The sequence below is a fragment of the Lissotriton helveticus genome, chromosome 6 (assembly GCF_964261635.1).
Source record: "Lissotriton helveticus chromosome 6, aLisHel1.1, whole genome shotgun sequence".
In the NCBI taxonomy this organism is placed as follows: Eukaryota; Metazoa; Chordata; class Amphibia; order Caudata; family Salamandridae; genus Lissotriton; species Lissotriton helveticus.
This window is the reverse complement of record NC_136067.1, coordinates 502,916,901-503,205,258: the sequence shown is the minus strand read 5'-3', so window position 1 is coordinate 503,205,258 and position 288,358 is coordinate 502,916,901.

Here is a 288,358-nt window from a genome sequence, read left to right as displayed (position 1 = left end):
TTTCTCGATGTGAGAGGATGTGTGATGCTTTAGTACCAAGTTGATGTTCTGGCTTGCTGTGTCCATTGTACTATAAGTTCCATCAATTAATTTTCCCAACCATAGAACCATGATGAGCCAAAGCAGGAGGAAAAGTACACCTAACATAATCCAAAATTTAATCCATGGTGAAATCAGATATGTTTCTTTTAGTTGGTGAAAGAGTTCAGTTACTTTGTCCTTGAAAGTTTTTGTTGCTGTCGTTTCTTCATGTTCACTTGGATCATCAGAAAAGTCATCGAAATTGATGAAGTAACCAGATGCAGTTCTGTCAATTGTTGGAATTATTTCCGGATTTTCTTTAGTCTTTGGATCTTTCTTTGAGACACTAGTATAGTTCGATGCTACATCGTTGTAGACAGGTGTTTCTTGACGAACTGTTGCAATTTGGGTTTCAAGAGGCACAAGTTCCATGGCTTTGTTGCATAGTCCTTTTTTATTCACTGCAGGTTTATCAAATGTGATTAGTCTCAGTTTGAACCTCTTGGATTGTAGCAAGATTTGGTCTTCTACTATTTCTTGGGAGTCCACTTGGCCTACTACTTATCATTGGCCACATGATTGTGGTTTTACCAGGTCGATGGATACAACTCGGTTCTCCTTTTTACCAGCAAGGGGCGGTAGTCCTACTGATCTTGTTCCACTGACAGCTAAGACAGGTACTGCTTTTCTGTAAGAAGGCCCAAATTCCTTCTTCACCGCGATCTTTTTTCTGACCAGATCCCCAATCTTTAGAATCCATACAGGTCTTGCTGGGACAGGTGGTTTCTCTTCAGTGGCTGTTGGCTTTAACTTTGTGTTACTAAGACTTCTTCTTGTTTCATTTAAGTCCTGTAAAACAGCCAAACGGTCTTTGATATCAAAGGCTTTTTCTTCTACCACTGAAGTATGACAATCTAAGTCCTGAATGTGCATTCTAGTACCGAACAATAGTTCGTAGGGAGTGTGACCTTTTAGAGAATTTCTTGGCATATTGTTAAGACTACGTTGGACACTTGTTAAATGTTTGACCCACCCATCACTCGAACCTAATACCCTCGCCGTTATAGATTGCTTTATGTCCCGGTTTTTTCTTTCCACTACCGCATTTCCCTCAGGATGAAAGGGAGAAGAGTACCGCAATGCAATGCCCATGCTGGCCATGGCCTCTTTGTAAGCTCGAGAGCTAAACCCAGGACCCTGGTCTGAATGTAGCATGCCAATTGCGTATGTGCCGATAAAGACTCGCAAATCTTTTATAACAGTTCTGGCGTCAGCCGAGCACTGGTGTCTGCATTTTAAGTGAATCTAGTCTTAATAATTATGGGAACGCATTTCTCCTACTGGATTTTTGCGTATAGATAGCCTTATGCTTTCTAATAGAGGTGTCCTGGCACTAGTCTTGTTTGGTTCATGACTGCGATCTCGGTTGCAGTCTGGATAATCCTTTGCCAATTTGTAATGTTGCAGGCTCATCCCCATCCACCTGATTGTAATTTTTTTCGAGATTTCATGATCTCTTGGTGCCTTGGACCCAGTCCCATATGTGCGTCTGCTATTAAAAAGACTCTCCTGTTCGTGTTTGGAATTACTCTTTCCCCCACTCCAGGGATTTGAGCAAAAGGAACGGAGTTTGCATCAGTTATGTATGTATAACTGAGTGGATAGCCGAGAGGTAATGCTGCATAATCGCCTTTTAAAGACGCTTTTACCGCCAGCATGGTTTCTCCGTCTATGTGTTTTTTAGAACGCTTTTTTGTGGCTACGGAAACCGGTTGGACCGCTTCCACTGTGGCTCTGTTAGCCAATGAATTCCCTGCAACGTGAACGCCATCACGTCGATGACTCAGTGTATGTATCACGTGAGTCTTTTGTAGTTCTTTCTGCAAAAGAACTACTTGTTCCCAGAGCTTTTTATGCTTTATTGTGGCACCTGTGTCATCTTTGTAACCGTTTTGAATCCAGTTCTGCATGTCATTATTGTAAAATTTTACGCAGAAACGCGAATCACACACTATTAGTGTGGGGAATTCGCGATCAGCATTTTCAAGCGCCATCATTAAAGATCTGATTTCAGCTCGCTGAGCTGAACAGTTTCTGAGTGATTCAGTCTTTGTGACTATTGGTCTGAATTTACCAAAGCGCAAGTGACCTTTAACAATCGCGCACGCTGCGTTGTAGGATTTTTCCTCTACATCGTAGTGTTGTGCAAATCTGTCCATGTAGATTACACATGTGTATTGTTCGAGAGGCAGAATTTCGATTGGCAGAGGATATTCTTCTTCATATTCTAGATTTTCTAGTTTTTTCATTTTCGGGGCAAAATAGTATTTCACGTCTTCTACAGCAAGAGAATTTTCCCATTGTATCCATTTTGGATCTAATGCCACAGCATTCAAATTGCGTGGGCTTGTTAATGCCTCAAGGGCTGATTCTGCTGTCAAAACAGTTATTCTTCTGCCTTGGGCTTGGGCTCTTTCGTTTGCTACAGCAGTTTGAACCGTTTTTAGAATTTTTTCAGTAGAACTGAATTTCATTTCAGCTTGTGTGTACAAATGTGATTTGTAAGCTATTGGTACCGTTTCTCCCTCATTAGAGGTTAGGTACGTGAATCCGCATCTTCCTGGGATGACTCGGATTACAAGGTTGCGTACGTTTTCACGTGTTTGCAATTTTGTTTTAGCTAACATGTCCTTTTGCAATGATCTTAAAATTTCTGTATGTTTCTGAGTCCAATTGATTGGTTCGAAATCAGGTTTTATTAATTTATAGAGAGGTTTAACCCTCTCTGCATAATTTAGAATGTATGTTCTTCCGAAATTCAGGTAACCTAATATTGATTGTAAGTTCTTCAGCGTTTTAGGTGCTTGGAGTACAGCACACTTCTCTAAGAAGTTGTCTGCTAGGCTTTTGCCTTCACTTGATAATTCATATCCTAAAAATAGGACAGTTAGATGGGCAATTCGTGACTTTTTAAAGTTGAATTTGTAACCCTCAGCTGCAAACCCAAGTAATATGGTGTTCACTCTTTTCAAGTGTGTCTCCAGGTCATCATCTGTGAGATAGATGTCGTCGACATCAGATAATGCCTCATCATCATATATTTGTAGTAACTCTGTTACTCTTGCTGAGAATAATCCTGGGCTATTCTTGAATCCCTGTGGGAGTCGACAGAAGTGTTTTTGCGACCCCATTATTGAGAAAGCAGCCAAATACCTGCTTTCAGGTGCAATGTTTTGACAAAAGAAGCCATTTGATATGTCTAATGTCGTTTTATATTTTTTGCGCACGATGTTATTCATTAGTGCTGCACTGTGTGAGTTTTGTACTGCACATGTTTTGCAACATGAGTTAAGGTGTCTGTAGTCCAAAACTAGACGATATGAATCGTCTGGCTTGGAGACAGGAAACAGAGGATTGTTCATTTGTGAGGTGCATGTTTCAATCACCCCCTGATATTCAAGTTGATCTAAGATCTCCCTGACTTGCTTTTTAGCTTCTTGTTTAACTGGGTACTGCCTTTGTGCAGTGGGTTGATTTTTTAACTGGATTTTGTGTGGAGGAGAATCCTCATCCCATCCTACATGGTTTTTATATAATGCAGGAGCTTGGGTTACTGCCCATTTTCTTGCAAATGTACATTTTTTATGAATTGGAATGTGATTTGAAAAGGCAGGCATAATCATTTCTTCGCCATGAGGGCACTCCCTGATAAACTCTGGTGGCCAGTCTTTCTCAGCTAACAGGATGTCATAGCCTTTCGAAAGGTTATCCCAAAAGAGACCCCTTACTTTCCTAGTCTTGTCCCCCTCTATACGTAATGTTATTTCGTACAATTTATGAGGTTTGGTAACTCTGGTGTCTGCAGTTTCCCCTTGAATGTACTCATTCGTGTCCACTGTCTCCAGAAGATTCATCAAGATCTTGCGAGCTATGGTCCCTTCTGCTGCGCTGTCTAGCATTGCCTGGGCCCACTCTCCGTTTTTCAGTTGTGTCCTCAGTATCCTCAGCATGTTTTATTTTAATACTGGCTACCTTCTTTCTTGGAAATTGTAATTTTTTACTTTGATGAGCAGGTTCCTTGTCTTTGGACTTGACGTGCTCTTCTTTGTGTTCTGACCGTCCTCTTCTTTCCGATTTCTGTGAGGAAGTCTGAAAAGATCGAGAGGGACGTGTATCAATATCTGATATCTGTCAGGTTTTCTTAATTTATCCCTATCTCTAAGGTTGTATCTTTTCTCAGAGGGCTCCCTCTGGGGAGACTTGCCACCTCGTTCTGGAGATCTATCTCTCCGTTGAGGAGACCTTCCTCTGGACTGGAATCGTTTTTCTTTGGGAGTGGATTGTTTATTTCCATCCCAACTCTTTTTTGGAGTATTTAGATTATTTTTAATAAATGTGTTTTCAGGATTTTCAAGTAGTTGGGGTTTTACTGGTTTCCCACCCAAACTTTCTCTACATAGTTCTTCATAGGATTTTTCTATGATTCTGACAAGTTCAAAAGGTTGTTCTGCTATTTCTGTTTCATTCAATTTCTGGAGGTATGTTATATCCTCCATTGCCAATTGAACTAATTCTCTATATGCCTTTGTTAATTCTTTTATTTTAACTAAAAGTTCTTCACCTGACATCTTTTCAATGTCTGGATGTGGTGTATAGATGGCTAGAACCGGCCACGTGGCTCCTGGTCTACCTAGTGGACCGAGCCTGCTGATGTGATTTTGATGTTTTAGGGCGCCATTAAACCAGAGCAGGTGCTCTTGGTAAGTTAGTGGGATTTCAACGTCCTCGAAAGGAGCGTATTCATCCGGAGGTTCCCCTATTTTGTAGTAGTGTAATTCGTGTGTCACAGCGTGTGCTGCTGGAAAATGTATCCATGAATAGAATACCTCTGTCTGCCGATATTCATGGGCCTCTACAACGAATATTACTTTACCACCTCGTGATGATACTCCATTTTCTATAGCTTTTTTAGTTATAGTTCTTCTTACATTTACCGGAATGATTATAGCATTCGGGTCTTCATCTCAGAGACTTGTGTCATCTGCTAGGAGTTGAGCTGCTAATCTAGCTCTCTCCGTTTCGTCTTCACTTTCAGTCATTTTTACTAACAGAAAGTTATTGTTGCAGATCAAGTTTCAAGGGAAACAAAGATTAGGTGCACAATATTTTGGAACACTGTATCCTTCAACGTTGACTAAACCAAAAACTAATACATAGGAATCTCTTCCTACTAAGTTCTGGCGGATTTTAACCTTTTACCCACTCCAGACGTCTTTTGGAGTATTTACGGGAAAAAGGGTCTGTGTGAAAAAGCACGACTGAGTTACTCTAATGTCTTGCGTTAGATTATCGCCTTACCAAACGTTGGGCGCCATGTAGTGTAGTTCCTATATTCCCAATAGGCTCTGCGCATTGGAATAATATAAACAGCAGTGTAGACGTAGGACTGAGGTCGACTAGGTCTCTACTGACTATATTAGACTTAATTAGTTTTGCCAGCTAGCTCAGAGGTCACTAGAAACGTTCTCGAGTAAACAAGGAGTTTAACTTCCCTGGATAGACAAGAAGGGATTAGCTTCTTACAACCATATAACATGACAACTTTGCTCCCTCAGAATAAAGAGTGTATCTCTAGAGTCGTATGAAAACAATAGACAACTATTTCACTCTGTCCATCGTGCATACTTAGTTTCACCAGAGTGCAGAGAAATAGAGAGACAGGCGTTTTCATTAAAAGGTGTTATTTATTGAGCAGTCTTCTTTCTCATGCAAGAGAAATGAATTGCCACAATTGCAATACTTATCATTAAGTAAAGTGCGTACAGTAAAAGGAGTATTATGAAATAATACTGTAAAAGCATTTATATGATTTCTTAGCCATATGATACTTTAAAATGGATAAAATATATACATACATAAAAACATTGACTAACGTCCTCAACTGGTGCTTCTAATCTACGCCTACCCCGGTGTACCTGACCTAAGCCTAATACGTGGGAAGGAGTAAGTAAGTTGCAGTTTAAGTTAAGTTGCTTTTGCCAAGGACCTGAATCAAGAATTCTCTTAAGGGTTTAGTCAGCCCCGTACCTTGGTTCTTAGAATGAAGGAGGTCTTGTATCTCTCTCTCAGGACTCGATATCCCAGCAACCCGCAAGGGTGACTGGAAACACCGGAGCTGGATTTTCTCGGCTGGAGAAAAAGACAGCGTCTCTCTCAGTGCGTCAAAAGGGAGGGGCGGCTTCCTTCGGCTCTCGCATCAGCTGGGCTTCCGGGCAAGTAGATAGCCGCTCTGCTCCAACCCACCGTGTGTTTGCTTAAGGCAACGTTGGTATATTTATACCTGAAAGTTGCCGGGTTTGACGTAAGGTTGGACATAAGACGTCACTAAGAACTAACAGTTCTTTCTGGACTCCAGGAGTTCTTGTACAAATCAAAACAAGAACAGGGGGATTTCGCGGGCTGCTGGAGGCTTGGTTTATTTAAAGAACGCGTTGTACTTTCTAGGAGTCTAGGGGAGTAGCCTTGCTGTATTTGGACTGCATGGGCTATTACTAAATCTGGATATGATTCTTAGGCCTTTATAAGGATACTATTTATTATAACCATATAAGGGCATAAATCGGGAATATCAAATTAGGATCCTAGATAGAAACACAACAACCTGCGCCTATATAGGGTACCTATATGGAATATAACACCCACTCCTCATCCGACTGGACGACATATGTAATCTATAAGTGTACTTCCATTCTAACTAGACATTGGTACGCAAAGTGTTAAAACATTTCTTTAGCTAAATTGTTTTATAAACATCTACAAATTTCTAAAAGACTTCAAAACGTAGAAAAGAAAATTGCAGGCCCCAGCTCTAAAAAGTGTCTGTTGTTATAGTCTGAACGACTATAAGCATTAGAAAGCCATTCATGCCCAAATAAATGAAAAGGAATGTCAATTTTTTGTCTGAGTTCCAAATTGAGCTTGCTAATAAAAAAGGGCAAATTTCTTCATGTTGCACACACACATGCCCTTGGGGCAAATGTGTGTGCAACATGGGTGCACATCACAATTTCAGGTGTGCAACAGGGTGTCATTTGACACCGTTGCACCCTTGAAATTGTATGTGCAATTTCCCATTCATTCCTAAGGGCCATACAGGCCCATAGGAATGAATGGGGAGCCATTCCTTAATTGCAACTCGCAATTTGCGAGTCGCAATTAAGGAATGTTTAGGAAACACTCAGCTAGATTCATCAAGCAGAAAACGGCTCGCAAAGGGCCAGATTCTGAGAATCTGGCCCTTTGCGAGTGCAATTTTTGCATTTGGGATTCATCATCCCAAATGCAAAAATCGCTAATTGCGATATCGCATATTTGCGAGGAATTGCATTTAAGCAATCTCTATTTGAGATTCCTTAAATGCAATTCATTAACCATTTTCTCTTTGCGAATTCATTGTTTTTTGGCGCTATTTACCACGAAGTCAGACTTCGTGCTAAATAGCGAAAACTCAGAACATGTGTGTGCTCAACATCTGGCTACATTTGCATTTCAGGGGTGCTACAGGGTGTCCTTTGGACACCCCTGGCACCCTTGAAATCGCATCCTTATTTGCGATTAGCAATTTGCTAATCGCAAATAAGGAAGATGTAGGAATCGCAATATTTTTTGCAATTCCTACATGAATCCCGTTTTGCAAGTCCTTAATAGCGATTCCTTATGAATCACTATTACAGACTCGCAAAATGGAACTTTGATTAATCTAGCTGACTATTTTTATAGTGATCCCTCCATGCATAGGCTTTTGCGAGTCCTTAATTGCGATTCCTTAAAAATCGCAATTAAGGACTCGCAAAATCCTACCGTAATGCATGTATCTGATAGTAACTTGCGCCCTTGTTGTGATAAATTCTGTTAGTCACTGTACAAATAGGTACCCCCTGTGAATGATACCTGTTCGCAACGCATGCAAATTACTATTGTAAATATAGCACCCCTGAGCAGCTATAGACAATAAAATAGTAAATGCTTACTGTAGGAATAGGCCACAAGACTGATATTTTGGAAAAATCAATCTACTTTATTATTGACTTGAGATCTTTTTCTTGAAAATAGGAACATAATATACAATATATATAAAAATATGACAAACATCAATCACAAGTCTTTGTGAGAGCTATGCGTGTTTCAGTGACAAGCGCGCCTACATCAAGAAAGCCACATGTAGGACTGTAGAAACCCTGAAAATCTAGAACATTAGTCTAGGCCCCTAAACAAAAACACTGGATTGAAAATATCACTTAATATTTATTATGATAAGTATGGCTGACTACTGGACCAAAAAAACCTTCACCACACGAAAATATCATAGATTAGAAAGAAAGACAAGTGAATCCATGAGATTATGATGCATTCTTTTCACCCACGGTGAACATTCCCGTAGAGTGGTCCTTAAAGCAGGAACAAATATATTGTGCAGTTTGTAGTACCAAGTGTCGGATTTGCTAAATGTATCGAGTCCAGAAATTTGAGAAGAGAAAAAACAGGTGCAGATAAATACATTCTGAAGGTGCAGAAAGTACGTCCATAGATCAGTGTGGTAACAACTTGAAGGAAAATGCAACTTTGGAAATTATTCTTACCAGCTGATTGGAATAGGGATATCTCAAATGATGTCAAAAGCAAGAAAAATTAGGAAATGCACAGGTACGTCGACTCAACCAGACCCCTAAGGGGAAAGAGAATGGTGTACTGAGTGTGTATTCATGTTCCAGTTCCCACCATGGGGCAAAGAAGCCGTGCAAGGTGTAGGCCGCACAGTCTTGATAAGAGGTATAAATGCGTACCTTAATTCATGTTTGACGGACGACTTATAGTTTGATGCATAAGGATAACATAATATCCGTCACTGATTCTCCAAGGTTTCAATTTGACAATGCGCTAGCAAAGAAGTGGACAAACTCTTATTTCGAAAGGTTCTGGGTAAGAAAACAAGCACTTGCAACGCAATCGGTCTCGCCTTTGGGACCTTGTATGTATTTAGCTATGCAGCACATTAGCCTGGGTGCTAAAATATCTACTGTTCTTTAACATGGAGGGAAAGTAAGCACCAAATTGTGTGACATGCCAGGTAGGGGAACACATGGAGAGAAATATTGCCTTTCAGTGGGAAATGGTATAATCCAAAGCTCTGTTTTTAATATAAAAAGGTGGTCATATCACTGAAAATACAAGATTTGGAAAAAATATTATTGTCTAAGTGTGCTTGTGGAAGACAATTTCGATGGACAGGAATCTACAAAATGCTAAAGTGATTCTTGTATATTACTGACCTCTGCTGGTCGTTTTCTATCAAGAAAGTTAAATAGAAGCAGTTGCCAGAAAAAGAAAAAAAGAAATTGGAGTCTCTAGTTGGCAATGGCTGGCGCCAATGTCCAAATAGGGACCCTTCTTCCTAAGTCAGGGCAAGTGGGCTACCCCTTTGACAACCCCTGCTCAACCCTGTGATAACGTAGCACAAGCAGTTAGGCCTATCTCAAGGCAGTGTGTGAAGCATTTACGACCATGTAAAATAAGGCAGTAGCGACACCACAAAAGGACACAACTCAAGTAGGTATAGAAAAATAGTATCTTTATCTAAAGCTTAACTCAAGACTCTCAAAAAATTTTAACAAGCTACAACGCACGTAAATCAGTAAAAAGGCAATAACGAATTCACCAGAACATGGCACTAACTGAGTTCAAGGCCGGGGTCTATGCAACCTGTTGCGCACCAGATACCTACGTTGGAAGGGGACTCAGCACGTAGCAGACACGGTCACAGGCGGACTCCCAGCGACCACAAGTCTTGGCTGCCGTGGTCCGCTGTCTGTACCCACAATGATTCGGGCACCCTGGGGCAGGCGGGCTCTCAGCGGCAGCAGCATGCGGCTGCGGCGGCCCAGGCTGGTGATGGCGATGACTCTAGTCATGCAGCTCCATTGTGGGCTCACAGCAGCAGCAGCTCTCTCTTAGCTGCAGCAGCTCACTACACAATAGCAACAATCCTCAACAATGGTCAACAAGTTGCGGGCACACAGCGGCAGCAGTTCTCCCTTAGCTGCGACGGCCCACAGGACAAATTACGATGAGGCAAAGTTGGCAAAGGTGCGGGCACTCAGCGGCAGCAGCTCTCTCTTAGCTGCGGCGGCCCACAGGACAAATCACAATGATGCAGAATTGGCAGAGTTGGCAAAGTTGTGGGCACTCAGCGGCAGCAGCTCTCTCTTAGCTTTGGCAGCCCACAGAACAATTCACGATGATGCACAGTTGGCAAAGTAGCGGCACTCAGCGGCAGCAGCTCTCTCTTAGCTGCAGCGGCCCACGGGATGATTCACGATGATGCACAGTTGGCAAAGTTGCGGGCACCCAACGGCAGCAGCACTCTCTTAGATGCGGTGGCCCACAGGACGATTCACGATGGCGCACATTTGGCAAAGTTGCAGGCACTCAGTGGCAGCAGCTCTCTCTTAGCTGCGGCGGCCCACAGGAGGATTCACGATGGTGCACAGTTGGCAAAATTGCGGGCACCCAGCAGCAGCAGCTCTCTCTTAGCTGCAGCGGCCCACACAGATTCAGCAAAGGTTCCGAAGGTTCAAATTTAAGGCGGGCTCTCAGTGATGACAACTCTCTCTTGGCTGCAGCGGCCCACACAGATTCAGTGAATAAGGGTTACCAGTCCGCGCTCCTCACACTAGAACTAGAGGCTCTGGATTACTCAACGGAAGCCTCACCTGCAAGTAGAATTCCTCACACAGGGATGCCGAAGGCTGACTGGGTGAAGTCTAATGTCCCTGAGACTTCAGCAGGAGGTGCTCTCGATTCAGGCCCTCGAGTAGTTTCTCAGCAAGCTTGGTGAAAGTTTCAAAGTCCTTTTTTCTGTTCACTCGGACAGAGTTTCGTCTTGACATCCAGAAGGAACACACCCTTGAACAAGGTTCCAGAGCAGTGTTTTATACCTAAAAAGACTATCAGCCTGATTCATGTACGGGCCGTTTTGCGTGTCCCTAATAGCGATTAATAGCGACTCGCTATTGAGGAAACGCAAAACGGCATTCATGTACTTTTCGGGAAAAAAATAGCGACTCGCACGCGGGCGCTAAAGCCGTTAGCGACCTACAAAAAACGCAGAAAAATCGCTATTTCCGGCCACCTGCGATCGGGATTGCGACTCGCAATCCCGATCGCACGTGATTGCGACTCGCAATCCCGATCGCACGTGATTGCGACTCGCAATCCCGATCGCACGTGATTGCGACTCGCAATCCCGTGCGATCGGGATTGCGAGTCGCATTCTCGCGGGATCTGGAAAACGGGAAGACGCATTCCGAGCACCGTGATGACATCACAACCAGGAAGCAGCCAAATCCCACCCCCAAACACCACAGTGACGCTATCATTCGAGTGTTGACGACGGAAAGCTGCCGCTAAACCTCCGTTAGCGACTCCCGATTCTGCTGAAATTGCGACCGCCATGTCCGACGAACCTCTCCCTGGCCCCAGCACCAGCGCTGGCCGCAAGCGCAAACTAAAGTTCTCCGAGCAGGAGCTGGAGAACCTTATAGAAGGGGTGGTGGCCAACCACGACCAGCTGTTTGGTGCCAACTCAAGGAGGGTCCCAGAGCAGGAGAAGCGGAGGATCTGGGTGGGGATTGCCTCCAGCGTCAACTCTGTGGGCGTTGCGGACAGGTCGTTGGAGGAGCTGAAAAAGCGGTGGTACGACCTCCGGGGGCATGCCAAGGAGAGGGTGGCGGAGCGCCTTGGTGAGGCATCAGGCACCGGAGGTGGTGGACCGACTGTCCCACCCAACACCCCCCTGGAGGACCAGGTAGAGGACACCTTGGAGAGGGAGGCGTGTGTTGGCGTGACCCCTCTGGACTCCTCCCGCCCCACCCAAGACACCCAAGGTAAGTGGCATGCGACTGCGACCCTGTCCCCTATGACCGCCCCTGACCAAATAGGCTCACTCATTGGCCCTTAGTCATGCCTATGTTGTGCATCAGGAAATGCCCTGAAGCATTGTGGGAGACGTAGTATGTCCACAATGTAGTAGTACCACAATGCGGCCAGAAAGGTTCCAAAGTGCGCAAATCCACAGCCATCCAGGGAATGACACCCAGCATGCATGTAACATCTGCACGTCTGACAGTCACATGCACCTAATGAGTATCCACTTACCCTCACAGGTGCGGATGATAGCAGTGACAGCGAGAGGCTGCTGATCGATGAGGAGGCCCAGGAGGAGGAATCCCTACCCGATACCCAGCCACCAGCCCCTGCCGCTGCGCAAACACCAGCAGCCAGGCCCCCCACCGTACCTGCTGCAACATCTGCAGGCCCACCGGCTGCCAAGACCAGAGCCCCCACCTTACCTGCTGCAACATCTGCAGGCCCACCGGCTGCCAAGACCAGAGCCCCCACCTTACCTGCTGCAACATCTGCAGGCCCACCGGCTGCCAAGACCAGAGCCCCCACCTTACCTGCTGCAACATCTGCAGGCCCACCGGCTGCCAAGACCAGGCCCCCCACCGTACCTGCTGCAACATCTGCAGGCCCACCGGCTGCCAAGACCAGGCCCCCCACCGTACCTGCTGCAACATCTGCAGGCCCACCGGCTGCCAACACCAGAGCCCCCACCAATGTGCCTCCAGTGCCTGCCGCACCTGCAACACCAGCTGCTACAACACCTGCAGCACGTCCAACAAGATCTGGGCCAGCCACATCCGCTACACAGCGGCCCAACAGCAGGAGGGGCAATGGGCATCTCCATGCCTGCATGAGCGTGGAGCGGTGCATGCTCCGAATACACCAGCGCCAGTCGCAGCAGCAAGGAGCCATCCAGCTCCAGCTGCATAAGATTGGCCGCAATGTGGCGTGAGTCGGCGAGCGGATGGACCGCATGACGGCGGCCATGGACCGCATGACTGCGGCTATGGAGGACAATACTGCAGCGCTGGTGAAGCACCGCAGTGTTGCAAGCAGGCGCCACCACCAGCTGCTGAGCCGGCTGTCCACCTATAGTCGCTCCAATTATGTGTCAGCAAATGCCACCACCCAGCTGGCGCGGCGCTCGTTGACCCAGCAGCACCAACTGGTCCAGTGCTGCGAGGACATTACCCGGGTGCTGGAGCACTTGACCACCGCCGTCACCGCACTGCATGCACCTGTGCCACCGGCCATTGTGGGGGGAGACGATGCGAGTGAGGGTGCCTCGAGTGTCAGCAGCCACTCTGCCACGCAGGCCCCCCAACCTAGGCGCAGCACCAGGGCTACGCCTGGTACAGCTGCCCAGGATGAGGAAGAGCCTCACAGACGCCTGGGAATTGTGCGCCGGAGGCGCCAATGACATTGTGTCAGGGACACAGGCGCAGGCTGAAGCTAAGCCTGCCATGAACCGTCTCATGCAGTATGCAGGAATACTGCATTTTGTAAATAGTTGTTACCATGACCCTTTTTTCTTGTGAATCAAACAAATACATTTATTTTGCTGCACACATTCGCCTTGTGTAATCATTACATTTTGCATGCAATTGTGATATGTGGGGTGGGGGAAGGGGGTGGGCTAGAAATTGTTAGCTGTGATGTGGTTGCGACGTCTGTGGCCTTCAGCTGGGTTCTCCCCGCGTGCATGGTGCGCATGAGCTGGTGGCCGGTCGTCCCCCTCAGATTCACTGCCTGATATGTCAACTGGTATCCGGCGCTTGGTTGCAATGTTATGAAGCATTGCACAGACAGCCACAATGCGGCAGCACGCTGCAGGACTGTAATACATGGCCCCACCTGTCTTGTGCAGTATACGGAACCTGCTCTTGAGCAGGCCAAATGTCCTTTCAATACAGTTCCTTGTCCGGATGTGCGCAACATTGTAGCGGCGTTGCTGAGGTGTGGCAGGGTTGAGGTAAGGGGTCAGGAGGTATTCCCGTAGGGCGTAGCCACTGTCACCTGAATGAGAGGAGCAGATGTTGATTGCCTGTGCAGCGCAGTTACTTCATAGCAATGTGACATTGTCGACAAAGTGTACTTACCAAGTAGGTGTCCTTCCCCAAACTCTCCCCTGATCAGTCGTGTGTGGAGTCCGCTGTGCCTGAAGATGAAGGAGTCATGGGTACTCCCTGGGTACTGGGCCACAATGTCAGTGATGATGGTCTTGGCATTGCAGACCATCTGTATGTTGAGGGAGTGGTAGGACTTCCTGTTGCGGTACATATACTCCGTGCCAGCTGGTGGGCAGATGGCGACGTGGGTACAGTCTATGCAGCCGAGGACATGGGGAAAATGGGCAACATTATAAAATTGTAGTTTTGTCAGGTCCAATTCCTGTTGGCTCGTGGGAAATGTGATGTGCCGGTGGAGCTGGCTGAGCATGGCGTCAACAAAAGTGTGGAGGCAGCGTGACATGGTGGGCTGGGATATCCCCCCAGCAGCAGCTACTATGCCCTGGAAACTGCCGGAGGCCAGGAGGTGCAGGCTGCACAATACCTGCACATGTGTGGGCACAGAATTGTTTCGCCTTGTTGGGTGCTGCATGATGGGGTCGAGTTCTTGTATCAGCCAGGTGATCATTTCCCCATTCAGCCTGTATTTTGCATAAATCTGTTCTCTGGTTTGGCCCAGCAAGGTGACCCGCTGCCGGTAAATCCTTGCCTGCCTCATGCGTCTCCTCCGTGCTGCTCGCTGTAGCCTTCGCCGCCTCACCACCATGTACATCCCAGGCATTGTGGAACGCCTAATGCTGCTGCTGAATGTCCTTATGTGTGATTGGTCAGGCCTGGACCTGTTGGTGATTGGCTAACAGTTTTTCAAATTTTGGTTAATCATGGCTTTTATGGTTACCACCTGCTTTGAGTTGTCCTTAAATTGCGCCGCGCAAACGTGCGATTTAGCGCTTTTTCGCTAATGTATTTCTTTCATGGATGCCGATTGAGACAATATTGCGTTTCGCTATTGATTTCGCAGATTCCGTGGTTGGTCGCTATTTCCGTATCGCTATTGCTCGACTTCCCGGAGTCTGCGACTATTACAGCGTAATCGCTATTCCGATCGCTATTATTTTTTAGCGATTTCGCTATTTCGTACTTGAATGCCGATTCCGTGTTTTGCACCCGCAATTGCGTTTTCGCAGCCATTGCGGGCGTTATTTCGCTTCATGAATCAGGCTGTATGTTCTCTAAAGTCACAAATCACTCAGTCCAGCCAGACCAGTTTGGTGGGGTCGGGGAGCACTTGGTTTACGAGGCGACATCCTGACCTTTCAGGATGAGGGGGTCTGCTATCAGGCGCCTAGTGGGAGGTGGAGCCATCATTCACCTTGCCAGGCACGGCCCTGCTCAGATCAAAAAATCACCCCTCCCCATGCGCTGAATGCCAATCTCTCTCTCCAGCCAGGTTTGATCCAGCTGGCCCTGCTGCTCCAAAACCAGACAGCCAATACACATACTAGCAAAGCCTACAGGAAAGCTTAGGCCAGAAAGTACCGCATTTTTAGAAGAGGCATTTTTGAACATGGGTTATATATACAGGGTCCTTACTAAAAGATGCAGCTCAATGTCCTGAGCTTAAACATTTCAAATTTTAATTCTCTATCAGGTTCTTGGGGTCAAATAGGAATATGGATTGTAATCCTGAGCCTGCCCATTGTGGCCTGTGAGAACGGATAATTTAACAATAGTAAACAGTGAAATGGAGGGTAACTCGCTATTGGCACATGCTGCACAGTCCTAGCCATTATGGTTATGCCAATTCATACAGTCATCTTTACACAGGGAGCATTCTTGCTGTGGCACTGATTAGCAGTGCCACAGCACCCAGAGCATCTAAATCCAGCCAACATAAAAGATAGGAAGCAAACAGAGGAAGGGAGACCCACACCAATGATGCCAGGTCTAACACAAAGTCTCTCAGCAGAAAGCAAATCTGGTATTTTACTGACCTCCGCTGATCGTTTTCTATGAAGACAGTTAAATAGAGGCAGTTGAACAGAAAAAAAAGTCCCTAATTGCAAGCAGACAAGTCCTAGGGCTGCTCTCCAGAGACCACAAAGTACCTAAACATATAGGTATATACTAAAGTATAGCATGCTCGACCTAAAAAGAATGCCTGATCAAAATGACACTGCGCAAAAATGGAAACATATGCCCAATACAGAAAACAAAATATGCCTAGTAATGATGTTAAGACTGAAATATTGCTTTGATGAGTAGTGAATGTTACTGAAATGTTCCGTTACGCACTGTATGACGGACAAAAGGTGCCGACGCACCCCTAAAATGTACTGATTCTCTGGTTAATACTGTTCAAATAAGTGTACATTCAGCTAAGCAAGAGTGGATAAGAACGCAAGGGATATTTAAGCTAAAAGGCTCATATCAAGAGATGGGTCGTCGTCCAGAGTACCCCCTAAATCTACTACAATTTATTTTAAACATTTAGGAGGCTAATGCGCATTCCACCGATCAAAGCATCACAAGCAATACAGTGAAGTGCAATGCGCAATTGTTAAATATATATTTTTAGGTTGATCCTTTAGCCGCAACACGCATGTGCTGCTCACTTTGCGAGGCATGCAGTATTCAGTATGGAGTGGAAGCTCCGTAAAAGCTCTGCTCACTCTCCGCCCATCTTCTTCATTAGCGTGTGTCTTTATCAGTCCTACATGCTGCCTTCCAATTGGTGTTAGGCTTGTTAGTCCCTCCTTATAATGGTCATTTCGTCATTTGTATTCTTCCATGGCTACTGGCCCCTTTCCTTCGAGTCTGTGCCTTCTTGCCTCCCCGTAACTCCGTAGTTCATGCCTTCCCACCCCCGCAGTCCGCAGCACAATAACAAGTGACACAAGACAGTGGTTCCATATTAATGGAACTAAGGTATCGCTGATTAGAGTGAAAGAGGACAACATTCATAAGCCCAAGAAAAGCCAACTCACCCCTCGTGCCTGCCAACGTCTTTTAACTAATACCATTAAACGTGGCAACAGGTAAGAATGGTGGAAGTGCGATACAAAGCCCTGTCTTAAAATAACGAAAAAGTTATCATAAAAAAACTTTGAGCAGGGTTAAAGGACTCAGATTTTGGGGGTTTTGTTGGACAGCCCTCCTCACTAACCCTGGGAGCAGTTCACGTAGTAGCGCTACGTGAAGCTACGCGAAGTGCACTTCGAACTACGCAAACTTCACGTAGCACTACGCGAACTGCGTATTAGCATGTTCGCACTGTGCAAGATGCATTTACAAGCATCCGGCACTGTGCAATCATTGAAAACGGCATCTTGCACAGTGCGAGCTGTAGTTTTCTGCTGCTCGAGTAGATTTTGACTCGAGGGGCAGCTTTCTCAATGCGAACTGGTAGTTTCTCATCACGAGCGGTCGCGAGCATGCACGACCACTCGCAATGAGAAACCTGACCTCCCCACATTGAGAGTCCCGCCAGGATGTCATTTTGCTTGCTCGCGGTCTCGAACATGACGTTGAGTACCGCAAACAAGCAAAAAATTACCGCTGCACTGCGCTACGCTGCGCTGCGCGTGTTCGCACTGTGCTACGTGCAGCTCGCGTAGTACTAAGTTTTGCAAACTTTGCGAACTACGCCAGCGTAGCATAGTGCTACGCCCAGGGTTACTACTCACCAACCAAGAAGCGGAGTCTGGCGCCCCCTTGCGTATCCATGTGCGTACTGCAGACTTCACAGGCGCACAGACTTGCAGCGCACAATATAATGAGAAGACACCTGCTAGATGTGACAACGCACAGAAACACCACTGTCAGCAATTAGTCATCACCAGAACAAACTACTAAGCGCAAGACAGAATGTGCACAACAACTGTTCATGGGTGCTTTGAATCAATTGGATGCCGGAAGGCTCGTATTTCCTGGAACTATGGGTCTTGTTTCAAAGTCCTAGGAATTCACAATTGATTTATTTTAAAGAGTGGGTGAAGCACGTTGTCTTTCAATAGCTCCAGTGGTTTACTTCTTTAAATGAACCTATGTCCAGGTTACGCTACTCAACCGATTTGCACACTCCACCAGCCCACTGGAATTTTTCCTACCACATTACTAAATGGTACATCAGCCACCATCATGGTGCCTATGGTTATATCATCAGTCAGCCTCAAGAGGGTCCAATTATCAAACCCCCTACCAAACTCTTGCATTCTGCTATTGCTATGACTGGTGCGTATCTCTGCCACAATTATGGCCTGTGCACTATATCACCACCAAGTGAAAACATCGGTATGGCCCCAGACTGCCCCCATGTCATATAGCCATGTATATCACATGTGCTTCCTGCACCACTAGTCAACTGCCGCCTCGAGGACTTCTCACAACGGTTTGAAGCACTAGGTCTCACCTCACACCGTACACAATGCTGAGCATTGAGTCCAGGGGGGGGTCATTTTTTCACACTAGAACTCCACAGATCACAATTCACCACCACTTTGTGTAGCACTTTAGTCACAGTCTGGCTTCTCATTGTTTAACGGAGGGCATTGTGCTGTGCCAATCGGGGTCCAATCCAGGCACCTTGTGCTGTGCCTCGAGGCTAACAAAGGCACTGAGTGTTGTGACGACACTCGTACGGGGAGGAGGTGATGTGCAGGGACAATGCAGCAATGACACTGAACCAAAGCACCATGAGTCTGAAGGCAGCTCATGGATACTGATGGATAGAGCCAACACTGATAGTCTTTGAGATAAATGATAATCATATCGCTACAGTGCAACTGTTAGAATTGGGGGTCTCTGGTTGGCGCAAGTAGGTACTTGTGACAAGCAGGGACCCTCTCCTCTAAGTCAGGGCAAAGGATGACCCTTCAGAATTACCCTTGCTCACCCTCTAGGTGCGTGGCGTGAGCAGCCAAGGCGATTCTCCAGGCGTTAGTCAGTTAAGCATTTGTAGACACACACACAGTAAAATATACCAATCCCCCCACAAATGGACACCAGGCTGTGAGTATATAAAAATACGCTTCTTTATGTAAAATATATATATCTCTTAGGTCAGACTTATCACAAGATCAAATAACGGTTCTGTATGCCCACAGGTTGTAAATAGGCAAGCTCTCTTTTAGTTATAGTTCAAAAATGCACTGTTCTTCTCTTAAGTTGTATTCCACAATGTTCTCTTGATTCTTTGTTTGTTTCTGCACTCGGGTGCGCTTTAGACGGGTGAAATCCCGACGCCCTGCCAAGTCTCACGCTTCCCGCGTGAGACGCGATCGGCCCGGCCGGGTCTCTGACAGCTGATGGCCCTCCTGGTCTGCGGGACCCCCTCGGGGGGGAAACACCGACCTCAGAGCTGTCCAGGTGGGGGGGAGGCCCACGGACCCAGCGCAGCCCCAGTCACTCGGTCAGGGGCTCTGGTTGCAGCCTCGTCTCCCCGACAGCTAAAGGATTCCAGCGGGAGGGGCTGGAGCGCTCTTCTCAGCGCGGAGCTGCAGGCAGGCACACAGAGCGGCGCGAGTCAGCGGAACAGGGGCGGCTCGCACCGCGGGTGATATTCACAATTCCTGGGCCCTTGCAGGCAGGCTGGCAACCCTAAAATCAAGGGTAGAAACAAACGTTGCGGGCCCCGAGCCCGTTGACGGTCTCGGTGGCGGCTTTCCTCCGGGGACAAAGGCGAGGTGCCCAGCGGCTCAGGCAGAGCGGGGCTGGCACCCGAGGCGTCCGTCCAGGTCGGAGGTCTGTCCCCTGGGTCTGTTTGCGTCCGGTGGGGATTTCTGGCGGGAGGGTGAGGCACAGCAGCGGGCCCTCTTAGGCGGTCAACACAGCGATCTCGTCAGCGGGGGGAGAGCGGCTCAACGGAGCGGAGCTCTTCCTCGGCGGGGACGAGGAGACACAGTCGGTCACGGCCTCAGGGAGGGGCTGGGGGGCACCACAGCAGTGAGCCTTCCAGGCGGTCAACACAGCGATCTCCTCAGCGGGGGGAGAGCGGCTCAACGGAGCGGAGCTCTTCCTCGGCGGGGACGAGGAGACACAGTCGGTCACGGCCTCAGAGAGGGGCTGGGGGGCACCAAAGTCACAGCTCCGGCAGTAGTAGATATCCCGGTTAATTACCGGCAGACGAGCAGAGGCAGGTTGAGCCAGATGGTCCTGTGGCTCAGGTCAGGGGGCAAGCTCAGTCAAGCCCTTGGAGAATGTTTAAGCACAAAGCAGCAAAGTCTTTTCTCATCAAGTCTTTTCCTCTCCTTTCTCAGCAAGGCAAGCAGCAGGCCAGTTCTCCCAGCGTCTCTTCTCCTTCTAGTCGGGCAGAGGTCCTTCGTGGTGAAACAGGATTCTGATTTACAAGGAGCAGGGCTCCTACTTTTATACACAGTTTCTTTTGTTCTCACTGGCCAGGGGGGCCTCTGCATAACTGCTTCAGTCTCTGAGTACTTGTTGTGGGTACTTATGACTTCTGTATTCAGTGTGAGGGCAGGCACATCAGCCGCTCCCCAGGGGGGCGGAGCCGGCATTGAGAGGGCAGGAGTGGCCTGAGTACTTTGTTGACAAGCTTCGGTCCTTCCTGGGCCAGGTGCAGGCTGAGTCATCAGTCGCTCCCCAGGAGGGTGGAGCCAGCATTGTGGAGGCAGAGCACAGCCTGATGCATCATTCAGGGGAAACTCCCACCACCCATTAAGGGGTCCTCCTGCTAATCACTACCTGTCAACTCCCAGCCCTGTCACTCACACACACCAGACAGTCAGATCCACATCCAAGCAGAGGCGGGCTGAAATGGTTAGGCAAGCAAATGCTAACTTTCTAAAAGTAGCATTTGCAAACACAGGATATTAAAATAAACTTTACTAAAAGAAGTATTTTATTATTCTGAGTTCAGGCATACTAAACATGAATTTCTACCATGTTCCCTGAGCCTGCTGGGATTATAGAGTGTAATAATTCCAGCAGCCCATCTGGCCTAGAAGGGAACTGGTAGCCTTACAATAGTGAAAAACGAATTTGGCAGTAATTCACTATTAGAACATGCCACACACATCAGGGCATGTTCTACCTTACACTTACAATGCACCCTGCCCTCAGGCCTACCATAGGGGTGACTAATATGAAGTTAAGGGAAGGTTTAGGGGCTGGCAAGTGTGTGCACTTGCCCAGCCAGGGTGACAGTACCAGACTGCACGCAGGTTCTGCAATGGCAGACCCTAGACACATTTTAAGGCTGCTTCTGTGGGTGGCGCAACCAGCGCTGCAGGCCCACTAGCAGTATTGGCATTCACAAGCCCTGGCACTCCTGGTGCACTTTACTGGGGACTGACAGTAAATCCAATGAACCAATCAGGTATATCAATCACATGTACACTTTACAGTAGGGAGCACTTGCACTGCGGCACGGATTGGCCGTGGCGCAGTGCCCTGAGTCGCGGACACCAGCAAAAACATCTGAGGCACAACAGCAAAAAGTGGAAGGGAAACTCACGCCAAGGTGCCAGGTCTAACACGTGTCCCCTCCAGCTGAAATGTGGGGGGAACTACCCTTCCCCAGGGAGTTCCACATCACTAAGGCGGAAAAACCTGGACAGACCGTCAGCGTTGGCGTGATCTGTGCCAGGGCGGTGTTCCACCGTAAAGTCCATACCCTGTAGGGAGATGGACCACCTCAACAGTTTTGGGTTCTCACCCCTCATTTGCATCAACCATCTGAGGGGCCTGTGGTCTGTCTGAACCCGGAAGTGAGACCCAAACAAGTAGGGTCTTAGCTTCTTCAGTGCCCAGACCACAGCAAATGCTTCACGCTCTATTGCACTCCACCTACTTTCCCGTGGAAGTAACCTCCTACTGATGAAGGCTACAGGGTGGTCCCAGCCCTCCTCAGTCATCTGTGAGAGAACAGCCCCTACACCATGCTCTGAAGCGTCTGTTTGCACTATGAATTCCTTGGAGAAATCAGGAGCCAGGAGCACGGGTGCCGTGCACATGGCAGTCTTCAGGGTGTCAAAAGCCTTCTGACAGGTGTCAGTCCAAATCACATTCCTGGGCTGCTTCTTAGAAGTCAGCTCTGTCAAGGGGGTCACAATAGTGCCATAGCCCTTGACAAACCTCCTGTAATACCCAGTGAGCCCCAGGAAGGCTCTCACTGCAGTCTGGGTCTTGGGGGGTTCCCAAGCCAGGATGGTCTCAATTTTGGGTTGCAAGGGTGCCACCTTGCCACTCCCCACTTGGTGTCCCAAGTACACCACGGAACCCTGCCCAATCTGGCACTTGCTCGCCTTGATTGTGAGGCCTGCCTTGCGCAGGGCCATCAACACTTCCCAGAGGTGCCGCAGGTGTTCTGGCCAGGTGCCACTGAACACTGCGATGTCATCCAGGTAGGCGGCACTGAACTCATCCAGCCCAACCAACACCTGGTTGACCAACCTCTGAAAGGTGGCAGGGGCATTCTTCATCCCAAATGGCATAACCCGGAACTGGAAATGCCCATCTGGTGTGGAGAATGCGGACCTCTCCTTTGCCCCATCGGTCAAGGCGATCTGCCAGTACCCAGACGTTAAATCAAACGTGCTGAGGAACCGGGCAGCCCCTAGCCGATCAATGAGCTCGTCCGCTCTGGGGATAGGGTGCGCGTCAGTCTTGGTGACTGAATTGAGTCCTCTGTAGTCCACACAGAACCGGAGTTCAGGTGTGGCTCCCGGCGCAGCAGCCTTTGGGACCAAGACCACGGGGCTGGACCAAGGACTGCTGGAAGACTCAACCACCCTAAGAGCAAGCATCTTGGAGACCTCCTCCTTGATGCAGGCCCGGACCCTGTCAGTTACCCTGTAAGCCTTATGCTTCACAGGTAAGCTGTCTCCTGTGTCCACATCATGGACGCACCAGTCTGTGACACTAGGAACCAGGGAGAACAGGTCTGGAAACTGCCCCAGCAACTGGCGGCAGTCTTCCTGTTGCTCAGGGGTCAGGGTGGGTGAGAGGTTAACTCCATCCACTGACCCATCTTTCTCACAGGCCACTAAGAGGTCAGGAAGAGGCTCAGACTCCTCTTCCATTCCATCATCAGTGGCCAACAGCATGCCCACTTCGGACCTTTTCAAGTGGGGCTTGAGGCGGTTGACATGTAAGACCCTTAAAGGATTCCTGGGCGTCTTCATGTCCACCAAGTATGTCACTGAGCTCTTGCGCTCCACAACCTCAAATGGGCCTGTCCACTTATCCTGAAGTGCACAGGGTTCCACTGGGGCCAAGACATACACCTCTTGTCCAGGCTGAAGCTCTACCAGAGTGGCATTCTGGTCGTACCACCGCTTCATCTCCTCCTGGCTAGCTTCCAGATTTGCCTCAGCAAGTTGTCTGAAGCGCCTGGTTTGGTTTCTGAAGGCCAGCATGTAGCTATATACATTCTGGGGAGGTTTCCTGGGAGATTGCTCCCAGCCTTCCTTTACCAAACTCAGTGGTCCTCTCACGGGGTGACCATACAGCAGCTCAAAGGGGCTGAACCCTAGAGACTTCTGTGGCACCTCGCGGTATGCAAAGAGCAGGCATGGTAAGAGGACGTCCCACTTACGCCTCATTGGACCTTCCAGGCCCATGATCATGCCCTTTAGGGTTCGGTTGAATCTTTCAACCAACCCATTTCCTTGGGGATGGTAAGGTGTGGTGAACTTGTAGGTCACACCACACTCTTGCCAAAGGGACTTCATATACTTGGATATGAAGTTGGTCCCTCTGTCGCTCACCACCTCTAGAGGGAACCCCACTCTGGAGAAAATTCCCATTAGTGCACGCCCCACCACGGGGGCCGTCACTGTCCTCAGAGGGATGGCTTCAGGGTACCGGGTGGCATGATCCACCAAGACCAGGATGAACCTGTTGCCCATGGCTGTCTTGGGGTCCAGAGGCCCAACAATGTCAATACCCACTCGTTGGAATGGAGTACTGACCACAGGGAATGGTTGGAGTGGAGCCTTGTTCTTCCCTCCACTCTTCCCACTTGCCTGGCAAGTTGGACAGGTCCTACAATGAGCATCTGAGCTCTTGTGCATTTGGGGCCAGTAAAAGTGGGTGACAAGCCTGTCATAGGTCTTGTCCATCCCCAAATGTCCTGCTAACGGCACATCATGAGCCAGTCCCAGTAGGAAGGCTCTGAACTTCTGGGGTACCACCAGCACACGGGCTGACCCAGGTTCAGCAGTCTTAGGCTCGGAATACAGGAGGTCATTCTCCCAGTACACATAATGTGTTTTGGCCTGAACACCATTGGCCTGGTCTGCAGCCTGCTGCCGCATACCCACGAGAGAAGGGCATTCTTTCTGCTCCTTGCAGAATTCCTCCCTGGAGGGGCCTCCTTCTTGCTGCCAATGGGTCAGCTCAGGCAGGTCCCCCAGTTCAGCAATCTGTTCCCCTGTAGGCTCCAGGGCATCCCCCTCAAGGTCTGCTTCCTCCTGGACCGTGGGAACAGGAGGGGCCGGTTTCCCGCGCCCCCTGCGCCTTCTCCCTAAGGCCGGTTCCTGGGCCTCTCCTTCAGGTCCCAGGACTTCTTGATCACCCCTACTGGCTGCCATTGACCGGGTGGTCACGCACGCCCAGTCAGGTAGACCCACCATCTTCAGGTGAGTCGTTTTCTCCACCTTTTCCCAAGGGGAGTCCTCCAAGTCATTCCCTAGCAAACAGTCAACAGGCATGGCGTTCCTCACACAGACCTGCAGAGTACCAGAGACCCCCCCCCACTCGAAGGGAACTTGAGCCATCGGACACTGACTCTCTGAATTATCAGCATTGATAACCCTACAGTAGGCATGGGGTACAACCTGCTCTTGAGACACCAGGTGATGCCTCACTGCAGTCACACTGGCTCCTGTGTCTCTAAGAGCCTCAGCTTTCTTACCATTGATGGTAACCACCTGCCCATATTTTTTAGTGTTAGAGGGCAGGTAGTTGGTAGGGACCATCTCACTGTCTCCTAGTGAGACTAGGGTCATCTGAACAGGATCTCCACCCCCCGGGACCATCACTTCTTCTCCTAAGTGAACACTGGTCACTTGTCGGGGCGGAGCACCAGTGGGTGCTGGTTTTCCAAACAGGCGACACTTGGGGTCACTGGCTATGTGCCCCGGGTCACCACATTTGTAACAATTGAAGGGCCCCTTTGGAACAGGTCTACCTGTCGGGGCCCCATTCTGCTTTGGGGGTGGGGGAGGCTGAGAACCCTTCTGCTGGTTCCCTTGGGGATTACTTTGGGGGCCTTTAGGGAACCCTTTCTGTTTACCCCTGTCCCCCCCACTCTTCTGCTGGGGACCCTGCCCACCCTTGGCGGAGTCTCCCACTGGACCCTTGTGGACCCTGGTGCTGAGCCAGCGGTCCGCCTCCTCAGCAAGCTTCCTCGGGTTGGACAGCTTGCTATCAATCAGGTGCTGGCGTAAGTCAGGAAAACAGTTATCAGACAAGTGCTCCCATGCAATTAAATCAAAGAGACTTTGAAAATCATTCACCTTGTTACCCTTCACCCAACCATCCAGGGCTCTGCAAAAAAAATTCACATACTCCACATACGTAGTCCCAGGACGCTTTGCACACCCCCTGAACCTCTGTCTATATAATTCAGGGGTAAGCCCATACCTGGTCATTAAGGCCTCTTTCATGTGGGGATAAGAAATCTGTTCTGCAGTGGGCAAATCTAGCAGGGTGTCCCGCCCTTCGCTAAGGAACCTTCCCCACAACCCCGCTCCCCAATCTTTCTCAGGGACCCGGTGGGAGGACATGGCTACCTCATATGCCCTAAACCACTGTCCTATGTCATCCCCCCTAAAGAATTCTTTAACTATATCTTTGGGGATGTACACCTTGGACTCTACCTGCACCGGCGTTGTGCTGCCACCAGAAGGAGCTGTTCCCAAACCTCTTTGATCCAACTCCTTCATTCTCAGGTCATGGTCCAGCTGGCGTTGCTGTGCCTCCATGGCCAATCTTTGCTTGTCCATTTCCAGTTTTTGTTTTTCCATTTCCATTTGCCCAGCTAATCTTGCCATCTCCATTGCATGTGCCCTGTCTGCGGCCCTGTCTGCCAGCTCCTCTGGTGACAGGCCTCTGGGGGGCTCTCCAGCGCCATCTGGTGGAATGATATCCACCGGGGTCTGTGGATCTCTTGACTCCCTCCAAGCTCTCAGCGCCGTCACGAGTTGGGTCTTGTTGCTCAATCCACCTTTGGCAATTCTGCATTTTGTGCAGAGATCTTTCAGCTGGTCATTGGTTAAGCTCCTCAAGGCTCCCTCTCTCCAATCTATGTCATCTGCTCCAGAGAAGGTAGAGAGCGCTCTTCCGGCAGGAAGTGAGCCAGGCATGGCTTCAGTAATGGCAGATGTCTCAACAAAATTAGCAAAAAGGAACTGGAAACCTGTGGCTGCGTTATAGATCTGCTCTCCCTATGTGGTGATCAGTAATTCACTGTATGTAAACTACAAATGCAAATTCGCAAATCCTCACCGCTGCGACCAATGTTAGAATTGGGGGTCTCTGGTTGGCGCAAGTAGGTACTTGTGACAAGCAGGGACCCTCTCCTCTAAGTCAGGGCAAAGGATGACCCTTCAGAATTACCCTTGCTCACCCTCTAGGTGCGTGGCGTGAGCAGCCAAGGCGATTCTCCAGGCGTTAGTCAGTTAAGCATTTGTAGACACACACACAGTAAAATATACCAATCCCCCCACAAATGGACACCAGGCTGTGAGTATATAAAAATACGCTTCTTTATGTAAAATATATATATCTCTTAGGTCAGACTTATCACAAGATCAAATAACGGTTCTGTATGCCCACAGGTTGTAAATAGGCAAGCTCTCTTTTAGTTATAGTTCAAAAATGCACTGTTCTTCTCTTAAGTTGTATTCCACAATGTTCTCTTGATTCTTTGTTTGTTTCTGCACTCGGGTGCGCTTTAGACGGGTGAAATCCCGACGCCCTGCCAAGTCTCACGCTTCCCGCGTGAGACGCGATCGGCCCGGCCGGGTCTCTGACAGCTGATGGCCCTCCTGGTCTGCGGGACCCCCTCGGGGGGGAAACACCGACCTCAGAGCTGTCCAGGTGGGGGGGAGGCCCACGGACCCAGCGCAGCCCCAGTCACTCGGTCAGGGGCTCTGGTTGCAGCCTCGTCTCCCCGACAGCTAAAGGATTCCAGCGGGAGGGGCTGGAGCGCTCTTCTCAGCGCGGAGCTGCAGGCAGGCACACAGAGCGGCGCGAGTCAGCGGAACAGGGGCGGCTCGCACCGCGGGTGATATTCACAATTCCTGGGCCCTTGCAGGCAGGCTGGCAACCCTAAAATCAAGGGTAGAAACAAACGTTGCGGGCCCCGAGCCCGTTGACGGTCTCGGTGGCGGCTTTCCTCCGGGGACAAAGGCGAGGTGCCCAGCGGCTCAGGCAGAGCGGGGCTGGCACCCGAGGCGTCCGTCCAGGTCGGAGGTCTGTCCCCTGGGTCTGTTTGCGTCCGGTGGGGATTTCTGGCGGGAGGGTGAGGCACAGCAGCGGGCCCTCTTAGGCGGTCAACACAGCGATCTCCTCAGCGGGGGGAGAGCGGCTCAACGGAGCGGAGCTCTTCCTCGGCGGGGACGAGGAGACACAGTCGGTCACGGCCTCAGGGAGGGGCTGGGGGGCACCACAGCAGTGAGCCTTCCAGGCGGTCAACACAGCGATCTCCTCAGCGGGGGGAGAGCGGCTCAACGGAGCGGAGCTCTTCCTCGGCGGGGACGAGGAGACACAGTCGGTCACGGCCTCAGAGAGGGGCTGGGGGGCACCAAAGTCACAGCTCCGGCAGTAGTAGATATCCCGGTTAATTACCGGCAGACGAGCAGAGGCAGGTTGAGCCAGATGGTCCTGTGGCTCAGGTCAGGGGGCAAGCTCAGTCAAGCCCTTGGAGAATGTTTAAGCACAAAGCAGCAAAGTCTTTTCTCATCAAGTCTTTTCCTCTCCTTTCTCAGCAAGGCAAGCAGCAGGCCAGTTCTCCCAGCGTCTCTTCTCCTTCTAGTCGGGCAGAGGTCCTTCGTGGTGAAACAGGATTCTGATTTACAAGGAGCAGGGCTCCTACTTTTATACACAGTTTCTTTTGTTCTCACTGGCCAGGGGGGCCTCTGCATAACTGCTTCAGTCTCTGAGTACTTGTTGTGGGTACTTATGACTTCTGTATTCAGTGTGAGGGCAGGCACATCAGCCGCTCCCCAGGGGGGCGGAGCCGGCATTGAGAGGGCAGGAGTGGCCTGAGTACTTTGTTGACAAGCTTCGGTCCTTCCTGGGCCAGGTGCAGGCTGAGTCATCAGTCGCTCCCCAGGAGGGTGGAGCCAGCATTGTGGAGGCAGAGCACAGCCTGATGCATCATTCAGGGGAAACTCCCACCACCCATTAAGGGGTCCTCCTGCTAATCACTACCTGTCAACTCCCAGCCCTGTCACTCACACACACCAGACAGTCAGATCCACATCCAAGCAGAGGCGGGCTGAAATGGTTAGGCAAGCAAATGCTAACTTTCTAAAAGTAGCATTTGCAAACACAGGATATTAAAATAAACTTTACTAAAAGAAGTATTTTATTATTCTGAGTTCAGGCATACTAAACATGAATTTCTACCATGTTCCCTGAGCCTGCTGGGATTATAGAGTGTAATAATTCCAGCAGCCCATCTGGCCTAGAAGGGAACTGGTAGCCTTACAATAGTGAAAAACGAATTTGGCAGTAATTCACTATTAGAACATGCCACACACATCAGGGCATGTTCTACCTTACACTTACAATGCACCCTGCCCTCAGGCCTACCATAGGGGTGACTAATATGAAGTTAAGGGAAGGTTTAGGGGCTGGCAAGTGTGTGCACTTGCCCAGCCAGGGTGACAGTACCAGACTGCACGCAGGTTCTGCAATGGCAGACCCTAGACACATTTTAAGGCTGCTTCTGTGGGTGGCGCAACCAGCGCTGCAGGCCCACTAGCAGTATTGGCATTCACAAGCCCTGGCACTCCTGGTGCACTTTACTGGGGACTGACAGTAAATCCAATGAACCAATCAGGTATATCAATCACATGTACACTTTACAGTAGGGAGCACTTGCACTGCGGCACGGATTGGCCGTGGCGCAGTGCCCTGAGTCGCGGACACCAGCAAAAACATCTGAGGCACAACAGCAAAAAGTGGAAGGGAAACTCACGCCAAGGTGCCAGGTCTAACAGCAACCTAGAATAGGCATGGCACACAGCAGGTGCACCCGTGCAGCCCCAACAGAGAACACTGCTTGAACAAAAGGAGAAAAACTTAAAACCGAAAAGCGGAACAAACTTATCAGTGCAGGCTGGACTTTAAAGTGTGCGTTCAACTTGCTGACAACACGCGAACACTACTGCAATCACAACGGTGGTGCTATGGATGCATGACCTGAAATGTGATCCTTCTTAGACAAAAGCAAGATCCAGTAGGGTAGGGAAATTAATACTACAGCATAGTTTGCAAACAAAAAAACAAGCTGCCCTCTCACTGCTTAAGGAAACTGCGCATAGCAATCCAAACTGTCCCGTGATTAAAAGAGGGTGCACTACTCACAAGTGAATGGGGTAAAATACAGGCATTAGGTCCAGGAAGAAGGCACACAGTCTAGGGTGACCAACTGGCATTGGTGCAAATTCAGGACGGTGAGTGTAAAAATTCAGGACAAAGGGTCAAAATTCAGGACACAAATTCAGGACAGGAGGTCAAAATTCAGGACAGAACTTCAGGACAATTGGATAAGTTTTACAGACACATCAGAGGTCGCGCAATGGTATTTAAGTAAGCCCAGCCATATCCAAACATATTCAACCATTTGCAAACCTATCCATCATGTATCCTTCCATCTTTCATTTCACTCATCCATCCCTTCATTCATCCTTTCACTCATTCATCCATTATCCATCCATCCACCCTTTCACCCTATCCATCTGTACACTCATCCATATACTCTTCTACCCATCCATCCATTCATTCACTCCTCCATCCAGCCATTTACCCTTTCACCCATCCAGCCATCCTTTCACTTACTATCCATCCACCCAGTCACTCATCCATCCATCCTTTCAGTCATCAATCCTCCCTTTCTCTCTCCATCGACCCCTTCACTTAGCAATCCTTCCTTCCATCCATCCACCCACCCACCCATCTACTCATCCACTCATGAATCCATCCATTGACCCTATCACTCATCCATCCTTTCTCTCATCCATTTATCCTTTCACTCCTTCACTCATCTATTTATCCTTTTGTCCAGGGCAGAGACAGGATCCACCACAGGGGAGGACAGGACAGGAGTCACCACATGGGGGGACAGGAGTCATCACTGGGTGGGGGGGCAGGAGCCATCACAGGAGGGGGAACATGATCCACCAGGGTGGGCACCGAGGTGGGCATGCAGTATTCTAGTATCATCTTGGTCTCTTCCAGGGTGGGGTAGGGCTCCTCACCCCCTCATGGACAAGACAACGATCAGACAGGCTCTCTTTCCAAAATGTTAGTTTTGCCCACCCCAGGGCTGGCCTAAGGCATGTGCAAGCTGTGCACCTGCACAGGGCCGCCAAACCCCAGGGGCCGCCACGCCAATATATATCCTTAGATACATATTTGCGTGGCGGCCCCTGGCAGGGATTTGGCGGCCTCGGGCCCCCTACTTACACTCCCTGCTCAGGGCCTCCGTGAGCCTAGAGCCGGCCCTGCCCACCCCCCTCCCCCCACACACTGATGTACAGTACTTAAAGGAGATACTCGAAGAGAACTGATTTAACTGATAGTCCTCGATACTTTGTTAATCAGTGTGGGTGCGATTGTACCTTTTCTTTTTTTCTTACATTATAGACTGCATGTTTGAAGAACAGAGGTTTACTTACAATTTAATGACAGTAATTACGCTCACGTGCTGCCTCGGTTTAATCAGGGCCGGTTCTAGGATGTTTGGGGCCCTGGGGAGAAATGGAATGTGTCAAGCCCCTCTAAATTGTGGAGACATGCCGCATTCAGGGCTGTTTGCATCAGAATAAGATGCCCCTGTTCCTGCAGCTGCCCCCCACCCCCTCTCAGTCACCTTCAAGCACCTTTAACAGCTCATCAAAGGCTGAAGGTGTCAGGGTTGCCACCCCGCTGTGCCCTTCCAGTGCTGCCGGGTATCTGAGCTTTTGTACTGCTGTCTGCCTCTGAGTGTTACACCCGACCTCAGCATCGGAGTCAAGAAGGGAGGTGGGGGCAAGCTGTGCCGGCTTCCAGGAGTTGCAACCGGTGCCGGGTTAAAATTACGGACAAATGGCGTCCGTTAAAAGATCCTTCACGGACAACGGACAGACGGCCGAAATGACGGACTGCCCGTGAAATTTACGGACGGTTGGTCACCCTAACGCAGTCCTGGTTACAGTAATGACGTGCCAGTGGCGAGCTGCAGCTGAGCTCTGGGTTTAAGGCAAGCTTAAACAAGGGAGCCGCTTTAAAGCTCCCCTGCACTCCATAGTTTGTGCCTTCTCGCCCGCCCACAGTCCTGTTTGCAATGCAATAGGTTTCGCGTAAATGCGAGTCCTATTGCATTGAAATGTTTGTTTTGCTCTCTCTTCCCTTATCTCTCTTCTTGCAAATCTCAATAATGTGCTATAATACAGAAACCGAGGTAATACCTCAAATGGTCATGTGCATTTGGGACTAACATTGCAAAATCAATATTACTGTGCCAATTTCTACATCTAACCGAGTAATGCAAGCCATGCTTTTAGCAGGTGGTAAGAGTGCTGCCAATTCCACGCAGTATTACAGGATCCTGGAATTCCGCTGTGCGGTAACAATACACCATTATTATAACCTTTTGGGGCAAAAATGGATGACTGGGCAGCATCTAATGGGTGCCGAAGTCTGCCACATTCCCCTAAAGGAGGCACATTCCTGCCCCGACTGAGAGCCCATTTCAGTTTCTCTATAACTGATTTCCTGTATCCTGTTTATCTTCAATGTCTCATTTTTCTACAAACTTGATTGCCTCTCCTTAGCTCCCAACCCTCCTGTGCACTAAAACTCCCTTAAAGCAAGTCCCCCAACATAGCTTAAACACATGGGCAAAGCCAATAGCTCTGTCTAAACATTTAGAAGGTCCCAAAGGCGAGACATATTGGCTATGCCAATGCTTGTTTAAAACTAGTGGCTGAACAGCTTGCGACAGTGATATAGTCCAATGATCAAAGCGTAACAAGAAATGCAATGCAGGTCAGTACACAGTTGTCAAATATACTGAAGAAACGGGCAGCAAAAACAGCTTGCGGCCACAATGTTGTCAGAGGGGCATAACAAAGACAGGCGGCAATACTTACTTCATATAAACTTCCATCTAGGGTAACCTCGTTGTGGCCGATACACTTCTCATGACTAGATTGCAGTGAAAAACAGAACCCTCAGTGTTTCCTATATAAGGAATCCGGAAAATGGTTCCGGTGACATTACATGCAACCTATCCATTTGATGCCGTATTTATTACACAGCCAGACTGTTTCATGAGGGCATCGAAAATTACCACAACTTAGGAAGGATGATCTCTGCATACTGTGTGCACAACGGTACCTTTTGTTAGACCTGGCATCTTTTGGTGTGGTTTCCCCAATCTTTTTGCATCTGACCTTCTGTTTTTGACTGTGTGCTAAATTTAGGGCCCAACAGGCTGTCGGCAATCCAGCAGTAGGCCTTTTGATGTGACCACCATCACGGTGGTCGCAATGCCTATATTTTGCTTTGCGGCAGACCCTTCTGGCTGCAGCCCCCGCAGCAATGCAAAGAAGGGACACTTTACATATCCCTGCACTACGTGGCAGGCTCCATGTGGTGCCTGCCACATGATGCAAAGAATCAAAGAACCCTGCTCACCCTATATTACTGTGGTCCTCCTAGAGGATCCTTTACTTCAACAATGGGGTGATGATTAAACAGTATCAGAGCCAAACGCACCTAAATTTCATTATAATATTTGATTAATATTTCATTTTTACAAAAATAGATTTGTTTCACCATTATACATGTATATAAGAAGGTGTGTCCTTGTTAAGTTTCGAATAATTCATAGTGGATAAACAACACACCTAACATGAGTTAAAAGGAAGAAAAACATTTTCAATATCTATACGAATCCCACACACCCAGTGTCCATCATTCTCACTAGACATTCATCAAGTTTCCACTATCTAGCATACACATTCGTTCAAACATCCATACACTAATACATAAAAGGTACATCAGTTCCTGAGAGCGCAATCAAAATAGGTAGTATTTGCGTCACTGAACGGGGAAAGCAGGGCAGACCAGGGATGAAGGGACTCATCTGTTTTAAAATCGATAGTGAGAAGATGGAACAAGAGAGCCCATAAGACCAGTTCTATAGTCTCTTCAGTCTCTCCTTAGGGTAGCATCAAAAAACGTATAAGCTGGTGTTGTCGTCCCCCTCCCTGTGGTACCTCTCCGCCCTGATGAAGGTGTGGCCATAAGTTGGCCCAACACTGAAACGCGCGTTGGCGTAATTCAAGCTTGTGGCAGTATAATTTTCATCATAGATGACTGTGTTCATCCCTGGTCTGCCCCGCAGTAAAGGATCCTCTAGAAGTACCACAGTAATATAAGGTGGACAGGGTTCTTTGATTCTTTGCACTCTGTTTTTCCCGCTTCCTGCCCCCATTTCAAATCCCGATTGGAAACCCCCTTCTATTGTGTTGCCTGCCACATGATGTAGAGATATGAATGGTGCCCCCAGGTCCCGTGTCTTGGTGTCTTTCCGCCATACTTTTCATGGCAGGTTCACTGCCATGAAAGGGCTGTTGGAAAGGAACTTCGTAATGCTTACGGTGGTGCCTGGTAGGCACTGCCACCATTGTAGGCATTACAGACAGTCTGATGGTCAGACGGACTCCTCGACCATCTGCTCTCCATCCTAATGGCCATCGTAATCAGGTACTATGTTTTTGCTAGTTTTAGTGACTCTGGCACTTTACCACTGCTGACCAGTGCTAAAGTGCATGTTGTGTGTGTCTAAAATGTAATTGCATTTGGTTTATCCATGCTTGGCATATTTGATTACTAGTTAGTTCTCAGTACAATGCAGTGCGTATGCTCAGTGCCTATAAATCAAATGCTACTCGTGGGCCTGCAGCATTGATTGTGCCACTCACATGAGTAGCTCTTCTAACCTGTCTCAGTCCTGCCACTGAAAAGTCTGTGGGTGAAGTTTTAAACTGCCATGTCGACCTGGCAAGTTCACCTACTTTATTTGTTTATTTATTTATTTATTTAGAGTCTTGTATAGCACCCGAATTACCCCCTGAAGGGTATCTCAGTGCTACGGGAGTGCTAAGAGTATCGGGGAAGAAAATCAGAAGAGTGCAGTTTTTAAGAGCTTACTGAATCCAAGATAGTCGACACAATTCCGGAGGTAGCTGTGAAGTGAATTGCACAGGGAGGGGACCAAATGGTAAAAAGATTTACCTTTAATGCGGGATTCTTAACACGGGGCACCAAGAGGAGTGATTTAGAACTAGAGCAGAGAGATCTGGAGGGTAGATAGTAGAGGAGTCTATCTATTAGATAGCTTGGGCAATTACCATGGTTTGCCTTATGCACTATGCAGCAGATCGTGTATTGCATTCGCTTTTAGATGGGTAGCCAATGCAGACCTTGGGGAAGTGGCAAAGAGGCGGTCCTAGCAGGAGAGTTGGAGAATAAGTGGGCTGCAGTGTTTTGGACCACCTGAAATCTGTTAAGAGAAGACTCATTGGTTGAAATCAGGAGGGCATTACAATAGTCCAGATGACTAATTACCAGTGCCTGGAGGAGAATTTTTCGGACTGTCATGAGAAGAAGAAAAACCCTTCTCAGGAGGCTCAAGGTTGTGGAAGCAAGAGACCGCAAAGGTTGTAACTTGATTCTTCATCATTAATTTCTATTCTATATGTACTCCTAGGTTTTTTACCACTGTGTTCGGGACGGGGGCATCACCCAGGTCAGTAGGCCACCAATCAGGGGACCAGAGTAGAGAGGCTTATCCAAACAGCATATTCTCTGTTTTGCTGGTATTTAGTTGAAGAAAATTGTTCCACATCCAGGCTGATATGGCTATCATGCCTCCACTGAAGATTGATTGGACGTTGGGAGAGTTTTTGTCAAATGCCATTAGAAGCCGGGTGTCATCAGCGTATGAAATTGGGATGAAGCCCAGGTCCCTTTGTAGATTCACCAGGGGAGCCACATAAATGTTGAATAAAGTTGGACTGAGGCACGATCCCTGAGGCACACCTTTAGTCAGCACCGATGTTTAGGAACGTAAAGTGCCAAGTTTAATGGTTTGGGTGCGTTATGTTAGGAAGTTGGCTAACCACTGGAAAGCAGAACCCTGAACTCCGATGTTACTTAGTCTATTGAGTAGGATGGAATGGGATATTGTGTCAAATGCCGCTGACAGATCCAGCAGCACCAGTAATGCTGCTTGCCCATTATCCAGGGAGTGCCTAAGGTTGTCCGTGACTGCAATCAGAGCCGACTCCGTACTAAATTTGCGTTGGAACCCGGACTGGGAGAAGTCTAGATAGCCTATTACTTCGGTGTACTTTGAGAGATACTTGTTGATGTGTTTTTACAAATGTTTGCACGGATAAGGGAACAGAGAGGCAGGACGGTAGTTGGAAATATCATCCTGAGGGGCATTAGGTTTCTTCTAGATAGGGATTATCTGGGTAGCCTTCCATTCAGAAAGAAGGGATCCCTTGTCCAGGGAAGAATTAAGAATGGAACGCCGAACCCTGAACTCCGATGTTACTTAGTCTATTGAGTAGGATGGAATGGGATATTGTGTCAAATGCCACTGACAGATCCAGCAGCACCAGTAATGCTGCTTGTCCATTAGGTGCCAACTGTTTGTGGAGTTGGGAGACTATTTTAGCAGGTAGGATATCCTGGGGGAAACCTGATTGGACTGCTTTCATAAGAGACTCCACTGTATCTATGGAGAGTGGAGGAAAGCAGTTCAAAGACTGTGTAGTGGGAGAAAGAGCTGTGAAGGGGGTAGAGATGTTGTTAGGAGAGTCCCTGTCCTTAATGATTCTGTTGTATATGTTCTCAACTTTCTGGATAAAATGATTGGCTAGTTTGTCACAAAGGCCTTGTGAGGGTGTTACCTTGCTGTGACAAGCTTTGGGATTAGTAAAAGAATTGAGGATACATTAGAGTTTTTAGCAGATTTACCGGGATGATGTCCAGGCCTAATTCTTTTATTTTATTTAAGGCACCCCTAAGGTGGGCCTAGCTTGCCCTATGGCAGGGTGCAGTGTGTTTAAAAGGCAGGACTTGGGGCATGGCCAAGACATGTTTCCCTGTCCCTCCGGCGCCGCCTGACTTTAGCTTTGATTATCATCCCTCCTGGTGCCCACCCAAGCTGGACGCTGAGCCCTGCTGTGCATGCTGGCCCCCCTGGCACCGTCTGTGTACTTCTTTTCATGCTATAGGGTGGTTTACTGCTTTTTCTGAGCAGTCCGGCCCCGGCCTAGCAGCGGCCCGGCGGGCTTGTTGAGCAAGGCCGCTGCAGTGATCCCCTTCCCTGCAGTGCCCCGGCTGCTTACAGGGCGCCCGACGACACGGCGAAGGTAGTGCCTTTGCAGCCTAGACAGTGGCAGCCACTGCAGAGCAGCGGAGAAGTGGAGTCGGCGGCAAGGCCTGCGCCGCAGTTGCCATTCGCCTGCACGGAAGATCCAGCCTGATCGGAGAGGGCGGAGGCCAGTTGCACGGGCGACCCAGCGACTTTGGCCTAGACGATCCTCACTGTGGGGTGGCAGTGTTCGGATCCCCGGTGAGCGGGTGTGTGCTTATGCGCCGTAGCTGAGAGGGACCGAGGTGCGCGAGTCCCCGAGGATCCGAGGTGAGGAGTGCAGGGGTGGCAGACGCCGGGTTGCGGATCTCGGTCCACGAGTCAATGGACGGCGTGACACTTGACTGACGGTGGGGGCGCGGGGCCTTTCTGAGGGCCCAGAGCTGACTTTGCTGTTTGTGGCGGCCCATGCGCCTCCCTCCGTCTTGCTGTGAATGGGAGTGGGGCCCACGCTGAGAGTGCCCCCCACAGTAGTGGAGACTGAGGAGCTATAGCAGTAGTGGGCACCCCCTGGTGAAGTCGCTCTCTGGGCCTTGCAGGAGACTGAGACCTGGGAGACTGCGATACTGGGAGCGGAGGGACTACCTTCGGCCTGCGAGTCGGCAGGCGGTGGTTCCCCGTTTTGAGCTGTGCCTCGTCTTGTTTGTGGGCTTGAGGGAGAGTACTGCTTAGGCCTTTTGCCCTGAGTGGAGCTCGGTGTCCTGCTCCCATACGTGTGCAGTGAGGGGCGGCAGGTGATAGAGGATGGGCGCCTGCCCCTGGTGGTGGTACTTGGACCGTGTATCAGCGGTCGGTGCTGTGTTGTGTGGCCCAGCAGGCGGGAGGGGGGGACCCCCTGAGTGCAGTGTGGGGCGCTTCCTGGGTGTGGGGGTTACACTCGGTTACACACGAGTTGGTGGGGGCCCGACTCGGCTGTTCCCTGAGCATGTGGCAGGGCCTTGGCAGAGAGAGACCTGGGAGCGGAGAAGGGCGTGAGGGCTCCTCCCCCATCCTGGATGTATACCCCACAATGCAATTAGGGTTCTGACTCTTATACATATTGATTGCCACATGGGCCGGGTGGTACTGAGCATTGGTAACTTGCTGATTTGCCTTAGTTCTGGGTCTGGGCCCCGCCGGGAGTGGGCCTCGATAGTGTTCCCTGGAGGGCTGATCTCGCTTCTGACTAGACAATACATTTTTACGCATAGGCCTTTGCCTTAGATGACATGTCTTCCTCCAGGAACAGGAAAGACAAGCCTCTGAAGGATCTCCTGCAGAAATCGGCAGGTCATTCAAACATAGAGATTTTAAGCCCATCACTAACCATCTGCGTGAGCAAGGCATTCCCTACTCATGGGGCCACCCGTTCCGACTTATCTTCAAACACCATGGCGAGCTTCTACAGATCTGTTCTCTGGAAGCCACCTACGATGTCCTAGGGTTGGAGCGGTCCTCTTCTCAGCCTGGGAACACCGGATCCCTCTGAGGCGGCGCAGGCGCTCCACCGACTGGCAGCGGGTCGGGAAATCCCCCCAGTCTTCGAAACCGGACTTGTCCACTAGTCAGATGGAGAGAGTGGCGGCTGTTACATCTGTGGCACAGGTGACGGATAATACCGGTGTCCCTTGAGCTACGTACGAATGGCATCAGGTGGGCTCTTTTTCGGCGCTGGAGGCGGGAAATACTCTGTTGAGATTTGGTACCATCACTCAATCCTTGTATGATGGATTTGCCCTGTATCAGGTGCGTTACGTAACTCAGAATGATGCCATGTTCCCCTCACTGTTTGCTTCACAAGACAGACTGTTGTCTCTGTGCATGGCTTTTGAGTTGCGTTCTACATTATGTTCTCTTGCATCATGGTTTGGGAAGGGGGTTTTGTTTGGGTCATGGGGTTACTTTCGGGGCTCCGCATCAGTTCTGAGGCAGGCATAGCGGATATATGGTTAATGGTCACTGCATTCTTACCAACCTCATACCTCTGACACTGGGCGAATAGATAGCTACTACTTTTTTCCTGGATACTATGGGTAGAGATTTAAAGGCTCTGAGCCTGAATGTCAGGGGACTGAATAGCCCTGTCAAGCGCTCGGCCATCCTTTCCCTTTTGGAAAAGGCTGAGAGTGATGTGCGTCTGCTCCAGGAGACCCATCTCCTCTCCAAAGATACTAAACGGATGAGAGACAAGCACTTCCCACTTCAACTGTGGTCCTCAGGCCCAGCTAAAAAAACATAGGGTAGCATTCCTTTTTAGCACACGTGTGCACTGCAAAGTGCTTTACAATGTGGCTGATATTAAGGGTAGGTTCCTGGCTGTCCGCATTCAATGGGGGACACACAGCTAATGATAGGGTCGCTATATGCCCAGAATGAACGACAAGAACCCTTCCTTCACGTGGCCCCCTATGAGGTTCTGGCATCTCCGGATGCATCGATTTTGGTGGGTGGAGACCTGAATGTGGTGATGGATCCAGGGATGGATAGGTCTGAGCAACGGTCAAATCAGACAGGCGCGCTATCGCAGGGGGGAGACAATGGCTGATTGATGGAGGATTGAATGATGTGTGGCGTGTCCAGGACCCTAGTGAGCGTGATTACACCTACTACTCTGCAGCGCACAAAAGCTCTGCCCGCCTAGACCATTTTTTAGCCACAACCTCTCTTCTACCCCACTTATGTGCAGCGAATATTACCCCCTGTTCCCTATCGGACCATGCCCTCATCTCGGTTCAACTTACTTCCCACTGCAAGCGCCCACCTCCCCCTGGCTGGCGCCTTCACGACTTCCTGCTCCACTCGGAGTCAGTGGTCACCAGAATTCAAGTCACTATCACCAATTACCATGCAGATAATGACCAGGTGGGTACATCCTTAGTGGCGGTATGGGAAGCCTTGAAATTAGTGGTGCGGGGGGAGTTCATCACGCTGGCGGCATCATTTACGCGACTAAGCAAAGCTAAGTGAGCGGAGCTAGAGGAGGAGGTGGGAGCTCTAGAGGCAGTACACAAATGGACGGGGGCTCCAAGGGTTTGGAGAGAGCTGGAAACAAAGCGGCACATGCTGAAACACTTAGATAGAGCTGAGTATGCCCTCCTGCGCTTGCGACATAAGTTTTACCTTAGTGGGGACAAAGGGGGTAGGATGTTGGCCCATAGATTACGAGCATGAGCGCAGATGTCGGCTGTTCAGTCCATTAGAGATTCCCAGGCAGTTAAGCATACCACAGATTGTGGATTCCTTCCGCCACTTCTATCAGTGCCTGTACTGTACCGAATTTGGATATAGTGGGAATTAAGTTTGGTGCTGACACCCACAAAATTAGACTGTATGCAGATGATGTTATACTATCACTTACCCAACTTCACTCTACATTGCGGTATCTGGCGGCGGGACTTCTTGAATTCGGAAAGGTAGCAGGGTTTAAAGTAAACTTTTCGAAATTGCAAATTCTTAATATTTCTGTCCCTGACGATGAGGTCCAAGATCTGCGACGGGACTTTGACTTTCAGTGGGTACACTCCGACGTTCCATACCTGGGCATCCGGCCAACTTCCTCTATAGTGGGGAGACGCCAAACTCGAGGGGGATGGCCGAATATCTTGCGTTGTGTTACATTACGCCGCTGTTTAAATCGTCGGCCGACATTTTGGATGCCATTGTACGCGTAGCAGAGGTCATACCAGCAATAGCTTGTTTAAAGATAGCCAAATCCCCGGGGCCGGATGGCTTCTCAGCTCTGTTTTTTAAAACGTTTTGCATGGAGCTGGCTCCACTTTTAACACGTTTGTTCAACTCTTTCCTAGATACTGCGGAGGTAACCCCCTCCAAGTCAGAGGCAACAATCACGGCCATCCTTAATTCTGGGAAAGATCCAAAAGACTGTGGCTCGTATCGGCCGATTTCCCTTCTAAACATCGATGCAAAACTCTTCGCGAGTATCCAGGCGGCGCGACTTATTCCCCTGATGGACGGTTATGTTATGTTATGTTATTTTTTATGCTTCTATAGCGCACGGCCACTCCACGGAGTCTCCCGGCGCTTTATCGAAGGTACCCACCAAGTAAGGGAGAAACATAACACTGAAGGGACATGTAAAAAACAGAACAAAAGCAGCACCAGTTTAAGGGAAAAGCCATGTTTTAAGGGCCTTTCGGAAGGACAACAGGCTAGAAGCCTGTCTTAAAGAAATTGGAAGGTCATTCCAAGCACGAGGAGCCAAATAACGAAAGGACCGTCCTCCTGCTCTGGCGCGCTTGATAATGGGAACCTTCATTTTAGATAGCAAGGAAGATCTAAGAGATCTAGGGGGCTGATACCAAGACAGTCGTTTTGAGATATATTTAGGGCCAATACCATGTAAGGCCTTGAAAGTCGTGGTCAGAGTTTTAAAAAGAATCCTCTTGGCAATAGGTAGCCAGTGTAAGGTTGAAAGAAGAGCAGTGGCTCTGACTCTTCTTGGAAGGCCGAAAACAGCTCGGGCCGCAGAATTCTGAGCAATTTGTAGACGCCTAACCAAATATTTAGGAAGTCCCAGAAATAAAACATTTGCGTAATCCAGCCTAGAGCCGACCAGTGCCTGGACAATGATTTTCCTATGCTGGATGGACACTAGAGGGAGAAATTTATGAAGCATCCGAAGGATGCCAAAACATTTCCCAGTAAGAGAGGAAATATGTGGTCCAAAAGATAAGTCGCTATCAATGATAACTCCCAAATTTTTGGCCTTCAAGGATGAACTGGCGGGAGGGAACATATCCTGCGGCCACCAGGGTTTCCAATCAGGCTCGGAGGTACAACCAAAGAAGAGCAGCTCCGACTTGTCGGAGTTGCATTTCAATCCATGATGTCCAAACCACTCAAAAACCGCACTCAAACAACCCCTAACCTGATCATCGTCAAACAGACCATCCCTGTTGCTTACAAACAGGAGCTGGGTGTCGTCGGCATAGGTGACAATCCGGTATCATTGATCTGGACCAATCCGGCTTTATTCTGACGCGACAGGGTGGGGATAATACCAAACGAGTTCTTCACCTTATAGACCTGGTCCACTGATTTCGAGCCCAGGCCTTTCTCCTTTCCATCGACGTAGAGAAGGCCTTTGACTGGGTGGACTGCGGATACCTGTTTACAGTTTTGCAGGCCTTTGGTCTCAGTGATAATTTTGTTCGGTTTGTTCAATGTCTCTACGGGGCTCCTAAGGCGGCAGTGAGAGTGAACGGGTGTAAACCTGCCCTTTTCCTCTTCTCCAGAGGGACGCGGCAGGGGTGCCCCTTGTCCCCGATACTTTTTGCGCTCTATAAGAAGCCTTTTGACCAACTCATACGTTCAAATTTGGATATAGTGGAAATTAAGTTTAGTGCTGACACCCACAAAATTAGACTGTATGCAGACGATGTTATACTATCACTTACCCAACTTCACTCCATATTGCGGTATCTGGCGACGGAGCTTCTTGAATTCAAAAAGGTGGCAGGGTTTAAAGTAAACTTTTCGAAACCCAAATTCTTAATATTTCTGTCCCTGATGATGAGGTCCAAGATCTGCGACGGGACTTTGACTTTCAGTGGGTACACTCCGACATTCCATACCTGGGCATCCGGCTGACTTCCTCTATCACTAACACGGTCTCCCTCAATTATAAATTGTTGGTGGATCAAACTACCATAGTGCTATCCGATTGGTCCGCCTCAAACTGGCCTGGTACGGGAGGCTAGCGGCAGTGAAAATGACTGTGCTCCCGCTTATCTTTTACCTGTTTCAGATGCTCCCAGTGAGCCCACCGCCGGGCACCCTTCGGAAATTGCAGGGGACCTTAATTAATTCTTGTGGAGCAACAAGAGACCGAGGCTCGCACTATCACTTGTCACCTCACCGAAAGCTGTGGGGGGGTTGGGCTTCCCGCTATTGAGTGATTATCATCAAGTGTTTTGTTTCCGCTATATCATGGAGTGGAATAGGCCCTTGTCCAGCAAACACTGGAACTTTATGCACCAGACAGTAGCTGGCTGTAATATTTGGCGTGAACTTTGGCTTCTGTGCAAACACAGGGCGTAGGGCCGATACTCTCCGTCGGTGACCTCACTGACTCGCAAAGCATGGGATCAGTTAGCGCGGCGCAGGGGCAGGACTACGTTTTCCTCCCTTATGACACATATTGTGGACAACCCCGACTTTCCGCCGGGGTGCGAGTCCCCAGTCTTTCATCGCTGGAGGGAGGACGGCTGCAAAAAGGTGGGCTCCCTCTTGGACCTAGATGGCTTGGTCCCCTTCTCTCAACTATGCATGGAATATTTTAATTTGCCGGAGTTCGACGCTTTCTATTACTCACAGCTGGCACACTGGGTGACCCAACCTTCTAATTTCGCTTTAATGTCTCGCCCATTGACCGCTTTCGAAAAATGGTTAGTTTGCAAAAAGGATGACTGTAAGCTCATATCTGAATTGTACGCAATGATCCTGGCGCGTCCTAAGAAGCAGCGTACAAAGGCGCAGGATCGCTGGGAGACTGAATTTGGGTTCCCTCTGATGCACAAAGAATGGGAACATACTTTCTACCGACCCCACCACATTGCCTCTAATACCGCGGGTGCGGAATCTGCCTATAAAGTAGCCACTTATTGGTACTATATGCCGGCACGTATCAAGTCCTGGGACAGAACTAAGTCAGGCCTCTGCTGGCAGGGGTGTGGCCTTCCTGGTTCCCTGATACACCTGTTGTGACACTGCTCGAAACTTGTGCGATATTGGACAGCGGTTCTTGATGATCTTGATGATGCGCTCCAAATTACATTCCCCCTGGCGTCTGAGCACACTTTGTTGGGACTCCCCCACCCCAAGTCCTTTCCTTTGTGCTCACTGAGGGGTACATAGCTTGCATTAGCATTGCTCGCGGCACAACAGGTTCTTCTAGTGCACTGGGATTCCTCGGCCACACCTGACCCACGGGATTGGATCCAGGGACTCTGGTACCTCTTAGCAATGGAGCACCTCTCGCTCAGCATTGATGGGAAAGGGTCAGAATATGCGAAGCTATGGGACCCATTCCTGCAGCTCCTTCCCAAGGAAATGAGGGAAGCAACTTGCCCAAAATACCCACAAATTCTCCAGCTTATTCCTTTGGAACCGGTGGGGGCCACAAACGGAGTCTGAATTACCCTGAGCTGTGATCGATGGCCATGGGAGGGTAGGTTGGGGAGCTAGAGACTGATGCGGAGGAGGTGGGGATGGGGGGATTTGGGGGGTGGAGGGGTTGAGTGTTTGTCTATTTCCTTGTTCCTTTTCTTTTATAAAAGTCGTATCTTAGCAGTTGCCTTGTGTGTATGCTATAGGCTGAAGTGTCTCTTCGCGGGGTCGCCCTCCCGGTTGTTGACCTGTACGCTGTGTACTGACCATAACGTTACGCTCTGCTGGCCATTGGATGTAGGCAGCTGAGCTGTGTATATTAATCTTACACCACGCAGTAAAAGATGATTGATTCTAAAAGGCAGGACTTATACTTGTGAGTCTTAGATGTCCTGGTGGTAAAAATCTGGTCAATTAGTAGGTAGCCACCTTAGTGTGCTCTTGGACAGGCGCGTTCCGTTCATATCACAGGACCCGGCTCCATCGTGCCGTGATCTTGATTATATTTATATTATAAAAGCCACCTGTCCTGGGGCATTTGTTATCAATCAGTCATCAGTTACCACACGACACAGTGAAAGAGATATCCATGCATCATTTACGTTGTTTTGGAAACATTTAGGAGGCTTGTTTTTCTCATATCAGAAGCGTCAGCGTCAGCGTCTTTTCTGCATCAGCGCTTTATGAACTGCCCCAAATATCAGGATATAGTGGGATCAAGTTATTATATAAGATTATATTTAAAACTAGGAGATACCATATTATCGAACTTCACAGATAAGAGCCAAAAAGGACACAACATAAGTGCCAGAATCATTGTTGTTTGACAGCTTCATTTAACATAATAATTAGATGCCCGGAAAGTTAATTGATTGATGACCAGATCTCAGTTGAATTGAATCATAGACAACCTACCAATAGAAAAGAGTTAATATAAAATAAACCTTTTTGTATGCCACTGGTAGAAACACCCTGAGGAAGGTTAAACACCGAAAAGCGTTGATGACAATCAGGTCTTTTAACCAGTGTTTCCCATATAATATTGGATATTGACATCTAGACTTATTGCTGTATTGACCATCTTTTTTCACTTTCCAATATATTGTTGTTCTTGTCAAAATTACTCTGTGTGGTTATACCCAACTAGAAAAAAAGATTTAATAATGAATTCTTCACCTTTTGTGATTTTATTGTTGTGTGTTTGTATGTCATATCAGTATATATTTTTGATATCAATTACAATCCGTGAGAAAATAAAATAAATAAAAAAGATATATTTTTGGTATATTATACGTGTGTGAAGTATAGTCTTTGCTTGGATATTTAGAATATATTTGTAGCACATATATATTAGTAGCACCCTTGCCCAGTGCTGATCCCTTTTTTCAAATCCAATTAGTTTTTCACTACAGCAAGGCCTATCTCACCCATAGGTTATGATTGGAGCTGCCTTGTAAAACTTTACAAGCGCATCTTCCAATTGGGATGAGATAGAAAATTGGATTTTGGTGTCTCTGGACTCAAAATTTAAAAACATCTTTTAGGGAAGTTGGTTTTTAAATTCAGGTCTGAGAATGCCTCATTTAGAAAGTTATTATAACTAGGAAATTAGCCTGCACCTCAGTTTATTCAAAACATGCAATTACGTACTGCACAAAGGTAAACAAATGTCTTCTGTTTATCTTGATAATTTTAATTTGACCTTTTTTTTAAATTCTCATTCATTTATAAATACTCATACATTGATGTACGGGAAAAAAACATCATCATTCCAACATTGTGTCATGATTCCATCATAATTTAACAAAACAATTGAAAAAATAATCAGAAATACATCATGAAAAAATAAGTATTAAATAGTGCTCATACATTCATACTTGTGAAAGATATTGTCAACAACAATTTGATGTTCACATTATTTCTTTTGCAATCAAACCGAGTCTTTTAGATGCCTATACTTTACTTCTTTCGTATTAAATCACTTGATCAAAAAAGTTTTCAACAAGGGACCAAGAAGGAATTGCAATAAATGTTCCTTAATCCTTCCTAGCTCCTCTCATGGGAATGAATCCCAACATGTCTAGTTATTTAGAGACTTTTGCCGACGCGTTTCGAGTTCTGGTTATGATTCACCGGACTCTCTTCACGGCTGCCTCAATCTTATCTGAAATAAATAGTTTTTGACAAGAAAGGATTTATTAAAATAGCTTCCTCTAACATTACTCTGACTGAACGTGGTGTTATCAAAGCTGCCGTACCTGAATGGCGTGAACACGCTGTCATTATAAGCCGTACTTGCAGAGTTCATCCACAGATGTTTTTAAGTGCCCACATTGTGCCACTGCAATAAAACATAAATCCTAAATTGTATTGTGGCTTTCCTTTTATAGAAAACTTCTTAATGAGTTCGATTCAAAATATCACTTGCTTTTTACCTTTAAGTCATTGCGCTAAATCCAGCCGGATTAGCCTTGTTTTTCAGGAGAACGTTAATCGCTATCTGTAAAACATGGGGGAGGAGAAAGCGGCATTTACTTATAGGGTTTTGCTGTTATATGCGGTAAAAAGATATCTGCAGGCATGGTTTCTTATGCTTTCTTATGCAAGTATGAATGTATGAGATCTATTTAATAATTATTTTTTCATGATGTATTTTCTTCCCGTACATGAATGTATGAGTATTTATAAATGAATGAGAATTTAAAAAAATGGTAAAATAAAAATTACTGAGATAAACAGAAGAAATGTGTTTAACTTTGTGCAGTAAGTAATTGCATGTTTTGAATAAACTGAGGTGCAGGCTAATTTCATAGTTATAATAGTTAGATGGCCCTGCCTACCCCTCATCCTTTAGGGCCAAACTCCCCTTTTTTCTAGATCATTTAGAAAGTTGGCATTTTCTTACTTTAACCATTCTGTGCCTCTGCCTGTCCTAGATTACACTTCTGGGTTGGATGACAACTGGGTTTTGTGAATTCACTCTTGACCATTGCACACAAAGAGAGTTGAGGTGTGCCCTGCATATCCTGATGACCCATTATCTGGCTGATGGGTCTTCCTGAGCTAGAGTGGTGTGAGGAGTTGGCACTTGCACCTGCATAGGGCTGTGCCTGTCGACTCACAAAGAGCTCCTTACCCCCCGTAGTATGTCTGGAGCCTGGGCAGGGGCTTGTGCACTACAAAGACCTTTCTTTGAAGTCTCCCTACTTCAAAGGCTAAAATGGGTATAGATAGGTACTGGACCTCTGACACCATATACTCAGAACACTTCTAGAGTTAGGGCACTTTTCCAGGAAGAAAAGCTGTTGTGCTGCCAAGAGGGTCTGTCACTGTGCTGCTTGCTTTGCTGTGTTGGCCTACTGCCTGCTGCTTCTGTCCTTGGACAAAGCAAGCTCCGACATCGCTGCAGCACCTCTAAAGAGCAGCCACCGTGTGAGTCTTGAGTACCATGTCACCGAAGTCCATGACGTCTGACTCCGATGTTTCACCTGTGGCCCCATGGTGCCTATGGTGTGACATCGACACCGTGGAACCTACACCTCATGACTTGACCTGCGATGCTTCAGTGACAGCACACCGCCGTCGGAACTGACGCCTTGCTGCAACCGCCACATTACCTTTCCTGAGTCTCGCAGCATTCTCATTCGTCAGCGGCTCACTGACTTTACACCACCTCCAGGAACCGATGCTTCACTTGCTACAGTGACACCTCACCTCCGTTGTGCAATCCACCGTTCCAATCGCAGATGGGCCAACGTCTTACATAGCAGAAAAGAACCAACTGCGCAACTGCCACTGCATTGCATCACCTCCACAGCACCATGCATCGTCTGTGATTCTCAAAGTCCTCAAGGCACTGCACTGGAGTCTGCGTGACTCTGTAGCCGGCCTGCCCTTCATCGCAGTCAGCCTGAACTTGTGAATTCGTCCCTATCAAGCACATTAGGATAGCGCCGACTGGAGCTATTTTGTTTTAAAGTGATGTATCTGTAGTCAATATTGAGAAATTCAGATCTTGACTTTTGCATGGTGGATTTTTGTTATTTCGGTCCTGTTTTACCCAGATAAATGTTGGCAATGTGTCTAGACTGCTGGTGTTGAGTACTTTTGTGGTTTTTGTATTGTGTTACTGTGTATGTGTGCACAAATACTTTACACTTTGCCTCTTTAGTTTATCCTGACTGATGTGTGCCAAAGTACCAGAGGGTGAGCACAGGTAAACTTTGTTGTCTACTACACTTATGTGAAAATACGAATTGGGAGCGACCCCACACCCAAGAGAAGGGGTACCACTGGTAAGTAAAAAGAGAGGATTTCTCCTGGGACTATTTTGTTACCCTCTAATCAGTATTAGTCATGGGTAATATTTCTGTCAAAAAGCTCACTTTTTTATGTCATTCTTCCATTCCTCATACATTCAGTTCCTCAAAGGTAATTTGGTGACATCAATTAAACAACAGAACTAATTAAGAAAAACACAGTTTATCTTTAATAAAATTAATAATGACATATAATACAACAAACAATCAATAAATATAAATGACAGATAAAAAGTCCTATTGACCAACAGTTTTGGCTATACGTGGAGTTAAAATTACAAGTTGTATGTGAAAACAATATGTAAGACTAAATGTTGGAGAGCTAACAACCAAGTGAAGTGCAAAAAATAAAAAGCATCTCAAATTCCGTTACTCCACATTGAACTCAATGTATATTTTTAACCAGGTGTCAATTAATCATTTCATCAACATAAACACGTGTGGTTCCTGGGATGTAACATTCAATGATGCGTCGACGCGTTTCGGTAGCTCATATGTTTCTCTTTGCCACCTTCTTCAGGACAATGTATGTATAAAATAGCTCTCTTCTCATAGCAGCATATATAACCTTTTAAGTTCTGAATAACATTCCAAGGTATCTTCTGGTTTGTCACCTAAGAATACCAGACCATGTACTTGAGATAAACCTTGCGGTCCTCTTTTCCTATGGTAGAGTTCCAATTATTCAAATAACTGTTTTCGTTGTGATCGGGTGCTGTGGAACAAGCGGGCTAACAGAGCTCCATGCACTTCTCTAAGGACGATTTATATATTCTTAGATGTATCAATCACTATATGGTGATATAACTGGGATATACTTCTAATGTTTATACAGAGAAGTTCCTTAGTCCCGTGTTCAGTACTTGCCGATATTCAGATTTTTGTGCACGTTAGTTCCAAGCGTGTCACCCTTCTGCCGTCTTTACTGGATCGCTGGAACGGCAGAAGGGTGACACGCTTGGAACTAACCTGCCAACTAGACTCCCCATCTTTAACAAATGCTGTAGTTATTACATTTGCAATGAAAACAATGTCTTAACAACTCTTCATTAGATTGCAAATCCAAATTCAAAACCAATGTTGTTACTGCTCTTGAAACAGGAAACCTCTTTGCTATTTACTTCATAAAAAATCAGAAAACACTAAAGGAACCTTCTACTAACTCTGTGTATGCAGACATTTCCTTTCTTGTTATGGTCATGATCTTGACAGCGCAGCTGTCTCCAGACAATTATGTGAGTATGACTTGGAGAGGAGTTTTGGCTCTGCCCAGATGTTGGGAGCCCGGAGTACATGTTTTCATTAGGCAGTAGCTGTATGCTTCTGCAAAACAAGTGCTTGCGTTGCACGCAGATGTGAAAATTGTCTTTATTTTTCCTGCTATCTCAGATTGAACTTTTAGATGCACACTCACAGGACATTGTAATTCTATTAAAGCATCTTAGATAACTAGACAATTACCAATGTTTTTTCTCTGGTTTTTATTTAGTATTCTATAAGCTTTGTACCCAGCAACACAACATATTCGGCTTCAGGTCTACTGTGGAGCTAGGATCTGTGAGATGCCCTCAGTTGTGCTCTGTAAGCAAACATATCTGTTTTTTTTCTCTGAAATGTGTATTTTATTCAATTCTTTATGCGTTTTAGTCAAACAGGTCTTTCATTTTTGCTGTACTGCCTCCCTTGATTTTCTTTAGCATCCAACTGTCAATAGTGAAATACATAGCAGTTTTACATTGCTACAGGAGAAGCCGCAGCTGATCTTTGCTCTTTCAAACACTGGTGTTCTTGAGCCAACAGTGCACATAATTTCTTTTAGAGGCTGTGTGCCAATTGTTTACATTTAAGTGCAATTGAATCCTCTGGTCTAATTTCATCACTTAGGACTGAGATTCTATTGTTGATTATTGAAGGCATGATCTGTATACTACTCATTATTGTAAAGCATCGCTTTGCAAGTTTGTTAAGTAATTTAACTATTGCATGTTTGAAATATGATCTTATGTGTCTATAAAAAGTTCATAAAATATGATGGTTGGCCTAGGTAGAGAAAGTTTCTATGTAGTTTGAATTTTTTTATTTGGAAAAACTTGTATTGGTTTTAAATCAGTTGAGGAGAGCAGTAGCAATGTCCCTGAAATAATGCATATGAGAAGATGACTTTTATTTCCATCTGAAAGGCAAGTGTATTTTCCCACAGTTGTAATGGGATGTGTACATGATTTCCTCCCCAGCATTATAGCACAATTACTGCACCATGTTTGTCAATATTCAGCCAGTTACCCTTTTTATAGGTTTCAATGCATTTGTGATAATGACAGCCCACCACAAGAAAGCTTCTTTTGTGGGTAAATCATTTTTAGAAATGGGGGTCTCTAGTTGGCAGTGGTATTCACCCTGTCCACGTAGGGATCCTTACTTCTGGTCAGGGTAAGGCAGGCACAGAGCTAACATAACCCCTGGTCACCCCCTTGGTAGCTTGGAACGAGCAGTCAGGCTATCTCAAAGGAAATGTGTAAAGCATTTGTACATAATATACACAGTAACACGGTGAAAACACTAAACAGGGACACCACACCAGTTTCGAAAAATATATTATCTTTATCTAAACCAAAAAAGACCAAAACAGCAAAGATCCACACTGTTTTAGTGTAACCAGGCGCTCTAGAAATGGCTATATTATTATTATTATTATTATATACAACTCAAAATATGATTTTTAGAAGGTTTATAGCAATTCTGTCCATAGAACTCAATGGATGTGTGATTTTTACACAAAGTACCTCAAATTAGTCAAAATCGACAAGGTAAAATAGCAGCAGAGGAAGGAAGCATCTAAAAATACGGTGATGTGACAGTTTCTGAGTCCTTGGGGAAGCGATGTGACAGTTTTGTGGCACGCAGGAGAAGTGATGCATCAAATCCGGACTGGCGAGGGAAGTGATGCATCAAAAGCAAGATGGTTCTGGTCTGTGGGTGCTGCGTTGAAGATGCGTGGCGCACAGACATCTGAGATGCTCTGGAGACCGATGCAGCAGCAGCAAACAGGCGCTGCATCGTTTCTTTAGCTCCAGTACAACAATGCATAGATCTTTTAAGTTCAAAAAGAATTTTATTGAAAGAAAATAAGGTGTCTGAGTATAACATACAATCTTAAATATAAATCAATACAATTGAAGCTTTTACATGTAAAGTACAAATACAACGGCTGTACCGCAGGGCCTGCGCCAGAGTCAGTGCGGTGGTCTCAGATCTCGGAGACGCGGTGCTCTGAAATCAGGATGTAGTGGATTTTTGGGGCCACAGGCTCTGTGTCGAATTTCTTCTGCTGCAGAGTAGCAGCATGTGAAGATTTTCTCCGCACGTCGGTGCTGCGTCGGAGAAACAGACGATGGAAGGGCAATGTGTTGATTTTGCAGGTTCTCATCGGCAATACAACCTCCAAGGGGCCAGAACTGGAATTAGAACCATAAGGCAGGTCAGAACTCCCAAGGTATTCATCCAAATTGTCTCAATTTAAATATCGACCTACAGAAATATTGAGTTGTGAATATCAATTTTAGGGTGAATAATATCGATATACGAAATATAGAAGGTGTTAATATCGATTGCAAAAATATCTGTTTTTAATATCTCTGTTCACAATATTGTTGTAAATAAAACCAATTTGTTTATTGTTATTTTACAATATATATTTTAATTGTATATATTATAAATTGTTTGTATAAATATTCTTAATGTTTTTAAATATTGTTTTTGGATTTTTAGTACGTTTTCAATTTAATTTAATAGTTTTTTGTCATTATTACGACTGTAGTAGGTTGTGTGGTTTATAGTGGTACAATGTGGGAAGTAAATTAATTACAATCAATTGTTTTTTAATTAATACTAATTATTTAATTGATTTATTTATGTTGTTTAGTTATTATTTTTTATTTAATATTTGCATGTGGGTTGTGGGTTGTCGGTTTTGTAGTGGCATAGGGAGGGAAGTAATGTAATTATAATTAATTTAAATTATTTCTTAATTAATGTTAACTATTTAATTGTTAATTATTTATGTAAACTGTATGTTTCCCTTATTTTTTTTCAATGTAAGTTTTAGGTGCAGGTTGTGGGTTCTGCAGGGGTATAGAGTGGGAAGTAAATTAAATATAATGAAGTAATAATTAATTTTTATTTCATATAAATTATTTAATTGACAATTATTAATGTTAATTTTATAATTAGTTTTTTTTTAATGTAAGTTTTAAGCGCAGGTGTTTCGTTTTGTAGGGGTATAGGGTTGGAAGTAAATTTATCATGATTAATAAATATTTATTATTAAAATTCATTTATAAATTGATAATTACATATGTAAATTATGTTCTTAATTTATTTTGTATTCTTTTTTGCTTTTGTAAGGGTAAAGAATGTGCAGGAAATTAATTAAAGTATTTAATTGATGTTAATACATAAATGTATTTAATTGTTTAAGTAAGATATTATTTGTGTTATATACTAGCTGTCAGTTGTATTTGTAGTGGTGAAGGGTGGGGAGTTCATTAAACATAATTAATTTACAATTAGCCAAATATTATTAATATTTTAATTGATAATTATGTAAAATGTGCAAATATAATTTAATAAATATGTTATCTGTTTTTGTTGTGCAGTTTGTATAGAAATAGGGTACAAAGTTAATTAAGCAATACAAAGTTTAAAAATATTTACATTTTTTAGAATTTGTGTTTTTTGATATGTGTTAATTGTATTGTGCATTTTTATAAACAAATATTTTATTTATTTGTTGTCAATATTTGGAGAATATAGTTTGGTATTTTAATTATAATGATAAGATTTATATTAATGATCTGTATTAAAAGACTGTAATAAATATGTAATTTATTTATTTTTAAAATAACATTATATATATATATATATATATATATATATATATTACCTACTGGCGGTCGCCAGTGGGTAAATATAGTTAGGATTTTTTCTCTATGGGATTTTTGAAAATTCTATGTCTAATAACTTTGGAGTTTGTGGACGGAATTGGCTGAAATTTTCAGGAAAATGGAACATTTTGTTTCTGAGCAGCCCCTGAAAATTTGGGGGGGGTTTGTCAAGGGGGGCCGAGAAAAAAGGGGGGTCCCAAAACATGTTTTTAACATTGAGTTTTCCATAGGGCGGTTGGCCTCACTTTTAGCCCGAACGGCTGAATGGATTTGCACGAAACTTGGCAAAATTGTAGGGACTGGTAGCCCGATGTGCCTTTGCTAGGTATCAATATATGTGCTCCAGTGGATTTTGAGAAATTAACGTTCAAAAAAAGATATATATCTGTAACAGCGGACCGGGCAGCTCTCCAGTTCGCGTACTTTTCGCGTTACGGAGCTTTGTGAAGCGAAGCTGATTGGTTCTCCGGCGTCTGTAAACATTCCAAACAGTCCGTAGCGGCCGCCATCTTGTCTCTCGGTAGGATCGAGAGACAAGAGGAGGCCAAAGCGAAGGGGCAAATGACCATAAGGGGGCATAGTAGATCCTCCCTGACCCCCTAGGTTTGATGTGGAGGTTTTAAAAGGGCCCCTCGGGGCAAAAAAAAAAAAATTATAATAATCGAACGGCTGAATGGATTTGCACGAAACTTGGCAAAATTGTAGGGACTGGTAGCCCGATGTGCCTTTGCTAGGTCTCAATATATGTGCTCCAGTGGATTTTGAGAAATTAACGTTCAAAAAAAGATATATATCTGTAACAGCGCTCCGCTTCGCGTACTTTTCGTGTTACGGAGCTTTGCGAAGCTGATTGGTTCTCCGGCATCTGTAAACATTCCAAACAGTACGTAGCGGCCGCCATCTTGTCTCTCGGTAGGATCGAGAGTCAAGAGGAGGCCAAAGCGAAGGGGCAAATGACCATAAGGGGGCATAGTAGATCCTCCTTGACCTCTTAGGTTTCACCTGCCCTGAGCAGTTCTTAGCCATGTTATCCAATGGGAGGTGGATAACATGGCTAAGAGCATTAGCTCGGTAATGCATGAATATCGCTGACTTTTCAGCGATATTAATGCATTGCGGTCGTTTTTCATCGCATTTGCGATAAACCTTGATAATAGCAAGGTTTATCTGCGATAATTTCTGACGATGCTTAGCGGTAAAAAATTCGTTGCTAAGCATCGTTAGGGATAAATATCGCTTAACTTTGGTAATATGCCCGAACGTCTGTTAACGTTCGATTCGAAGGAAATCAGGAAGTGTTGAAAAACATTGTCTGCGCCATCTTGCCTTTTTTCAAATGCCACACTTTTGTCGTGCACGGCAGCCATTTTAGATGCCTTGACCAGACCCACTCTCTGTACGCTGTCGATCCTTAGCATGGCTCCCCACCCTCGCAAGCATCTCCCCCAGGCACTGGTCACCCCCGCTCTCTGTCTTATGCATGGGTAATAAACCTCCCCCCATCTGCGCTGCTCTTCCAAGAGAATCACACCCTGTGCCCGCCCGACACCTCCCTTTCGCCCTATTCACTACCGCACCCTCTGACACTCCTTTTCCTCTGTGTCCAATTGTCCAGGCCGGTCCTAGGCTATCAGCTAGCCCTGCAGATGTAGTTTATGGCCCCAGCTGTAAAGAATCACCCCTCTTCAAAGGAGTTATAGTAGATCAAGGCCCACACCCGATAAGATCCGTCACAGCACACGCGTTCCTACTATCTGAAAACCATCCTGTATTGTGATTGGGGAGGGGACCGAGCCTGAAGCGGAAGATTCCAGGGATGACTCTTTGTACATCAAAGTTTTTACAATTATGTGTCACATTAAAAATATATAGCACTCCAACAAAGTAGTAAGATTATAAAACTTTAATAACTTATAAATATATACAACAAAACAAAAACAGTAAAAACATTTAAACATTTTTAGGGAAAATGAAGGAAGTAGCGGTCGGCTGTGCGAATAGTCCCAACGTAGCACAACCTCCAGATTTCTGGATGGCACCCAGGTGATGTTGCCTGGGTGCCGCACTGATTTCGGTATCCGGCGTGGGGCGTCGCGGGGGGTGGGTCATCAGTAGCGGTCTGTTGTGCGAATAGTTCCAAGGCAGCAGAACGATGGCACCAAGGTGATGTCCAGTAAGTTGCCGCCCTCCGAATAACGGCGTGGGGCGCCCCGGGGGGGGGGGGGGGAGGCGGCGTGAACGGGCCTCTCCAGGTGGAGTTTCGTCTGCTGTAGTGGGGCGCCCCTTTACCGTTTCAGTTGCCATTCCGTCCGCTTTTGGTCCACTGTGTCAAAAGCCGCAATTCAGCTGAGTTGCACCCACTCTTGCGGTGCAGCGATAGGCGGCTGTCACAGGACTCTCAAAATGGCGGCAGGCTCTTTCCTTTTTGGGCCTGGTCCACTGAAATGGCCCTGGGACACCTTGGAAATCGCACGCTTGTCTGCTAGGTCTTGGACCCCATTCTCGAAAGCGTCCCCTCCGCCTTGAGGATTCAACAAAAGTTTTGGGGGCCCCCGACTCCTGCAGGCTTCTGGTGGGGAGCGGCTGCCATGATTGCTCGCGGAATGACCACGACGGAGCCACGAGATGGTGGTGCTTTCATGTTGACGCCAGCTTCAGTCTGAAACATCCAGAAACAAGGTGGGGCTTTCATCGTTTGGGGAAAAAAAAAGTTTTCATCCAATGAAAAGTGTTGTTTTTAGGTCATATGATCAAGCCTTCCATCATTAGGAAACCAAAAGTAAAATGAACCAATGAAAAGTTTTATAAACAAGTCACATGACCTGTTATGCGGCATAGGGTATAAAATGCGGAGAAAATACGTTGGCACGTGAGGCGGCGTCAGTAGCGGAACGATGTGCGAATAGGCCGAAGGCAGCACAACGCGCCAAGATCCGGATGGCACCGAGGTGGTGTCTAGTAAGTTGCCGCACTGGTGTGGCCATCCTACAATGCTGAAAGTCGGCGTGGGGCGCCCCGTTGGCCTGTGAGATGGCGTCAGTAGCGGACCGATGTGCGAATGGGGCCAAAGGCAGCGCAACAATATTTTCTGAATAGAAGACACCACAAGGCGCTGAGATGCGAAGATCCGGATGGCACCGAGGTGGTGTCTAGTAAGTTGCCGCACTGGTGTGGCCATCCTACAATGGTAAAAGTCGGCGTGGGGCGCCCCGTTGGCCTGTGAGATGGCGTCAGTAGCGGACCGATGTGCGAATGGGGCCAAAGGCAGCGCAACAATATTTTCCGAATAGAAGACACCACTAGGCGCTGAGATGCCAAGATCCGGATGGCACCGAGTTAGTGTCTAGGTTGCCGCACTGGTGTGGCCATCCTACAATGCTGAAAGTCGGCGTGGGGCGCCCCGTTGGCCTGTGAGATAGCGTCAGTAGCGGACCGATGTGCGAATGGGGCCAAAGGCAGCGCAACAATATTTTCTGAATAGAAGACACCACAAGGCGCTGAGATGCCAAGATCCGGATGGCACCGAGGTGGTGTCTAGTAAGTTGTCGCACTGGTGTGGCCATCCTACAATGCTGAAAGTCGGCGTGGGGCGCCCCGTTGGCCTGTGAGATGGCGTCAGTAGCGGACCGATGTGCGAATGGGGCCAAAGGCAGCGCAACAATATTTTCTGAATAGAAGACACCACAAGGCGCTGAGATGCCAAGATCCGGATGGCACCGAGGTGGTGTCTAGCAAGTTGCCGCACTGGTGTGGCCATCCTACAATGCTGAAAGTAGGCGTGGGGCGCCCCGTTGGCCTGTGAGGTGGCGTCAGTAGCGGACCGATGTGCGAATGGGGCCAAAGGCAGCGCAACAATATTTTCTGAATAGAAGACACCACAAGGCGCTGAGATTCGGTTAGCACCGAGGTGGTGTCTAGCAAGCTATGCAGCTGAGTTGCGTGCGCACTTGCGGCGAATAGGTCGAAGGCAGCACAACAATGTTTTCTGAATAGGAGACACCACAAGGCGCTGAGATTCGGTTACCACCGAGGTGGTGTCTAGCAAGTTGCTGCACTGGTGTGGCCATCCTACAATACTGCTCCGAATAACGGCGTGGGGTGCCCGAAGGGGGGGGGGAGGCGGCGTGAACGGGCCTTCCCAGGTGGAGGCTCGTCTGCTGTAGTGGGGCGCCCCTTTACCGTTTCAGTTGCCATTCAGCTGAGTTTCGGCCGCTCTTGATGCTACAGCGACAGGCGGCTGCAACAGGACTCTCAAAATGGCGGCCTGTTCTTTGGATTTGGGCCTGGTCCACTAAAATGGCCCTGGGACACCTTAGAACTCGGACGCTTGAATTTTTTTTCCTTTCCTCTACATGCAAAAAAAGGTAAATGCCCGGTACGTTACACGCTTCATCTGCCACGATGTACTCTCCAGAGGAACCGAAAAAAAATATAGTTATGGTAACTATACCATGCATCGTCATATGGAGAGGTGGCACCGATTAATTATAGTGCTGCATAAAAGAGAGATTTGGAGAAGAACCCCCGACCTGCCAGTACATTCATCAAAAAAGTGGCACTGACAGCATCAGAGGCAAGGGAAACGGTCCCAAATATTTAGAAGAAGTTTGGAAAGATTAAAATGACATGTTTAGATTGTGGCAAATTAATTTCATGTGGACAGATGAGTGTTACTCTAATAAATACAGCATATGAACATCATCATAGTCGATGGTTGGTAGAGACATTTTGACTATATCCTGGACCTGCCCGTCCTCGCCCAAAATGGCGCCGGAATAAATGGGAGTCGTAACTCCTTGTTGTGTACTTGTTGTAAAACTTTGATATCACGAGATACGTATGCAGTTTTGAAGCACATGGCGGGCGGGGACGAGAATAGATTGAATATTTCGACATCTCTATTGATATTAAGTTGTGATGTGTTATTGATTACTGTACTATTGAAAGTTCGAATTAACGTCACCCATGGTACTTGCCCGTAAATGTATATCTAGATAATTTTATTGTAACTGGCCCTGTCGTATTTTAATTATAAAATGTACGTCCACCGATTCCGCAACTGTTAGACACCTTAGTTCTTGCAACCTAATGGCCCGCCCGTAACGTTTCTCTACAGTGTAAATGTATCCTCATCATATACGATTACAGTTTGCTCCGTGGCCGGCGCACGTGGTTATAGGCCCGTATTTGTATACTGACATTTTCACAATAAAGGTTTTTAAAAGAAAACATGGTAGTAGTATTTACATTGGTAAAGTTTTTAATAATAGTCACTGTTTTAGAATCAGTAAAAGGCAAGTGAAATAAAGCAGACCAATTACATGAAGGGTAAAAGGTATAATACGCAGGAACGCAGTAAAGATAAATGGTCAAGGGCTGTTGTGTTTTCTACTCCTGCAACATAAAGTGATCGATAAGAATCTCATATTCAAGCGTATCGGCGACTAAGACAGCAGGTCGACCCTCTTTTGCTCAACGGCTCCGTCATGGGACGAAGAAACGCCCTTTTTCTCGAAAAAAGAATATATTTTACTTGCAGGACAGTTGTAAATTTTCCGGGAAAGTACATTAGCCTGGAACATTATAACATATATGTTTAAGAAAAAATAATGTTCGGAAGTAATAAAAAGCGTAATTTTTAGGTCATATGACCAAGCCTTTCATCATTAGAATAAGAAAAGTAAAATGAACCAATGAAAAGTTTTATTAACAAGTCACATGACCTGTTATGCTTACGTTACGCGCTGCGCGTCGCGCCCCGGATCACTTCCGGATGCGCTAACGCGGCGCGTCATATGACGCATTACGCGACAACGCAGGTCCAGAATATAGTCGAAATGTCTCCACCAACCAGCGGTCGGAACACAACCCTTTTCAGCAGGCTAAATAGTTCTGTTAAATGACAACAGAAGGGACAGGCAACAAGAACCATCAGTCAAAGAGGGGAGGGCTAGTTCTTCTCTACCGGGTTACGTTGGGGCGCTACCGGAACTGATCGAATTGGTAGTCTACAGTGTTTCTGGATGTTTCAGACTGAAGCTGGGGTTAGCATGAGAGCACCACCATTTCGTAGCTCCGTCGTGGCCATTGCGCAAGCAATCATGGCAGCCGCTCTTTATCGTTATTTTGGGCGGGGTGGGTGGCGGAGTCGAGCTGTATTGCAGCCATCATGGTGTGGAGTTTAGTTCATCTCACTAGTTTCGTATTTGTCATGAGGGGTTGTTCCTAATGTTTCTATTTTAGCGAGGTCAAAAAGAGATCCCATTAGTGGCCTACTGATTTTGCTCGATTCCTTATGTTTTTTTACACGATTTTTCGTTATCTGCAAAGACTAAACAGAGTATTGCGACTCTGTGTTTGTTTGTAAATAGAGAATGAACCAAAGAGAACCAATTCTAAAACAGTAAATACTTGGATAACAATCAATCAAATGGAGAGAGAAGCAGGCACGACGTATTACAACGGGGGCAAAGGCCTGCGTTAAATACCTTTCACTATCTGCAAAGAGAGAGTACTCCTAATAGAAATGAGGGGGGGGGCAGCATTCAAAGCAGATCAGTGTGCATAAACACGAAAATGTTTTTACTTACCACGTATTTGACATTCGACAGCTTATGGTATTTGCTATTAAAAAACCATTGAAATTCACTGAAAAAACCATAGGTTATAGACCATATATAGTTAGGAATTAGCATTTACAAAACCTTGAAAATTCACTGAAAAAAACCATAGGTTATAGACCATATATAGTTAGGAATTAGCATTTAAGAAACCTTATTTTACTCACACAAAACCATTGAAATTCCATATATAGTTAGTTGCACTAACTATATATCGCGCACCCGCAATCCACTGCTGATGATGTCACATATTACATCATTCATGACATGGTCAGTGACATCACTGATGACATCACTGATGACATCTCAAATGACATCACTGATGACATCTCACTTGACATCAATGATCACATCACTGATGATATCATTCATGTGATAATACAATGCATCTCCTCACACTCTAATATAACCTCCGTTACACCCAGTGTTAAATAGAGAGTATAATTTTTGAAACCATTGACACACCAATACTAGTTACTACATACGCACTCACTGATTCCTATGTCTACACACACATTCACTCATACAATCATTCATACATACAATCACTCATCTTTACAACACTATCATATGCACTCATACACCTGTACAGACACTCACACTCTGCCACTCATCCATGGAGTTACTCACACACCTAGTCAGTCCTGAAAAGAATCAATCACACTTCCATTTTCTCATCTATACAGTTAAACACAGAACACCTTACATTTTTGAAACATATACTAACACATACCTACTCTCTTATAGAATCACTGATACAAGTACACATTGATCTGCAGAGTCACACACCTCCCAGCCAGCCATACACACACTCAGTCTCCCATACAAATACTTGTGCAACCAATCAATACCCATATAGCTACTTATATAGCTACTGATCAACACATGCAGCAGCTTGCACAACAACAGACATACTGATGCATACTTTCAGACAGTTTAGTCACTAACCCGTGCATTCAGTAAGACGCATTTAATCACTCACTCATACAGTCAATCACGCACCTACTAAAACCTTCATTCAGACACTTATACATCCACTCATTCTTCAATATGTAAAACATATTTAAACTTTACAGAAACACATAATCACTGGATGTTGTCATCAGTGATGTCATCAGTGATGTCACTGACCATGTCATGAATGATGTAATATGTGACATCATCAGCAGTGGATTGCGGGTGCGCGATATATAGTTAGTGCAACTAACTATATATGGAATTTCAATGGTTTTGTGTGAGTAAAATAAGGTTTTTTAAATGCTAATTCCTAACTATATATGGTCTATAACCTATGGTTTTTTCAGTGAATTTTCAAGGTTTTGTAAATGCTAATTCCTAACTATATATGGTCTATAACCTATGGTTTTTTCAGTGAATATATATATATATATATATATATATATATATATATATTACCTACTGGCGGTCGCCAGTAGGTATATATAGTTAGGATTTTTTCTCTATGGGTTTTTTGAAAATTCTATGTCTAATAACTTTGGCGTTTGTGGACGGAATCGGCTGAAATTTTCAGGAAAATGGCACATTTTGTTTCTGAGCAGCCCTTGAAAATTTGGGGGGGGTTCGTCCAGTGGGGGCCGAGAAAAAAGGGGGGTCCCAAAACGTGTTTTTAACATTGAGTTTTCCATAGGGCGGTTGGCCTCACTTTTAGCCCGAACGGCTGAATGGATTTGCACGAAACTTGGCAAAATTGTAGGGACTGGTAGCCCGATGTGCCTTTTGTAGGTCTCAATATATGTGCTCCAGTGGATTTTGAGAAATTAACGTTTAAAAAAAGATATATATCTGTAACAGCGGACCGGGCAGCGTCCCAGGACGCGTACTTTTCGCGCAACGGAGCTTTGTGAAGCGAAGCTGATTGGTTCTCCGGCGTCTGTCAACATTCCAAACAGTCCGTAGCGGCCGCCATCTTGTCTCTCGGTAGGATCGAGAGACAAGAGGAGGTCAAAACAAAGGGGGAAATAACTATAAGGGGGCATAGTAGATCCTCGCTGACCCCCTAGGTTTGATGTGGAGGTTTTAAAAGGGCCCCGCGGGGCAAAAAAAAATAATAATAATAATAATCGAACGGCTGAATGGATTTGCACGAAACTTGGCAAAATTGTAGGGACTGGTAGCCCGATGTGCCTTTGCTAGGTCTCAATATATGTGCTTCAGTGGATTTTGAGAAATTAACGTTCAAAAAAAGATATATATCTGTAACAGCGCACCGCTTCGCGTACTTTTCGCGTTACGGAGCTTTGCGAAGCGAAGCTGATTGGCTCTCCGGTGTCTGTAAACATTCCAAACAGTACGTAGCGGCCGCCATCTTGTCTCTCGGTAGGATCGAGAGACAAGAGGAGGCCAAAGCGAAGGGGCAAATGACCATAAGGGGGCATAGTAGATCCTCGCTGACCCCCTAGGTTTGATGTGGAGGTTTTAAAAGGGCCCCGCGGGGCAAAAAAAAAAATAATAATAATAATCGAACGGCTGATGACCATAAGGGGGCATAGTAGATCCTCGCTGACCCCCTAGGTTTGATGTGGAGGTTTTAAAAGGGCCCCGCGGGGCAAAAAAAAATAATAATAATAATAATCGAACGGCTGAATGGATTTGCACGAAACTTGGTAAAATATTAGGGACTGGTAGCCCGATGTGCCTTTGCTATGTCTCAATATATGTGCTTCAGTGCATTTTGAGAAATTAACGTTCAAAAACAAGATATATATCTGTAACAGCGCTCCGCTTCGCGGAGATAAAATTATATGTGTATTACCTAGCTGTTGCTAACACCAGTTAGCGACGGCTAGTAGGAGATAGCGACCATCTTGGGTCCCACTTTGCATGTGAGTGATATTTATCACTAATGACATGCAAAGTGGGCATGCCAAGATGTTAGCGACTGGAAACAGTCGCTAACATCGCTATCTCCTATTATCAACTTTTGGAAATATTCGAGATAAGCGCGAATATCTCCAAAAAGTAACAGCTGCCCTGAGCAGTTCTTAGCCATGTTATCCAATGGGAGGTGGATAACATGGCTAAGAGCATTAGCTCGGTAATGCATGAATATCGCGGAGTTTTCAGCGACATTAATGCATTGCGCTCGTTTTTTATCGTATTTGCGATAAACCTTGATAATAGCAAGGTTTATCTGCGATAATTTCTGACGGTAAAAAAATCTTTGCAATGCATCGTTAGGGATAAATATCGCTTAACTTTGGTAATATGCCCCAACGTCTGTTAACGTTCGATTCGAAGGAAATCAGGAATTGTTGAAAAACATTGTGTGCGCCATCTTGTCTTTTTTCAAATGCCACACTTTTGTCGTGCACGGCAGCCATTTTAGATGCCTTGACCAGATCCACTCTGTGAACGCTGTCGATCCTTACCATGGCTCCCCACCCTCGCAAGCATCTCCCCCAGGCAGTGGTCACCCCCGCTCTCTGTTTTATGCATGGGTAATAAACCTCCCCCCATCTGCGCTGTTCTTCCCTGAGAATCACACCCTGTGCCCGCCCGACACCTCCCTTTCGCCCTATTCACTACCGCACCCTCTGACACTCCTTTTCCTCTGTGTCCGATTGTCCAGGCTGGTCCTAGGCTATCAGCTAGCCCTGCAGATGTAGTTTATGGCCACAGCTGTAAAGAATCACCCGTCTTCAAAGGAGTTATAGTAGATCAAGGCCCACACTCGATGAGATCCGTCACAGCAGAAGCGTTGCTATTATCTGAAAACCATCCTGTATTGTGATTGGGGAGGGGACCGAGCGTGAAGCGGAAGATTCCAGGGATGACTCTTTGTACATCAAAGTTTTTACAATTATGTGTCACATTAAAAATATATAGCACTCCGACAAAGTAGTAAGATTATAAAACTTTAATAATTTATAAATATATACAAGAAAACAAAAATAGTAATAACATATAAACATTTTTAGAGAAAAACAACGAAGTAGCGGTCGGCTGTGCGAATAGTCCCAACGCAGCACAACGTCCAGATTTCCGGCGTGGGGCGTCGCGGGGGGTGGGTGATCAGTAGCAAACTGTTGTGCGAATAGTTCCAAGGCAGCAGAACGCGCCGAAATCTAGATGACACAAAAGTGATGTCTAGTAAGTTGCCACCCAGCAAATAACGGCGTGGGGCGTCGCGGGGGGTGGGTCATCAGTAGCAAACTGTTGTGCGAATAGTTCCAAGGCAGCAGAACGATGGCACCAAGGTGATGTCCAGTAAGTTGCCGCACTGGTTTTGGTATCCTACAATGCTGCTCCGAATAACGGCGTGGAGCGCCCCGGGGGAGGCGGCGTGAACGGGCCTCTCCAGGTGGAGTCTCGTCTGTTGTAGTGGGGCGCCCCTTTACCGTTTCAGTTGCCATTCCGTCCGCTTTTGGTCCACTGTGTCAAAATCCGCCATTCAGCTGAGTTGCGCCCACTCTTGCGGTGCAGCGATAGGCGGCTGTCACAGGACTCTCAAAATGGCGGCAGGCTGTTTCCTTTTTGGGCCTGGTCCACTGAAATGGCCCTGGGACACCTTGGAAATCGGACGCTTGTCTGCTAGGTCTTGGACCCCATTCTCGAAAGCGTCCCCTCCGCCTTGAGAATTCATCAAAAGTTTTGGGGGCCCCGACTCCTGCAGGCTTCTGGTGGGGAGCGGCTGCCATGATTGCTCGCGGAATGACCACGACGGAGCTACGAGATGGTGGTGCTCTCATGGTGACGCCAGCTTCAGTCTGAAACATCCAGAAACAAGGTGGGGCTTTCATCGTTTGGGGGGAAAAAAAAGTTTTCATCCAATGAAAAGTGTTGTTTTTAGGTCATATGATCAAGCCTTCCATCATTAGGAAACCAAAAGTAAAATGAACCAATGAAAAGTTTTATAAACAAGTCACATGACCTGTTATGCGGCATAGGGTATAAAATGCGGAGAAAATACGTTGGCACGTGAGGCGGTGTCAGTAGCGGACCGATGTGCGAATAGGCCGAAGGCAATACAACGCGCCAAGATCCGGATGGCATCGAGGTGGTGTCATAGTTGAGAGTTCTGAGCAGCGGTTGTAACACTGTCTGAAGCTTATTTGCAGCTGCTGCAGCTTCACTACGCGCGAAGATCCGGATGGCACCGAGGTGGTGTGTAGGAAGTTGCCGCACTGGTGTGGCCATCCTACAATGCTGAAAGTCGGCGTGGGGCGCCCCGTTGGCCTGTGAGTTTGCGTCAGTAGCGGACCGATGTGCGAATAGGCCGAAGGCAGCACAACGCGCCAAGATCCGGATGGCACCGAGGTGGTGTCTAGTAAGTTGTCGCACTTCTGTGGCCATCCTACAATGTTGAAAGTCGGCGTGGGGCGCCCCGTTGGCCTGTGAGATGGTGTCAGTAGCGGACTGATGTGTGAATGGGGCCAAAGGCAGCGCAACAATATTTTCTACTATATTTCCGGTGTAGAAGAGACCACAAGGCGCTGAGATGCCAAGATCCGGATGGCACCGAGGTGGTGTCTTGCAAGTTGTGGTACTGGTGTGGCCATCCTACAATGCTGAAAGTCGGCGTGGGGCGCCCCGTTGGCCTGTGAGATGGCGTCAGTAGCGGACCGATGTGCGAATAGGCCGAAGGCAGCACAACAATATTTTCTGACTGACACCACAAGGCGCTGAGATGCCAAGATCCGGATGGCACCGAGGTGATGTCTAAGTTGCGGACTGGTGTGCGAATGGGGCCAAAGGCAGCGTAACAATATTTTTTGTATGGAAGATACCACTAGGCGTTGAGATGCCAAGATTCGGATGGCACTGAGGTGATGTCTAGCAAGTTGGTGTGGTCATCCTACAATGCTGAAACTCGGCGTGGGTCACCCCATTAGCCTGTGAGATGGCGTCAGTAGCGGACCGATGTGCGAATAGGCCGAAGGCAGCACAACGCGCCAAGATCCGGATGTCACCGTGGTGGTTTCATAGTTGAGAGGCACTTCATCTGCAGTGGGGCGCCGAGATCCGGATGGCACCGAGGTGATGTCTAGCAAGTTGCTGTACTTGTGTGGTCATCCTACAATGCTGAAACTCGGCGTGGGTCGCCCCATTAGCCTGTGAGATAGCAGTTCTTTGGATTTGGGCCTGGCTCGTCTGCTGTAGTGGGGCGCCCCTTTACCGTTTCAGTTGCCATTCAGCTGAGTTTCGGCTGCTCTTGATGCTACAGCGACAGGCGGCTGCAACAGGACTCTGAAAATGGCGGCCTGTTCTTTGGATTTGGGCCTGGTCCACTAAAATGGCCCTGGGACACCTTAGAACTCGGACGCTCGATTTTTTTTTCCTTTCCTGTACATGCAAAAAAAGGTAAATGCCCGGTACGTTACACGCTTCATCTGCCACGATGAACTCTCTAGAGGAACCGAAAAAAAATATAGTTGTGGTAACTATACCATGCATCGTCATATGGAGAGGTGGCAACAATTAATTATAGTGCTGCATAAAAGAGAGATTTGGAGGAGAACCCCTGACCTGCTAGTACATTCATCAAAGAAGTGGCACTGAGAGCTTCAGAGGCAAGGGAAACGGTCCCAAATATTTAGAAGAACTTTGGAAAGATTAAAATGACATGTTTAGATTGTGGCAAATTTATTTCATGTGGACATCTGAGTGTTACTCTAATAAATACAGCATATGAACATCATCATAGTCGATGGTTGGTAGAGACATTTTGACTATATCCTGGACCTGCCCGTCCTCGCCCAAAATGGCGCCAGAATAAATGGGACTCGTAACTCCTTGTTGTGTACTGGTTGCAGAACCTTGAAATCACGAGATACGTATGCAGTTTTGAAGCACATGGCGGGCGGGGACGAGAATTGATTGAATATTTCGACATCCCTATTGATATTAAGTTCTGATGTGTTATTGATTACTGTACTGTTGAAAGTTCGAATTAACGTCACCCATGGTACTTGCCCGCAAATGTATATCTAGATAATTTTATTGTAACTGGCCCTGTCGTATTTTAATTATAAAATGTACGTCCACCGATTCCGTAACTGTTAGACACCTTAGTTCTTGCAACCTAATGGCCCGCCCGTTACGTTCCTCTACAGTGTAAATGTCTATTTATCATATACGATTACAGTTTGCTCCGTGGCCGGCCCACGTGGTTATAGGCTCGTATTTGTATAATGAAATTTTCACAATAAAGGTTTTTAAAAGAAAACATGGTAGTAGTATATACATTGGTAAAGTTTTTAATAATAGTCACTGTTTTAGAATCATTAAAAGGCAAGTGAAATAAAGCAGACCAATTACATGAAGGGTAAAAGGTATAATACGAAGGAACGCAGTAAAGATAAATGGTCAAGGGCTGTTGTGTTTTCTATTCCTGCAACATAAAGTGATCGATAAGAATCTCATATTCAGGCGTATCGGCGACTAAGACAGCAGGTCGACCCTCTTTTGCTCAACGGCTCCGTCATGGGACGAAGAAACGCTCTTTTTCTCGAAAAAAGAATATATTTTACTTGCAGGACAGTTGTAAAATTTCCGGGAAAGTACATTAGCCTGGAACATTATAACATATATTTAAGAAAAAATAATGTTCGGAAGTAATGAAAAGCGTAATTTTTAGGTCATATGATCAAGCCTTTCATCATTACAATAAGAAAAGTAAAATGAACCAATGAAAAGTTTTATTAACAAGTCACATGACTTGTTATGCTTACGTTACGCGCTGCGCGCCCCGGATGACTTCCGGATGCGCTAACGCGGCGCGTCATATGACGCATTACGCGACAACGCAGGTACAGAATATAGTCAAAATGTCTCCACCAACCAGCGGTCGGAACACAACCCCTTTCAGCAGGCTAAATAGTTCTGTTAAATGACAACAGAAGGGACAGGCAACAAGAACCATCAGTCAAAGAGGGGAGGGCTAGTTCTTCTCTACCGGGTTACATTGGGGCGCTACCGGAACTGATCGAATTGGTAGTCTACAGTGTTTCTGGATGTTTCAGACTGAAGCTGGGGTTAGCATGAGAGCAGCACCATTTCGTAGCTCCGTCGTGGTCATTCCGCAACCAATCATGGCAGCCGTTCTTTATCGTTATTTTGGGCGGGGTGGGTGGCGGAGCAGAGCTGTTTTGCAGCCATCATTGTGTGGAGTTCAGTTCATCTCACTAGTTTTGTATTTGTCATGAGGGGTTGTTCCTAATGTTTCTATTTTAGCGAGGTCAAAAAGAGATCCCATTAGTGGCCTACTGATTTTGCTCGATTCCTTTTCTTTTTTTTTACACGATTTTTCGTTATCTGCAAAGACTAAACAGAGTATTGCGACTCTGTGTTTGTTTGTAAATAGAGAATGAACCAAAGAGAACTAATTCTAAAACAGTAAATACTTGGATAACAATGAATCAAATGGAGAGAGAAGCAGGCACGACGGATTACAATGGGGGCAAAGACCTGCGTTAACTACCTTTCACTATCTGCAAAGAGAGAGTACTCCTAATAGAAATGAGGGGGGGGGGCACCATTCAAAGCAGATCAGTGTGCATAAACACGAAAATGTTTTCACTTACCACGTACTTGACATTCGACAGCTTATGATATTTGCTATTAAAAAACCATTGAAATTCACTGAAAAAACCATAGGTTATAGACCATATATAGTTAGGAATTAGCATTTACAAAACCTTGAAAATTCACTGAAAAAACCATAGGTTATAGACCATATATAGTTAGGAATTAGCATTTAAAAAACCTTATTTTACTCACACAAAACCATTGAAATTCCATATATAGTTAGTTGCACTAACTATATATCGCGCACCTGCAATCCACTGCTGATGATGTCACATATTACATCATTCATGACATGGTCAGTGACATCACTGATGACATCACTGATGACATCTCAAATGACATCACTGATGACATCACTGATGACAACATCCAGTGACTGTATGTTTCTGTAAAGTTAAAATGTGTCTTACATATTGAAGAATGAGTGGAAGTATAAGTGTCTGGACAAAGGATTTAGTAGGTGCATGACTGAATGCATGAGTGAGTGATTAAATGTGTCTCACTGAGTGCATGGGTTAGTGACTAAAGTGTCTTAATTTGTGCATCATTATGTCTGTTGTTCTGTAAACTGCTGCATGTTTTGATCAGTAGCTATATGATTAACTATATGGGTTACTGATTGATTGTCCAAGTATTTGTATGGGAGACTGAGTGTGTGTGTGGCTGGCTGGGAGGTGTGTGACTCTGTGCAGATCAATGTGTACTTGTATCAATGATTGTATAACAAGGTAAGTATGTGTTAGTATATGTTTGAAAATGTAAGGTGCTCTATGTTTAACTGTATAGACAAGAAAATGGAAGTGTCATTGATTCTTTACAGGACTGACTAGGTGTGTGAGTAACTCCATGGATGAGTGGCAGACTGTGAGTGTCTGTATAGGTGTATGAGTGCATATGATAGTGTTGTAAAGATGAGTGATTGTATGTATGAATGATAGTATGGGTGAATGAGTGAAGGTGTGTGTAGACGTAGGAATCAGTGAGTGCGTATGTAGTAACTAGTATTGGTGTGTCAATGGTTTCAAAAATTATATTCTGTATTTAACACTGGGTGAAACAGAGGTTATATTAAAATGTGAGGAGATGCATTGTATTGTCACATGAATGATATCATCAGTGATGTGGTCATTGATGTCAAATGAGATGTCATCAGTGATGTCATCAGTGATGTCATTTGAGATGTCATCAGTGATGTCATCAGTGATGTCACTGACCATGTCATGAATGATGTAATATGTGACATCATCAGCAGTGGATTGCAGGTGCGCGATATATAGTTAGTGCAACTAACTATATATGGAATTTCAATGGTTTTGTGTGAGTAAAATAAGGTTTTTTAAATGCTAATTCCTAACTATATATGGTCTATAACCTATGGTTTTTTCAGTGAATATATATATATATATTACCTACTGGCGGTCGCCAGTAGGTATATATAGTTAGGATTTTTTCCCTATGGGTTTTTTGAAAATTCTATGTCTAATAACTTTGGCGTTTGTGGACGGAATTGGCTGAAATTTTCAGGAAAATGGAACATTTTGTTTCTGAGCAGCCCCTGAAAATTTTGGGGGGGTTCGTCCAGGGGGGGCCGAGAAAAAAGGGGGGTCCCAAAACGTGTTTTTAACATTGATTTTTCCATAGGGCGGTTAGCCTCACTTTTAGCCCGAACGGCTGAATGGATTTGCACGAAACTTGGCAAAATTGTAGGGACTGGTAGCCCGATGTGCCTTTTGTAGGTCTCAATATATGTGCTCCAGTGGATTTTGAGAAATTACCGTTTAAAAAAAGATATATATCTGTAAGCGCGCTCTGGGCAGCGCTCCGGTCCGCGGACCTTAAGCGTACCGGAACTTCGCGTAGCTAAGCTGATTGGCTCTCCGGTGTCTGTCAACATTCTAAACAGTCCGGAGCGGCCGCCATCTTGTCTCTCGGTAGGATTGAGAGACAAGAGGAGGCCAAAACAAAGGGGGAAATAACCATAAGGGGGCATACTAGCTCCTCCCTGACCCCCTAGGTTTGATGTGGAGGCTTTAAAGGGGCCCCGCTAAGCAAAAAAAAAAAAATTGTTTTTTTTTTTTTTTCGTGGTTAGCGCCCGGTACGCGAACCGGGAAGCGTTCTGGGGAGCGTATCACAATGAAAAATGAATGATAGACTTTTCAAATGCTGTATGTTAATTGATTGTTGGTTTTGTTGATTATTATTATTTTTTTTTTTTTTAAGCTTTTTTTATTGTGTTTCATAATTTATTAAACTTTCTAACATTTCATTGTCAGAAATTTCATAATAATCATGGAATATAGATTGTAGTCTCTGAGGTTGTAAAATGTCCTCATTTGCAAGGAGGTTATCTACTGCTTGTACACATTGCAGTAGTTCTTGGTCCCAAGATTCATCCATAAATTCAATCTCATTTGGATCAATGATTTCTGTGTTGGACTCTGGAAGGACAATTTCAAATGAAATGTTTTGTTCACTTTCCATTTTTCCTGAAATTTGCATAAAAAAAATATATATTAGTAGAGGTAGGGCACTGTTGGGATTAATTTTAGATAGGCAGTTTTTAACAGAGAATTTATCTTTGGGCAGTGTATAGTATCAGAGTGGAAGTAGGAATATAAAAAAGTGTATCTAAATTTATAAGTACTACAGAGGGATAGTATATAACTAACAGAAAAAGTTTGCCATATTAACTTAAAGTGCTCAATATACTTCAGTTTTAAAAATAACAACTTACCTTTAAAAAGAAGTTGAAGTTATTAATGAAAATCCTATTAAAATGTACACCAAGAAGTAGTAGTCAAAATGGCTGTGCTTCCTTCTCTTCCTTTATATATATTCGGGTACATAACCAATCAAATGTGAGGTAAAAAAAGTAGAAAATGAAAGTAACATTTTAATTGGTTGTCAATTCCAACATTTCAGATGTGTTTTGTGAAGTAATTTACCTCAGGGTATTTAGAGAGGTCTACAGGCTAAATGGCTAAATGGAATTCCAATCAATTTTGTGAAAATGGTAGGGATTGGTATGTAGTATGAGCTAATCTATATTTGGTGAAATTGTCTCCAGTGGCTTTTCTGTGAACTACTTTCCCACCTTTTTTGATGGTGCGCTTCCCAGGGAGCGACCCGGTACGCGAACCATTGAGCGCCCCGGTTCGCGTACCTTAAGCGTTCCGGGAGTCCACCATTTTGTGTTTCGGTCGAATTAAGATACAAGATGGAGGGCAAATAATGTTCAGAATGGGTAGAAGGGGGCACGGTAGAGTTATCTTGACCCCCTAGGTTTTCTGAGGGTGGCTGAGGAGGCTTATATGTGCGAAAAAAAAACATTTTTTTAAAAAAAATTCGCGAGGTTAGCTCCCGGTACGCGTACCGGGTAGCGCACCAGGGAGCGTATTTTGTTGAAAATTAGTGAAAATAGTTAGAGTAAAATAATAATTGTGAGTGATTAGATGTAGGGTAGCTCTGAGAAGAGCTTTTGGGTTTATGGTACATTTAGGTACTTATAAGTAGGTACCAATGCACATTTTTAAATTCAGAGTGAAAACTCTGTTGCCCTCATCTGAGAAGTGAACTCCATCTCCTCTGTAGATATCTTGCATGTAGTAACGCAAGTTATTGTTGTACAGGGAGCCCATTCCATGGTCTCTCATGTAAGCTGAAACAGATTTGTTTACATGCTTCCTCGACTTCTCAATTTGTGGACAAAATTGGTTTGACCACCTCCATTTCTGTCTTTGGCATATATTTGAATATACCAAGGCAGTCTGAGGAAAAAGTGCCATTAATTGCTCAAAGGTGTCCTTTAAAAGCATTTCCAGACCTACACCAGTCAAAGTGCCCAAGTCATTACCTCCACAGTGCACAATTAACAGGTCAGGCTTTGGCAAATGCATAAAGGTTTTCACCAATGGTATCAATTGGTGACATTTTAATCCTCTCTGGCCAAACCACTTAATTTCCACATCTTGTAAATTGAGGTTAGGTAAATTCCTGCTTTCAACGTACCTTTGAGCCCAGTGAATATAACTATGACCAACAATCCAGACAGAAAACATGGTGAGAGAAGGTTCTCCTGCAGTCAGATGAAGTGTGGCAATGAAATGGCAGTTGAAAAAATGTGAGTTTGAAATGAAAAAAACTGTGGAGTTTCTGTGTTCATGAAGTAGTAACAGTGATTGGTGGATTTTGATTGATGAAAACAGAAAGTTAGGGTGTAGAGATGTGTTCTTTGAAAGATGTATTTTGAGTGGTCAATAAAAAATCATTAAATGAAAGAAAGCACTGGATATGCAGGTGCACTGAGAGTTCAGAGTTCAATTGCACCATTGTTGTGTGAATTTGCAAACACCAGAGTTTCTCCAAGAGGTGGTTGCTATGGAAAATAGGCAGAAAGGGCAGAGGGGGAAGGGTTTTCATTTGAAAAAAAGTGAGGGAAGAGTTTTATTGGGTGACATGAGAAATATGTGTGAAGAATTACACCATTTCTGTGCTTTTGATAGCTGCAGACTCTGGAGTGCATACCTTTTGCTCTGCTGAAGACAAATTGGTGTGTTTCTGAGACTGTTTTCAAACTCAAAGTATTTGCTAAGGTGAGAAAATATTTCTTTACTTTAGATAGAGAATAGTGTGCTTTAAGGAGAAAATTATGATTTATGTGGCGCAAATTGCTTGTAAATATGCTCTCACATGTGCATGGAAAATTTAGATTTTGAATGTTTGTGTTAAATAGCTATGTTAAAAGTGACCAAACCATGCTGGGAAGGCAATCAAAAAACGCTTTCATGTGTTTTAATGACATTTTAAGTCATTTTCTGATGTGCAGTGTTTAGAAATTATGATTTTAAAATCGTTTTTGGGGAAAAGGAATTGTTTATAAAATCATGACAAGGACATAATGGTGTATGGTTCTTTATAAGGCAATTGACTGTTCCTGATGTTATTTTTCTCATTTTAGTGTAAGACCTTTCTCTGTGGCGCAAATTGCTTGTAAATATGCTCTTACATGTGCATGAAAATTTTAATTATCAATGTTTGTGTTACATAGCCATGATAAAAATGAATCAACCATGCAGGAAAACCAATCAAAAAACGCTTTAATGTGTTTCAATGACATTTTAAGTCATTTTCTCATGTGCAGTTTTTTGAAATTATGATTTGAAAATCGTTTTTGGGAAAAAGGAATTGTTTTTAAATGCATGAGAAGGACATAATGGTGTATGGTTTTTTATAAGGCAATTGACTGTCCCTGATGTTATTTTTGCCATTTTAATGTCAGACCTTTCTTTGTGGCGCAAATTGCTTGTAAATATGCTCCCACCTGTACATGGAAAATTTTGATTTTGAATGTTTATGTTACATAGCCATGTTAAAAGTGACCCTACCATGCAGGAAAGCCAATCAAAAAACGCTTTTATGTGTCTTAAGGACAATTTAAGTAAGGTTATGGATACATTTATGATGACTGGTGCAATGAAGTAGAAATCACTTACTTCATTGGTAGGCATTTACAATAAAATTTTCTCCTCTGTTTTGTTCATCAAGCGTAACTTTAATCTGCAATCCTGAGTAGGCCTCACCTTAAACAAACCTCTGGATAGGCCACATATTATTGTCATCCTGATTTAATCATTTATAATGCTAGGGATAGATTTATGATAGGTGTATACCTCTTTTGTGCCACTTAGAAAACATTCTCCATGGGGAAATGACTTAAAATGTCATTAAGACACATGAATGTTTTTTTTTTTTTAAACGTTTGCAAATTTTTTGGGTCACTTTCAACATGGCTATGTGTCTGAAACAGTCAAAATCTAAATTTGCAATGTACAGGTGGGAGCATATTTACAAGGAATGTGCTTCATGGGGAAACGTTTGCAATTTTTTTGGGTCACTTTCAACATGGCTATGTGTCTGAAACAGTGAAAATATAAATTTGCAATGCACAGGTGGGAGCATATTTACAAGGAATGTGCTTCATGGGGAAAGGTCTTATAATGTAATATGGGAAAAATGACATTAGAGATACTGAAATGCTTTATAGAGAAGCATACACCATTATGTCCTTGTCATAATTTTGCAAACCATTACTTTTCCCCAAAAACGATTTTCAAATTATATTTTGAAAACACTGCACATGTGGAAATTACTTAAAATGTCATGTACATATGGTGGTTCATCTGTAACAAGATAAGAAGCTTAGGGATACATTTATGATGACTGGTGCAATAAAGTGGACATTACTTACTTCATTGGTAGGCCTTTACATGTATTATCTCCTCTGTATTCTTCATCAAGCGTAACTTTGATCTGCAACCCTGAGTAGGCCTCACCTTAAACAAACCTCTGCATAGGCCACACCTTATCGTCATCCTGAATTAATCATTTAAAATGCTAGGGACAGATTTATGATAGGTGTATGCATCTTTTGCGCCACTGTGCGTCACTTTTGTGACGCAGTGGCGGTGCAAAAGATTTGCTATGAGGCGAGAAAATTACAAATTGATGCATTTAGGCAGATGTGTCATGGTGTAAAAAAAACGTGCCACATGAAACTGATGCAGCAGTGGATGTGCCAGTCATTTTGCGCCGCTGTTCCGCCACCCATGGTGTGCTGCATTTACAATGCGGCGCAGCATGGGGCAAAAATGGCACAGATGCGTGACGTATCTGTGCTGTAAAGGTGGCGCATTGCTGGAGTTGTATCGTAAGTGCGATGCAGCTCCAGCAAGGCTCAGGGGTGCCCCATCTATACAATGCTGCGTAAAGACCTATGCCAGCTTCAAGCAGGCGCAGGGTTTTGAAGCAGCTTTCTCCTATCTGATTGTAAATGCGGCACACCATGGGTGGTAAAGCAGTGGTGCACATTAACTGGTGCATGCCTGGGGATGTGCCATTTAATATAAATCTGCACTTTAACATTTGAGTATGTGCAGGGGACACAGAGTCGTTGAGGCTTATCCAAGGTTAAGAACAGATGAGTCCTGTTCAGTGAAAAATTAGACATAGGCTTCACCTGCTCAGCATCGCTGGACATGGTTAAATAATAGCTGCAAAATGTTACTCTTGTTAAATAATTTTACTATTATAATCTGTGAGATTTGTCTCTTACTCTGCAACATCTCATTGTTGTTATCTTTCTTTAAAGATAAAGACAACCTCAACATGAGCGACAATCTGCAATCAGTTGATTTTGACCTCATCATTGAACTTGTAATTGAAACATCAGTGGATGTTGATCCATTGGATGATTTAAATCCTGAGGATGAAGAAGAGCGTGATGAGGATGCAGATTTGTCTGAATTATATGATATTGGATGGGAAGCTGACTTGCTTCAGCCTTTGGAAATATAAACATTTATTTTTAAAATTTATAATCAATAAAAAGTAAAAAGGTAAACCGTTTAATTTAAAAATAAAAACACCTTCAAAAACAGGTTATGTGTAGTGTTTTCAATAAAATATTAAAATATGCTCATAAAATTAGATCAGATTCACATATAAAATAGCATAGGTAACATAAATATAAATGTCATTTCTTTTCTGGTATTTCTGTATTTTAAAAATGGCAATGACTAGAAAAATCTTCAAAATAAAATGTCAAGTAGTGTGTTATGTTTTTGATCACTATTACTGATTTACTGTTTGATAATAATGTTTAATAACATTTTTTATTATATTTTTCCTCAGATTCAACTGCAGATCATTTCAAGATGCCTACAAAAATAAGAGAGATAAAGGCTGCAAAACGTCAAAGACAGCAGGAGAAAAAAAAAACGCAGCAGTCCTCTAACAAAAAGATTTCTCAAGCCATGAAGAAAGCACCGGGTAAGAGCTCTAAATATTTCATAAGAAATATTTCTAATAAAAAAAATATTAGTACAGAAAATGTTTCAATCCATAATATGACAAGTAAATCAAATGGAAAGAAAAGGACAAATGAAAATGTTACTGCTAGAGCAAGAGATAAATCTGTGCATGATAGTAGAAGGAAACAACAGTTTTGGGAGATTCGTAAACGAATGTTCCGCAACAGGATAATTGGCAATTTGTTAAAAAATATTAAGAAAGGTCAACAGAAATTAGTTTTTTATAGGAGAAAAAAAAAAGTTGAGAAAGTTATTGATCAGGCTTTTGAAATTAAACGTAAGTTATTTATTTTGATAATCAATAGAATTAGGAAGCTAAACAAGGAAATTTTTGATTTCAAAAGAAATAGTAGATGGAAGAGAATAGTTAATCGTAGTAATTTTTGTGAAGTTTTTTCTGGAGAATGGATACATAGTTCAAGCTGTGAGGCATTTTTTAATGAAGAGAGTTATTTCCAGGATAATGATTTGGTGCATGCAGTTGACATCAGTGGTCGTGCTTATGAAGTGAAAGATGGTTGTCCAGTTGAAAAAGAAAAACTTGTGACAACAGAGGCAGAAGAGTTGTTAGGTAATGAGGTTTTAGGAAGACGTGCTAAGGGTCCTGTGTACACCTGGAAGTGTAGTAGTATTTGCAGTGTGCGACAGGATTCCATCAATTTGCTTTGTGATTTTGTACGGACATTTAACAAGAAAAGTTTAAAGCAGAAAATAAGGTTGTTGCAAGAATTAGATCCTTGCAGAGTGAGAGAAGTGACAGGTTTGCATGGTCATTCACTGGCTTGTCTTTCCAGGAGAGTATGCCAGAGTGTTTTTCATCATTTCAGGATGCTAGCAGTGCATCATAACAAAGTGAGGAAGTTAGTTAGAATGTTGTATTATGCTAAGAGTCCAGCAATTATGCTGAAACAATTATGCGCTGCTCTTTTGCATGGTTCTGAAATAGATGTGAGGAATATATGTGAAGAAATTGAGTTTTGTTACTTTGGAAGTAAAGAGGAGAATGTTGAAATTGAGCAAGAAATAGAGGGTCATTTGGAAGATACTGTACATGTTTCCAGTACAGATAATTTCCAGAGGGAAATTGCGACGTTTGACATGAAATCAAGTGAGAGGCCTAATTTCACTTGTGTGTGTTGTCGACGCACTTATTATAAGAATCAGACTAAGTTAGTGGATTTATATGCAAAAAGTGAAAGGGAAAATAATAGTGAATGGAAGGATTTTGCAACATACTTGATGGTAGAAAATTGTTTTGATTTGGGATTGGATCAACGTGTGTGTACTTATTGTTGTAACAAATTAAAACAAAACCAGATGCCTGCTAGAGCAGTTCATAATAATCTGGAATTGGTTGAGATTCCTTCTGAATTGAAGGATTTAAATACTTATGAATCTATTTTGATTCAAAGTATCCATCCCTTTCAGGCTATTGTAAGAATGGAGCCAAAGACAGGGAAATTGCCTCCATCAGATTTACAGAGAGGATTAAAGGGAAGAGTTGTTTATTTGCCTCTAGATTTGAAGAAAAACATTAACACAATTGGAGTAGAAAAAGTGGAAGAGGAACCTCTGGTTATCTTAGTTAATGGGGTTCCGACAAAGAATAAGAAAATATGGCAAGATTTAGTAGATGTTAGGAAAGTTAAAAAGGCAACATTGTATTTGAAAAAAAATAATAAATACTATAAGAATGTATATGTTGCAGAAGAGGAAGTAAGTGAGGAAGAGGATAGCGATTTGTGTGCTGGTCAAATTGAGAAAGTAGAACCCTCTACTAGTGAGGAAATATATGAACATTATAGTGTTCATCCTTTGCATTCAAAGGAAGTCATGGGGAATGCTATTGAGTTGTTTCAAATGAAACAAGCCAAAGGGAGTCCCATTAGTGTTTGGGAGGAAAGTTTGGAAGCTCGGTGTTTCCCACAGCTTTTTCCAACAGGTCAGGGAGGAAGATATGATGAGCGACCTCATCAAATTCCTGCTTCTGAATACCGGACTTTGCGATTGTATGCAGGAGATGCTAGGTTTCGACAATGCATTCCTTATTTGTTTCATCTCCTGTTTGAAAGCGATCTGTCTGGACTGTCATATGCAGTGAACCACATCTTGAAAAGTGGTATACACATGCAAAACATCTCGGCAAGTGATTTTATGGATAAAGTGAATGTCCAAGATAGTATTTTGGAATCTCACCTGATTAATCTCATGGCGTGTCAGCGTGGTACTAATGAGTACTGGTACCGTCGTCATGGTGATTTAAAATGTATGCTGAGGAACTTAGGTACTCCCACATGGTTCCTCACTCTGAGTTGTGCCGAGTATGGCTGGGAAGACTTACTTCAATTTCTACGAGAGGCAAATGCTAACGTAGAAAACATCGAATTCAAGACACCCGGAGAACTGTGCTCTTTGGATCCAGTCAATGTATGTAGGTACTTCAATCATAGATTTGAAGCTATGATGTCTTTCATCATGAATAAGAAGAATCCACCTCTTGGAGAGGTGTTGGATTTCTTCTGGAGAAAGGAGTACCAAGCAAGAGGTGCTCCTCATATACATATGTTGCTGTGGATCAAGGATGCACCTAAATTTGGAACGGATCCAGAAGACTCAGTGATGAGTTTCATCCAACAGTATTCTACGTGTGCTGTTCCAAACGCAAAGGAGAAGAAAAGCCTAAGAGAAAAAGTTCTGCGTTTCCAAAGCCATCGATGTGGAAAGTACTGCCGTCGTAAATTCCGAAACAAAGACAAGTTCTACACCAAATGTCGTTTCGGCTTCCCACGACCGGTGATTTCTAAAGGAAGAGTAAACAGTTTGATGTCTTCGCTGCGACATAATGTGATGAAGAAATCACCTAAAAACACTTACAATTTGAAGAGGAACGAAGAGTCCACGTATATCAACGACTACAACCCGGTGATTTTGTCCATGTGGAATGCTAACATGGATATACAGTTTGTGGCTGATAACTGTATGGCTGTGGCTCGGTATGTGACGTCGTACATCACCAAAAAAGAGAAGACAGAATTGAAGGATATGTGGGAGGACATTTCCCATGAAAAGAGCCTCAGCAAGAAGTTGTACAGTTTCAGTCTGAAGATGTTGTCGCATCGAGAAATCGGAGCGTACGAATGTTCTGACCGGTTGTCTTCAGCAAGTCTCTATGCCAAGTCCAGGAGTATCGTTTGGGCGAGTCTTGGTCTTGCTGCAACGCGTAATCGAGTTCTCAAACCTGTGCGGGAAATTGAGTATTTGGCGGAAAAGGAGCCAAACAGTACCGACATTTTGAAGACAAACATGTTGGATACATATTATCCAAATCGAAGCAGTCACCTAGAGAATGTTTGTCTGTATGAGGTTCTGCAAAATTACATGTTCAAGAGGAACATCAAAGAAGATACTGAGAAAGGAGTGTATGCTGTAATAGGAAGTGAGGGATGTCTGGTCAAGCAAAGAAAATGCCACTTGATAAACCATCGAAAATTGAGTGGCGAATCTCCTGAAAAAAAGGAGTTTTTCTATTTAGCACTTTTGCAACTTTTCAAGCCTTGGCGTGCAGAAGAGGAACTGCTTGGAGATTTCCTCTGTTACGAAGACTCTTTCAATGCCGCCAAGGAGACCATAGAATGTCCTGCTTTTCCCAAATATGTAGAAATGTTGAATGCGGAAATTGAGCAGGAAGCAACGATTGCAGCCGAGATTGCCAGAGACAGTTCTCAGGACAGTCAGAGTTCTGCTTCATTGAGTCAGGATCCACTAGGAGGACCTCTTATTGAAAATGAAGCTGCCACTGCTATGAATGAGGTGGAAAGAGCCATGGCACATGCTCAAGAGGATGCGGTTAACTTAGAAGAGTTGGAAAGGCAACTCAACGTTGAGCAGAGGAAAATATATGACGAAGTTACCATGCAAATTGATCATGGATTAAGTCATGATAAGAAAGAGTGCTCATGTACGTCGTTGAAGCCTGTCCGACTGTACGTGAGTGGAGAAGCGGGAACTGGAAAAAGTTTCCTCATTAAAGCAATTTCATGCTATTTGCAGGAAAGGACAGAGTCATCACTGTCTTGTGTTGTCACTGCTCCAACTGGACTGGCAGCACATAATATTAAAGGGATTACTTTACATCGTTTACTGATGCTGCCAGTGGAGCATGACAACAAATTAGAATATCACAAGCTATCTGGAGATGCTTGTTTTGAAGTTTCAAGAATCTTGAGGAAAATGAAACTTCTTATCATTGACGAAGTAAGCATGGTTTCCAATGTCATGCTTGCCTTTGTGCATTTGAGGATGCAAGAAGTTCTCAAAACAGAGTATGATGTGTTATTTGGTGGCAAACACATCATTGTTTTTGGAGATCTTCTGCAGCTGACACCAGTGAAAGGGCAACCTGTGTTCAAAATGCTCACGCATGAAGATACCAGGAAGTGCCTAGGCAGCATTGGCAACGTCAATATATGGTTAAACTTCAATTATGCTGAACTGCATGAAAATATGCGTCAGGCAAAGGATGAAGTTTACAAGACTATTCTACAAGATGTTAGAATTGGAAAAGTGACCGAGCATGGGAAAGAAGCTTTACATGCACGATTACTGTCAAATTTATATCCAGAACAAGATGTTGTGCCTGAGAATATTTTTCAGAAAATTACTGATAAGAAATCTGGAATATGTTTGATGCCAACTCTTGCAGAATGTGCCAAATTTAACAACAAAATGTTGCATTTAGAAAAGCAAGAGATTGTGAAAGTGGAAGCTATTGATAGAGTAGAGCATATGGGATCAACAATTATTTTGTCTGAGAATCTGAAAACAAAATTGGATTCATTAGAGAAGAGTATATCTAAAACTGCAGGTTTTGAAAAGACTCTGAATGTGTGCTTGAACTGCCGTATAATTTTAAGAAGGAATTTACATGTTGAAAGAGGTCTGGTAAATGGATCAATGGGTAATGTTGTTGATTTTGTGAAATACAGAAATAGAGATGGAATTGAATTTTTAAAAATTAAATTTGATGGCATTGAGGAAGTACAGCTAATTGCTCGTTGTTCTGCTAGATTTTTGCTTGTAAAAGACTTATATGTTCGCCGTAAGCAGTTCCCTGTTTGCTTGGCATATGCGGTGACAATTCATAAATCGCAAGGTTTAAGTGTAGACACTGCATTGGTGAATATTGGCAGTTCTGTGTTCAAGGAGGGTATGGCATATGTGGCATTGTCACGAGTTAGAACTTTATCGGGATTGTACTTGATTGACTGTGATGTCAGAAACATTTGTGCAGATCTAGATTGTGTTAAGGAATACAATAGGTTAAGAAGAGAGTATGTGCCACATTTGCCTCAGTTTCCTTTGTTTGAGAAACGTCTGGTAGGCCGGAAACGAAGAAATGAGAACAATACTGGGCAGGTTGTAGCAAAAAGACAAAAAGTGAATGAACCTAAAATTACAAGCAGAAACAAAGAGGATTCTGTTGAAGATGTTGTTGGTTTTCAGTTTGAAAACAGTTCTGGTGTCAACTGCTATGCTAATGTAGTAATTAATGTTTTGTTTTCTCTAAAAAATGTAAAAGAAGAGATTGTGGTCAATTCTGATCAAAGATTTTGCAGTTTGTTAAATTCTGTGTTAGAGAAATGTACCACTGATAGAAGAAACATAGAAAGTGTGTCTGAAATTAGAAATCTGTTAGATAGATGTTCAGGCCAAACACAATTCTCTCAAAATATTCAGCAAGATTGTCAGGAGTTTTTAATGTATATGCTTCATGTATTACATGCTGAAGGTGTAGATGTAGATCAGCTGTTTGGGCTTTCTTATCAATGGCAGCATGACTGCGAGAACTGTATGGTATCAAGTACTACTAGTGTAGACTCAGAAAGATTTGTATATTTAACTTTGCCAGACAGTAAATCAGTCTCCTTTAATAAGCTAGTAAAAGCTGCTAATCACAACATGGAGTGTAGCCAATGTAAATCTGAAATGATGTCCACATTATTTATACGAACATATGGCCAGTACATCATTTTAATGTTCCAACGATGTAGGCCTGATGGAACAAAATTGACAACTTTAATAAAAAAATTTGTAGCTTCGCAGTTGTCAATATCAGGAAGGACTTTTGTAACTACAGCAATTGTATATCATGACGGCCCTTCAATATCATCAGGACATTACACAGCTTATTTAAAGTCTAGAAATGGCTGGTCATTCTGTAATGATTCTGTTGTAATTTTCAAAAAAAAATTGCCGTATGACCTTAAAAACTCTTACCTGGTGTTTTTAAAACCAAAATTTTAGGAAAATAATCTCGGGATATGATCTGTGGAATTTCAAGAAGTTCTAATGGCTCCTACACAATTTGGCCTTGAGGATAAGTGTAGTTCAGAGACATAACTTCTAATCATAGGATTGGACATCATGGACATGTATGTGCAGTTTAAATGAGTTCAGAAAAACTGTTTCTTTTCATAAGCTAATTAAAGCAGCCTATCAAAACATGGAGTAGAGGGAATGTAAGTCTGCAATGCTGTCTACTGTTTTACATTACTTTGTGATTAAAAGTGATGTAGAGAATTAAATAAATGTAGTACTCATAGAGGTAGTGTAAGTCTGCTTCATATTAAGCAGTATCAGTGTCATACGAAATGTAGAACATGACTGAGCAAGAAGGGGAAGATATTACTATTCCAGGATTGTGAAAATGATCTTCAACATTTTAATTCTGAAAGTTGCGGGAATGCCAAATGATGGGATTGGCTAACAAGAAATCCAAGAGTTATACATGGCTCTGACAAAATTTGGCCTTGTGGAATCTTGTGGTAGAGAGCAAGAAGTCATTTATTGTATGTAACATGTTTTTAAAAACGATGGAGATTTTCTTTCAGAAACTGGTGGGCTGAAAGTAATAACAGCACAAAAGAGTATAAGCTATTCATAGGACATCCTTGGACGTCATGGAAAGTAAGTTAACTTTAAGGAGTTCTGATTTTTGATTTCTGATCTTGTATGGGTTTTTTAAACACAATCATTTTGATTGTGTTTTTTTTTCCCCGCTGTTACATGATGAATACCTTCAAGTCACTGTTTTTAGTGAATTTTGATACATTCTGAGAACAGCAAAAATAAACCATTTAACATGTATAATTAATTCTGTAATGTTTCCATTTATGATGTATATGTAGAACTGTGTAGAAGGCATGGAGAAGGTGAGGCTTCTGTAAGTGTCAAAGTTGTTGCATGCAGTGCTGCACTTCTGCGTATTCTTTGATATGCTAGACTACATCTGCACAATGAGATACCTAAGCAAAGGAAACAGAAGTGATGTGATTGTGAAATGAGCAAAATAAATTGCATGTATTTCAATTACATCACCTGTGTTTCCTATCATTACGAATCACATTGTGCAGATCAAGTTTAGGTCTGTCCAGGGAAACATAGGAGGTTTGGACTTTGTTGAAGATTGCAGTGGACATGACTCACTTCATTGGTAGACCTTCACATGTATTATGTCTTCTATTCTCTTCAACAACTCGAAATTTCATCTGCAACCCTGAGTAGGCCTCACCTGAAACAAAACTCTGGATAGTAGACATCTTATTGGCATCCTGAAGCAATTATTTTAAATTTTAGTGTCTTGCGACACTTTTCTGAGACAACAGCAATGCAAAAGATGCACCATGTTTTAAGATAGGCCTCACTTCATCTGCATCAAGATAGTGTTAGTTTAAAATGTATATCTTTAGGACTGTGTAGCTTCTGTAAGTGTCAAAGTTATTGAAAAACTGTTTGTCCTTCAATCTTTGCCCTTGTCTTTTGTAATTTTTCTATACATGTTTTTATATTTTTCAAATGTTTGTTCTCTCTTTCACAGATTGAAAGTATAAAAATAAAAAGTGAGGAATTTAACGACAATTATAAGGTAAGTATTTTGTACTCTTTTCGTTACATTTCTATCACATTGAACTACTATTACTTCCACTGCTTCATTTCTTTAATCCTCAGTTTCCTGCCTTTGCTACTTCCCTCATTCCTTTCTCTATTACCTACTTACTCAACTCCTTCCACTTTTTTTCTCAGTCCCTCTCTTCTCATAGTTCCTCACTCTTGTTCACTCACTCCGTCTCTATTACTCTTAGTGTCTTTGACTGATCACTGTATCACTATTTGTTCATAATGCTTTCTCTGTGTAGTTGAAGCACACTAAGGGGCATATTATGAATGCAGCCAATAAAATTATTGCTCTTTTTATTGGCAGAAAACTGGTGCAAAAGCGGCTTTAGCGGCAGTTTTCTGCCGCAAAAGCAGCTTTAGCGACACATTTCTGCCTATAAAAGCTGCAAAACTTTTATTGCCTATGTTGATAATATGCCCCTATGTTATTTACATTAGGGCTATATTGTCCAGTATAACAATCAAAATTGCTCTCCAAAGACACCAGGCAAAGCAGACGCTCCCTCAAACAGATCACCAAGCGCAATTTACCCTACTTACAATCTAGCCTGTTCTCTGTCGAGACTTTAGCAATCTTTAGAGCACAAGATAAGATTTTTTTACATGGAAGAGCCATACGTATTGCAATTCTACTTAAGAAACAAGCATTGGCATAGTCAATAGGTCTCGCCTTTGGGACCTTATACGTGTTTAGCCATGCAACAGTTGATGTTGCTGCACCAAGGATATTATGCTGCATAACTAAAGACTTAGAAGGTCCAAAAGTCGATACCTATTGGCTATGCCAATGCTTGTTTTTCTTTCACTTCGTTATCTATTTTGTTTTTCACAATTATACCATCTTCTGTCTGTTCTTTGGTAAATAGATCTATTAAATAGTATCTCTTCTTTACTCCCTATAGCTGTCTTTCTTGAAACATCACTCTCTGTTTACTTTCCTTATACTTACTCTTTTTTTTTAAAAAGTTTTTTTTTTGGTTAGCTCCCGGTACGCGTACCGGGAAGCTAAACCGGAAGCGAACCAAAAGAAATAGAGCTTGCCAGAGTGCTAAACTTTCTAGCAATTTTTTTGGAAAGGGAAGGTAGTTCTGAAAAGAACTTTTTTTTAAATATTTTTGTTGTTTTATATTTTTTTTGTATTTTTTGAACATTTTTTGTTTTTTTTGTATTTTTTGAACGATTTAATATTTTTTTTGGTTTTTTTGGGGGGGGGGGGACAACAAAAAACAGGCGTTGAAAAGGGCTCAACAGGAGCAAAAAAAAATTACTGGGGGCGGTTAGGGCAATTATGATTGTCATAAGCCAGGTTGATGGCATTAATACTCATGTTACCACATGATATCAACGCACCACAGTGCATACAAGTATGTTTCATGTGCCCAAAATTCTCTTGGATGTTTGGCACAGTTTCCCGTGCCTCTGCTGGTGTCAATGATATTGACGATGTTGACCTGGCCACAGGAGTTGCTGTTGGGTTTTGTTCCATATCCCGTATTTCCGCCCGGCTGTAATTAAGTGGATGCTTCCTGGTCATGTGCCGATGCATGGTATAGTTCCCATAGCTATACTTTTTATCAGTCCCTCTTGATAATTTCTCTTTGCAGATGAGGCAGGTGACATACCTCGCATTCACTTTCTTTTGCCCTGGAGGGATTGAATAAAACTGCCAGATGAAACTGGCTTTCCTATGGGAAACCCGGGGCACCTCTTCCAAGAACTGTGGTTCTTCTCTCTCCTCTTCCTCTAGTTCTTCCTCTTCCTCCTCTGTGTTGGTGATCACCTGGGGAGGTGGTCCTCTCTTCCCATGAGGAGGTGGAGGTGGTGGTGGGGGTGCACCAGCTGAAGCAAGTACTGAAGTCATTTCTCAAGTATTAATAAAGGTCTTCCTCTCACAATGATGAAAGTCAGAGTGAGGAAAGAAGGAGGGGTTTTCATCATTTGGAAAAAACAATACTTCTCAACCAATGAAAAGTGTTATTTTTAGGTCACCTGACCTAGCCTTCCATAATTATGAAACTAAAAGTGAAATGAACCAATGAAAAGCTTTATTAACAAGTCACATGACTCTAACTTTCATGTTACGCGCTGCGGAACGCTCCCCGGTTAGCTTCCGGTTCGCTGCGCTTCGCGCCTCGGTCCGCGCCCGGGGACACTTCCGGGTGCGCTAACGCAGTACGTCACAAGACGCATTTCGCGGCAACGCGATACGTCGCGCTTTCGCGCCGCGGATCGCTTCCGGGGAGTTGCGTTTCGCGCCTCGGTCCGCGCCCCGGGGCACTTCCGGGTGCGCTAACGCAGTACGTCATAAGACGCATTACGCGGCAACGCGATACCGTCACTATGTTGATTTGTTACCGGTTCGCGGACCGGATCGCGGAATCGAATTGAGCTAACGGGAAGCTTCCCGGTTAGCGGACCGGGAGCGAAACAAAAAAAATATTTTAAAAAATTTATTAAGAAACATATAAAATATATTTTTGGATTTAAAGAAGAATACATTTTACTTCTGTAGATATTAGCTTTTAAAAAACCAATGAAATTCACTGAAAAAACCATAGGTTATAGACCATATATAGTTAGGAATTAGCATTTACAAAACCTTGAAAATTCACTGAAAAAACCATAGGTTATAGACCATATATAGTTAGGAATTAGCATTTAAAAAACCTTATTTTACTCACACAAAACCATTGAAATTCCATATATAGTTAGTTGCACTAACTATATATCGCGCATCCGCAATCCACTGCTGATCATGTCACATATTACATCATTCATGACATGGTCAGTGACATCACTGATGACATCACTGATGACATCTCAAATGACATCACTGATGACATCACTGATGACATCTCAAATGACATCACTGATGACTACATCCAGTGACTGTATAATTCTGTAAAGTTAAAATATGTCTTACATGTTGAAGAATGAGTGGATGTATAAGTGTCTTGATGAAGGATTTAGTAGGGGCATGGCTGACTGTATGAGTGACTGATTAAATGTGTCTCACTGAGTGCATGGGTTAGTGACTAAACTGTCTTAATTTGTGCATCATTATGTCTGTTGGTGTGTAAGCTGCTGCATGTGTTGATCATTAGCTATATGATTAACTGTATGGGTTATTGATTGGTTGCCAAAGCATTTGTATGGGAGACTGAGTGTGTGTGTGGGTGGCTGGGAGGTGTATGACTCTCTGCATAGATGTGTGAGCAGTTGATTGACTAGATGTATGGGTTCAAAAGTGCATGTGGAAACAGCTGTATGGGCGGTTGACTGTGTGCATGAGTGTATTGGTGAGTGAATGGATATCTCAGTGCTACATGTCAAAGTAAGTACATATGTAAAACACAGTACATGTGAAAGTTGACATATATAAATAACTGTGCATAAGAGCCAGTGAATGTGTGAGTGGCTGTATGGATCATTGTGAACTTGTATACAGGATTGTATAAGTGAGTAAATATGTTTTAGTATATGTTTGAATAAGTAAGGTGTGTATAACTGTATAGTTGAGGAAATGGAGGTGTGATTGATTCTTTGCATGACTGACTAAGTGTCTGAGTAACTCCATGGATGAGTGACAGTCTATGAGTGTCTGTTTACACTGAGTGTATCTAAGGTTATATTAGAGTCTGAAGAGGTTCATCGTATTATCACATGAATGATGTCATCAGTGATGTGATCAGTAATGTCAAATGAGATGTCATCAGTGATGTCATCAGTGATGTCATTTGAGATGTCATCAGTGATGTCATTTGAGATGTCATCAGTGATGTCATCAGTGATGTCATTTGAGATGTCATCAGTGATGTCATCAGTGATGTCACTGACCATGTCATGAATGATGTAATATGTGACATGATCAGCAGTGGATTGCGGGTGCGCGATATATAGTTAGTGCAACTAACTATATATGGAATTTCAATGGTTTTGTGTGAGTAAAATAAGGTTTTTTAAATGCTAATTCCTAACTATATATGGTCTATAACCTATGGTTTTTTCAGTGAATATATATATATATATATATATATATATATATATATATATCACTCCAACTTGTCTTCAACTTCTGTATCCTAAACGAACAGACAGGCGTGGACCCAGTTTGGTGAGTGCATAATTTTATTTCGCCAATGCGGCCCTAACGCGTTTCGGGAGATCCCTCCCTTGATCACATGACATCTCATTGACTTTTTGCATCGCTTTTAAAGTGCTAGTGCAGTGCAACCAACAATAGGCATAGAGGAAATACTTCATACTAACATGTATCATTGGTAATTAATAACAGCTTAAATGCTTGATATTGTTCTTCAATTAACGTGCATGGAATAAATATCTCATACAAACAAATAGCAGGATAAATGTATAAATACCCATGAATTCCCAACTATGTCTAAAAGAAATAAGTTTTGTTAGTGAAACCTTTAAAAATACTGTATATATATATATATATATATATATCGTGGAAACAGTCCCTCCCGACAAGAGAGACTCAGAGGCCGAAGGGGTTTTCTGAGAAGCCAGCTCGTATTTATTCTTCTTCTGGCAGCGGTGGCGAATGCATTTCGGCTTTGACAGCCTTCCTCAGCGCCCAACGCAGAACACACCCATCAATCCCCACCTGTGTAAAATACTGTCCAGCGCTCGCTGCTCCTCCCCTAATGAAGTTGTCACACCCATAGCAGTTTGTTGCGGATGAATAAACTACAGATCCCAGCAGGCACTGTAACGTCCAGCCTGGGTGGGTGGTATGGCGGAGTGAGGCAAAACAATGGGTTCGCGCTGATTACAGGTAGGTTGTGTGCACATCCAAGTTGAAGAACATCCACGGCCGGCTTCCTTGGTCCCCTTACTCCGCAACTTCCAGCTCCACAGGAACACATGCGGGGCAGGGGTAGTCAATGCGGACTTTGCACCAATCGGTAAAATACCTAAGTCTCCCCGGAATTCCTGTGGCTGCTGGCGGTCCAAAGGAACTGTCGATACCTCGACGTATTGCAGCTGCAAGCAGTCTAATGCCAGTATTTGTCCTTTGACCTTTGGTGTCGCGGGGCCTTCTGTAATGCGTCCCTGGCAGGCGCAGCAAAATCTCGTGGAAACAGTCCCTCCCGACAAGAGAGACTCAGAGGCCGAAGGGGTTTTCTGAGAAGCCAGCTCGTATTTATTCTTCTTCTGGCAGCGGTGGCGAATGCATTTCGGCTTTGACAGCCTTCCTCAGCGCCCAACGCAGAACACACCCATCAATCCCCACCTGTGTAAAATACTGTCCAGCGCTCGCTGCTCCTCCCCTAATGAAGTTGTCACACCCATAGCAGTTTGTTGCGGATGAATAAACTACAGATCCCAGCAGGCACTGTAACGTCCAGCCTGGGTGGGTGGTATGGCGGAGTGAGGCAAAACAATGGGTTCGCGCTGATTACAGGTAGGTTGTGTGCACATCCAAGTTGAAGAACATCCACGGCCGGCTTCCTTGGTCCCCTTACTCCGCAACTTCCAGCTCCACAGGAACACATGCGGGGCAGGGGCAGTCAATGCGGACTTTGCACCAATCGGTAAAATACCTAAGTCTCCCCGGAATTCCTGTGGCTGCTGGCGGTCCAAAGGAACTGTTGATACCTCGACGTATTGCAGCTGCAAGCAGTCTGATGCCAGTATTTGTCCTTTGACCTTTGGTGTCGCGGGGCCTTCCGTAATGCGTCCCTGGCAGGCGCAGCAAAATCTCGTGGAAACAGTCCCTCCCGACAAGAGAGACTCAGAGGCCGAAGGGGTTTTCTGAAAAGCCAGCTCGTATTTATTCTTCTTCTGGCAGCGGTGGCGAATGCATTTCGGCTTTGACAGCCTTCCTCAGCGCCCAACGCAGAACACACCCATCAATCCCCACCTGTGTAAAATACTGTCCAGCGCTCGCTGCTCCTCCCCTAATGAAGTTGTCACACCCATAGCAGTTTGTTGCGGATGAATAAACTACAGATCCCAGCAGGCACTGTAACGTCCAGCCTGGGTGGGTGGTATGGCGGAGTGAGGCAAAACAATGGGTTCGCGCTGATTACAGGTAGGTTGTGTGCACATCCAAGTTGAAGAACATCCACGGCCGGCTTCCTTGGTCCCCTTACTCCGCAACTTCCAGCTCCACAGGAACACATGCGGGGCAGGGGCAGTCAATGCGGACTTTGCACCAATCGGTAAAATACCTAAGTCTCCCCGGAATTCCTGTGGCTGCTGGCGGTCCAAAGGAACTGTCGATACCTCGACGTATTGCAGCTGCAAGCAGTCTGATGCCAGTATTTGTCCTTTGACCTTTGGTGTCGCGGGGCCTTCCGTAATGCGTCCCTGACAGGCGCAGCAAAATCTCGTGGAAACAGTCCCTCCCGACAAGAGAGACTCAGAGGCCGAAGGGGTTTTCTGAGAAGCCAGCTCGTATTTATTCTTCTTCTGGCAGCAGTGGCGAATGCATTTCGGCTTTGACAGCCTTCCTCAGCGCCCAACGCAGAACACACCCATCAATCCCCACCTGTGTAAAATACTGTCCAGCGCTCGCTGCTCCTCCCCTAATGAAGTTGTCACACCCATAGCAGTTTGTTGCGGATGAATAAACTACAGATCCCAGCAGGCACTGTAACGTCCAGCCTGGGTGGGTGGTATGGCGGAGTGAGGCAAAACAATGGGTTCGCGCTGATTACAGGTAGGTTGTGTGCACATCCAAGTTGAAGAACATCCACGGCCGGCTTCCTTGGTCCCCTTACTCCGCAACTTCCAGCTCCACAGGAACACATGCGGGGCAGGGGCAGTCAATGCGGACTTTGCACCAATCGGTAAAATACCTAAGTCTCCCCGGAATTCCTGTGGCTGCTGGCGGTTCAAAGGAACTGTCGATACCTCGACGTATTGCAGCTGCAAGCAGTCTGATGCCAGTATTTGTCCTTTGACCTTTGGTGTCGCGGGGCCTTCCGTAATGCGTCCCTGGCAGGCGCAGCAAAATCTCGTGGAAACAGTCCCTCCCGACAAGAGAGACTCAGAGGCCGAAGGGGTTTTCTGAGAAGCCAGCTCGTATTTATTCTTCTTCTGGCAGCGGTGGCGAATGCATTTCGGCTTTGACAGCCTTCCTCAGCGCCCAACGCAGAACACACCCATCAATCCCCACCTGTGTAAAATACTGTCCAGCGCTCGCTGCTCCTCCCCTAATGAAGTTGTCACACCCATAGCAGTTTGTTGCGGATGAATAAACTACAGATCCCAGCAGGCACTGTAACGTCCAGCCTGGGTGGGTGGTATGGCGGAGTATATATATATATATATATATTACCTACTGGCGGTCGCCAGTAGGTATATATAGTTAGGATTTTTTCTCTATGGGATTTTTGAAAATTCTATGTCTAATAACTTTGGCGTTTGTGGACGGAATTGGCTGAAATTTTCAGGAAAATGGCACATTTTGTTTCTGAGCAGCCCCTGAAAATTTTGGGGGGGTTCGTCAAGGGGGGGTCGAGAAAAAAGGGGGTCCCAAAACGCGTTTTTCCCATGTTAATTTCCATAGGGCGGTTGGCCTCACTTTTAGCCCGAACGGCTGAATGGATTTGCACGAAACTTGGCAAAATTGTAGGGACTGGTAGCCCGATGTGCCTTTTGTAGGTCTCAATATATGTGCTCCAGTGGATTTTGAGAAATTAACGTTTAAAAAAAGATATATATCTGTAACAGCGGACCTGGCAGCGTCCCAGGACGCGTACTTTACGCGCAACGGAGCTTTGTGAAGCGAAGCTGATTGGTTCTCCGGCGTCTGTCAACATTCCAAACAGTCCGTAGCGGCCGCCATCTTGTCTCTCGGTAGGATCGAGAGACAAGAGGAGGCGAAAGCGAAGGGGCAAATGACCATAAGGGGGAATAGTAGATCCTCGCTGACCCCCTAGGTTTGATGTGGAGGTTTTAAAAGGGCCCCGCGGGGCAAAAAAAAAAATAATAATAATAATCGAACGGCTGAATGGATTTGCACGAAACTTGGCAAAATTGTAGGGACTGGTAGCCCGATGTGCCTTTGCTAGGTCTCAATATATGTGCTCCAGTGGATTTTGAGAAATTAACGTTCAAAAAAAGATATATATCTGTAACAGCGCTCCGCTTCGCGTACTTTTCGCGTTACGGAGGTTTGCGAAGCTGATTGGTTTTTCGGCGTCTGTAAACATTCCAAACAGTCCGTAGCGGCCGCCATCTTGTCTCTCGGTAGGATCGAGAGACAAGAGGAGGCCAAAGCGAAGGGGCAAATGACCATAAGGGGGCATAGTAGATCGTCCCTGACTCCCTAGGTTTGATGTGGAGGCTTTGAAGGGGTCTCGCAGGGCAAAAAAAAATATACCGTTTTTTTAGTTTTTTTGCGTGGAGTGCGCCCGGTTCGCGAACCGGGAAGCGTTCTGGGGAGCGTACTTTCTTGAAAATTAGTGAAAAAAGTTAGAGTAAAATAATAATTGTGAGTGATCAGATGTAGGGTAGCTCTGAGAAGAGCTTTTGGGTTTATGGTACATTTAGGTACTTATAAGTAGGTACCAATGCACATTCTTAAATTCAGAGTGAAAACTCTGTTGCCCTCATCTGAGAAGTGAACTCCATCTCCTCTGTAGATATCTTGCATGTAGTAACGCAAGTTATTGTTGTACAGGGAGCCCATTCCATGGTCTCTCATGTAAGCTGAAACAGATTTGTTTACATGCTTCCTCGACTTCTCAATTTGTGGACAAAATTGGTTCGACCACCTCCATTTCTGTCTTTGGCATATATTTGAATATACCAAGGCAGTCTGAGGAAAAAGTGCCATCAATTGCTCAAAGGTGTCCTTTAAAAGCATTTCCAGACCTACCCCAGTCAAAGTGCCCAAATCATTACCTCCACAGTGCACAATTAACAGGTCAGGTTTTGGCAAATGCATAAAGGTTTTCACCAATGGTATCAATTGGTGACATTTTAATCCTCTGTGGCCAAACCACTTAATTTCCACATCTTGTAAATTGAGGTTAGGTAAATTCCTGTTTTCAGCGTACCTTTGAGCCCAATATATGTAACTATGTCCAACAATCCAGACAGAAAACATGGTGAGAGAAGGTTCTGCTGCAGTCAGATGAAGTGTGGCAATGAAATGGCAGTTGAAAAAATGAGAGTGTAAAATGAAAAAAACTGAGGAGTTTCTGTGTTAAGGAAGCAGTAAGAGTGATTGGTGGATTTTGATTGCTGAAAACAGAAAGTTAGTGTGCATGGATGAGTTCGTTGAAAGATGTATTTTGAGTGGCGAAGAAACAATCATTAAATGAAAGAATGCTCTGGATATGCAGGTGCACTGAGAGTTCAGAGTTCAATTGCAACATTGTTGTGTGAGAGGTCTTGCAAGAGGTGGTTGCTATGCAGAAAAAGCAGAGAGGGGGCAGAGGGGGGAAGGGTTTTGCTTTGAAAAAAAGTGAGGGAAGAGTTTTGATTGGGTGACATGAGAGATATGTGTGAGGAATTACAGCATTTCTGTGCTTTTGATAGCTGCAGACTCTGGAGTGCATACCTTTTGCTCTGCTGAAGACAAATTGGTGTGTTTCTGAGACTGTTTTGAAACTCAAAGTATTTGCTAAGGTGAGAAAAGATTTCTTTAATTTAGATAGAAAATAGTGTGCTTTAAGGAGAAAATTATGAAGAAAGTTGTGTTTTTCAAATGTTGCTTTGTCTCAAGTGTTTCACAAATAGATTTTGTTTCTTTGAGAAATTGTAATTGGAGAAAATGTGAAGTATTAGTACTGACAGGGCTTTTATGTGCATAGGAGCTGTGGAGTGTTTTCAAATTATGACTTGTAAATCGTTTTTGAGAAAAAGCAATGGTTTTAATATTGATGAGAAGGACATAATGGTGTCTGCTTCTTTATAAGGTAATTGGGAGTCTCTGATGTTATTTTTCCCATTTCAATGTAAGAAGTTTGTCTGTGGAGCAAATTGCTTGTAAATATGCTCCCACCTGTGCATGGCAAATTTAGATTTTGAATGTTTCCGTTACATAGGCATGTTAAAGGTGATTGAAACATGCTGCAAAGGCAATCAAAAAATGCTTTTATGTGTCTTAAGGACATTTTAAGTCATTTCCCCATGTGCAGTGTTTTCAAATTATGAGTTGAAAATCGTTTTTGAGGTAAAGGAATGTTTTCAAAATTTATGTGCGCCATATGACCCCAAATTTCTTTTTCAGGGGTGCAGCAGGGTGTTCTTGAGACACCCCTGCACCGTCGGAAAAATTCGTAATTTGCGATGAGGTAATTGCTAATCGCAAATTGCACCTTCATTCCTATGGGCCTCCTGCTGCATGGAAATGAATGGGTAATTTGTAATTAGCAAATAGCTCATCGCAAACTAGGAATGGTAAAGAATCGCTATTTATTCCTTAAAGTTCGCTATTTAGGAAATGCAAAAAACTTTGATGATACATATGGCGGTTTATCTCTAACAAGATAAGAAGCATAGGGATAGATTTATGATGACTAGCGCATCACCAGGGATGTGTTAGTCATTCTGTGCCGCTGTTCCGTCACCTATGGTGTGCTGCATTTACAATGCGGCGCATCATGGGGCAAAAACAGCACAGATGCGTGACGTATTTGTGCCGTAAAGTTGGCGCATTGCTGGAGTTGTATCGCAAGTGTGATGAAGCTCCAGTAAGGTTGAGGGGTGCCCCTGTCGCAGGGTTTCTGTTTTGACACAGAACTGTGGACAGAGGATTGGAACCTCGGCGAATTAGGGTGTTCCAAAACTCACCTTAGTAATCAAAACCCCTTAGCAAGCTAGGTACAGTGTCACATTGGATATAACAAACTCTCAATGTTTAGACAATCCAGAATATGAACTTATAGTACCTCAGGATACGTGGAACTCATGAACAGTCGGTCGTTATATATTTCTTAGAAACGAGAACATGGAGTTAAGAAGAACACATGTGTATTTGAAATGTTTATTTACTAATGCCGTCTTCTCAGGCGTAGTATCTTAGATTATACAAGTACACATATTATCAGTAGCAAAATTACCAGCATAGTCAATAGTACATAAAAAGCGAATGGTGACAGTATGTTAACATGCTGTAAATGAATAAGAGTTAGCAACACTTATAAGCAGCCGCGGGCCGTGGAGGGAGTTACGGTGGGGCAGGGAGGCGGGGAGGGGGAGGGGCAAGGTAGAGAGGGCTCCACCCTGCTTCTCCCCCTCCCCGCCTCCCTGCCTCACCGTAACTCCCTCCACGGCCCGCGGCTGCTTATATCTCACCCTCCCTAATACACATATTATATTATTTGCTAAGAAGGTCTCTTTGTGTTGGTTTAGGGCGTGCCGATACTTTAGTGTCTTAGATTTGAAGGAATCACATCAGCATAGAAAAGATAATCCATATGCCGTGCTTAATATCGCCAACGGCATTGTGCCATAATATTCTAGCATGCGATTGCGGAACAGTGTCAGCAGCTGCAGGGCGGGAGCTTGCACAGGAGGGACATCCATATTTAAAAATGTAAAAAAGCACAAGAGCGTCCGCTGGTAATGCAAGTAAAAATGGGAATCCACGAAGCACAGTGGAAAAATATAGAATGAAAGAAAGCAGGGATGACTCCAAAGATTTTCTCAAATGAAGTCACGAGACCACTGGTAACAATTTTAAAAAAGTGCGCCAGGCCCTTTGTGGAGGATGCGTTAGAGATAGTCCGAACCATCTTGCTGAAATGGAAAGGCGAATCTGTATTTAAAAGGGTCTGCACCTCTGTACGGGTGTTCGCTGTGTGAAGCACGAAAGTTTCACAGGCCGAACTCAAGGCCACCTCTCTCTGAGACAAAATAGCTCCTATTCTTGCCATGCCGTTGAAATGTGCTGCCAAGGTTGGTATTTGTGGCCAGATTGAAAACTCCCTATGTTCATGTGTGGGAGGAAATAGAACATTTCTGCAGCAAATAACCCGTTCATTTACTGTTACGATAAAATGAATACTTTTAATTAACCCAGAACAATCTTCATTATTGAGCATCAAATAACTACCATTTTCCAAGAACTTGAACGTGGGGATGATAGCAGGAACTGGTGTGCCTTGCAACACGCAAGCCATATTTGGTCGGTGTTTGTTGCATGAACCGTGTAACTGTATGTGCCTACACATTAGTGAATGATCTGGCGTCTCAGTGCATTCCTCTCCATTCAGATAAAGTTCTTGATCATCTTTGAAAATCTGTATGTGTATGGAAGCGACCAGACTTCATGAAGAAAACCACTGCCTAAAGGTTAATAACGACCTATTGGTATATATTTCATACAATTTGAAAACTTATATAAAGCAAAAGGCAGCGTTATTAAACCGTGGATAAGGCACGTTGCCAAAGCAGTCAACCTTTTGGATTTATACTGGAAATGTTAAAGGAAGAGTTACGGAGTAGGGCCTGTAAATCTTTAATAGACAACGAGTAAAATTACTCCAACCATCATATTCCTCTAACTCCGGGATAGTAGGGGTGTTTAATTTTTTAGAAGTAGCCAATCCAAAGCATTTGGTCTGGGAAATTGTTTCATTCACAAACCACATATGTTTTGGGATGAGACATGCACGGTGGAAAGCCTCAGTGCCTTGTACCTGCCAGGTTCGTGAACCCCAAACTGATGTAGATCCTGGATATTTTTACTCTGTATTACGTTAGCATGGTCTCATTACTGGTTTAAACGCCATTTTTCCTTTTTTGTAACTTCTGCACACGACACTTAGTTGTTGCTTTAGCTTTCAGCCTACCTGCGTCAAGATCTATGCCTGCTTCAAGCAGGCGCAGGGTTTTGATGTAGCTTTGTCCTATCTGATTGTAAATGCGGCACACCGTGGGTGGCAGAGCAGCGGTGCACGTTAACTGGTGCATCCCTGGGGATGTGCTAGTTAATATAAATCTGCCCCTTTACATTTAATTATGTGCAGGGGACACAGAGTAGGTGAGGTTTATCCAAGGTTAAGAAGAGATGAGTCCTGTTCAGTGAAAAATTGGAGATAGGCTTCAGTATATTATATACTTAAGTAGTGTGTTAAGTTTTTGATGACTGTTATTAATTTACTGTTGGGTAATAGTGGTTAATAACATTTTTTATTATATTTTACCACAGATTCAACTGCAGATTATTTCAAGATTTTAGGATGCCTAGCAAAGAAAGAGTAAGAAAGGCTGCAAAACGTCAAAGACAGCAGGACCATGGAATAATGCAGCAGTCCTCTAACAAAAAGATTTGTCAAGTCACCAAGAAAGCACCGGGTAAGAGTCGAAAAACAGTCATAAGAAATATGTGTAGTAAAAAAAATATTACTACAGAAAATGTTTCAGTCCAGAAAAGGAGAAAAAATTCAAATGGTAAGGAAAGGCCAATGAGAAATGTTACTGCTAGAGTAAGAGATAACTCTATGCATGAAAGTAGAAGGAAACAACAGTTTAGGGATATTCGTAAACGAATGTTCCGCCACAGGATAATTTGGAATTTGTTAAAAAATATTAAGAAAGGTCAGCAGAAAGTGGTTTTTTATAAGAGAAAAAAAATAGTTGAGAAAGTTATTGATCAGGCATTTGAAATTAAACGTAAGTTATTTATTTTGACAATCAATAGAATTAGGAAGCTAAACAAGGTAATTTATGATTTCAAAAGAAATAGTAGATGGAAGAGAATAGTTAATCGTAGTAATTTTTGTGAAGTTTTTTCTGGAGAATGGATGCATAGTTCAAGCTCTGAGGCATTTTTTAATGAGGAGAGTTATTTCCAGGATAATGATTTGGTGCATGCAGTTGACACCAGTGGTCGAGCTTATGAAGTGAAAGATGGTTGTCCAGTTGAAAAAGAAAAACTTGTGAGAACAGAGATAGAAGAGGTGTTAGGTAATGAGGTTTTAGGGAGACGTCCTAAGGGTCCTGTGTACACCTGGAAGTGTAGTAGTATTTGCAGTGTACGACAGGATTCCATCAATTTGCTTTGTGATTTTATACGGTCATTTAGTAAGAAAAGTTTGAAGCAGAAAATGAAGTTGTTGCAAGAATTAGATCCTTGCAGAGTGAGAGAAGTGATAGGTTTGCATGGTCATTCACTGGCTTGTCTTTCCAGGAGAGTATGCCAGAGTGTTTTTCATCATTTCAGGATGCTAGCAGTGCATCATAATAAAGTGAGGAAATTAGTTAGAATGTTGTATTATGCTAAGAGTCCAGCAATTATGCTTCAACAATTATGCGCTGCTCTTTTGCATGGTTCTGAAATACATGTGAAGAATATATGTGAAGAAATTGAGTTTTGTTACTTTGGAAGTAAAGAGGAGAATGTTGAAATTGACCAAGAAGAAGAGAGTAATGTGGAAGATAGTGTACAGGTTTCCAGTACAGATAATTTCCAGAGGGAAATTGCGACGTTTGAGGTGAAATCAAGTGAGAGGCCAAATTTCACTTGTGTGTGTTGTCGACGCACTTATTATAAGAATCAGACTAAGTTAGTGGATTTATATGGAAAAAGTGAAAGGGAAAATAATAGTGAATGGAAGGATTTTGCAACATACTTGATGGTAGAAAATTGTTTTGATTTGGGATTGGATCAACGTGTGTGTACTTATTGTTGTAACAAATTAAATCAAAACCAGATGCCTGCTAGAGCAGTTCATAATAATCTGGAATTGGTTGAGATTCCTTCTGAATTGAAGGATTTAAATACTTATGAATCTATTTTGATTCAAAGTATCCATCCCTTTCAGGCTATTGTAAGAATGGAGCCAAAGACAGGGAAATTGCCTCCATCAGATTTACAGAGAGGATTAAAGGGAAGAGTTGTTTATCTGCCTCTAGATTTGAAGAAAAACATTAACACAATTGGAGTACAAAAAGTGGAAGAGGAACCTCTTGTTATCTTAGTTAATGGGGTTCCGACAAAGAATAAGAAAATATGGCAAGATTTAGTAGATGTTAGGAAAGTCAAAAGGGCAACATTGTATTTGAAAAAATATAATAAATACTATAAAAATGTATATGTTGCAGAAGAGGAAGTAAGTGAGGAAGAGGATAGCGATTTGTGTGCTGGTCAAATTGAGAAAGTAGAACCCTGTACTAGTGAAGAAATATATGAACATTATAGTGTTCATCCTTTGCATTCCAAGGAAGTCATGGGGAATGCTATTGAGTTGTTTCAAATGAAACAAGCGAAAGGGAGTCCCATTAGTGTTTGGGAGGAAAGTTTGGAAGCTCGGTGTTTCCCACAGCTTTTTCCAACAGGTCAGGGAGGAAGATATGATGAGCGACCTCATCAAATTCCTGCTTCTGAATACCGGACTTTGCGATTGTATGCAGGAGATCCTAGGTTTCGACAATGCATTCCTTATTTGTTTCATCTCCTGTTTGAAAGCGATCTGTCTGGACTGTCATATGCAGTGAACCACATCTTGAAAAGTGGTATACACATGCAAAACATCTCGGCAAGTGACTTTATGGATAAAGTCAATGTCCAAGACAGTATTTTGGATTCTCACCTGATTAATCTCATGGCGTGTCAGCGTGGTACTAATGAGTACTGGTACCGTCGTCATGGTGATTTAAAATGTATGCTGAGGAACTTAGGAACTCCCACATGGTTCCTCACTTTGAGCTGTGCTGAGTATGGCTGGGAAGACTTACTTGAATTTCTACGAGAGGCAAATGCTAACGTAGAAAACATCGAATTCAAGACACCCGGAGAACTGTGCTCTTTGGATCCAGTCAATGTATGTAGGTACTTCAATCATAGATTTGAAGGTATGATGTCTTTCATCATGAATAAGAAGAATCCACCTCTTGGAGAGGTGTTGGATTTCTTCTGGAGGAAGGAGTACCAAGCAAGAGGTGCTCCTCATATACATATGTTGCTGTGGATCAAGGATGCACCTAAATTTGGAACGGATGCAGACGACTCAGTGATGAGTTTCATAGAACAGTATTCTACGTGTGCTGTTCCAAACGTAAAGGAGAAAAAAAGCCTAAGAGAAAAAGTTCTACGTTTCCAAAGCCATCGATGTGGAAAGTACTGTCGTCGTAAATTCCGGAACAAAGACAAGTTCTACACCAAATGTCGTTTCGGCTTTCCACAATCGGTGATTTCTAAAGGAAGAGTGAACAGTTTGATGTCTTCGCTGCGACATAATGTGATGAAGAAATCACCTAAAAACACATACAATTTGAAAAGGAACGAAGAGTCTAAGTACATCAACGACTACAACCCAGTGATTTTGTCCATGTGGAATGCTAACATGGATATACAGTTTGTGGCTGATAACTGTATGGCTGTGGCTCGGTATGTGACATCTTACATCACCAAAAAAGAGAAGACAGAATTGAAGGATATGTGGGAGGACATTTCCCATGAGAAGAGCCTCAGCAAGAAGTTGTACAGTTTCAGTCTGAAGATGTTGTCGCATCGAGAAATCGGAGCTTACGAATGTTCTGACCGGTTGTCTTCAGCAAGTCTCTATGCCAAGTCCAGGAGTATCGTTTGGGCGAGTGTTGGTCTTGCTGCAACGCGTAATCGAGTTCTGAAACCTGTGCGGGAAATTGAGTATTTGGCGGAAAAGGAGCCAAACAGTACCGACATTTTGAAGAGCAACATGTTGGATACATATTATCCAAATCGAAGCAGTCACCTCGAGAATGTTTGTCTGTATGAGGTTCTGCAAAATTACATATTCAAGAGGAACATCAAAGAAGATACTGAGAAAGGAGTGTATGCTGTAATAGGAAGTGAGGGATGTCTGGTCAAGCAAAGAAAATGCCACTTGATAAACCATCAAAAATTGAGTGGCGAATCTCCTGAAAAAAAGGAGTTTTTCTATTTAGCACTTTTGCAACTTTTTAAGCCTTGGCGTGCAGAAGAGGAACTGCTTGGAGATTTCCTTTGTTACGAAGACTCATTCAATGCTGCCAAGGAGACCATAGAATGTCCTGCTTTTCCCAAATATGTAGAAATGTTGAATGTGGAAATTGAGCAGGAAGCAACGATTGCAGCCGAGATTGCCAGAGACAGTTCTCAGGACAGTCAGAGTTCTGCTTCATTGAGTCAGGATCCACTAGGAGGACCTCTTATCGAAAATGAAGCTGCCACTGCTATGAATGAAGTGGAAAGAGCCATGGCACATGCTCAGGAGGATGTGGTTAACTTAGAAGAGTTGGAAAGACAACTCAACGTTGAGCAGAGGAAAATATATGACGAACTTACCATGCAAATTGATCATGGATTAAGTCATGACAAGAAAGAGTGCTCATGTACGTCGTTGAAGCCTTTCCGACTGTACGTGAGTGGAGAAGCGGGAACTGGAAAAAGTTTCCTTATTAAAGCAATTTCATGTTATTTGCAGGAAAGGACAGAGTCATCGCTGTCTTGTGTTGTCACCGCTCCAACTGGACTGGCAGCACATAACATTAAAGGGATTACTTTACATCGTTTACTGATGCTGCCAGTGGAGCATGACAACAAATTAGAATATCACAAGCTATCTGGAGATGCTTGTTTTGAAGTTTCAAGAGTCTTGAGGAAAATGAAACTTCTTATCATTGACGAAGTAAGCATGGTTTCCAATGTCATGCTTGCCTTTGTGCATTTGAGAATGCAAGAAGTTCTCAAAACAGAGTATGATGTGTTATTTGGTGGCAAACACATCATTGTTTTCGGAGATCTTCTGCAGCTGACACCAGTGAAAGGGCAACCTGTGTTCAAAATGCTCACGCATGAAGATACCAGGAAGTGCTTAGGGAGTATTGGCAACGTCAATATATGGTTAAACTTCAATTATGCTGAACTGCATGAAAATATGCGTCAGGCAAAGGATGAAGTTTACAAGACTATTCTACAAGATGTTAGAATTGGAAAAGTGACCGAGCATGGGAAAGAAGCTTTACATGCACGATTACTGACAAATTTATATCCAGACGAAGATGTTGTGCCTGAGAATATTTTTCAGAAAGTTACTGAGAAAAAATCTGAAATATGTTTGATGCCAACTCTTGCAGAATGTGCCAAATTCAACAACAAAATGTTGCATTTAGAAAAGCAAGAGATTGTGAAATTGGAAGCTATTGACAGAGTAGAGCATATGGGATCAACAATTATTTTGTCTGAGAATCTGAAAACAAAATTGGATTCATTAGAGAAGAGTATATCTAAAACTGCGGGTTTTGAAAAGACTCTGAATGTGTGCTTGAACTGCCGTATAATTTTAAGAAGGAATTTACATGTTGAAAGAGGTCTGGTAAATGGATCAATGGGTAATGTTGTTGATTTTGTGAAATACAGAAATAGAGATGGAATTGAATTTTTAAAAATTAAATTTGATGGCATTGAGGAAGTACAGCTAATTGCTCGTTGTTCTGCTAGATTTTTGCTTGTAAAAGACTTATATGTTCGTCGTAAGCAGTTTCCTGTTTGCTTGGCATATGCGGTGACAATCCATAAATCGCAAGGTTTAAGTGTAGATTGTGCATTGGTGAATATTGGCAGTTCTGTGTTCAAGGAGGGTATGGCATATGTGGCATTGTCACGAGTTAGGACTTTATCGGGATTGTACTTGATTGAGTGTGATGTCACAAACATTTGTGCGGATCTAGATTGTGTTAAGGAATACAATAGGTTGAGAAGAGAGTATGCGCCACATTTGCCTCAGTATCCTTTGTTTGAGAAACGTGTGGTAGGCCGGAAACGAAGAAATGTGACCAATACTGGGGAGGTTGTAGCAAAAAGACGAAAAGTCGATGAACCTGAAATTATAAGCAGAAACAAAAAGGATTCTGTTGAAGATGTTGTTCGTTTTCAATTTGAAAACAGTTCTGGTGTCAACTGCTATGCTAATGTAGTGGTAAATGTTTTGTTTTCTCTACAAAATGTAAAAGAAGAGATTGTGGTCAATTCTGATCAAAGATTTTGCAGTTTGTTAAATTCTGTGTTAGAGAAATGTAGCACTGATAGAACAAACATAGAAAGTGTGTCTGAAATTCGAAATCTGTTAGACAGATGTTCAGGCCAAACACAATTCTCTCAAAATAGTCAGCAAGATTGTCAGGAGTTTTTAATGTATATGCTTGATGTATTGCATGATGAAGGTGTAGATGTAGATCACCTGTTTGGGCTTTCTTATCAATGGCAGCATGACTGCGAGAACTGTAGGGTATCAAGTACTACTAGTGTAGACTCAGAAAGATTTATATATTTAACTTTGCCAGACAGTAAATCAGTCTCTTTTAATAAGCTAGTAAAAGCAGCTGATCACAACATGGAGTGTAGCCAATGTAAATCTGAAATGATGTCCACATTATTTATACGAACATATGGCCAGTATGTCATTTTAATGTTCCAACGATGTAGGCCTGATGGAACAAAATTGACAACTTTAATTAAAAATTTTGTAGCTTCGCAGTTGTCAATATCAGGAAGGACTTTTGTAACTGCAGCAATTATATATCATGATGGCCCTTCAATAACATCAGGACATTACACAGCTTATTTAAAGTCTAGAAATGGCTGGTCATTCTGCAATGATTCTGTTTTAATTTTCAAAAAAAAATTGCCATATGACCTTAAAAACTCTTACCTGGTGTTTTTAAAACCAAAATTTTAGGGAAAGAATCTCGGGATGTGCTCTGAGGAATTTCAAGAAGTTCTCATGGCTCCTACACTATTTGGCCTTGAGGATAAGTGTAGTACAGAGACATAACTTTTTACCATAACACTGGACGTTATTGAGAAATACGTGCACTTTGAATGAGTTCAGAAAAACTATTTCTTTTTATAAGCTAATTGAAGCAGCCAATCAAAACATGGAGTAGAGGGAATGTAAGTCTGCAATGCTGTCTACTGTTTTACATTGCTTTGTGATTAAAAGTGATGTAGAGAATTAAATAATTGTACTAGTCATAAAGGTAGTGTAAGTCTGCTTCATAGTAAGCAGTATCAGTGTGATAGGAAATGTAGAACATGATTGAGCAAGAAGGGGAAGATATTACTAGTCCAGGATTGTGTAAATGATCTTCAACATTTTAATTCTGAAAGTTGCGGAAATGCGAAAAGACGGGATTGGCTAACAAGAAATCCAAGAGTTATACATGGCTCTGACAAGATTTGGCCTTGTGGAATCTTGTGGTAGAGAGCAAGAAGTCATTTATTGTATGTAACATGTTTTTGAAAACGATGGAGGTTTTCTTTCAGAAAGTGGCGGGTTGAAAGTAATAACAGCACAACAGAGTGTAAGCTGTTCATAGGACATCCTTGGCCGTCATGGAAAGTAAGTTAACTTTAAGGAGTTCTGAATTCTGATTTCTAATGTTGTATGGGTTTTTTAAACACAATCATTTTGATTGTGTTTTTTTTTCCCCGCTGTTATATGATGAATACCTTCAAGTCACTGTTTTAGTGAAATTTGATACATTCTGAGAACAGCAAAAATAAACCATTTAACATGTATAATTAATTCTGTTCTGTTTGCATTTATGATGTACATGTAGAACTGTGTAGGAGGCATGGAGAAGGTGAGGCTTCTGTAAGTGTCAAAGTTGTTGCATACAGTGCTCATATTCTACGTAGTCTTTTATATTTCATTACTTTCACTGTTTCTGACTGATCTAAAAAATTTTTTTTAAAAAGAACAGTAAGTATAAGGGAAGGAAACAGACAGTTATGTTAAAAGAAACACAGCTATAGGGAATAAACTAGGGATACTGTTACCCGCAATCCTCTGCTGATGATGTCACTGAGCATGTCATGAATGATGTAATATGTGACATCATCAGCAGTGGATTACGGGTAATAGTATCTCTAGTTTACTCCCTTATAGCTGTCTTTCTTTTAACATAAGTGTCTATTTCCTTCCCTTATACTTACTGTTCTTTTTAAAAAAAAAAAATTTTTGGTTCGCTTCCGGTTCGCGTACCGGGGAGCGAACTGGGAAGCGAACTAAGAGAAATAGAGGTTGGCACAGTTGCAAATATTGTACCAATTTTTTAATAACGGGGAGGTAGTTCTGAAAAGAACTTTTTTTTAAATTGTTTTTGTTGTTTTATATTTTTTTTATTATTTTTCTGAACATTTTTTTACTTTTTTTGAATTTTTCTGAACAGTTTTATATTTTTTTTGTTTTTTTTTTCGGAGGGGGCAACGAAAACGATTCATTGTAAAGGGCTCAACAGGAGCAAGAAAACAAAAAAAAAGAATTTATTGTTTGGGGAGTTTCGGACAAACATGAGTATGATTGTCAATAGCTCTGTTGATCAGAGTGATGCTACTTTCTGCGTAGCAAATGAATCCACTGCAATGTACGCAGACTTGTTTTACTTCACGAAATCTCGTTTGTATATTTGGCACCATCTCCCTGCCCTCTGGTCCCGTTACTTCCGGTACAACAGATCTTCTGGCCATAATAGGGAGATTATCTAGGTCGTCCGGTTCCTCTTCTTCCTCTTCTTGCTGAATTATAACTTTAGCAGGTGGTCCACTCTTCCTTGGATGTGGTGGAGGTGGTGGGGAAGCACCAGCTGAAGCTAGTAAAGAAGCCATTGCTCACTGGTAACAAAGGGTCTTTCTCTCACAATGATGAAAGTCAGAGTGAGGAAAGAAGGAGGGATTTTCACCATTTGGGAAAAAAAATAGTTCTCAACCAATGAAAAGTGTTCATTTTAGATCATATGACCTAGTCTTACATCATTAGGAAACCGAAAGTGAAATGAACCAATGAAAAGTGTTATTACCAAGTCACATGATCTGCTGTGTGTATGTTACGCGCTTTGCAGGGCCTCCCGGTTTGCTTCCAGAAACCTGTGCTTTGCGACTCGGTAAGCGTACGAGTTCGCTAACGTAGCACGTCATATGACGTATCACGCGACAACGCGAAACGTCATGCGGACGGGAGGCGTCACGATGTTGTTTTCTAACGCGGCAGTTGCGGTAAAGAAACGTTTACCGGCTCGCGGTCTATTTCGCGGCATCAAGGTCAGCTAACGGGAAGCTTCCCGATTCGCGAAGCGGGAACGAAGAAAAAAAAATATTAAAAAAAAAGTTATTAATAAACATATAAAATATATTTTTGGATTTAAAGAAGAATACATTTTACAGCTACAGATATTAGCTGTTAAAAAACCAATGAAATTCACTGAAAAAACCATAGGTTATAGACCATATATAGTTAGGAATTAGCATTTACAAAACCTTGAAAATTCACTGAAAAAACCATAGGTTATAGACCATATATAGTTAGGAATTAGCATTTAAAAAACCTTATTTTACTCACACAAAACCATTGAAATTCCATATATAGTTAGTTGCACTAACTATATATCGCGCACCCGCAATCCACTGCTGATCATGTCACATATTACATCATTCATGACATGGTCAGTGACATCACTGATGACATCACTGATGACATCTCAAATGACATCACTGATGACATCTCACTTGACATCAATGATCACATCACTGATGATATCATTCATGTGATAATACAATGCATCTCCTCACACTCTAATATAACCTCCGTTACACCCAGTGTTAAATAGAGAGTATCATTTTTGAAACCATTGACACACCAATACTAGTTACTACATACGCACTCACTGATTCCTATGTCTACACACACATTCACTCATACAATCATTCATACATACAATCACTCATCTTTACAACACTATCATATGCACTCATACACCTATACAGACACTCACACTCTGCCACTCATCCATGGAGTTACTCACACACCTAGTCAGTCCTGAAAAGAATCAATCACACTTCCATTTTCTCATCTATACAGTTAAAGACAGAACACCTTACATTTTTGAAACATATACTAACACATAGTTACTCTCTTATAGAATCACTGATACAAGTACACATTGATCTGCACAGAGTCACACACCTCCCAGCCAGCCATACACACACTCAGTCTCCCATACAAATACTTGTGCAACCAATCAATAACCCATATAGCTACTTATATAGCTACTGATCAACACGTGCAGCAGCTTGCACAACAACAGACATACTGATGCACACTTTTAGACAGTTTAGTCACTAACCCGTGCATTCAGTAAGACGCATTTAATCACTCACTCATACAGTCAATCACGCACCTACTAAAACCTTCATTCAGACACTTATACATCCACTCATTCTTCAATATGTAAAACATATTTAAACTTTACAGAAACACATAATCACTGGATGTTGTCATCAGTGATGTCATCAGTGATGTCACTGACCATGTCATGAATGATGTAATATGTGACATGATCAGCAGTGGATTGCGGGTGCGCGATATATAGTTAGTGCAACTAACTATATATGGAATTTCAATGGTTTTGTGTGAGTAAAATAAGGTTTTTTAAATGCTAATTCCTAACTATATATGGTCTATAACCTATGGTTTTTTCAGTGAATTTTCAAGGTTTTGTAAATGCTAATTCCTAACTATATATGGTCTATAACCTATGGTTTTTTCAGTGAATATATATATATATATATAGTTTTTCTGTTTAATTATGACTTTTATTGTTATTTAATTAATGTTTTAAAAAAAAAAAATAAGGGAACAACTGTGTGTTTAAGGTTGCAAAGAGTGACTGGAATGGGAATAGTAAATGTTACCCCTCCGCAAATCAACGCTTTCCCCACTGTTGCACTGACTGGAGTGGGAATAATAAATTGTATTCCTCCACAATCCAACACTTTCCCTCCTGTTGCATTGACTGGAGTGAGAATAGTACATTTTACACCTCTGCAATCCAACACTTTCTCTACTGTTGCACTGACTGGAATGAAAATAGTAAATTTTCTCCATGGGAGCATGTGTCACGGAAGTAAACCGGCAGTAATACAGGCTCCTATATAGAAATGGGGGGTGTTTAAAACCCTGCACCCTGTGGCAGGCACCCCAAGATGCCTGCCATACAGTGCAGGGTCTTACAAGGGGATACCCCAGGTACCCCCTCAACCACCAACCGTAGACCGCGGATCCAAGGAGGCCCTGCTAGTGCCCCACAAAGTTGCATTCTGACAGCCTTTCAGTGTCGGAAAGATCAGCACAGAAAGGCTGAAGGAAACCAACATTGTAATCCTGACAGCGGAAACGCCGCCCATAGGGGATTACGGTGCGATTCTGATTGGCTGGAAGACTCTGAGAGTTGGTAGGAATGAGTCCGAATGGCCGGCCAGTTTACGTTCGGACTGTTGACATCGTAATCGGGCAGTCGGACCACAATTGGACCGTGTCGGTTGGAAAGCCTCCGACCCCTGTCGGAAAGCTGCAGACTAGCGGTCGGAGGCTTTCCAAACTGACATCGTAATTGGCCCCTTCATATATCATTAAATGGATATTTTAATATATATGTGTGATAATATTTTTAAGTAATTCTTCATTTAATATAATACATGTAATTTTTATTATATTACTACTACTTTTAAATATATTTAATGTTCTGCCTCGTGCCTCTCTCCACTCCCTGTCTGTCTCCACTCCGTGACAGGTGCGCACCCGGGCCATGGGGGACGTGTACAGTAGCCATACCCACATCAGAAAACCTTCCCCAAACCCATCTTTGCAAGGACTTCATAGAGATAGGGCCACTAAAGGCTGTCAAAGGCCTTCTAAATGTCCACTGCTAACACTGCCGCCTCCCGCTTTTCATACCCATCGGAGCCCATTACAGCCAGGAGTCGCCTAATGTTTATGCCCGTGTTCCGCCCCGGGATGAACCTTGCCTGTTCTGCATGGACCTTATCTGGCATGCGGGGGAGAAGGCGCATTGCGAGGATTTTGCTTAGGATTTCGTAATCCATGTGCAGCATGGATAGTGGCCTGTACACTGTAAAGTTGTGCAGTTCTTTCCCAGGCTTGGACTATGGTATGATAAGGGCCTCCCTAGCACTCTACGGCAATATGCCCGCTTCCCGGGCCTCTTGGTACATTGTGACCAGTCCGGGTGCAAACTCTTCCAAATAGGTTGTGTAGAACTCGACTGGCAGACCGCCTGTACCCGAGGTCTTATTCCTAGCCATACCCCCAATGGTGAATCGCGCCTCCCTTTGTGTAATATCCATTCCTAACTCCTCTGCCTCCTCTTCATTCAGCCGCGCCATCCGCAGGTCTGCAAGGTATTCCCTTGTGTCTGTGGAATCGTCTCCTTGCGATTTTCTGTATTGCTTCACGTAATAACGGGCAAAAATGTTGTTAATTGTTAACTACATGTAATACCTGCCCCCCCTCCTCATCCTCAATTTCTACTAGGGGGAACTCCTACTCACCGGATTCACCAGCCAAGCCGGGAGTGACCCCACTTTGTCCCCTATGCATGAGTGTCTGCTTTACCGCTTCCTCCTTGGCCTCCAAGAGTGCCTGCTGGAGCTCTGGGTGCCCTGGCCTTCAGCATTTTAGCCCCAAGGGTTGCTTCTGACCCTGCTACTTCTCCCAGGATGGTACAAAAGGGGGTGGGGATGGACGGATCATCTGAACCAATCAAACACTCACACCCAGTCAAAAGATCTGGGTTTGATCCACCACCGTTCTTTAGCCCACTCTGCCACCCCAGTTCAGACATGGCTATATGCAAATCAGTCTGACCCTGTGCCTCATGGGAACAGTCCAGCCCGAACTGCCAAGCCATGCCTTCCCAGGACCGGAAACAAGCTTCCGAGGACCGGTTTCTGGCATTACAGCCGTCTTCAGCCCACTATGCCACCCCAGTTCAGACATGGCTATATGCAAATCAGTCTGACCCTGTGACTCATGGGAACAGTCCAGCCCGAACTGCCAAGCCATGCCTTCCCTCGACTGGAAACAAGCTTCCGAGGACCGGTTTCTGGCATTACAGCCGTCTTCAGCCCGGCTTGCTTGAATCCAGTGGCAAAGTGAGCAAGGGACTCACGTCTGAGCATACCCTGCCACACTTATGGTGGCCTAAGCGGTACAAAATGGGGTGGTGATGGACGAAGCATCTGAACCAATCAAACACTCACACCCAGTCAAAAGATCTGGGTTTGATCCATCACCGTTCTTTAGCCCACTATGCCACCCCAGTTCAGACATGGCTATATGCAAATCAGTCTGACCCTGTGCCTCATGGGAACAGTCCAGCCCGAACTGCCAAGCCATGCCTTCCCTGGACCGGAAACAAGCTTCCGAGGACCGGTTTCTGGCATTACAGCCGTCTTCAACCCGGCTTGCTTGAATCCAGTGGCAAAGTGAGCAAGGGACTCACGTCTGAGCATACCCTGCCACACTTATGGAGGTCAAAGCGGTACAAAAGGGGGTGGTGATGGACGGAGCATCTGAACCAATCAAACACTCACACCCAGTCAAAAGATCTGGGTTTGATCCACCACCGTTCTTTAGCCCACTCTGCCACCCCAGTTCAGACATGGCTATATGCAAATCAGTCTGACCCTGTGCCTCATGGGAACAGTCCAGCCCGAACTGCCAAGCCATGCCTTCCCAGGACCGGAAACAAGCTTCCGAGGACCGGTTTCTGGCATTACAGCCGTCTTCAGCCCGGCTTGCTTGAATCCAGTGGCAAAGTGAGCAAGGGACTCACGTCTGAGCATACCCTGCCAAACTTATGGCGGCCAAAGCGGTACAAAAGGGGGTGGTGATAGACGGAGCATCTGAACCAATCAAACACTCACACCCAGTCAAAAGATCTGGGTTTGATCTAAGGGTGAGCACAAAATCCATTCCGCTCGCGGATTTTGCGGATTTTCGGTAAATTCGCAATCTGCGAACTCCCGCGAATTTACCAAAAATCCGCAAATCCGCGAGCGGCGGATCCGGGGGGCAAAAGTTCAAGCCTTCAAGCTTGAAGAGGTTGTAACTATTTTAGGATGGCGCCGGCAAACTGCCAGCGCCATCCTAAAATAGTTACTAAGTTAGCTTCAACAGGAAGCACAAATAGATAAAATAAAGCTGGTGCTCGAGCACCTGCTTTATTTTATCTATTAGTGCTTCCTGTTGAAGCTAACTTAGTAACTATTTCAGGATGGCGCTGGCAGCTTGCCGGCGCCATCCTAAAATAGTTACAGGATATGAAGGGTAGGGTTCATTCTGGCACGATGGTCCTGTCACAAAAATTAAACCTCAACAGGAAGCACTTACAGATATCAATAAAGCATGTGCCCTAGTTGAAGCTCCAATTCAGTGACGCATTCATCAGCCCAAAAACAATCGTGAGCATTGTCGAGGCTGGGCAGTTGCTGAGGCCGCCTAACACATGTGGGGTCTGGAGCTGCCTCCTTTCTTCCAACCTTCGCACAGCTGTTATGCCAGCGGAATTCTCTTCCTCTCCCATGGCAGCTACTCCCTCCCTCCAAGTGCTGGTATGGGGCCTACGCATCCCCTGGCCTTCCCATACTTTAAGGGGGTATGGAGCAGTGTTCTTGTTGTGCTTCCCCAGCTCTTATCCCCAGCACTGCCATTCCAGCTATCATGCTTCCCTGCAGGTATTGGGGGAAAAGCACCACGAGTCTCAGATGTGTCTCGTTGCCGGTGCAGTAGGGTAATACAGTGTAGTTCAGCATCTCCCCCCGTCTCAAGACCACTGGTGCTCCCGGCACTTACAGCCTCACCTCTCCGGGCTGATGTCGTTGGTGGGGTTACTTGTTGCTATTGTCCCCACGCCGTCTCTGCTGGCCACGGTTCTGCTGCACTTGGCGTACGCTGCTCGTGTTCCTCACTTAGACAAGAGGATGCGGCAGTTGGCATCTTCACCAGTCCAGGCACCACTTGCGCTTTGGTTGGGGACTCAGCCAGCAGCCGGCGCACCTCTTGCCTCGTTTCAGGGTCTGTGTTGTCTTCTACCTCTCTTTATCACTCTCGGCAGCTGGCGGCAGGTACGTGGGGGGTCCTCAACATGGGCTGCATGTCCCCTTTACCAAGTTTCAAGTTGCTGTTGGCTCACATGCAAGGCTGACCCTTTAGTCGTCATGCATGGCTAAGGATGACACGGACACATGGTGGTATAGTGTAGAACTGGTCTAGGGCACATGTGCCTGGCTCCTTTTATTAGCGGTGTCACCTAACCGGTGACACCTATGATGGATGTGTGTGGGGTGATGTTGAAAGCCAGCCCTTGGGGTTTGGCTGGTAAATACATACTCTGAGAAACACTTGAACAGTGACCGCTGGTCACTAATATCTGATGTGCTAAAATAAGTTCCAGTCCTCAACAATAAGAGGCCTTTGCATCCTTGACTTTCACGAGCGCAATCCACAAAAAAATTTAAAAAAAACAAATCCGCATATCCGCGGATTTTGCGGATCAACAATACGCAAATCCGCAAAATCCGCGGATCGTGGATCCGTGAAATCCGCCCATGCCTAGTTTGATCCATCACCGTTCTTTAGCCCACTCTGCCACCCCAGTTCAGACATGGCTATATGCAAATCAGTGTGACCATGTGCCTCATGGTAACAGTCCAGCCCGAACTGCCAAGCCATGCCTTCCCTGGAACAGAAACAAGCTTCCGAGGACCGGTTTCTGGCATTCCAGCCGTCTTCAGCCTGGCTTGCTTGAATCCACTGGCAAAGTGAGCAAGGGACTCACGTCTGAGCATACCCTTCCACACTTATGGCGGCCAAAGCGGTACAAAACGGGGTGGTGATGGACGGAGCATCTGAACCAATCAAACACTCACACCCAGTCAAAAGATCTGGGTTTGATCCATCACCGTTCTTTAGCCCACTCTGCCACCCCAGTTCAGACATGGCTATATGCAAATCAGTCTGACCCTGTGCCTCATGGGAACAGTCCAGCCCGAACTGCCAAGCCATGCCTTCCCTGGACCGGAAACAAGCTTCCGAGGACCGGTTTCTGGCATTACAGCCGTCTTCAGCCTGGCTTGCTTGAATCCAGTGGCAAAGTAAGCAAGGGACTCACGTCTGAGCATACCCTGTCACACTTATGGCAGCGAAAGCGGTACAAAAGGGGGTGGTGATGGACGGAGCATCTGAGCCTATCAAACACTTACACCTAGTCAAAAGATCTGGGTTTGATCCATCTCCATTCTTTAGCCCACTCTGCCACCCCAGTTCAGACATGGCTATATGCAAATCAGTCTGACCCTGTGCCTCATGGGAACAGTCCAGCCCGAACTGCTAAGCCATGCCTTCCCTGGACCGGAAACAAGCTTCCGAGGACCGGTTTCCGGCATTACAGCTGTCTTTAGCCCGGCTTGCTTGAATCCAGTGGCAAAGTGAGCAAGGGACTCACGTATGAGCATGCCCTGCCACACTTATGGCAGCCAAAGCGGTACAAAAGGGGGTGGTGATGGACGGAGCATCTGAACCAATCAAACACTCACACCCAGTCAAAAGATCTGGGTTTGATCCATCACCGTTCTTTAGCCCACTCTGCCACCCCAGTTCAGACATGGCTATATGCAAATCAGTCTGACCCTGTGCCTCATGGGAACAGTTCAGCCTGAACTGCCAAGCCATGCCTTCCCTGGACCGGAAACAAGCTTCCAAGGACCGGTTTCTGGCATTACAGCCGTCTTCAGCCCGGCTTGCTTGAATCCAGTGGCAAAGTGAGCAATGGACTCACGTCTGAGCATACCCTGCCACACTTATGGCGGCAAAAGCAGTACAAAAGGGGGTGGTGATGGACGGAGCATCTGAACCAATCAAACACTCACACCCAGTCAAAAGATCTGGGTTTGATCGATCACCCTTCTTTAGCCCACTCTGCCACCCCAGTTCAGACATGGCTATATGCAAATCAGTCTGATGCTGTGCCTCATGGGAACAGTCCAGCCCGAACTGCCAAACCATGCCTTCCCTTGACCGGAAACAAGCTTCCGAGGATCGGTTTCTGGCATTACAGCCGTCTTCAGCCCGGCTTGCTTGAATCCAGTGGCAAAGTGAGCAAGGGACTCACGTCTGAGCATACCCTGCCACACTTATGGCGGCAAAAGCAGTACAAAGGGGGTGGTGATGGACGGAGCATCTGAACCAATCAAACACTCACACCCAGTCAAAAGATCTGGGTTTGATCCATCACCGTTCTTTAGCCCACTCTGCCACCCCAGTTCAGACATGGCTATATGCAATTCAGTCTGATGCTGTGCCTCATGGGAACAGTCCAGCCCGAACTGCCAAACCATGCCTTCCCTCGACCGGAAACAAGCTTCCGAGGACCGGTTTCTGGCATTACAGCCGTCTTCAGCCCGGCTTGCTTGAATCCAGTGGCAAAGTGAGCAAGGGACTCACGTCTGAGCATACCATGCCACACTTATGGCGGCCAAAGCGGTACAAAAGGGGGTGGTGATGGACGGAGCATCTGAACCAATCAAACACTCACACCCAGTCAAAAGATCTGGGTTTGATCCATCACCGTTCTTTAGCCCACTATGCCACCCCAGTTCAGACATGGCTATATGCAAATCAGTCTGACCCTGTGCCTCATGGGAACAGTCCTACCCGAACTTCCAAGCCATGCCTTCCCTGGACCGGAAACAAGCTTCCAAGGACCGGTTTCTGCCATTACAAACGTCTTCAGCCCGGCTTGCTTGAATCCAGTGGCAAAGTGAGCAAGGGACTCACGTCTGAGCATACCCTGCCACACTTATGGAGGCCAAAGCGGTACAAAAGAGGGTGGTGATGGACGGAGCATCTGAACCATTCAAACACTCACACCCAGTCAAAAGATCTGGGTTTGATCCATCACCGTTCTTTAGCCCACTCTGCCACCCCAGTTCAGACATGGCTATATGCAAATCAGTCTGACCCTGTGCCTCATGGGAACAGTCCAGCCCGAACTGCCAAGTCATGCCTTCCCTGGACCGGAAACAAGCTTCCGAGGACCGGTTTCTGGCATTACAGCCGTCTTCAGCCCGGCTTGCTTGAATCCAGTGGCAAAGTGAGCAAGGGACTCACGTCTGAGCATACCCTGCCACACTTATGGCGGCCAAAGCGGTACAAAAGGGGGTGGTGATGAAAGGAGCATCTGAACCAATCAAACACTCACACTCAGTCAAAAGATTTGGGTTTGATCCATCAACGTTCTTTAGCCCACTCTGCCACCCCAGTTCAGACATGGTTGTTGGAAATGGGATTCCTGGCAGGCCAGGGCTCTCGCCAAAGTCAGTCAGAGACCACCACTCCCAAGTCAGGGCAAGGGAGTTACACGCCAAGATAACCCCTGCTCACCCTCTAGGTAACGTGGCGCAAGCAGCAAGGCTAAACTCGGAGGCGATGTGAGTTAAGTATTTGCGCACGCACACCAGCAACATTACCCAAAGGCCCACCACGAAGGAAACTCCACACAAGGTTATATAAAAATAGCCTTTGTATTATAATCAACATACATTAGATAAAACACACATCTTGTTACACTGTGCCAACAGGCACGGGCGGAATTTACAAGGGATTATGTACAGGACAGGGCCACCTGGACCACTGTCAAGGGTATGCACTTTTAGAACTTAGCACTTGTAGAAATAATACTTGGTAGAAACAATACTCAGCACATAAATCATATAATGACTTTAGCATAAAAATAGCACATGTAGCACACAACCAGGACTTCCTGGTAAGGGGTAAACCCCTCCTACGTAACCCTAACCACTCTAGGAAAATCACGCAGGTAACTAGGACCTTAGTCTCAGGACCTATGGAAGGAAAAAGCAATCACCTAAGCATCAACACCTAGCAAAGGGAAAGAAGCAAAACACATGATGTATCAACACATTCAGAGGTGTAGCAATAGCAATTGCGCAGAACTCACATTTAGTAAGTAAATCAGGAATGTACCAGAATCACCTAGCACAACAACAGAACCGTCTCTCAGGCCAACTGGCCTCACAAGGGCTGAAATGCCCTGAATCTCAATGTTAGGCAGGCTGCGCGGACAGCCAAAAACACAAGCCTAAACGTAGCAGTTGCCCACAAAGTGCTGGGCAACTGGTGCAGGAAAGTTAGGACAACGTTGGAGCCTCGCAGGCTCAAGAACCACCACTGTGGCACTGCTGAGCCTCTCTGGGCTCGTGGGTAAATGCGGGCAATGAGCCTCTCTCAGGCTCTCACACAAGAATGGGCACTCGAGCCTCTTTGGGCTCGCAAAGCAACTGGCACCCTCAGAGCCTCTCTGGGCTCAAGAACCACAAACTGGCACCCTGAGCTTCTCAGGGCTCGAAAGAACAGGAATGCCCCTGAGCCTCTCGGGCTCGAAATATGCAGATTGCCTCCAGGAGCCTCGGGGCTCCTAACCTCAAAGGCGGGCTTCGTTGGAGTCCCTCACGGGGGACTCAGAACAAGAGCAAGGGCCCCACGAGCCTCTCAGGGCTCGAACACCTCTGGGCCTCTCTCCGGCCCGGGTGCTGCAGGGGAGGGGCGGGCACCGGCAATGTGCCCCGACGCCCTCCTCCCTGCACTCGCTCTCTCGGCCCCACTGCGCACTCACCGGCTGTCTGTGGCTGCGGCGGCTCCTCTTCTCTTGTCCCGGGGCTCTCCCTTCGATCGGGAGCCTCGGGCAGGACACGCCGGCTGCTTCCTTCGCCTCGCGGCTCGGTGGGGGCGGGACTTCCGGTTCACCTCCCTCGGGCCGCGCAGTGATTGGCCGGGCCAACGATCACTTCCGGGTCGCCGCGGGCAGCGCAGCGGCTTGCTTCAGACAGGCAGGCGGGGTCCCATTATCCGAGGAGTGGGCTCCCTCATGATAAATTAAAAATATGAAGCGAGGTAGGCACTCGCTATGCGCCGTAATTTCGGGCAGATGCCGGGTGGGCACCGGCTGGGCACACAAAGCGCTAGCAGCGCTAGCATCAAAGAAAAGGCGCTCCCAAGTGCCACAGGACCAAATAAAGCGCTCACAGCGCTAGGAGCCAAATAAAACGCTCCCAAGCGCTAGGCAAGGGGATTCCAGCGCTCCCCAGCGCTGAAGGACAGAGAGCAGCGCTCTCAGGGCTATAGGCACAGCACAAGCTCCAGCAGGGGCTGGAGGCAGGCAGGGGGGGCAAGGCTGGGCCCAGAGCCAGCACACTGGGTCTCCAGGCAGGGAGACAGTCCAAGTGGCGGTCCTACTGGCCCCAGCAGCAGCAACAGCCCCCTCTGGCAGGATCAGAAAAGAGAACCCCTTTCATGGGGACACAGCCCCTTCTTATACTCATAACTCCTTTGTTTGTAGGTGCAGGGTGGGGGGAGACCAGTCGCAGCTGGTCTTGGACCACCCTTGATGGCCCAACCACCCCTTTCATTCACTGGGGAGGCTAGGGTCGTTAGACACACCACAGGGGGGCGGAGCCAGCATTGTGTGGGGAAAAACCCAGCCCATCAAGGAACCAGGTGCAGCCCTCCCACACATCACTCATGCTAATCTCACACTCACCACCGGGCAGACCCATCCAGCCTTCCTGGAGCCAGGCATGCCAGCCAGCTCCAGCCAATCACGCTCCAGCACCCTTACTGCACACAGATATCAATGTCTAGAAGTGGCACTTCCCTTCTAGACACATACAAGCCGCACATACCATCGTGCAGCATTCACTCTCACGAGTTCACACATACCAAACTCGAGCCTGCACTCCCCACACATCAGGAACTACCAGGGACACACACATTCCCCATGCATTCCTATGGGAGGGCAGGCCAGCCACACTACACGCACGCACTTTACCCTGGGACACAGGGAAAAAGTGCGCAGAGACCCAAAAATCACTAACATAGATCACATACCAAAAGCAAAAAAAGTTTAGGGGTGATCCTGCCATAAGGGCCAAGTCCAACAACATGGCTATATGCAAATCAGTCTGACCCTTTGCCTCATGGGTAAGTAAGTAAGTAATATTTATTGTACAGTTAATAAAAACCATTACAAAAAACCAGCAGCGATAAAAACAATTAAAAATGGAAGATATCTGTAGCAACCTAAATGTTGGTTCTTGTGAGTAGTTAAAAACTCCAACAAAAGGAAGATAGCTTCGCTTAAACAGTACTGAAAATTAAAGTTTAAAAGAACGGAAGGAAAGTTTTTTTGGGGTGAATGATTGTCCGTCACTAAGGCGTTGCTGCAGTTCCTCTGGGGCGATTTCTTGTGGTTAACCTAGCCTCTTTTCCATTTCGTAGAGCGTTGCGGATCTCGTTCCATTTTCGAAGGAGTACTGTTCTTTGTCCCCATGTGCTCGAGCCTTTTGGGAGCTCTGTCTGTGTTTATGCCAGTTAGTCAATTGTGCCTCTATGTGGATCGAGTGTTTTATGCTCCAGGGGTATGGAAGATACGGTTTCTTTGTCCATTTGTTCTTACTTTATATTGATTCTGGCTTCTACGGCTTTGATATATTTTACCAGTCGAGAGGCCATTTGGACTTCATCGCCTGAAAAGCAAGCCAGAACTGCTTGCCTGCAGGACCTGATCCCTTTTTTGTTGAACAGTGGTCTCAGCAGGTTCCTGCGCTCTGTCTGCAGCGCCTTGCAGATTGTAATGAGATGTAGGATATTTTCCTCATCGTTCCCGCACAGGCGGCATTTTGCTGGTTTTGGAGGTCGCAGCCAAGGGGCCATGTGGTCTGCGGAGGGCGGTACACCTAGTCGGTGTTTTAGGAATGCCTCTTTTGTTTTTTTGGTGAAGCTGGTCAAAAGATACGATTGTGGTGCAAGCTTTTTATAAGTGTGTACAGTTAGCCAGCCGTGTGCTCGCTCCGTCAGTGAGGCTTTATACTGTAAGAGAGATTCTTTTCTGACGACATTGTTTACTGTTTTTTTAAAGCCTGCCAAGGTCCCTTGAAGATCCCACAGTTGTCGCGCCCCCAATTGCTTTATCGAGTCCTCCAAAAAAAGCCTTGCTGGGCTATTGTCTTTGCTTTGAAGTTCTTTCCAGAGTAGTGCGTTCAGGGTATTTGCCTCTCCCCTACTGATTTTATACCAGCTTTTGAGGTAAGCTCCCTTGCGCGACAGCTCTTCTTTTACCAACCCGAATTCGAGTCGGATTTGCGCCGGTGAGGTGTATCGCGGAAGTCCAAGAATCATGCGCATCGCTCTTGTTATTATTCCGTTTACTGTTTCAGCGTCCCTGCCTCTCATTGCTTCACTTCCATAGGTGATGGATGGGGTCAGTTTGGCTTGGATCAGCTTTATTAGTGGGGAGAGGTTTGGCCCAGCAATTTTGTTTTTCAACTTTCTTAAAGATACAGCTGTCATTAGGCCTCTCTTTTTTAGTTCCTCTCGTTGTGGTGTGAAACTTCCCCTGTTGTCTATGATTACTCCTAAATAGCGATATTTGTTTGTGATTTCCAATTTCTTTTCGTCCATAAACCAACTGTGTGTTGATTTCTTTTTGCAATGGTTGAGGCACATGACTTTTGTTTTGTCATAGTTGATGCTAAGTTTGTTTAGTTTGGAGCATCGCGCGGTGATGTCGAGGAGCCGCTGTAGGCCTATTGGGGTCCGGCTAATTAGCACTAGGAACAGTCCAGCCCGAACTGCCAAGCCATGCCTTCCCTGGACCGGAAACAAGCTTCCAAGGACGGTTTCTGGCATTACAGCCGTCTTCAGCCCGCCTTGCTTGAATCCAGTGGCAAAGTGAGCAAGGGACTCACGTCTGAGCACGTCCATCACCACCCCCTTTTGTACCACTTTTCCCAGGATGACACGCCTAATCCCAGTGGTATGTGTTATACATTCGCCCCTCAGGATAACCTTGAAGGCGTCCCACTCCGTGCTCGTCAAAGTGGCCGTCCCCTCATTGGCCGTGAAGTAGTGCTCTATTTCTCCCCTGATCTCTTCCCGGAAGCCCTGGTCCTCCAGGGTATCTGGGTAGAACCGCCATGTAGGGATCGCTGACACAGGGTGTCCCCATTTCAAAGACAGGATGTTCTGAATTTGTTTGTGTGAGGTATTCTGTGGCCGAAACATGGCTCTGTGTATCTATGGAGCTTAGGAAGGGATCTAGTCAAGCATGTACCTCATGAACCGCTGAAAAGAAGGAGTAGTCCCTATCTTGGTGGGGCAAGGTCCACTAGGCGTTTATCAGTTCCCAGCTCTGTCTCCAGTTGGTGAATACTGCTTTGGAATTTCTGAGCGGGGGGTGGGATTGGTCTAAGAGCATGTTGTACACACTATTAAAGTCACCCCCTCATTAGGGTAGTGCCCGTCAGGTAATGCAGTAAGCAGTGACTCAGCCTCGCGAAAAAGGCTGGTTGTTCTACATTGGGGGCCTAGACGCTAATAATACTTATTTCTTGGCCCTCTAGTCGTCCCTTTATAGCTACATATCAACCCTCTGGATCCACAGAGAATCTGTCAATTAAAATGGAACTCTGGCTTGGATCCATATTAGCACCCCCGTGCAGATGCCAAGTAGGTAGTGTAAAAAAGCTGGCCCCTCCACCTTCTCTGAAAGGCTTATCCTTCTTTCTGCGTTAGATGTGTCTCCTGTAACAAGGCTATCTGGGCTCCCTCCCCGGCTATAGGAAAAGACTGTGGCATTTCGTGGTTATGTGCATGCCTCTGACATTCCAAGTCATGCATTTGTACTGTTGCTTGTCAGCCATTAGGGTATGTTACGAGGCCCCGGCCGTCTCCCTCCATAAGCTTTATCTCCGGCCTGTGCTCCTCACTCAATCTCACATGGTTCCCTGTGTGCTGCAACTCAAGGTATCCCCCCAGTATCAACATTAAGCATTTCTCCCAACTCCCACTTCCCATCCAAACCACAATTATAAGTCTGCAAGTGACTGCTTGCAGTTCGATCAGTCAATTGCAAGGGGGGAGGCCACGCTTCCACTGCTCTCCCAGTCTCCGGAACTGCCTTTCCATTTCTCTTAGTCACGAAGGAACCCCCAGCCGCTCCCTCCATCCATCAGTCCTGATACCTCATTCTTGGGTCAGATGTGTTCAGTGCTGCTTCACACCATCTCACAGTAGGTCACTGCTCTCTCCCATTATGCGATGTCATCTGCCATCTGCGGTGTTACGTCTGGAAGCACCACGATCGGTGCCTCGGAGTCACTGGATCCATGTTCCGAGCCAGATTACGCCAGGGATTCACTGCCTCCAGGGGGTCCCTGGCTACTTCCTTTACCGCTAATCAGCGCTATTACCTGCATCACGTTTTGGTGCACAAGCTGCACCTCCTCTTACGTGCGTGCTAGAGTCTCTTTCAAGGCCCGCCGGCCCCTGGGGCGGTTCTCACGTCTTCTTCTCCCAGTTGGGTCCTGTAATGGCTCCGTTCCTCTGTGTTTTTCCAGCCAGTCCGATGCCTCCTTCGAGGGCCTCTCCATGGTGACTCGTAGCGTGGCCAGATATTGTGTTGTGTATTTGTAGTTTATTTGCCCCAGCCTCTGCTTCTTGTCCCTTATAAGAGCCTCTCTGTCGTTGCACCTCTCAGAAGTCAGTGAAAATGTGCACAGCAGAGATAGCCACTTCTATGTCTCCTCTGAGACAAGCCTGGGCAAGGATGTGATCTCTGTCCCTGTAACAGAGGAGTCCCCGGGGCTTTGCAGGGACTCTATGTGCCCGCTCTAGGGCAAAGAAATTCGATAAGCCCTTCACGCCACTTCCTCCTGGAGCCAGTTTTCCCTGTAACCTATCATGCTATGACCTTCTATTTTCTCAGGCAGGCCTATGATACAGAGGTTGCTTCTACGTGACCTATTTTCAGCACCTTCGGATCTGCCTTCCAATGTTTGCACCTTTGTCTCGAGCTCTGCCACTCGCTGCTTCATTATTGCTATATCCGGCAGAGTCTCTAATAGTTGCCCCTCATTTGTCTTGACGCGGTCTCTCAGCTTTTTGTGGCAATCTCTGAGTAGGCCCAGGTCAAGGCTCAGTGAGTTGATCTTGGTTTCCAGGCGCTCACTGGAAGAGGTGATAGCCTGCAGGATATCTTGCAGTGTGGGGTCTCCACCTGCATTAAGGTCTTTCCTCTCTCCTCTGTTGGTTTTCCTGTCAAGGCCTCTTTCCTCCAATGTGCTTCTAGCGCTACATGCACTCATGGGGTGCTCGAGCAGCCTTCATCGCCCTTGAAGCCGTCCTTTCAGGTGGGCCCTCTTTGGTCTGGCACGTACCCTCTTCCAGGCTCACACTAGGCTCCTTGGCCCTGCTTCAACTTACCACCGTTCCGCCGTCATCTCTGGGGATCTCGGTGTGTCCTGCCTGTATAATATGGGCCTGAATCCACCCCCCTTCCAGGTCACCCAGGGGGCTCTGGATCTCACCCCATTGTGGCCGTATTATTCTGCGCGGTTTATAACAGATGCTTAGGCTGTGTGCACTGGGAGGGGGGTCTCCCCACCTTTCTATTGGTTAGGCCCCGATGCTGGCAATTCCTGGGCCCACTCACATTGCTGGGCCCACTCATTCAAGTTGAGCCTCCACGCCTGCCCTGACATTCCCCTGTGTTTCCCAGCTGGCCTCAGGGCCGAGTTATTCGCTCATCGCTCATATGGGGGGGCCCTGCTGTTCCCTTTGAGCTTCTTTCACAACACTCTTGCCTTCGAGCCCGAGCTTGCATCCTGGAGCCGCAGGCAGGGCCCTCTTTCTCACATGGCTTTCTCTAGGGTCCTCCTCTCTTCCCGGATGCAATTGAGGAACACATTATATCTCGCCAAGAGGGCCTTCGCAGCAGCTGCCAGCCACTGCTCCTGCCTCCTATCTCTGTCCCGCCATGGTCAGCATACCTCGCGGGGTCTTCACAGCGTTACCCATGGGTCCAATGGCCGTGCTCAAGGTTTTACGCTCTCCGACAGGGACAGCCGGGGACCTTTCTCCATCGTCGTCTTACTGGCTGCCCTCCTCTGTTTCCGCCGACAGCCTCAGTGCCGCTGTGGTCCGCTCTCCTCTCATGCCCTGCACAGCTCTCCCTAGGGGTGTTGCATCTCCTTCACTGCTCTTCTCGCAGTCTCTGTCACGCACTGCCCCCCTCCACTCCCGTCCTTCTTAGGGGTGGGTGGATAATTCTGTTCCACCCACGGAATGTGTGGAGATTCGTCCCTTCCGTCTTCCGCCATGTAGGCAGAGAAACAAGGCAAATCTCCACACACTCGGGCAGAACGGATTTGGTCTCCCACCCACCTCCTGCTTGCCTCCCGCCCGCAGTATTAACACTTTAAAAGACATAAATAACATGTTAAATAACCTTACCTTATCGGCGGCGTCCCCGGGCTTCCCTCCGTCTCCATCGCGTCTTCTTCTGGAAACAGCGCGTGCGCGGGCGCCCCCGCATGCGCAGTTCCCAGAAGAAGATGCGATGGAGACGGATGGAACGCTGGGGCCGCCGCCAATAAGGTAAGGTTATTTAAAATGTTATTTATAATGTTTTTTAAAGTTTTTCAATACTGCGAGCGGAGGCGGGTGGCGCGTAACAGAGCTATGCAGAGAGTGTGAAGATTGGTTCCATCTCCGTGCCTCTCCGCATAGACCCCTTACACAAATTATGCCCACCCTTAGTCCTCGTTCTGCTCTCTAAATTCCGCCTCAGGGGGTATCCGGGAGCAACTCCCGATCTCTTGCTGAGTGAGGCAGGGGCACTCAGCTCGATCAGCACTGCCAATTCAGCAATTGTCTCAGCTCAGTCACGGTGTTATGGATTCTGCCATCTTGGCTTGTTTCCCGCCCGTGCTCCAACTTGGCGAGTTCACGTCCTACAGTGGGTGGCACGGGGTCCCTGCGCCTCTGGGACACACCATGCCCGTCATATGGCTGCGGAGGTGCACTGTAGGGGTCCTAGGCCCATTTAGGACATCAGGATGGCGGTGGGCTGACAGGAGCTCTCGAGCTGTGCTGCTCACTCCATTGCCCCACCATGAACCACACACATTGTGACTTTTTATCCCAATAGCAACAGCTGAGCTATTGCCCATCTTACTTTAAAGTCTCCTGAAGTACGTAATATGGTTACAGCTAAGTTTTGGGATTTCATTATGGCGACCTCCCGAATTGAAACAGTCTGAAAGGTGCGTGTTGAAACATTTAAGCATTGTTTAAGCATAGATCTATCCTTATAAGCCAGATGGGTCTCAGGTTAAACAACTATCTGTGGCTTAAATGCCATGAGTTCTTCACAAATCAGTCATTCCTTCCTAGGTTGGTTTAGTCCTGCAACATTCCAACATATATACTTCAAATTAAACATTACATAATCTTGTTCAAACTATCGTTCCCTTTACTCTGTTCTTTATTCATGCCACCCTTCTCTCTTTGCAGACTCCATCTTTGTGAGTACTTCCATAAGTTGACTGGCTCCTTTACTCCCCCCCAGCCCCCTGCAACCCCACCCAGTGATGCCAATAGGAAAACAGAAAACAGCTCTCCATTGCTCTCCAATCCCAACCCATTGCTCCCCAGTGTCTAGAAAAAGGAATCATTCTCTTTCCCTGCTGTCGTTGACTGACAGCCTGCAGAGTAGTCCTCCTAGAACACCTCTCCCCGGCTCCATAATACCTGCCCCCCCCAACCACCACATAAAGAAACAGCAGAAGAAAAAAAAGAAGGAAAAAGGAAAAACTGGAGAAAGGAAAATATCAAAAATTAAGAAGAAAATACACTGGCATTTGTTTCCTTTTTCTTTAAGAAGTGTTGTTAAATTGCCATTTTGAGAGAGGTTTCTTAGCTTCTTTCTCTGTATAGAAAAATTGCGAGCATCCGTATTTAAAAATCTTCACTCGGCTGGCTCCTACAGGAAGACTTGCATACAAACTGCTTTGAGAGGTTCAATCAGCTGTCGTAGCTTCCATCTCCTTTTCATCATAGCTTTACAAAGGTCTGGTCTTACAAAGATAGAGATTGAATCCACTTTTACAGAGGTAGTAGGCCGGGCTGTTGAAGATATGCACGAGTATTGGGCGAGGGTGTGATGTCTTAGCTTGGGACCCTAGCGCTACAAAAGATGGCAATCTATGTGCCAGCTGAACCTGTGAGTTCATATCCCAATCCCGGCTGGAATAGACTGACCATGTAGGCTCAAGGATCAAAGCCTTCCCTCCCTTCAGGTATGCTGAAGACCCTTAGATAGTAACGATGTTGCAGATTCCTCAATTTTCCCCTGCAAAAACACCATCTAAGTCTCTTGTATTTTAATTGCTTTCGTCACAGTGGTGCTGACCACTTCTGCAGTGGCAACCTGCCGTTGCAAGTCTGAAAACTCTCAGGAGTGTGAGATGACTTTAGAAGTAGCATCCGTTTAATTTCCTGGCTATCAGCTTTTGCTTGAGTATAGTATTCTTGAGCCTCCACTCTTTGAATGAACAACACCAGCAATATTGTAGACAAAGATGGCTCCTCTAATTCAATAGATTTGGAACTTCCCGCTCCTGAACCCTCCGGAGGGTAAGGCTGATCCGTTGGTGATAGTGGGTGGCTAGGCAAGTCATGAATATCTTCCTGGTTGTCCATTTGCAATGGGCTAGAGATTATATTGTCCTGGGTAGCCTGGCTGACCTCTGGTAACTACCCCCTGTGGAAAAGCACCCTTTTGTGCTGCACTGCCGGTGTTGAACAGTCGCAAGATTATGGCTTTAACCTCTTCCTTAGCGGTAACCCTTTTACATAGGGAAGAGCCACACATCCTGCCTTTGAGCGTGTCGAGACAGAGCTTATATGTAGCACATCAGAATCGACATTAGGGAATTTAAGACCTCCTCGTCCATTCCTTCCTTTAGCTCCAGATGACTTATTGCCCAGATGGGTACTGCCCTTCATAGTATTGGGGCTCAAGACCTCCGTCAGCTCCATACTATGTTCCATACGCCCACAGGTAACGTCAGCCAAAATATCTGAGGCAGAACTGGTCATTGGGGTTGTGACATCAATAAATCTGATTCTGGCATAGTTGAGATTTCCACAACCTCCAGGTTAAGTGACCCTGGATTGACCAAGGAGGCAGCACACGGATTGGTGTCTGCATCATCAAGTAGTTCTACCCCACCATTTCCCCCAGCCATTTGCTGAGATAAGAGTGATACAGAGGAGGGTTTGGGGGAAAACATGGTGGCCGGTGAGATGCGGGTCGTGGGAGCGCCTCGGAGTGTGTGATATAGAATGAGCGAAATATGATTTCTACAGCCCAGAACTCTAAAGTGAAATTCTCTGCCAGAGGAAAGATTTGGACCACCATCAGACACCAAAGGCAAAAATTAATCATACCTGAGGCCCAGGAGGCGTCCTGGGGTTCGCAACAAACACGGTGATGGAGCGGTCATGGGGTAGAGCACCCTGAAGCTTCACATAGGGTGACATGTGTCCACAAGGATTCCCTTCCGGGGGAAAGGAAGCGGAGGCAGCGGCAGCAGCAGAGTGGAAGCTGTCAGGGCCGAGGAGCAGCTTGAGGTGATCGAGACTGGCAGCAAGTATCCTTCTAGCCAGCAAAGTGGATCTCTGCTCCAGCACCAGGAAGGGCGCATAGCCACAAAACAAGCAGATTTCCCTGGACTAGAGGCGGGTAAAGGTAGGAAGAGGGTAGAGGGTGGGAGTGCTTCTGTGGAGGGGATCTTCAGATATACATTAAGGAGCACGGGGAGAGGTAGCGCTTAGGCAGATTTGGATCCATTGGTGATTACTTTCAAGTTTGAGTAGGGGGTAGGGAGGGAAGCTAAAAACTCTGATAAATCAAGCGCTACAGTGAGGGAGTCACCAGTTCTTCTGATTGCACCAAATCCTAAAACAAATACTGAAAAAAACATACCCCTGAGCATTGGATCAAGGTCATCTATTCACATAAGACCTATTTTAAGATGCTACCCAAAACCAAAATGCTTATTTTGGGCGAAAGTAAAATGGCGTGAGTCAAAAGTCATCAGGAGGGGGGAAGTAAGGAGCAGGTGGTGCAAGAAAGAACCTCTGAAAGAGAGAATATGGAAGGTATGGAGGATTGGACCATTGACATGTCCCTGAATCGGTATCAAATCCCAGTCTCAGACTCATTGGCTGCCTCTGGGGGTGGGTATCAAATTCCAGAGGAGGTGGAATGGGCCCCAGACGGGTCAAAAGGTCCAAACCATAGCACCAAGGGTCCCGCGCGTATAATTCTAAACACTCTGACAAGAAGGACCCATCTATTGAAGCTCTGACTACTGAAATTAAAAGCAGATTTGAGACATCAGAGGTAAATCAGAAGGAGATAAGGTCTGCCTGTAAAATACTATAGAAGAAGATGGATGATTTAAGCAATATAACAACAATTCTAGATGGGGAGGTAATGGAGCTTAGAGAAGCAATGTAGCCCAATAGCGCTGAAATAGTGAAGCTAAAAACGAAGGAGAGGGAGCAGCTAGTTAGAGTAGAAAGATTGGAAAACTTCCAGGGACGGAATAACTTGAAGATTCTAAAACGTCTGGGAGGCGGAGAGGGGGACAATATTTTACTTCCGGAAGGCAGAGAGGGGGACAATATTAAAACCTACCTAGTCCAATTGATGAAGAGGGAGCTGCAGTTGGAGGAATCAGAGCAGGAGATTGCTAAAGATATTCAGAGAATTCACAGGGAGCCCTTTAGACTTAACACTAGCAGGACCAAGCCCAGAAGAATACTGCTTACATTTTTAACCTACATATTAAAAGAGAAGATTCTGTCTAAGGCTTTGAGCAAGAAGTTGATTGAGTTCGATGTTGTTAAACATGAATTCAGATCAGACGTCTCAAGTATCACTTCCAAGAGGCAGTGGGAACTAGGAAAAAGGATTGAACCACTAAGGAGGTTGGGTGCCTCGGTGCAGTTGAGGTTCCCAGCATTCCTGAAGGTGATTTTTTTTTTAAAACAAACTTTATTGAGTTTTGGTATAATAAGACATTCGTACAATTGTCACCCTTTCCGTTACATTAATGTATTTTTGCAATTATCATTTACTTCTTTTAGTCAACATTTTGCCACAAGACCACTAATATCTTAATTTGGTACATATATTCGTTCATCGTATCCCATCTACTTAACTTTTATTTTTTAACTCCGGATATTATCCATATTAAATAATTATAACAGAAGGTACATAGTATGCATGTTCTCAATCTAACAACCCTAGATCCCACCCACCCATCCCACAACTGACTACTTTTGCTACACAATTAGTGTCTACTTTTACATACAGAGTTGTCATCCATTGCATCTGTGGTAAGGGAAATAGTATAAAGCAACACATTTCAATGTATCACATCGCATTTTGAAGCCGTAGCGTGACTGGCCCCGGTACTCCTAATTCTTATGGCTCTGGCTCATGTGATATCCGCCCATTGGTGTGTGGTAGCAGTATAATGTTCCATCGTCAGTAACTATGACGTACCGTTTATGTGATCGGTCACTATCTGAGTGGTCCCATCCCATGCTTTAAAGGTCTCACACAGCATATCCCATGCCATTGCAATGGGTATTTTCCTCTGCCCTCGCTGTTCTTCCTTTCGTATTGCAGCGCTTTCGGCTAAGCTCCATTTTTATACTTCCTCTTTCCATGGCTCTATTTTTGGCGACTTCGCTGACTTCCACCTTCTGCTGATATGTCATTTGCTAACAATAACGCTAAATCGCCTGTACTTTGTATCCCTTTGGGTGCAGATGTAGCCCTAACATGCAGCTTTTTGCAAAATTCCAAGACCTGTCCTCAACCACATCTGTTAATATTTGCGCTATCTGTGCCCAGTAGTGTGCTAGCACTGGACATGCCCATATCATATGTACAAACTCTTCATCTGTTTCAAATCATCTCGGGCAATTTGATGTGGCTGTGGGGAAAATCTTGTGTAGCCTAGGGGGTGTAATGTAAGCTCTATGTGTGATCATATATTGAATGAATTTAAATAGCACATTGCATGATCGTGCCTTCGGGTAAGCAAGGAGTGCAGACCACTCTCTGTCGGTGAGTGGTGTCTCCATGTCGGCATACCACTTGGCCCTCAAGACCCCCAATAGTGAGGTCTGTGTTTCCCTAATACCTGTATACAACCATTTCATTAGGTGTTTTCCATTACCCATTAAGTGGAGCATTTTTACTAATTAATTCGTTTTTGGTTCCAGCCCATCTGGGGCCCACACCCTTTTTACATAGTGCGTTATTCCAGCATGTCATAGAAACAAGGCGTCTGTTAGGCGATTAGTATGCACAAAGTCCATGTGCGACAGCAGGCTACTCTCGTGGAACTGTGCCCCCACTGTATTTAACCCTCCATCCTCCCACCAGGCTATCTGAGCCTGTGTGATTATGCCTGTGGCTATGGGCAAACCTACTAAGGGAGTATTTAATGAATATGACATGCGTGGTTGCGTATACTTTAATCCATATTTTCAATACTGCAGAAGTACTTGCAATAGTGATGAGTCTTCAGTGTTAAATGAATTCGCAGTATGTAGTTTTGCATGTAATTTTCCCTGCACCAGCATTCTAGGTGTGTATCCAATTTCTTGCAGGTTGCGGCCAGCTAGCCAATATGAGAGCCATTGTAGTTGGCTCGCCATGCGATATGCTCTAAATTCCAGGGCTCCCATACCTCCTGATTTCGTTGATAATTGCAGCTTCTTCAGGGCTACCCTGCGCCTACCAGTCGCCCCATGTTAATTCTGTCAACAGGGAGTCTAGCACCCGGAACACCTTTGCAGGGATTAGTATTGGGAGTGTTGTAAAGTAGAACAATACCCTTGGTAGCATCACTACTATTGTGATCTGTACGTTGCCATCCAATTTATCTTGTTGTGACCTATATATTCTCACTCCTAAGTACTTAAACGTGTTAGGAGCCATCTGAATAATATTGTCTTCAAATGTAATCGCATTTGGCCCATCGGTCTGCTTAAATGAGAAGGCTAATGATTTATCAAATGTTATGCATAATGCAGATACTCTGCCAAACTCCGCATAGAGCAGCGCAGCTTCTGAAAGACCACTATACAAGTCCCTTATGTATAATATAATATCACATGCGTATAATGACGCAGCATGCATTGTTGGACCGACAGGGATTCCCCAGTCCAGGGCTGATGTACGTTGTTTTTGGGAAAGCAGTTCCAATGCTAATATAAAAAGTATTGGGGAGAGTGGGCAACCCTACCTCGTTCCCCTATAAATTGTGCATGCACTCGAGATATGCTTGCCCGATCGTACCTGGGCTGTCGGTGCAACGTATAGCAGCTTGCTCCAGCTCAGGTACTCTGCTGGTATGTCATAACTGCCCAATGCCTCTAGCATGTACTCCCAGCTCAGCGTGTCAAACGCTTGTCTTAGATCCAAGGAAAGGCATCCTGCATTTGTAAACTGTTCTAATGGGGGCCCACATTACCTGGTATAGCCTCCTCACATTGTGCGCTGTGCTCCTATACGGTACAAATCCGCATTGATCTGTGTGCACCAGCTTCCCAAGATAAGGCAACAATTGTGTCGCCACAATCTTACTTAGTATTTTGTACTCAGAATTTAAGAGTGAAAATGGCCTATATGCTGTAATGTCCGTACTCTCCCTGCCAGGTTTCAGTAACGAAACCACCAGTTCCTGGCTAGTTGTCAATGGGAGGGCACCCTCTTCCAATGCAGCTGCATACAGCTTACTCAATTGCGGCTCCAGTTTTTTTTGTGTATGCCGCATAAGATTCTGTGGGAAGGCCATCCAGCCCCGGGGACTTATTACGGGCAAATATTTAATGCCCTTTGGATCTCTTCAGTCATAATTGGTGACTTTAGTTCTTCCTTGCCTACTTCGCCCAGCTTTGGAAGGTTAACTCCATGGAGGACTTCCTTAATTTCCTGCACATACTGTTGCACATGAGCACTGTACAAATGCCTATAGTATCTTTGGAATGCTGCATTTATTGTTAATTGCATGTTGGCCATCTCCCCCAGTGGGGAGCGGATCTTAGCTATAGGGGTTGCTCGGGGCTGGTTCCGTACTATACATACCAGTAGAGAGCCATGTTTGTCCGCCTCCATATGGGTCCTCTGGGTATATGCCCTATAGTCTACTTCTCTTAGTCTCTCCAGGAGATCAGCATATTATATGCGCGCCTGTTGTAGTTTTTCTGCTTGCTCAGGGGAACTCATCTGCTGCTTTCTCCAATGGTCCCAACTGATTTTCTACTTCGGTTAAATCTTGCACTATCTCCTGTCTCACTTCTACTGCTACTCCAATGGAGGTGCCCCTCACCACCTTGAATGCTTCCCATTCTATGAGCGGGGAGGAGGCAGAGCCGTCTGCCAGGGAGAAATAATCATTAATGATTTTAGACATTTGCGTCTTGTAGGCCCCTTCGTCCAACAGCTGTTGATTAAGTTTCCAAGTCGGGTTAGGGGTGAGGACTCGGTCCCACTGCAGCACCATTTCCAATGGACTATGGTCACACAGCGTTTTTTCCCATATAAGCTGTGTCAAGTATTCGTGGAACCAGGCCTGGAGAGCAAAGAATGCGGTCTATTCTTGTGTGTACCGCATGTACTGGGGAATAGTATGAGTACTCGCGTGTTATTGTGTTTTGGCTACGCCATGCACCCGTCTACCCATGCCTTGAGTGCCTTAGCCTGATGTATTTCCAAGGCACCCCCTGGAGGCAGATTTGACCTGTCTAATTGCGTATGTAGCACCGCATTGTAATCTCCCCCTAGTATCCATGGGTGGTGTGCCCGATCCACTAGGACAGGGCTTATACCTTTGAGAAACTCGTCTTGCTCCGTGTTTGGTGCGTATATGCTACCTATCACTAATACCTGTCCATCCATCTCTACTTTCTGAAGTACATACCTGCCCTCCTCGTCCACCCGCTGTTCCAATAAATTAAAAGGGACCCCTGCTCGTATCCATACTGCAGCGCCGCTTCCAAATGCTGAATATGTTGTGCTATAAAACTGGCCTCTCCATTTTTTCTTGAGCTTGCCCTCCTCCGTTAAATTTAAGTCTTGCCATCCACCGTTAAATTTAAGTAGGTCTCTTGCAGGAATACTATGTGTGTTTTCGGCCTATTCAGCTGCGCATCAATCCGGTACCTCTTGTATAAGGAGCCCATGCCACGGACCTTCCATGTAAAAAACCTCTATGATGCTCTTGTTGTCATTTACTCTATGTGCGCGATATAATATCCATCTGTGCGCTATAACTCTGTTTCCTGGTGTAATCCAATGATTATCCCACTGTGTGCCCTTGTAGTTACCAACTTCTAAAACTAGAACAACCCCAATACTACGGTCCAACCCTGTGGGTGTGCTCGACCAAACTGCTGCAACAAGCAACAACAATTTGAACATACTCTTTGCATTCACAAAGGGGGAAGATACGCCAACCGCGGACCATGTCATCCCGTGCCAGTACACTTGCTTAGCACCAAGTGGCATCATGACAGTAATCACACAAGTCACACAATAATAATTATCGTAAGCAAGGTTAACAAAAGAGATTATTGAATAAAGAAGGGGGAAAAAAGAGAGAGAAGGAGGATAAAGAGGGAAGACATTTGTATGCATCCCGGGCCCGGGGCAGTCCCCCCCCCAAACAGCTTATACTATACATAATAATCAAGTCCATGCCCATACAGTTACCAGCTGGCACCATCTTTCGCATTTCGCAACTTTATAAGTCCGTCTGTAGTGACTCTGCTTTCAGTTGCTGATAACATCCATTTTCAGTTTCTGGCTCCCCCCTGGTAGCCATTTATTCAGCATCATTACCATGTTCATTCCTCCAGATCTCTGGCAGTTTGCGGGGAGAAGTGGATTAGAGGTTGACTAGTTTCCGAGTCTGTTGCTGGCCATCTGATGACGATTCACGTCTACTTGTTTCTCCTGACGTTCTTAGCGCCACCGCTGGTTTTAAAGCTTCTCTCCTGCTTTCAATATTCTGTTCAAGGGTGGGCACCCTCTCATCTCATCTCTGCTGACGACCCATGTTCCGTTGTGCTATTCACCTACAACGTTGGCTCAGCCTCCGGGGTTGTCGATGTTCCTCTAGTATTTCCAGATTCAGGAAGTTTGTATCTATCCAGAGCCATGCCGTCTCAACATCCTCAAGGAAATTGCTGACATTATCATGAATTATCTTCAACTTGGCTGGGAATATTAATGCATAGCGTAGGTTAAGTTGTTGGAGATGCTGTTTGACCCCGAAGAATGCCTCCCTCTGCCTCTTCACCTGCATTGTAGAGTCCGGGAGCAGCGACACCTTTGTGTTGTCAGAGAGAAGCGGCCCCGGTTCTCTTGCTTTACGGAGAAGCGTGTCCCTGTCCTTGTAGTTCAAACTTTTAGCCACAATAGGCCACGGTGGCTGAGCAGGGGCCAGCATTCCTGTGGGAACTCTGTGGGCTCTTTTGACACCGAACATTTCTTTCAAACCTTCAGGCACCACTTCGGTGCATAGGCAATTTTCTACAAATTGCGTGGGGTCTCGACCTTCCCTTTTTTCGGGCATCCCAACTATTCAGATGTTGCTCCTGCGTGCCCTTCCCTCTGCATCATCCACCTTATACTGCAGCTCTTTAACCTGCTGTTGCAATTGGGAGACCGTTTCAGTTTGTGCCTTTCTCCATGGTGTAATATCAGATAGGGCTGTTACATGATTGTGAACCCTTTCTGCCAGCTGTTTGTGGTCGCCCGAAATATAAACCTATCTTAAGTGTATCACAACACTTAACCTCCGTGCACTGTTGCTGGGGTAGTTCTAAAGCGAGAACTACATTTAACTTTTATGCTGTATCACAGAATAAACAAAATATCCAAGTAGTCATCAAATATATATTTTCAATTGACACAAGAAATTTTAAATTCACAGTTTAACTAAATCAAAATATCATTTGTATAATTTTAACATCTCTAAATCAAAACATATTCTTGTAATCTTCTATTAGGAATTCTCTTGATGCCCAATGCATTTCGAGCTCTGGGAGCTCTTCCTCAGGGGCCTGTGAACTAAACATTTTAAATGAGTTTTACTTTAAGGGTTATACACTGTTCAAGAAATTCAAACAGATCTCAAAGTGCAAGGTTGTTGATCATAATGTTGTCATGTGTGTGTTTATAGAAAAGGTGGTGATAAATGAAGAAAGCCCCTCGCCACACCACTCGTGTGCTCAGTGTGCCAAATAACAATTTCTGTACTCACTCTCCGGATAAGGGATCCTTAATGCACCTCCTATTGATAAAATGCAACTGGTTCAATCTGAAGAGCTCACTTGGTGTTAACCTACTGAATCAAAAACGACTTCCTGGTCAGTTCTTACCTTAATTAAAAATGATACGAAACTTGCTGAACACAGCTATGTCTGACCGCTTAAAGGGTTGTCTTGTCACCTACAATATCAATAAGAATCCTCATTTACCCACCGCACTATCAACTCCGTTTAAGAACATTAAAAAGAACGCTATGAAAAAGCTCTCATACAACTCCTTATTGCCTCTGGCCATACCTGCTTCTTAAAGTTTATTCCTTCGTATCTGAATCAACCTCCGATAACCGCCGCAATCAAAAGGAAACTCCTCACTCGGATGCAACTAGCGTTACCTTACACTCGCGTTAAGTGTACACTGCAAGGGAAACTAAAAACGGACTTCCGATACCAAGAACTCCGAGTGCCATCTTAGAGTGGAACTCTAGAATGTTATGCTACTTAATGGGATCTATGTGCCAGTGATCATTCTCTTACCTAAAACGAAGGCTGAAATGGGTAATGATTGTGGAGTGGTGTGGCTCACTGGTTAGAGGCGGCAGACCCGGAAGCAGAGAATGGCCCGGGACCAGGGTTCAATTCCTGATGCGGCAGGGTCGTGGACCAGGGTCAGCGGACTCGACAATTCTCACCTCGGTGCCTACTCTAACCAGGGATCACACTCGGCAAGTCTGGGCATTAAACTTGCCTCATCTCTACAACGGCCCCCCACAGATGCCGGGGATGCCTGGTTTCACCTTGGAGATACCCAGAAGGGACCATCTCACAGGGAAAGCCAGGACGGGTTCCCCAGCGTACTCCAGCGCCGGGACACTTACGGGCAGCCGTGCGCTTTACAAGTCCAACACATTTACATTTACATTTACATTTACATTGGTGAAAAGTGATGTGTAATGATAGAAGGATCAGGAGGAATGTGTGACACGGTACAGTGTTTGTGTGTAGCTTGTTGTAAGAAAAATCAGATCATAACATTTACTTCAAAATCATCACCTGATGATGACAATTAATAACAATGGAAATAACCGTAATACAGTTCTTTACAAACGTGTTTCCTGTCACATGCATGCATCTTTCCTACAGAACCGGGGTACAATAAATGAAACTTCACAGAAAACATATCATATCAACTTTTTCACTGAGCCCCCTTGGCTCCTGGGTTTCCATATTTTTAATCCAGTAAATCTCCCTTTGGAGGAGGGATCTGGTTAGATCCTCTCCTTCAAAAATTTAACTTTTTCCAGTATGGAGAACCTGATCTGGGAAATGTTGTGATGATTGTCTATCCAATGTTTCGCCAGATTACTTTTTAAGTTTTGGTTCCTTATTGTACTTTTATGTTCTGAGATTCAAATTTTTAATTTCCTCTCTGTTTTCCCTACATAAATTTTGCCGCATGGGCACTTTATGTAGTAGATCACATTGTTCGAGTTACAATCTCCATCCTAATGTAGTGTAATTCCTTTTCCAGTATCGTAGCGCAATACTGCAGATTGCTGTCTGCTAGCTCACATTGCTCCCACAACTATCATTGCCTGTTTGCTTATTATAATTATATCGTAGCGCTATATTGCCAAAGTGCGCTTTCACGATCTTCAATTGTACTGTGCTGCCTGTATAATTCATTTGTGCCTGATTGTGCCGGTGCCACTGCCATTTTCATCGCACTTATTCAGATTGAGCTCCGACTCTAACCACCTAAAGTGCATCCTGCTCAACACCCACTCGATCCACAAACACTCCATTGAACTCTGGAACCTACTCGACACTACATCACCGGACGTCGCCTTCTTTACAGAAACATGGATGAACGCCTCATCAGCACCCGACATCACCATAGCCATCCCGGACACCTACAAGATCATCTGAAAAGATCGCACCAACCAAACTGGATGAGGCATCGCCATCGTCCATAAAAACACCATCCGCATCACGACCAGTTCCGACGATAACCTCGCTACCGCCGAACACCTTCACTTCCAGATCCACACCGACCCCAAAACCACACTCAGAGGCACCCTCATCTACAGACCTCCAGGACAACGCACACAATTCAGCGAAGACATCACTGACTTCATCAGCCCACATGCCCTCCCCTCCGAGGACTACATTCTACTGGGAGACCTCAACTTCCACCTGGAAAAGAAAAACGACAGCAACACCACCACCCTTCCGGACAACCTGGCCAATCTTGGACTCGAACAACTTGTTGACACCCCCACTCACCTGGCAGGACACACGCTCGACCCTATCTTCACTTCCAGCAAGCACATCTCCTTCGATCACACCACAGCTCTCCATTGGACGGACCACAGCTGTGTTCACTTCAACTACAAAAAGACCACGACCCACAACCCCCCACAACCTATTCCTCGAAGAAATTGGAACAAAATCACCACCAACCAGCTCTTCTCATTGCTTCACCAAAACCCCCCTACCAAATCATCGGACCCAAACCAAGCGCCCACCAACCTCACACAATGGATTACCCACAGCGCCGACGAACTAGCACCCTTGAAAAACCATCTAATCAAGCAAGGTAGCAAAAAAGCCCCCTGGTTCAACGATGACCTTAAGAAATGCAAAAAATTCTGTTGTACTCTCGAGAAAGCCTGGAGAAAAAACCCAACCACTGACAACCTGGCCACCTTCAAGAACGCCACCCGCAAACACCATCAACTGATCCGATCCACCAAGAAATCAGCACTCAAGGATCGACTCGACAACAACGCCCAAAACACCAAGGAACTATTCAACATCGTCAAAGAATTTACCAACCCCACCGCCGGCACCAACGACATCACCCCCTCCCAAGACCTTTGCGACTCTCTATCCACATTCTTCCACAACAAAATCGCCGAAATACACACCAGCTTTGAAAACCAGTCCGAAGACCAGTCCACTCCACCCACCTCCGAACCAAAACCACAATCTAACAACCTTTGCACCTGGAACCCAATCACCACCGAAGACACCATCCGCCTGATGAACTCCATTCACTCAGGATCGCCAACCGACCCATGTCCCCACCACATTTTCAACAAAGCAGACTCCATCATCGCACCTCATCTCCGCGATGTCATCAACTGTTCCTTCAACTCCGCTACCTTCCCGGAAAGCTGGAAACATGCCGAACTCAACGCCCTTCTGAAGAAACCCACAGCAGACCCCACTGAACTTAAGAACTACCGCCCCATCTCGCTCCTCCCATTTCCTGCCAAAGTCATTGAGAAAGCTGTCAATAGTCAGCTCGCCGCCTTCCTTGAATCCAACAATTCCCTCGACCCCTCGCAGTCCTTCCGAGCCAAACACAGCACCGAAACCGCACTCATCGCAGCAACAGACGACATTCGAACCCTACTGGACAATGGAGAAACAGCTGCCCTCATCCTACTTGACCTCTCCGCAGCCTTCGACACAGTCTGTCATAGCACCCTCATACAACGCCTCAGCAACGTCGGAATACAAGGAAAAGCATTGGACTTGATCATCTCATTCCTCGCCGGAAGAACTCAAAGAGTCCGCCTCCCCCCTTTTAGATCAGAGGCCACCAAAGTCATCTGCGGCGTACCACAAGGATCATCACTCAGCCCCACCCTCTTCAACGTATACATGAGCCCCCTCTCATCAATCGCGCGCCAACACAACCTCAACATCATCTCCTACGCAGACGACACCCAGCTGATCCTCTCCCTCACCAAAGACCCAAACACCGCCAAAACCAACTTACACGAAGGAATGAAAGAAGTAGCAGAGTGGGTGAAGAACAGCCGTTTAAAACTAAACTCGGACAAAACGGAAGTCCTCATCTTAGGATCATCCCCCTCCGCCTGGGACGACTCATGGTGGCCACCGGCCCTGGGAACCGCACCCATACCTACGGATCACGCACGTAACCTAGGCTTCATCCTGGACTCCTCCCTCTCGATGACCAGGCAAGCCAACGCCGTCTCATCATCTTGCTTCAACATCCTACGCATGCTCAAAAAAGTCTTCCGATGGATCCCCACCGAAACAAGAAAGACGGTCTCTCACGCACTGGTCACAAGCCGACTTGACTACGGAAGCGCCCTTTACCTCGGAACCACAGCCAAACTACAGAAAAAACTCCAACGCATCCAAAACGCCTCAGCCAGACTCATATTGGACATCCCTCGGCAAGCTCACATTTCCGGCCACCTGAAAGACCTCCACTGGCTCCCCGTCAACAAAAGAATAACGTTCCGTCTCCTCACCCACGCACACAAAGCCCTCTACGACCTAGGACCAGAATGCCTCAACACGCGAATGTCCTTCTACACTCCCTCCCGCCAACTACGATAGTCCAATCAAGCCCTCGCCGCAATTCGGCGCATCCATAGATCCACCATGGGGGGAAGATCCTTCTCCTACTTAGCGGCCAAAACCTGGAATTCTCTCCCCACCCACCTCCGCCTTACACAGAACCACTTCTCCTTCAGAAAGCAACTAAAAACATGGATATTCGATAAGTAAAGCACCCCCCTCCTTCAAGCACCTTGAGACCCTCTGGGTGAGTAGTGCGCTATACAAATTCTCGAACTTGAACTTGAACTTGAACGTGGATGGTTCAAAGTCCCTCCTGTTATTACATTATGACAATGCACACAGTTAGCACATCTTTTCATTCCTTTATGGGCGGTTTGTGGTTGCCTTTTTGGTGTCATCAAAAATTCTTTTAGATTTTTAGATCTTGTAAAAGCAAAAATGGGTCTTTGTGAGAATATTCCATTGAAATCTGGTTCGTTTTGTAAAAGTTCCCAATGTCTGTTCACTATGTTTTTTATTTTTTGTGAGGATGTTGAGAATTTTGAAACAAAGACTTGTCTTTCAATACTTTTCTTGGGTTTCTGTTTTAAGAGATTTTCTCTGTCACAGTTTTGTACCTTCTTTCTTGCTTTCTCTAAGACTTCTTCTGGATACCCTCTTTCCTTGTATCTACTGTGTTGTAGTTCCAAGTGTTCTTCTAGCTCTTCCTTCTCTGAACATATTCTCTTAATCCTCATGTACTGTGAAACAGGTAAGTTGTTCTCCAAATTTTGAGGATGAAAACTTTGAAATAGTAAAGAATTGTTCACATCCGTCTCTTTTCGGAAAACTTTAGTCTGAAGCTTAGACATTTTTATGCTAATAGCTACATCCAAGAATGATATTTCTTTGTCGCTGATGGTATGAGTGAATTTAATGTGATCCACACATTCGTTTAATCTTGCTATTTGTCTTTCCAGTTGTTCTCTTGGTCCAGACCAGAGTACAAACACATCATCAATAAACCTGCGATATAGGATCGCTTTCTCTTGCCACTCACTGTCACTGTAAATGAAATCAGCCTCAAACTTGGCCATGAAGGTGTTGGTGTAGGCGGGTGCCCCCGCAAAGCCCATGGATGTTCCATTCTGTTGAAGGAAAAACTTAGCTGTCCACTGAAAATAACTGTGATATAAACAGAAATGTAAAAGTTCCAAAATGAAGACCTTCTCTGCTTTAACGAAAGGTTGTTGCAACAACGCACATTCCACGGTTTCCATGCCGGATTTATGAGGAATCGATGTGCACAGTGACTTGACGTCTATTGTACACAATAACATGTTGTTGGTTGGTGTAATTTCCTTCAGTTTCAATAAAAAGTCGTTGGTGTCTTTAATGTAAGATGGCCATTGTTGTACAAACGGCTGAAGAAATGTGTCAATGTATTAGCCGAGTGGTTCAAAAATAGTACCACACCCAGTCACAATCGGTCGCATGGGTGGATCCTGTACGTTCTTATGCACCTTTGGGAGCATATAGAGGCGTGGTCTCCTGGGATACAGTACTGATAAGAACTGTTTAGTTGCCACTGAAATGTGGCCTAAGTCATGTGCCTGTTCCAAGATGATTTGAAGAGTGGTTTTCAGCTCTTCCGTTGGATCTTTTTCCAGTTCAAAATAGGTTAGTGGGTCTGCCACATGTTCATCGACTTTTTGATTGTACATGGTTTTATCCATGATTATGATTGCTCCTCCTTTATCTGCTTTTTTAATTGAAATTTTGTCGTTGTCCTGTAGACCTTTCAAAATGTTTCTATCCTGCACCAACAGGTTTTTTTTTGTTGGATTTCCGTAAATTTAATCGATCCATATCATTCCTTACAGAATTTTCAAAGGCATCAAAGATCTTATGTGAGACTGGTGCTTGAAATTTGGATTTTGGTTTAAATTCCAGAAATGTTGGTTCTTCTTTCTCAGGTTGTGTGGGTACTACGTTGGAAAAGAAATGTCTCAGTTTCAACACTCGCATAAATATAAATAGAGCAATCTCACTTTCCAGTTTATTGGTATTATATGTGGGAACAAAGCCCAAACCTTTGTTGAGAACTCTAATTTCATCGTGGGTCAGTTCCGTCTTAGAAATGTTTATAACTAAGTTTGTTTTTGACTCCTTGTTCTTGCTCCTTCCACTACCTCTCCTGGTTTTCCTGTTGGTTTCTGTTTTCCCGGAGGTTGACTGGAGTCCCCTACCTGGGACAAAAAAGATTGATTGGGTCCGGCTGCTTTAGATGATCCTGTCTCCACAGGTGCTGAGGCCTCTCGTTCACCTGTGATTTGTGCTTGTGCTGATGGTCTATTGGTATTAAGATCACTGTCGGAGACCAAGCTCTCTTCTGATGTTGTAGGCACTTTCTTCTTTGGGTAAACTCTTCTTTGGGCGTAGACCTCCGCCCAGGTGTAAACCTCATTTAATTTATAATCCAGCATATCGCGTTTGAACTTCCTCAGTTTTCCTTCCTGGAGTTCTGTAGAATACTTATCCAATCTTGTATTGACATCATTTAGAGCTTTTTCCCAGTCATTTTTATCCATTCGTCCTTCTAGATTATGTTTGATCTCCTCTATTTCACTGGATAGTTCGTGGATTACCTTTGCCAGTTCTTCTATTAACAGGAGTACCAAGTCTAGGGAACATTTATTAAGTAGCATAACGTTCTAGAGTTCCACTCTAAGATGGCGCTCGGAGTTCTTGGTATCGGAAGTCTGTTTTTAGTTTCCCTTGCAGTTTACACTTAGCGCGAGTGTAAGGTAACGCTAGTTGCATCCGAGTGAGGAGTTTCCTGTTGATTGCGGCGGTTATCGGAGGTTGATTCAGATACAAAGGAATAAACTTTAAGAAGCAGGTATGGCCAGAGGCTTTAAGGAGTTGCTTGGGAGCTTTTTCATAGCGTTCTTTTTAATGTTCTTTAACGGAGTTGATAGTGCGGTGGGTAAATGAGGATTCTTATTGATATTGTAGGTGACAGGACGACCCTTTAATCGGTCAGACATAGCTGTGTTCAGCAAGTTTCGTATCAAGTTTAATTAAGGTAAGAACTGACCAGGAAGTCGTTTTTGATTCAGTAGGTTAACACCAAGTGAGCTATTCAGATTGAAACCAGTTGCATTTTATCAATAGGAGGTGCATTAAGGATCCCTTATCCGGAGAGTGAGTACAGAAATTGTATTTGGCACACTGAGCACACGAGTGGTGTGGCGAGGGGCTTTCTTCATTTATCACCACCTTTTCTATAAACACACTCATGACAACATTATGATCAACAACCTTGCACTTTGAGATCTGTTTGAATTTCTTGAACAGTGTATGACCCTTAAAGTAAAACTCATTTAAAATGTTTAGTTCACAGGCCCCTGAGGAAGAGCTCCCAGAGCTCGAAATGCATTGGGCATCAAGAGAATTCCTCCCAGAAGATTACAAGAATATGTGTTGATTTAGAGATGTTAAAATTATACAAATGATATTTTGATTTAGTTAAACTGTGAATATAAAATTTCTTGTGTCAATTGAAAATATATATTTGATGACTACTTGGAAATTTTGTTTATGCAGCATAAAAGTTAAATGTAGTTCTCGCATTAGAACTACTCCAGCAACAGTGCACGGAGGTTAAGTGTTGTGATACACTTAAGATAGGTTGATATTTCATAGACCTGGTAGGGACATACGTGCTACCTCCGTAACACGCTTATAAAAACACCATAAAAATGCAACAAAGTTGAGTTAAACAAGTTTTTAAAGATAACGGAGTGCTCCTCCAAAAATTTTGAATACACTGCCCGAAATATACTCACATCCGTAGTTTATGTTTTATGTTTATGTTTGGGCGATTTGTATAGAGCGCAAATACCCTGGGGTGTCTCGGCGCTTGAGGATAATAAAGTCAGACAAGTAGGTGCATGGGGTTAGTGACTGAACAGCCAGGTTTTCAATTGTTTCCTGAAAGTGATGAGGGTGGTGCTGGTTTTAATGGTAACGGGGAGGGAGTTCCAGAGTCTGGCGGTAGAGACTACGAAGCACCTGTCTCCCCAAGAAGCTTTCTTAGTTCGTTGGATAAAAAGGAGGTGTGCTGAGGTTGAACGCAGTGATCTGGTGGGTGCATATGGGTGGAAGGCGTTTTTAAGGAACTGTGGGTCGGCATTGTTGATGGCTTTGTAGGCAATACATAAGGCCTTGAATTTAGTGCGGCTTCTGATAGGCAGCCAGTGAAGCTGGCGGATGAAAGGGGTGATGGATCTGAACTTGGGGATACCGAGCAAGATTCTCGCTGAGGCCGTCTGCACCAGTTGGAGTTTGTTTAGGAGTTTTTCTTGGGCGTTGAGGAGGAGGGAGTTGCAATAATCGGTTCTGGGAAAAATGAGGGTAGTGATAAGAGTTTTGCCAGCCGAGGGTGGAAGGTAGGGAAGTAGTTTCTTGATTTTTTTAAGGGTGAGGAATGAGGTGGAGACAACCGCATTTGCGTGGTGATTGAAGAGAAGTTTGTCGTCAAACATGACCCCAAGGTTTCTAACCTTGGAGACGGGTTACGGTGGGGGGCCCATTCGTTAGGCCACCAGGTAGGGGACCATCCAGGAGATAGTTTGCCGAAGGTCATCACCTCCGTTTTGTCGGAGTTTAGTTTTAGACAGTTGCGCGCCATCCAGGAGCTGATGGCTAGCATTCCCTCCTGGAATCTAGCAGCAAATGTTTCTCCGTCCTTGTGAATTGATAGTACCAGCTGGGTGTCGTCAGTGTAGGAAGTCAAACTTATGCCGTGTGATTTGATCACCCTCGCCAACTCCGAGACATAAATGTTAAACAAGGTCGGACTCAGCGAGGACCCCTGAGGCACTCCACATGGGAGGGAAAAGACAGGTGAGTAAAAGGGACCTAGTTTGACTGATTGTGTCCGGTTGGCGAGAAAAGAGGCTAGAAGATCTCTGGCTTTGTGATTGACGCCCAGGGCTGAGACACGGTCGATCAAGGTGGCATGGTCGACAGTGTTGAAGGCCGCGGACAAATCCAGGAGTATCAGGACTGCCACGCCGCCTTTGTCTAGTGTCATCCTGATCTCGTAGGCCGCCTTTATAAGGGCCGATTCGGTTCCGTTACCCTGTCTAAATCTGAATTGAGTGTCGTCGAGAAGATGGTTTATGTTGATGAACTCGGGTAGTTGTCTGTTCATTCGTTTTTCGAAATTTTGTGAAGGAAAGTGAGTGTGCCTAGTTGCTGTTCCGTCACTGCTCTGGATTTGTGGATTTCCCTCAGAATAATGTCTAGTTTATCTGGGGGTTGCTCTGTGTGTAACAGAGTGTCTGGGATTACGTCCTGTGTAGTAGGAGAATCTCTCATCAAGCTGGTGCTAGCTTCACTTGTCAGGACCTGCTCCACCTGCTTTCCTTTCGGCCTTCCCATGCTTGCGTTGTGCTCTTCCCACAAATAACTATCAGGTGCAGCTGTGCGGTTATGTCCACAGGGCTTTCTGCGCACCCTGTACACTATCACGTCCGCCTCTCTGTGATCTGTCTACGCGGACCAGCTGCGTCTCTGGCTCAGGACTCGTATTGGTAAGGCCTATTTGTTATTTGGTGGATTGTTATACAACAGTTTTGCTCTCCTGGCTTCTCCCCCTCCACTGCAATCTGTGAGCTCCTCTATTACGTATTAGTTCCTTAATTCCTTTCCACAGGGCTACCACAGTTGGCCTGCCATGTCTGTTTTCTCCCAGACTTCTTTGTAGTGCTAGTTCCCAGGTCATTAGATTGTCTAGCAATAGTGTGTTCTAGTAGGCAGTCTGGCCTCTATATATGCCGGCTCAGACCTAGCCGCACAATGCACGAATTCCAACACTACTACGCCAATTCACAGAGCATGGATACCTGCAGCTTTTTGCTCCACTTTCCTTTGCCATAGTCGTGGGGCACTTCCTCCCTTGGACCCACCACTGCAGGGACCAACACTATTCCCCCGGTCCCCAAGGGCCATAGTCCGCAGCGTCAATCACCATGGGGTTCAGTAGTGTGGGGAATCAATTTTGAGCTGTGGCATCAGCTCATCATGCTGTCCAGGGTGAAGGAAATGAGTGCAGCAGGTTGGTAGGTCTATTTCACCGGATCCTCAGTGAGGAGTGAGCCTTTTATTTTAATTTTATTTTTAGGTTCTTTACTTTTTTTTTTATTTATTCGTCCCCCTTATGCCAGTCTGTCATGCTCTAGCTGGGTTATACATCCCCCACTGTCCCAGATTGCCACTAGGAGCTCCTCGTAAAAACTGCCCCTGTTGCCGGATGAGCGGCTGCATCCCGTTTCCCCGGGTATACAACACAGATCCTGCAGGACGCTCCTGATTACGACCCCTTTCACAATGTAATTCCTGCCACGGTGGGTGCATTGTCCCTTATCAAGCAGGGTAGTGCGCCCCAGGGTTTTTCTCCACACCACTGCCCACAGCTTCTTGTTTTCAGCCTGTGACCCGACCTCTGCGCCAGCCGCAACTTGTTCATGCAGCCAGTCCACCACAGCCGGAAGGCGGTCTATCAATGGCACCGGTGCTTTCCGTGAGGTAACCGCGTGGATCGTGGCATGAATTCCCATTTCTTCCCTGGCCCGGGAGCTCCTCATTCAAGTGTCCGCCATCCTCTGCGGCTGGGCACGCCCCCCCTGAGGTGATGTTTAACAATAAGATGCACACATTTCACTCTGGCGAGGAGGTAGATGACTCTATTGAAAGCCTGCAGCCAGGTGACTCGTAATTCTGGAATAGGATTCAGCCTATTCATATATGATTTGTTATTTGTTTTTCTAACTTATTCAGGGCTGTTCAAATTATTTTTGTTTTTTCAAATTTTTTTTCACTGACTCACAAATAAACACTAGATCAGATGCACACTCTGGGGGGACACAGATAGGGCTCTAAGCCATGAAGAGTCAGGGTTGGGTTTTCCATGGTGAAGGGGGCTGGGGGAACACAGGGTGGGGAGCACGTGGGAGAAAAAAGAAATAAAATATACTTGGAAGCCTCATTAACATTGAACTGGTGCCTAGATTTAGGCTTTAAGGGGGATGGATGAGAAGCAAGAGAATGTAATAAGAATTCTATTGTAGAATGTGAATGGCCTTAGGGTGCGGGGAAGATGAGAGGATACTGCAATATTTAAAAGATTGCCCTGCTCAGATTATCATTGTGCAGGAAACACATTTGACGGAGAAAGAGGGTCTGGAGTATTTTAAGGCTAAAAAATGGATCAGCCAAGCAGTGTATACAGGGCAGTCAGCCGTAACAAAGAGGGCGGCAGTCCTGGTAAAGCAAGGGGCAAAAATCTGTAGAGAAGATAGTGTCTCAGACAAAGCTGGAAGATGACTGGTGGCAAAACTGAAGATCCTGGGTCGTGGCTTCACCATGGCTGGACATTACAGTCCGAATCAGGATGACACTACTCCCCTAGAGGAATTATTCACTGAACTACTCAATTCTTCAGACCTGATTATCATGGCTGGGAATTTTAATGCTGTCTTGGATTACACTTTAGACAGATCCACGCATAGCAGGTTCTTGGTAAATCCCAAAATGACGGGGTTTATCAAACAAATGATGGAGCAGTTGGGCCTGTGTGACATTTGGCAACAGAGGGCAGGGTCAAAGAGAGGGTACACATTTTATAATAAATGTATAGACATCAGTCAAGGATTGAATACTTCCTAATAGATACCAGCATGAAGGATTGGGTACAGGAAATCAATCATGTGGGGGTACATTTATGAGATCACTCTGCTGTGATACTCCCCTAGAATTTAGACGAGGGGGCTGGCCAAACTAGATGGACCATGGATCGTACGATCGCGCTAGCGAAAGAAGTGATAGAGGCACTAAATAGGGGACAAAAAAGTTCTTTGAAATCAACTGGGTTTCCGCGTCAATTGGTATGATCTGGGATGCATATAAAGCCTTTTTAAGAGGCTGACTGGGTGCATTAGCAGTAGCAAAAAGGCGGTGGTATTATAAAGAAGTCTCAACATTAGAGGAGCAGGTCTGCTCAATAGAAAGGGAATTGATCAACCTGGGAGTAGATGAGGGGGTTCGGGCAGGATTGCTACAGAGAATAACAGAAGTAAAATGTAAACTGACTGCAGTTTTACAAGATAGGGTCAAAAAGAGGTCAGACCTTAGTCGGTTGGCCCACTTTGAATATGGTGAGGGATGCAGCAAGCTGCTGGCATGGAAAGCCAAACATGAGCAGGTGAGGAATAGAATAAAACCGGTCAAATGAGAACAGACGGGGGCCTACTTGGATATAATAAAGGGATTGAGCAAGCCTTTTACAGTTAGGGCTGAGACAGGGTACAAGATCAAAAAGGTCTCAAAACTACCATACTGTTGCCTACTCGCCCCCATTTGGGATTCTCTCGGCTCTCCAGAATGGACAAAAGATGTGTTGGCAACTCCATTACATGAGGCTGGTATCACAAGATGGGAGCATATAATACATGAAGGACACTTGATTACTTGGGAAATGTGTAAACAAAGGACAGACCATAAGATCTCAAGATTCAAGAACCTCAAAATACGGAGTTGGTATCAAGCTCCTGGCAAAATAATATGTGATCAAAATGTGCTTGAAGACCGACTCACACAAGGGATTGTTGCGAAGAAGGAAATCACGATGCTGTACTGGCTGATGATCGAACTGGAGGATGGAGTTTTCACTTTGCCGGTGCTGCTGTGGTGTAGATGCTTGCCTGAGATTTAGTTGGAAGACCAATGACAAGTATATGTGTCTATAATGTATTAAATAGTACATGTAAGTCCCTATCACACCAAAATATAGATTTTTACATGTCAAATAACTTTCAAGTTACAAAATGATCACAATAGTTTGACAAGATGCTTTAATGTTAGTATCTTGCTCTGAATCCAGCCAACGCGTGTTCCTCAGGGCTTGTAAAATTCAAATTCTCTTTGTATGCCTTCTGGCTGGTTATAGTTCCGTCCCAGCCTAAGATCGGCTGGGTAAGAGAAACGTAATCTTGAACGTCGATCTTGTGCAATACTCCTAATACCAGTGCAAGATACGTGTGCGCGCTCTAAAAGACCTTCTATTTCCAATTTGTGCGGTTTGGTATGCATGCTGCTTCACGGACTATGTTAGTGTCCGTACTTGGATGCTTTTTTCGGCATCCTCCGCGTTCCTCACTCGTCACTCGGCAACTTCGTGTGGTTGAGACCATACGAAACTGCCAAGTTCTGTCTCAGCCGATCTTAGGCTGGGACGGAAGTGTAACCAGCCAGAAGGCATACAAAGAGACGTTGAATTTTACAAGCCTTGAGGAAGTTGTGGGTCCTATCCCTTATGACGAAACACGTGTTGGCTGGATTCAGAGCACGATACTAACGTTAAAGCATCTTGTCAAACTATTGTGATCATTTTGTAACTTGAAAGTTATTTGACTTGTAAACATCTATATTTTGGTGTGATAGGGACTTACATGTACGTTAGGGATCTGCTGATCTATTTTAGGGGAATTTGGATGATTGCCCCCTCCCTAAGCACCCAATAAAACAAATAATCTTCAGTAACCCAATATTTCCAAAATCCGAGATGCCACAATCAATCCAGGGTAAAATCATCCCAGTTTTTCTCACGATGTATACAAATAGTTAAACCAGCATACTTGAAGATAAATCATCTTTTCACCATCCACAGGGCCTACTGGACCCCACAGAGGCTTTCAAAGTTTGGAAAAGGAGGTGAAGTGGCCTGCCTGAAATGGGGTAGTATGAGAGCGGACAATTCGCATATGTTTTTGCACAGAAAAACACACAAGATGATGGACGGAATGTTGCACAATGGCAAAACATTCCCCCCCAGTCACAGATCTGGGTTTAATCCATCGGTATTTTGCTCACCAAGCCACCCCAGTTCAGACATGGCCATATGCATATCAGTCTTGACCCTGTGCCTCATGGGAACAGTCCAGCCCGAACTGCAAGCCATGTCTTCCCTGGACCGGAATCAAGCATCCTAGGACCGGTTTCTGGCTATCAGCCGTGTTCAGCCAGGATAGCTTGACTTCAGTGGCTTAGTGAGCATGGTACCCACGTCTGGGCAAACCCTTTTCACATAGGGTGAACAGCAAAATACACAAGATGATGGACGGAATGTTGCACAATGGCAAAAAACATTCACCCCCAGTCACAGATCTGGGTTTAATCCATCGTTATTTTACTCACCAAGCCACCCCAGTTCAGACATGGCCATATGCAAATCAGTCTTGACTCTGTGCCTCATGGGAACAGTCCAGCCCGAACTGCCAAGCCATGTCTTCCCTGGACCGGAATCAAGCATCCTAGGACTGATTTCTAGCTATCAGCCGTCTTCAGCCAGGATAGCTTGACTCCAGTGGCTTAGTAAGCACGGGACCCATGTCTGGGCATACCCTTCCCACTTAGGGTGAACAGCAAAACACACAAGATGATGGACGGAATGTGGCACAATGGCAAAACATTCACCCCTGTCACAGATCTGGGTTTAATCCACGTTATTTTGCTCACCAAGCCACCCCAGTGCAGTCATGGCCATATGCAAATCAGTCTTGACCCTGTGCCTCATGGGAACAGTCCAGCCCGAACTGCCAAAGCCATGTCTTCTCTGGACCGGAATCAAGCATCCTAGGACTAGTTTCTGGCTATCAGCCGTCTTCAGCCAGGATAGCTTGACTCCAGTGGCTTAGTGAGCACAGTACCCACGTCTGGGCAAACCCTTCTCACATAGGGTGAACAGCAAAATACACAAGATGATGGATGGAATGTTGCAAAATGGCAAAACATTCACCCCAGTCACAGATCTGGGTTTAATCCATCGTTATTTTGCTCACCAAGCCACCTCAGTTCAGACATGGCCATATGCAAATCAGTCTTGACCCTGTGCCTCATGGGAACAGTCCAGTCTGAACTGCCAAGCCATGTCTTCCCTGGACCGGAATAAAGCATCCTAGGACCGGTTTCGGGCTATCAGCCGTCTTCAGCCAGGATTGCTTGACTCCAGTGGCTTAGTGAGCAAGGGACCCACGTCTGGGCATACCTTTCCCACATAGGGTGAACAGCAAAACACACAAGATGATGGACGGAAAGTTGCACAATGGCAAAAACCCTTCACCCCCAGTCACAAATCTGGGTTTAATCCATTGTTATTTTGGTCACCAAGCCACCCCAGTTCAGACATGGCCATATGCAAATCAGTCTTGACCCTGTGCCTCATGGGAACAGTCCAGCCCGAACTGCCAAGCCATGTCTTCCCTGGACCGGAATCAAGCATCCTAGACCGGTTTCTGGCTTTCAGCCGTCTTCAGCCAGGATAGCTTGACTCCAGTGGCTTAGTGAGCACGGGACCCAAGTCTAGGCATACTTTTCCCACATAGAGTGAACAGCAAAACACACAAGATGATGGACGGAATGTTGCACAATGGCAAAACATTCACCCCCAATCACAGATCTGGGTTTAATCCATCGTTATTTTGCTCGCCAAGCCACCCCAGTTCAGACATGGCCATATGCAAATCAGTCTTGACCCTGTGCCTCATGGGAACAGTTCAGCCCAAACTGCCAAGCCATGTCTTCCCTGGCCTGGAATCAAGCATCCTAGGACCAGTGTCTGGCTATCAGCCGTCTTCAGCCAGAATAGCTTGACTCCAGTGGATTAGTGAGTACGGTACCCACGTCTGGGCAAACCCTTCTCACATAGGGTGAACAGCAAAATACACAAGATGATGGACAGAATGTTGCACAAAGGCAAAACATTCACCCCAGTCACAGATCTGGGTTTAATCCATCGTTATGTTGCTCACCAACCCAACCCAGTTCAGTCATGGCCATATGCAAATCAGTCTTGATCCTATGCCTCATGGGAAGAGTCCAGCCCGAACTGCCAAGCCATGTCTTCCCTGGACCGGAATCAAGCATCCTAGACCGATTTTTGGCTGTCAGCCGTCTTCAGCCAGGATAGCTTGACTCCAGTGGCTTAGTGAGCATGGGACCCACTTCTGGGCATACCCTTCCCACTTAGGTTGAACAGCAAAACACACAAGATGATGGATGGAATGTTGCACAATGGCAAAACATTCACCCCCAGTCACAGATCTGGGTTTAATCCATCGTTATTTTGCTCACCAAGCCACCCCACTTCAGACATGGCCATATGCAAATCAGTCTTGACCCTGTGCCTCATGGGAACAGTCCAGCCCAACCTGCCAAGCCATGTCTTCCCTGGACCGGAATCAAGCATCCTAGGACCGGTTTCTGGCTATCAGCTGTCTTCAGCCAGGATAGCTTGACTCCAGTGGCTTAGTGAGCACGGGACCCACGTCTGGGCATACTTTTCCCAGATAGAGTGAACAGCAAAACACACAAGATGATGGACGGAATGTTGCACAATGGCAAAACATTCACCCCCAATCACAGATCTGGGTTTAATCCATCGTTATTTTGCTCGCCAAGCCACCCCAGTTCAGACATGGCCATATGTAAATCAGGCTTGACCCTGTGTCTCATGGGAACAGTCCAGCCCGAACTGCCAAGCCATGTCTTTCCTTGACCGGAATCAAGCATCCTAGGACCAGTTTCTGGCTATCAGCCGTCTTCAGCCAGGATAGCTTGACTCCAATGGCTTAGTGAGCACGGTAACCACGTCTGGGCAAACCCTTCTCACATAGGGTGAAAAGCAAAATACACAAGATGATGGACGGAATGTTGTACAATGGCAAAACATTCACCCCAGTCACAGATCAGGGTTTAATCCATCGTTATTTTGCTCACCAAGCCACCCCTGTTCAGTCATGGCCATATGCAAATCAGTCTTCACCCTGTGCCTCATGGGAATAGTCCAGCCCGAACTGCTGAAGCCATGTCTTCCCTGGACTGGAATCAAGCATCCTAGGACCAGTGTCTGGCTATCAGCCATCTTCAGCCAGGATAGCTTGACTCCAGTCGCTTAGTGAGCACGGGACCCACGTCTGGGCATACTTTTTCCACATAGAGTGAACAGCAAAACACACAAGATGATGGAAGGAATGTTGCACAATGGCAAAACACTCACCCCCAGTCACAGATCTGGGTTTAATCCATCGTTAGTTTACTCACCAAGCCACCCCAGTTCAGACATGGCCATATGCAAATCAGTCTTGACCCTGTGTCTCATGGGAACAGTCCAGCCCGAACTGCCAAGCCATTTCTTACCTGGACCGGAATCAAGCATCCTAGACCGGTTTCTGGCTGTCAGCCATCTTCAGCCAGGATAGCTTGACTCCAGTCGCTTAGTGAGCACGGGACCCACGTCTGGGCATACTTTTTCCACATAGAGTGAACAGCAAAATACACAAGATGATGGAAGGAATGTTGCACAATGGCAAAACATTCACCCCCAGTCACAGATCTGGGTTTAATCCATCGTTATTTTGCTCACCAAGCCACCCCAGTTCAGACATGGCCAATTACAAATCAGTCTTGACCCTGTGCCTCATGGGAACAGTCCAGCCCGAATTGCCAAAGCCATGTCTTCCCTGGACCGGAATCAAGCATCCTAGGACCAGTTTCTGGCTATCAGCCGTCTTCAGCCAGGATAGCTTGACTCCAGTGGCTTAGTGAGCACGGTACCCACGTCTGGGCAAACCCTTCTCACATAGGGTGAGCAGGAAAATACACAAGATGATGGATGGAATGTTGCACAATGGCAAAACATTCACCCCAGTCACAGATCTGGGTTTAATCTATCGTTATTTTGCTCACCAAGCCACCCCAGTTCAGACATGGCCATATGCAAATCAGTCTTGACCCTGTGCCTCATGGGAACAGTCCAGCCCGAACTGCCAAGCCATGTCTTCCCTGGACCAGAATCAAGCATCCTAGAACCGGTTTCTGGCTATCAGCCGTCTTCAGCCAGGATAGCTTGACTCCAGTGGCTTAGTGAGCACGGGACCCACGTCTGGGCATACTTTTCCCACATAGAGTGAACAGCAAAACACACAAGATAATGGACGGAATGTTGCATAATGGCAAAACATTCACCCCCAATCACAGATCTGGGTTTAATCCATCGTTATTTTGCTCGCCAAGCCACCCGAGTTCAGACATGGCCATATGCAAATCAGTCTTGACCCTGTGCCTCATGGGAACAGTTCAGCCCGAACTGCCAAGCCATGTCTTCCCCGGACCGGAATCAAGCATCCTAAGACCAGTTTCTGGCTATCAGCCATCTTCAGCCAGGATAGCTTGACTCCAGTGGCTTAGTGAGCACGGTACCCACGTCTGGGCAAACCCTTCTCACATAGGGTGAACAGCAAAATACACAAGATGATGGACGGAATGTTGCACAATGGCAAAACATTCACCCCAGTCACAGATCTGAGTTTAATCCATCGTTATTTTGCTCACCAAGCCACCCCAGTTCAGTCATGGCCATATGCAAATCAGTCTTGACTCTGTGCCTCAAGGGAACAGTCCAGCCCGAACTGCCAAGCCATGTCTTCCCTGGACCGGAATCAAGCATCCTAGACCGGTTTCTGGCTGTCAGCCGTCTTCAGCCAGGATAGCTTGACTCCAGTGGCTTAGTGAGCATGGGACCCACTTCTCGGCATACCCTTCCCACTTAGGTTGAACAGCAAAACACACAAGATGATGGATGGAATGTTGCACAATGGCAAAATATTCACCCCAGTCACAGATCTGGGTTTATTCCATCGTTATTTTGCTCACCAAGCCACCCCAGTTCAGACATGGCCATATGCAAATCAGTCTTGACCCTGTGCCTCATGGGAACAGTCCAGCCCGAACTGCCAAGCCATGTCTTCCCTGGACCGGAATCAAGCATCCTAGGACCGGTTTCTGGCTATCAGCTGTCTTCAGCCAGGATAGCTTGACTCCAGTGGCTTAGTGAGCACGGGACCCACGTCTGGGCATACCCTTCCCACATAGAGTGAACAGCAAAACACACAAGATGATGGATGGAATGTTGCACAGTGGCAAAACATTCACCCCCAGTCACAGATATGGGTTTAATCCATCTTTATTTTGCTCACCAAGCCACCCCAGTTCAGACTTGGCCATATGCAAATCATTCATGACTCTGTGCCTCATGGGAACAGTCCAGCCCGAACTGCCAAGCCATGTCTTCCCTGGACCAGAATCAAGCATCCACGGACCGGTTTCTGGCTATCAGCCATCTTCAGCCAGGATGGGGAAAGCCGCAAGATCGGCTTCCCCAGCAATGAGCCGGGACCGTTTCAGACATCTGACCGGCCAGTGTCAGCAGTAGCGGTGCCGACTCCATCATTCACTTCGCTGTGAATGCAGCAGGGACCCCCTGGCTCGAGACTGCTGCCTCGTTAATACGGCTTCCACGTCCTTTTTGAGCTGCTGGATGCTGGTGGGCCACGCCAAGATCCACCACAGACTCTCTGCAGACCAAGACAGTCATGGATGCCAGCACATCTGCTACGATCAGGCAAATCGATGACTAAATCTCTGCTAACAGCCCCTTAGCCCTTTAGCACTTCTCAGTATTCTTCCAGGTGGATTGAAGGGACACACTGGCAGAGCTGGAGTCAATCCGCCATCTTCCTTTTTTGTCTTTGCTCGACTACTGAGATGGCGGTCGGAGAAAAGCAGCAGCCATAGAGCTGTACAGGGAGTTCTAATTGCCGTCTTTTTTACGATGTGCATTTCTAATGAACCGACTATGGTAGTATGACCTGCTGCCTTGACTCATTGGAAACAATGGATTTGAGGTGCATACTAACCCAAATCAGCTTCTTCCTGATAGTCTCTGGCATGATTCCTTTCTTTAATTCACCCGTACACCGTAGAAGTTGAATCCTGAAGACTATGACCCTGTGTGTGCCAGAATGCAGGTAAGTCCGTAGCTCGCATGTATCCCTATTGACAGAATGCAGGTAAGTCCGTAGCTCGCATGTATCCCTATTGACTGGACTGTGCACAGATTGCCACAGTCCAGCAATGGGGTACATGCAGCACAAAGCATATCCCCACATATACCATGCATGTGTGTACACATCACATGTTTCCTGTGAGTTTTACACACTTGCAGCAACAGATTTGGGGGTAAGTGCACTGCCATAGATGAGACCACTGCGCGTGGGTCGTACCGCTGGGCTCGGGCCTTCCCTCCGTGTGGGTGCCTTCTCCCACTCCTGGTGCCGCTGCTCTGGGTGGTTTGCCCTGGGCCCTGCGAGGTGTGCGGCGTGTCTCCCATGACTCCCCCCCTGCTCCGAGCCCTCGCGAGCTCCCTGCTGTCCTCCTAGCTGCTGCTCGCTGGAGCCGGGCGTACACCTTTGTCTCCTGTTGTTGTACGGTCGCCCTACCCGCGCCTCGGGCCTCTGCTGCCACGTGCACGGCCTGGCCTGGAATCCACATCCTTCACCTCCACACAGACTTTGCTGATTGCCGGCCCCTGCCCTGGCTGGGCGGTCCTCCACCGGGCTTGGCTCCGTGGCGGGCCACAAAAGTCAGTGATCTGGCTGCACCCTTTGCCTACCCTCCATACGCTTTGGTCTGCACAATTGCCGTCTAGGCTGAATAGCTGCTGCTGCTCTGCCATACTGGAAGCCTGCTCCTGCTGCCTAGCCACCATCTTCTCCGCCTGGATGCACACCTTCGCTTCTGGGACTCAGGCGGGGCCAGCCTCCTTGGACCCGGCACTTACCCGCCCGTGCATCGGCACTGTCTCTCCTTCCTCCAGGTACTCCACCTCCTACCCTGCCAGCTTTACTGCCGAGAGGCCCTGCTTACACCCACCGCAACTGCACCGGACCCTGCCCACCCCATAAATCCGGGCTGCCTGCTCCCCCTACTGGGCCCTCCTGCTCGTTTTGCGCAATGATCGGACGCCACCCCTCCTGGTGGGATCGGCGGGCTGTGGAACTCCTCACCTGCACCTACCTAACCTTTGCACCTGATGGCCGCCACCTCTCTTGGCGCTCATGCTCTGCTGCGGCCACCCTCACCAGCCCTGCCTGCTCACACACCTTTCATCTGTTCCCTGATCCTCTGTCCCAAGAAACCTAACCTGGCATTTGACCAGTGCAAGTCATCAAGACAGGAGTGAGCGGTCATGGATGCTGCCGAGTCCACTACTCAATGTGAAACTGGCCTAACCGGTGAGGACGACCTCAAGACCATCATGCTGGACGTGAAATCCACGGTAACTGGCATCGCGAACCAGCTTGACCAGCTTTCTGCTCGTCTGGACACCATCAAGGCTCGAGTGGACTCCCATGCTACGCATATAACCCAAGTCGAGACGAGGATGTCCAAAGCAGAAGACGCCGCTACCTGGGATCCCCAGGCACTCCTGCAAATGGATAAAGTCTTGGAACTCATTAAAAACAAAAATGAGGATTTGGAGGACTGCTCCTGCAGAAGCAATCTCCGCATCACGGGTGTGCCCGAATCTTCCAACATAACTATAATGGAGGACTTCGTTGAGCAGCTGCTCCGTGACTAATTTGGGGAGCTCCTCTCACCTGTGTTCATTGTCATGCGGGCCCATCGCTCTCTGGGTCCTCGCCCTGCCCCTGGCCTCCCTGCTTGGCCTATCATTGCCAAACTTCTGAACTTCAGAGACCGCGATGCGGTCCTTCGCCCTGCTAGGGAAAAGGGGGAAATTCGCCATGAAGGAAATTTGCTATCCTTCTATCCTGATTATACCATGGCGGTGCAAGCAGCCCATCATGAATTTCTCCCTGCCAAACATCTGCTGCAAAAACATGACATTTCCTACTCTCTGGCATATCCGGCCAAGCTGCGTGTCAGGGACAGCTCACAGGTCCACACCTTCTTGGAACCAAAGGCTGCACTGGCTATGCCAAAAAACTGGACACATCTCAGTGCTCTACCCCTTCAAGTTCCCAAACGGCTGCTGCTGGAGATCTCAGTGACAGTGACTGATGGCAACCCTCACTTCCATGCTCTGATCACATGCATCGTATGGCATGATTTTGCCCTCTCTGGTTTCAGTTCCTGTTGTTCAGCAATGACTCATGTACTAGCCTGCACTAACTGTTTTCACACCCCTCTGCCCATGGGCTCTGCGGATATTTTCAGCTGCTGTGTCATTACTCCACTCAACCCTGCAGCCCTGCACCCCTTTCTCGCCTAAGCAACCATGTCTCTTTACTGCTCTGTGCCTACACGATGAGTGACTTGTGGGTCCCTAGATACGGGGCGCTCCCATGGGTCTCTCTCTCCTTTATTTACAGTCCGCTTTCTCCCACGGCTTGGCCACCCTGTGCTTGCGGCAGGGGTGGATGGTGACCTGAGCCACGTCTCTGCGGGATGATTCCCTTTATCCCCATCTTGGTTTTTCCCTTCCCTGTTGGGAATTCCCTGGGTGGGGGGTTGGTTTCTCAACCTGATTGGGGGTTGGTATGGCGAGGTCGACCACCCAGGCAAGACTCTAACCAATCTTCTGCGGCGGCCTCATGCCGCCTCATATATTACAGCTCTGCAGGATGGAGGCCCAGAACGCACTACCTCTCCCACTGAAGTGATCTCACGGGTCACCGCTTTCTATATTCATCTCTACACTGCCGGGATCACTCCCTCTCGTGACATCCTGGACCAGTACTTTGACACCCTAGAGCTCCTCTGGCTCAGTAACTGCCATCGGGAATACCTCGATGAACCTTTCTCGAGGGAGGAGACTTTAGCGGCCATTAACAGCCTGCCTGGGGATAAGGAGCCCAGCTCCGACGATCTGCCTGCGTCCTTTTATAAAACCTTTGTGCCCATTCTCCTCCCGCACCTCACCACCATATATAATGACTTCTTCGAGGTGGGCCATTTTCCTCCATCACTCTGCGAGGCCTTGTTAACACTATTCCTGAATCCGGACAAGTCCCCTGAACTTCTGGACTCATACTGCCCCTTATCCCTCATCAACACTGATAATAAGATCTTTGCTAAGCTTCTGCCCTCCTGCCTTTTACCCCTCATGCCCATGATCACCCGCCCAGACCAGTCGGTTTCATTAGAGGGTGCGCAATGTCGCATAACCTCTGCATGAACCCAGCTCTGCCGGCCGTGGTGGCTCTTTTAGATGGCACGAAGGCTTTTGACACTCTTGAGTCACCCTTCCTGTTTTGGCCTTGGCTTTAGCCCGGTCATTATGCACAAAGTCCTCCTCCTATACACCCTCCCTGTTGCCCATCTCCATGTCAATGGCCAGATATCAGAGCCCATTCCCGTTTCCAGGGTCACTAGGCAGGGGCGCCCACTATCACCCATGCTTTTCGCTGTGGCTATGGAGCCCCTTGCCACCAGACTACGTCAGCATCACACTCAGAGAGGTTTGGGCTTCGCAGCCCTAGCACATGTCATCTACATGTAAGCGGACGATGTTACACTCTATGTCCGACACCCTCAGGAGAACCTCAGCCCCATGGTCCGCGAGGTCGTGTGATTCGGGGGTCTGTCCGGCATCCCAGTCAATTGGAGTAAGTCTGTTCTCTTCCTTTTGACGGACGCCACTGTCCCCTTGACCTCAGATTACCCTTTCGTATGGGCATTGGGGCCCACCAGGTATCTGGGCGTTTGGCTCAGTAGGAGCATTGATGAACTCTCGAAGGCTCATTTCGGCCGGGCGGTCGACTGGCTGGAGACCAAGATACCCCTATGGCGGCGGTTACCTCTATCTCTGGCGGGGCGTATTGCCATCACCAAGATGGTAGTGCTCCCTCAATTTTTATATCTGTTCCTGAATGTCCCCTTCCTCTTACGGCTCATTTCTTCCGTACGCTCTGCTCCCTCATCATCTCTCTTGTCTGGGCCGGATGTATGATATTCTCACTCCCCCTCGCGTGCGGTGGGATGGGAGCCCCGGACTTCAAATGATATGTCCTCAGCGCCCAAGCCAGCTTCCTCCACTTTTGGTTGCCCCCAATGCCGTTTCAGCCCCACGTAGCGGTGAAGGCTGATCTTGCGGCTTGCGGCCCCCTTACCCCTTCAGACAGCTTTCTTTGCTCCTGCAAAACCGCCACGTGGGGAGATTGATACAGTGGAGACCCTGCTCTGGGCCTGGGATGGTCTCAGAAAGTAATCGGGCTCCAGACTGCTCTCCGTCGGCGCCATGCCTGTCGCATACCACCTGGCTTATCCCTCGCTGCAAACGGCCAGGATGGCCAAATGCACGGCTGGCTTAGGACTTGCCCCATGGACACGCTGCTCTATTATCAACTCAGGCTTTCTTGCCGGGAGTTACACTCTACGTTTCCGCAGCCTCCCTTGTCGATGGCCGCCCTCGTCCTGGCATACACGTCCACTTCCCCTCACAAACTGGTCTCAAGGCTCTATGCCACCATGCTGGCGGCATCTTCGTTCTCTACTGATCGGGCCCGCATTGCCTGGAGCGAGGTCCTTGGCACCGATCTTTCCCAGGAGGACTGTTCGTATTGTTGTAAGCAGACCAAACGTCTATCTCCTAATTATCGCCTTTGCCTCATACATTTTAAATTCCTGCACAGGCTGTACCGCTCCCCAATCCAGCTGTATGGAATGGACCTCATCTCCAGCGATAGATGTCTCCGTAGTTCGTCCCCTGCAGCGGGGTTCTCTCATCTTGCCTGGCTGTGTCCCTTGGTTTCTGCATATTGGCACAAAGTGTGCGCCGTTATCCCTGAGATAACCTCCTCGCCTGTCTCACCAGACCCTTTGACCTGCCTACTCGGCATCGTCAAGCACTGCCCTGACACCTCCCACCAGCTCACGGCTATGCTGCTCGTTCTCGCGTGTTGCAGAGTTGCCATACACTGGGGCCAGAGGCCCGCACCCAGGGTCGGTGCCTGGCTCAAGGCTGCTTCAAGTTGCCAGATGCTTCTGGCAGAATTTTGTGAACTAACGCCTGTTGCAGGCTGGCTGCGTGATATCTGGGGGCGTTTTGTCTTGTATCTCCTTTCTTGGAATGCCTCTCCCTCTGCGACCTCTCCCATGCTCCCTGCCGGCACTCCCTCCGCGGCGGCCGCCGGTGCTGGTCCGTAGTAACCCAACCTCTTCTTTTTGCTCTTTGCTGCTTCCTCGCGCCCTCTCTGCTGGTACCCCTTCCCGCACGATACCCCTCTCTACCCTCCCATGCTCCGTCTCCTGCCACTCCTCCTTATGATTAATGGTGTGTCACTATTATACAACTGCCTTTCTGTGATTTGATAACTGATGTGGGGTTTCTACTTTTTCTTGTTATTTGCAGAAGTGTTCTTTGAATACTTTGTAACCTGAAGTGCGCAACTTTCAATAAAGGTCTTTGGGGAAAAAAAAATAGATGAGACCACTGCGGTAATACCAATGGAGGGACTTTCCCGGTCTCTGCAGTCAGAATCGGATTGTGGCAGTCCAACGGCCGGTCTGACCAGCATCATAAAGAGGCCCTGTGTCTCACTGCCCAAAATGAACTTTTTAGACTCGACAGGGCAGGGGCTGGTTGGGCAATTATGCCCATTTGTCAAGCGAATTGTAAGTGTTTCACAATTGGCATGCAGGTACTTTGGTGTACCATCTGGTTAAATCTACATGCAGGCTTGAACAAGAAGAAGATTCTAGACAGCCTTGCCTGTAATAGAGACCTATCCATCCCCTGCTTTTTATATATTAAACAGGAAATGTTTAACGTGAGGAGACCTGAGATTTTTTCCTCCTCTATCTATGTATACCTAGGGCTGATTCAACTTTGGTCAAGAAAGCATTCCTAACCAGGAACAGATTGCGTAGAGAGGAATCCGAAATAGCAGAAATCTCCATTGGGGAGTATGTTAACCTGCAACATTCCCCCCTCATGGAACCCTGTCCGTCCTGGATGTATACCACCCAGGACAGAGTTTACCATTCAGATTTAGGCTGGGTATTCTAAGTTAGTACAGAAATTGCAAGTTGGGCCACTTCAAAAGTACCAACGTGCTAACCTGTCCCTGCAATGAGTCTTCTCCCCAAAGTTTGCTTCATTTTATCTTCGTTTACACCTACTACAGGACTTACTCAAACACGTTTTTAGTCCCACTAATTAGAGTTTTTGGCTTCAGAAGATGTGCTGAGGCTCAGTTGTATTTGCAATCTTTGAACTCCCCTACCCTCTATTGCTCTGTCTGTTCTTTTTTTAAATTTGCACTTCGCAGGTGGAAACAAATGGCTTTTCAACTGACTGTAATTGCGTACTGTTGGTGCTTCATATATGTTTTAAGTTTTTGCGCATTTTATCATGTTTTTATATTTTTAATTAATGAGTGACCATGATTTTTATTGGTTTTGATGTACCCTTTGAATATATGTATTGTACATTTATGATTGTGGGTCTCTTTACAATGCTGGTCAGACTGGCTTCCACGGTCTTGTTGGAGGCAGTCTGACCTCTGCGGTTTTGTTGGAATTGGTCAGTCTGACTGCTGGAGTACCATGCATGCATCATGTACTCTGACAAGCCCGTGACAGACTACCATCCCCGACAGCCTTTCTCCAACCGATAAGATGGTGGGCATAAAAAAGCAGCAACCATAGAGCTGTACGGAGAGTTCTGATCGCCATCTGGATTACAATGTGCTTTTCTGACGAGCCGACAGTGGTGGTCCGACTGACTGCTTCAACTCATCATAAAGACAGGATTTGGGATGCATACTCACCCAAATCAGCTTCTCCCTGGCAGTCTCTGGTGTGAATCCCTTTCTCCAGGTCCCACCTTCACCGTGGCAGCTAAACCCCGAAGACTACCACCCTGTGGGTGCCGGAAAGAAGATAAGTCCGTAGGTGGCATGTATCCCCATTGACTATTTGGCTGTGTACAGATTGCCACACTCCAGCAATGGGATACATGCAGCATGAGGCATAGCTCCACATATGTCATGCAAATGAGTACTATCACATGTTTCCTGTGAGTTTGTCACACTTGCAGTGACATATTTGGGGGTAAGTGCACCACCCTAGATGAGACCACCACGGTAGCAGCAGTTCCATCGTAATATGGCGGGGAAACTTTCCCACTACGACGGTAGCAATCAGATCACAGTTTGCGGCAGACACATGGTGAATTTAGCCAGCATCATATCTCACTGCCGAAATAAAGTTTTACTACTCAACAGGGCAGTGGGACAGGTTGGGCACTTATGCCTGTCTGTTAAGTAAATTGTGCGTGTTTCACAATCAGTGGGAGTGCGCAAACGAAAGTATACTTTGTTGTGGGTTACAATTCGGTTCAATGAGATAGTATTTGTGTTACTTTTACCTGTTGTATGTTTTTATTTCTGAGCAAACGTAGTACATTGGGATTGATTTTGAAACCTGGGTAGTGTATCTTCCACACTATATATTAGTATAACTGAGCAGGCACACTTTTCCTCACTAATTTGGTGTAGATCGTATGAGGAAATGTGAGAGAATAGGGTAGTGCTATGGTATTAGAAAGCTGGTAGCAGAATGATGCCAGCAGAATGCCTCAGGGAACTAAATGTGTGCTGCTAATATCATGCCGTATGATGGAGGTTATATGTTTCAGTCCTGGCAAAGCAGGCTCAGCCTTTTCAACTTTCATTAGGTCGGTAATTGGAGTACCATAAACTAGGTAATGTTTACATTGCTTGGAAATGTCAAACTCCAGTATGAAGCACTTTATACAACATTATTACAAGTTATTATTAGTAACCATCATTTATTCTCAATTGTCACCATACTTGTGAATGGTATATTGTTAACTAGCCCATTGCTTTTGTGCATTTATTCTGTTCAATTAACTTCAGTAGACTTGCTAGTCACGTGTGGTACTATGTTATTAGGAAGTAGTGTTCATGGATCTGTCATGTCATACAGGGCCACGCGCCATGCATTTGATGAGTGTGCATGTGTGTACATTAATATTTTCTTCTCATTTTGCTCTCCGCACCTATTTTCTCAAAGTCATGTGCCGCTATAAGAAGTTTTGATAGTTAAGTGCAAGCGCCACTTTTCTTTAAAAATAACAACGAGAAAGATGTTTTGCTTTTGCTGCCACGCTTGTGAGTGGCATTATTGTATTTTTGTAAATCACTGCATGCCACCAAGGTAGTTTCAGAGCGCTTTTGATTTAGGTACACAATTAGAAGTGAGTCTACATGTTAGTGTAACAGTAATCCTGAATCAAAATCTGTCAACAATGGAAACTGGATGCCAAAGGAGTGACCCTGTTATGAGGCAGGGCTGGTTTTGGGCGTCTAACCAGCCCATATCAGATGCAATTGAAGGCATCAGAAGGGGTTAACCATTTGCTCATTTAATTAGTTACGTTTTTAGATTTTTTTTAATATGCTGAAGTGGGGTTCAAGATTTATGTGGTTTGTGAGACAGTTTCATAGTGGTGATCCTTGAATCTGAAAAGACCTAACTCCAAACATCTCTCATTGATACATTAGAACTGAGAAAACTTTGTGGTTGACGAATAGTAGGCTTCTGGGTGGGAGATAGGGGTGGAACAGTTTAGACTAGCAGACTGTTGAACGACCATGTAATGCCTTGCAAACAAAACATCGTTTTTTAAGTTAGTTTGTTCCTTCACTAAGAGATTATGGAAGGAATCAAGTGTGGGCGAGATTACATTTATAGCGATTCGGGACAAAAAGTGGACGGACATTGTGATTCTGAACCCATTGGAGCTTAGATATTGATTTATTGTGGCAGCCATGGGAAAGACTGTTACAATGGCCGATGCAGGAAATCTCCACTGTGAGTATGGTAATGATATTCTGGGTTACATGAAGGGCAGGATAGATACCTTGAAGTAGGTGCAAATGGCGGAAGGCAGCTTTAGTCATAGCGTTTATAAAAGGAATGAAAGAAAGACTGCTATCAAACAGTGCACTTAGGTTGTGGGCTTGTTCACTCGCTGGAGGTAGGTGTCCAAGAACCCATGGCAGGGTAAAGGAAGATGGGTCAGAGGGATGGGTCTCAGGATATTTCGATTTTCTCACCATTCAGGCTCAGCTTTTTTTTCTGGATCCTAGGATGAAGCACAGATAAGTAGTGAAAGACTTTCAATGAGCTGCAAGAGTTGTCAACAAATTGTTTATAGCTGTGCATCATTCTGTGTTTAGGAGTTAGGGTCCTGATGAGAAGAATCCTGCAAATGTTGAACAACATTGGTGATAGAGCTGAGGCTGTTGGGACTCTGCAGGGATAGCAGCAGATCTGGAGAGGAATGGGCTCAATTTGATCTGTTTTTGAGTGCAATTTAGGAAGAAGGAGGAACACTATGGAAGTGTTGTTCCATTGATGGTAGCTGAGATATTCAAGCCGTTGATGACTTCATGATGGTTAATGGCACTGAGAGCAGCTAAGAGGTCCAGAAGGAGTAAGGCAAAGGTCATGCCTTGACATAGCGAGTTGAGAAGTGCTTCCCTTATATTTAGAAACCTAGATTCTGTGGTACTCTGAGATATAAAGCCTGATTTTAAATCGATGAAGAGGCTAATAATTTGTAGCTGGTGTCTTTCTTGCATGCACTAACAAAAGGTGTATTCAATGATGCATAATACAGGCTTCTTGATAAATTTACTATGGTATTGTAAAACATCACTTTGCATGTATGCTGGCATCTTTATTAAAGCAAATTAGGGCCCAGATGTAGATAAATCTGATTTACCGACTCTAGAATACCGAATTTTACCGATTCGGTATTCTAGATTCGGTAAATCAGATGTAGGTAAAAATTCGATAATATTTACCGAATCTGTATGATTCGGTAATTACCGAATCGGTATTTACCGATTCGGTAATTGCCATTGATTCCTATGGGCCTACAGGCCCATAGGAATCAATGTCAATTACCAAATCGGTAATTATCGATTCGGTAAAATTACCGATTTTGCAAGGGGATACATGCCCTTAGGGCATGTATGTGTGCCACATGGCACAGGTGTGCATGCACAGATGTGCATGTACACTGGAATTCGTTATTTACCATGCAATTGTATTACATGGTAAATAATGAATCTGAATTTACCGATTCGGTAAATTTACAGATTCGGTATTTTACAGAATCTGTAAATTTACCGAATCGGTAAATGAAATGTCCCCTACATCTCAAACTCCAAATACCGGTCGGTAACGGCCGAAATCGGCCGTTACTGACCGGTATTTGGCGACCTACATCTGGCCCTAAATGTGCAATGTAAGCTTTTATCAATAGTATAGCAACTGGCATGACCAAAATTCACAAGAAACATGACACATTCAAAATGTCAGAAGATGACAAGAATAACTAATGCATTGAATTTAGCATGGCCTTTCATAATTTGTATTGGTTGAGCATCTCCTACAGAAGCATATTAAACCCAGACCCAATGGCTGAACCAAAGCTTGTTTAGTGAATTTTTCGGGAGAACTTACAAATAAGGCCACGATTCAGAAGTATATGCAACAGAATGCACCACAGGGTACACTTTACAGATGAATTAATCAGATCTCGGTCTTAAGTTGAAATATTTTTCTTATTGACTTCTGTTTTTGATCATGATCTTATTTCCAAATACGAGGCCCTGAATAAATGAAATATAAATTGAATGTTCTGTCTCAGCCTGATTGTTTTGGGCAAGGAGAGTAATTAGCTCTTGTCATAACTATCCCTAATCGGGTGTTTGAATATCTTACTCATAAGAAATAACAACTGAGGGGCTTATTTGTAAGGCCCTTGTGCGTAATTTGTTCCCATATTAAAAGTGATGCACCAGCGGCACAAAGGGCTTGTAAATAGGCCCCTCAGTTCACTAAAATGTCAGTGTTTCTTTTTTAAATAAGGGACTCTAACCCAGACCGGGTCTGTATACCGATACCGTTTTCTGTGCTAAAGAAGCCAATAAAGCTCACAGACTCGTTCAGAGCTATCATAGTGCAGAAAACAGCATCATGCTACGGCCCTTGGTCCTTCACCACTCACTTTCCCTTACAGGACACCACATGCATTTTCCGCTGAGGTGCAATTCTGTGACTTAGTAAGACTTTCAACAATATTGAACCAAGATGTATTTCCCTATAAGAAGCAAGAAACAAAGATTTTAAATAGGGGTCCCGAAAGACTGTCTTAGTGAAAAAAGAAATTATCAAGTTCAGGAATCATTAACGCATTGGGATTGAGGGCCTCATTTACACAAAAAAATGGCGCAGCGCCACAAGACATTTTGCTGTGTCAAACTGTCATTTTAAAAGCACAGGGATGCATTGTATTAACAACAATACGACGTATCCGTATGGTTTACCCTGCGCTGGCACACAATTGGCTGCCAGGGGTCAAGGCAGCCAATTGTGGCATGTTGCAAGGCTGCCTGCATTGCAGGAATTATTGTTTTTGTGCAGGAAGCGACACTTCCTGCACAATAGCAACAATTGGTGGAATTTTCCTCTTTCTATGCATGTTGCAGAATGCAGAACGCACAGAAAGAGGAAACAATTAGGAGAAATACAAGTATTTCTTCTTGTTGCGCCACTCGTATATCTCCCTTGAGGAGGCATAGGATTCTGATACGTTCCCAGCTTTACAAAACTTTGTAGATCTGTGAATATATCAGGTTCCATAGATGTTGCATAAGAACACCCACAGGAATACCCATGGAACGCCTCTTTCATGCAGAGTAATGCTTGAAAGGGACCCATATTTAAAAAGCAATGAAAAGTCATTCAGAGCGACTTTATCGGCAGGCACACTTCGTCAAAAAAAGTGACCCAACAGCGGCACAATAGCCTTGTAAATGACGCCATGAATGCTTTGGAAAAAGAGAAACACCTAATTTTTTCATTGTTTTAGGATTACCATGATGTTTTTTTCTTTTTCTTTAAAAGCCTTCTGACTTCAGTCAAGGCCTGTGAAGAAGATTGAATACACTTTATGAATTGTTCATCAAAGAATACCCTTATATTTTGTTGCTGGAATGTAACTTTACCTTGAAAAATCAAAAGACCAGAGGCATTTGGCAAAACAGGAAGAGTTGGTTTATTTTAACGCTGCAGCCGGGAAACAGCCATATAAACGGGTCTAAGGACTGTCTCTACATACATTCCTTCTGCGTGCCATTATCCAAAATATCCAAGCACAATTTCCAAAATGCATTATGGAATACCTACCGGCCCAGATTTATTAAATGTTTGTGGTGGTTTTTAGCCCAAAAGTGATGCAAACCAGTGCGATGTGTAGAATTGGGATTTACTTTCTAGCGCAAAACTTGTTTTTAGCTGGAAAGTAGCCTTAAAATGGCATAAAGTAGCACTGCACTTCTTTGGGATACTTTGCGTCAATGGGGTGTACCATTGGTATAACTGATCTTTCTCATGCAACCACCCCTGGACTTTCAGACCAAGTTGTATCTACCAAAAAGTTTGACAGAGCTTTGCACCAAACATCTACACCTCCTCCAAACAGGTGCAACATTGGGACCAAGTTTTATTTTTTCCATGTTTTTCCAGATTTGCATGTGTGCTGTACTGTGCATTACACACATAAACTCTGAAAAGTATTAAACTACATCTAAAACATAGTGTTGTGCGCACTTACTGTACAAAATCTATGCTAGACATCAGGCACAAACATTTTCACTGTCTTAAAGTGTACCCGTGCAGCAGGAAAGAGAAACAGTATCATACCTTAGTAGATATGGCACTCTTCCGTTCTCTTGCTTTGACTCAATGTTGCACAACAGATTTGGTCACTGTGCCGTGTTTCCTCAAATTTTAGCAAATCTGCCCCTTATGCTTTTTTAAAATAAATATTTTTGCAAATATATGACCAGTCTATATGCAAAATGCATAAGACAGGAGATGACAATGGGATTTCATATTGTATGAAATGTGATGTACACACAAAAATATGCAACAAAAAGGGTGCATAAAGTGTGTGCATCATTCTCACAGATGCCATGAAATGAAATGAAATGAAAAAGAAATTAATAAAGCGGAAACATTCACTAGAGGGTGTCAAGGCGCTAGACATATGCTATAGAAGGTAGCTGGTGCAGGACCATGTTAAGGTTATGAACAGGAGGTGTCAATTTATACTATGGTATGCACGCAGGGTAAAGATAACTCATATATAGCGGAAGCAATTAATTCACTATGTAAGATATGTTAGATTTAGAAAACATTTCATTTTTTGTCCAAATCACATCATCACAACGGCTGATGTTACTTCTTGAAGATATACAATTTTGACTTCTTTCCAAAGTGTACGGCAAACTGGTAGAGCCTAAAATGAGGCTGAATGTTTTCCCAGATTGTTGTTGCATAGCTCATGTGGGTTTCCATTTGATGTTTTCCCTATTTCATCACTTGATAATGTAATGGCTATGTGGATTCCATGACCCACAGAGAAAGACATTTTCTGTGGCTGACTCTGGTTTGTTAGTTCTTACTGTTTTGTAGATAACTAAACAGGTCTTAACAACAATGTGCCTGTTGGATGGGTGACTATAATTTAGCTTGTGTTCGAGTCATACTTTATATATTAATCAGTCAATGGCATGCGAACATCAATATAGTGACTGCAGGGGATTCAGACACGAAGAATGTTGTCTTTAAGACCAAAACCTGGATGGTTAATGTACCGTTGGCTTCAATCAGATAATGCGTAATGCTGTGAAAGAAGTATGCATGATAACAGAATGTCTGATTTTTAAAGGTGATGTGAGTTCTGAATAATGGTTTGTTCTCGATAAAGAATCCTAGTGACTTTTTTTCGGTGATGAGAAGTAGTATAAATTCCATCAGCTTCATAAAGGTGACCCACTCCTTCTTGTTTATTGTTTGTTTCAGCCTGAGGCAATAAGTATGAATGCAGTGTGTATGGATTTATTCATAAGCATGTACTTGAAATCCCCCATGTCATTGATTATGGTGGCTTTTGTGTAGAATTGTGAGTTAGTGAATTTTTGTTGTTTATCCAGATTTCGAGAGACTCCATTTTTAGGTTGACATTACAACAGAGAGAGTATGGATCCCTGATGATCTCCTCACTCAGTGGTGAGCACCCGATTAGTTCACATTTGTTGAAGAGTGATAGGAGGAGAACCAGTGTAGTATGCTGTCGGGAAATCCACAAAATCTTGACTAGACATTTACCGGTATGTAATGAGCTACATAATTGAAAGCTGATTACGCATCAAGGAGAACTAGGAAGCAGTTTTGCTCATTTGCTGTATGAGTCTAGTACAGGAGTGGATGGGATGTGTGGACATTAGGCTATTACACTATCGGTTAAAAATTCTGAATGATTTTGATTTGAAGTTCACTTGTCACATTAATAAGATAGCTTCACTTGATGTGTAACTTTGGTGAATCAACACATGTTCAGCTATTCAAAGTGTTCATGATTTTTTGTGGTCACCTTTATGAAACATGTTGACAGTATTATGGTGGAGTCGTGATGTAGGAAAAGGCAAAGTGCCTAAATAAAAGTCATATTTAGAAGCTAGGGGTGGGTGTGCACCAGATAATGAAGTGCAGAGAATGACAGTGGGTTTTCCAAAAAGTCTTTATTTTCAATTCTTAATTTCCTTTACGATATGGAAACATTGAACTCAGCCAACGCATTTCATTCTCTCGTGGAGAACTTCATCAGGGCTGAAAGTGACATAAAATTACATTTAGTGTACGAAGTTAATATAAGAATAGAAAGAAAGAAACCTAAAGAGAGAAGACTTGGAAAAGAGACAAACACAATCAGAAAACAATTTACAAGAAAGCAGGGAAATCTATGAAAATTATGTTACCAAAATTTAAATTGGTGAGAATGAGGACAAGTAAAGCGGGAGGATTTAGAACGAGAAAGACAAAAACATATATATATATATTTGTATAAAACTACAACGTGTCACCCCCCCCAAGCGGTCTCACAGTATTTTGGCTGGGACTTACTGCTTTGGGGAAAGAGGCTGCAGCGTGTCTGCAGGGGCCCCACCTGGTACCGCAAAAATTATCCCTGAAGACGAGGTCGGGGGTGTGTGAAACTTCGAGTCAAGCCACTGGGCATTGGTCAGCCATCACTGTATGGGCTGAAACCGTGAACTCAAAGTACCAGCATGCCTCTGGTCTCGACATCGTCACAGGAGGCAGTACTACTGAAAGCGGAGGCGGGGGATTTACATCTACAAAAGGAGTGACCAGAGTTATGCTCAGGACCCTGATTATCCCCAGCTGTGAGGCTCTATGAGGAAACAAGAACCGGCACTGATGAAAGCTAAGACACTCGCTAGAAACGCGTCTGCCTGACGTTTCCTGGACTTTGCTGTGATTTTACGCGTAATAAATCCTGGTGGGAGCCAGCATATGTCGGGCTCATTCTTTCTTTTGAGGGTGAGCATGGTGTTCATATAAAGAGCCAGTATGCTGTTCCCTGGCTCACCGGCATGCCCTCTTGATCTGGTGTGACACGAAAAATCAGCAATTTTGGTATTTGTATAAAACTACAATGTGTCACCCCCCCCAAGCGGTCTCACAGTATTTTGGCTGGGACTTACTGCTTTGGGGAAAGAGGCTGCAGCGTGTCTGCAGGGGCCCCACCTGGTACCGCGAAAATTATCCCTGAAGACGAGGTCGGGGGTGTGTGAAACTTCGAGTCAAGCCACTGGGCAGCCATCACTGTATGGGCTGAAACCGTGAACTCAAAGTACCAGCATGCCTCTGGTCTCGGCATCGTCACAGGAGGCAGTACTACTGAAAGCAGAGGCGGGGGATTTACATCTACAAAAGGAGTGACCAGAGTTATGCTCAGGACCCTGATTATCCCCAGCTGTGAGGCTCTATGAGGAAACGAGAACCGGCACTGATGAAAGCTAAGACACTCGCTAGAAACGCATCTGCCTGACGTTTCCTGGACTTTGCTGTGATTTTACGCGTAATAAATCCTGGTGGGAGCCAGCATATGTCGGGCTCATTCTTTCTTTTGAGGGTGAGCATGGTGTTCATATAAAGAGCCAGTATGCTGTTCCCTGGCTCACCGGCATGCCCTCTTGATCTGGTGTGACACGAAAAATCAGCAATTTTGGTATTTGTATAAAACTACAATGTGTCACCCCCCCCAAGCGGTCTCACAGTATTTTGGCTGGGACTTACTGCTTTGGGGAAAGAGGCTGCAGCGTGTCTGCAGGGGCCCCACCTGGTACCGCGAAAATTATCCCTGAAGACGAGGTCGGGGGTGTGTGAAACTTTGAGTCAAGCCACTGGGCAGCCATCACTGTATGGGCTGAAACCGTGAACTCAAAGTACCAGCATGCCTCTGGTCTCGGCATCGTCACAGGAGGCAGTACTACTGAAAGCAGAGGCGGGGGATTTACATCTACAAAAGGAGTGACCAGAGTTATGCTCAGGACCCTGATTATCCCCAGCTGTGAGGCTCTATGAGGAAACGAGAACCGGCACTGATGAAAGCTAAGACACTCGCTAGAAACGCATCTGCCTGACGTTTCCTGGACTTTGCTGTGATTTTACGCGTAATAAATCCAGGTGGGAGCCAGCATATGTCGGGCTCATTCTTTCTTTTGAGGGTGAGCATGGTGTTCATATAAAGAGCGAGTATGCTGTTCCCTGGCTCACCGGCATGCCCTCTTGATCTGGTGTGACACGAAAAATCAGCAATTTTGGTATTTGTATAGAACTACAACGTGTCACCCCCCCCAAGCGGTCTCACAGTATTTTGGCTGGGACTTACTGCTTTGGGGAAAGAGGCTGCAGCGTGTCTGCAGGGGCCCCACCTGGTACCGCGAAAATTATCCCTGAAGACGAGGTCGGGGGTGTGTGAAACTTCGAGTCAAGCCACTGGGCAGCCATCACTGTATGGGCTGAAACCGTGAACTCAAAGTACCAGCATGCCTCTGGTCTCGGCATCGTCACAGGAGGCAGTACTACTGAAAGCAGAGGCGGGGGATTTACATCTACAAAAGGAGTGACCAGAGTTATGCTCAGGACCCTGATTATCCCCAGCTGTGAGGCTCTATGAGGAAATGAGAACCGGCACTGATGAAAGCTAAGACACTCGCTAGAAACGCATCTGCCTGACGTTTCCTGGACTTTGCTGTGATTTTACGCGTAATAAATCCAGGTGGGAGCCAGCATATGTCGGGCTCATTCTTTCTTTTGAGGGTGAGCATGGTGTTCATATAAAGAGCGAGTATGCTGTTCCCTGGCTCACCGGCATGCCCTCTTGATCTGGTGTGACACGAAAAATCAGCAATTTTGGTATTTGTATAGAACTACAACGTGTCACCCCCCCAAGCGGTCTCACAGTATTTTGGCTGGGACTTACTGCTTTGGGGAAAGAGGCTGCAGCGTGTCTGCAGGGGCCCCACCTGGTACCGCGAAAATTATCCCTGAAGACGAGGTCGGGGGTGTGTGAAACTTCGAGTCAAGCCACTGGGCATTGGTCAGCCATCACTGTATGGGCTGAAACCGTGAACTCAAAGTACCAGCATGCCTCTGGTCTCGGCATCGTCACAGGAGGCAGTACTACTGAAAGCAGAGGCGGGGGATTTACATCTACAAAAGGAGTGACCAGAGTTATGCTCAGGACCCTGATTATCCCCAGCTGTGAGGCTCTATGAGGAAACGAGAACCGGCACTGATGAAAGCTAAGACACTCGCTAGAAACGCATCTGCCTGACGTTTCCTGGACTTTGCTGTGATTTTACGCGTAATAAATCCAGGTGGGAGCCAGCATATGTCGGGCTCATTCTTTCTTTTGAGGGTGAGCATGGTGTTCATATAAAGAGCGAGTATGCTGTTCCCTGGCTCACCGGCATGCCCTCTTGATCTGGTGTGACACGAAAAATCAGCAATTTTGGTATTTGTATAAAACTACAACGTGTCACCCCCCCAAAGCGGTCTCACAGTATTTTGGCTGGGACTTACTGCTTTGGGGAAAGAGGCTGCAGCGTGTCTGCAGGGGCCCCACCTGGTACCGCGAAAATTATCCCTGAAGACGAGGTCGGGGGTGTGTGAAACTTCGAGTCAAGCCACTGGGCATTGGTCAGCCATCACTGTATGGGCTGAAACCGTGAACTCAAAGTACCAGCATGCCTCTGGTCTCGACATCGTCACAGGAGGCAGTACTACTGAAAGCGGAGGCGGGGGATTTAGATCTACAAAAGGAGTGACCAGAGTTATGCTCAGGACCCTGATTATCCCCAGCTGTGAGGCTCTATGAGGAAACGAGAACCGGCACTGATGAAAGCTAAGACACTCGCTAGAAACGTGTCTGCCTGACGTTTCCTGGACTTTGCTGTGATTTTACGCGTAATATATCCAGGTGGGAGCCAGCATATGTCGGGCTCATTCTTTCTTTTGAGGGTGAGCATGGTGTTCATATATATATATATATATTGAAATTCACAGTGTGCAGAAAAGCAACTCGCGCACTCGGTAGTCAGGATATATCGGGTATTTTATTTACTCAGTCAACGTTACGCGTTTCGACACCAAAGTGTGTCTTGGTCACACGTTACCTAACTTGACAATTTACTGTGTTAAATACAACCACATAAGGGGAGTGTCATAAACAGAGAAAACGTACCAGTCTTTCACAAAGATCACTTACTCAGTGTGAATGGATCGGCCATCTTAGGCTAGTATATACAAACTTATATTTACAGTTTTAGTACCTTTGCATACTTATTGTATACCATTCATGCGGACCTTGTTGGACATTGCGTTATATACCATTGTATGGGCGTCAAATAGCAAATCTTATTATTTACAAAAGGCGTCATTAGTTGCCTCACATTTGGTAAATAAACAATATATAATGAAAAGGTCTAGTGCCTCACATGATAGAATTTTGCTTGTGTAGCTTACTTATGTTACATATGGTCTAGTGCCAATATTGTCCATAATATAACTTCTATATCATCTGGTCCTATTACATATCACATGCGAAGTGCATTCTTAGACTGGTTATATCTCTGTCATACCTCTTCTGTTACTGGATGTATATAAACAGAAACAATTCTTCAAAGCATATAATCGATTGAAGTCTTGAAATTGTCCAAATAATAACAGTGAATAGTTGTGATTATCTTATCTTACTAAAGTGTAGTGATATCATCATTTTCCGGAGAAAAGGGTAGGGAAGACGTGCTGTGCATTTGAGAAAGTGATGTCTCCCTTCCTATTCCCCTAGAAAAAAACAATTAAAATATGCATTAAAATTATTGTCAAAAATTATTTCATCATGATTGCAATACAGTTTTATCCTCCAATAACCAATTTGTAATTACTCGTTATACAGATGATTTACAAGTTCCTCATCCTGATTATGGCCACCAGGGAATTTACTTTCCAAGTCCATGATCCATCTAGATTCTCTCTTTCTGAGTGCTAGAGTTCTATTACCTCCTCTTTTTCCCACATTCACTTGTTCTACAGCAAAATATCTCAACAATGCAGACTTAGATTGGTGAAATTCTTCAAAATGTCTAGCCACAGGGTAGCGTACGTCTACATTTGTTATCGCTCTTAGGTGTTCCTGTATACGTTTTTTGGCCATACAGGTTGTGCTGCCTACATATTGCATATGGCAAGGACAATCTAAAACATACACGACATAGCTTGTGTTACACGTGAGAAACTGTTTGATTTTGCTCTTGGTGTTCTGTCCAGGGATACTGACTTCCTTAACCATATAGCTAGATTTACAAGCTACACAGTACCCGCATGGATAGAATCCTTTAAGGCCCTGTATATGTTGTTTTTTGTTATCGGAGATGTCCCCTTTCATCAGGATATCCCTAAGATTACGCCCCCTTCTGTATGTAATTAAGGGTCTCTCAGTTAACTCAGATCCTATTACATTGTCTGACTGAAGAATGTTCCAATTATCCACAATGATTTTGCGTACCTTGTCTGTTCTATGGTGGTAGGTAGTGATAATTCTATTTGTGGTGGTACAACTTTCGTTATCTGATTTGGGGGTAAGAAGTTCCACTCTATCTGCCTCTGCAGCTTTTCTTTCAGCTTTCCTCAGTACCCACTCTGGATAGCCTCTCTCCCGAAATCTAGACAGCATAATTTCTTGTTCTTTGGCAAAACCCTCTTCATTGGTACAGTTTCTCTTGGCTCTAAGTAATTCCCCATAAGGGATGCTCCATTTCAATGGGTCTGGATGTGCACTTAGAGCATGCAGTAGGGTATTACCAGCCGTCTCCTTCCTATGTAGTGTAGAGATCAAATTACCTTCTGCAACCGTTATTTCTGTGTCAAGGAATTCCACATGATGTTTGCTCATAGTGTGGGTAAGGTGTATATTGTATGCATTCTTATTGAGTTTTTCAATAAATTTGGTTGCTTCTTCTTCATTACCAACCCACACTATGAACAAATCATCAATGTATCTGATCCATGTTTGTACTTTGACAAAATCTTCTTTCAATGAGACATCATTTCTTAATTCCTCCTCCCATTTGCCCACAAACAAATTCGCAAAGCTGGGCGCGAAGGCCGAACCCATAGCCGCGCCACGGGTCTGTCTATACATTGCCCCATCAAACATAAAGATGTTATTTTTCAAACATAGTTTCATCATTTGGATCAGCATTGCAGTGTGTTCCCGGAAACCTATATCTCTTTTTTTAAGAAAATGATAACTAGCTTCCATCCCTTGAATGTGGTCTATAATGGTATAGAGGGCACTCACATCCATGGTGATAAGCAGAGAGCCCTCTACCCACTTAATCTCTTTTAGTGTTTTCAAAAAATCAGTGGTGTCCTGAACATGGGAAGGTAATTGGCTCACATGTTCTCTCAAAAAATGGTCAACATATTTCGAGAGATTCTCGTTTATGCTGCCTATGGAGGAGATGATAGGCCTCCCTGGTGGTTCTCTTAGATTCTTGTGTACCTTCGGTAGAAGGTAAAATATAGGGAGTTTGGGATAGTCTTTCTTGAGGAATCGAAATTCATGCCAAGACAAGAGTCCATTATTATGCCAAGTTGTCAGTTGTTCCCATGTTTCTAGGATACTAGTATTATATTCACACATACTACTGCTGCTATAAAAGTTGCCCCCCTCCAATTGGGAAAGGGCTTCCTTTATGTACAGGTCTCTCCCCCATAACACGATGTTACCTCCCTTATCTGAGGGTCGTAGGATCACATTTTTGTCGTCTGCCAAGGAGAAGATGAAATCCATCTCTTCCTTTGTCAGATTACTTTCTCCTATTCTCTGCTTTGGACAACTGTGTTTCAATTTGGTAAGTTCTTTGGTAACTACCTCGTGGAACGTATCAATAGCATCATGGGGAAGGGTAGGGTAAAATACCGATTTAGGTTTAAAGGGTGTTTTGGCAGCTCTATCTGTCCTAGTTTCCCTCACTCCAACAATATTTACACCAGATTCATCATCTGAAATTCTGTCACTCAATGAATACACAGTTTCAAGGATATCAGTGTCCCCCACTGTTAATTCAGGAATGTTTATACTTGCATCTACGTTAGTTCCTGGTTTCTTTTTCACCAGTGCATGCCATTTAGTTAGTTTCAACTTCCTAATAAATTTGAAGATGTCCACCCTTGTATCCGCATAGTCAAATAATTCTGTAGGACAGAATGTTAGTCCCAAACATAATGTTTCTTTTTCTTTAAAGGTCAAGGTTCTTGAAGATAAGTTAATGATTGTTTTATTTACCATGTTTTCATCCATCTTTATTTTCTTTTTTTGTAAACCCCACGTTTGGTTCCCACTGGTTTTTTGTTTTTCTTTTCTTCTCCTCTGCTGGAGCTTGAGTCGTCTCTGCTTTGATCTCCCATGCCTCTTGCTCTTCCCCTTGGTCGTCCTCTTGTTGGGTTGCGTTTGAATCCTATTTGTTGGTCCGTATCTGCTTCTTTTTTTCTCCGCGTTCTTAATACTCGGAACTCCTGTAAAAAATTCGCCGGCTTTTTAGAAATATCTACCACAGAAATTGTGCTTGAGGATTGTTGAGAGGTATCAGTTTCTGAGCCACTGGTTTGTATTGCTACAATCTGTTCGCTTTCTATTTCATTTTGGTTTTCATTATTTGCAGTAGACTCCTGCTGGTTATATAAGTAATCATATTTTGGACTATACGTCAAGATTCTCCCACTCTCATAATCCCCACAATCACGATGTAATTTCCTTTGTTTTCTGTATTTGATATCATCTTCGTGTTTTTTAAGTCTATTTTTTAATTCTTCCTTGAATTTTTTGATGGTATCTTGTTCATTACTTTTGAGAAATTCCTCATCCAATTCTTTTATCTGTTCTAAAATTACATCTCGATCCTCCCATGCATACTTGATCAGTATGTTTAGCATATTCCTAGAACTTGTTGCAGAGTTCTGAGACCAATCATCCAACATTTTTGGATTTAATGATTCGTGGGAGGGTGTTATGTAAATTCTTAAGCCTCTATATATATATTCAACATATTTACAAACACTAGCAGCACATAGGAGTATTTGAACAATTAAAAAACTGAGGAGAAGAAGAACTCTCATCAGAGAGAGGAGAGCAACCAAGGGGACAAATATGTATCAGGCACTGATAAGAGCTTGCTTTTAAAATTAAAAGGGGAATGAGCATGTCTGGGGCAAATGTGCCTCCCTCTGGATTGAACAAATTGTGTTCTGGGGGAGGTAAATTGACAATATCATGTGTCCATGGTCAGGATCAGAGGCCTCCCCACAGGACTATTTCACATACTTCAACAGAATTCCTTTTAACGTTAGTCTTACTATGGACTTTAACCATGAAGAAATTAATTTCTTAGACTTACATTTCTATATAAAGGATGGGGTGGTACACAGCACACTTTACCGCCAAAGTACGGCCTGCAATAGTGTGTTGCATGCTAGTAGCGCCCATGCCAGCTCTGTGATTTGCAATATACAGTTTGGGGAGATGGTAAGAATCAGGCGCAACTGCGGTGAGCAAGATAACTTCACTAGGAATATCACTGAGGCAAAAAAAAGATTTGGGGCTAGGGGCTACTCCAGTAAGGCCCTTGACACAGCAAAGAAAAGGGCACACACCCTCAACTGAGAAACCAAATTGTCAGAACTCTCCACAAACAAGATGGGATGTGCTCATAATAGAAAGGTACGCTTTATAACACAGTACACCACTCATAGTGATGAGATCTTCAGACTATTCAAACACAATTGGCATCTCCTACAGGCAATACCCAGCCTGAAGGGTACCATATGCAACAATTCATCGATTACATACAGAAGAGGGCCCACCCTTAGAAATAAACTCTGCTCCAGCTATGTTACATCTACTACTAGGAGAGATACATGGCTCCCTGAAAAACCCAGCTAGGTCTACATTTGCAGTTCCTGTAATATCTGCAAATTTGGGGTTAACAAAACGAAGAGTTTTGGCCATAATGGATCCACCCCACACATGATTAGACAGTTTATCAACTGCAATATGATGTTTGTTATTTACGTTATTGGAGGTGCTCTTGTGATTTAATTTATGTTGGGAGCTGAATCTTCATATCCAAGAACATCGAAGAGCCATTTTGAAGGTGACATGAAATATCCTTTGCCTGAACATTTTGCTAAAGCCCACCCCGGAGAACGTCAGTTCTGGTTCTGTGGCATTGACCATATTGAACCAGGACAGAGGGGTGGCATCAGGGAACTCAATCTCAGACAATGAGAGGCTAAATGGATATTTAAACTACGTTCCATCATACATGGTCGTAACACCGACAATGAGATGCATTTCTTCCTTGAGGACAACCCACTCTTATGCTGTACCTAGATGTTTTATTTTATTTTATCTGCTCTATTGCGTATTTCTCCATCTATTTGTAGCTATCTAGATGTGCTGTTTAACAAGTTCATGTCATTCCATCGTTAACTGATAGAACATGTTATTTTCAGTTATTGTGAGATAATGGCCATTGTTGAACGGTGTCTTCGCTGTGTTAATGCTTTTTGTAAATGATCCCTAAGGGACATATAACCGGCACACCATGCATTCTGTACTAATCTAGTAGCACCTTTATCCACAAGCACTTATACAATATAGTGCCTAGGCTGAGCTATTAAGGTCCCTTCTCGGTTCTCATACCCCACCCATTGCACTTGTAACATGCATCTGTTAGCCTCTTTTGCTTTACAATCTTACCCTGTTTACATTTCTTTATTCTCTTTCATCTCAGGAGCCTTTCCAGTACTTGCGTCCATGATCTCTCATGGCCCCACTTTGGACACTCGGGCATATGTATTACTGCCTTGTTTTTTTCTTTTTTACGATACAATTGTGGCTAACATGCCATCACTTTATCCATCCGTTTGGTAGATCCCACACCCTTTTTAGGGTTTGTGTTATACTTTCTCAACCTCAGAAAGGGTATTTCATGTTTCATATGACCATGACAATTCTACCTTCTGCCAATTGGTAGATGCCTTATGTTCACACTTTTTCTCCCGAGTCACATGTTTCATTCCTCTACATGTCGGTCCGACAAGCTCATTATTTACACCTTTGATGCTTATACATATGAGTGAGGCGGTTTACTCACCAGGAAATGTAATTTTATTTCACGTCCACTCGCTCAGTTTCTGCTCTGGATCTTTCTGACTTGTGAGCCCCACCTCTTTACGCCTCTCTGGAGTCCACACCCTATTTTTAGTAGTTTCGACTTCCGGAATACCTTGCCTCGGATTCCCGGTCGCTCACTGACATTTACTCTCTAGATGTTTTCCCTGACATCTATACGTCCATCAGGCCATGCTCCTTTCGGAAGAACAGCATTTTTAAGACGTGAGGGCGCAAAGGACTTTCTTTGGCCCTCGGACTGTTGCACGTCATTTTGCGAGGTAAGTAGTTGGAGGCTCTGCTTTAAACGCTTTTGGGTCACTAGGGCGGTGCTTCACTTGGGAGACGTGTCCCTTAATAGGAGGTTACAGGTAGCCCATTTTTATTTGACGGTGCCGCCTCCCCTTTATTGTTACTTTTGTTACCACTGAAAAGGGGGTTGAATCGGAGTTGAACGCTATCACAATTATCGCAGGGGGCCATGCCATTATTCGTCACCCAGAGCCTGCTACAGTTTATTTTCCACTGTGAGGGATGTTCACTTCACTAAGTGTAGCGCATTGACTACTATCTTTGGGGGCCATGCCATTACTTGCTTCCCTGAGCCTTTTATGTCATTATTGTTTGCATTCACCCTTCCCCCCTTTCCATATCACCCTTACCTACACTCATTTCATCTATTTCACCCACACGGAGCCGTCCCCGTATCGCCGGGATTCACATTTCATTTTTATCTTTTATTCAAGACTCTTGTAGTTTCTCCCGTATGTAACTGGCTCGAACTAGAGGTCAGCAGGACCCTTTAATTCTTATCCTCATATCAATGAGATTTTCTCAGGCGTTTGTTGTCTCCCTATATGTTTTCACCAGGTGGGATGTTATTATACAGTGGGGACTCACTGCTGTTGGGGGTATTCGCCTGGTCTCATGGTTTCCTGCATATAGAATTGCTGCTAGTGCTACCACACATTAGTTTTGTTGCTGGTCTTACATGCAATCTTAATCCTTATAAGAATGCATATTTATTCCATCGTGCACGGCAAGTAGGCTATTTTACCTTTCCTTACTGCTTTTTTTCACAACCTTACCATTTGCCGTCACCTTCTTTTTAGTCCTTACTTGGCCGTGGGAATTCCCCCTGTCCAGTGTTACTGCCAGGAGCATCCACCGCACCTTACTACTATTTCTTAAATAAAGGTAAGAGCACTCAACCCTGGACCCTTCTGTTCTTGTGGTTTATCAAACTCATTATATTTTTCTTTTCTGACTGACTGCTTTTTGATTGCTAGATTCCAGCTCTACATTTGGAGGCCAGAATTGGCTCTACTACCTTGCCAAACAGCGCCCGATCACGCTGCTCTGGAGCACCATCTTGCATATCCATAGTTCCTTAGTTAAGGACTCGTGCCTTTATTTAGGTTAGCTCATTTTACATTATTTATTACTGTGTTCCCATTTAAGTACTTCTCGTCTCTGTTTATTTCCTTTACCCACCTTCCGTGTGTATCCCTTACTCTAAGACGCCAGGCTGAACCATGCCACTTTACGCTCTACACTGCGCCCATTCTTCATTTATTGCAGCGCTTTTTATCTGTAGCCATACACCAGTATTGTGAAGGTACTTGCCCTATTGAGGTGAGAACTCCTTTCTATTTTTCGATATCTTGCCCCCTGGCAGCATTCAAACCTGTTTTCAATGGTGGGTTCTATTTTCAATTATATAATTTCTCTATTTTTGTATTATGTAGGTTAGCACATCTTGAATTTTGGATTCCTATTTCACGCTTTGGCTATTGATCTCTTTTTTACTACTTCTATTTTTCTTTTTACAGCTTTCTCCCCCTTTTTTGTTTCTCACCATATCTATATTTATCACAACACAATGCAATGCATGTGTTGCTACTCAGCATTCAATTGTATTGTACTTTATTAAATGCTCAAACACCTGCTCTCCCCTCTCTTGTGTGAGTTCACCGTCCTAGGCGTACCCCATATGAACCAATGAGGGTTCAGACAGGTACGTCCTGTGGACGATTTTTAGCTGAACCAGTTGGAGTCTAGAGGAGATGGCAACCTCACGGGGGGAAGCCACCACAGCCCGCCACTCTTCATCCTCCAAGCCGGCAACGTTGTGGTACATTTTAACTCTGAGCCGTGTTAGGGGATCAGTCATGTTATTAATAAGCTTCTTGTATATGAGGGATATAACCTTTTCCGGCAGATCTCCATCTAATATCCTGTCTTCTAGAGGGGAGGATTCCGGGAGGGCCGTACCCTTAGGGAGAGCCGATAGTAGTGTGTGCCTAATTTGAAGATACTGGAACTGGCCATCTCATACTCTTGATTTAGTTGAGAACGATATAACCTTCCCGTATCTCCAGTGGTTTCCAATTCTGGAGATACCAATGGTATCCCATTTGTTGAACCCCAAGAAGCGCAACAGCCGACCCAGCTGGTCACAGTGCCAAAGTGGCGTGGCCTGAGTAAGCCTACCCTACCAACCCAGCTTTTAGTGACTTCTTTCCATACGTGCATAAAATGTTTGGTCGGCCGGTCAGGGCGTTATTCTGAGATTTTGTGTACAGTGCACCTGTAAACCCAACCCCGGGGAGGAGACATTGATCAATCCGAAATGATGGTTCATCATGTTGCCTGTAGGTGCATTGGTTAATGGCAGCTAGCTGCGAGGCCCAGTAGTATCTTTTCATATCTGGGAGTCCGATGCCACCATTGAACCAGCCCAGCGTGAGTTTGTGCATGGCGGTTCACCCTCCCACAGCAAGTCTCGCACAGTGCCCTCCAGCTCTTTAAAGTAGGATGTCGCGTCCGGAAGGGGTGTGTTTTGCAACACGTACAGAAGACGGGGGAGGGACATCATCTTCAATAGTGCTGCTTGGCCAAGGCGGGTCAGGGAGAGCGATTTCCAGGTTTGGACATCAGATTTGAGACGCTCAAGTGGAGGCCGGAGGTTGGCGTCATAAAATCGCGTCTGGTCTTTAGACACCCAGATACTTGAAGTCATCAACGATCTCTGTAAGCTGGCAACCCGGGGAAGCCGAGGTCTCTGCCCACTAAGGACATAGAGGACTGACTTTGACCAGTTGATCCTATAGCCTACGAATCTGCCGAAGCTATGAAAGATAGCCATCACCACATTAAGGGACTTCTCCGGGGAGGTGAGATAGAGTAGGATATCATCTGCATACCATGATATACGATCCTCCCTTCCAGGTGCCTACTTAAGGCCACAAATGGGGGGGTCCTGGCGGATAAAAGCTTCAAGAGGTTCCAAGGCCAAAGCAAAAAGGAGCAGTGATAGGGGGCAACCCCTGCCTGGTGCCCCGACCGAGAGGGAAGACAGGGGATTTTCGGTTGTTTACGACCACTTGCGCCAATGGTTGACAATACAATAAACGCACCCAGTTGACAAATTCCAGACCAAATCCTAACTTGCGTAGCACCGCAAACATATATGGGCATTCTATGGTGTTAAAGGCCGAGGCAGTGTCCAGGGACGCCACTACCGTATCTTCTCTGATCGTATTGGCTCTACAAAGCACTGCGTGCAATCTACGGAGGTTAAGACTAGAGACGTATTTCTTGCGGGTATGAACCTGGATTGATCCGGGGGAATCAAATTGCGAAGAACAGTTAGTAAGCGAGTGGCATGGAATTTTGCAAGGATCTTAGCCTTGCAATTAAGGAGTGAGAAAGGTCTATATGAGGAACACTGATTGACGGGCTTACCCACTTAGTGGATAACAATGATGTTGGCTACTCTATGATCTTCAGGAAGACTTCAGAGCTCTTTACTTTCTTTAAACATGGCAGTGATAAAAGGGGCACTCACGCCCACCGTCAGTTTGAATAATTCTATGGGGATCCCGTTGGGGGCCGACTCTCCCCCCCCCCAGCAGATTGTGGATGCCCCGCAGATTGTGGATGGCCCTTTCCACTTCGGTAGCTGTAGTGTCCCAGTCTAAGTCAACAATAAAGATAATAGCAGCCTTAATGCACTCAGTAATCAAAAATAATCAGCATACAGTGAACTTAACATGATAAATCAACAATTTTCACAGCAATGTGTGCAAATGGTAAGAGGCCCTGCAAGCCTGCTGTAACTTGACACGAAAAGAAAATCTCCAGACAGTGATCTGGAATAACCCGATGCACTACGACAGGCGTCAGAGACGCTTCAACAATCTTGAACAATAGACAAATATTCAATTCTTGGTTTAATACATCGTACTCCGAACAGCATCAACAGTAAACCATAACAGTACACAAAAAGAAATTCATAAGATGGCACTTCTTGGTGTCTTGTATCCGAAGAAGTTTAATTCACTTTCTTCAAGGTAATTAAAGTAGAACATATAATGCTTCACATCAGCATCCAAACGTTTAAAAATCCCAATGCATTTCGGGCATAGCGGGATGGCCCTTCATCAGGGGAATCTATTAACAAAAAATTTTTATAATAATCTTAGTTCTGAACATTCTTATTACAGAAAACTCATCAAAAAGGAAAGAGGACACTGCTCAATGTGAAAGCAATGTGGCCAAGCGCAGAACCAAGAAAAAAGAGACATTGTCACAACACCAAGAAAAAGAAAAAGAAAAAGAGGTACAGGTGGGTAAGAATAAAACTAAAAAAATGGCATGCAAGACAAAATTCGGACATGCATTCTAAATCATATTACCATCAATTACATGGTGTCGAATGGTGCACCACCTCGCCAAAAGAAGAACAACATCAAAATCAAAAGATCCCAAAAATTAAAGTTCTAAAAATAATGTCAAAAAACACAGTCAAAGACACTCACTGGGAAACCAATAACTTGACGTCCAATGTGTTGAAAAAGCTCACTGCAAACGTGAAAACTTAGTGTTACTCAAGTGGACAAAGGAGCATTCAAACAATGATGAAGGTAACATTGCGGGAGAAAATGCCTAGTACTCACCGACAGAATTAAGTGTTGGTGTCTTCAATGTAGGGGTGAATTTCGTGAAGAGGATAATCTCGTGCAACGTCAGTCAAAGAACCAGCTAACAAACAAAAACCGAACAATGCCGTTACCTAGCTGTGCCATTCATCACGAACATTCCTCTGAGCTATGACTTTGCATACCAACATGCGCTTACCTATAAACGACTTTCAGCTACTCGATAGGAACCGGCAGCTCGAAGCATGCATTAGCCATCACCAGAGTGAGCGCGAAATGCTATATTTATCCAAACCAGTAACAGTCATCGATTGGTAGAAGGACTGAAAGACATCACTCCCATGGCGGCCATCTTGGAGTGGTCTAGTAAAATGAACCTCATAGAGGACACGCCGCAAAGAAAAGAACCCAGTGAACCCCATCGAGGTGAAAAAATGAATAAACACAAAAAGTGACAACAAGTGCAAGATAGCGCTGGCATAACATTAGCAAACACAAGGTACATAGCGGTATGACATCATAACCTCAAATAGAAGCAAATAGGTATAATGAAAATATGTAATACAGTAATGAAAAAGTTAATCTAGCATAATCAATGATATGAATGAATATGATAATACACAAAAAAACAGTGTTACAGACAGGTGTCAATGTAATACAAATATTCAATCTCCCAACCCATTCACATTCCATGAGAGCAAAGTACATTTCTGCCTATGCAAAGTACCCGTCAGTCAAAAGTAGAGACGAAAGAGACTCCGGGGAGGAGCGAGCCAGGGTGGGGGGGGGACACGTGAATATCCCTACACTGCTGAGTTTTATGGTCAAGAAGTGTTGCTAACACCGTGCCTACTGCAGTTGACATCTGAATCCGAGAATACAAGTCATGCCTGTACAACAACAATGCCCAAACCAGAACACAAAAACAAATCCCTCCCCCATCCCGCAGACCCAATATGCACACCTCAAACCCCCCACCCTGCCTCCCTGCTCGCCTGTAACAAAACTTCCCGCCCCCTCAAACTAGCAGAATGCCTATCGCCCACCCTTTCAAGAATTTACGGGTTTGTGTAGCCCAACCGAGCACACAACTCAAAGAATTTTACTGTTCCAAGATTAACATCTACAGCCTAATGGACTTGTATTAACATCGATCGGGGCCTAATGTATACCCCTAGTCACTCACATATGGGGCAAAGGAACTGACAAAAGTCAGGGAATACTAATCAACAAGCAATCCAAGGCAGTCCAGCTCAATACAACTAAAGTTTGAGGCCAGTGTCGGAGCCGACCCCCCTATCCCACAGCCCTCAGTCTGCTTGGAATTAGTCAATCCATCCCAAAGGAAAGACCAATCATTCAGCTCCACCTGCCACCTCATCACAGTCAGAAAGTGGGGAGCCACCACCTGAGGCCCGGGCGTCCCCACCCATCCCCTCGCCCTGGGCCCGATTAGTGTGGTTGCTCGCCATTCGCCAGCCTTCCATTCAGTCCCAGGTCTACTCCGGACTGTGAGGAACCAGGATTTCCCCTCCGATTCCACCCTCAACGTGGCCGGAAACATCATTGCATATTTTAGTTCCTTATCTCGGAGTGCTCGCTTTACTTTCAGGAAGATGTATCGCTGTCTTTGCACCTTGAGGGTGCAGACTGGGAAGAAAGTGATGCGACAATTTTGGTATTCCACTGGCGGGGTGGACCGGGCACCCTGTAGGATGACATCTCTGTCGCAGAAGTTGAAGATTTTGGCAAGAAGTGGTCTTGGGGGGGGGGTCCCCGGCATCCGATGTGCCCGCTCCACCGTAAAGAAATTGGAGAGTCCCTTGGGCTTGAGATAGGTAGTGATCAGCTTCTCCATGAAAAGGTCTGCCGAAGGCCCCTCCGCGCATTCAGGCATCCCAATTATATGGACGTTGTTCCACCTGGAGCGTTGAGAAATAAACAAGGACCCCCTGGGTATCACAAATACACAGATTCCTAGGGCAGGGTAAAACCAATGTGAATACAAAATCCTAGGACATCCACAGAATAAGTGACCATACACGCTGGAACCAATAGAGAGAAAGAATTGTCGGGAGATAATGTGTGTATTTAAAAAATATATATATTTAATTAAACATAAAGTAAAAATCATATAGAGACTAGATTGATAAGTCAAACTATATGATGCAATAAGACATTAACATATTAAAATCTTAAACACAATACATCAAATACATTCATTGAAAAGCAAATACATCATAATAAAAAGCGTAAATCCTGGCTAATTGAACAATTATATACAAGAGGAAATGTATACTGAAACAACAAATGTATCTATTACAAATTAATTCAATAGACTCGACGCGCGTTTCGGCAGTAGAAGAACTGCCTTCTTCAGGAGTCGTTGATTAAACTCTGTAAAAGATATTATAGGGAACAATGTTATACATCAACGTACGTATATCTTTTTACAATTGTATTCCATTTATCTACTCATATACCTAGTAGTTCATCACAAAAAAAAGACTTTTTAACAATTCTAATCTCACCTAGAGGTCCAGACATTTTGATTGGTCACTTAACGTCATATAATAGACTGATATATGTACAACAATAGTGCAACCTCAGCTCGACATAAAGAAACGTGTTATAGGTACACTTAATTTTCACATGTACCATTCCTGGATGATTTCATAATTAGAGACTCAAATATTCAGCTGTTCATACATAATGCATTGTGGTCACACTCCTGGATACATACATATTAAATCACTTACATGGCACAAGAAACGCTGATATTTTCCTTGGTAAATAAGAAGGGAATGCCAAAAATCACGAATACAGGGACACTTGTTGGAGTTGATACCTGATTTTAAACAGAAATTATAATGAAACAAACTGTATGGTGGAAAGGGACAGAGAACACCTTGAACACAATGGGTCAGTTCAAACACGATGGATTAGTAAAACAGTGTAATCTCTATGGGATGTTATTGGGATTAAAAGGGTATAGCTAGTTGATCGCTATGTTTATGGTGACATATAGATAACAGGAGACCAGTTAATAGGGGAGGGTTTTTTAATAGGGGGGGGGGGAAAGGGGGGGGGGTGAGGTTTCCCCATTACCCGCAATGATATCGGACCCGTTGTTAAAAGGGTAGCATTTATGGTGGATAGATAAATGGATTTCCATCACAAGGGAAAGTTACCTATTGTTGTCACTGCCAGGATATGTTGGCTCACTGTTGCAAGAAAATTCACTTCTCGGAAATGTTCAATAGACGGTAGGTGGCAATCACTATAGATAGGTATATGGACAAAAGATATATTTATATAAAGGCATGATCGAACGTTTCTATCTTTGTCTGTTATGCAAAACTAATTTTTATAGCGGAACTATTCATGCTTAAAGTGCTCAAGAAGTTGTGAGCTAGAGGGGAAAAAAGAATTACCTCTATATTTATAGTTGTTTATATTCCAATCGTGGTTGTCGCAACGAATTTAAAAATGCCCAAGGCATAAGGGAGGCTGAAACATATAAATAGAGCGGTGGCAAGCATTAGATGTTACCTTAGAGAGCGTAAGGTTAGTGAATAATACACACAAACTTATAATGGAAACCATCCTATAATTCAAGACGCCGGGTGTTAAGGAGATCGATGAACAATTACCTTTAAAACAATGTATAGTTGCCGGCAGCAAGATGGTGCTGTTCCGCTTAGAAAACCGAGTCGAAATTCCACTTTTTCGGGGGTTTCTGCAGATAAACATCAAACGAGCTTAGAGTAAATAAAGAGCCACATCTAGAAAATTGTGTGGTTCTGAATATTTTAGTGCGGACATGATTATCACCTTGGTCTGAGAGAAGTGTTGCAAGCTGCAAGATGGTGCAGTTCCAGGCGGCAGGATAGCGGAACTGCTTCGCCGGAGTCAATAGATGTGTGTTCCGCTTCTGACTAATCTTTTAAGAAAAATATTTTACGTAAAGGGCCACATCTGAAAAATTAAGTGGTTCCTGATATTTGAAGCGGACATAATTCTCACCTTGGTAAAATATGAATATCGCGGGCTGCAGGATGGTGCAGTTCCAGGCGGCAGGATAGCGAGACAGCTTCGCCGGGGTAAATGGATGTACGCTCTGCTAATGGCAGCTCTTTTAAATGGTAATTTCGGCGCGAAAAACGCAATCAGGTCGGGATTTAGTAAAAAGAGTGAAAGGACCATCATAGGTCTTCCGTCAGGATCTCAACTGGGAAATTACCTCTCAAAGATGGCGCTAAAAAAGTCGAAGGATGTTTGCCTAAGCTATCTAGTTCTAAGGACACAAACTTAATGCGTTATGATGAAAAAATAGCTCCTATAGGAATATATCACCATATTAATATAACAACATTGACTTCCTTCCTTGACGACTCCTGGATACAGTTAATTCTGATAACTATATAGAATTTCTTTGCCTTACCACTGGGGAGCTAGTCGTTATATTTAGTACCATCTTGGAATGGAGTCCACCTCAAACTAACAGAAGTGAAATAGTCCTCATTACGTTTTTTGGCCCATATAAAATATATCCTACAGACATTTGTGAGGGTCTAGTCACAATATTGATTTACCCTGCCTGTAAGCAAATGCCGCCTTTTAATATCAAACACCATGCCAGATTATTTTTTTGTTTATTTAGTGCAATTAGTGATTGCCGTTCCCACACTTGAGACTCTATTGAGGCACGCCCTTTTTCTTTTTTTCATCATAACGCATTAAGTTTGTGCCCTTAGAACTAGATAGCTTAGGCAAACATCCTTCGACTTTTTTAGCGCCATCTTTGAGAGGTAATTTCCCAGTTGAGATCCTGACGGAAGACCTATGATGGTCCTTTCACTCTTTTTACTAAATCCCGACCTGATTGCGTTTTTCGCGCCGAAATTACCATTTAAAAGAGCTGCCATTAGCAGAGCGTACATCCATTTACCCCGGCGAAGCTGTCTCGCTATCCTGCCGCCTGGAACTGCACCATCCTGCAGCCCGCGATATTCATATTTTACCAAGGTGAGAATTATGTCCGCTTCAAATATCAGGAACCACTTAATTTTTCAGATGTGGCCCTTTACGTAAAATATTTTTCTTAAAAGATTAGTCAGAAGCGGAACACACATCTATTGACTCCGGCGAAGCAGTTCCGCTATCCTGCCGCCTGGAACTGCACCATCTTGCAGCTTGCAACACTTCTCTCAGACCAAGGTGATAATCATGTCCGCACTAAAATATTCAGAACCACACAATTTTCTAGATGTGGCTCTTTATTTACTCTAAGCTCGTTTGATGTTTATCTGCAGAAACCCCCGAAAAAGTGGAATTTCGACTCGGTTTTCTAAGCGGAACAGCACCATCTTGCTGCCGGCAACTATACATTGTTTTAAAGGTAATTGTCCATCGATCTCCTTAACACCCGGCGTCTTGAATTATAGGATGGTTTCCATTATAAGTTTGTGTGTATTATTCACTAACCTTACGCTCTCTAAGGTAACATCTAATGCTTGCCACCGCTCTATTTATATGTTTCAGCCTCCCTTATGCCTTGGGCATTTTTAAATTCGTTGCGACAACCACGATTGGAATATAAACAACTATAAATATAGAGGTAATTCTTTTTTCCCCTCTAGCTCACAACTTCTTGAGCACTTTAAGCATGAATAGTTCCGCTATAAAAATCAGTTTTGCATAACAGACAAAGATAGAAACGTTCGATCATGCCTTTATATAAATATATCTTTTGTCCATATACCTATCTATAGTGATTGCCACCTACCGTCTATTGAACATTTCCGAGAAGTGAATTTTCTTGCAACAGTGAGCCAACATATCCTGGCAGTGACAACAATAGGTAACTTTCCCTTGTGATGGAAATCCATTTATCTATCCACCATAAATGCTACCCTTTTAACAACGGGTCCGATATCATTGCGGGTAATGGGGAAACCTCACCCCCCCCCCTTTCCCCCCCCCCTTATTAAAAAACCCTCCCCTATTAACTGGTCTCCTGTTATCTATATGTCACCATAAACATAGCGATCAACTAGCTATACCCTTTTAATCCCAATAACATCCCATAGAGATTACACTGTTGTACTAATCCATCGTGTTTGAACTGACCCATTGTGTTCAAGGTGTTCTCTGTCCCTTTCCACCATACAGTTTGTTTCATTATAATTTCTGTTTAAAATCAGGTATCAACTCCAACAAGTGTCCCTGTATTCGTGATTTTTGGCATTCCCTTCTTATTTACCAAGGAAAATATCAGCGTTTCTTGTGCCATGTAAGTGATTTAATATGTATGTATCCAGGAGTGTGACCACAATGCATTATGTATGAACAGCTGAATATTTGAGTCTCTAATTATGAAATCATCCAGGAATGGTACATGTGAAAATTAAGTGTACCTATAACACGTTTCTTTATGTCGAGCTGAGGTTGCACTATTGTTGTACATATATCAGTCTATTATATGACGTTAAGTGACCAATCAAAATGTCTGGACCTCTAGGTGAGATTAGAATTGTTAAAAAGTCTGTTTTTTTGTGATGAACTACTAGGTATATGAGTAGATAAATGGAATAAAATTGTAAAAAGATATACGTACGTTGATGTATAACATTGTTCCCTATAATATCTTTTACAGAGTTTAATCAACGACTCCTGAAGAAGGCAGTTCTTCTACTGCCGAAACGCGCGTCGAGTCTATTGAATTAATTTGTAATAGATACATTTGTTGTTTCAGTATACATTTCCTCTTGTATATAATTGTTCAATTAGCCAGGATTTACGCTTTTTATTATGATGTATTTGCTTTTCAATGAATGTATTTGATGTATTGTGTTTAAGATTTTAATATGTTAATGTCTTATTGCATCATATAGTTTGACTTATCAATCTAGTCTCTATATGATTTTTACTTTATGTTTAATTAAATATATATATTTTTTAAATACACACATTATCTCCCGACAATTCTTTCTCTCTATTGGTTCCAGCGTGTATGGTCACTTATTCTGTGGATGTCCTAGGATTTTGTATTCACATTGGTTACACCTGGAGCGCCCTTCATAGTCATCCAGCTGCGCTTCTACTTTCATAGCATTTGTTTGTAGCTCCTCCATCTTTTTCTGCAGCTCAGACGTGTCCTCCACCAGGCAGGATGCCTTGATCTCGACGTCCTTCAATCGCAAGTTCATTGAGCGCACTTGGTGGACACTGAGTCAATGCACATCTCCAGTGATGTGCGTATGGTGGTGATGGCCCAAAGGATATCCTGCAGCATTGGTTACTCCTGCTTCCCACCGGGTTCAGACTTGTAAGTCGCGATTGATCCCCCATTGGGGCTTGCGCCGGGGCCTTCATCCCAGGCATACTTCAGCAGTTTAGTGTGGAGGGCTGTTCGCGAACCGCGTCCTCCTGTCATGATTTATGCAAACCTTCTGAGGGGCTTTCTCCCAGTCGGTGTTCAGCGCCACGTGTGATAGTCAGCAGCAGAACTCCAAAGCCCACCTCACCATGCTATGCAGACTGACAGTATTGTGAAGTGGGGGCCTCTGAGACCTCATATTCGGCAACGTCTTCACCACCAGAGTGGAAGCAAACGGGCATCACCTCAACGCAGGCAACCGTAAAGGGTCGCAGCAGTGCCCAGGTCAGTGAGTCTCCTGCCTGATAAACAGCAGATTGAAGATCAGTCCCAAGTCACATCGATCAATACAGAGGAGCAGATGCAGCAGTAATGCAGTCAAACAGCGGGACGGGTAACACCGTGGCGCCTCGACACTGGCCCTGCGTCTCCATCGACGCCCGGGGTCACTCAACACCCCTCTGACGTTCCGATGGGCAGCCTGGCACCACTCTTCCCACCCAGTCAGGCTGTAGATAGTACAAGCGCTGACTGCTGGAGACACGCATATGAGGCCCCACCAGGATGTGAGCAATTGCGCACCTCCCCCACTACGAGAAGGCACCTCAGCGGCGCAGCGGCGCAGTATAGGCAATAGTGACTCCTGGGGGGGGCACACCGCTGGTGCTTGTTTGCAGTTACTGACGCTGTACCATATGGCACTTCGCATCTGGTATCGGGACAGGGTGGTGAAGCGACGTCCACAAGCAGCCTTGGGGGGCACAGAAGCATCCAGGTCAGCAAGCCCCAAAAAGAGCGAGCCTCAGCTCAGATAAACTGTCCCAATCCACACTATGTCAGGAGCGGGGCCGCAGTGGCAGACACGTGGCAAACACGGTCGGCGGAGCCGAGAGCTTAAGCTCTTGTCGCTCAGCTTGGCCACGCCCTCTACTCAGTTTTTTAATTGTTCAAATACTCCTATATGCTGCTATTGTTTGTGAAAAAAAATATGGGGCAAAACTATTCTGGGATTTTCTTGAAAGATTATATACTTTGCTCACTTGGGCTGGATTGAAATTACATGTGGATAATAAGCCCACTGGGGCGTTATAATCGTAATTTTCTTTCATGAACAATATAATTAACCAGAGCATTTGGACACTTCAAAATGGCTGTCAGGCTGGTATTATCGAAATGGTGTTGGGACGAGTAGTTCTATTTTCATGTTTATGTTTCGAGAACTTTAAAAGAAATGCATGTAGTAATTAACTTTACCCATGACCAAGGTGCGGCTGCACCGAAAAGCGTCGGGTGATGTGTTTGACATGTATTTTGTTAAATAAATAATCACGCTGATAAGGAATTGGGCTGAAGCTGCTTTTGTTTGGAGACAAGGAGCATTTTGGTGGAGTTTAGGGGGGTCGCTCCCCTGTTTCAGCCCGCCGTCACAGAGAGGCTCGAGGATTGGTGAAATAATCATCATATATATATATATATTACCTACTGGCGGTCGCCAGTAGGTATATATAGTTAGGATTTTTTCTCTATGGGATTTTTGAAAATTCTATGTCTAATAACTTTGGCGTTTGTGGACGGAATTGGCTGAAATTTTCAGGAAAATGGAACATTTTGTTTCTGAGCAGCCCCCGAAAATTTGGGGGGGTTTCGTGAAGGGGGGGCCGAGAAAAAAGGGGGGTCCCAAAACGTGTTTTTAACATTGAGTTTTCCATAGGGCGGTTGGCCTCACTTTTAGCCCGAACGGCTGAATGGATTTTCAAGAAACTTGGCAAAATTGTAGATATTGTTTGCCCGATGTGCCTTTGCTAGGTCTCAAGATATGTGGTCCTGTGAATTTTGAGTAAATTAAGTTTAAAAAAAGATATATATCTAAAGCCGCGCCCGGTACGCGTACCGGGGAGCGCTTCAGGCGCGCCACGCGACTTGCGCACGGCAAGCTGATTGGTTCTCGGGTGTCTGTAAACATTCGAAACAGTCCGCAGCGGCCGCCATCTTGTGTCTCGGTGGGATTGAGACACAAGAGGTGGCAAGAATCAAAGGGGGGAAATTAGCAAAAGGGGGCAGGGTACACCCCCCTGACCCCCTACTTTTGATGTGGGGGCCATAAAAGGCTCCCGCGGGTGAACATTTTTTTTTTTTTTTAAAACGATTTTCGCGGGGGGGAGCGCCCGGTACGCGCACCAGGGAGCTTACGGGGGAGCGTACCATGGAGATTAAAAATGACAGACTTTTTTTTAAAAAAAAAAAGGTTCTTTTTATAAATTGGAGGTAGTTCTGAAAAGAACTTTTTTTTTGATTTTGTTGTTTTATATATTTTTTTTTGTTTTTGTTGTTTTATATTTTTTTTAGACTTTTTAAAACAATTTTATATTTTTTTTTGATTTTTGTCAAGGGAAAAACAAAAACAGGGATTGCAAAACTGCTCAACAGGAGCAAAAAAATTTGAAAATTTAGGGACTGGCAGAGCAGCGGTGTTGCTGCTTCTTTAGGGCAATCAGTTCAACACTCTGCTCCCCATAGCAGAGCAGTTCGTCACACTCCGTGCACAAAAATTTGATGCCTGCAAACACCGGCTGAATGTTAGGGACCATTCTTCCACGGGGTGGTCCCGAAGGTGTTGCTCCACCAGTGGAGGTGCTGCCGCCATCTGTTGGTACACTCCGTGCCAGCTCTCTGACACTCTCCCTGGCAAAGTTGTTAGGGTGTCTTCTTTTCACATGCCTGATCAAATTAGCATTCCCAAAACTATATTTTTTCAGAGGATTGCCTCTGGATAAACTACTCCCACATATTTTGCAGGTTACTTTGGGAGCGTTGACTTTTTTCTGTCCTTCAGGGATGTCGTAAAATTTCCAGATGAAATGGTTTTTTTTCTTTTGCTGAGGAGGGTCCTCATCTAAAAATCCATCTGAATCACTGCTGGATGACTCTCTTGCAGCCATTGCTGGAGATCAGAAAAGTAGGAGATAGAGTAGACAGAACAGCTCTTGCTCTCTCCAAGTACAAAGCAATAGTGAGAGAAATGGGTGGGTTTCACACAATTTGGAAAATAAAAAGTTCTGAACCAATGAAAAGTGTTATTTTAAAGTCACATGGTTTGACGCGCTTACGCTACTCGCCCCGGGGCGCGCCCCGGACGTGTATCGTAAGCGCATTGGGGCGCTTACGTTGCGCGATCGTATGCGCTTCCGGGTGCGCTTAAGACTACGCGATACGTGTCTTATGACGCAAGGCGTGGCGGCTACGCGATACGTCACGATGTTGTTTTCGTTCGCGGCAATAGCGTTTCCGGGACGCGTATTTGTACGTGCCCCGGGGCGCGCCGCATGATTGCGCTTACCCGTGCGTTCACCTGTCCGCGCCCCGGGAGCTTACAAAAAAAAGTATTAAATTTTTTTTTATTAATAAACATATAAAATATATGTTTGGATTTAAAGAAGAATACATTTTACAGCTACAGATATTAGCTTTTAAAAAACCAATGAAATTCACTGAAAAAACCATAGGTTATAGACCATATATAGTTAGGAATTAGCATTTACAAAACCTTGAAAATTCACTGAAAAAACCATAGGTTATAGACCATATATAGTTAGGAATTAGCATTTAAAAAACCTTATTTTACTCACACAAAACCATTGAAATTCCATATATAGTTAGTTGTACTAACTATATATATCGCGCACCCGCAATCCACTGCTGATGATGTCACATATTACATCATTCATGACATGGTCAGTGACATCACTGATGACATCTCAAATGACATCACTGATGACATCACTGATGACATCTCATTTGACATTACTCATGACATCATTCATGTGATGATACGATGAACCTCTTCAGACTCTAATATAACCTTAGATACACTCAGTGTAAACAGACACTCACAGTCTTGCAAAGAATCAATCACACCTCCATTTCCTCAACTATATAGTTAAACACACCTTACTTATTGAAACATATAATAACACATATTTACTCTATACAAGTTCACAATAATCCATACAGCCACTCACACATTCACTGGCTCTTATGCATAGTTATTTATATATGTCAACTACCACATGTACTGTGTTTTACATATGTACTTACTTTGACATGTAGCACTGAGATATCCATTCACTCACCAATACACTCATGTACACAGTAAACCGCCCATACAGCTGTTTCCACATGCACTTTTGAAGCCATACATCTAGTGAATCAACTGCTCACACATCTATGCACAGAGTCATTCACCTCCCAGACACCCACACACACACTCAGTCTCCCATACAAATACTTGGCCAACTAATCAATAACCCATATAGTTAGCTAATGATCAACAATTGCATCAGATTACAAAACAACAGACACAATGGTGCACAATTTAAAATAGTTTAGTCACTAACCCATGCACTCAGTGAGACACATTTAATCCCTCACTTATACAGTCAGTCATGCACCTACTAAATACATCATCCAGACACTTATACATCCACTCATTCTTCAATGTATAAGACATATTTTAACTTTACAGAAACATACAGTCACTGGATGTTATCATCAGTGATGTCATCAGTGATGTCATCAGTGATGTCATTTGAGATGTCATCAGTGATGTCATCAGTGATGTCACTGACCATGTCATGAATGATGTAATATGTGACATCATCAGCAGTGGATTGCGGGTGCGCGATATATATAGTTAGTACAACTAACTATATATGGAATTTCAATGGTTTTGTGTGAGTAAAATAAGGTTTTTTAAATGCTAATTCCTAACTATATATGGTCTATAACCTATGGTTTTTTCAGTGAATTTTCAAGGTTTTGTAAATGCTAATTCCTAACTATATATGGTCTATAACCTATGGTTTTTTCAGTGAATATATATATATATATATATATATATATTTGCCGCAATGTGATCCCTTGCAGTCAGGTCAGCGCTCCACAGCGCGTGCTCAGCGTTAGGGCCGGATCCTGGCCACAAACATTAACTTCTCCACAAAAGACGCGGCACTCCAGAGTAGGTTACTTAATGGTATTTTATTTTACCACACACCAACTCAACCAACGCGTTTCAGCCTGGATGGCCTTAGTCACGGTCAGTGAGTCCCTTTTCACTTTCACTTTAAATACCCATATCTGCCACAATGAGGCATTATGGGATTTATAGTGTTTGAAACTAAAAACTTTATACAAATATTTACAAAAGTACATTGTGTGAATGGCATATTCATGGTGATACATTGTTATTTCATGTCTCTCTCATTGTCCATCACTTAGTAATTCTTGTTGTTTTTTTTATTTTTTGTGCACAATGTTTTTATAAATGGCGGTACTGCGCTGATTATCCGTGTATAGTACACTTATTCTCCGGTTGCGCTTGTATTAACCATTGTCTCTTGTGTATTTTCAATATTTGCTAATTTCCAGTGTTGCTTTTAGTACCCATATTTCTCAATTTCTGTGGGTGTATTTCTTCCACCATGCTGACTTTTAGAGGCACTCTCTTTGATCTTTGTCCCGCTTTTATGTCCTTCTTTACTCAAGGTGAACATAAAGTTCCTCATCGAGATTGATCCCACGGGGATATTTCGTTCTAAGTCGAATGATGTATCTCGATTCAATCTGACGCAACCTTTTGATCCTGTCCCCACTTCGTTCTCCTGGGGGGATTATGTGTATTGCATAGTACGACATTGCTCTCCAGTTTCCCTTTTGGCATTGTGCTAGGTGTTTTGCTGTAGCATAAGCAAAATTTCCATTCTTGACATCTCGAATATGTTCAAGTATGCGTTTCTTTACCATACATGTCGTGCTGCCAACATATAGCATCCCACAGTTACATTCTAGTATGTACACGACAAACTGCAATGTGCAGGTGATATTTTGTTCAATATTTATCACATTGCCATTGGGGTCTTGAATGTTTTTCATATTTTTCCCAATTTTACATGCCTTGCATGTGTTGCACTTCTTGAATCCCTTTTGTTGATTCAATAGCCAGTTCGTAGGTTGTTTCTCTTGGAAGTGGCTATGTACTAGCATGTCCTTTAATGATCTTGCTCTCTTGTAGGTCATGTTTGGATAAGGACCCAGCAGTTTGCCAATGTCTGGATCTCCTGAGATTAGGTGCCAATATTTTTTGATTTTATTGGTTATGATCGTACTTTCTTTGCTATACGTTGTAATGAATCTTGGTGCTTGTTATTTTGCTTGTAATTCTTCTTTCCTTTTGGGTATCAGTGTGTCTTCCCTTGTTTTTCCTTCTGCCCGTTTTTTGCATTTCTTCAGTGTTGTCTCGTGGTAGCCTCTCGATTTTAGTCTTCTTGCCATTTCCTCAATTTTATCTCTAGCATCTGTTGGCTTGAAGCAGTTGCGCTTCATTTGAATAAATTCCCCATAGGGGATGCTTTACAAGAGTGCTCTGGGATGGAAACTCGTTCCGTGCAATACACTGTTTGTTGCAGTCTCTTTTCGGAATAGTGTCGAGTGGATCTCATTGTTCTCTATATAAATTTTAGTGTCCAAAAACTCTATTCTTTTTTTGCTTTTGGTGCTGGTGAATGAGTGGCCTATTCCATTGCTGTTTAATTTGGAGAAGTATCGATCAAATTCCTGTTCCGTGCCTCTCCATATCAGGAATAGGTCATCTATAAATCTGACCCATAACACTATTCGATCCAATTCTTCTTGGTTTACAGAATCCCAGGCCAATTCTCTCTCCCACCATCCCATCGTGATGTTGGCAAAGTTCGGAGAAAATGAGATGCCCATTGCTGTCCCGCAACATTGTTTGAATAGTTCTTTGTTGAAAGTAAAAACATTGTTGACCAAGCAAATTTCGATCATTTTGATCAACATTTCTGAATGTTTGCGTTCTGTCATACTTCGTTGTTTCAAAAAGAATGTACATGCTTCCAAGTCTATTTCGTGTCTGATAGACGTGTATAATGACACTGCGTCTATTGTTACTAGCAAGAAGTCCTCACTCCACGTGATGTCAGTTAGGGTTCTGAGAAAGTCCCCAGTGTCCTTTATATATGAGCACATACTCTGTGCTATTGAAGATAAAAATTGATCTATATATATTGAAAAGTTTTCGTATATGGAATTACACGAAGAAACAATAGGTCTCCCTGGTGGATTGTCTAGTGTCTTGTGTATTTTTGGTAAAAAACTATATCGTTGGTATTGTTGGGAGGTCCTTTGTTAGAAACTTAACTTCTGCATCACTTAGTAGACCTTGTTTCTGCCATTCTATAAGATTTTCATTCAATTCCAACACCATTTTGTTAATTGGATTGTGTTTTAATCTTTCATAGATCTTTGTGTCATTTAATGTCTCATGGCTTCCTTTTTATAATCCACTGTGTCCATTAGCACTATATTTCCTCCCTTATCCGCGGGCTTTATTGTCACTTCGCTGTTCTCCATCAATTTTATCATGGCTTTTCTCTCCTTAATAGTAAGATTTTCTCTGTTGGTTAGGTTGCGCTTCTTAGGCATCTTTTCTAGTTCCTCAATAATTACATCAGAGAAAAGATCAAATCTGTTTCCCGGTGACAGAACAGGGCAGTATTTGGACTTTCTTTTCAGCCCGCTGTCCACTCTTTTGTCTGTTTGATTTTCCAGTGTGTTCAACATTTATGTGTTCGTTAGATTTTCATCCTCTGTGTTGTAGAGTAGGTCAAACATGTTCCTGAGGTCAGGGACTTGATCAATCGTCAGGGTTGGTATGTTTGTTTCGATGGTTCCTTCTTGTTCTTTTTCATCAGGAGTTTTATTTGTTCTTTGATTTGCCTGTATTTTTGCCAGTTTTAATTTTCTCACATATTTGTAAAAGTCAATCCTCCCCTCCGTGTGGTTATAATGACATTCTGGACAAAAAGAGAGTCCTTTGTTTAATAGTGAGGTTTCTTCCATTGATAAAATGTATTTTGAGAGGTTTTCAATTAAGTTCTTGTTTATTTCTTCAGACTGCGTAGTGTGTATTGTTTTCTTGCGCCTGCTCACAAGCACCAGAAAAACCAGAAGAGCAAGACGGTGTGCAGACTGCAGGCATGCTGGTACTTGTAGGAACCCATCTGCAGAGAGGCGGCCACCATGCAAACCATTTCTTTATTTTCAATATTTTCAATGTTCGACCCTCCAGTGGGTGCTTCGAAAAGGGAAACCGGTTGCATGTGGACTGCTGCGAGACACTATGAGAGACTCGAGGTGCAGAAAAACAATGTCCTTAAAATATGCAACCGGTTTCCCTTTTTGAAGGCTGTCAGCAAATCACATCGGTCTGTGAACAAGAGGCAGGAGCCTCGAAACGCGTAGGACCTAAGAGAAAACTTTGGAAGGAGCAGGCCGACTTCATTCAGGAAATAAGGAACTCTTCTATAACATGGGGGCTCCGCATTGTTTATTGTGTACGACTCCGAGCTAATGGCACCCTTGTTTTTAGAGGCCCCGCTCTTCTAAGTGGCAGGAGGATTGCTGGCATCAGCTGTTTCAGCTCGTTTGTTTCCTCCGAGGTATCGGTCTCCCTCCTGCTCACCTCCGCTCCTGACAACGCCTTGATTTGCTGCCTGAATTGGCTCGTGACTTCACGAGGAGCCAAGTGCACCTTCACTTCGGCTCACAGCCCAGCGGAATTTCGTCTAGGAGGTTGGAGCGTCAAGGGGACTCAAGGGAGCCTGGGGTCACTATTCCAACTTGAGTGGCCCTCCCTACCACAACGCGCCTTTTTCCCTGCAGCCATCCCCATCCAGCACATCACCGGAAACACTGCATTCTGGGTCTTGCAGTGCGGCCACGTGACTTGGGGGCGGAACATTCCCTCCTACGAGGGTACAGCAGGACACTTTAAAGGCGGGGGTTGGGCTTCATCTCAGGTAACAGCGGCGTCTGAAGAAGGCTACAACGCCGAAATGCATCATGCCTATGCTGTTTACTAATAAAGGTTCCCGTGTTTTTCCCCGAAGTGGCCTCGTATCTTTTCTTGACTGGAGAGGATTTGATTCTTTATATATATATATATATATATATTACCTACTGGCGGTCGCCAGTAGGTATATATAGTTAGGATTTTTTCTCTATGGGATTTTTGAAAATTCTATGTCTAATAACTTTGGCGTTTGTGGACGGAATTGGCTGAAATTTTCAGGAAAATGGCACATTTTGTTTCTGAGCAGCCCTTGAAAATTTGGGGGGGGTTCGTCAAGGGGGGGCTGAGAAAAAAGGGGGGTCCCAAAACGTGTTTTTAACATTGAGTTTTCCATAGGGCGGTTGGCCTCACTTTTAGCCCGAACGGCTGAATGGATTTGCACGAAACTTGGCAAAATTGTAGGGACTGGTAGCCCGATGTGCCTTTTGTAGGTCTCAATATATGTGCTCCAGTGGATTTTGAGAAATTAACGTTTAAAAAAAGATATATATCTGTAACAGCGGACCTGGCAGCGTCCCAGGACGCGTACTTTACGCGCAACGGAGCTTTGTGAAGCGAAGCTGATTGGTTCTCCGGCGTCTGTCAACATTCCAAAAAGTCCGTAGCGGCCGCCATCTTGTCTCTCGGTAGGATCGAGAGACAAGAGGAGGTCAAAACAAAGGGGAAAATAACTATAAGGGGGCATAGTAGATCCTCGCTGACCCCCTAGGTTTGATGTGGAGGTTTTAAAAGGGCCCCGCGGGGCAAAAAAAAATAATAATAATAATAATCGAACGGCTGAATGGATTTGCACGAAACTTGGCAAAATATTAGGGACTGGTAGCCCGATGTGCCTTTGCTAGGTCTCAATATATGTGCTCCAGTGGATTTTGAGAAATTAACGTTCAAAAAAAGATATATATCTGTAACAGCGCTCCGCTTCGCGTAACGGAGGTTTGCGAAGCAGATTGGTCATTCTGTCACTGGGCTATAGTTGGGCTACATCTGGCTGATATTTGGGCTACATTTGTTTTTTTGTGTGTCTGGCGGCCATCTTTGGGCTACATTGGGCTACATTGGGCTTCATTGGGCTACATTGGGCTACATTTGGGCTCCAACATATATATAGGCCAATGTAGCCCAATATATATTTTTCAAAGTTAATTTTCGTAAAAACCACTGGAGCATATATCTTGAGACATAGCAAAGGCACATCGGGCTACCAGTCCCTACAATTTTGCCAAGTTTCGTGGAAATCCATTCAGCCGTTCGAGCTAAAAGTGAGTCCAACCTCCCTATGGAAATGAAGGAAATGAATGGGTAATTTGTAATTAGCAAATAGCTCATCGCAAACTAGGAATGGTAAAGAATCGCTATTTATTCCTTAAAGTTCGCTATTTAGGAAATGCAAAAAACTTTGATGATACATATGGCGGTTCATCTCTAACAAGATAAGAAGCATAGGGATACATTTATGATGACTGGCGCATCACCAGGGATGTGTTAGTCATTCTGTGCCGCTGTTCCGTCACCTATGGTGTGCTGCATTTACAATGCGGCGCATCATGGGGCAAAAACAGCACAGATGCGTGATGTATCTGTGCCGTAAAGGTGGCGCATTGCTGGAGTTGTATCGCAAGTGTAATGAAGCTCCAGCAAGGGTCGGGGGTGCCCCTATCGCAGGGTTTCTGTTCTCACACAGAACTGTGGACAGAGGATTGGAACCTCGGCGAATTAGGGTGTCCCAAAACTCACGTTAGTAATCAAAAACTCCTTAGCAAGCTAGGTACAGTGTCACATTGGATATAACAAACTCTCAATGTTTAGACAATCCAGAATATGAACTTATAGTACCTCAGGATACGTGGAACTCATGAACAGTCGGTCGTTATATATTTCTTAGAAACCAGAACATGGAGTTAAGAAGAACACATGTGTATTTGAAATGTTTATTTACTAATGCCGTCTTCTCAGGCGTAGTATCTTAGATAATAGAAGTACACATATTATCAGTAGCAAAATTACCAGCATAGTTACTAGTACATAAAAAGCGAATGGTGATAGTATGTTAACATGCTGTAAATGAATAAGAGTTAGCAACACTTATAAGCAGCCGCGGGCCGTGGAGGGAGTTACGGTGAGGCAGGGAGGCGGGGAGGGGGAGAAGCAGGGTGGAGAATACAAGTACACATATTATCAGTAGCAAAATTACCAGCATAGTTACTAGTACATAAAAGGCGAATGGTGACAGTATGTTAACATGCTGTAAATGAATAAGAGTTAGCAACACTTATAAGCAGCCGCGGGCCGTGGAGGGAGTTACGGTGGGGCAGGGAGGCGGGGAGGGGGAGGGGCAAGGTAGAGAGGGCTCCACCCTGCTTCTCCCCCTCCCCTCCTCCCTGCCTCACCGTAACTCCCTCCACGGCCCGCGGCTGCTTATATCTCACCCTCCCTAATACACATATTATATTATTTGCTAAGAAGGTCTCTTTGTGTTGGTTTAGGGCGTGCCCATACTTTAGTGTCTTAGATTTGAAGGAATCACATCAGCATACACCAGCTCTCTCTTCATGTGAACCGCATCAACTGTTGTGTATGTGTGTTCGGCAAAGCAATATAAAACCCGCCTCATGCCCAGAATTGGCAGAAGTTGCACTTATGTTATGAGTATGAAGTCGTGGAGATCAGACCTCATAACAATTCTGTATCGTGTTGTTCTTGAAACTTTAGCACTCGCTGTACAGATATAGTTTAACAAGCAAAGCAGATAGTAGAGCAATAACATATTATTCTCATGTAAACCACGATGAACTACTAGGTGGAAAGCTAAAGCAACAACTAAGTGTCGTGTGCAGAAGTTGCAAAAAAGGAAAAATGGCATTTAAACCGGTAATGAGCCCATGCTAACTTAACACGGTGTAAAGATATCCAGGACCTAGATGACACCTCCCCATGATCCGGAAACGAACTGAATAAGATAATAGAAGTGCCATCTCATGAGAGCAGATTGCAAGTTTATATGTGGACGGTCCGCAAGGTAAAGCATTAAAAACTAGGAAAATTTAATGCTAAAGAAAAATAAAACAGCCAAGTACTTTATCGAGTCTTAAGCCAATAGGCAAGGTAAATAATAAAAACTTGACAAATAAGTCAATGAATTGTCAATGAAATGCTAGTACTCAGCATATCAAACATGAAAAAGGTCTATGACATAACTGTGTATGCAAAATAAGCTGCAACAGCCTCCAATAGGAAGTCACCGTCTTCATCCGAAAACAGTTCAGCCATCCAATTTAAAAGCGGAAAAGAACATACGTGCTCTCCCAGCACCGGATCCTCTATCACCATCAGAGGACAGCTCGGTGGGTTTTCAAGAAAGCTCTGTTCCAAGAAAGACTGTGCTGCCGCCAGTAAATTCCAGGGACCAAGTAGTCCATGCATCAGTGCCACAGCCATAATCCTTTCGCCAGGACAAACCAACTCGTGAGTAATGATAGGAGTCATCAGCTGATTAAAGTCGACGTCAGGAGAAACCGGTCCGCAGAGACACAAATCAATGGCCCAATCGAAATCACAGGTCAGGCAGTGAAATACAGGCTGGACACAGGTGAAGTAGGAGAATCGAAAAGATAATCCATATGCCGTGCTTAATATCGCCAACGGCATTGTGCCATAATATTCTAGCATGCGATTGCGGAACAGTGTCAGCAGCTGCAGGGTGGGAGGTTGCATAGGAGGGACATCCATATTTAAAAATGTAAAAAAGCACAAGAGCGTCCGCTGGTAATGCAAGTAAAAATGCCAATCCACGAACCAGAGTGGAGAAAATAGAATGAAAGGAAGCAGGGATGACTCCAAAGATTTTCTCAAATGAAGTCACGAGACCACTGGTAACAACTTTAAAAAAGTGCGCCAGGGTCTTTGTGGAGGATGCGTTAAAGATAGTCGGAACCATCTTGCTGAAATTGAAAGGCAAATCTGAATTAAAAGTATTCCTTTTATCGTAACAGTAAGTGAACGGGTTATTTGCTGCAGAAATGTTCTATTTCCTCCCACACATGAACATAGGGAGTTTTCAATCTGGCCACAAATACCAACCTTGGGACAGATTTCAACGGCATGGCAAGAATAAGAGCTCTTTTGTCTCAGAGAGAGGTGGCCTTGAGTTCGTCCCGTGAAACTTTCGTGCTTCACATAGCGAACACCCGTACAGAGGTGCAGACCCTTTTCAATTAACTCAGAACAATCTTCATTATTGAGCATCAAATAACTACCATTTTCCAACAACTTGAACCTGGGGATGATAGCAGGAACTGGCGTGCCTTGCAACACGCAAGCCATATTTGGTCGGTGTTTGTTGCATGAACCGTGTAACTGTATGTGCCTACACATTAGTGAATGATCTGGCGTCTCAGTGCATTCCTCTCCATTCAGATAAACTTCTTGATCATCTTTGAAACATCTGTATGTGTATGGAAGCGACCAGACCTCATGAAGAAAAGCACTACCTAAAGGTTCATAACGACCTATTGGTATATATTTCATACAATTTGAAAACTTATATAAAGCAAAAGGCAGCGTTATTAAACCGTGGATAAGGCATGTTGCCAAAAAACCCGCAATCCTCTGCTGATGATGTCACTGAGCATGTCATGAATGATGTAATATGTGACATCATCAGCAGTGGATTACGGGTAATAGTATCTCTAGTTTACTCCCCTATAGCTGTCTTTCTTTTAACATAAGTGTCTGTTTCCTTCCCTTATACTTACTGTTTTTGGTTCGCTTCTAGTTCGCGTACCGGCGAGCGAACTGGGAAGCGAACTAAGAGAAATAGAGGTTGGCACAGTTCCAAATATTGTACCAATTTTTTAATACCGGGGAGGTAGTTCTGAAAAGAACTTTTTTTTTTATTGTTTTTGTTGTTTTATATTTTTTTTATTATTTTTCGGAACATTTTTTTACTTTTTTTGAATTTTTCTGAAGTTTTATATTTTTTTGGGTTTTTCTTGGAGGGGGCAATGAAAACGATTCATTGTAAAGGGCTCAACAGGAGCAACAAAACAAAAAAAGAAGTATTTATTATTTTGGGCGTTTCGTACAAACTTGCATATGATAGTCAATAGCTCTGTTGATCAGAGTGATGCTTTTTTCTCCGTAGGAAATGAATCCATCGCAAAATACGCAGGTGTGTTTTACTTCACCAAATTTCATTTGTATATTTGGCACCATCTCCCTGCCCTCTGGTCCCGTTACTTCCGGTACAACAGATCTTCTGGCCATAATAGGGAGATTATCTAGGTCGTTCCGAAACTGTGCAGCACTGTAGTTGTTAGGATGCCACCTAGTCATATGGCGATGCATTGTGTAGTTTCCGAAACTGTATTTTTTCTCGGTTCCTCTGGACAGTCTATCTTGACATATAAGGCAAGTTACGTATCTTGCATTTACTTTTTTCTGACCTTTGGGAATTTTAAAAAATTGCCAAATGAAGTTTTCTTTCCGGTGAGACGTCCTGGGCTGCTCAGGCAAAAACTGCCTCTCTTCGTGCTCGTCGTCCTGTTCCTCTTCTTCTTCTTCTTGTTGAATTATAACTTGAGCAGGTGGTCCACTCTTCCTTGGATGTGGTGGAGGTGGTGGGGAAGCACCAGCTGAAGCTACTAAAGAAGCCATTGCTCAGTGATCACAAAGGGTCTTTCTCTCACAATGATGAAAGTCAGAGTGAGGAAAGAAGGAGGGATTTTCATCATTTGGCAAAACAAGAGTTCTCAACCAATCCAAAGTGTTCATTTTAGATTATATGACCTAGTCTTACATCATTAGGAAACCAAAAGTGAAATGAACCAATGAAAAGTGTTATTACCAAGTCACATGACTTGCTGTGTTTACGTTAAGCGCTTTGCAGGGCCTCCCGGTTTGCTTCCAGAAACCTGCGCTTTGCGACTCGCTTCGCGTACCAGTTCGCTAACGTAGCACGTCATATGACGTATCACGCAACAACGTGAAACGTCATGCGGACGGGAGGCGTCACGATGTTGTATTCTAACGCGGCACTTGCGGTAAAGAAACGTTTACCGGCTCGCGGTCTATTTCGCGGCATCAAGGTCAGCTAACGGGAAGCTTCCCGATTCGCGAAGCGGGAACGAAGAAAAAAAAATATTTTAAAAAAAAATTATTCATAAACATATAAAATATATTTTTGGATTTAAAGAAGAATACATTTTACAGCTACAGATATTAGCTGTTAAAAAACCAATGAAATTCACAGAAAAAACCATAGGTTATAGACCATATATAGTTAGGAATTAGCATTTACAAAACCTTGAAAATTCACTGAAAAAACCATAGGTTATAGACCATATATAGTTAGGAATTAGCATTTAGAAAACCTTATTTTACTCACACAAAACCATTGAAATTCCATATATAGTTAGTTGCACTAACTATATATCGCGCACCCGCAATCCACTGCTGATGATGTCACATATTACATCATTCATGACATGGTCAGTGACATCACTGATGACATCACTGATGACATCTCAAATGACATCACTGATGACATCACTGATGACATCTCATTTGACATCAATGACCACATCACTGATGATATCATTCATGTGACAATACAATGCATCTCCTCACATTTTAATATAACCTCTGTTTCACCCAGTGTTAAAAAGAGAGTATAATTTTTGAAACCATTGACACACCAATACTAGTTACTACATACGCACTCACTGATTGCTACGTCTACACACACCTTCACTCATTCACCCATACAATCATTCATACATACAATCACTCATCTTTACAACACTATCATATGCACTCATACACCTATACAGACACTCACAGTCTGCCACTCATCCATGGAGTTACTCACACACCTAGTCAGTCCTGTAAAGAATCAATGACACTTCCATTTTCTTGTCTATACAGTTAAACATAGAGCACCTTACATTTTCAAACATATACTAACACATACTTACCTTCTTATACAATCATTGATACAAGTACAGATTGATCTGCACAGAGTCACACACCTCCCAGCTAGCCACACACACACTCAGTCTCCCATACAAATACTTGGGCAATCAATCAATAACCCATATAGTTACTCATATAGCTACTGATCAACACATGCAGCAGTTTACAGAACAACAGACATAATGATGCACAAATTAAGACAGTTTAGTCACTAACCCATGCAGTCAGTGAGACACATTTAATCACTCACTCATACAGTCAGTCATGCACCTACTAAATCCTTCGTCCAGACACTTACACATCCACTCATTCTTCAATATGTAAGACATATTTAAACTTTATAGAAACAAAAAATCACTGGATGTTGTTATCAGTGATGTCACTGACCATGTCATGAATGATGTAATATGTGACATCATCAGCAGTGGATTGCGGGTGCGCGATATATAGTTAGTGCAACTAACTATATATGGAATTTCAATGGTTTTGTGTGAGTAAAATAAGGTTTTCTAAATGCTAATTCCTAACTATATATGGTCTATAACCTATGGTTTTTTCAGTGAATATATATATATATATATCAAAACAAAACCCTTTCAGGCATAGAGTGATGCATAAATTATGCAAAAAAGAAGGAGAGAACTCTGGATAGGTCTCAGTTTAGGTGGAAAGCAGCTCCTGTTAGAGCACTCTCAACACCAGCGACACTCTAGATCTGCTCACCTCAAATGTCTGTTTTTCTATCAAAAGTTTTTAAGCATAGGATTAGCACAGTGCTATCCATGCGAGATAGAAAATGACAAAGTCTTTTGCCATTTAAACAGCAAAGTCTTTAAGCATAGGACTAGTACAGTGCTGTCCTTGCCGAGCTGTAAAATAACAAAAGCCATTTATCACTCCAGGCACAATATTACAGCTTTGAATTGGTAAAATACCAACTCAAGCCAACCTGAAATGAGTAAAAGCAACCCCTGACACAGTGTTTCGCTCTATTTAGCGCTCTTCAGAGAGGTATAGCTTTGTCCAGACACAAGGGAGCACCCAGTATTAAGTCAAAACAAAACCCTTTCAGGCATAGAGTGACGCATAAGTTATGCAAAAAAGAAGGAGGTGCTCTAACAGGAGCTGCTTTCCACCTAAACTGAGACCTACCCAGAGTTCTCTCCTTCTTTTTTGCATATATATATATATATATATATATATATTACCTACTGGCGGTCGCCAGTAGGTATATATAGTTAGGATTTTTTCTCTATGGGTTTTTTGAAAATTCTATGTCTAATAACTTTGGCGTTTGTGGACGGAATCGGCTGAAATTTTCAGGAAAATGGCACATTTTGTTTCTGAGCAGCCCTTGAAAATTTGGGGGGGGTTCGTCCAGTGGGGGCCGAGAAAAAAGGGGGGTCCCAAAACGTGTTTTTAACATTGAGTTTTCCATAGGGCGGTTGGCCTCACTTTTAGCCCGAACGGCTGAATGGATTTGCACGAAACTTGGCAAAATTGTAGGGACTGGTAGCCCGATGTGCCTTTTGTAGGTCTCAATATATGTGCTCCAGTGGATTTTGAGAAATTAACGTTTAAAAAAAGATATATATCTGTAACAGCGGACCGGGCAGCGTCCCAGGACGCGTACTTTTCGCGCAACGGAGCTTTGTGAAGCGAAGCTGATTGGTTCTCCGGCGTCTGTCAACATTCCAAACAGTCCGTAGCGGCCGCCATCTTGTCTCTCGGTAGGATCGAGAGACAAGAGGAGGTCAAAACAAAGGGGGAAATAACTATAAGGGGGCATAGTAGATCCTCGCTGACCCCCTAGGTTTGATGTGGAGGTTTTAAAAGGGCCCCGCGGGGCAAAAAAAAATAATAATAATAATAATCGAACGGCTGAATGGATTTGCACGAAACTTGGCAAAATTGTAGGGACTGGTAGCCCGATGTGCCTTTGCTAGGTCTCAATATATGTGCTTCAGTGGATTTTGAGAAATTAACGTTCAAAAAAAGATATATATCTGTAACAGCGCACCGCTTCGCGTACTTTTCGCGTTACGGAGCTTTGCGAAGCGAAGCTGATTGGCTCTCCGGTGTCTGTAAACATTCCAAACAGTACGTAGCGGCCGCCATCTTGTCTCTCGGTAGGATGAGAGACAAGAGGAGGCCAAAGCGAAGGGGCAAATGACCATAAGGGGGCATAGTAGATCCTCGCTGACCCCCTAGGTTTGATGTGGAGGTTTTAAAAGGGCCCCGCGGGGCAAAAAAATAAATAATAATAATAATCGAACGGCTGATGACCATAAGGGGGCATAGTAGATCCTCGCTGACCCCCTAGGTTTGATGTGGAGGTTTTAAAAGGGCCCCGCGGGGCAAAAAAAAAATAATAATAATAATAATCGAACGGCTGAATGGATTTGCACGAAACTTGGTAAAATATTAGGGACTGGTAGCCCGATGTGCCTTTGCTATGTCTCAATATATGTGCTTCAGTGCATTTTGAGAAATTAACGTTCAAAAACAAGATATATATCTGTAACAGCGCTCCGCTTCGCGGAGATAAAATTATATGTGTATTACCTAGCTGTTGCTAACACCAGTTAGCGACGGCTAGTAGGAGATAGCGACCATCTTGGGTCCCACTTTGCATGTGAGTGATATTTATCACTAATGACATGCAAAGTGGGCATGCCAAGATGTTAGCGACTGGAAACAGTCGCTAACATCGCTATCTCCTATTATCAACTTTTGGAAATATTCGAGATAAGCGCGAATATCTCCAAAAAGTAACAGCTGCCCTGAGCAGTTCTTAGCCATGTTATCCAATGGGAGGTGGATAACATGGCTAAGAGCATTAGCTCGGTAATGCATGAATATCGCGGAGTTTTCAGCGACATTAATGCATTGCGCTCGTTTTTTATCGTATTTGCGATAAACCTTGATAATAGCAAGGTTTATCTGCGATAATTTCTGACGGTAAAAAAATCTTTGCAATGCATCGTTAGGGATAAATATCGCTTAACTTTGGTAATATGCCCCAACGTCTGTTAACGTTCGATTCGAAGGAAATCAGGAATTGTTGAAAAACATTGTGTGCGCCATCTTGTCTTTTTTCAAATGCCACACTTTTGTCGTGCACGGCAGCCATTTTAGATGCCTTGACCAGATCCACTCTGTGAACGCTGTCGATCCTTACCATGGCTCCCCACCCTCGCAAGCATCTCCCCCAGGCAGTGGTCACCCCCGCTCTCTGTTTTATGCATGGGTAATAAACCTCCCCCCATCTGCGCTGTTCTTCCCTGAGAATCACACCCTGTGCCCGCCCGACACCTCCCTTTCGCCCTATTCACTACCGCACCCTCTGACACTCCTTTTCCTCTGTGTCCGATTGTCCAGGCCGGTCCTAGGCTATCAGCTAGCCCTGCAGATGTAGTTTATGGCCACAGCTGTAAAGAATCACCCGTCTTCAAAGGAGTTATAGTAGATCAAGGCCCACACTCGATGAGATCCGTCACAGCAGAAGCGTTGCTATTATCTGAAAACCATTCTGTATTGTGATTGGGGAGGGGACCGAGCGTGAAGCGGAAGATTCCAGGGATGACTCTTTGTACATCAAAGTTTTTACAATTATGTGTCACATTAAAAATATATAGCACTCCGACAAAGTAGTAAGATTATAAAACTTTAATAATTTATAAATATATACAAGAAAACAAAAATAGTAATAACATATAAACATTTTTAGAGAAAAACAACGAAGTAGCGGTCGGCTGTGCGAATAGTCCCAACGCAGCACAACGTCCAGATTTCCGGCGTGGGGCGTCGCGGGGGGTGGGTGATCAGTAGCAAACTGTTGTGCGAATAGTTCCAAGGCAGCAGAACGCGCCGAAATCTAGATGACACAAAAGTGATGTCTAGTAAGTTGCCACCCAGCAAATAACGGCGTGGGGCGTCGCGGGGGGTGGGTCATCAGTAGCAAACTGTTGTGCGAATAGTTCCAAGGCAGCAGAACGATGGCACCAAGGTGATGTCCAGTAAGTTGCCGCACTGGTTTTGGTATCCTACAATGCTGCTCCGAATAACGGCGTGGGGCGCCCCGGGGGAGGCGGCGTGAACGGGCCTCTCCAGGTGGAGTCTCGTCTGTTGTAGTGGGGCGCCCCTTTACCGTTTCAGTTGCCATTCCGTCCGCTTTTGGTCCACTGTGTCAAAATCCGCCATTCAGCTGAGTTGCGCCCACTCTTGCGGTGCAGCGATAGGCGGCTGTCACAGGACTCTCAAAATGGCGGCAGGCTGTTTCCTTTTTGGGCCTGGTCCACTGAAATGGCCCTGGGACACCTTGGAAATCGGACGCTTGTCTGCTAGGTCTTGGACCCCATTCTCGAAAGCGTCCCCTCCGCCTTGAGAATTCATCAAAAGTTTTGGGGGCCCCGACTCCTGCAGGCTTCTGGTGGGGAGCGGCTGCCATGATTGCTCGCGGAATGACCACGACGGAGCCACGAGATGGTGGTGCTTTCATGCTGACGCCAGCTTCAGTCTGAAACATCCAGAAACAAGGTGGGGCTTTCATCGTTTGGGGGAAAAAAAAAGTTTTCATCCAATGAAAAGTGTTGTTTTTAGGTCATATGATCAAGCCTTCCATCATTAGGAAACCAAAAGTAAAATGAACCAATGAAAAGTTTTATAAACAAGTCACATGACCTGTTATGCGGCATAGGGTATAAAATGCGGAGAAAATACGTTGGCACGTGAGGCGGCGTCAGTAGCGGACCGATGTGCGAATAGGCCGAAGGCAATACAACGCGCCAAGATCCGGATGGCATCGAGGTGGTGTCATAGTTGAGAGTTCTGAGCAGCGGTTGTAACACTGTCTGAAGCTTATTTGCAGCTGCTGCAGCTTCACTACGCGCCAAGATCCGGATGGCACCGAGGTGGTGTGTAGGAAGTTGCCGCACTGGTGTGGCCATCCTACAATGCTGAAAGTCGGCGTGGGGCGCCCCGTTGGCCTGTGAGTTTGCGTCAGTAGCGGACCGATGTGCGAATAGGCCGAAGGCAGCACAACGCGCCAAGATCCGGATGGCACCGAGGTGGTGTCTAGTAAGTTGTCGCACTTCTGTGGCCATCCTACCATGTTGAAAGTCGGCGTGGGGCGCCCCGTTGGCCTGTGAGATGGTGTCAGTAGCGGACTGATGTGTGAATGGGGCCAAAGGCAGCGCAACAATATTTTCTACTATATTTCCGGTGTAGAAGAGACCACAAGGCGCTGAGATGCCAAGATCCGGATGGCACCGAGGTGGTGTCTTGCAAGTTGTGGTACTGGTGTGGCCATCCTACAATGCTGAAAGTCGGCGTGGGGCGCCCCGTTGGCCTGTGAGATGGCGTCAGTAGCGGACCGATGTGCGAATAGGCCGAAGGCAGCACAACAATATTTTCTGACTGACACCACAAGGCGCTGAGATGCCAAGATCCGGATGGCACCGAGGTGATGTCTAAGTTGCGGACTGATGTGCGAATGGGGCCAAAGGCAGCGTAACAATATTTTTTGTATGGAAGATACCACTAGGCGTTGAGATGCCAAGATTCGGATGGCACTGAGGTGATGTCTAGCAAGTTGGTGTGGTCATCCTACAATGCTGAAACTCGGCGTGGGTCACCCCATTAGCCTGTGAGATGGCGTCAGTAGCGGACCGATGTGCGAATAGGCCGAAGGCAGCACAACGCGCCAAGATCCGGATGTCACCGTGGTGGTTTCATAGTTGAGAGGCACTTCATCTGCAGTGGGGCGCCGAGATCCGGATGGCACCGAGGTGATGTCTAGCAAGTTGCTGTACTGGTGTGGTCATCCTACAATGCTGAAACTCGGCGTGGGTCGCCCCATTAGCCTGTGAGATGGCGTCAGTAGCGGACCGATGTGCGAATAGGCCGAAGGCAGCACAACGCGCCAAGATCCGGATGTCACCGTGGTGGTTTCATAGTTGAGAGGCACTTCATCTGCAGTGGGGCGCCGAGATCCGGATGGCACCGAGGTGATGTCTAGCAAGTTGCTGTACTGGTGTGGTCATCCTACAATGCTGAAACTCGGCGTGGGTCGCCCCATTAGCCTGTGAGATGGCGTCAGTAGCGGACCGATGTGCGAATAGGCCGAAGGCAGCACAACGCGCCAAGATCCGGATGTCACCGTGGTGGTTTCATAGTTGAGAGGCACTTCATCTGCAGTGGGGCGCCGAGATCCGGATGGCACCGAGGTGATGTCTAGCAAGTTGCTGTACTGGTGTGGTCATCCTACAATGCTGAAACTCGGCGTGGGTCGCCCCATTAGCCTGTGAGATGGCGTCAGTAGCGGACCGATGTGCGAATAGGCCGAAGGCAGCACAACGCGCCAAGATCCGGATGTCACCGTGGTGGTTTCATAGTTGAGAGGCACTTCATCTGCAGTGGGGCGCCGAGATCCGGATGGCACCGAGGTGATGTCTAGCAAGTTGCTGTACTTGTGTGGTCATCCTACAATGCTGAAACTCGGCGTGGGTCGCCCCATTAGCCTGTGAGATAGCAGTTCTTTGGATTTGGGCCTGGCTCGTCTGCTGTAGTGGGGCGCCCCTTTACCGTTTCAGTTGCCATTCAGCTGAGTTTCGGCTGCTCTTGATGCTACAGCGACAGGCGGCTGCAACAGGACTCTGAAAATGGCGGCCTGTTCTTTGGATTTGGGCCTGGTCCACTAAAATGGCCCTGGGACACCTTAGAACTCGGACGCTCGATTTTTTTTTCCTTTCCTGTACATGCAAAAAAAGGTAAATGCCCGGTACGTTACACGCTTCATCTGCCACGATGAACTCTCTAGAGGAACCGAAAAAAAATATAGTTGTGGTAACTATACCATGCATTGTCATATGGAGAGGTGGCACCAATTAATTATAGTGCTGCATAAAAGAGATTTGGAGGAGAACCCCTGACCTGCTAGTACATTCATCAAAGAAGTGGCACTGAGAGCTTCAGAGGCAAGGGAAACGGTCCCAAATATTTAGAAGAACTTTGGAAAGATTAAAATAACATGTTTAGATTGTGGCAAATTTATTTCATGTGGACATCTGAGTGTTACTCTAATAAATATAGTATATGAACATCATCATAGTCGATGGTTGGTAGAGACATTTTGACTATATCCTGGACCTGCCCGTCCTCGCCCAAAATGGCGCCAGAATAAATGGGACTCGTAACTCCTTGTTGTGTACTGGTTGCAGAACCTTGAAATCACGAGATACGTATGCAGTTTTGAAGCACATGGCGGGCGGGGACGAGAATTGATTGAATATTTCGACATCCCTATTGATATTAAGTTCTGATGTGTTATTGATTACTGTACTGTTGAAAGTTCGAATTAACGTCACCCATGGTACTTGCCCGCAAATGTATATCTAGATAATTTTATTGTAACTGGCCCTGTCGTATTTTAATTATAAAATGTACGTCCACCGATTCCGTAACTGTTAGACACCTTAGTTCTTGCAACCTAATGGCCCGCCCGTTACGTTCCTCTACAGTGTAAATGTCTATTTATCATATACGATTACAGTTTGCTCCGTGGCCGGCCCACGTGGTTATAGGCTCGTATTTGTATAATGAAATTTTCACAATAAAGGTTTTTAAAAGAAAACATGGTAGTAGTATATACATTGGTAAAGTTTTTAATAATAGTCACTGTTTTAGAATCATTAAAAGGCAAGTGAAATAAAGCAGACCAATTACATGAAGGGTAAAAGGTATAATACGAAGGAACGCAGTAAAGATAAATGGTCAAGGGCTGTTGTGTTTTCTATTCCTGCAACATAAAGTGATCGATAAGAATCTCATATTCAGGCGTATCGGCGACTAAGACAGCAGGTCGACCCTCTTTTGCTCAACGGCTCCGTCATGGGACGAAGAAACGCTCTTTTTCTCGAAAAAAGAATATATTTTACTTGCAGGACAGTTGTAAAATTTCCGGGAAAGTACATTAGCCTGGAACATTATAACATATATTTAAGAAAAAATAATGTTCGGAAGTAATGAAAAGCGTAATTTTTAGGTCATATGACCAAGCCTTTCATCATTACAATAAGAAAAGTAAAATGAACCAATGAAAAGTTTTATTAACAAGTCACATGACTTGTTATGCTTACGTTACGCGCTGCGCGCCCCGGATGACTTCCGGATGCGCTAACGCGGCGCGTCATATGACGCATTACGCGACAACGCAGGTACAGAATATAGTCAAAATGTCTCCACCAACCAGCGGTCGGAACACAACCCCTTTCAGCAGGCTAAATAGTTCTGTTAAATGACAACAGAAGGGACAGGCAACAAGAACCATCAGTCAAAGAGGGGAGGGCTAGTTCTTCTCTACCGGGTTACATTGGGGCGCTACCGGAACTGATCGAATTGGTAGTCTACAGTGTTTCTGGATGTTTCAGACTGAAGCTGGGGTTAGCATGAGAGCAGCACCATTTCGTAGCTCCGTCGTGGTCATTCCGCAACCAATCATGGCAGCCGTTCTTTATCGTTATTTTGGGCGGGGTGGGTGGCGGAGCAGAGCTGTTTTGCAGCCATCATTGTGTGGAGTTCAGTTCATCTCACTAGTTTTGTATTTGTCATGAGGGGTTGTTCCTAATGTTTCTATTTTAGCGAGGTCAAAAAGAGATCCCATTAGTGGCCTACTGATTTTGCTCGATTCCTTTTCTTTTTTTTTACACGATTTTTCGTTATCTGCAAAGACTAAACAGAGTATTGCGACTCTGTGTTTGTTTGTAAATAGAGAATGAACCAAAGAGAACTAATTCTAAAACAGTAAATACTTGGATAACAATGAATCAAATGGAGAGAGAAGCAGGCACGACGGATTACAATGGGGGCAAAGACCTGCGTTAACTACCTTTCACTATCTGCAAAGAGAGAGTACTCCTAATAGAAATGAGGGGGGGGGGCACCATTCAAAGCAGATCAGTGTGCATAAACACGAAAATGTTTTCACTTACCACGTACTTGACATTCGACAGCTTATGATATTTGCTATTAAAAAACCATTGAAATTCACTGAAAAAACCATAGGTTATAGACCATATATAGTTAGGAATTAGCATTTACAAAACCTTGAAAATTCACTGAAAAAACCATAGGTTATAGACCATATATAGTTAGGAATTAGCATTTAAAAAACCTTATTTTACTCACACAAAACCATTGAAATTCCATATATAGTTAGTTGCACTAACTATATATCGCGCACCTGCAATCCACTGCTGATGATGTCACATATTACATCATTCATGACATGGTCAGTGACATCACTGATGACATCACTGATGACATCTCAAATGACATCACTGATGACATCACTGATGACAACATCCAGTGACTGTATGTTTCTGTAAAGTTAAAATGTGTCTTACATATTGAAGAATGAGTGGAAGTATAAGTGTCTGGACAAAGGATTTAGTAGGTGCATGACTGAATGCATGAGTGAGTGATTAAATGTGTCTCACTGAGTGCATGGGTTAGTGACTAAAGTGTCTTAATTTGTGCATCATTATGTCTGTTGTTCTGTAAACTGCTGCATGTTTTGATCAGTAGCTATATGATTAACTATATGGGTTATTGATTGATTGCCCAAGTATTTGCATGGGAGACTGAGTGTGTGTGTGGCTGGATGGGAGGTGTGTGACTCTGTACAGATCAATGTGTACTTGTATCAATGATTGTATAAGAGAGTAAGTATGTGTTAGTATATGGTTGAAAACGTAAGGTGCTCTATGTTTAACTGTATAGAGTAGAAAATGGAAGTGTGATTGATTCTTTACAGGACTGACTAGGTGTGTGAGTAACTCCATGGATGAGTGGCAGAGTGTGAGTGTCTGTATAGGTGTATGAGTGCATATGATTGTGTTGTAAACATGAGTGATTGTATGTATGAATGATTGTATGGGTGAATGAGTGAATGTGTGTGTAGACGTAGGAATCAGTGAGTACGTATGTAGTAACTAGTATTGGTGTGTCAATGGTTTCAAAAATTATACTCTGTTTTTAACACTGGGTGAAACAGAGGTTATATTAAAATGTGAGGAGATGCATTGTATTGTCACATGAATGATATCATCAGTGATGTGATCATTGATGTCAAGTGAGATGTCATCAGTGATGTCATTTGAGATGTCATCAGTGATGTCATCAGTGATGTCACTGACCATGTCATGAATGATGTAATATGTGACATCATCAGCAGTGGATTGCGGGTGCGCGATATATAGTTAGTGCAACTAACTATATATGGAATTTCAATGGTTTTGTGTGAGTAAAATAAGGTTTTTTAAATGCTAATTCCTAACTATATATGGTCTATAACCTATGGTTTTTTCAGTGAATTTTCAAGGTTTTGTAAATGCTAATTCCTAACTATATATGGTCTATAACCTATGGTTTTTTCAGTGAATATATATATATATATTCACTGAAAAAACCATAGGTTATAGACCATATATAGTTAGGAATTAGCATTTACAAAACCTTGAAAATTCACTGAAAAAACCATAGGTTATAGACCATATATAGTTAGGAATTAGCATTTAAAAAACCTTATTTTACTCACACAAAACCATTGAAATTCCATATATAGTTAGTTGCACTAACTATATATCGCGCACCCGCAATCCACTGCTGATCATGTCACATATTACATCATTCATGACATGGTCAGTGACATCACTGATGACATCACTGATGACATCTCAAATGACATCACTGATGACATCACTGATGACAACATCCAGTGACTGTAATTTTCTGTAAAGTTAAAATATGTCTTGAGTGGATGTATAAGTGTCTGGATGAAGGATTTAGTAGGTGCATGACTGACTGTATGAGTGAGTGATTAAATGTGTCTCACTGAATGCATGGGTTAGTGACTAAACTGTCTTAATTTGTGCATCATTATGTCTGTTGTTCTGTAAACTGCTGCATGTGTTGATCATTAGCTATACGAGAGGCTATATGTGTTATTAATTGGTTGCCCAAGTATTTCTATGGGAGATTGAGTTTGTGTGGGGGTGGCTGGAAGGTGTGAGACTCTATGCATAGATGTGTGAGCAGTTTATTCACTAGGTGTATGAGTTCAAGAGTGCATGTGGAAACAGCTACATGGGCAGTTGACTGTGTGCATGAGTGTATTGATGAGTGAATGGATATCTCAATGCTACATGTCATAGTAAGTACATATGTAAAACACAGTACATGTGAGAGTTGGCATATATAAATAACTGTGCATGAGAGCCACTGAATGAGTGAGTGGTTGTATCGATCATTGTGAACTTGTATCAGGGATTGTATAAGAGTGTAAATATGTGTTAGTATATGTTTCAATAAGTAAGGTGTGTTTAACTGTATAGTTGAAGAAATGGAGGTGAGATTGTTTCTTTGCATGACTGACTGGGTGTGTGAGTAACTCCATGGATGAGTGGCAGTGTGTGAGTGTCTGTATACACTGAGTGTATCTAAGGTTATATTAGAGTCTGAAGAGGTTTATCGTATTAGCACAAGAATGATGTCAAATGAGATGTCATCAGTGATGTCATCAGTGATGTCATTTGAGATGTCATCAGTGATGTCATCAGTGATGTCACTGACCATGTCATGAATGATGTAATATGTGACATGATCAGCAGTGGATTGCGGGTGCGCGATATATAGTTAGTGCAACTAACTATATATGGAATTTCAATGGTTTTGTGTGAGTAAAATAAGGTTTTTTAAATGCTAATTCCTAACTATATATGGTCTATAACCTATGGTTTTTTCAGTGAATTTTCAAGGTTTTGTAAATGCTAATTCCTAACTATATATGGTCTATAACCTATGGTTTTTTCAGTGAATTTTCAAGGTTTTGTAAATGCTAATTCCTAACTATATATGGTCCATAACCTATGTTTTTTTCTGTGAATTTCATTGGTTTTTTAACAGCTAATATCTGTAGCTGTAAAATGTATTCTTCTTTAAATCCAAAAATATATTTTATATGTTTATGAATAATTTTTTTTTTAAATATTTTTTTTTCTTCGTTCCCGCTTCGCAAATCGGGAAGCTTCCCGTTAGCTGACCTTGATGCCGCGAAATAGACCGCGAGCCGGTAAACGTTTCTTTACCGCAAGTGCCGCGTTACAAAACAACATCGTGACGCCTCCCGTCCGCATGACGTTTCACGTTGTCGCGTGATACGTCATATGACGTACTACGTTAGCGAACTGGTACGCGAAGCGAGTCGCAAAGCGCAGGTTTCTGGAAGCAAACCGGGAGGCCCTGCAAAGCGCTTAACGTAAACACAGCAAGTCATGTGACTGGGTAATAACACTTTTCATTGGTTCATTTCACTTTTGGTTTCCTAATGATGTAAGACTAGGTCATATAATCTAAAATGAACACTTTTGATTGGTTGAGAACTCTTGTTTTTCCCAAATGATGAAAATCCCTCCTTCTTTCCTCACTCTGACTTTCATCATTGTGAGAGAAAGACCCTTTGTGATCACTGAGCAATGGCTTCTTTAGTAGCTTCAGCTGGTGCTTCCCCACCACCTCCACCACATCCAAGGAAGAGTGGACCACCTGCTCAAGTTATAATTCAACAAGAAGAAGAAGAAGAGGAACAGGAGGACGAGCACGAAGAGAGGCAGTTTTTGCCTGAGCAGCCCAGGACGTCTCACCGGAAAGAAAACTTCATTTGGCAATTTTTTAAAATTCCCAAAGGTCAGAAAAAAGTAAATGCAAGATACGTAACTTGCCTTATATGTCAAGATAGACTGTCCAGAGGGACCGACAAAAAATACAGTTTCGGAAACTACACAATGCATCGCCATATGACTAGGTGGCATCCTAACAACTACAGTGCTGCACAGTTTCGGAACGACCTAGATAATCTCCCTATTATGGCCAGAAGATCTGTTGTACCGGAAGTAACGGGACCAGAGGGCAGGGAGATGGTGCCAAATATACAAATGAGATTTGGTGAAGTAAAACACACCTGCGTATTTTGCGATGGATTCATTTCCTACGGAGAAAGAAGCATCACTCTGATCAACAGAGCTATTGACTATCATATGCAAGTTTGTCCGAAACGCCCAAAATAATAAATACTTCTTTTTTTTGTTTTGTTGCTCCTGTTGAGCCCTTTACAATGAATCGTTTTCATTGCCCCCTCCAAGAAAAACCCAAAAAAATATAAAACTGTTCCGAAAAATTCAAAAACAGTAAAAAAATGTTCAGAAAAATAAAAAAAAAAGTTCTTTTCAGAACTACCTCCCTGTTATTAAAAAAATGGTACAATATTTGGAACTGTGCCAACCTTTATTTCTCTTAGTTCGCTTCCTAGTTCGCTCGCCGGTACGCGAACTGGAAGCGAACCAAAAACAGTAAGTATAAGGGAGGGAAACACACACTTATGTTAAAATAAAGACAGCTATAGGGGAGTAAACTAGAGATACTATTACCCGTAATCCACTGCTGATGATGTCACATATTACATCATTCATGACATGCTCAGTGACATCATCAGCAGAGGATTGCGGGTTTTTTGACAACATGCCTTATCCACGGTTTAATAACGCTGCCTTTTGCTTTATATAAGTTTTCAAATTGTATGAAATATATACCAATAGGTCGTTATGAACCTTTAGGTAGTGCTTTTCTTCATGAGGTCTGGTCGCTTCCATACACATACAGATGTTTCAAAGATGATCAAGAAGTTTATCTGAATGGAGAGGAATGCACTGAGACGCCAGATCATTCACTAATGTGTAGGCACATACAGTTACACGGTTCATGCAACAAACACCGACCAAATATGGCTTGCGTGTTGCAAGGCACACCAGTTCCTGCTATCATCCCCACGTTCAAGTTGTTGGAAAATGGTAGTTATTTGATGCTCAATAATGAAGATTGTTCTGAGTTAATTAAAAGTATTCCTTTTATCGTAACAGTAAGTGAACGGGTTATTTGCTGCAGAAATGTTCTATTTCCTCCCACACATGAACATAGGGAGTTTTCAATCTGGCCACAAATACCAACCTTGGGACACGTTTCAACGGCATGGCAAGAATAAGAGCTCTTTTGTCTCAGAGAGAGGTGGCCTTGAGTTCGGCCCGTGAAACTTTCGTACTTCACATAGCGAACACCCGTACAGAGGTGCACACCCTTTTCAATTAAGATTTGCCTTTCAATTTCAGCAACATGTTTCCGACTATCTTTAACGCATCCTCCACAAAGTCCCTGACACACTTTTTTAAAGTTGTTACCAGTGGTCTCGTGACTTCATTTGAGAAAATCTTTGGAGTCATCCCTGCTTCCTTTCATTGTATTTTCTGCACTCTGGTTCGTGGATTGGCATTTTTACTTGCATTACCAGCGGACGCTCTTGTGCTTTTTTACATTTTTAAATATGGATGTCCCTCCTATGCAACCTCCGACCCTGCAGCTGCTGACACTGTTCCGCAATCGCATGCTAGAATATTATGGCACAATGCCGTTGGCGATATTAAGCACGGCATATGGATTATCTTTTCGGTTCTCCTACTTCACCTGTGTCCAGCCTGTATTTCACTGCCTGACCTGTGATTTCGATTGGGCCATTGATTTGTGTCTCTGCGGACCGGTTTCTCCTGACGTCGACTTTAATCAGCTGATGACTCCTATCATTACTCACGAGTTGGTTTGTCCTGGCGAAAGGATTATGGCTGTGGCATTGATGCATGGACTACTTGGTCCCTGGAATTTACTGGCGGCAGCACAGTCTTTCTTGGAAGAGAGCTTTCTTGAAAACCCACCGAGCTGTCCTCTGATGGTGATAGAGGATCCGGTGCTGGGAGAGCACGTATGTTCTTTTCCGCTTTTAAATTGGATGGCTGAACTGTTTTCGGATGAAGACGGTGACTTCCTATTGGAGGCTGTTGCAGCTTATTTTGCATACACAGTTATGTCATAGACCTTTTTCATGTTTGATATGCTGAGTACTAGCATTTCATTGACAATTCATTGACTTATTTGTCAAGTTTTTATTATTTACCTTGCCTATTGGCTTAAGACTCGATAAAGTACTTGGCTGTTTTATTTTTCTTTAGCATTAAATTTTCCTAGTTTTTAATGCTTTACCTTGCGGACCGTCCACATATAAACTTGCAATCTGCTCTCATGAGATGGCACTTCTATTATCTTATTCAGTTCGTTTCCGGATCATGAGGAGGTGTCATCTAGGTCCTGGATATCTTTACACCGTGTTAAGTTAGCATGGGCTCATTACCGGTTTAAACGCCATTTTTCCTTTTTTGCAACTTCTGCACACGACACTTAGTTGTTGCTTTAGCTTTCCACCTAGTAGTTCATCGTGGTTTACATGAGAATAATATGTTATTGGTCTACTATCTGCTTTACTTGTTAAACTATATCTGTACAGCGAGTGCTAAAGTTTCAAGAACAACACGATACAGAATTGTTATGAGGTCTGATCTCCACGACTTCATACTCATAACATAAGTGCAACTTCTGCCAATTCTGGGCATGAGGCGGGTTTTATATTGCTTTGCCGAACACACATACACAACAGTTGATGCGGTTCACATGAAGAGAGAGCTGGTGTATGGTGATGTGATTCCTTCAAATCTAAGACACTAAAGTATGGGCACGCCCTAAACCAACACAAAGAGACCTTCTTAGCAAATAATATAATATGTGTATTAGGGAGGGTGAGATATAAGCAGCCGCGGGCCGTGGAGGGAGTTACGATGGGGCAGGGAGGCGGGGAGGGGGAGAAGCAGGGTGGAGCCCTCTCTACCTTGCCCCTCCCCCTCCCCGCCTCCCTGCCCCACCGTAACTCCCTCCACGGCCCGCGGCTGCTTATAAGTGTTGCTAACTCTTATTCATTTACAGCATGTTAACATACTGTCACCATTCGCTTTTTATGTACTAGTAACTATGCTGGTAATTTTGCTACTGATAATATGTGTACTTGTATTCTCCACCCTGCTTCTCCCCCTCCCCGCCTCCCTGCCTCACCGTAACTCCCTCCACGGCCCGCGGCTGCTTATAAGTGTTGCTAACTCTTATTCATTTACAGCATGTTAACATACTATCACCATTCACTTTTTATGTACTAGTAACTATGCTGGTAATTTTGCTACTGATAATATGTGTTCTTTTATTATCTAAGGTACTACGCCTGAGAAGACGGCATTAGTAAATAAACATTTCAAATACACATCTGTTCTTCTTAACTCCATGTTCTGGTTTCTAAGAAATCTATAACGACCGACTGTTCATGAGTTCCACGTATCCTGAGGTACTATAAGTTCATATTCTGGATTGTCTAAACATTGAGAGTTTGTTATATCCAATGTGACACTGTACCTAGCTTGCTAAGGAGTTTTTGATTACTAACGTGAGTTTTGGGACACCCTAATTCGCCGAGGTTCCAATCCTCTGTCCACAGTTCTGTGTGACAACAGAAACCCTGCGACAGGGGCACCCCCGACCCTTGCTGGAGCTTCATCACACTTGCGATACAACTCCAGCAATGCATTCGCCGAGGTTCCAATCCTCTGTCCACAGTTCTGTGTGAGAACAGAAACCCTGCGACAGGGGCACCCCCGACCCTTGCTGGAGCTTCATCACACTTGCGATACAACTCCAGCAATGCGCCACCTTTACGGCACAGATACATCACGCATCTGTGCTGTTTTTGCCCCATGATGCGCCGCATTGTAAATGCAGCACACCATAGGTGACGGAACAGCGGCACAGAATGACTAACACATCCCTGGTGATGCGCCAGTCATCATAAATGTATCCCTATGCTTCTTATCTTGTTAGAGATGAACCGCCATATATATCATCAAAGTTTTTTGCATTTCCTAAATAGCGAACTTTAAGGAATAAATAGCGATTCTTTACCATTCCTAGTTTGCGATGAGCTATTTGCTAATTAGCCGAATGTAGCCCAATGAAGCCCAATGTAGCCCAATGTAGCCCAAAGATGGCCGCCAGACACACAAAAAAACAAATGTAGCCCAAATATCAGCCAGATGTAGCCCAACTATAGCCCAGTGACAGAATGACCAATCAGCTTCGCAAACCTCCGTTACGCGAAGCGGAGCGCTGTTACAGATATATATCTTTTTTTGAACGTTAATTTCTCAAAATCCACTGGAGCACATATATTGAGACCTAGCAAAGGCACATCGGGCTACCAGTCCCTAATATTTTGCCAAGTTTCGTGCAAATCCATTCAGCCGTTCAATTATTATTATTATTTTTTTTTTCGCCCCGCGGGGCCCTTTTAAAACCTCCACATCAAACCTAGGGGGTCAGCGAGGATCTATTATGCCCCCTTATAGTTATTTCCCCCTTTGTTTTGACCTCCTCTTGTCTCTCGATCCTACCGAGAGACAAGATGGCGGCCGCTACGGACTGTTTGGAATGTTGACAGACGCCGGAGAACCAATCAGCTTCGCTTCACAAAGCTCCGTTGCGCGAAAAGTCCGCGAACCAGAGCGCTGCCCGGTCCGCTGTTACAGATATATATCTTTTTTTAAACGTTAATTTCTCAAAATCCACTGGAGCACATATATTGAGACCTACAAAAGGCACATCGGGCTACCAGTCCCTACAATTTTGCCAAGTTTCGTGCAAATCCATTCAGCCGTTCGGGCTAAAAGTGAGGCCAACCGCCCTATGGAAAACTCAATGTTAAAAACACGTTTTGGGACCCCCCTTTTTTCTCGGCCCCCACTGGACGAACCCCCCCCAAATTTTCAAAGGCTGCTCAGAAACAAAATGTGCCATTTTCCTGAAAATTTCAGCCAATTCCGTCCACAAACGCCAAAGTTATTAGACATAGAATTTTCAAAAAACCCATAGAGAAAAAATCCTAACTATATATACCTACTGGCGACCGCCAGTAGGTAATATATATATATATAGATATATATATATATATATATATATATATATATATATATATATATATATATATATATATATATATATATATATATATATATATATATATATATGTATATATCTATGTATATATATATATGTGTATATATATATATATATATATATATGTTCATCACAAATGCCCCAAGCATTTTGAAGAGCAACACGACCTCTCTCTCACCATCCGGCATTCTATGCAGCTCGCCAAAATCATCCCTCTTTGGTTAATGTTTGCCGACGCGTTTCAAGGCACTCGGGCCCCTTCTTCATGGGCAGCTCATAAATACCATTGAAGCCTGCAGTGTTTTGTTTTTCGGTTTTTATTCATACCCCATGTTCCCGCAGCAGCTCCTCCCATCACGTGTTGCTGCGCTGCCTTCTGGGGCATGTAGGCACCACATTGCAGGTATTGTTTCTGCTTTAAGTAAGTTCAATGCATATTTAAAAAATTTAGAGCATATTAAAATCCTTTAGTGGGTGCGGGATTTGTCAGTTGGCGAGTTCGTTCGCATCTAGAGAGAGGTGCCGTCGGAGCGGATCAGTTCAGCTCCCAGCCTCTCCTTGTGTTTGGCTGGAGATGGTGCTTCTTCCAAGGCAGGGACCGGCCGTGTGTATCTATTCATCACAAATGCCCCAAGCATTTTGAAGATGTGATGAATATATATATATGTATATATATATATATATGTGTATATATATATATATATGTGTGTGTGTATATATATATATATATATATATATTCACAGAAAAAACCATAGGTTATAGACCATATATAGTTAGGAATTAGCATTTACAAAACCATGAAAATTCACTGAAAAAACCATAGGTTATAGACCATATATAGTTAGGAATTAGCATTTAGAAAACCTTATTTTACTCACACAAAACCATTGAAATTCCATATATAGTTAGTTGCACTAACTATATATCGTGCACCCGCAATCCACTGCTGATGATGTCACATATTACATCATTCATGACATGGTCAGTGACATCACTGATGACATCACTGATGACATCTCAAATGACATCACTGATGACATCACTGATAACAACATCCAGTGATTTTTTGTTTCTATAAAGTTTAAATATGTCTTACATATTGAAGAATGAGTGGATGTGTAAGTGTCTGGACGAAGGATTTAGTAGGTGCATGACTGACTGTATGAGTGAGTGATTAAATGTGTCTCACTGACTGCATGGGTTAGTGACTAAACTGTCTTAATTTGTGCATCATTATGTCTGTTGTTCTGTAAACTGCTGCATGGGTTGATCAGTAGCTATATGAGTAACTATATGGGTTATTGATTGATTGCCCAAGTATTTGTATGGGAGACTGAGTGTGTGTGTGGCTAGCTGGGAGGTGTGTGACTCTGTGCAGATCAATCTGTACTTGTATCAATGATTGTATAAGAAGGTAAGTATGTGTTAGTATATGTTTGAAAATGTAAGGTGCTCTATGTTTAACTGTATAGACAAGAAAATGGAAGTGTCATTGATTCTTTACAGGACTGACTAGGTGTGTGAGTAACTCCATGGATGAGTGGCAGACTGTGAGTGTCTGTATAGGTGTATGAGTGCATATGATAGTGTTGTAAAGATGAGTGATTGTATGTATGAATGATTGTATGGGTGAATGAGTGAAGGTGTGTGTAGACGTAGCAATCAGTGAGTGCGTATGTAGTAACTAGTATTGGTGTGTCAATGGTTTCAAAAATTATACTCTCTTTTTAACACTGGGTGAAACAGAGGTTATATTAAAATGTGAGGAGATGCATTGTATTGTCACATGAATGATATCATCAGTGATGTGGTCATTGATGTCAAATGAGATGTCATCAGTGATGTCATTTGAGATGTCATCAGTGATGTCATCAGTGATGTCACTGACCATGTCATGAATGATGTAATATGTGACATCATCAGCAGTGGATTGCGGGTGCACGATATATAGTTAGTGCAACTAACTATATATGGAATTTCAATGGTTTTGTGTGAGTAAAATAAGGTTTTCTAAATGCTAATTCCTAACTATATATGGTCTATAACCTATGTTTTTTTCAGTGAATATATATATATATATATATATATATATATATATATATATATATATATATATATATATATATATATATATATATTCACTGAAAAAACCATAGGTTATAGACCATATATAGTTAGGAATTAGCATTTACAAAACCTTAAAAATTCACTGAAAAAACCATAGGTTATAGACCATATATAGTTAGGGATTAGCATTTAAAAAACCTTATTTTACTCACACAAAACCATTGAAATTCCATATATAGTTAGTTGTACTAACTATATATCACGCACCCGCAATCCACTGCTGATGATGTCACATATTACATCATTCATGACATGGTCAGTGACATCACTGATGACATCACTGATGACATCTCAAATGACATCACTGATGACATCACTGATGACATCTCAAATGACATCACTGATGACATCACTGATGACATCTCAAATGACATTACTGATGACATCACTGTTGTGATAATACGATGAACCTCTTCAGACTCTAATATAACCTTAGATACACTCAGTGTAAACACAGACTCACAGATTGTCACTCATCCATGAAGTTACACACACACCTAGACAGTCATGCAAACAATCAATCACACCTCCATTTCCTTAACTATACAGTTAAACACACCTTACTTACTTATTCAAACAAATACTAAAACATATTTACTCACTTATACAATCCTGGATACAAGTTCACAATGATCCATACAGCCACTCACACATTCACTGGCTCTTATGCACAGTTATTTATATATGTCAACTCTCACATGTACTGTATTTTACATATGTACTTAATTTGACATGTAGCACTGAGATATCTATTCACTCACCAATACAGTCATGCACACAGTCAACCGCCCATACAGCTGTTTCCAACATGCACTTTTGAACCCATACATCTATGCACAGAGTCATACACTTCCCAGCCACTCACACACACACTCAGTCTCCCATACAAATGCTTGGGCAACCAATCAATAACCTATATAGTTACTCATATAGCTACTGATCAACACATGCAGCAGTTTACAGAACAACAGACATAATGATGCACAAATTAAGACAGTTTAGTCACTAACCCATGCACTCAGTGAGACACATTTAATCACTCACTCATACAGTCAGTCACGCACCTACTAAATCCTTCATCCAGACACTTCTACATCTACTCATTCATCAATATGTAAAACATATTTAAACTTTACAGAAACACACAGTCACTGGATGATGTCATCAGTGATGTCATCAGTGATGTCATTTGAGATGTCATCAGTGATGTCATCAGTGATGTCACTGACCATGTCATGAATGATGTAATATGTGACATCATCAGCAGTGGATTGCGGGTGCGTGATATATAGTTAGTACAACTAACTATATATGGAATTTCAATGGTTTTGTGTGAGTAAAATAAGGTTTTTTAAATGCTAATCCCTAACTATATATGGTCTATAACCTATGGTTTTTTCAGTGAATTTTTAAGGTTTTGTAAATGCTAATTCCTAACTATATATGGTCTATAACCTATGGTTTTTTCAGTGAATTTCATTGGTTTTTTAATAGCTAATATCAAAACCTTTACAATGTATTATTCTTTAAAAAGAAAAATATTTTTTACATGTTTTTTATACAATTTTTTTTTTATTTTTTTTTGTTTCGCTCCCAGTACGCGTACCGGTTAGCTTCCCGTTAGCTCAATCCGGAGGCGCGACCCGGTACGCGAACTGGTAAACGTTCCTTTAGCGCACCTCTCGCGTTACAAAACAACATCGCGACGCTTCGCGTCAGCATGACGTTTCGCGTTCTCGCGTAATACGTCATATTACGTGCTACGTTCGCGTACCCGGAAGCGGAGCGGTACGCGAACCGGAAGCGATCCGCGGCGCGGCGCCGACCGCGTAATGTAAACATAGCAGGTCATGTGACTCGATAATAACACTTTTCATTGGTTCATTTCACTTTTGGTTTCCTAATGATGTAATACAAGGTCATGTGATCTAAAATGGACACTTTTCATTGGTTTAGAACTTTTGTTTTTCCCAAATGATGAAAACCCCTCCTTCTTTCATCACTCTGACTTTCATCTTGGTGAGAGAAAGACCCTTTATTGAGACTTTGTGATGGCTTCATTAGTAGCTTCAGCTGGTGCTAGCCCACCACCTCCACCAAATCCAAGAAAGAGAGGACCACCTGCAGAAGTAATTCTGCAAGAAGAGGAAGAACAGGAAGAGGAGGAAGAGGAGGAAGAGCATGAGTTTTTGCCAGAGGAGCCCAGGAGGTACAATCGACAGGAGAATTATATCTGGCAATTCTACAGAATTCCTGAGGGGCAAAAGAAAGTGAATGCTCGTTACGTGTTTTGCCGCATATGCGGTGACAGATTGTCAAGGGGCACTGATAAAAAATATAGTTATGGCAATCATACTATGCATCGGCATATGAGTAGGTGGCACCCAAATAACTATAGTGCTGCCCAGCTACGTGACCAACAACAAAATCCCCTCCAAATGGCAAGAAGATCGGTGGTTCCAGAGGTGTCGGGACCAGAGGCGAGGGAGGTGATTGCAAACATCCAAATGTTGTTTGGGCACGTAAAACAAGTGTGCGTGGAATGTGGCGCTTTCATCTGCTACAGAGAAAGTAGCATCACTTTGATTTTGCGAGCAATTCAAAATCATATTAATGTTTGCACAAGACGCACCAAAAAATAAATTCTTTTTTTTTTTTTGCTCCTGTTGAGCCCTTTATAATGGATCGTTTTTGTTTCCCCCCCCCCCAAAAAAACCAAAAAAATTTTAAAAACGTTCAGAAAATACAAAAAAAGTAAAAAAATGTTCAAAAAATACAAAAAAAAAATAAAACAACAAAAACATAAAAAAAAAAGTTCTTTTCAGAACTAACTCCCCATTATAAAAAAATTGGTAGAATATTTGGAACTCTGCCAACCTGTATTTCTCTTAGTTCGCTCCCGGAGCGCTACCCGGTACGCGTACCGGAAGCTAACCAAAAAAATATTTTTTAAAAAAGAACAGTAACTATAAGGGAAGGAAATACACAGTTATGTTAAAAGAAAGACAGCTCTAGGGAGTAATGTTTTTTTTTTCGCACATATAAGCCTCCTCAGCCACCCTCAGAAAACCTAGGGGGTCAAGATAAGTCTACCGTGCCCCCTTCTACCTATTCTGAACATTATTTGCCCTCCATCTTGTATCATAATTCGACCGAAACACAAAATGGTGGACTCCCGTTACGCTTAAGGTTCGCGTACCAGGGCGCTCAACGGTTCGCGTACCGGGTCGCTCCCTGGGAAGCGCACCATCAAAAAAGGTGGGAAAGTAGTTCACAGAAAAGCCACTGGAGACACTTTCACCAAATATAGATTAGCTCATACTACATACCAATCCCTATCATTTTCACAAATTTGATTGGAATTCCATTTAGCCATTTAGCCTGTAGTCCTCTCTAAATACCGTGAGGTAAATTACTTCACAAAACACATCTGAAGTGTTGGAATTGACAACCAATTAAAATGTTACTTTCATTTTCTACTTTTTTTACATGATATTTGATTGGTTATGTACCCGAATATATATAAAGGAAGAGAAGGAAACACAGCCATTTTGACTACTACTTCCTGGTGTACATTTCATTTGGATTTTCATTAATAACTTCAACTTCTTTTTAAAGGTAAGTTGTTATTTTTAAAACTGAAGTATATTGTGCACTTTAAGTTAATATGGCAAACTTTTTCTGTTAGTTATATACTATCCCTCTGTAGTACTTATACATTTAGATACACTTTTTTATATTCCTACTTCCACTCTGATACTATACACTGCCCAAAGATAAATTCTCTGATAAAAACTGCCTATCTAAAATTAATCCCAACAGTGCCCTACCTCTACTAATATATATTTTTTTTATGCAAATGTCAGGAAAAATGGAAAGTGAACAAAACATTTCATTTGAAATTGTCCTTCCAGAGTCCAACACAGAAATCATTGATCCAAATGAGATTGAATTTATGGATGAAACATGGGACCAAGAACTACTGCAATGTGTGCAAGCAGTAGATAACCTCCTTGCAAATGAGGACATTTTACAACCTCAGAGACTACAATCTATATTCCATGATTATGAAATTTCTGACAATGAAATGTTAGAAAGTTTAATAAATTATGAAACACAATAAAAAAAGTTTAAAAAAAAAAAAATAATCAACAAAACCAACAATCAATTAACATACAGCATTTGAAAAGTCTATCATTCATTTTTTATTGTGATACGCTCCCCAGTACGCTTCCCGGTTCGCGTACCGGGCGCTAACCACGAAAAAAAACAAAAAAAAATTTTTTTTTTTTTTGCTTAGCGGGGCCCCTTTAAAGCCTCCACATCAAACCTAGGGGGTCAGGGAGTATCTACTATGCCCCCTTAAGGTCATTTGCCCCTTCGCTTTTGACCTCCTCTTGTCTCTCGATCCTACCGAGAGACAAGATGGCGGCCGCTCCGGACTGTTTAGAATGTTGACAGACACCGGAGAGCCAATCAACTTCGCTACGCGAAGTTCCGTTACGCGTCAAGTACGCGTACCGGGGCGCTGCCTGGTCCGCGCTTACAGATATATATCTTTTTTTGAACGTTATTTTCTCAAAATCCACTGCAGCACATATATTAAGACCTACAAAAGGCACATCGGGCTACCAGTCCCTACAATTTTGCCAAGTTTCGTGCAAATCCATTCAGCCGTTCGGGCTAAAAGTGAGGCTAACCGCCCTATGGAAAACTCAATGTTAAAAACACGTTTTGGGACCCCCCTTTTTTCTCGGCCCCCCCTGGACCAACTCCCCCCAAATTTCCAGTGGCTGCTCAGAAACAAAATGTTCCATTTTCCAGAAAATTTCAGCCAATTCCGTCCACAAACGCCAAAGTTATTAGACATAGAATTTTCAAAAATCCCATAGGGAAAAAATCCTAACTATATATACCTACTGGCGACCGCCAGTAGGTAATATATATATATATATAATCTATCTTTGTCTTTCTTGGTTTTAAATCATCTGGCATTACTTTTACTCATTCTCAGTTCTCACCAATTTGAATTTTGGTAATATACTTTTCACAAGATTTCCCTTTTTCTGTAAATTGCTTTCTGAATGTTTTTTCCAAGTTTTTTTCTCTTTAGGTTTCTTCCTTTCTATTCTTATATTAACTTCATACACTAAATGTAATTTTATGTCACTTTCAGCCCTGATGAAGTTCTCCACGGGAGAACAAAACGCGTTGGCTGAGTTCAATATTTCTATATCGTAAAGAAATTAGGAATAGTAAATAAAAACTTTTTGGAAAATCCACTATCATTTTCTGGGCTGCATTATCCGGCGCACACCCACACCTTGCTTTGTATAGGATCACAATCACAGAGGCGTCACCTGACAGGTGATGCCCGGGCTTGTTGTGCAGGACTTGTAAATAATTTGAAACTAGCATGAGGTGCAGAAGTATTAGTTGCCGTCTTTTCCTCCTTCTTGCATATTTAGAAGCTATTTTCCAAACACAAACAGTTCACTTCATGTAGAGTAGTCCTCTTGTGTGATTTACTTTTGCAAATACTAGATCCATGGTCCTCCACTTGCTGTCTAATATAGTTGAGATAGTTTCACACTAACCATAGCTTGACACATACAACCAACAGACTGTTTATGACAATCAGAGGTGCAGATTGATGAGGAAGAAAATTTGATGTTTTGGAGGAGCTAAAACCCCTTCTATAGAAAATAACTTTTCATCACCAAATTTGGGTCATTGGTGAGATTTTATGTCCCCCCTTTGCACTTTATTGATTGCTAGAAACACGATAAAGACGTTCTGGTGTGTTGGAAGAGTTGTTTCACCTTCTAGATACTCATCATCACCAACTTTGATAAAAGCACTGAGAGACATTCGATGATTAAGCCTGAAGAAGGTGGTCGGATCAACCTATACCACCAAAATATGCCGCTGCTAGGTTTTTTAGAATCACCAAACCTAACGGGTTTGAATAATAGAAGGATAGTACTATATTCTGAACCTGTAAAGATCATTGGTTTCATGGCTGTGTGTTTTATATTTGCACTTGATTATTAAGTGCATTCTCCTAAAACTTGTATGTTTTGATGTATATTGTAGATATGCGTTGTTATATTATCTATATTGTAATTTTTTATCTTTTTAACTATCAAAGGATCCATTGAATAAACATTTGTATATTAGTCTTTGGCCACTGAGACATTCGTTGGTGATGGTGTGATGGTGTGTGAATGTGGTATGTATCAATGCTGGCATGCTTTTAAAGAAAGTCCAAAAGGGAAGTTTTGTTTGACTTAGTGGCAGATTGCACCAATCCTTCATGTTATGCCCCACTCCTATGAGCATATGCATGCATGGTTTTCTTTTACTTAATACCTAGAAGTATCATGTGTAAAGGCCTGGAATCTGAAATATAACACAATATGTTATCTACACTCCTTTGAAGACCAAATCTTTCTGGCCTACATATTGACCTTCGGCCCCGAAATGTGCCATTTAATTTAGAAGATCTGTTACAAATCTGAATCCTGATTACCTATTTATCCTCTAGACACCAAATACAAAAAGATTAAACCCCACAGTAAGGGCAATCTCTAATAAGTCAGAAGCATTTAAATTCTGAATATCATGATGTTTTGGACACCAAACCACATGATAATGTAATGATGCCTCACTTCATCAGTCAGCCATGTTTTTGGTCCCAAGGCAAAGTGTTGGACAGACCTTAATGGCTAAGTTCACCCACTGTAGAAATATGCATAAATGTCAGTGCTAAATATACTGACTCACCAGCAATTAAGAATAAATGTATGGAGAAAAACCATCAGGAGCTAGCTAACCAAAATATCATACTCCAGTCAGATATGAGGCAAGGGCCAGACGCCTATCGAGCTATTGCAAATCTCAGAGAGAAGATATGGCTATAAGACTTTTACCAACAACAATGATCAGTAAATGAGATTTGTAATGTCATTCATGAGCATCAGTGCACACTAATGCAATCACTATTACACTGACCTAACCTTTGGGTGCAACATGATGGCATTGGTGGCTTTTGGTGGAGAAATGGAATCTACCTCTGAAAACTCTCAGTTTAGGATTTTTGGTTTTTAACCTATGCAGCTGTGGCATGGAACTCAAATGGAGTATCACTCGCTGTAATGCCTTGTGTAAATTAACATAGGGATCCAAACTACAGGTCGCACATTTTAATTTAAAGCCAGGAGTCTGTTGGCAGCTGAAGTAATGAGTTCTGTGCAGGTTGTGCAAGGCACATGCTAACACATATGGTCACATGAAGGAGTAGGAGGAAATCCTGTAGTCTAATTAATAATGCATTCTTTACACAGGTAGCACTGTGACAAAGGATATCCTGCATAAACTCTTGTTATTGATTTGGATACTGAAAGGGAATCTACCTTTGCATTTGGGTGTTGTGTAAAACAATTGTATTGTCATATAGATATGCTGTGCCTTCACACTGTGTTAAGTTAGCATGAGCTTATTAGGAGTTTAAACGCCATTTTACCTTTCTGCTGCTTATGCACACAACACATAATTGTTACTTTAGCTTTGAGCCTAGTAGAATGTTTTGCTTCACACGAGAATAATATGCTACTGCTCTGATATCAGCTTTGCTTGGTGAGCTGTGTCTGTACAGTGAGTGCTGAAGCCTTCAAGGATAACTCGACACAGTGGTTGTTATGAGGTCTGATCTTCGCACATTCCTAGACATAACATACATGCAGCTGTGGCCAAATTCTGTCTTTAGGCACGTTTTATATTGTATTGCACAGAGCATACACACACACTTGATGGTGCTTCGCATGCAGAGAGCTGGTGGAAGATGATGTGATCCCTTACCACTAGGATCTGAGGTATGGGGCCGCCCTGCTAAAACCCAAAGAGACCTTCTTAGATATAATATAATATACTAGCAAGGGAGGGTGAGAATTAGGTGTCTAGTAGCCTTCTTCCCTCTAGCATTTTAATATGCTTTCACCCTTTGTATTCTATGGACTAGTAACTATGCTGATTACTTTGTTTCTTATAATATGTTTGCTTGTATTAGCTAAGATATTGCGCTTGAGAACACTGCATTAGAAAATAAACATTTCAAATGCGCACGTGTCCTCATTTACTCCTTGTTCTGGATTGAAATGATTGTATAACGAAAGAGTGTTCATGTGTTCCACGTTACCTGAGGTTCTGGTTTGTCTAAACATTGGGAGTTTGTAATAACCAATGAGACACTGTAGCTAGTCTGGTAGGTGATTTTGGGTACTAAGGTGAGTTTTGGCACACCCTAATTCCATGAGGTTCCAAGTCTCTATGCACAGTTCTGTATGAGAACGGAATCCCTGCGACATGGCGCCCAACGTTGGTGGTCTTATTACATGACACTTGAGTAGTGCAACATTCAGTCCTTAACCCCTTCACTATTGTTTCTGGTTAACGGTGGTGTCAGACAAACCTACCTATATTTACATAGGTCTTTTCAAGCTTGATTCTTTCAAAACGGTTTCCTTGAATTACTACCCAGTTGTGCTACAGAGTTTACATTGTACCTCTTTCTTTCTGTGTCACTATGGCCGCGGTGAACATTCTGCAACATAGTCGCATTGCGGTGCGCAATCATTTGCAGACTTATAATGTTCCCATGGATGGCATGGCCGTAATAATGATGGTGAGTGCAGAGGTGGCTTACCCATACGAAATGTTTTACTCGTGGATGACCTTCCTGGCTGTGAACGCAAATACTACTGTGTTCGACATGTACACTGCCACTGCTGTGCCGCAGGAATATGCTCTGTATAGGGCACTGGAAGTTCCTATTGATGCTTGGTAGCACCACGTTTGGTTTGATGGCGCCCTACCCCACTCTTTGACAGCTCCGAGGTTAGGTCCTTTGTCCATTCCGGGCGCAACTTGGCCTGTTTTGGCTGGATTTACACCTCATCCTCAGCACGGGGCGTGTACCGTTGTTGAGTTAAGATGACTACACGTAGTCGCAATTTGCGTGATTAGGTCGTTAGTGCAATACATAACCCGTAATCTCCCAGGGGGGGCCCAGGTGGTGCGGTGCTTCCTGCCAGACAAGGCGGAATGAAGCTTAGTCCTGTAATGGTCAACGCTGTGATGGGCAAGCGCCCCCAGGATAAGGATGATTTTCCTTTCTGGCTTGCCGAAAAGTTTGACCAGTTGGAAGCAGTATTTCCTAACACGACTCCTGGTGAGAAACACAGGATTCTGACAATTAGCATGCCAAAAGACTTTACTCCCGAGATTGGTGACTGTGAGACATGGGGTAAGACCTTTGCGGCAGTATATGTGAGGTGCTATGGCACTCAGTCTATGACTGTCCTGCCGACGGTCCTTAAACGTGTTCAGGATGAGCATTGACCTGAAGCTGCGCTTGAATTGGGTATGCGCCTATGTGGCTCCTTTGATGTAGTTTCCGATCTCATTCTTGCAAATGTCAAGGGAGATGCGGTGAACTTTCAGGTGTCCACTGCTTTGCAGGCGATTCCCGATGTCGAGAAACCCCGTCAGTTGCCAAGGATTATTGTGGCGGCTTATAAGACCGGGGGCCGCAATAGCGTGGGTCTCAAGCCATTTTCTACTAAAGAGAAAAAGCAACCACAGGGGCAGAAGTCAGAAACTGACGAACAGCCCAAGACAAAAAAACAAAATTGTCCGAAAAAACAAAAACAGGGTAAACAACAACAGCAGAGACAGGAGTCTCGTCCTGCATCTCCATTGCCTGCGCCCCAGAACGTATTTATGACTTGCGCGATCGCGCGACGATAAAATCACCTGATCGTTTTCAGTGTTCTGATCAACGCTTTCCTCGTTCTTTTCAGGACTCATCGGCCTCATCAACCGGTGGTGGAGGTGGCGGCAGGGGTCGGGGTGGCTAGCAGGGATGTAACCAGCCCTGCCCGAAAGACGCTAAAGGCAAGCAGGACGATTCTACACCGAAAAGACCCCAGTTTCAGAAAAAGAAAGTCGCCGCATTAACAGCGAGATATGCCACAGATAGTGAGAACACAGCTTCGGAATCAGACATGGACTCTGACCTTGCTGGACAGCGCTGCGGAGATTACCATAGTGCGAGAGGCCCTGCGTCCACTACTGAAGGTGACAGCGACTGACCGTTATGTTGTTGTGGAGACAGCTGACACTAGAGTAGCTCCCCCTGATAGACTTTATGAAATAGTCCTGTTCATTGAAGGTGACATAAAACGTACCATAAAAGGGGTATTTTGGGAAAATCTTACGACTACCTATGACATTTTGTTAGCGGAGGCTGAGTGGCCCCCACCTTTTGTGCTTGCGGATCCAAGAGGGGAGGAGGTAATCCTCCCAAGTTTCGCACACACTGTCTTGAAGGAGCATGCGCTGCATTTTGCAGAAGAGTGGGCTAAAGACCTTGCGCCGGCTCTGTACCGTACACACTGTGGTTGGGATAAATTTTGTTCACACCACGAGATTCCTTTGCGGTCTATGCCACAGCCTCAACCTCACTATCCCATTAGAAGCGTAGCTAAGGCTTCCGTTGCGGAAATCCTTGAACAATTGGAATATTGAATAACCCTCTTTTTACTGTGACCAAGCCTGATGGATCATATAGTTTGGTATTGGATTACCGGCATTTGAACTCGCATTGCCGTACCTGTGCAGTACAGAATACTCACGGCTCTGCCTTAGTGGATGGTCTTGTCCGTAAGCGGTTTAAAACTACGCTTGACATATCCAACGGTTTTTATGCCCACCATTTGGATGGTCTAAGTTCCCAGTGGACCAGTTTTACATGCGGCGATAAACAAAAACAGTTCAAACGTTTACCGATGGGCTATAAGAATAGTCCTGGGGTATTTGCTGCCCGCATAGTCTCTGTCTTCGAGAGAGTAGACCCAGATGCTTGTTCGTATGTGGATGATATTTATCTCACGGACGATGAACTTTGGGAGCATCTGTGTCGAGTTGACCGCTTAATTTGTAGCTTTGCAGACTTCGGTTACAAATTCAACTTCACAAAATCGCATATTGCAGAGTACACAGTGATGTTCCCGGGCTACGAGCTCAACAATGAAGGTCGAGGATTGGCTCCTCACTTCTTGGAGAAATGTGCACAACTGCGTGCTCCGACAACTCTGAAAAAATTACAGTCTTTGCTGGGATTTTTGAATTTCGGGAGGACATACATTCCTAAATATGCCCAGCGTATCAAGCCTTTGTATGCTTTGATACAACCTACTTTTACCAAATCATACTGGCTGCCAGAACACTCAGCCATTTTGCAATCTTTGCAAGCTGATCTGCTCGAATCTAAATTCCTACTGGCTCCTGATAACCACACCAACCTGGTGATAAGAATCATCCCTGGGGCGGTGGGTTTCACTTACCTTACTTTTAACGAAGTAGACACAGTACCTATTGCCTACAAGTCACACTTGTACACTTGGTCTGAAATGTGATTTTCCTCTGTGAGAAAGTTTTAACTGCAGTACAGATGGCGATTCTAAAGGAACGTGCTCTGTCACAGGGAAAACGCATGTTGGTTGTTACACCGTTTCCTGCATTAGAGGCAGTGAAGAAAGCCAGTCTACCAAATTCTAAAGCTTTGCACCCACTGTGGATACAATGGGCAGCATCATTGAAATCTCCGGATGTCACGTTTATTTTTGATGCCTCCTTACAGGCGCAGGAGTTTTTGCAATATGAATTCGTTCATCCTGCACCTTTGGCTATCCGGTCTTTGGAGGATTTCCATTGCATCATATACACTAATGGTTCGGCGCAGGTTGCGCATGGGTCTAAACACGCATAAGTTTCCGCTTGCGCCATTGTGGTAGGTGCCATGGTGAACGATGAGTTGAAGTCCAGGGTCGTGCACACGCAGACTCTAGGGGACTGCACCGCACAATTAGCAGAGCTTCGTGCTCTGATGCTTGCATTAGAGTACGCTGATACTAGTGTGACGACTCTTATTGTAAGTGATTCTTACTACTGTGTCCAGTCTTACAATGAAAACTTGTTCTTTTGGATTCAGAATGATTTTCGTGATTCCAAGGGTAGCACAATAAAACATAAAGTGATCTGGGTCCGAGTGGCTGAGCTTAAAGAGCAGTTGCCACTCATATTTGTAATTCATACTCTTGGTCATCAGCGCGAGGGAGTCCACGCTGTTGGCAATTCGCTTGCCGATGAGGCAGCAAAATCAGCCGTGTCGACATATTTAGTTGCAGCAGTTACACGGTCCAAAAGTAAGATTGATGATGATATCTTGGCAGCTGTGGCTACGACTGAGAAGGGAAGTAAATATCCTAAGGGGTTCCCTTCGAAGTATTCATACCACTTAAGTCCCGATAAGGTTCCTCATGTGAAAATACCTGACGTTGGGGAGAGATTGATTCCCAACTCGGATCGCAGACATACATTGATCACAGCGGCCCATGAAGGGGTTGGTCTGCGCATGCAGGCGTTTCAGCCACTGTGGCTCAGTTACAACAGCGTTTTTGGTGGTGTGGACTGTACAGACAGACGCGTGATTATGTCCTTCAATGTGACATTTGCCAGCAGATTAAGCCTTCAACTGCTGCGCGTCCGCCCCAAACACAGTTGTTCATTTCTAATAAACCACTTGGTTGTGTTTATTTAGATCACTGCGGTCCTTTTTCTTCTGATACTGCATATAAGTATATCTTAGTGGCAGTTGATTCATGCACACGCTTTGTATGGGTATGGCCTCACTGCAGAGATGATTCACGGACTGTCATAAGAGATTTGCGTGTCTTTGCAGGGATTTTTGCCTGTGGTACCTTCCATTCAGATCAGGGTCCTGCTTTTGCCTCTAAGGTGTATAAGGATGCCATGGCTTCGTTGGGGGTCCAAGTCAAGTTTTCGTCTCCATACAGACCTGAGGGTAATATTGTTGTGAAACGAATGAACCGTGACTTAAAGCAATCATTCACAGCTCGAGTTATAGGCACTGGCAGGAACTGGCTGGCCCTCCTTAATGGCGTGCAGCATGCTCTTAATAATCTCCCTAGAAGGTCTCTGGGTGGACGGACCCCATACGAAATGCTCTTTGGTATCAAGATGTATGTGCCGGACCTCAACAGTCTAGACTCGGTGGCTGTTGCTGCCTCCTTTGACGTAGATGAACATTGCAATGTTTTACAGTGTCTACAAGAGACAAGAGACAGTCTTGCAAAGGAACATTTGCCCTCCACTTCGGATGATGCGTTGCAGATCCCGGTAGTTGGCTGGCTACCCCAAGTTGCTGAATTGGTTCGGGAGAAGATCGAAAACAAGAAAGAATTTGGTCACTCTTATCGAGCTCCAGTTCCTGTGCTTGGTGTGAAGGGCACAAGAACAGTCATTTTACCACCACTTCCAGGTCGTAAAGAAAACAGGTATATCTCCATTGACAATGTCAAGATACACAGAGTGGCCGATTCTTCTTAGTATGACACCGGCAGTCTCCTGTCCTTCGATTGTGAGAAATTCTGTGTTGGCCTCGACTTCGAATCCTGAACCTGAGGTTGCCCTCGAGATGCCTACAATTTCTAGTCCTTTATTGAGTACATTGCCTGGTACTCAACTTGATGAAACTGACTACACTTACCCAACTGACTTATCGATGCCTGATTTAAAAACTCGATTTACCTTTTTATGTCAATTGGTTTTATGTTTTATTTTTTCCGATTCGTCAATGGACACTATGTCGAAGAGAGAACATGCATTCAACATCTCAATGGAACATTGGCACCCCAGTCCTCCTCGCATATTGCACACAGATTGAAGAGAGACTTGGCTTTTGTGAACATCACTGCTTGGCCTGTCCTGAATGGGATTGTATGGGATGCTGTTAAATTTCAAATACATGGCCCCACTGAGGTTATCAATGTGCCTAATGTGCTTAGAGTTAACATGGGGGATGTAGATAAACAAAACATACGTTCTGATGATTGGCATGTTCAGGCCGTAGAAGCGTTGTTTTCTGATTTTAAATATTATGCTGCCTTTGATGCTGAAGATTTGTATTTAGAATCTGCTAATTATGGTGATTTATTGTGTTACCAACATTTTGGTAACCACTACCTACATAAAACTAATTCTAGGAGGAGCACTGTGAATTATACACAATGGGAACATTGTCCGGCTCCAATACAAGGCAGTTCGAGTACCTTTTTGAAAAAGTACACCTATTTTACTGATTTTGATCAGTCTAATCCCTCATCATTTTATTTTAAAATGACAGAAAAGTCCATGTCCAAAGTTAGTCTTACCGATACTAAATTATTGTATTCAAAGTCCTTTCTAGACCAGCTAGTTGTTGAAGGCTACGAGTTGTGGAAGGAAACAGTTGACCTTAAATCTGTTAGGGGTTCTAAAAGTTGGCAGGTACAAGGCACAGAAGCTTTGCACCGTGCATGTCTCATCCCGAATCATATGTTGTTTTTGAATTCTACCATTTCACAGACAACATGCTTTTGATTGACTACTTCTAAAAAATTAAATACTCCGTCCTTCCCTGATTTGGAAGAATATTCAGGTTGGGATAATACTACAAAATTTTCGATCAGAGAGTTGCAAACTCTGTTGCTAAATTCGTCCTTTAACATATCCAGTTCGGATCCCAATGGTTGGTTGCTCTGTCACAGAAGTGCTGACTCATGCCAGCATCGTTTTCTGGGTTTGGCTGAAGGCTTTACACATGTCAGAGTGGATCCCCGGTTTGAGAGTGACCATTCTGTAACTACCTATTCAGTAGGCAAATTATGTTAGAATTGGCTCAAACATTCTACCTTGGTGTCAGTTAAACTGCATTTATCTAACTGACTGACGATGTTGATCTGAATGATTTCATAAAAGGCCCGGCTAAAGGTAGATCTAAAAGATGGATATATGCTGTTTATAACGAACTCTGGAAAACATCCCAGATTGAAGCGGCTACATGCCTTAGGGCTATAGATGAGGCTAATTTAGAAAAAGTGCTTGCAGTGGTAGATAATAGCAATAACACGCTTTCTTCCCGCATTTACACATTGGACAATATTGTGTCATCTGTTGTTGATATTGTGCAAGATGAACCCTGCAGACACTCAAGGCCGTAAAGTTCCATGGCATTACATGAATACCTCTACTCTGTTTGCCCCGTTTAATTTGACGGATAAGCAACGTTTACTTTCAATGAAAGATGCTTCTTTTTCCATGTTACATATTGAACGTTTGGAATCTTTACCATTTTCTGTGGCAGAGGCCACTACTGCAACGTGGCTTATCCACGGATTAATAACTCTACCGATTGCTCTTTTCGAATTTAAAAATTGTATGCAGTATTTTGCCATTGGTAGATACGAGCCTCTTGCTAGCTCCTATCTCCATGAAGCCTGGTCGCTTCCTTTTACATACAGATGCCTTAGGGAGGGCAAGGAAGTTTATCTGAAAGGTGAAGAAGGCACTGAAACACCGGATCACTCATTAATGTGTAGACATATCCAATTACATGGCTCTTGTAATCAAAACAAGCCTAATTTAGCCTGTGTTTTGAAAGGTACCCCCGTGCCCGCTATCGTTCCCACATTCACATTACTGGCAAATGGGAGTTATTTACTATTAAACAATGAGGATTGCTGTGGGTTAATAAAAGGCATTACTTATGTCGTTACCGTCAGTGAACGTGTGGTTTGCTGTAAAAATGTGATGTATCCACCCACGCATGGGAAACTGGATGTTTCCATCTGGCCGAGGATTCCGACCTTGAAAGCAGAGTTCAATAAGATCCTCCACAACGGGGTTGGCGCACTTTTTTAAAGTAGTTAGCAGCGGTCTTGTGACTTCATTTCAACATATATTTGGGGTCATTCCTGCTTTCTTCCATTCGATCTTTTCCAGCTTATTTGGTGGATTTCCCGTTTTACTGGTGCTGGCTGCAGGCGTTCTTTTGCTGTTTTGTTTTATTCAAAATGGATGCACATCCCGTGTTCCAAGACGAGCTGTCGCGGCTGGCACTGCTTCGCAACAGGATGCTTGAATACTATGGTGCGCTGCCGCTCGCCACTTTAAGTGCAGCTTATGGATTATCGTTTTGATTTTCCTATTTTACATGTGTCCAGCCTGCCTTTCATTGCCTGAGTTGTGATTTCGACTGAGCCCTGGATTTGTGTCTCTGCAATACGGTGTCTCCCGAGGTGGATTATAACCAGCTCATGAGCCCCTTAGTTGCTCATGAATTGCTTTGTTCTGACGTAGGGATTATGGCCTTTGCAGCGATGCATGGAATGCTGGGTCGTTGGAATATATTCGCAGCGGCGCAAGATTTCTTGGCACACAGCTTCATTGAGAACCCACCGAGTTGCCCTCTGATGGTGCTAGAGGCTCCGGTAATTGAAGAGCATGTATGTTCTTTCCCACTATTGAATGGGATGGCTGAATTCTTTTCGGATGAGAACAGTGACTTCCTTTTGGAGGCTGTTGCTGCTTATTTTGCATATTCAGTGCTAGGCTGAGGGCTGTCGATGCCTTTATTGACATTGAAAAAAATTTCTAAAATTTTTTTAGGAGCTATGATAAACTTTTTCGAGCCCCAGACCTATTGACTTTGATTCCGGCGCACACTAAACTATCATGATTATGAGATTTTGATTTTTTTAGTGTAAAACATTTTTTCTCACTTGCTCAAATTTGAACTGACTATCGTTCTTGAACTCTGCATTTCAAATATGTGCCCCTTATATTATCTTATCTTATCAGTGCTCTGATCAAGGAAGGGTGTCATATAGATATGCTTTGCCTTCACACTGTGTTAAGTTAGCATGAGCTTATTAGGAGTTTAAACGCCATTTTACCTTTCTGCTGCTTCTGCACATGACACATAATTGTTACTTCAGCTTTGAGCCTAGTAGAATGTTTTGCTTCACACGAGAATAATGTGTTATTGCTCTGATATCAGCTTTGCTTGGTGAGCTGTGTCTGTACAGTGAGTGCTGAAGCCTTCAAGGATAACTCGACACAGTGGTTGTTATGAGGTCTGATCTTTGCACGTTCCTAGACATAACATACATGCAGCTGCGGCCAAATTCTGGCTTTAGGCGTGTTTTATATTGCATTGCACAGAGCATACACACACACTTGATGGTGTTTCACATGCAGAGAGCTGGTGGAAGATGATGTGATCCCTTACCACTAGGATCTGAGGTATGGGGCCTCCCTGCTAAATCCCATAGAGACCTTCTTAGATATAATATAATATACTAGCAAGGGAGGGTGAGAATTAGGTGTCTAGTAGCCTTCTACCCTTTGGCATTTTAATATGCTTTCACCCTTTGTGTTCTATGGACTAGTAACAATGTTGATTACTTTGTTTCTTATAATATGTTTGCTTGTATTAGCTAAGATATTGCGCTTGAGAACACTGCATTAGAAAATAAACATTTCAAATGTGCACGCGTCCTCATTTACTCCTTATTCTGGATTGAAATGATTGTATAACGAAAGAGTGTTCATGTGTTCCACATTACCTGAGGTGTTCTAAGTCCATTTTCTGGTTTGTCTAAACATTGGGAGTTTGTAATAACCAATGAGACACTGTAGCTAGTCTGGTAGGGGATTTGGGGTACTTTTTGCCTGGCCAGGAATTTAACATCTTGGGTCAGATATAACCTTGATGAATCCTTTCCCTCAGTTGTGTATAAAACAAAGGGGCATATTATCAAGAACAGCATTAAAAATTATCGCCGGTTTAGCGGCAGAAAACTGCCGCTAAAGTAGCAATAATGGGCTTCAAAATAGGGCCTTGTGAATTCTAATAGAAGTCCATGTTCTGGTGTAAACATGGGCATCTATTGGAATTCTCCAGTGCATATTATCAAGCCCATTATTGCCGTTATAGCGGCAGTTTTCGGCGCTAAACCGGCGATAATTTAACACTGTTCTTGATAATGTGCCCCAAAATTTCCTGAGTTGCCCACTATAGAAGTTCACTCTTTGAGCTGCCTTGCTGAATGGAGTTAATTGCCTTGCCAACAGATGGTAAATCATAGACCCTAATGCATAACAGGAAAATGCTAGGGAGATTGTGATTATGCTATAGGATAAAGCTGATAAAGTTGTGAAATTTAAAAGTATTCCCAGATACTCCCTCTAACTTAGAGAGGGGAAGATCCCAATCTCAACAAATGGAAGAAGGCAGACATGTTTCTGTAGTGCCTAGTAAGAGGCCCCTTTGAAGTTGACAGAGACCAGAGAAATGATGTGTTCCAACCTTTGGAGGTTTAACCATTTTGGACCTTTCCTGGTGAAGCTGCAGCTGGTGTTCACCAGTGTGTTTGAAAAGGCTTAGTAGCTTTTAAAATTGTTTTACCATGCATATGCAAGGTCAGGTTTCAGTCTCTTGGAAACATCCAGAAAATCCACCAGAATAAGCATAAAGCAACTGCTTAGAAGACCTCAACGTGAACCTCCCGGAAGACAGCCCTAATCAACTTAATCCCCTGCACCTGTTCCTTGCTATAAGTAATTAGAACGTGACCTTTGTGAACATTCTAAAACATTTTCTCAAAGACAGCCTCATCAAATTAATCATCTGCACCTGTTCCTTGCTGTAAGCAATTAGAACGCAACCTTTGTAAACATTCTAAAACACCTTTTATAGGACAACCTCATCAAATTAATCATCTGCACATGTTCCGTGCTATAAGCAAATAGAATGTGACCTTTGAGAACATTCTAAAGCATCTTCGAGAAGGCAGTCTCATCAAGTTCATTATATGTACCTGTTTCTTGTTACAAACAATTAGAATGTGATCTTTATCAATGTTTTTTTTGTGTTGAAATTATTTATTAAGAGAATTTTAGATAAATCACAAATGCAAATACATATGCAGAGGAAAAAATGAAATACAGCATAAATGAGGAAACAATTCATAAAATATAACAAAGGAGGCATAAAACAACAAATCCTCTAGAATTCATAGGGCATAAATAGGGGTAATAAAGAGAAGAGAAGAAAGCTAAGGTGAGACGTAGTTTAGCTGTATCCCATATAAAAAGTTTAATTTTTTAATCAACGGACCGAAGAGTAGCCAGAGGAATAGCCAAAGGGAGCATACTAAGAACATAAAGAAAACATGGTAAGGTGATCATCTTAATCGCCTGAACCCGTCCCCAAAGGGATAAACCCAGGGCCTTCCATTTATCGAAGTCTCTGCATTTGCGCAATTAAAGGAGTTAAATTGTCTGTGACAACGTTATCCAATCCCCTATTGAGGAGTATCCCTAAGTATTTAAGCCGAGAAGGCTGCCAATGAAATGGAAAACCAGAGATTGCATCCTTTGTAGTACCAATGGACATAGGTAAGGCTTCGCTCTTATCCCAGTTTATCTTATAGCCAGAGAAAGAAGAAAAATCATCAATGACACAGAGGAGAGCAGAGAGAGAGCGGGGAAGATCAGTAAGTGTGAGAAGAATATCATCCGCATATAAATAGATTTTTGGATGACCAATTGGAAGAGGAACGCCCACCACAGCAGCCGATTGACGAATTGCAGCAGCCAGTGGTTCCATAGCCAAAAGGAAAAGAAGAGGGGAGAGTGGACAACCTTGACGGGTACCCCGCCGGATAGGAAATGGAGTAGAGAGAAAACCTCCACAGTTAACGTGAGCAGATGGGCTATCATAAAGTAGTCGTACTTTAGCTATGAACTGAACGCCTAATCCAAATCTTTGCATTATGGTAAAAAGGTATTCCCAGTTGATGCGGTCAAATGCTTTTTCAGCATCCAAAGAAAGAAGTAAGGCATCATGGGCAAGATGCTTAGCAGACCATAATGCATGGGAGAGAGTACTTAAGTGATTTCGGGAGGAACGACCGGGAACAAAACCTACTTGGGAGTTATGAATTAAAGAAGGTAAAACCTTGCGGAGTCGTGATGTGAGAATGCTGGCAAGAATCTTAACATCAGATTTTAAGAGAGATATAGGACGATAACTACCACACAATAGAGGATCCTTGCTTGGTTTTGGCAAAACCGCTATGATGGCTTTGTTAGAGATAGAACCAAGAGAAGACTCCTCCACGGCTTCCCCAAAGGCAGCATGGAGAGTATCAAGCATACTCTGACCAGTCCATTTAAAAAATTCAGGAGGAAAACCATCATCTCCCGGAGCTTTATGATACGGCAAGGCAGATACAGCTGAGGAAATTTCCTCTTTCGTGATAGTTCCCTCAAGTAGAGCCCTGCCATCATCGGAGAGCCGCGGAACATATACTTCATCTAGAAATTTAGACATCACTAGCGTATCTATCTGAGTGCTTGGGGAGTAGAGAGATCTATAAAATGAGGCGAATTCCTCAACTATCTCTTGTGGCCGAGTAAGGATATCACCACCACTCGATTTGATTGCTGGAATCGCCATAGCGGCCTCTTGTTGGCGCAACTGCGCAGCCAACAACCGACCAGCTTTCTCCCCTTGTTCATAGTGATGGCCTTTCATCTTTTGTAAGGCATATTCCGCCTTAGAAGTAAAAAGAGTATTGAGGGACATACGCGACTGTTCCAATAACTTTCGGTTTTGGAGAGTTGGTTTCGAAATATATAATTGAGAGAGACGGCGAATATCCTTTTCCAGATCAATTTGCTTGGCAGCGTTCTTTTTATTATAAAGAGCAGTGTCCCGCATAAGTTGACCTCTAATGGTTGCCTTAGCAGTTGCCCACACCATTCGTTTAGAGGAAACCGAATCTTCATTATTGAGAAGATAATCACGCAAGTGGGATTGCAAAATAAGTTTACCCGCTGGTGTTTTATATTTGTTGATATTCAAATGCCACGATTTGCGCCCCGGACTCATAAGACCCAAATCTAAAGACAAAAGAACAGGAGAATGATCAGATATAGCTGCTTCTAATATCTTGGAATCAGTAACCAATCGGACTGAATGCTGCGAAAGAAGAAAGTAGTCAAGGCGCGAAAACGTACCGTGAGTAGAAGAAAAAAACGTGTATTCTTTATCCTGTGGGTGACTTAGTCTCCAGTGGTCAACAAGACCAGTGTCAGCAAGAATGTCACCGAAGATGGCTCTGTCCGAAGCGTTGAGAGTGTCAATGCAACCTGTTCTGTCAAGAGCAGGATCCGGTGCCAAATTCCAATCACCACCAATGAGAAATTGAGAAGCATTTATTTCCTTAAGTTCCGTAAGTCGAAGAAAAAATTGCTTTTTGGAACCGAGCGGAGCGTATACAGAACCAAGACAAATGAAGGAATTGCCAAGCTTCAATTTAACAAAAACATACCGACCTTCCGGATCAGACCATGACTTTAAAATCGTGAAAGGAAGTGACTTCTGAAAAAGGATGGCTACTCCGCATTTACGAATAGGGTTAGGATTGGTGGGATCAGGATTAGAGACTAAACTATGGATGACTTTACCAACCCAGTCCCTGCTGAGATTACTAGACTCAATATCGTCCAAATGAGTCTCTTGCAATAGAGCAACGTCCACATGCTTAGAATGTAAATAGGAAAGAACTTTCTTACGTTTTATGTAATGGGTGAGGCCATGAACATTCCAAGAAACCACAGATAACGGATGGATAGAAGGCCTGATAATAGGATTGAGTGAACAAGAAGTGAGGAAAAGCAGGGACAGAAAAGAAGAGAAATGCTACTCTGGGAAAACGGAAACAAATGAATATATATAGGTTAGAAAAAGGGATTAGGGAGAAGGAGAAGGAAAGAAGGAAAAAGAAAAGAAAAGTGAGTAAGAAAAGTAGAAGAGAAAAGCAACCTGGACTGTTAACTGCGGGTCTGGGCGCACCTAGAGCAACGCCAAGGGAGGCCGGACCCCCTTAGAGCAAAGAAGAGTGGGGATCTAGAGGATAAATGGTAACATGAGATACACAAAGCACAATAGAATAAAATATTATCATCAAAATCTGAACCAACTCCTTTTTGTCCCCACAAGAGACTGTCACAAAATGTAATAAGAAGAGTAACCAAGACATCAAACCCCCTGCAACCTAAAGATTACATGAGAAGAACATGAGAAAAGTGAATAAAAGCAAGAAGGATGAAGCAAAAGGAAGACAAGATACAAAAAAAAAGAAAAAGTGCGAGAAAGTGCAGTGGATCCTATCATAATCAGTAAAGTAGAAAGAATCAAATATGAAAGGTAAATGAGAGGAAGAGAGATCCACACCATTATAAAGAAGAGTGGAAAGAAAAGATATAGGAAGCATAAGTGATAATGCATGGGAGTATAAGCATAAGGAAATATCAGAACTCATGTTAAAAAATACATGTAACCATCCAAAGCGGGATGTCCAATGAAGGAAATAAAAAAATGAAATGTGGAGCAGCAAGCACAACATCATAGGGAAAATAATGCATTGGAAAAGGGACCGCCAGTGCATAACCATAGAAGAACAAGGAGACATAGACCATAAGACGAAACAGAGAACCAAAATGATCACACCACAAAAAGAAAACGCGACAACAGAATTGAACCGAGACGAAAAAAATAGGATAAGAGAAAGAGAAAACACAGCTGCCTAAATTAAAAAAACATGATATACCACAAAAGAGATTATGAAAAATAGAGTGAGGGAAATACAAAAGAAAAAGTACGAGGGGGAACCAAACCAACAATATCACATAAAAAGAGATAGAGAAATAGTAGGTAGAGGAAGAGGAAGAAAAACCAGAGAGTCATACAATAGAAGAGAAATAAAAGAAAATGACGAAAGACACTCGAAGCACAGAGAGCAATAAAACATATAAATATCAGACCAAAGCGGAACAGGTAATAAATGTGATAAAGATAATAACCTTATAATACATATTAAGCCAAACTTGAAAGTGATGAAATAACTTCAAAACTGAAAATCACATATTAGTAGCGATTAGAGAAAAACAGTAGAGCATGAAGCAACATAGAAAAACACGAAGTAGAAGGAACCTTATGATACCATGCATTAAAGTCGCAATGAGCGAAGCAGGTAGCAAGAACATGATGAACAACAAGCACTGCTATAAGCCTTCAATCAGCATCAGAAGGCATCTTAAGAGGCAATCTAGACTTGTCTCTATGCTGCGTGTTAGTAAGAGAGGAGACAGAGTGTAGAGCCGATTCCCTGTCATCTTGAGAGTGAGGCAGGAGAGTGGGTCTCTTCCGCGTTGTCTAGAGTCAGGGGAGGTGTACAAATGAGACGTAGGTATATTCGTAGATGAGGACTTGGACTGAGAAGGTTGGGCATGCGAAGAAGACTGGGTTTCCATATCATCGGACTTGATATCTTCCAGAAACTGCTGTAGAAGTGCAGGATCATAAAAGTCTCTGGACGCTCCATTCCTGGTCATTCGAAAATGTGCAGGCTCAAATAAGTCATACTTGATGTCCATTTGACGTAACTGCGGCCTCATGGAAAGAAACGCCTTCCGCCGTTCATTTGTTTCTTTAGACTAGTCTGCAGCCATATGGATGGTATGACCTTGAAACAGAAAGGGGCCACGTGTACGGGCCATTGATAAAATCTGTCTGGTTTGCTCATGCCGAAGAAAACAAGCAATAATTGGTCTGGGTCTTGCAGAAGGCTGGGAACGTGGTGGACCCAGTCGATGAGCACGTTGGAGCTCAAGAGGAGGAGTAAAAGAAATACCAGTCAAAGTGGGAAGAGCATCACAAAGAAAGGACTTCATATCTTGTTTTTCAATATTTTCTGGAAAACCAAAAAAACGGATGTTGTCTCTACGACTGCGATCTTCCAAATCGATGCTCCTACTGTGGAGAAAGAGTAGATCCTGATCCGAACCCTGAACAGAATCCAGCCGACCTTCTATATCCATTATTTTAGAGTCAATGACGTCAATCCGTGTGTGAAAAGTAGTGAGTTCTGCCCTAATGGACTTAGTTTCTGTAGTCAGTGAACTCATGGCAATACCCAGACCCTCCAGCCGTCGGTTAACCCCAGATAGTTCCTGTAAAATGCGGTCCATAGTGTCAGATAGTGATTTGCCGCTCTGAGGTAATGCAGCCTGCGAAGAAGGAGGTGACGTAGAGCCATTGCCTTTAACTGTTGAAGTAGAGGGATGTTTAACCACTTCAGTGAAAAGAGTTTGTTTAGGCCCCCGGCCACCATTCTTATCATTAGACATTGCCGCACACCGTGGTAGTGGCGGTTTACAGTAGCGAATAGAGGGAATATAGGAATATGAGGCAATGATGAAACCAGAGATGCATTAAGTAACAAGGAGGCAATAAAATGTGAGCATTCAGTAAATGACCAACATGAACAGCATACAATTAATGGCAAAATTACCTCAGAAACAAAACATATAAACACCGTTAAAGGGTACAGCAATAAATGAGCAATGTAACGGTGAGAGAGTAATTGTACATATTGAGAAAGGACACATAGAATCTGAAGACAAAGTGCTTCTCAAATAAGGAGGTATCATATGAGAGAGTATAAATATCATACACTCAGGAATAGCTCACTGAAGAACATGAGCTTGTAGTAGTGGTACAGGAAGCTATGACTGTGGATGAAAGTCATAAAGTTCTTGAAGGCATAATGAGAGAGCAGGCTGAAATATGAAAAATGGGAACAGGACTAATGAGCCTGCCTGCAAAATTTAAAAAAAACCCGCATGAACATAAAAGTATGTCGTGCGATCATGTCTTCAACACACTAAAGAGAAGATATGCAATAGAAATGAAAAAAACTGAGAAGGTAAAGTCAATCTGACACAAATGTCACTTATGGCTCATAAAGCAGCTACGCAAAAATGCCAAAACTAGTTGGTGGAAGTCAAAGGAAAAAGTGGACCAGTACTACTGCATGTGAATCTGCCTGTACCGTTATGTTTTGCCCCTTCAAATGATATTCACAGTTTGCTTCCGCTTGCAATGTAAATAGTAGAAGTAATAATTCAGGTAATTTTAACTCTGCCAGTACTGATATGACCGCTGGGCACATGTGCACATTTAATGAAGTAGATATGCTTCAATGGGATAACAATTATGTCAGTCTTTCAGCTGTCCCTTCATTTCTGTCGTGGTGCCTTTTCCAAATAAAAAGCATTACTGGCAACTTGTGAAGGAAAACTAGCGTGAAAGGAGCTTCAGGAGGGCGCTGCTTACTGTGAACATGGGCATTGAAAAACCCACAGAAAGGCAGCCTGCAGCAGTTATGAAGCGCACCCCCACCGTCTGAGGAGGCGCGGCCTTGAAGCTGAGGAGGCGCGGCCCTGTAGTAGCTCAAGCGCCGCCTCACCATACCCTCACTCTGCTACAATGGAAGCCAGCGCCGCTAGCCGGGAAAGAAGACTACCGCAGCAACCCTCATGAACTCCGGAGCCCTGCCATCACCAGAGAGACGACCCACTCAAGCAGGTAAGTCAGAGAAGCTCATCAGGGGTCCGTCCCTCGGCGGAGGTCTTCTAGCAGGCGGCCATCTTCCTGCGTGGCCAGACCACGCCCCCCCTTATCAATGTTTTAAAGCCGTCTTATTTAAAGACTATCCACACTCCTCCCCTTCACTTACCCTCTTCGCCTGCCACTTACCTGTTTCCCAGCTTCCAGGGCCCTGTCTTGTCAGCTCCCATGATACTCCCACTTCAACCTGACCGCAAAGAATGATCTGCATTAGTCTAGCACCTGGATAGAAAAAAGAACAAGAAGGAAAGAAGGGACACATAAAGAGACTTGATTTTACTATGCTCTGAGCTCAGTTGCAACATTGTACTGCAAACAAATGTAACCAGTGTTTTTATTAAACTTGTATATACTGTTGGCAGGGCTCTGCCAGAGAGGACTTGGGTGAAGCTAACCCCGTCCAAATTTGCATGTGTGTTTGATGATGAAATCATACTCACTACAGTTTCTAGAACTTTGATGAAGGGGCCTATTCACACAATCTACATGAAAACAAAACAACAACAAAACTAAAAGTTGGTTGAGATTTCAAAAGCTTTCATGAGGTGATGCCGTAAGAGATAGAGTTAATACCAGACTAAAGCCTTATTCTTTGTCTTTTTATAGGTAACATATCTGCCGGTACCATTCACCTGAATGGTGTGAATGCATGCTGCAGTGTTGCTGTTGGGAAGACAATCCACAGCATCTTTGATTCTACATGCCCTCTCCAGTCCAACTCCTTCCCCGTGGGATTTGTCGCATTAGCAGTGTCTTCTCTTGTACACAGAGCGCAAGGCTTCGGAGGATTCAGGAACTAGAATTGCCGCCACATTGGAATCATCTGGGATCAAGTTAGGTGGCTTATAACACCTAGTATGATGTGCACAAGTTGGAACAGCTAGTGTACTGGTTTCTATAGTATGAGAAGTGGAATGATTTGTCATCTTGAGGCTGAGTGGATGGAGATTTCGCCATCTACCTTCTTAAATCTATGCATAGGTAGTGTGAACTTAGAAAGAACCTAGGAAGAATGCAGAAGGACACATGCAGCTTTCAAACCTCGTCAGGAGATTTGAGATTGTATTTACTATTGATTTATTTTCTCTCACTCTCTTTGACTCACTTTCTAGAGATGGTTGAACAAGCTCCGTGATTTACCATCAAGCCTATTGGAACAAGGTGCATTTGTAGATGCTGGCTCTCAACTCCTCCGTAACACTGCCACTGTCTCAACACCAACTGGTATTAGGGATTTTGGCAGTCCCACAGAGAATGATATGTCTTCCATTGAGGGCCTTTGAGATTGCAGGTCTGGTCCTGGTGGGAATTCCCTTCTGTGACTGAATATTGCATTATCTGACCTGTCCAGGCCCACCCCAACAACAACTTCATGTATTAAGATTAGACAATTAGTGAGTGCTTGGAAATCTAGAAAGTCCTAGCGCTTTTCCTAGCCTAACTTTATCTTAACATTTGCCTCTTTACCATGAGATGAGCACCCATTTCCACCGGGTTCTGATATTGGTTTGCTAGAATACTTCAAAGTATTCCAAAATGTAATAATTGTAATGGCTTTTAGACTAGTGCTCTCTTTCTTACAACTAGAATCCCTACAGTACTTATTTTCCATCTTTGGACTCTTGGTATATTATCTTATCTGGAATTGATCAAAGTGCTTTAGAGCCTCCAGTTCTCAAAATTCTTCCGCACTCAAAATTTTTGAAATATTGATAAAAATGTTCCAACTACAAGTCCTCCTCCACCCTCAATTTTCAAGAGAAATTATGAGTTAACCTGGTGTAGTTCAAATAATTTTTCGGCTTATACTTGTTCACCACAGTGCACATTGTTTATTCTATGATTCTTCCAACTAAAGCTTTCTAATTACCATCCTTATTTGTTTGATCGACTAAGAAAACCCACATTGAGTTGCCAACCCCAAGGGTAGTAAGTACTTTTATCTTATTGCGTAGCACGGAAGTATGTTACTGTAGTATGGAAGAACAGTCTTCTGTTGTTGATTTGTTGTTTCTCCTTTTCTCTTGTCAGGTAAGTTTACGTTGAGATACTGCAGAAGAAGAAATCAAATTTTCAGATGCACAGGACTCCGAAGGTTGAGTCGTAATCATCAACACTTCTTTCAAGTATAGCAATAACAGGTAATGAGCAACGCAGGTGTGGCTTTCATAGCCACGCACACTCATAATGGTCTCTGTTCTTTCAAGACCTTAAAATCCTGTGAGAAAGCAATCAGAGTTTTCTCAAAAGGAATGAGGTGTGCGTCAATGCACTGTTCTTTGAATTTGTATAATATTGGGCTGGGGCCGCTTGCACATATTTGGGCTAATAATGGAGACTTGTCTACTTTCTCGGTGTGTAAGTGTTTTGTGTGTGTGGTTCTGTGTGTGTGGCGGCATGTATAACCATTGTTGTGAGGAGTAGATAGGTCCTCGTAATGTGGGTAAACCCTGAGAGAACTAGACAAATGAGAGCTTTTTCACAACCTATGTGTTAGGAGTACCATTCCCAGTAGTATGCTTAGGTACTTTTGAATGAGTGTATCACAAATTGATAACCACCCTATACTTGCCCTTCTCTCCGCTGATGATGCTGTCTTGATGTCCCGTAGATTATTGGGGATCCAACGGGTGTGGACTAGTTTCACAGTGTATATGCAGAATTTGGGTCTCCGAGTTAATATCTCACATACTTTTATTATGAAGTACGGTAGAGGGAGCACAAAGTGTAGATACATATACATTGATGATAAAATTATAGAATCTATAAAGATATTCCCCTATTTAGGTATCCTTTTTGACCGGAAGGTGCCATGGTCCCTGGCAGTTAAAACCAGGGAGCTTTTAATTTTGACCGAGCGAATATCGCAAGACAATTGGGAAAAAAACTCCAGAAGAGTTGTTGTGCATATATAAGGCAAAATGTGTTACCACAGCTATATATGGCGGTGGTGTGTGGTACCCAGCCCCTACAGCTGGTGGAGAACGCCTTCTTAAGATTTCTTTTGGCTGTCCCAGGCAGTTCTCTTACTTACATATGTCACGCAGAGTTGGCGCTACCATATAAAACGGACTTAATAAAAATTCAACCATGTCTTTGTGCACAGGATTTGGACCGCCATGAAAACCAATTTTAACAGGGCTAACACAAGAGACTGTACCAAGCTCTATTGGGCTCTTGACAACCCAATGCTGAAATATATAAAAGATTTTAAGAATGATTTGGGACATCAGGAATATTATGAATATCCAAGTTCTATACTTTCTGTCACTAGAAAATATCTCAAAAGAGAGTGTATGACTCTTTCAGAGACAAACAGAATTTCCGCAGAGATATTGAGGCCAACTGTACAGTCCAACCAATTGATACTGACCACATACTGCATTCTTGGATACATCTGCCTGGCTCGAGCTATCCGCCGACTCCACGCTAGCTTAAGATTAATTCTCCCATGCCCGATCACCCCCGGATCGGCGTTCTGTTCCAAGCTGGTTTCAATTCGATTAACTGAGCTCTGGTCCTCACCAACCGTCTAACCGGCGCACGACGACGCCACGGCTGTTTTCCATACGATCTCCTATTGACTGAGCTTCCACGCCACGTCTGAGACGTCTCTGCCCATGGCGATTTCCGCTCCGTGGCATGTGACCCAGCACTGCACTCGAACCCAAACCAGTCCTGATGAAGACCCGGATTCATGTGGATCGAAACGTCGTCGACACACCAGCGCAGCCATAGGCGCTCTACATAGAATGGTTCACGAACATAACGATTGTATTTAAATCAATACGAACTTTATAGTCATCCGGAACCATACTGTGCTAAACTGTTCACTGTATACATTTTTGCACTAACCACCTCGCTCCGCCCACGCTGTTTACTTTGTCACCTGAGCTGCTACTTACGGTTTTCACTCACAAACCACGAGCACCACGTGCAATTTGGGTTGCTATAATTGTTTTTATTTATATAATACAGTGCTGATACAACTGTAAATTACTTTACTTTTCCTTTATACATCTACCTCGAATGATTTATAAAAATGATGCCATGAGCACATACTACAATCAAAAAGAGTTTCCTTGTCTCCTTGTGGATAATAGCGTATGCATATCCTTATTAATCGCCTCTGAATAATAACAGTTGGGACACTTCTTGTTTCTATCATAATTTACCCCAATCCCAACACGGTTGACGGGTTTATGCTCCTGTTCTTTGATACCACATACTGCATTCAGCGCTACCTTAAAAACATTGAATGCTTACAGGGTAGATTTTAGGCTAGGCATCTTCCATCGATCAATAACTTTCCCTGTAATCAATGACTGGTCGAAAATGTTAAGTAAATGTCCATGTGAAGACACCTCAGTGCAGTCGACAATACACGCAGTACTCTTCTGTAAATGTTATGAAGAACAAAGAAAGAGGTGGATCCTCCCAATTTTGAAGTTACTGGGTTTTAGACAACGCCGTGCATTTTTTATTTTTGTATTTCTTAGATAACAAACATTTTGCTAACTCTATAGTATGCTTTCTACGGAACGTAATCAGATGCAGAAAAACTATCATACTTTTTATTGGTCTACAAATTTTAATCATGATTGTTCTTAGGTTTCATAAAAGATTGGTACCCTTTATGGATAACTTTATAATAATAATGTTATTATATGAGTTTTACCGATTTTGAAAATATTAATGATAAATATAAATGATTTAATTGTACTTGCTTTTATGATTTTCATGTAAGAAATCAAATAAGGCTTATTAAATTGAAATTAAATCAGTGTTTCAAAAAAGTGTAGTACATGTGCCTCAGTCCGCTTAATAACCTACCTCATATCAAAGTGCGTGTGGAGTCAGAAAAGTAAATACACACTTCATTACAGTCAATAGCCAGTCCTCATAATAATAGATAAGTTATGTTGTGTGAGTGTTTGTCTTTGTGTGTGTGTGTGTGTCTTTGTGTGTGCGTGTCTTTGTGTGTGTGTGTGTAACAGAAATGTAACATTGGGGTAAAAAGGGTGGAAATGGTAAATTAACTTCAGTCTGCAATCAGTGTTTGAAAGAGAGAGTCAAATGTATATTATAAGCAGGGCAATTAAATAAAGTCTGTTCAGATAGATTAAAGGGCAGTGCTCACTGTTTAGCTTTCAAAACATCTATAGGAATCTTTAAATGTGATCCGAACATATAAGCAATAGGAAAAGGCAAGTGTATATTTAAATTAGACAAGAGACTGAAAAACACGAAGTAAGAGTTAAAATATTTGATCAATCAACAATTGTTTCTAAATCTACTTGAAAATGCAATTGTTTGGCCTGGTGAGTTAAAATCAGTGAATCATTAGCAAGACAAGTGGTATGAGATCAAGAACATTTGTAATGAGCAAAAACAAAAAATTAATGTGAAAGGTCCCAGGGTCTGATTAGGATGGTGACACTCTCACCGCCATCCTAAGCATTATCCTAGGATGCCACATGTGGATGGTGGGTGGTGTGTTGGCGGCCGGAAAGACTGACTGCCATGCATCCAACAGGCTCCTTGAGCCCACTGGTGCATTTGAGGGAATGGTGGCAGTGCCTGCCAGGTACCGCTGTAGGGATTACAATGTCCCTTTTAGCCTGCCTTTTCATGGTGGGTAACCCGCCATGAAAAAGGAAGGCAGAAAGGGGCTATGGGGGCCCATAGTGGGCCACCCTTCCCCCCTGTTCCCCAGACATGGAATCTGTGAGGCACCTATGGTGCCCCCCTACATATCCCTGCACCGTATGGCAGGTGCCACATGGTGCCTGCCACACTAAGCGGGGATACGTGCAGTGTCCACTTTTTGTCTTGCAGTGTGTGCTGCAAAATATAGGCATTGCGACCGCGTGGTGGCGGTCGCATTGTAATGCCAATGTGGGGACTGCCGACAGACTGTCGGCCGTCTCGTTTCCAATATGTCCGCCACCATCCTAATCAGGCCCTAAGTCAGCCAACATGTTAGGACAAAGTCTCATCAGAAAAATCTTTGTTGTATCCTCTCCAGTATTTTTGAGGGAGCCATTTAATTTAATGAAGTTCCGGAGGAATAAAATATCACCAAACCAAATGAACAATACAGTTAAAAGAATAAAAACAAGGAAGGTTATAATGACCTATGTAACGTGCATTGAGAAAGCCAGTAGGTCTCACCTTTAAGACCGATTGACTTTACCAATGGTTTTGGCAAAGCTGTACAGTATACCCGATGTTACAGTCTGCTAAATTTAGAGATCAGTACAAAAAGGTACATAAGGTTTGAAGGATCGCTGCCTTCAGTTCTGATGGACATTCCACAATCTTTCACCAGCATTTAATTTTCGAAAATAAACTTCCAATGTGACAGTTTGCTATTGCATACAAAACCGAATGGTTATTTGCTTTCTTTCCTATGTCTAGCTGCTAGGCTTTACCTGGCTGTAACAAAAAGATAAAAAATATGACATCACGCCGAACATCCTAAATAAGGTGGGCAGTGTAAAGCACTTTCTCTGATGTCCCCTACTCCATCAGGCTGTCAAACTAAGCTTTCTGTAGACACCGCCAATGGAGGCTACATCCTTCTGACCCTAAATAGGTAGAGCAGACCACTATTTTGATTGCCAGAGTACTCCATCATATTAGCAACAGAGTACCCTGTCCATCAAACAGTATATTACACCTTAGAGTTGATGTAGCAGAAATCGCATTTTATTTGTAGGGTGGTATTATAATCACACGTGTAGAGCGCACCTGCATATAATCCTTTGTTGTATTAACGTGAAGTGTTAGAATTCTGAAATATAATAACATGAAGCATGATATCCTTAGGCCAATAAGTGGCAACATAGGGAATGAAGTGGTAAAACGTTAATGTAACTTGCAGAAAATATTACCTTGAATAGCTCGTGTTGCGGCATGAACATCCATTCATGTATTGAAATCAATATTAATTTGGGTATTTTATATGCAGGAAATGAATTCATTGAATGTGCTTTATTTCCAATGCAATTTTGTAAAGCTTGTATGCCATTACTTCTTATGTTAGCTGAATCTTGTAGGCCTGAAATTGATTTCCCTGGAAGCTCTTCCTTTAGAATTAATAGCTGAATCCATGTATGCTGTGGAATTCGTTCTTCCTCTTGTTTTGTGTTGCAGGTGGAAGAAGCGCCCTTTTTAGCTAGAATAATGCCCTTGTGTTACTATTCAGGCAAGGAGAGAAGGAGTTACATCATAAACTCAAGCTGATAAAGGAAAATTGTGTTTCACACAGGAGAAGGCTTGTAAATCAAGGTCAGCATGTTGCAAATTAAGAACACCATTATCCTGTAGAAAACTACCTTTGAGATTGTGTTCAGAGCAGATGGCGGGACCTGCAAAGACACTTGGGAAAAATACCTTTAATAATGTGATGTTAGAGTAGGGAAAGTGCCCTACTTTCTCTCTGCCTTGGGAGAGAGCTTGGTAGCTTTATGCTACATGAACCATTATTGTGGAAATACTTCTTAGGGAGACTACACAGACTGACACCTTTTATTTCTTGTACCAGACAATGCTTAAGTAGGTATGTCATTGTAGTGTTAGAGTAGGGATAGATTAATGCTTTATATTCATCAACACTTGATGCAGGAAAAGTTGGACTCATGCTTTCTGATCCTCTGCATCCTGTTTCTTGAATTAAATGTTTTGTTTATGCTCTACTGCTTAAACTTGATACATAGGTTTGTCTTTATGCTGATTCCGATGTATTTCTACACTCTCATTTTGAGTGAGGTGTCTCTGTGTCCAGCTGTTAGTGGCTTTGTAATAAATTAAATAACCTTACGTAGTTGTCTGTTGTTACTATGTGTCAAGAGAATTCCCTGTTAAATTCAGTAGCTATAATGATGACTTTTCTGCCCTCTATGCTTACATGTTGAAAAAAGATTGAGCCCAGGGGTAGTGTGCGTAGCGGGGCTACGCGGAGGTCCACTGAGTTGAAAACAAACTCCGTTACGCTACTCCACCCGCCTCCACCATCCAATTATAAAAAGTAACTAAACATTAATACAAAATAAGTTGAAAATCACTTACCTGGCATGCAGCGTCTCCCGGCTGCCCTCCTCCTCTTCTTCGCTGTCTCGCAATCCTTGTGAGAACGACGCATGTCCGCGCAAGCGCATATCTTGCGAGAAATGCGCGGATGTGTGCGCATGTGCAATTTTCACAAGGAATACCGATAGGGCGAAGAAGAGGAGGAGGGCAGCCCCGGGACGCCGCATGCCAGGTAAGTGGTTTTTTATTGATTTTTTAATAATGTTTAATTACTTTATATAATTGGGGTGGAGGCGGGGGCTGGCTAACTGTGCTCCGCTGCGGAGTGTGCGGAGATTTGCCTTTTACGAGGTACGCGGGGAAGGCAAAACTCCGCGGGCAGGTTGGAGGTCTCTGCCCGGGGTTAAAAATAATTCTGGGCGTAGGACTACGCTACGGTCGCAGAGCGTGCGTAGTTTGCGCTACTGCGCAATATGCGAATTTCACGTAGCACAGTGCAAAAATGCGTAGCAGGCATTTTTTGCTTGCTTGCGGTCGTCAACCACCGCTCGCGATGAGAAACTACCAGTCCACGTTGAGAAAGCTGCAGCTCAAAGACAAATCTACTCGAACAGCAGAAAATGAATGCTAGCACTGGGCAAGATGCCGTTTGCAATGATTGCACAGTGCAGACAAGCATCCGGCACTGTGCAATCAGGGGGAACAACAGTTTCCCTACCACACTATGCAGTTCGCGTAGCTACACATACATTGCGTAGTGCGAAGTGCACTTCGCGTAGCTATGCGTAGCACCACTACGTCCAGGGTTAGTAAAAGAAGATCCATCAAATTGTGATTCTAGAATAGGTCCAGAGTTTATGGGCTCGGTCCTTTCAGAGTTATTTGTCCTGCAGTCCACGTTGAGCTGTCTAGGGAAGGCTTATTTCATTTTGGCAGTATTGGTAAAGACAAAGCATGTTTCAATGTTCCTATTCTAAGTGTCACTTCATTTAAATAGAATAATCAAGCACACTGCTACCTGAAAGACATCCTGGCACATGCTATACCCAGGAATGAAATGGTTTTGAGCAGGCAGAATCTCTTCTTCTAGGAACTATATCTGCAAGGACGTATGGCTTCCTCTGGCTTTTAGGGCTATACATCAACCAGCACCTGGACTACTTGATAATTGGGCTTCACAAAAGCAAACACATTACCTGACTCCTCAAATCAGCCGCTAGCTTTCCCAATACTGGTGTGTATGTGCACTTAAAAAAGAAACTTATTTCAAGTTCAAGTTCTTCTTTATGTCCAGGGATTCGAGGATTTGTTGTTCTCCAAAAATGACTTCAATGTTTGTGGCCACTCGTAATAGAAGGTTATTCAGTTTTAGAAAAGTAAAATCAATCCATGCTAATGTTACAGCTAGCTTTGTTGGCAATATTTGGTGGATATATAGGAAAGCAAGTGATTAGAAATGCATACACTTTATCTTGTGTCCCCTTTATTTTAAAGTGCTATATTTCAATAGGTTTCATGATTCTACCACTCTGGTTTTGAGGTGGCAATCAGAGACTACTTGGTTCCCCAGCAGAGCCTTCAAACCTGAGTGCCCATAGAAAGAATGAGGCCAGCTATAGCTGCTACGTAAAAAAACATATATTCATTCCATCCACCATCATGATGTGTCAGCCACACAGAGTGGATATATGCATGTCTTCTTTACTGCCACCACCACGGTTTGCAGCTTCATTGGATGCAGAAAGTAATGCATGGACCATGGATGGGATTCATTTGAAGTAAGCTGAGCAGCAGCATAATTACCATTGTGGCTAGAGCATGTGATTGGGAACATATCTTTCTACTTCTCCTTCGGGGTGCGGTGTCTGACTCTGAATTCTGAAACGACTTTTTTTTTTAACTGATATCGCAGGCCCCTTTCACTCCAAAACACAGATTTCCACTGGAGTGTTGTTCCTATCATCGGTAGCCACCCAGATGCAAAGTGTCACTAGTTTTGCCATTTTTCCAAAGCAACGATTGCAGCTTAGCAGAGGGGGAAGTGGTGCCTGGGAAGGAGACAGCACAGTCACACATGTCAGGGGTACACCAGCATGCAGTGGGCAGTGAGGGACTTTGAAAGATTTTTCCCAGAGGATGTGGGCTGGGAGAAGAGGATGAGGACTACCATCACATGACTACCAGAGAAAGACAGAACTGGCTGAGTCAAAATTGGTGAACACTTCAAAACGTGTGAGGTAACAGAAGTGACTGGTATCAATAACTATATTTATCATAATGCACCTGGGAAGATATCTGTGCATGTATGCCCGGCAGTGTGCCCTGCTCCCCAATTTGATAGGCTCCTCCTTGGCGTTACAGGAGGACAAGCCCCTGCAGATGCACTTGCACTTTAGGAATTCACATTACCAGAAAAGCTGCTTTTCCAATCACTCATAAACGTATGTGGTACTCACCTTTGATGAAGGACAATGATCTATAAATATATGTAGATACACCGCATACACGGGGCCTGCAATGGGGAACACCTGAAAACTAGCGAGTTACCGAGAGTGACTCTAGTATTCACTACATTCACCGCAACGCATCTCGGAGAAAATGTGTGTGGGTATGCCAGGAAGTGTGCTTCCTTTTTCCCTTTCACACCTGACATAACCGAACTTGCGAGCTATGAAATAGTTCTTAGAAGTAGGCAAACGTCAGTATTGAGCGCTAAATTACAAACTGTACATTCACTGCCTTCAGTAATCGAAGCACTCTAGAAGTCGCCATGTATTTTTGTAATAACCACACATGGTAATCTGATTAAACACAGATTCACGACGACTATAAACAATGACTTTTTTTTATTACATCACCACTTGTTTGTGATTTATTTATAGATGCAACCGCATTGATTAAAAAGTTTGAACTGCAAGCAAAACAGTAATAAATCGCGGCTTGAACCAACTTGAACTTGCCGAAATGTCAAATTGCTGTGAGTTGCGATTAAACATGTTTTACTGTTTTCACCTTTTGACGAAGTTAAACCCGAACAATACAATATTACGATGTTCTAGTCCTCAGACCACAGGGCTACCAAATCGTTCCTAATTAAGCACAACTGAATGTATCACAAGGGCCTCTCGACCGGCCAAACCCCCACTGTCTCTCTGGGGTATTAATGAATCCTCGCTGCCGCTTTCTGTATCAATGTGAGCGAAAGGATGCAACCTTGCATCTGCAAAAGTATGCAGCTGCACTGAATAACATTAACACAGGGTGATTACGGTGCCCCAGGACGGATACAGCTGTCAGTAGCCCTGAGCACAATGAAATGCAAACGGATGCAAATCCAACTATCGAACAAATTGAACAACAGGAACGCTTGAACAAGATCAGGCAGGCCAGCACAAGAAGCAAACAACATAAACTGAGCCCGATGAGATTTGGCAAACAGTGAACACATTAAACAAAGGAATGCTTACAGGGAAGGTGATTATCCACTGGCAAACGAAGGACACATAGAAAGGCCAAATTGTAAATGATACTGTCATTTACATTTTAGATATTTTAATCAGTACACTTGCCGAAATATATCTTTTTGCCTATTTTTTCTAAGTGTCTCCCAAGAGCTGTTGCACCTTTTAGCTAGAGGGGCATCTATACTGATGTTTCTTCTTGTGCACTGTATGTGGACTGGTCTGAGACAACTCTTGTGTGAGCTGATTTTCTTTTCTAGCCGGGCCTTGAGATTAGAGATGTTTTTTTCTACTGCTCGGTTTATGGTATAAACGAATTAATATTGCTGTATTTGTCTTTCTATTGCTCAAGAAGATTGTATTAAATGCGTAAAGACAAAGAATATGAACGATGTGGCGTTATTTCATTCTATAAACTAGTTGTTGTCCCACAGATTTACCATTAGGTTTGTTTAAGAGTGGAATAATGGTACCAAGTTAAAAAATGTCTCACAATACCAATCACATGTTAGACATTTTTTAACTTGGTACCATTATTCCACTCTTAAACAAACCTAATGGTAAATCTGTGGGACAACAACTAGTTTATAACATATCTCCCCTGTCCCAAAGTTGACAGATAAGGGGGCCTCCTTTTATCTTTTATGAGTTATTTCATTCTAAACTGAATCTATGTTCTACTGAGAGCTTTGAGGTAAATGTTTCAAACAAAAAATAGCAGTAGCAAAGCCAATAGGACTGGCTTTAGTCAAAGGACATTTTCGACACACACACACCTTCCACCCACAACCCCCAGACGTATGAGGACATGCATGTATAAGTAGGTATGTGATGGAGTAACTGATACGTTTATGGATACGTTTATAGCTGGATGGGTGTATATGTTGATGAATATATGGTTGATGGGTGTTCCTGCATGCAGCGGTGGATGGATGGGTAGGGGTGCTAACACACGTGGATAGAATCAAGTGTGAATGGGTGGATGAATGCTGTTTGTGCGTGGGTGAGTGGATACATGCTTGGGTGTGGGTGGATGTTAATTGAAGCATATCTGAAGCAGCTCATCATCAGTTAAGAGAGTTGTGTACAATATAAGTAATCACCAAGTGGCCCCATGCGTGTCACTTGAGCCAGTCTTGGATGTGTATTCAGATCACTCACTAACCATAAGGGCGGGACTTTGACAGGGGTGTAGGCAAGGTTTGCTAAATTGAAATGAAACCCCAGACTGCAGCACCTTCACAGAGAAGGGTCGGATAGGCATCTATCTCACTGCAGGTTTCTTGCATGCAGATGTGTTTCATTGAAGTTTATGCGGAGAGGCGCCACAACACTTCCCACAGCTTCTGACAGTGCAACGTTGCTATGTGTTATGCAGGACTTAATAGACATTGGATTATTTCCGATTTAATTAATAATGAGACGTGCTTTGCAGAGCTAGCTACACTGTGCCTGTCTTAATGCCACTTGTACGAGAATCTCACGTTAATGGGGCTGAAACTATGAGAATGTCACACCTCAGTGAAATTATTGAGGAAAGTCTTCTGTTGGCAAACTATGCAGGTTACTGACTATCTGCAGTTTATTCAAAGTGGGAGAGTAACATTAGTGCGAAAAAAACATTTAATTAATAAAACAGGGTCCAAATCAAGTCATGCAGATATGAATAGAGCAAATACATAATAATATTATTGTTTTGAACGTTTGGCGCTCAAGCAAATACCAACCCCGGGGAGCGGTGGGGGAACAGTTCATCCATAATTTATGTTCCGATAATGTTTTCTAAAGGTTTGCATTTACGATGCGTCTGTGGAATTGCAAAATAAAGACATAGCTGAAACTGCCCTGGGCTAGCTCCTCTGATGGCATGAAACACTTACGTTATACTACTAGTAGACAGATGGTGCCCGTCTGCTTCCGCCTATTGCAAAGACCATGTTGTGCAAGCACATTCAAATTGGCAGTAGGACATGTAAACAGCCGTTTTATGCTGTTTATCTGGAAAGAGCTCTGATGGGACAACACAAATGAGCTGGAAATTAACAGGTGGCGGAAGGGGTTACAAACAATAAAGGTGAAAAAATTCATAGGTTTCAAAAACACAGTTATTCTATCAGTCGTTACTGAAAAGCTGCGAAGCAGCACAAATCAAAGAACGAAATGTAACGTAGCTAAGAGAAAACTGGTAAGAATGATCATACAAGCATTGGTAAATGCATGACATTTCACCTATGTGTATAATAACCCCAATCTTCTCAAAAACACGACGGCGTCGAACTAAACTCTAGAAAAAAAGAAAAACATACCCACCCACAGAGAAATACACATATACAACTTCAAAATACTTTTAATAACTGTTTAAAAATAATACACATAAAGTTATTGACATATACTACACTCGAAACGCTTGGGGCTCATTAGTATGGCGGGCCCATACTCCTGGTAAATGGGACCGCCCGCTAAGGGTGCGGCGGTCCCACACATCCCATTAGGATGCATCCGCCACACTGGCAGGCGCATCCCGCACCGCCCGCCGCAGTGCCAGAAATGCAAGTTGTGCATTTGCCAGCACAACTTGACAGGCACTGCGAGCTACCTGCCATGTTGTACTGGCAAATGCAGGGGGTACCATAGGTACCCCCCATGTGCACCACCACCACCCAGAATCCCTGGGGTTTCATGTCCAGCTTTGGGTCCAGAGTGATCCCCAGTGATTTGACGGAGGTTGTAAGAACAGGAGGAACATTGAGGGCGTTTAAGGCTTTGAGCCATTCAAGTATTTGGGGATTTTCCCTTTTGTTTGAGATGAGGAGCACTTCTGTCTTTTCTTCATTAAGTTTGAGGTGGTTGGATGAGAGCCAGTGTTGGACCTCTGTGAGTGTGTCATTTAGTCTGTGGATGTCTGCGATCAAAGTGGTTTCCAGGTAGAGTTGTGTGTCGTCCGCATAGAGGTGAAAGGGGATGTTGGAGTTCCTTAGAATTGTAGTGAGGGGCTCCATGTAGATGTTGAAAAGTTGGAGAGAGTACTGACCCCTGTGGGCCTCCTCTAGTAATGGGGAGGGGGTCCGATTTGGAGCTTTTAATTTTCATAATTTGTGTGCGATTGTTGAGAAAGGAGGCGAACCATTTGAGAACTGTTTTTTCCAAACCCGCTCTCTTCTGTAGGACATTGAGTAGTAGGTTGTGATCCACTGTGTCGAACGCTGCTGAGAGGTCTAAGAGGATGAGGAGACTACATTGGTTGGAGTCGAGAGACATGTGTAGGTCATCCATCACATTGAGGATTGCGGTTGCTGTGCTGCAGCCCTTTCTGAACCCAGATTGGTGTGGGTCAAGAAGATTCAAGATCTCTAGGTGATGGGTTAGCTGAGATAACACACATTTTTCCAAAATTTTCGATAAGAGCAGAAGGTTCGACACTGGTCTGAAGTTGTTCAAGACCGTAGGGTCGAGGCCAGGTTTTTTAGGAGTGGCGTGACTTGACCTAGTTTAAGGCAGTCAGGGATGGAGCGATCGCTCAAAGAGATGTTGATGATCTTGGCCCAGATAGGGGCTAGACTAAGTTTCAGGTCTTTGGTCAGTCTCGAGGGCAGCTGATCAAGGGAGTGAGACGAGGGATTAGCGATGGCAATGAGATCGCTTATCGCTTCGGTTTGGATGGGTCGGGAGGAAGACCAGCGAGTGGCTGCAGTTGTTGGTCTTGAGTGGGTAGAAGCAGTGGGGCGCAACTCTGTGAGGACGGAAAGATCGCTGCAAGATCGATCAATTGAGGCAATTTTTTCGTTTAAGAAGTTAGCAAAGTCGTCGCACTAGCATTTGGATGCAGTTAAGCTGTCTGGAGGTTTGGTTCCTTATGATATTGAAGAGTTCTTTGGGGCGGTTTTTAGCCTCGTCTAGAGCAGAGCAGAAGAAGGATGACTTTTTGTTCTTGATATGATTAAGGTAAGTTTTGCGAGCTGTTTTGAGTTGGTCCCGGTTGAGGGCAGTGGGGTTGTTCCTCCAGGATCTTTCCATGTCTCTTAGGAGTCTGCGCTCATCATTGATGTCAGTGGAGAACCAAGACCTGGAGGGAATGCTTCTGGGTTTTTTAGTTTTCTAGGTGCCAGCTGGTCCAGGACGCACTCCAGGTTGGAGTGATGGAGCGAGGTGAGATCCGTGGCTGAGAGGAGCTCCGTCGAGCTCGGGAGGAGTGAGCTGAGAGCATCTTGCAGCTTGTCAGGGGGGACTTTCGATACGTTTCTGACCCACTTGGGGGAGGTTTGGGTGGGTGGGAGGGAAAGAGCCGGGTGGTTGATATGAAAGAGGATGGCGTGGTGGTCGGACCAGTCCACTGGGATGATGTAGTCAATTGAAATTGTCTTTTTGTCCGCAATGAATGCATCCAGGATCGCTCCTCTATGGTGTGTTTCTTCTGAGCAGTGTTGGATCATATCGTGGTCTTGTAGAAGGGAGGTGAGAGATTGGATGAGCGGATTCTTGGTTGCATTCCATCTTAGGTTGAGGTCGCCCAGAATTATTCTGAAGTCACTGTTGAGAGCGGTTTTAGTGATCAGATCCGACAGCTGTTCGCCAAATTCAGTAGCGTTGCCTGGAGGGTGGTACAGGGGAAGGCATTGGAGTGGGCTGTGGTGGGGCGAATTGATGTTGACCGAGAGGCATTCAAAGGAGTTGTAAAGGAGGTAGGGGGATTCAGTAATGGAGAGGTCACTTCTGTGGATAATTGCTGTTCCGCCTCCTTTGCGTATGGGCCTGTCTTTGTGGATAAGTGAGAAGCCGGGAGGCACCAGGGTGTCCAAGATGGGAGGGGATAGGGTGTTCAGCCAAGTTTCAGTGATGAAGGCTACATCTAGGTCATGGGAGAGGATAGTTTCGGCTAATTCAGTTGCATGTTTGACGGCTGATCTGCAGTTGATGAGAATGCAGTTGATGGGGGGCTCTGCATCCGGGTTCCGGTTAACCAAAATCGCTCTGGGTAGGGATGTGAGATCGGCTGGGGGTCTGGTGGTTTTTCGGTGAGGCGGGTCTCTTTTCATACCAGTGATGACTTGGATCGAAGAAAGGGGTGAGGGGTGCGGGAATAGAGCTTGTGCAGGATGGTTGGGAGGGGGTTTATAGGATGCGACTCGGGAGCTCACTTCCTGAGGGGAGAGAGAGGAAGAGGTTCTTCTGGGACAGTCAACTTGTGGTTCAGTCCGGGGTTCAGTGAGAGGAGGCCGAGAGCCTGGGAGGGACAGGGATCTGATCGGGGGGGCGTCATTCCTAATGGGAGGTTGCTGGAGGAGGGGGGGTGAGACGAGATGGGGGTAGCTGGAGTTTCTCTAGGGAGGAAAGGGTTTCTTTTAGTCCGAGGATCAGCGTAGCGATCTGGGCTTCAAGAAGGTCCAAGCGATGTGTCATCATGGGAGCGGGGGGTAGTGAGGGGGGAGCTGGGCCTTAAGTGAGAGGGGCGAAGGGGCAGGGCCTTTGTGGGGGGAGAGAAGAGGTAGGAGGGACCGATTCCGGTTTGGAGAGGACTGGGGAGGGAGAGGGGTAATGGGGTGAGTTGCTGTTTGGAGGGATAGTTGGGGAGGGAGGGAGTGAATCAGGATTGGGGTTCAGATGGGCGAGGGCTAGAGAGGGGGAAAGGGTTTGGGGTGAGATAATGATCGGGGAATAGCAGGGGTGGGAGGATCAGGTTCAGGTTTCGGGATCAGGTGGTCAAGGAAACGAGAGGGAGGAGGGTTGTAGCCCCTTTGGGAGAGGTGGTTATCTTCACTGAGTGGAATGGTGCACGCTAGTGTTCTGGGAGGTAGGGAGGAAGGGGAGGTGTCCGGGGGATTGGGAGATGGAAGGGAGGGAGGGGGGGGCAGAGTTCTGTGAGGTCGGGTGGAAGTGGAGGTGGCCATGGGGTGAGGGGAATTGAGGGACGGGGCTGGGGAGGCGAATGGCTGGTGACAAGAGTAGGCATGGGGGGTGGTGCACGAAGAGGTGATGGAAGCCTGCTTTGCGGCTTGGGGGTTTGACTGGAGCCACTGGGGGGGAGGTGCGTGGCTGGTGAGGGTAGAGAGCAGTAGCCGTCTTTAGAGTGGGGAAGAGGGAGTCGAAGAACTCTAGGTTTTCATCTTTCGCCTGAATAAGAATGGTGCCATTCAGGAAAATGGTCATGGTGAACTCTCCGGAGAGAGACTGTTGGTTGAGGGGGGAGATAGTTAGTTTCCGGTTGTGTTCTGTGAGGGTGGTTTTTGAGACAGGGAGGAGTGAGTTAAAAGTGGTAACCCATAAGTCCGGTCTTAAGGTGTGAAAAATGAAGTCCATTTTTCTTTGTCCTCTTGATGAGCAGTGGTAGGTGTCCACAATAAGTGTTTTGGGATGTTGCCTAATTAGATTCTGTTTAAAGCGTTTTTTTGCTTTGAAGGAGAGTTTTTGTGGGAAAGTTATGGTGTAGGTGTTCTGACCAAGAGGGGAAAGGAGATTCTGTAACGGGCAGGACTGCATGACTGAACTCAAGGCCGGAGGCATCCTGGAGCAATTAGGGGGAATGGTTTGTTGATCTACTGGAGTGTCCTGGGTGGTTAGAGGTTGTAGGACTAACTACAAGATCCTGCGCGAGGCCGGATCTTGTGGGCCGTCAGCCCTCGGGGGGGGGGGGGAGAAACGTGTAAGCTGGCGTGGCTTTTATATATATATATGAAACCAAATGCAGTCTTCCACAACACCGCAACCGCAAATGCAGAGACCACGCAAATCCAGCATATTTCTTTGGCACAAAGATTTTATTCAGATAGAGCCACTAAATCCGACGCGTTTCGGGCATCCGCCCTTGCTCACAGATCGTCAGTTATTGCATTTGTCACCATTTAAATACATTTTTTTCTCCAACTTTTTTTCAACCCATTTTTTTCTTACACCCCATATATATATGGTAAGTACATTTAGTAAGTTTACTAAGTTTATAACTTCACCACACAAGCCTTTGCGTTGTAAAGGCATGCGTGGTAAAGTTATATGCGGGGTAAAAGATTGAGGAGTGATGGTACTGTGGAGTAATGGCTCATGCGTTGTAATAAATGCGGAGTCATGGTATGCGGGATTAAAGTTTGCGGAATAACCTCATATATTCGTGAATTAAGGCATGTTGTCATTTCTTACATTCCAGATGGCTGTCATTCTTATTTCATACCGAAATGTTGATAGACATGATGTACACCTGCCTAACCCAAAACATTTTTACCTTTGATACAAAGATATATAGACAAACACATGGAACTGCTATGAGGACCTGCTTCGCCCCAGCTTTTCAGATCTGTACCTCGGCTGGTGGGAGGAGCAGGTAGTGAGCAGGATTGATCTGTTTGAGGAACATGTAGTGTTGTGGGTATGATTTATAGATGACATTTTCTCTATTTGGAAGGGCAACACCAATGAATCCAATAACTTTGTTGATGTCCTCAACAACAACACATTGAATCTGCAATTCAGTAGCCAAATGGACAAAACAACCATTGATTTTCTAGACCTGAGACCCAGGGCAAATGGCAATCGGCTAGACAGCTATTTATATAGGAAGGAGATAGCAGGTAATAGCTTGTTGCACGCCCAGAGCTGTAATCCTGAAAATTTTATTCGAAGCATCCTGTTGGGAGAATTATTAAGAGCTAAATGTAACTGCAGCTCAAATTAGGGTAATGAAAAAGAAAAAAAACATAATCACTGAAAGGTTTTTAAGGATAGGATACACACGCACCACAATAGATAAGGCCTGTGTTGAGGCAGACAAGCGAGAGAGAAACGAATTGCTTAAGCAAAAAGAGGCAACGGTGAGTGACTCTGGATATAAGATCAGATTCATTACAACATTCCATAGACAGTCAAAACAACTAAGGAAAGGCCTAAATACATTTTGGAATGTGCTTAAGACAGACACAGATTTGACAACACATATTGAGGACTATCCTCAAATAACCTTCAGAAAAGCTAGATCTTTGAGAGATATTATCTGTAGAACCCTCACAACTCCTGAACACAAACGGACGAGCATCCAAGGATTTTATACTTGTGGTAGCTGAAAAGCATGCAAGTATAGTCACAATTGCAAGGAGGAGAAATTGTCACCGGAAAGCAAACCCTTCAAAATAACCAAACATGTATCTTGCACTACCGACCATGTGGTTTATGCTCTGAGATGTCCATGTGAAAAGTACTACATAGAGAGCACAATATACAAGGCAAAAGAATGTGTTTTGGAACACCTCAGAGCGATCACAATGATGATAAACAGTATACCATAGCCAGACACTTTAGTTCACAACACAATCAAAAAAGTTCTCTTCAATCCATTTGTGTATTAGGTACCATTCCAATAAAGAAAAGAGATGGAGATCGGGTTCAGGAACTTAGGTGTCTTGAATCCAGATGAAGAGAAAGTCTAAACCCAAATTATACGAGAATAAATAGGTTGCATATCAAATCCTCTGAATTTTATGGAATAATTTCTATTTTCACTGCTGATTGGTAACACTTATTTGTTGTAAAACCAGTTAACGTATGATGGTTTACAAGGTAATAATTCATATGTAAATTTTGTATATGTTTTGAGATTTCCCTGTGACTATTTGATACAAGTGGAAAGCAAATGACCAAAAGATATACAACAACTGAAGACTGAAGCCACTCTGTTCAAGATTACATACAATGGTGTTAGGTAGCAATATCTCCCACACAAAAGGTTATTAGCCCGTAAGGGGATAATGGGAAGTATACTATGGACTTTTGACCCAAGGTGACCCAGCCCACATGGGATGAATTGTAAGTCCCGAATTCGGGTTAAGATCTAATTAGGTCTAACAAATATGATCAGAAAACCCGATAAGAGGGTTGGATGAATGGATTATTAGTGAAGTGTAATATATCGTTTTTAATATTCGGTACTTTTGTCAGCTCTACCAATGCCCTCTGAGTGAAGTGAGTGAAGAACACAGAAAGGGAAATAAATTAAGTTAGAAGGACAAAAAAAGGGGAAAAGAAATAGAAGGAGAGCAAATTACAATGAGTAAGGCATATAGATTCACTAAGAAAAAGAGAGAGAAGTACAGAGAAATGAACTGAAAGTAAGAAAGATACTAAAACAATGGGAGTTAGCAAAACTAAATCAGGAAACACAAGTAAGTAAAAAGATAATGACTGAGACAGAAAACAGTCTAATTAATGATGCATTTAGAAGAATGAGGAATAGAAGATAACTGAGAGTAAGTGAAGAACAGTCATAGAGTGAAAGGATGAAGGGAGACAGAATAATATACAACAATTGAAGGAAATGGACTAAGGAAGTTATAAGGTAGACACACTAAGAGAAAAACAGAGTGAGGTGGAGTACAATGAGTGAGAAAAGAAAAAAAGTAAGTGAGCAAAAAAAAGGAAAGAGAGGAGAACACGACTAAAACAGTGCTACTGAGAAAAAATATTTTGGTGATGAAAGTAAAGAGAAGGACAATGAAAAAAAGGAAATGATGGATAGTAACGGAACCAGAGTAAAAGAAATGGGATGAAGAACGACGAGAGAGGAGCAGTGAAGTTGTTGTAAAAGAAGTGATAGAAGGTAGATAAACACAAGTGAAAATAATACAAGTAGAGTGAGGCACTGAGTACAGAGAAGTAGTGAACGAAAAATAGAGAGAAGAGGTCAAAAGTAAGAAGCAAACAAAGATAAGCGAGGGAGAGTGGATGTCAGAGAATGGGAATACAATTTAATTTACACAATCCAAACTATAGAATAATTTCCACAACATGTTACATAGTTTATTTTTGCTGTTCTCAGAATATATTGAATTTCACTTAAAGCAGTGAGTTCTAAAAGATTGTGTTTTAAAAAAAAACTTACATACTGACACACTACAAATGTACGCTAATCTTTGATTGACTTACTTTTCCTTGAGGCCAAATAGTATATCATGGAGGTCCTTTTCTCGTTACATAGTATTTTGCTGTTCACTTAGAAATCCATTTCATCGACTTTCTACAAGAAACGCTCCAAGAACATCTGAAATATTTTCAAAAATTTAATATACTCCTTTTTTTCAGTCATGACTCTTTACTCATTCTTGCACCTTTCCATTTGGCCAAATAGTGTCAGATGTATGAGTATATATGAGTACTCCTCCCGTCTTCATAGGCCAATTACCTTTACCTAAATTTTGGCTGTAAAAACACTAGGTATGAATTTATAAAGCCAAAAGGCAAACGTTGTTTGAAAGTCAAATTATTGTCGTTACATTGGGTCCAACCTTTAGAAGTTTTTAAATAGCATGTGTAATGCCCTGATGTTGTAGAAGGACCGTCATGAAAAATAATAGCTACAGTTGCAAAGGTTCTTCCTGATATCGATAACTGAGAGGCCACGAAATTTTTAATAGAAGTTGTCAATTTAGTTCCATCAGGTCTACATCGTTGGAACATTAAAATAACATAGTGACCATAATTTTTTAGAAATAATGTGGACAGCATTGCAGACTTACATTGGGTACACACCATATTGTGATCTGCTGCTTTAACTAGATTATTGAAAGACACTGATTTGCAGTCAGGTAAAGTTAAATATATAAATCTTTCAGAGTCTATTCTAGTAGTACTTGATGAAGCACAGTTATCAAAGTCATGTTGCCATTGATAAGAAAGGCCAAATAGATTTTTTATATCTACTCCTTCATCTTGTAATACATCAAACATATACATTAAAAATTCCTCACAATCCTGCTGAATATTCTGTGAAAATTGATTTTTACCTGAACATATATCTAGAAGATTTCTAATTTCTGAAAGACTTTCTATTTTAGCTCTATCACTACTACATTTCTCTAACACAGAATTCAATAAACAGCACAATGTTTGTTCCCGATTTTGAACAATCTCTCTTTGTAAATTTTGAAGAAAAAAAACAACATTAACTACTACATTAGCATAGCAGTTGACACCAGAACTGTTTTCAAACTGAAATCCAACAACATCTTCAACAGAATCCTTTTTGTTTCTCTTTACAATTACACTTTTATCTACTTTATGCCTTTTTGCTGATACCTCACTGCAATTACTCTCATTTCTTCTTTTTCGGCCTACCACACGTTTTTCAATCAGAGGATATTGAGGCAAATGTAGAGCATACTCTCTTCTTAACCTATTGTATTCTTTTACACAATCTAAATCTGCACAAATCTGTGTTTCATCACACTCAATCAAGTACAATCCTGCTAAAGTTCTGACTTGTGATAATGCCACATATGCCATACCCTCTTTAAACACAGAACTTCCAATGTTCACCAAAGCGCTATCTACACTTAAACCTTGAGACTTATGAATTGTTACCGCATATGCCAAACAAATAGGAAACTGTTTTCGGCGAACATATAAGTATTTCACGAGCAAAAATCTAGCTGAACAACGACAAATTTGTTCTATTTCATCAATGTCATCAAATTTAATTTTTAAAATTTCAATTCCATCTCTATTTTTGTAATTCAGAAAACTAACAACATAACCCATTGCTCCATTTACTAGACCTCTTTCAACATTTAAATTCCTTCTTAAAATGACACGACATTTCAAACACACATTCAGAGTTTTTTCAAAACCAGCAGTTTTAGATATAGTCTTCTCTAATGAATCCAATTTTGATTTCAAATTTTCAGACAAAATAATTGTTGCTCCCATATGCTCTATTTTATCAATAGCTTCCAGTTTCACTATCTCTTCATTTTCTAACTGTAACATTTTGTTGTTGAACATGGAACATTCTTTCAGAGTTGGCAACAAACATATGCCAGATTTCTTCTCGTTAATTTTCTTAAATATGTTCTCTGGAAGAATGTTTTCATTTGGGTACAAATTTGAAATTAATCGTGCATGTAGAGCTTCTTTCCCTTGCTGACTTACTTTTCCGATCCTTACATCTTGTAGAATATTTTTATAATCTTCATCATTTGCCTGCCTCATATTTTGAATCAGTTCTGCATATTTAAAGTTTAACCATATATTAACGTTTCCGATGCTCCCTAAGCACTTCCTGGTATCTTCATGTGTGAGCATTTTGAACACAGGTTGTCCTTTCACTGGAGTCAACTGCAGAAGATCTCCAAAAACAATAATATGTTTTCCACCAAATAAGACCTCATAGTCTGTTCTAAGAATTTCTTGCATTCTCAAATGCACAAAAGCAAGCATGATATTTGACACCATGCTTACTTCATCAATGATAAGAAGTTTCATTTTCTACAGGACTCTCGAAACTTCGGAACACACATCTCCTGGTAGCTTGTGATACTCCAATTTGTTATCATGCTCCACTGGCAGCATCAGTAAACGATGTAAAGTAATCCCTTTAATGTTATGTGCTGCCAGCCCAGTTGGAGCAGTAACAACACAAGACAGCGGTGATTCAGTCCTTTTCTGCAGATAAGTTGCAATGGCTTTAATCAGAAAACTTTTTCCAGTTCCCGCTTCTCCACTCACGTACAGTTGGACAGGCTTAAATGATGTACATGAGCATTCTTTTTTCTCATGACTGAATCCATGTTCAATCTGTTCTGTGACTTTGTCATATATCTGTTTCTGCTCAAGGTTTAGTTGTTTCACCAAATCTTCTAAGTTAACTTCATCATCTTGACCTTGTTCCATAACTCTTTCCACCTCATCCATGGCAGTAGCAGCTTCATTTTGGATAATTGGTCCTCCTAGTGGATCCTGACTCAATGAAGCAGAACTCTGACTGCCTTGAGAACTGTCTCTCGCAATCTCTGCAGCAATTGTGGCTTCTTGCTCTATTTCTTCATTCAACATTTGCAGATAATTTGGAAAAACAGGACATTCTATGGTATCCTTCGTTGCATTAAAGGAGTCTTCATAACAGAGAAAATCTCCAAGAAGTTCCTCTTCTTCACGCCATGGTTTAAACAGTTGCAAAAGAGCCAAATAATAAAATTCTCTTTTATCTGGATTATCACAACTCAATTTGCGATGATTAATCAAATGACCTTTTTTCTGTTTCACTAGACATCCTTCACATCCAATGACTCCATATATTCCATTATTGATATCTTCTCTGATGTTCCTCTTATAAATATATCTCTGCAGAACTTCATAGAGACAAGCGTTCTCAAGGTGATGACTTCTATTTGGATAGTATGTATCCAACATGTTTGTCTTCAAAATATCTGTACTTTCTGGTTCTTTCTCCGCCAAATACTCTATCTCTTGAACAGATTTCAAAACTCGATTTCGTGTTGCAGCAAGACCTAGACTCACCCAAATGATGGTTCTAGATTTGATATAGAGACTTGCTGACGACAATCGATCAGAACATTCATACGCTCCAATTTCTCGATGCGACAACATCTTCAGACTGTAACTGTATAATTTCTTGCTTAGACTCTTTTCATGTGAAATGTCCTCCCACATTTCCTTTAGTTCTGTCTTTTCTTTTTTTGTGATGTAAGACGTCACATATCGAGCCACAGCAATAGAGTTGTCAGCCACAAACTGTATATCCATGTTAGCATTCCACATGGACAAAATCACTGGGTTGTAGTCGTTGATGTACTTAGACTCTTCGTCTCTTTTTAAATTGTATGTATTTTTTGGTGATTTCCTCGTCACAGTATGTAGCAGAGAAGACATCAAATTATTTACTCTTCCTTTAGAAATCACTGGTCGTGGAAAGCTGAAACGACATTTTGTGTAGAACTTGTCCTTGTTTCTGAATTTTCGACGACAGGACTTTCCACAACGATGGGATTGAAAGCGTAAAACTTGTTGCCTTAAACTGTTTTCTTCTGTAGTTTTTGGAACAGCACATGTTGAATACTCTTCAATGAAACTCATCACTGTGTCATCCGAATCTGTTCCAAATTTGGGTGCATCTTTAATCCACAACAACATATGTATGTGAGGAGCACCTCTCGCTTGATACTCCTTTCTCCAAAAGAAATCCAAAACCTTTCCAAGGGGAGGATTTTTTTTGTTGGTAATAAAAGACATCATAGCTTCAAATCTATGATTAAAATATCTGCATACATGTACTGGATCCAAAGAGCACAGTTCTCCAGGTGTTTTGAATTCTATATTTTGTATATTAGCATTGGCCTCTCATAGAAATTGAAGTAAGTCTTCCCATGCATACTCGGCACAGCTAAGAGTGAGGAACCATGTTCCTAAGTTTCTTAGCATACATTTCAATTCCCCATGGCGACGGTACCAATACTCATTTGTACCACGCTGACGTGCCATGAGATTGATTAGATGAGATTCTAAAATATTATCTTGAAGATTCACTTTCTGCATAAAGTCCCTCGCCGAAACATTTTGTAGATCTGCACAAATCTGTGTTTCATCACACTCAATCAAGTACAATCCTGCTAAAGTTCTGACTTGTGATAATGCCACATATGCCATACCCTCTTTAAACACAGAACTTCCAATGTTCACCAAAGCGCTATCTACACTTAAACCTTGAGACTTATGAATTGTTACCGCATATGCCAAACAAATAGGAAACTGTTTTCGGCGAACATATAAGTCTTTCACGAGCAAAAATCTAGCTGAACAACGACAAATTTGTTCTATTTCATCAATGTCATCAAATTTAATTTTTAAAATTTCAATTCCATCTCTATTTTTGTAATTCAGAAAACTAACAACATAACCCATTGCTCCATTTACTAGACCTCTTTCAACATTTAAATTCCTTCTTAAAATGACACGACATTTCAAACACACATTCAGAGTTTTTTCAAAACCAGCAGTTTTAGATATAGTCTTCTCTAATGAATCCAATTTTGATTTCAAATTTTCAGACAAAATAATTGTTGCTCCCATATGCTCTATTTTATCAATAGCTTCCAGTTTCACTATCTCTTCATTTTCTAACTGTAACATTTTGTTGTTGAACATGGAACATTCTTTCAGAGTTGGCAACAAACATATGCCAGATTTCTTCTCGTTAATTTTCTTAAATATGTTCTCTGGAAGAATGTTTTCATTTGGGTACAAATTTGAAATTAATCGTGCATGTAGAGCTTCTTTCCCTTGCTGACTTACTTTTCCGATCCTTACATCTTGTAGAATATTTTTATAATCTTCATCATTTGCCTGCCTCATATTTTGAATCAGTTCTGCATATTTAAAGTTTAACCATATTTTAACGTTTCCGATGCTCCCTAAGCACTTCCTGGTATCTTCATGTGTGAGCATTTTGAACACAGGTTGTCCTTTCACTGGAGTCAACTGCAGAAGATCTCCAAAAACAATAATATGTTTTCCACCAAATAAGACCTCATAGTCTGTTCTAAGAATTTCTTGCATTCTCAAATGCACAAAAGCAAGCATGATATTTGACACCATGCTTACTTCATCAATGATAAGAAGTTTCATTTTCTACAGGACTCTCGAAACTTCGGAACACACATCTCCTGGTAGCTTGTGATACTCCAATTTGTTATCATGCTCCACTGGCAGCATCAGTAAACGATGTAAAGTAATCCCTTTAATGTTATGTGCTGCCAGCCCAGTTGGAGCAGTAACAACACAAGACAGCGGTGATTCAGTCCTTTTCTGCAGATAAGTTGCAATGGCTTTAATCAGAAAACTTTTTCCAGTTCCCGCTTCTCCACTCACGTACAGTTGGACAGGCTTAAATGATGTACATGAGCATTCTTTTTTCTCATGACTGAATCCATGTTCAATCTGTTCTGTGACTTTGTCATATATCTGTTTCTGCTCAAGGTTTAGTTGTTTCACCAAATCTTCTAAGTTAACTTCATCATCTTGACCTTGTTCCATAACTCTTTCCACCTCATCCATGGCAGTAGCAGCTTCATTTTGGATAATTGGTCCTCCTAGTGGATCCTGACTCAATGAAGCAGAACTCTGACTGCCTTGAGAACTGTCTCTCGCAATCTCTGCAGCAATTGTGGCTTCTTGCTCTATTTCTTCATTCAACATTTGCAGATAATTTGGAAAAACAGGACATTCTATGGTATCCTTCGTTGCATTAAAGGAGTCTTCATAACAGAGAAAATCTCCAAGAAGTTCCTCTTCTTCACGCCATGGTTTAAACAGTTGCAAAAGAGCCAAATAATAAAATTCTCTTTTATCTGGATTATCACAACTCAATTTGCGATGATTAATCAAATGACCTTTTTTCTGTTTCACTAGACATCCTTCACATCCAATGACTCCATATATTCCATTATTGATATCTTCTCTGATGTTCCTCTTATAAATATATCTCTGCAGAACTTCATAGAGACAAGCGTTCTCAAGGTGATGACTTCTATTTGGATAGTATGTATCCAACATGTTTGTCTTCAAAATATCTGTACTTTCTGGTTCTTTCTCCGCCAAATACTCTATCTCTTGAACAGATTTCAAAACTCGATTTCGTGTTGCAGCAAGACCTAGACTCACCCAAATGATGGTTCTAGATTTGATATAGAGACTTGCTGACGACAATCGATCAGAACATTCATACGCTCCAATTTCTCGATGCGACAACATCTTCAGACTGTAACTGTATAATTTCTTGCTTAGACTCTTTTCATGTGAAATGTCCTCCCACATTTCCTTTAGTTCTGTCTTTTCTTTTTTTGTGATGTAAGACGTCACATATCGAGCCACAGCAATAGAGTTGTCAGCCACAAACTGTATATCCATGTTAGCATTCCACATGGACAAAATCACTGGGTTGTAGTCGTTGATGTACTTAGACTCTTCGTCTCTTTTTAAATTGTATGTATTTTTTGGTGATTTCCTCGTCACAGTATGTAGCAGAGAAGACATCAAATTATTTACTCTTCCTTTAGAAATCACTGGTCGTGGAAAGCTGAAACGACATTTTGTGTAGAACTTGTCCTTGTTTCTGAATTTTCGACGACAGGACTTTCCACAACGATGGGATTGAAAGCGTAAAACTTGTTGCCTTAAACTGTTTTCTTCTGTAGTTTTGGAGCATTTCCGTGCTTTCATTTGGGGAAAAATGGTTGACATCAGAACGGATCATAAGCCATTAGTCCACATTTTATCCACTGATGGAACTGCAACTGCAACTGCTTCTGCCAGGTTAGCAAGGATATCAATGCGTATGAAAGAATACATTTACAAGATCACCTATGTACCTGGGAAAGACAATGTTGTAGCGGATTGTCTGTCAAGGCTTCCTTCTCCACTAGAAAATTGTGTAGATGATCCTTGGGCGAACTTTAGTGTGGCATTGGTACATGATTCTGGGTTCCCAGCCATCAGTAGGGATGATTGGTTAAGAGAACATAATGCAGATAAGGTTTTAGTAGAAGTCTCAAAGTTCATTTGCCAAGGTTGGCCAAAGGAAAAATTTTTGTCAGGCGCTCTAAAATCATTTTGGGAGGTCAGATCTGAGTTATCTTTTGAGAAGGAGGTTTTGTTGAGAGGAGACAGGATTATTCCACCTTTAAGGTTGAGGAAAAAGATCCTACAGTTATGTCATGAGGGACATTTTGGCATAGTTAGAACTAAGTTATCAGTAAAAAGTTTGTTTTGGTGGCCAAAGGTCGACAGTGAGGTTGAAGCCTTTGTCAGAGATTGTTCAGTTTGTAATTCCGCAGATAAATCTTTAAGGACTTTGAGGCCAGCAATGAGTGATGGACTCATTCCGAGCATGCCTTGGGAAACCATTGCAGTAGATATATTTGGTCCAGTTGGAGACCCAAAGGAATATGGATTAGTTGCAATTGATCTGTTCACCAAGTGGCCTGTAGTTAAATTTGTGGATAGAGTAGATACACAGGTTGTGTTAAGATATCTGGATAAAATCTTTATGGTGGAAGGGCTACCCATAAATGTGTTGACGGACAATGGTGTTCAGTTTCTGTCCAAGGCTGCTAAGGAATATTTTGGGAAATGTGGTATCACACACAAAACAACATCATTGTACAATCCTAGTGGGAATGGAACTGTTGAACGTTTCAATAGAGTGATTAAAGGTGTTTTGCAAGCGGCCAATTACAAAGGGATGGACTGGAAATTAGAGATACAGAAAGCTGTGTGGTCTTATAAAGTGACTTTGAATAATTCTACAGGAGTTTCTCCTTTCGTAATGATGAGAGGTAGATTACCTAAGTGCAAGTTTAACCCTAGCTGGATTTTCAAGGACAATGTTCAACAATGGTCACCTAAGGAGGTTAAAAAAAAAAATTAGAATTGGTACATGACAAAAGCAAAACTTATTATGATCAACGTCATTGTGTTAAAGATGTCATTGTAAAAGCAGGAGACTGGGTTAGGATCAAAAAGCCTTATAAAGTGTTGAAGGGCGAGAATAAGTTTGATTCGCCTAAACAAATTCTAGAAGTTCTTAAGAATTCAGTCAGGCTAAGTGATGGTAAGGTTTGGAACCTTAAAGATGTTGCTTTGGACATTTGCCAAAATCATGACAAGGATAATAAACCTTCTTGAAGAATCCTGCCTCCATCCTTACTTTACAGCGTTTGCCTCAGTCTTATTCCTGTTGTGAGGCAGGTGCAAGATTTTGCCTCAGTCTTATCCCTGCTGTGAGGCAGATGATTGTAAATAGGATCTGTGCTGTGTTTCCTAAATGTGATGTCAAAAACGATTCTGGAGAAAATGATTGGTTTTTACATTTTTGATTATAATGTGGCGCAGAGGTTTAAAAAGTGACGCATCTACCTACATGCATCAATTTTTAAATATGCAACAAAAAGGTACTTGTTTGGGTTTTCCTGGGGAGCGTAGTTGGTGAAGCTTGTGTCTAAGAGTGCAGTGGACTAGACTTCATGAAGCATATACCTGTCTGCATTCTTAGACGCAGGTGTCAATTTGACTCTTTACAGTGATGTTAGCTGTGTTTTAAATCAGTGTAGGAATCATATTGAGTTTGTTTGCATAGAGGAATTGTATTTTGTAAAATTGTGAAGCTCCATGTGAAAGCGTTTGCCTCAGTCTTATTCCTGTTGTGAGGCAGGTGCAAGATTTTGCCTCAGTATTATCCCTGATGTGAGGCAGATGATTGTAAATATGATTTGTGCTGTGTTTCCTAAATTTGATATCAAAAACGATTTTGGGAAAAATAAATGTATTTTACATTTATGAGTATAATGTGGCACAAAGGTTTAAAAAATGACGCATACATGCGGCACTTTTTAAATATGGGGGGAAAAGGTACATGTTTGGGTTTTCCTGGTGAGCCTAGGTGGTGAGGATTGTATCTAAGTGTGCAGTGGACTAGGCTTCATGAAGCATATTCCTGTCTGCATTCTTAGAGACAGGTGTCAATTTGACTCTTTACAATGATGTTACCTGTGTTTTAAATCAGTGTAGGAAGCATATTGAGTTTGTTTACATAGAGGAATTGTATTTTGTAAAATTGTGAAGCTCCATGAGAAAGCGTTTGCCTCACTCTTATTCCTGTTGTGAGACAAGTGCAAGATTTTGCCTCAAAACACCTGTGTCTAAGAATGCAGCAGAGATAGGCTTCATAAAGCCTAATCCACTGCACTCTTAGACACAAGCCTCAACACCTATGCTCCCCAGGAAAGCCCAAATAAGTACATTTTTTGGCCCCATATTTAAAAAATGACACATGTAGGTAGATGCGTCACTTTTTAAACCTCTGTGCCACATTATATTAAAAAATGTAAAAACCATTTATTTTCCCCAAAATCGTTTTTGACATTACATTTAGGAAACACAGCACAGATCCTATTTACAATCATCTGCCTCACAGCAGGGATAAGACTGAGGCAAAATCTTGCACCTGCCTCACAACAGGAATAAGAGTGAGGCAAACAATTTCTCATGGAGCTTCACAATTTTACAAAATACAATTCCTCTATGCAAACAAACTCAATAAGCTTCCTACACTGTTTTAAAACACAGCTAACATCATTGTAAAGAGTCAAATTGACACCTGTGTCTAAGAATGCAGACAGGGATATGCTTCATGAAGCCTAATCCACTGCACACTTAGATACAATCCTCACCACCTAGGCTCCCCAGGAAAGCCCAAACATGTACCTTTTTTCCCCATATTTAAAAAGTGACGCATGTATGCGTCATTTTTTAAACCTTTGCGCCACATTATACTCAAAAATGTAAAATCCATTTATTTTCCCCAAAATCGTTTTTGACATCACATTTAGGAAACACAGCACAGATCATATTTACAACCATCTGCCTCACAGCAGGGATAAGACTGAGGCAAAATCTTGCACATGAAGCTTCACAATTTTACAAAATACAATTCCTCTATGCAAACAAACTCAATATGCTTCCTACACTGAGTTAACACATGTAACATCATTGTAAAGAGTCAAATTCACACCTGTGTCTAACAGTGCAGTCAGGGATAGGCTTCATGAAGCCTAGTTCACTGCACTCTTAGACACAAGCCTCACCACCTACGCTCCCCAAGAAAGCCCAAACATGTACCTTTTTGCACCATATTTAAAAAGAGACACATGTAATTAGATGCGTCACTTTTTAAACCTCTGTGCCACAATATACTCAAATATGTAAAAAACATTAATTTCCCCAAAATCGTTTTTAACATCACATTTAGGAAACACAGCACAGATCCTATGTACAACCATCTGCCTCACAGCAATGATAAGACTAAGGCAAAAGCTTTCACATGAAGCTTCACAATTTTACAAATTACAATTCCTCTATGCAAACAAACTCAGTGTAGGAAACATATTGAGTTAACACAGGTAACATCATTGTAAAGAGTCAAATGTATTTCTATTAAACATGCACACATTTTTTATTCCTTTTAAAAAATGTAAAAACTATTTTTTCCCCCCAAAATTGTTTTTTACATCACATTTACAAAACACAGCACAAGTCCTACGTAGAAGCATTCCATGTCACGACTAAAAATTCACAATTTTACAAAATACAATTACTCTATGCAGTAAAAACTTTTTACCAAGCATTATCAAAAAGCATGACACAAAGCAACATGTAAAGACCACAATTTTCTTCCAAATCTTCTCCATAGAGTATACAAGTCTCTATGTATATTAAATGAATCATAACTCACCTTTACAAATGCTTTAGGACATTCACAACAGTGTCAGATACACACACCAATATTTCTTTAGCAGAGCAAAAAGTATGTTCTCCAACCACTGCAAACCATAAAGGCACAGAAAACCTCTAATTCTACACAGATATCCCTTTTTGTTAACCAATTAAAACTCTTCCCTCTCTATATTCAAACCAACACCCTTCCCCCATCAGCTCTTTCTACCTGTTACCATAGCAACTCCGTCCTCACTGAGCTGCCAGGGTTCAAAGTTTATTCTACAATGTTGCAAATCACCTCTGCAAGGATGTTTGACCTGCAAATACACCAGCATATCTGGTGTAAGGTTTCTTTAAAGAACTTTTTTTTAACCATTCAGATTACTTCTTACACATAACACAACCATGCACCCTAACTTTCAGTTTTCACCTATCTCATTCTACCAATCATTGCTTGTGATTCAAGAGCACTGAAACTCCACAGGTTTTTTTTTGCAAACTCCTATTATTCCAACTGCCATTTCTTTTCCACACTTCATCTAACTGCACCAGAATCTCCTCTGACCATGTATTCTGTCTGGATCATTGGACATAGTTATATCCACTGGGCTCAAAGGTATGCTAGTAACAGAAATGTACACAACCAGAGCAAGACCACTGACTCATTGTCAGTGAAATTGCTCTCCCACCCTCGCAGCTCCACCATTAAGTGAGGTGCCCCTGCCCCTGCACTCTTGAGTGTTGGTGATCGAGGCCCTCCTCCACCCGCAGGTTTCCCTGCGCCTCATCCCTGGTGGTCCAGTGGACCTCTGTCTCCTTTCTTTCTTTCTGCTCCTTCACTCGTTTTTCTCCCCTTTCTATCTTTCACCTTTCTGCACCTCTGTTCTTTTGTGCCTTATTTCTGCCCATTTCCCTTTCTCTCCCTCTGCTCCTTCACTCGTTTTCACTCGTTTTTTTCCCCTTTCTATCTTTCACCTTTCTGCACCTCTGCTCTTTTGTGCCTTATTCTTGCCCATTTTCCCTTTCTCTCCCTCTGCTCCTTCTCTCGTTTTCACTCGTTTTTTTTACACTTTCTATCATTCACCTTTCTGCTCTTTTCTGCATCTCTGCTCTTTTGTGCCTTATTTCTGCCTATTTTCCCTTTTTTCTTTATCCCTTCTTTCCTCCCTTTACCTTTCCCCGCCGCTGCTGCCCCCGCGGCCCCTCCCCCCCAGCACGACCGGCCCAATCCAGCTCCCCTCCCCGCTCCTGCCTCCCAGCTGTCCAGCCCTCCCCGACCCCTACTTAATGGCGGCCACTGCGGGGACAGGCGAGCAAGACCACTGACTCATTGTCAGTGAAATTGCTCTCCCACCCTCGCAGCTCCACCATTAAGTGAGGTGCCCCTGCCCCTGCACTCTTGAGTGTTGGTGATCGAGGCCCTCCTCCACCCGCAGGTTTCCCTGCGCCTCATCCCTGGTGGTCCAGTGGACCTCTGTCTCCTTTCTTTCTTTCTGCTCCTTCACTCGTTTTTCTCCCCTTTCTATCTTTCACCTTTCTGCACCTCTGTTCTTTTGTGCCTTATTTTTGCCCATTTTCCCTTTCTCTCCCTCTGCTCCTTCTCTCGTTTTCACTCGTTTTTTTTTACACTTTCTATCTTTCACCTTTCTGCTCTTTTCTGCATCTCTGCTCTTTTGTGCCTTATTTCTGCCTATTTTCCCTTTTTTCTTTATCCCTTCTTTCCTCCCTTTACCTTTCCCCGCCGCTGCTGCCCCCGCGGCATCCCCCCCCAGCATGACCGGCCCAATCCAGCTCCCCTCCCCGCTCCCGCCTCCCAGCTGTCCAGCCCTCCCCGACCCCTACTTAATGGCGGCCACTGCGGGGACAGGCGAGCAAGACCACTGACTCATTGTCAGTGAAATTGCTCTCCCACCCTCGCAGCTCCACCATTAAGTGAGGTGCCCCTGCCCCTGCACTCTTGAGTGTTGGTGATCGAGGCCCTCCTCCACCCGCAGGTTTCCCTGCGCCTCATCCCTGGTGGTCCAGTGGACCTCTGTCTCCTTTCTTTCTTTCTGCTCCTTCACTCGTTTTTCTCCCCTTTCTATCTTTCACCTTTCTGCACCTCTGTTCTTTTGCGCCTTATTTCTGCCCATTTCCCTTTCTCTCCCTCTGCTCCTTCACTCGTTTTTTTCCCCTTTCTATCTTTCACCTTTTTGCACCTCTGCTCTTTTGTGCCTTATTCTTGCCCATTTTCCCTTTCTCTCCCTCTGCTCCTTCTCTCGTTTTCACTCGTTTTTTTTACACTTTCTATCATTCACCTTTCTGCTCTTTTCTGCATCTCTGCTCTTTTGTGCCTTATTACTTCCTATTTTCCCTTTTTTCTTTATCCCTTCTTTCCTCCCTTTACCTTTCCCCGCCGTTGCTGCCCCCGCGGCCCCTCCCCCCAGCACGACCGGCCCAATCCAGCTCCCCTCCCCGCTCCCGCCTCCCAGCTGTCCAGCCCTCCCCGACCCCTACTTAATGGCGGCCACTGCGGGGACAGGCGAGCAAGACCACTGACTCATTGTCAGTGAAATTGCTCTCCCACCCTCGCAGCTCCACCATTAAGTGAGGTGCCCCTGCCCCTGCACTCTTGAGTGTTGGTGATCGAGGCCCTCCTCCACCCGCAGGTTTCCCTGCGCCTCATCCCTGGTGGTCCAGTGGACCTCTGTCTCCTTTCTTTCTTTCTGCTCCTTCACTCGTTTTTCTCCCCTTTCTATCTTTCACCTTTCTGCACCTCTGTTCTTTTGCGCCTTATTTCTTCCCATTTCCCTTTCTCTCCCTCTGCTCCTTCACTCGTTTTCACTCGTTTTTTTCCCCTTTCTATCTTTCACCTTTTTGCACCTCTGCTCTTTTGTGCCTTATTCTTGCCCATTTTCCCTTTCTCTCCCTCTCTCGTTTTCACTCGTTTTTTTTTTACACTTTCTATCATTCACCTTTCTGCTCTTTTCTGCATCTCTGCTCTTTTGTGCCTTATTTCTGCCTATTTTCCCTTTTTTCTTTATCCCTTCTTTCCTCCCTTTACCTTTCCCCGCCGCTGCTGCCCCCGCGGCCCCTCCCCCCCCAGCACGACCGGCCCAATCCAGCTCCCCTCCCCGCTCCCGCCT